The sequence below is a fragment of the Salvelinus fontinalis genome, chromosome 13 (assembly GCF_029448725.1).
Source record: "Salvelinus fontinalis isolate EN_2023a chromosome 13, ASM2944872v1, whole genome shotgun sequence".
Taxonomy (NCBI): Eukaryota; Metazoa; Chordata; class Actinopteri; order Salmoniformes; family Salmonidae; genus Salvelinus; species Salvelinus fontinalis.
Genome location: NC_074677.1, coordinates 25107939 through 25346425, shown reverse-complemented (window position 1 = coordinate 25346425; position 238487 = coordinate 25107939). Strand labels below are relative to the sequence as shown.

General features: G+C 43.4%; 4 protein-coding genes and 1 pseudogene across 10 annotated transcripts; 3 read left to right on the top strand and 2 right to left on the bottom strand.

The window, feature by feature from the left end:
• Positions 1 to 19193: 19193 nt before the first annotated feature.
• On the top strand, positions 19194 to 70322 carry LOC129868300 (clathrin heavy chain 1). 4 transcript variants are annotated; one of them, XM_055942151.1, is made up of 31 exons: positions 19194 to 19510; positions 36331 to 36538; positions 41290 to 41558; positions 42688 to 42849; positions 43104 to 43217; positions 46372 to 46545; positions 50080 to 50277; positions 50943 to 51143; positions 51717 to 51869; positions 52189 to 52311; positions 52895 to 53032; positions 53210 to 53374; positions 54191 to 54371; positions 54888 to 55051; positions 57011 to 57136; positions 57326 to 57468; positions 57688 to 57922; positions 58168 to 58290; positions 58519 to 58664; positions 58963 to 59146; positions 59341 to 59533; positions 59772 to 59929; positions 60113 to 60385; positions 60650 to 60967; positions 61318 to 61449; positions 61620 to 61730; positions 61948 to 62118; positions 62429 to 62650; positions 65985 to 66005; positions 68036 to 68111; positions 68434 to 68909. In XM_055942151.1, the coding sequence occupies exons 1-31, from the start codon at positions 19469 to 19471 to the stop codon at positions 68487 to 68489; spliced, it is 4980 nt and encodes a 1659-aa protein (XP_055798126.1). In that variant the 5' UTR covers positions 19194 to 19468; the 3' UTR covers positions 68490 to 68909. The 4 variants fall into 4 exon arrangements, with proteins under 4 accessions (XP_055798126.1, XP_055798128.1, XP_055798124.1 ...); XM_055942149.1 differs by lacking the exon at positions 68434 to 68909 and adding an exon at positions 68916 to 70322 and having other exon boundaries at positions 19195 to 19510; XM_055942153.1 differs by lacking the exon at positions 65985 to 66005.
• Positions 70323 to 70825: 503 nt separating this feature from the next.
• On the bottom strand, positions 70826 to 71314 carry LOC129868299 (peptidyl-tRNA hydrolase 2, mitochondrial-like; annotated as a pseudogene).
• Positions 71315 to 71916: 602 nt separating this feature from the next.
• LOC129868298 (vacuole membrane protein 1-like) lies at positions 71917 to 183877 on the top strand. Of its 2 annotated transcripts, none has more exons than XM_055942147.1 (12): positions 71917 to 72086; positions 78790 to 78899; positions 79132 to 79267; positions 93037 to 93127; positions 94466 to 94576; positions 136254 to 136487; positions 140165 to 140296; positions 148180 to 148260; positions 148720 to 148836; positions 151724 to 151785; positions 181382 to 181484; positions 182793 to 183877. In XM_055942147.1, the coding sequence occupies exons 2-12, from the start codon at positions 78821 to 78823 to the stop codon at positions 182934 to 182936; spliced, it is 1290 nt and encodes a 429-aa protein (XP_055798122.1). In that variant the 5' UTR covers positions 71917 to 72086; positions 78790 to 78820; the 3' UTR covers positions 182937 to 183877. The 2 variants fall into 2 exon arrangements, with proteins under 2 accessions (XP_055798122.1, XP_055798123.1); XM_055942148.1 differs by lacking the exon at positions 71917 to 72086 and adding an exon at positions 76654 to 76786.
• Positions 183878 to 194234: 10357 nt separating this feature from the next.
• Positions 194235 to 211204, top strand: LOC129868296 (ribosomal protein S6 kinase beta-1-like). 2 transcript variants are annotated; one of them, XM_055942142.1, is made up of 14 exons: positions 194235 to 194472; positions 197908 to 197951; positions 198330 to 198450; positions 198570 to 198638; positions 201103 to 201250; positions 201376 to 201433; positions 205070 to 205261; positions 205452 to 205542; positions 205705 to 205812; positions 206776 to 206838; positions 206966 to 207043; positions 207163 to 207270; positions 207565 to 207677; positions 207905 to 211204. In XM_055942142.1, the coding sequence occupies exons 1-14, from the start codon at positions 194401 to 194403 to the stop codon at positions 208161 to 208163; spliced, it is 1524 nt and encodes a 507-aa protein (XP_055798117.1). In that variant the 5' UTR covers positions 194235 to 194400; the 3' UTR covers positions 208164 to 211204. The 2 variants fall into 2 exon arrangements, with proteins under 2 accessions (XP_055798117.1, XP_055798118.1); XM_055942143.1 differs by lacking the exon at positions 197908 to 197951.
• A 1373-nt stretch (positions 211205 to 212577) lies between these two features.
• LOC129868297 (E3 ubiquitin-protein ligase RNFT1-like) lies at positions 212578 to 219478 on the bottom strand. Of its 2 annotated transcripts, XM_055942146.1 has the most exons (10): positions 219288 to 219478; positions 219048 to 219137; positions 218087 to 218550; positions 217910 to 217986; positions 217712 to 217812; positions 216557 to 216710; positions 214590 to 214748; positions 214376 to 214441; positions 214079 to 214180; positions 212578 to 213893 (listed from the first exon to the last, which is right to left on the bottom strand). In XM_055942146.1, the coding sequence occupies exons 3-10, from the start codon at positions 218502 to 218504 to the stop codon at positions 213759 to 213761; spliced, it is 1212 nt and encodes a 403-aa protein (XP_055798121.1). In that variant the 5' UTR covers positions 218505 to 218550; positions 219048 to 219137; positions 219288 to 219478; the 3' UTR covers positions 212578 to 213758. The 2 variants fall into 2 exon arrangements, with proteins under 2 accessions (XP_055798121.1, XP_055798119.1); XM_055942144.1 differs by lacking the exon at positions 219048 to 219137.
• Positions 219479 to 238487: the final 19009 nt, after the last annotated feature.

Sequence of the window (238487 nt, the reverse complement as noted above, 5' to 3'; positions counted from 1 at the left end):
TATCTCAGCTCACTGGTCGCCATAGTAACACCCACTCGTAGCACACGCTCCAGCATGTATATTTCACTGGTCATCCCCAAAGCCAACACCTCCTTTGGCCGCCTTTCCTTCCAGTTCTCTGCAGCCAATGACTGGAACGAATTGCAAAAATCACTGAAGTTGGAGACATATCTCCCTCACTAACTTTAAGTCAGCTGTCAGAGCAGCTTACCGATCGCTGCAGCTATACACAGCCCATCTGTAAATAGCCCATCCAACCAACTACCTACCTCATCCCCATATTTGTTTTTGTTTTTCTGCTCTTTTGCGCACCAGTATTTCTACTTGCACATCCTCATCTGCACATATATCACTCCAGTGTAAATTGATAAATTGTAATTACTTTGCCTCTATTGGCCTATTTATTGCCTTACCTCCTTACTTCATTTGCACAAACTGTATAGAGATGTTTTCTATTGTGTTATTGACTGTACGTTTGTTTATCCCCATGTGTAACTCTGTGTTGTTGTTTTTGCCGCACTGCTTTGCTTTATCTTGGCCAGGTTGCAGTTGTAAATGAGAACTTGTTCTCAACTGGCCTGCCTAGTTAAATAAAGGTGAAATAAAAAATAAAATAAATCATCAAAAATTGGTATTTCAGAGTATGAGCTATTGTGAACCTCACTTCCTAAATACACTGCTCAAAAAAATAAAGGGAACACTTAAACAACACAATGTAACTCCATGTCAATCACACTTCTGTGAAATCAAACTGTCCACTTAGGAAGCAACACTGATTGACAATACATTTCACATGCTGTTGTGCATATGGAATAGACAAAAGGTGGAAATTATAGGCAATTAGTAAGACACCCCCAAAAAAGGAATGGTTCTGCAGGTGGTGACCACACACCACTTCTCTGTTCTTATGCTTCCTGGCTGATGTTTTGGTCACTTTTGAATGCTGGCGGTGCTTTCACTCTAGTGGTAGCATGAGACGGAGTCTACAACCCACACAAGTGGCTCAGGTAGTGCAGTTCATCCAGGATGGCACATCAATGCGAGCTGTGGCAAAAAGGTTTGCTGTGTCTGTCAGCGTAGTGTCCAGAGCATGGAGGCGCTACCAGGAGACAGGCCAGTACATCAGGAGACGTGGAGGAGGCCGTAGGAGGGCAACAACCCAGCAGCAGGACCGCTACCTCCGCCTTTGTGCAAGGAGGTGCACTGCCAGAGCCCTGCAAAATTACCTCCAGCAGGCCACAAATGTGCATGTGTCAGCATATGGTCTCACAAGGGGTCTGAGGATCTCATCTCGGTACCTAATGGCAGTCAGGCTACCTCTGGCGAGCACATGGAGGGCTGTGCGGCCCCACAAAGAAATGCCACCCCACACCATGACTGACCCACCGCCAAACCGGTCATACTGGAGGATGTTGCAGGCAGCAGAACGTTCTCCACGGCGTCTCCAGACTCTGTCACGTCTGTCACATGTGCTCATGTGCTCAGTGTGAACCTGCTTTCATCTGTGAAGAGCACAGGGCGCCAGTGGCGAATTTGCCAATCTTGGTGTTCTCTGGCAAATGCCAAACGTCCTGCACGGTGTTGGGCTGTAAACACAACCCCCACCTGTGGACGTCGGGCCCTCATACCACCCTCATGGAGTCTGTTTCTGACCGTTTGAGCAGACACATGCACATTTGCACATTTATGCCAGGAAGCATAGGAACTGAGAAGTGGTGTGTGGTCACCACCTGCAGAACCACTCCTTTTTTGGGGTGTCTTACTAATTGCCTATAATTTCCACCTTTTGTCTATTCCATATGCACAACAGCATGTGAAATTTATTGTCAATCAGTGTTGCTTCCTAAGTGGACAGTTTGATTTCACAGAAGTGTGATTGACTTGGAGTTACATTGTGTTGTTTAAGTGTTCCCTTTATTTTTTTGAGCAGTGTATATATATTGTCTGGATTCACCAGTTAGAATTTAGAATTAGAATTAACAGTTAGAATTTGTACTTTAGAAGAGTTGTTTACAACTGGCTAGTTAACTGCAGATGTCTGGCAGGAAGTGCCTGGTGTCACCTGCTTTGACTCTAAAGAGCATGAGAGGTGTTGTGTTCCAGCAGCACTGAAAAGACTGATCTCATCTCAGCAAAGTGTTTGCAGCACAACTGGTCCAACACATCTGGAAAATCACTGCCTGACACAGGCCTCTTCCAGCCGTGTTCTCACAGAACAAGCCTTTATAATTTACAGTTCTTTCCCATAAGGCTCAAACCCAATGCAAACCCATGCATGGGCTATTTCCTGACTTAAGCTGCAAGCACATGTAACACAAAATAAACTTATTGCAAATCATGGAATTGAAAACCATGTAAAAGTTAAGTGAATGACTCATGCGATAATTTGCCCCCAATGCATAAGCCAGTGTCAGTACAGCAGAAAACTCTTTCTCCCTTCATGAGTTTTATTGACTCTTACGATAATGGGTGCCATGGAAATGCAAATGAAACTTCACTTTCAACTTTATTGGTATGAATACACAATGTGACACTCTTGCTCCGAGCCTGATGTGTTGTGATACAGAATTCATTGCACAATACATTCTGCTAAACTTTATGGAAGAAAATGATCAAAGTCAAGTTGAGGAAATGACAGGAAGTTCTGGGTAATAAATTGTACTCATGATTTGAATTGGACGAGAATTCAGTATGTTAATTACCTTACAATGGTCTTATCTCTAAAGCAGCTTACCATGCACATGGACATCCTCAATAATTGTTTTTTTTTTTAATCAAGTGACATGCAGAATAGCGTGATCAAAATCCTAAGGCTAATTGAAAAAGTGTATTTCAATAACTGTATTTACTTGAAGGTGTCTCATTGTAATTCATATTTACTGCATGTTAGGCAATATGGCCCTCATCATCTTCACATACACATTCACAAGACTTTTATAACTGCTCTCTAACTAGCATCGCTATAACAATGCAACTATTATGAGTGCAAACAACTAAATGTCCTTCATTCTATAGTGCCGCTGCAATGTTGTTATTATTTCATGAATGTCTTTCTGTATTTATAGTACCACAGAAAAATGGTATGATTCATTGGGTTGATGATATTTCTTGTCAGAGAAAACAATTTGGTTTTATGAGCGGAAGGACATTATCATAATGGTTAGGTTACCTTTCACATACTTCAGCTGTCTAAGGTACCTTAAGGTGTCTAAGGTGCCTTATCATAACATCAAATTGAAGTAAGTAAATGAGAACATATTTATTTTTATCAAATATGCAGAGCACAAACTTTGAAAGCAACAGTGCATATGGCAAAAAAAGCTTACATCGTTTTCACATTGAGCAGATACATGGAAACCAGTATGCTTTTCGTTTGGAGGATTATACAAGTTATAGGTGGTCATGTATTAGAGGTATCAACTTGTGCCTCTGGTAGAAGAGGAAAAGCTGATATTAACAATGTCTGCTGGTTTGCACTCTGTTTCACCTTTTTTCTTGTTTTCATGGTCTTTTAAGGCAGTAAGCGAGCACACTCGATCAGTTCGCCTAGCAGAGACGCCTGAAGGAATAACAGTTCTTAAAGAATCAATGTGCAACATTAATTCAAATGACACTTGAACAGGTAAAGAGGTATGCTTTGACAACCTTTGCAGAAAAATATACTTTTTAAAATTTTTTACATAAAATTAGGCATAATGATTATGGCTCTAGATTACAGGAAAAAGCTGTTTCAGGTGTGAGAAAAATTTGAAATTCTCAGACTTACAGAGGGGGGACTGCACCCTCACATACTTCATGACCCCTCTAAAATACTGGGTGCATGACTCCCCTGACACCCACAATTGATTATGACATGCTCTTCTGGAGAGCTGCCAGTGCCAGTGGTGAGTCATTGGTTTAGCACCAAGGAGTAGAAATTAAATTCAAATTAAATTATGTTTGTCACATGCACCAAATACAACGGGTGTAGACTTTACCATGAAATGTTTGCTTACGAGCCCTTCCCATTGCTGAAGTGTTAAACAATAATAATACAAAGAAAAATTGTAACACAAGGAATAAAATACACAAGAATGGAGCTATATACAGGGAGTATTTAAATTAGATATGTACATGAAGGCAGGGTAAAGTGACTAAGCATTAGGATAGATAATAATAAGAGTAAAATAAAGAACAGTAGCAGCAGCATATGATGAGTGTAAAAGTATGTGTATGTGTGTTTGTGTTGTGTCTGTATGCGTGTGTATGTGTGTTTGTGTTGTCGTATGCGTGTGTCAGTGGAGGCTCCTCAGTGAATTTCATAAAAATGTTAAATTTTAAACATTTAAAAAGTTATCCTTTTTAGATAAAACTATACTGAATATAATCATGTCACCAAATAACTGATTAAAACACACTATTTTGCAAAGAAGATCTACAGTAGCCGGAGGACAGCTAGCTTCTGTCCACCTCTGTGTACATTTACTTCAATACAAAACCTAGGAGGCTCATGGTTCTCACCCCCTTCCATAGACTTACACAGTAGTTATGACAACTTCCGGAGGATGTCCTCCAGCCTATCAGAGCTGTTGTCCACCCAATCAAAGGATCAGATAAATAATCTAGTACTGAAATCATAAGCTACAGCTAGCTAGCACTGCAAGGTATAAAATGTGGTTAGTAGTTGGCTCAAAGAGAGAGAAAGAAAATAGTTGAACAGTTTAAAACAAATGTATTTCTTCCAAAATGAAGGAGAAGCAAGAGAGAAATAGAGATATTTCATCATTTTTGTTCACTTTCAGTTTCACTTACTTTGTTAACAAATGCAGCCTACTGAAACACCCTGCTCAAACAGAGGGATACTATGTTAGCTAGCTGGCTATAACTTTCCATCACAACACAACATCACCCAAGTCAAAGTAAGGTTTTGGTATTACTAATTTATTGCCAATGGGTTCCACCGGTGAAACTGTTTACTGACTGTACCCTAACGTTACTGAATGATTGTAGCGGGTTTACTAACGTTAGTTCTATTAGCTATGCTGACTATGATGTTATTTTACCTAATATGGTGACAACGATGTAGGCTGTATGTAGAGGTTTGTCTTGGAAAGGTTTTTTCGCCTGGTCACATACAGCTGAGTTGTTGTGCATTAAAGTCGAAGGGAAGACACAGAATACAACGTGGCTGTTATGAGAGTGAACTCTGTTTACACTGATCAGGGGTGTATTCATTCCGCCGATTCTGTTGAAAAACGTTTCTTTAACAGAAGCAAACGGAACAAAACGGGGATAAACATACCTGCATTTTTCCATTAGAAACTCTTGTTTGCAACTGTTGGACTAATTATTACTCCCTATATCAACTAGATGCAGGCAAGAGTGTGCAAGGTGTTATTGAATGTCACTGTCTGTCACCTCAAATCTCTTGACCTGTGCGCACCGACGTTGTAAAATTTTATTCATAGGCTAGTTTGTAGCAACCTTATGATGGGTATAGGGAAAATTTGAGTATCATGTAGTAACCTAAACCTATCGCTGTTACATTGAACTGGGTGAATGGAATATGAATAGAGTCATCCAATATTCTGTAATAGAAATAAGGAAAAAACAAAAAATCGTCCTCCCTCATCTTAAACGGCACTGACCACCACTGACGTGTGTGCGTATGTAGTGTATGAGAATATGTGAGAGTGTCAGTAGTTAGTGTGTGTATATAGTGTGTATATTGTATATAGTCTTGTGAGTGTGTATAGAGTCAGTGCAAGATAGGATCAGTGCAAATAGTCCAGGTAACCGGTAACTATTTAGCAGTATTATGGCTTGGGGTTGGAAGCTGTCTCGGAGCCTGTGGGTTTGCCGGACGGTAGCAAAGCGAGCAGTCAATGGCTTGGGTAGCAACTCTTCAGGCCTTCCTCTGATACCACCTGGATGGTACGGAGCTCAACCCCAGTGATGTACTGAGCTGTCCACACCACTCTATGTAGAGCCTTGCAGTCAATGGTAGTGCATTTCTCATACCAAGTGGTGATGGAGCCAGTCAAGATGCTCTCGATGGTGCAGCTGTAGAACTTTTTGAGGATCCGAGGGCCCATGTCAAATCTTTTCAGCCTCCTGAGGGGGAAGAGGGGTCCTCTTCATGACTGTGCGGACCATTTTAAGTCCATAGGGATGTGAACGCTAAGATAGTAGAAGATCTCAACCTGCTCCACTACAGCGCTGTCGATGTGGTTGGGGGTGTGCTTTCCCCTCTTTCTCCTGTAGTACACAAGCAGCTCCTTGGTCTTATTGACATTGAGGCAGAGGTTGTTGTCATGGCACAACAGTGCCAAGTCTCTGACCTCATCCCTGTAGGCTGTCTCATCGCAGTCGGTGATCAGGCCTACCACTCTAGTGTCGTCAGCAAACTTGATGATGGTGTTGAAGTCGTGTGTGCTCATGCAGTCATGGGTGAACAGGGAGTACAGGATGGGACTAAAAACACACCCTTGAGGGGCCCCAGTGTTGAGGGTCGGCGTGGCGGAGATGATGTTGCCTACCCTCACCAGCTGGGGCTGTTGAGTCAAGAAGTCCAGGATCCAGCTACAGAGGGAGATGTTCAATCCCGGGGTCTCCAGCTTGGTGATGAGTTTGGAGAGGACTATGGTGTTGAGCTATAGTCTATGAAAAGCATTCTCACATAGTTATTTCCCCTCTTGTTCAGGTGGGAGAGGGCAGTGTGAAGTGCATTTGAGATTGCGCCATCTGTGGATCTGTTGGGGCGGTATGGAAATTGGAGTTGGTGCAGGGTGTCTGGGATGATGTTGATGTGTGTCAGGATGACCAGCCTTTCAAAGCACTTCATCATTACAGACAGTGGCGACCCGTCATTCAGGGTTTTGATTCCCACCTTTCTAGCTAAAAAAATAAACATATACATTTTTTTAAATTACTTTTTTGTTTATTGTTTTGGGATGCCTGTTTTGCATGTTATTTTGGCATTTATACGTGTCACATATCAATTTGCAAACAATGTCAAAAATAATAATAATCTATGAGTTAATAAAGCTGCATACAAACATGGTCTCTTTTTGCTTTCTTGAGGAAGGCAGCTTCAAAATGCAGGTGTTACAGCCTAGCTCAGTGCTTTATGTGGTGATGGGCAAGGAAGCAGAAAATACGGAGCGTAGGGGTTGGTAATGTTCTCTAGTTGCGCTGTGATTAGCTCAGTGTTCTGTCACTCATTGGGACACTACGTCACTGCCAAATCTACGTGGAGAGCTCGAAAATTCAAGCCTTTTGGGAGCTGCCATAGAGTTACATTAGAAGTGCCCATCCAAGAAGGTTCAAGGTCATTGGCCATAGATAAAATGACGTCAAATCACGTTATATCTACAGCAGCTTTGATTGGACTGATCACGTCAACATCATACATTCAAAATCTTAGTTAGCACGCTAGCAGTCATCATCATAATGAATCAAGTCGACAGTCTACTGGAAAATCCTTTTTATTCCTTGTCATATAAGGAGAAATAATGAAGAGAAATTATAGATATAATGTATAGGTGCTCATCGGCCATGGACATAATCATTACACAACAACTTGAAAATCGCAAATTCAACAATGAGTGGTTTGGAAGGAATCAGTGGCTAACTGCAAGCATCGCAAAGCAATCATTAGTCTGCTGTTCAGTGGAGTGGGTATCAAATCAAATCAAATTTTATTTTTCACATACACATGGTTAGCAGATGTTAATGCGAGTGTAGCGAAATGCTTGTGCTTCTAGTTCCGACAATGCAGTAATAACCAACGAGTAATGTAACCTAACAATTCCACAACTACTACCTTATACACACAAGTGTAAAGGGATAAAGAATATGTACATAAAGATATATGAATGAGTGATGGTACAGAACGGCATAAGCAAGATGCAGTAGATGGTATCGAGCACAGTATATACATATGAGATGAGTAATGTAGGCTGTGTAAACATAAAGTGCATAGTTTAAAGTGGCTAGTTATACATGTATTACATAAAGATGGCAAGATGCAGTAGATGATATAGAGTACAGTATATACATATACATTAAATTAAGTGGCATTCTTTAAAGTGGCTAGTGATACATTTTTTATCAATTTCCATCAATTTCCATTATTAAAGTGAGTATGTCAGTATGTTGGCAGCAGCCACTCGATGTTCGTGGTGGCTGTTTAACAGTCTGATGGCCTTGAGATAGAAGCTGTTTTTCAGTCTCTCGGTCCCTGCTTTGATGCACCTGCACTGACCTCGCCTTCTGGATGATAGCGGGGTGAACAGGCAGTGGCTCGGGTGGTTGTTGTCCTTGATGATCTTTATGGCCTTCCTGTGACATTGGGTGGTGTAGGTGTCCTGGAGGGCAGGTAGTTTGCCCCCAGTGATGCGTTGTGCAGACCTCACTACCCTCTGGAGAGGCTTACGGTTGTGGGCGGAGCAGTTGCCATACCAGGCGGTGATACAGCCCGACAGGATGCTTTCGATTGTGCATTTGTAGAAGTTTGTGAGTGCTTTTGGTGACAAGCCGAATTTCGTCAGCCTCCTGAGGTTGAAGAGGCGTTGCTGCGCCTTCTTCACAACGCTGTCTGTGTGGGTGGACCAATTCAGTTTGATGTGTACGCCGAGGAACTTAAAACTTACTACCCTCTCCACTACTGTCCCATCGATGTGGATAGGGGGGTGCTCCCTCTGCTGTTTCCTGAAGTCCACAATCATCTCCTTTGTTTTGTTGACGTTGAGTGTGAGGTTATTTTCCTGACACCACACTCCGAGGGCCCTCACCTCCTCCCTGTAGGCCGTATCGTCGTTGTTGGTAATCAAGCCTACCACTGAAGTGTCGTTCACAAACTTGATGATTGAGTTGGAGGCGTGCATGGCCACGCAGTCGTGGGTGAACAGGGAGTACAGGAGAGGGCTCAGAACGCACCCTTGTGGGGCCCCAGTGTTGAGGATCAGCGGGGTGGAGATGTTGTTACCTACCCTCACCACCTGGGGGCGGCCCGTCAGGATGCAGTGTGGTTGCGATTGCGTCGTCTGTGGACCTATTGGGGCGGTAAGCAAATTGGAGTGGGTCTAGGGTGTCAGGTAGGGTGGAGGTGATATGGTCCTTGACTAGTCTCTCAAAGCACTTCATGATGACGGAAGTGAGTGCTACGGGGCGGTAGTCGTTTAGCTCAGTTACCTTAGCTTTCTTGGGAACAGGAACAATGGTGGCCCTCTTGGAGCATGTGGGAACAGCAGACTGGGATAAGTATTGATTGAATATGTCCATAAACACACCGGCCAGCTGGTCTGCGCATGCTCTGAGGACGCGGCTGGGGATGCCATCTGGGCCTGCAGCCTTGCGAGGGTTAACACGTTTAAATGTTTTACTCACGTCGGCTGCAGTGAAGGAGAGTCCGCAGGTTTTGGTAGCGGGCCGTGTCAGTGGTACTGCATTGTCTTCAAAGCGAGCAAAGAAGTTATTTAGTCTGTCTGGGAGCAAGACATCCTGGTCCGCGACTGGGCTGGTTTTCTTTTTGTAATCCGTGATTGACTGTAGACCCTGCCACATACCTCTTGTGTCCGAGCCGTTGAATTGCAACTCTACTTTGTCTCTATACTGACGCTTAGCTTGTTTGATTGCCATGCGGAGGGAATAGCTACACTGTTTGTATTCGGTCATGTTTCCGGTCACCTTGCCCTGGTTAAAAGCAGTGGTTCGCGCTCTCAGTGTCGCGTGAATGCTGCCATCAATCCACGGTTTCTGGTTTGGGAATGTTTTAATAGTTGTTGTGGGTGCGACATCGCCGATGCGCTTTCTAATGAACTCGCTCACTGAATCAGCGTATTCGTCAATGTTGTTGCTGGACGCAATGCGGAACATATCCCAATCCGCGTGATCGAAGCAGTCTTGAAGCGTGGAATCAGATTGGTCGGACCAGCGTTGAACAGACCTGAGCGCGGGAGCTTCTTGTTTTAGTTTCTGTCTATAGGCTGGAAGCAACACCTTTTTGCCACAGCTCGCATTGATGTGCCATCCTGGATGAACTGCACTACCTGAGCCACTTGTGTGGGTTGTAGACTCCGTCTCATGCTACCACTAGAGTGAGAGCACCGCCAGAATTCAAAAGTGACCAAAACATCAGCCAGCCAGGAAGCATAGGAACTGAGAAGTGGTCTGTGGTCACCACCTGCAAAATCACTCCTTTTTTGGGGGTGTCTTGCTAATTGCCTTTAATTTCCATCTTTTGTCTATTCCATTTGCACAACAGCATGTGAAATTTATTGTCAATCAGCGTTGCTTCCTAAGTGGACAGTTTGATTTCACAGAAGTGTGATTGACTTGGAGTTACATTGTGTTGTTTAAGTGTTCCCTTTATTTTTTTGAGCAGTGTATATCGCTGTGATTATAATTGAAGAGAATTCCCTTGGTAGATAATGCGGTCGACATTTGATTGTGAGGAATTCTAAGTCAGGTGAGCAGAAGGACTTGAGTTCCTGTATGTTGTTATGATCACACCACGTCTCGTTAATCATAAGGCATACCCCCCGCCCCTCTTCTTACCAGAAAGATGCTTGTTTCTGTCGGCGCCATGCATGAAGAAACCAGCTGGCAGCACCGACTCCGATAGCGTCTCTCGAGTGAGCCATGTTTCCGTGAAGCAAAGAACGTTACAGTCTCTGATGTCTCTCTGGAAGGCAACCCTTGCTCGGATTTCATCAACCTTGTTGTCAAGAGACTGGTCATTGGCGAGTAGTATGCTAGGGAGTGGTGCGCGATGTGCCCGTCTCCGGAGCCTGACCAGAAGACCGCTTCGTTTGCCCCTTTTACGGCGACGTTGTTTAGGTTCGCCGGCTGGGATCAGATCCATTGTCCTGGGTGGAAGGCAAAACACTGGATCCGCTTCGGGAAAGTCATATTCCTGGTCGTAATGATGGTGAGTTGACGTTGCTCTTATATTCAATAGTTCCTCCCGACTGTATGAAATAAAACCTAAGATTACCTGGGGTACCAATGTAAGAAATAACACGTAAAAAAACAAAATACTGCATAGTTTCCTAGGAACGCAAGGCAGCCATCTCTGTCGGCGCCGGAAGTAAGATGTGGTCCCAAATCTGGGTTTAAGGGTATCTTTTCCAAGCTTAAAAGGATAAACATTCAACATTGGCCATGATGTTAATCCAGCATGACTTCTGCTGCGCTCAAAACAACTGGAAACTCAGAACTGGGAAATTTGATTTCAGTGAGTTCATGACAACTGGGAACTCGTAAAAAATGAGCTCCAACTGGGAAATACATTTTGAATGGTAATCCAACTCAGAGTTGCAAGTCTGGAACTCGGGCCTCTTTCTAGAGCTCCGACCTGAAGATCACTGACGTCATCATGATTCAACCTTGTTTTTTCCAGTTCCCAGTTGTCTTGAAAGCACCATACATCCAGAGAATACCAGACTTTGATGACAAAGTTTCATGTCAAAATTTGCCCAGCAAAGACCGCCGCGCCACCTTCCTGTTCAAGTGAGCACAGCACAGCAAGGTGAGTCCAAAGATGTCTTGTATGCTGCTGGATCAATGATGTGATATGCCAGGTATACTGTAGCTAAGAAAGTAATACTAAGTGTATGTTGTGTATTGTCACGTTCGTCGTATGAATCGGACCAAGGTGCAGCGTGGTATGCGTACATTCTAATTTATTAAAAGAATGAACACTGAACAAACTAACCAAAATAACAAAACGACACGTGAAGCTATACAAATGAGTGCTGACAGGCAACTGCACATAGACAAGAACCCACGAACACCAAAGGGAAAATGGCTACCTAAATATGATCCCCATTCAGAGACAACGATAAACAGCTGCCTCTGATTGGGAACCATATCAGGCCACCATAGACATACAAATCACCTATACCTACAAAAACCCTAAACATACAAAAAACCCTAGACAATACAAAAACTAAAGTACCCACCCTAGTCAGACCCTGACCTAACCAAAATAGAAAGAAAACAGAGATAGCTCAGGTCAGGGCGTGACAGTACCTCCCCCCAAAGGTGCAGACTCCCAGCCGCAAACCTGAACCTATAGGGGAGGGTCCGGGTGGGCAGCTACCCTCGGTGGCGGCTCCGGTTCTGGAAGCAGCCCCCCCTCTTTACGCTGACCCCTCCGCCTTTGTAGAACCGGACCGTGGATCATCGCCGGAGGCTCCGGACTGCGGATCATCGCCGGAGGCCCCCGGACTGGGAACCGTCGCTGGAGACTCCGGACTGGGGACCTTCGCTGGAGACCCCGGACTGGGGACCTTCGCTAGAGACCCCTAACTGGGGACCGTCGCTTGAGACCCCGGACTGGGGACCGTCGCTTGAGACGCCGGACTGGGGACCGTCGCTGGAGACCCCGGACTGGGGACTGTCGCTGGAGACCCCGGACTGGGGACCGTCGCTGGAGACCCCGGACTGGGGACCGTCGCTGGAGACCCCGGACTGGGGACCGTCGCTGGAGGCTCCGGACTGGGGACCGTCGCTGGAGGCTCCGGACCGGGGATCGTCGCTGGAGGTTCCGGACCGTGGACGTCTCAGGAGGCTCCGGACCGTGGACGTCTCAGGAGGCTCCGGACCGTGGACGTCTCAGGAGGCTCCGGACCGTGGACCGCCGCTGGAGGCGCCGGACTGGGGATCGCCGCTGGAGGCTCCAGACTGGGGATCGTCGCTGGAGGTTCCGCACTGTGGCCCGTCGTTGGAGGTTCCGGACTGTGGCCCGTCGTTGGAGGTTCCCGGACTGTGGACCGTTGTTGGAGGTTCAGGACTGTGGACCGTCGTTGGAGGTTCCGGACTGTGAAACGTCGCCGGAAGCTCTGGACTGGGAACTGTCGCTGGAAGCTCTGGACTGGGAACTGTCGCAGGAAGCTCTGGACTGGGGATCGTCGCAGGAAGCCTGGTGCGTGGGTCCGGTACTGGTGGTACCAGACTGGTGACACAGTCTGAACCTTGTCTGAACCTCCGCACCTGTCATCAGTTCCTCCAGAGTATCACGACCTAGCGCCTGTCTTCAGCAAGCACCTGCCGCCTCTCCCCCAGTACTCTCTACCCCTCCCTCTCTCTCTCTGTGTGATTGTGTGAGCGGAGACAGGTGTGCTGGAGTCAGAGCAGATCCCCACCAGCTGCAACGTGTTTCTTAATCAAGACCTCTACAAATACTCAGCCTGCCACTTCCACACTGCCAGATTGTAATCTCTGCTCAGACAGTATGGTTCTAGCTGTTTTTTACTATTCAGATCCTGTTGTGCCGGTTTTCCTTGCCTGACGCTGTTTTCCCCTCCGCTACAGTTCTGCCCGCTCTGACTCTGGTCCCTGTCTCCAGGAATCTTGTCATCCTGCTACTGTCCTGGATTCCACACTACTACTCCCTTGAATTACCCTCCAGACCTGCTTACCCTGTCCCAACCCCTCTCGCTCCAGCCTCAGCCTCCGCACCTGGTTTCCTGCAACCCACCAGTGTTTCCCCTGGCCTGCACTCCATCTTCCCCCTGTGTTTCAATAAATACCTTGGTTACTTCATCCCAGTCTCCTCGTCTGAGTCTGCTCTTGAGTTCCACTCCGCGTAACACACATACCACAATTGATGCTGTCTGAATCAGCTATATGAGTAGTAAGCTACACATAATGCATTTCCAATGCCATGACTAGAGCATCACTGATTTTCAAGGGTTTTTGTATGTTTTTGCCAGGCTGATGTTTGCAGGGGACGTTATAGACATCATACTGATATCCACCTACTGCAGCCTCCCTCGGAGTCAGGGTATTTCAACAACTGTGTCCACTGCCCTTTAATTCTTTAATGGGAGGGACAGGGAGCAAAGAGCATCTACATTGACATATCCCCACAGTCAATTAGTGACTTCCGCTCAGCTCCAGACCATAGGGTGCATGTTACTGCAGAGCAAACAATGGGACACTTAAAATTGGTATAACATTAAGAAACGGAGACTGTGTCGAAGTAGATTAGATTGGTGTGATCTGTAATGTCATTTAGAGGAGAGATTTTTTGGGGGACCTGTTTCCAATCACTTAGCTGCCAGTGAAGGGTGCTTGACATGCTGGTAATCAGACAAGGGGAAGGATTGTTTTGCCAAATACATTATTTTTGATGGGGCTGTCACTGCATTCTAATTTTATAAATAAAAAGGGATGATGCTTTTGGATCACAAATGGTCAAATTGATTAAGGTTAGGGTTAGAGACAGGTATATTATTGTCCCTTGTTTATCCGGGATAGAACAGCTGTAGTGAGTTCTGCACATAGTGGAGCACATGACTGAAGTGAAGTGACACTGACAGTCTCACATGATCACAATCAAGTGATCATGGGTGGAGCTCCAGGAACCTGAGCACAGAGTATGAGATGACTATATTATATTACAAGCTGGGCTATTATCTTAGGAGGGGGTTATTTATTCATGTACTATATCAAGGTGGGGCAAACAGTGTATGAAGGGTGTAGTGCCAGGTCATGACCAATAGTAGGCACACACATGAATTATTAACAGTGGATTAAATGCCAGAGTGAAGGAGAGAGAAAGAGAGAGAGTTAGGGAGAATGTCAGTGAATGTGTGTGTGTGCGTGTGTGTGAGCATGCGTGTTCATATTCCTGCATTAATTTGTGTGTGCTTGTGAGAGCATCTGTACGTACGTGCGTGTGTGTGTGCGTGCATGCGTGTGTGCGAGCGAGCGAGCGTGCGTGTGGGCAATAAGCCACAGACCCTCTGTAGGACTTACTGTGCGAGCTCCGGCTCCCTGCACCGGATCCTAGTGTCAGTCCAGTCCATTCTTTATAACTGGGGGAATCCTTCAGCCCATTAATCTAGCCACAGAAGGACACAGATCTCACATCTGCTGCTAGAGCCCTGCCAAAGAGCCAACGGTTACTCTTACATAATGTCTGTGTAAGACCAGAGAGACAGCTAGTTTTCTGTTTACATCTTTTCTTCAGCACATATTCCTTACAATCTTAGGAAGGCTTAGATGTTGAGAGAATCACTGGCTAAAATCAAAGCGGTGGATCTGAGTCTCTTTGGATTCCTTACTCTGCACTGGAATAGGAGGCATTGTCATGTGCATGGTAGTGGGGTAGTGGAAATAAGAAATGACCAGGGTCAGGGCTGAGTCACCAGTGTTTCTCTAGATTAGCTCTGGGCCAGAGGGTAATCGCTGACTCCTCAGTGTGCCTGTGACATACCCACAGTGAGTCCGAAGGCCATGCTTTTATGACACACATGGCTTCTCTATATGAGCGTCTGTGTCTCGTGTTTCCAGGGTCCCTTTCCTCTATGGCAACAGAGATTTGCATAGTCTGTTTCAGTGGCGACCCGTCATTCAGGACAGGTGGGGCAGAGCCCCAACTGTTTTGAGCCCCACCTGTTTAGCTAAAAAAATATAGAGACATTTTAATGTTTTTTTTCTTTTTTTTTATTCCCGGTTTTGCATGTTGTTTTGGATTAATACATGTCACATATCAGTTTGCAAACTGCATAAAGCTGCATACAAACATGGTCTCTTTTTGCTTTCTTGAGTAAGGCAGCTCCAAAATGCAGGTGTTTCAGCCTAGCTCAGTGCTTTCTGTGGTGGTGGTGGGACAGCCAGCGGAAAATACGGAGCGTAGGGGTTGGTAATGCTCTCTTGTTGCTCCGTGATTGGCTATGTGTTCTGTCACTCATGGGGACACAACGTCACTGCAAAATCTATGGGGAGAGCTCGAAAATTCAAGCCCCTTGGGTGCTGCCATAGAGTTACATTAGAAGTGCCCATCCAAGAAAGCTCAAGGTTATTGGCCACAGATAGAATTGTGTCAAATCACGTTATATCTACAGTATCTTTGATTGGACTGGTCATGTCAATATCATACTTTCAAAACCTTAGCTAGAAAGCTACATGTAGCAGTCATCATCATTAATCAAGTTGACAATCTACTGGCAAATCCTTTACAATCCTTGTCATATGAAGATAAATTATGAAGAGATATTATAGGTAAAACGTATCGGTGCTCATCAGCCATTGGACATAAACATTACACAACAGGTTGGAAATCGCAAATTCCACAATGAGTGGTTTGGAAGGAATCAGTGGCTAACTGCAAGCGTTGCAAAGCAATCACTAGCCTACTATTCAGTGGAGTGGATGTGTTGTCCAAGTCTGCTGTCAATCCAGCATGACTTCTGTCACTTTCAAAACAACTGGAAACTCGGAATTGGGAAATCTCAAACTTCAGTGAGTTCAAGACAACTGGGACCTCGGAAAAAAACGATTTTCCGACTTGGAAAATACGTTTTGAACGGTCATCCAACTCGGAATTCCAAGTCGGGAACCCAGGCCTCTTTCTAGAGCCCCAACCTGAAGATCACTAACGTCATGATTCAACCTTGTTTTTTCTGACTTCCCAGTTGTCTTGAAAGCACAATAAATCCAGAGAATGCCAGACTTTGATGATAAAGTTTGATGACAAAATTTGCCCACGAAGGATTGCCGCGCCACCTTCCTGTTCAAGTGAGCACAGCACAACAAGATGAGTCTAAAAATGTCTTGTATGCTGCTGCATCAATGATATAATATGCCAGGGAGATATTTATACTGTAGCTAAGAAAGTAATACTAATTGTATGTTGTGTAGTAAGCTGTTAGTAGCCCATGTGCCTCACCCTAATAATTTGGTCCATTTTCCCCTCATAATGTACAGGGAGAATATTGTAAGAATGGCCCATGTTCTGAATTCTGTCGCTGTACATTTCAAAAGTGCTGAAGAAATAGTTATATTGACTACATCATCCTAGCTCGCTCATTAATGTCTTAATCGAAATTACGGATTACCTCTTTTGCACTAGTTCTCCCCTTATGTCATAGTTTGTACATCTCAATTGTCAGTATAAACCACATTTGTTTAAGCAAGTCAGCCATATAAGCTATTTTTTTAAAGGCAGTAAATGCGGCTGAATTAACTGTTTTGCTGTCAAACAAGGCTCAGCTGATAGCCAGGTGTAACAGTGGTAAGGTGCTGGGACTTTTGGGACTCTGCTGTTGGGACAGCTTTATGTAGGCCCTAACAGTTTGTGGGCACCATTTGTCACCGTTATAGCCCGATTAATGTATTGTTTAGTGTTGTGTTGTGTAGTGTAGTGGCTTTGCTGTCATGCATCTAAAAAAATAGATTTACAATTTACACTGACCATATCCTATGCCTGCTACTGGTATATGTTAGATACTTTTTTTGATGGAACGTTGGTGGAGCTTTGCAGAGATGCGTCTCTACAACAGCACCATGGAAAGGTGAGCTGGGAATGGACAAGAAAAATATTTTGCTCCCCTGCCTTTGACAAAGTGTGCACTGCTTATCAAAGGGCGTCATTAGCACTCACCTAAAATGCCCATATGCCACTGGTTGGGAGAAATTGTCATTGTATTTGGGAAGAATTATGTAAGGTTTCATGTGTTGTTCTTGGAGGTGCATCTTGTTCAGTTTAGCTCAGAAAATACCGGCTTGTCAATCTGCCGCCATAGTCGGCCGCGGTATGTATGAACCTGTCCATGGGACTACAGCTGTTTATAAACTGGGTGGTTTGAGTACTGAATGCTGATTGGCTGACCATATACCACGGGTATGACAAAACATTTATTTTTACCTCTCTAATTACGTTGGTAACCAGTTTCTAATAGCAATAAGGCACCACAAGGTTTGTGGTAGATCAAATAGAATCATATAAAATTTGATTAGTCACATGCGCCGAATACAACAGACCTTACAGTGAAACGCTTACTTACGAGCCCCTAACCAACAATGCAGTTTAAAAAATATACGAGTAAGAATAAGAAATAAAAGTAACAAGTAATTAAAGAGCAGCAGTAAAATAACAATAGCGAGACTATACACAGGGGGGTACCGGTACGGAGTCAATGTGCGGGGGTGCCGTTTAATTGAGGTAATATGTGCATGTAGGCAGAGTTATTAAAGTGACTATGCATAGACAAGTGACTGCGTCGTGCCTAAGAACAGCCCTTAGCTGTGGTATATTGGCCATATACCACACCTCCTCGTGCCTTATTGCTTAAGTACAGCCAGCTGCATAGATTCCCTTTGGACTGTAAAATTAAATTACTCAATATCGCCATCTGCCATCTTTTGGGCTAGCATCAAGTCTAGTTGAGGAATAAAGTCAAGTTCTAAAAAGTGAGTGGTTTGAAGATAAAGCAAATACACACAATATCGACCAGATAAACAAGTGAATTCAAGAGGCGTACAAAATTCTAATATCATGCTTTTATTGTAAGGGCTGCAACCCTTTCAAAGCCTTCAACGGTGGGGAACCGGCAGTGGTGGGAAAAGTACCCAAATGTCATACTTGAGTAAAAGTAAAGGTACCTTAATAGAAAAGGACAAGTAAAAGTGAAAGTTACCCAGTAAAACACTACTTGTGTAAAAGTCTAAAAGGATTTGGTTTTAAATATACCTAAGTATCAGAAGTAAATGTAATTGCAAAAATATACTTAAGTATCAAAAGTATAAATCATTTAGAATTCCTAGTATTAAGCAAACCAGACCGCACAATGTTCTCGTTTTTTGCCCCTCCAATTTACGAATAGCCAGGGGCACTCTCAAACACTCAGACATAATTTACAAATGAAGCATTTGTGTTAAGTGAATCCTCCAGATCAGAGGCAGTAGGGATGACCAGGGATGTTCTCTTGATAAGTGCATGAATTGGACCATTTTCCTGTCCTGTTGAGCATTCAAAATGTTAAGTTATTTTGGGTGTCAGGGAAAATGTATTGAGTAAAAAGTGCATACTTTTTTTTAGGAATGTAGTGAAGTAAAAGTAGTCAATATGAATAGTAAAGTACAGATACCCCAAAAACCGATTTAAGTAGTACTTGAAAGTATTTTTACTTAAGTACTTTACGCCACTGGGAACCGTAGCACGCAAGTAGGAACTGACGTTCATTCACGAGGACGAATGATGTGGCAAAAATCAAAGGGCGAATCGCAAAGAAATAGTACCAATGCATCCTTATCGCCCAAATTGTATGCGCCCTTTGCACTACATTTTTGTAATTTTTCCTAGATTGTATAAAAATGAATAGGTTTCAATTGTGAATATTCTACATAAAATGCTAATCGTGATTGGAAATTACACTTTTTGAAACATAAATATGTGTATTCGTCCGCCCCACTGAAGTACACTGCCATTTCCGGATTGTTTCTCTCCCGAGCAGCCTCCACCACCGCCATTGAAAGTCAGTTCAGTGCAGCGGTAGCAGACCGTCATCACTGGGGAAGCAAGTAAACAGCAAAAGGACAATTACAATCACCAGTATATTGACAACACATTTTCATACAAGTCTAAGAGTCTACCCAATTGGACTTTAAACTAGCCTTTTCCTGGCTGTCCGGCTGAGAAGAAGCCGTAGTGTGTTAGCATTAAGAGAATCGGGAGGAGAGCAAAGGAACCGCCATGGCTCAGATCCTGCCTATTCGCTTTCAGGAGCACCTGCAGGTAACGTTATGTTGAATGAATGGTGATATTTCTGAAATTATAATGTATTTCTTCATTCATTGTTCATTAGGATAGTAACATAAGCGATGCTTGTTACTCGTCGGTTATCTCAGAATGAAAATGACCTCAACATAATGTTGGCTGAGTTAGCTAGTTAGCTAATCATGACATCGTCGCCCAGCTCGGTGGGACGCTGACGATGGATGACATTAGTTAACTAGATACAGTAACTATATAGATATCGTTTCTAACTAGTGAGCAAGTTGCCTTACCCATTGGTTTGGACGGCGAAGTCGTTAGTTGGCCAATAACTTATTGTTGTAGTTGGCTAACGTTAGCTACAATATAACGTTAGGTAGTTTGCCAACTAACCAGTATGAGACCAGCTAACGTTAGCTTAGCCTAAATCTACTAGCTAGCTACTCACGTAAGTGTTGTAGCTAGCTAGCTACATTAAGGAAATAAATTAATACCAATTCAGCAATAAGCAATCTGTCGTTAATTATGATTCCGGGTGTTTTGGTGCTTATCCGCACGTTATAGCTAGCTAAATGATGACCATTCAACCTGGATCAAATATTAGTAACGTTAAGCTAAAGTTAGTCAGCCACCTATGGTAGCTAGTTTAGCTAACAGTTCAGATCTGTGACATAAGAATATCAGGCGAGTTGAGTTTCATTTCCATTTACACCTGTACTTGTCTTAGTTTTGAATAAGCAGGTCTAGCTCAGACGGCAGAGTGAGGTCACTAGCTAACACCAAGCCTGATAGTCATTTCCCTCAATGTCAGTACTCAAGAATAGTTAACGTTTCATTCTTTCCTTCCCTAACAATATCATGAATATCCTTTCATTCATGCAGATTAGGTTAAGTGGGCTTCCTGCCTCATGATTCTAGTGCTTTCCTGGTAGTAGTGAATGGACATTACCTTCTGAGTATACACACCTTGATAGTATGAGAGCATGTCATCAGCAGGTGTATGACACACCTTCACACATAATTAGATAAGGCTTTTTCATGTCCTTTTGCATTGGCTTTGTCATGTACCTTTGTATGAATGCATACTGACTAATGATTTTCCATCACAGATCATTTTGATTACTGTTGTGTTAATGAAATAAGTTTAAACTCTTGGGCAGTTTGGCTGTAGTTTATTTTCAGTGGACAATTTATTTATTTTTAACCTTTATTTAACTAGGCAAGTCAATTAAGAACAAATTCTTATTTACAATGACGGCCTACACCGGCCAAACCCGGGCGACACTGGGCCAATTGTGTGCTGCTCTATGGGACTCAATCACGGCCGGTTGTGATACAGCCTGGATTTGAACCAAGGTTTCTGTAGTGACGCCTCAAGCACTGAGATGCAGTACCTTAGACCGCTACACCTCTCGAGAGCCCAAAACAATTACCTCAAGCACTAAAAAGCTACACAAATTACATCTGACAGAGAAGAAAATATAGTGTTAAAGAATCAAACCAATGAAAAAGCCTTCCTCTATTAGGCAATATATGTGACTGGGAGTGTTTGTGGTTTTGAATGACCACACCTTAGCCTGACATAGTCACCATGACATGATGTAGCCTATTAAACTCACAGTAGGTCAAGTTGAGGAAGTGGAAAACATTTATGCTCCTTGGAGTGCATGTATTGTGTCAAGACTGCTGGCTTGAAAGATCTCTAAGTTAGCTAGCTAATAAATAAATCAGTCTCTGGTCTTTTTGTGGAGCCTCAGATTCAGAACGAGACATGCGATCCGCCAACATCTTGGTTTCTGAAAAATCTTTTGTTTTACATTGTGTTTATTTGTTGCTACACACAATGCAAAGTTGGTTTGTTTTAAAGCATGTCTCGCACACAAAACCGTTAGGAGAGGTGGAAAAATGTAGTGTTTATTTTTCAGTCAGAATGATAGCTTTACTACAATACTTATAGACAAAGCGCTGCGTGTGCCAGACTACGTCACTTTTGCTGTTAAATTGTGCCGTTTTGCCTCGACATCTGGAGTAGTGCTGTTTTTGCTATTACATTGATTCTAGTTTCTCTTCTCTTTTCTCATGGATATTGTATAGTGTCTGAGGGGAATCTCAACTGTAATTTCTCAGTATTTCAATCTGTGGTGTAAAATGATAGGATATTCTCCAGAGGATTATGGCTAACCACAGATGTTAGAGAGGTGAAGGGATGAAACAAATATTTCACTCTTTCTGTCACTGTGAGCCAATGTTGTTGGAGGACTGTCTTCTGTTTTTTTTCTGCAGATGGGAATGGTGATAACACAAATGAACCCTGCAGGCGTAGTCCCAAACACTAGACCTAGTATCCACTCCAGCCGTTACTGCTGCGCAGTGCATTCACAGCAATAGCCCTTAGGGTCAGGATGATGCCAGTATCGCAATATTTTTTTCCATGGCTAAAATGAAAACATGAAGTAGGCCTAACTCTTTTGTCCTTTAAAAACCTGCTGTATGTAAAATATGTTGTTTCAGCTTGGAAAATCTATGAATGTGACTGGATGACAACATAATGATGTTTGTTTCCAACATTGGAATCCGTTTTGTTTTTCTTTGCCACGATACTAACAATTATCAAGATATTGGTATCGTCCCGGCCCTAATAGCACTCCATATCACTAATGTACCTGTACTGAAGATAAAGTTGATTAATCAAATTTATCTAAATATAGCTTTAGTTATTCATACATCACGTCTGAGGTTGACAAGCCCCTGTAATGGCTTTTAGTCTGTGGAATTATAATGTACTGTTTATGGTGAGTTTTATGCCCTTGAAGGGTCTCTAATTGCAGGAGTGTGTGTTCCAGAAGATAGAGGAAGGTGGGACTGTTTAGATAACGTACTGGCTATTCTGTGAATTGAGATTGAGCTAAGCTGGCACTGTAGTTTATAGCTGTAGGGTGTGTGAGGCAGGGGTGTTGTGCACTCCTGGTAGCGCCTCCATGCTCTGGACACAACGCTGACAGACACAGCAAACCTTCTTGCCACAGCTCGCATTGATGTGCCATCCTGGATGAGCTGCACTACCTGAGCCACTTGTGTGGGTTGTAGACTCCGTCTCATGCTACCACTAGAGTGAAAGCACCGCCAGCATTCAAAAGTGACAAAACATCAGCCAGGAAGCATAGGAACTGAGAAGTGGGCTGTGGTCACCACCTGCTGAACCACTCCTTTATTGGGGGTGTCTTGCTAATTGCCTATAATTTCCACCTTTTGTCTATTCCATTTGCACAACAGCATGTGAAATTTATTGTCAATCGGTGTTGCTTCCTAAGTGGACAGTTTGATTTCACAGAAGTGTGATTGACTTGGAGTTACATTGTGTTGTTTAAGTGTTCAATTTATTTTTTTGAGCAGTGTATATACCCTGGGGAGTCCAGCTGCCATCACTAATGCTTTACTTGCATATGCTGTTTCATGCGTGTTTCACGGATGGTATAGAGCGAGGTATGAGCAGTGGATCATGCGGAATATTTCCCACACATTGTCCTTCAACTGGGACGTTCATGGTGGGCTGTAATTAGCAATGAAGACCCAAAGGTTCCCTTCAGTGTAGGTCACCCATTTACATGATGAAATGCAAAGCAGAGGCCTATGGGGAGACAGGTAGGCTAGTGGTTAGAGTGTTGGGCCAGTAACCGAAAGGTTGCTGGATCGAATCCTCGAGCTGACAAGGTAAAAATCTGTTGTTATGCCCCTGAGCGAGGCAGTTAAAACCTCTAACGAGTCTCCCTCCCGGATCCGGGATCCTCATCATCAAAGAAGCTGACTAGCATAGCCTATTCTAACGTGACCGGGATATCATATAATATAATTTCATGAAATCACAAGTCCAGTACAGCAAATGAAAGAAAAACATCTTGTGAATCCAGCCATCATTTCCGATAAAAAAATAATAATAATGTTTTACAGCGAAAACACTATATATTTATATTAGCTCACCACAATAGCCAAACACACAACGCCATTTATTCACCGTCAAGATGGCTTTCACAAAACCCACAAATAGAGATAAAATTAATCACTAAACTTTGGACAACTTCATCGGATGACAGTCTTATAACATCATGTTATACAATACATTTGTTTTGTTTGAAAATGTGTATATTTAGAGCTACAAATCCTGTTTTTACATTGTGAATACATAGCCATAATGCACCAAATTGTCCGGAGATATTTTGGACAGTCACGTTATCTAACCAAAAAACTCATCATAAACTTTACTAAAAAATACATGTTGTGCAGCAAATGAAAGATACACTGGTTCTTAATGCAACCGCTGTGTTAGATTTAAAAAAATAACTTTAGCACAACATAGAGCATGCAATATTGTGAGACAGCGCTCACATATTCTCCGCCTTGTTGGAGCCAACATATAACACAAAAATACGAAATAACATCATAAATATTCTCTTACTTTTGATGATCTTCCATCAGAATGTTGTGGAAGGAGTCCTAGTTCCAGAATAAATCGTTGATTTTTTTTTTTCCAAAATTCCCAATAAACGTTGAATAAACTGGTCAAACTCGGTTGAAAATCCTACTTTATGATGTTTTTCTCATATGTATCCAATAAAATCAGAGCCGGAGCATTTCGTCGTGTATACGCAACGCACTTCAGAAGACAATGTTAGGTTCCCTTGTGCGCAGCTGAATACTGACAAAAGAGCGGACCTGTCACTCCAAAAGCTCTCATCCGGTCCCACAAGAAGCTATATGCTTCATTCCACGTTCTACTGCCTGTTGACATCTAGTGGAAGGCGTATGAAGTGCATACAGATCCATAAATATAAGCCAGTTGAATAGGCACAGAGCCCCATTTTCAGAATTTTCACTTCCTGTTTGGAAGTTTGCTGCCAAATGAGTTCTGTTTTACTCACAGATATAATTCAAACAGTTTTAGAAACTTCAGAGTGTTTTCTATCCAATAGTAATAATAATATACGTATTGTATGATCTAGAACAGTGTACGAGGCCGTTTAATTTCGGCACGATTTTTTTCCCAAAGTAAAAACGGCGCCCCCTATTAAGAAGTTTTAACCCACTGTTCTCCGGGCGCCGAAGACGTGGATGTCGATTTAAGGCAGCCACCAGCACCTCTCTGATTCAGAGGGGTTGGGTTAAATGCGGAAGACACATTTCAGTTGAAGGTATTCAGTTGTACAACTGACTAGGTATCCCCCTTTCCTTTCTATTGTGATCATTTGTCAGCCTCCCTTTCAGGTTTATGTCCACACTCCCTCTGGAGTGTCTTCATAAATCTCTGCTGTGCTGTCAGGTATCTGGGGCGGTAGGTATAAGGCTCCATACACACAGGAGAGCTAACTAGCTCCCAGGAAACTACCAGGGCCTCACTTTGAGCCAATTGGTGCAGTATGGTCACATGATCTGAGTCAGTCACTGACTCCTTTAAGGTCAGCCTCTCGTGCTCCAGTGGGCAGGCGATGGATGTTTTCTCACACACCTATCCAGCCTAGTACTGCTGTTCTAATACAATACAGCCACAGAGACCGAGCCAGCCAAACTCAGTCAGGTCCATTACTTTTTATTTTATTTTTTATTTAACTAGGCAAGTCAGTTAAGAACAAATGCTTATTTACAGTGACGGCCTACACCAGATAAACGCTATTTGTTCAGCAAGCAGCAGCAGTACGATCTGCTTTTAAAGCACACTTAAATTCACCCAGACTGACCCCAGAGGCTGAGGGAGCCTTGTGGTGAACTGCACCACTGGGCCTATATGTTGAAGCCTCCCATCCACTTTATTTGCTCTCCCTCTGACGGTGTCCTCTGTCCTCACTCATCCGGGGCCACTTGCATAGCTTGCATTTTTATAAATCAACCATTTATACAGCTGGCTGTATAGAACTGGACTTTTCCGCTCTCTGAGGTACAAGGGCTCTGACATTTTTTCCAGGCATTGTTTTTTTACACCACACACACACACTTGGTTTTCCTGAGAGTTGGAGCTTGTGTCTTGAACATAATGCATGTTGGACTCCTATTCACTGAGTGAAGACATTGTGCCTGGCCCTGTGTTGACAAAGGCTTCCCTTGCTAATAGTATTCTGTAACAGAGGGTGTGAGGAGTCAAGTTTCCTTACTTGTGCCAAGTGTTTGTTTATATTGAGAGGAAATCTGGATATGTCAATAAATATCTAAGTGCTTATCAAATATCTCGGCAATGTTTCACTTTAATAAGGCCACTATCTTTATAATCCTTACCACTTTATTCAAGAGATGGCTAGTTGTCTCTTGATAAAGTGTTTTTGATTACATGGCAGATGTTCTTACAGATGCTTCCAGGACCATCTATCTGCTTGATGTGACCCTACATGTAGTCGTCTAGTATTATCCTACTAGGGCTGCTAGCACAGAACAGAACATGCATCTCATTCTCTCTATTTATGCAGCTTGAACAAGTTATAACAATGTAACCAGTTCAGCTGAAAATGAGATGCCCTACTCAAGGTCACATACTGTACATTTCTCCTCCTACATGACTGCTCACTGCTTGAAAGTCTTTATGCATTTTACCACAGCAATAACTTGTCGAATGGCAATTAAATGGAAGACATTACATTTCACCCCACCACTAAACTTAGTTTAGTGCGTAATAGGTGTTAAGAAACTTTTTATTCCTGCGTTCTTTAAAACCTCACCTTAAAAGGTTTGTGTGGGGAACTTTGAACTCTCACCTGGTAAGCAGCTGATATCTCGTGACATGCTTGTGAGGATATGGATTTGCTGAACACTTGACATTCCTCAGTGTAGGACACCTGAACGTACAATAAAGCAGCAAAGCATTTCACAAAAAGGAAAAGCCACTAAACTATCTAGAAACCAACCCTCAGTCAGCAGAACTGGCTGGACTCCACTCTGAATTCCTCTTTATCTCTCTCCTTTCCCCCCCTCTTCCCTTATATCTGTCAGACCAGAGCACCCGTCTTCCTTACCTCTGGGTTGGTGCTGGTCACATGTCCCCCGGCCCGTGGTCAATCTGTGAGACAATGGGCTCCTGCTTCCTGTTGTGGAGTAATAGAGCAGTTTGGAGCTGGACCCCCTGCAAGCCTCAGCACATCCTGCCCTTCCTTGAATCCCTGCAGGACGCAGGGGCTTTTGTGCTGAGCAAGGTGCTCTTGTTCCCTTGAAGGAAGAGAGGAAAAGCAAACCTCTTGTTAAATCAGCAGATGGATGCATGGGTCTGCGGCTCGCTCAGGTTGAGAGCTTCACATGGGGTTCGGGGGAAGTGTCTGATTTGCATTTTAGCCTATTCAGCTTAACTTCTCTAGGGTAGGGGGCAGCATTCGGAATTTTGGATGAAATGCATGCCCAAATTAAACTGCCTGTTTCTCGGGCCCAGAAGATATGAAATGCATATAGATTTGGATATGCATGGTAGATTTGGATAGAAAACACACAAGTTTTCAAAACTGTTAAAATAGTGTCTGTGAGTATAACAGAACTGATTTGGCAGGCGAAAACCTGAGAAAAATCCATTCAGGAAGTCGTTTTTATTTTGGTTTTGTAGTTTTCTATTCAATGCCATTAGAGTATCCATTGACTTAGGACTCAAATTGCAGTTTCTATGCCTTCCACTAGATGTCAACAGTCTTTAGAAAGTGTTTCAGTCTTGTATTCTGAAAAATTAGGAAGTAAGAGCAGTCTGAATGACTGGACCCTAACGTTTCACGGTGCTTTTTCATGCGCACAACTGCTAGTGCGTTTCTTGTTTACATTTTATATTGACAACGTTATTGTCCGGTTGAAATATTATCGATTATTTAGGCTAAAAACAACCTGAGGTTTGAATATAAACATCGTTTGACATGTTTCTATGAACTTTACGGATACAATTTTGATTTTTTTTGTCTTCCTGTTTTGACTGCGTTTGAGCCTGTGGATTACTGAAGAAAATGCGCGAACAAAACTGAGGTTTTTGGGTATAAAGAGACTTTATCGAAAAAATTGAGTAAATGAATGTCTGCTGAGTGCAACCATATGAAGATCATCAAAGGTAAGGGATTAATTTTCTCTCTATTTCTAAATTGTGTAACTGTTCTATCTGGCTGGCTACTGTTTGTAATGATTTGTCTAGTGGGCTATGTTCTCATAATCGTAAGGTATGCTTTCGCCGTAAAGCATTTTAAAAATCTGACACCGTGGTTGGATTCACAAGAAGTTAATCTTTAAACCTATGTAAAATATGTTTTGTTTTCTGAATTTTTATAATGAGTATTTCTGTATTTGAATTTGGTGCCCAGCAGTTTCACTGGCTGTTGAAGAGGTGGGATGCTACCGTCTCACGTGCCCAAGAGAGGTTAACATAAGCTTTGATTATAGCCAGGGATAGAGAGTACAGTTGCATCTTTCCTTGGAATCTCATTCGTTCCACACAGTGCACCACTACTGAACCACTATCTGCCAGTGAGGCTGTAGTGTATTGGGTATCCATTTGATCCAGCCACTCCAGTGCGTCTGGGACCAGGAGCTGCTAATCTATTATAGAGCTGCATGTAAATGTCCTGTCTGCTTCCCAGTGTTACGTAACAGAAGTATGCAGAGCATGCTCCACTGTAGTGCCATTTTAAGATCTAGTTAGGGGTTTTCATGTGATTTGTGACAATGATAAGAGAGACATGGTTTGTAAAGCTAGTGGTGATGGTAATGGATGATGAGTGGTCTGACGGATGATGAGTGACTTGCTGCGGCCTTGTGGCAGTCTGTCTGTTTCTTCCCGCGGCACAGAGTCAATCGCCTGGCTGGTGTCATTACTCCTTTTAGGAGGCGAGACAATCATGCTCCCTCCATCCTTCACTCTGTAAACCTCTTTCATCCCTCTTTTTGTATCACCAATCTCTCACTCTTTCTCACTCTGTTCCCTCTCGCCTCTCTCTCTCATCGCGCTGCCGTGACAATGTGAACTCAAACGAGGACACCCGCCAGATAAATAAGCGCGACGCTTTGCGGCAGCCTTGGCGCTAACAATCTCTCCCTTTCTCACTCCTTTCTTACGTCTCTCTTCTGTCAATTCTTGCTCATGCTCCCCTGCTGTCGGCTTACATGTCATAGTTAATGCAGTGTTTCAATAGCATCTGGAATAAAAGGCCTTGAGCCGGCATGTGCGCAAACCCACCAGTCTAGCTATTGCCAAGGGGTAGTTAACCCAACACCAGGTCTGTGAGAGCACAGGACACAACCTCATGACTAAATTAGTGAGTTTCCAGCCTCCTCCAGGTTGGTGTGTATGGTGTTAATTTGACTTGGTTTCACACACATTCCTTCTCAGTGATGTCATGCATGCCTATGTGGGGCGGTTATGTTAGTGCCTGCTTAGCGTGTGCTCATAATCTTAGCCATGGAAATTTGGTGTGGACAGACAAAATCATTTTGCTCTAGTTCAACATCTGTCTGACTCTGAGCTGAATTATTTGGGTCCGGTCAGTGTAACACATTCATTGTGCAGAGGAGATGGAGAGCGCACTGGGGGCATGCCTGCTGGACTTCACGTTCCTGTTTTATGGCTGTTTTCATGTTGAATGAAAAGCTTTTTCTCCAGACGCCAGCATAGAGGAATGTCATGGAGGATGAAGAGCATGTAAATCTGTCTAGACCATTGTGGAATGACTGTTATAGGACGAGGGAGTTCTGTCCAGTGTCCACTCCGAGTAACATCGGTCAGATAAACGACTTCCTCAAATGCTTTGGCATAGGCATCATGTCTAGAGGTTCAAATGCATATCCAGTATACATACATTCCCTTTGATTTGTCAGCCATGAGTTTATTTATTGTGGAGTGATATGCACTGTTCATTTTGAAGAACATTGGTGAACTTCTCCAGGGCACGTCTGACAAGGCATCAGTGTGTCTTCATTTTTACAAATAGCACCACAAATGTCACCACAAATGTCACCATAAATGACCAAGCCTCCAACCAGGTTTGTTTCAAACACAAATCATCATAGTCCTGTCATCAGTCAGGTTTTATAACTGGAATCTCTTGAATAATGGCCTTGCATATCTTGAAAAGTAGTTGTCGTGTGTATTCTGTTCTGGGCTTGGATGAGGCCAAGCTTATCTTTAGGGAGATGGTTACCTTTGTGTGTTTCTGTGTGAATCACCCACAGTGGCCAGGCAGCTCTAAATGTAACGGAGTGTCTTTCCTGAGTGATGAATCGTGTTTGGCTGTAGGGCTGCTTCTGCAGCAGAGCTCCATTGTCTACTGTTCAATTCAGTTGGGGATCGTTACTTCTTACGCACTGCCTACAGAGTTCCCTTCCACCGACCAATAGCAGCAAGGTCAGGGCATCCCTCTAGCCAATGAGTGATGGTTACGCTGCGGTGACATCATCAGTGCTCTACTAAATGGCACCCAAAACTGGAGTGTACAGGAACTGATGTGCAACTATCTGTGTAATAGAATTGCAACCATACAATTAGATGGGTAGCTAGCTCTCTCTTTTTTTGTCTCTTCTGTAATAATGATACAGGAGAGTTCCTGCTTATTAACTCCAATAGCCCTTTTAATTGGCTCTTAAAATACTTTTACAGAACTTTCAACTTAGAACTGTCAGCTGTTTCCTTAATTTGATCAAGAGAATTTGTCCAAGAAGTGCAATGAATAATTTTGGTCAGAATGCATTGTCTGAGAGTAAGCCATCTGTCTGTAGGCTATTATATTTCTGTGTGTGCAGTGGTTCTTCCTTATAAAAATGTAGAGCTGGTTTGTGACAGATTGTGGTAAATTGCATCATTCTGTCATTGCTCCACACTATCACAAGCGGGAGTTAGAACGCTGATCTATTGCTAGTCTAAACGGTGCACAAATTGACTATCTTTTTTAAATTTTAATTATTTTAATTTTACCCCCTTTTCTCCCCAATTTCGTGGTATCCAATGGTTAGTAATTACTATCTTGTCTCATCGCTACAACTCCCGTACGGACTTGGGAGAGACGAAGGTCGAACGCCATGCGTCCTCCGAAACCCAACCAAGCCGCACTGCTTCTTAACACAGCGAGCCTCCAACCCGGAAGCCAGCCGCACTAATGTGTCGGAGGAAACACCGTGCACCTGGCTCCCTTGGTTAGCGCGCACTGCGCCTGGCCCGCCACAGGAGTCGCTGGTGCGCGATGAGACAAGGATATCCCTACCGGCCAAACGCTCCCTAACCCGGACGACGCTAGACCAATTGTGTGTCGCCCCACGGACCTCCCAGAGTCTCTGGTGGCGCAGCTAGCGCTGCGATGCAGTGCCCTAGACCACTGCGCCACCCGGGAGGCAAATAGACTATCTTTTCATAAATTTAATGGAGGTGTGAATGTTTTCAGTCCGAGAGGCTCTTCTCTGGCACTAGAGTCCTGCAACAACAACAACTTCTGGCGGTGTTCCTGGAATTGAGGGAGAACTTAGGTAAATGCAATGCCGATTTACACTTGACATATGGACTGACGATTTTGGAAAAATAGACACGGTGGGCTTTTGGTTTCTCTCCCTCTAAAAACAAAAATAAATAATTGTAAATAACAAACGGTCTTTGTTTACCACAGTGTGAAAGAGTGATAGCCCCTCTATAGAAAGTGAGTTTCTGAAACACCGAGCCCTTCTATGCTGATGTGAAGAACAAACTGAATGAAAGAGTCCAGCGAGGATTTGTCAGCATAAAGCTGAGTGACTCACTCATTTGTGGCTTTGGATGAAAATAAATAAGTACCAACATTCTTTGATAGTCTTTTATAAATGTTTTGACTAAGTTAATCTGCTTATGTTGTGTGTTCAATTATTTGTGACATTGGTTACAATGAAGAATGTAAATTAAATAAATCAAATAAATCCTGTTCATAATGAATAATCAGATGTGTTGCAAGCTTGTCATTTTTCCTTATGTGATATTTTTAGGCCATACAAAACATACCAACGACAACTACTTCACACCTGCCCAGACCCACCTGCTCACACCCCCATCTCTGACTCTCCGCTTCAAACGGCACCATTTTGTTTCTCTCCGTTGCCCACACGCACTTTCAACATTTGTATAAGAAAGCATTTAAAGGCTGACATTGGTTGATTTTTAATACTTCTGACAGCCAAATGTCTAACTCCTCCGGTAACTTTTGGACTTTTTAACATTCCCATAAGGCATTGATTATTATAACATAATGAAAATGTACCAGGTAATTTAAATTACTGCAGGCCTAAGACCTATGGATTTAACTTTCTGAATGAATGATTATATTGAAGATGGACTGAAACATTCACACCTCCATTCATTTACAAAAGGATAGTCTAATTGCTTGGCTAGGTTTGACAAATTCCCCAATTTGTGCCAGTTTAGACTACGGATAAATGCTGCGGTCAGTCAGAGTTGAGTCCTTTTGTAAAGTGTAGCCTAATGACCAAAAAAGGGCAAACTTACAATGTATTCGATGCTTAAATACTCTAAAGTTTTACATTTCCTCATTCAACTGCAAAATGGATAAAGCATATACTGTACAGTATTTGTTCATCAACATCTTTAATGCTTTTGTTAATAAAATCAGCTACTGTACAGCTCAGTTCAATTTTTGTTGCGCTTCCAGCTCCACGGCCACGGGTAAAACCTTGCTGAGATGGCCTCCCGAGTGGCGCAGCGGTCTAAGACGCTTGAGGCGTCATTACAGACCCGGGTTTGTCGTAGCCGGCTGTCGTAGCCGGCTGAGACCGGGAGAGGCGACACACAAATGGCCGCCCGGCGTCGTCCGGACCATGTGTCTTACCAGTGAACCTCTGAGTGTTCATCATTAATCCTGTTTCACAGCACTATCTGTCTGTGACTGATGCAACCTGAAAAGCGTTAAAGACCGAGTTAATGAGTACTTGAGGTCACAGAAAGTCTGGTCATGTCCTGCTCTCCCTTGTGTCAGAAATTAGGCACTACTATGTAGGCTACAGAAAACATTGTCCTGTTGGTTTTTGTCAGACTGCACAGTAGCATAATAAACATATACGTTTTACAAGTAAAAAAAATCTATATCAATAATATATTTGCACCCCTGCAGATACTGTGTATTTTTATAATACTGTTTTCGGTTTACAGTAGTGATGGACAGTTGGAGGCACTTTGAAAATAACATGTTTTCAAACACTTGTTTTTCACAAGTGTAGCAGGTTGTGAACTCTGCAAACAATGTTTCCACTTTGAGAATGGCAAATCACTGTAATGAATACATTCATTCAATACATTGGAATACAAAAGAATCCATCCACCCATGATGGACTAGCAGGACAATACTCTTGCCAAGAAGGACATCGGGTAGGAGGACCATTGTATTTAAAGACACTGCACAGTAGCCTAATAAACATGATTTAATTTTTTTTCTTCTCTTCGATCATTTCAAATCTGACTTTATTCGTCACATGCGCTAGATACAAGTGTAGATCTTACTGTGAAATGCTTACTTACAAGCCCTAAACCGACAGTGCAGTTCCAGAAGAGTTAAGAAAATATTTACCAAATAAACTAAATTAAAAAAAAATAATGAAAAGAAACACAATAAAATGACAATAACGAGGCTATATACAAGGGGGTACCAAGTCAATGAGTAAAATGCATAATTTTTTCTTGGAATAGAAACACCATAAATAAATCCCATAGTCTTTTAACAAAAAAAGGTTTCAAAGTCTCCTAGCCAATATTAATCTGTCAAATGCATTCCTGAATGAAATCGCTTTAGCCGACGTGTTGCAGTTTATTAATTGTTTAAGGCTCCCTTTTGCTATTTCATTTTATAACAAATGATTGATTGTATTTAAAGACATGGATGACTTGTATGCTTTGCCAATAGGAAAGTTAAACAGCTACAGAAGCAGGACTCTTAGGCCTACAGCCCCATGTCATTTCAATAACTTAGCTTCTCAAAGATGCCCCCAGGTGGTCAAACTAGCACTAACTAGCATTAATGGCAACAATGGCTGACCGTTAAATAACTTCAGAATTCTGCGGCACCCCGCAAGCTGTTCTGCAGTATGACACAACTTTTAAAGGAAGAACCACTCTGTCCTTGAAAGGCACCCAAACTGCTACACATGAGTGAAAGAATGCGGTGCCGGTTGGGGTTGTGGAGGGTGTGTCTCACCATTGATAAAGATGTAGGCCCTTCCTGGAAATGTGGTTTGTGTTAGCTGATTAGCAGTGGGCCAAGTCGTCTGTGGGGTATTAACAGAGGAGACACTGAAGTTGACCCGTATGCTTTCTATTCTCTACACTACACCCTCAGGCCTGATTCAGTTAAAACCGGTACCTGGGTTACCTGGATATGTCAACAACTAATTAGCATTTGACTTGTGTGCAGCAAGAGGGCACGTTTGAATTGTTTCAAATTGACTGGCCTAGGCTACATTGTTTGAGTAGGCTACATTAATTCAATCAACAAGTTTTATTTTATTTTTTGTTTTTTTTATCAAATCTTATGAATTTTGGCCAGTAACCTGTAAAGCAGCTACTGGTTTTGATTTGAATAGATTAGGTCTCTGTTTGTGCTTCTTCATGTGCACTTTTATAGAATCAAGGGCATTATCTAGGGGAATTCCAGTATTAAGAGCCTGGAATGACATGTCCTCCAAGATTTGCTTTGTGAGGAGGAATAAAATACTTGGCTTACATTCCCTAATTGTATGTTTTGCCTAATACAGATTTATTTAAAGAAACTAAGGAATATGCCACCTGATATTGGTTGAAATGTCTGAGTAGATGTGGTGAGGCATGAGGGGTTGTGCCAAACAGCTGCGTACAGAATAGTTCTGTAGTAGTGATGTGTTTAAGCTTGGGGCTGCAATTAAAACTCTTCACCCCCTACCCTGTCCCCTGCCCCTCTGTCAGACTCTATTCCTGTCACTTACCATACCAGCTGCAGGAGATGAGGTGGCATCTCAGCCCTGTGTGTCTGTCTTGAGGGCGGTCCCTGTTTTTTATCTTCAGTTTAAATTTAACTCCCCTCAGTGTCAGGTATGTGATCTGAAAGCAAACTCAGTTTTGGCTGCATTTCAAGTCTGAGCAGCTAGATGGAGGATTCTCCCTCAGCCCCTAGTAGCTGTGGAGGGAGAAGGAGCTCCCTGGCCCGCATCATTAATGAGCCTCAGCCTAAACGAATACCTGCAGGTTGTAGTCTAACTATTACTCTAATAATCAGACACGTTCAGCCTGGCAGCCCTAGTCCAGTAAACACATTCACAGCCTCACATTACACAACTCGAATATGGTGAGAAAGTAAAACGAGGTGAGGAAAAACCTGTCCGGCTTATCCTCAGAAACGCAGTGCCACCAAATGTTACCATGACCCTTCTCAGTGATAAATGGGTCCATGGGCACAGTATGCAGCACTTCCCTGCAGGCTGTTGCTGTGTCAGGGTGTGAGAGTCAGTATGAGTTTGAGGCTGGTCTATAGGTACTGTGCCAGCCAGGCCTGGCAGACAGACTGGGTGACAGTAGAGGGGTGCTGTTAATCTAGCGTCCCGCAGGTCTTTATTTGAACACCGGTTAACCCCTTGTGTTCCTCCTCCTCATGCAGTTTGACTATACAGTCTCTGTGTGTGTTGTCAATGTGAGTTCAACAACCGGTCAGAACAGGATAGGGCGACTACTGAATTCCGGTGCTCTTAGGGTGGTATAGTCTGTTCCCCTGCGGGAACTTTCTGGAACATATATTTAAAGAGTCTCAGAAATGAGGTGTGTTAGCATCACCACAATGCCTTGTCATTGTTAGTACATTTGAAAGGTCATGGTTAATTTGCTAAACTTAGTGGAATTAAATTGGCGCGTGTGTATTTTATTTGTTACACACGCACAGTGTGCAGAGCCTAGTTTGAGGAGCTGAATAGACTGCGAGAGCACCTCGAAGCTGGTACTGGAGTGAAACGAGACAATTCTAAATGCAATTGTGTGTTAAAATGTTTTGATGGCTACGATTCAAAAGAGCTACAACACTGAACAAAAATATAAACACAACCTGGTAAGTGTTGGTCCCATGTTTCATGAGCTAAAATAAAAGATCCCAGAAATGTTCCATACACTCAGAAAGCTTCTTTCTCTCAAGTGTACAAATTTGTTTACATCCCTGTTAGTGAGCATTTCTCCTTTACCAAGATAATCCAACCACTTGACAGGTGTGGCATATGAAGAAGTTGATTAAACAGCATGATCATTACACAGACTCTGCATTGTTTTACGTTGGCCAAAGATCACCTCCCAGCCCCCCTCCCTACTCCGGGTCCTGCCCCCCCAGTCCAAGAGACCATGCAGCTCTGCTCTGGTCCATCTCTCTGGAGTGCTGCTCAGTGTCAGGCTCAATGACATCACCAGTCAGTCAGTCACACAGCAGCACACTCCTGAGCTGATGTTAAACCCCTGACATAACACTAGTGTAGCCATGGCCTTTCATTCATCCCATCTAATGGTGCAGATAGGCCTGCTGTACAACCTGCAGTTTTGTCAACCTTATTACCTTCTTGGTTAACTAAGTTACAAAATGTAGAAGTTATGACCCATTGACAAATGTGTTGTATTTTTTAATTGAATTTGCCCTTTTCCCATGTTCTCTTCCCACCTGTCATTCTGTCTGGCACCAGTTGATGGTGAAGTCCAATAAAAATGTTGATCTTCCTATAATAGCAGTTTGAGAGAGAGGCCTACTAAGGGTTGACCTTATTGCTATTTATTGGCTTGTTTTAGAGCCCCTCAAAGTGTTTCTGTTTCAGCTGGTTACTTCCCAGGTTATTGAACGTTAAATAGCACCTAACTTTTCTCCTCTCTCCCACCCCCCTTTTCTCAGCTCCAGAACTTGGGCATTAACCCAGCCAACATTGGGTTCAGCACCCTGACGATGGAGTCTGATAAGTTCATCTGTATCCGGGAGAAGGTGGGCGAGCAGGCACAGGTGGTGATCATCGACATGGCCGACCCTAACACGCCTATCCGCAGACCAATCTCTGCAGACAGCGCCATCATGAACCCCGCCTCCAAAGTCATTGCACTTAAAGGTACGCCAATTGGAACTGACAGTCTGAATTTCGTTTAGCCTTTATTAAACCAGGATAAAATCCCTTTGAGGTTAACCTCTGCAGGGAGTTATTTGTACGTACAAGAGTTATCATACGTAGGCTTACATTCCATCCGCTTAAGATTGTGTTGATGTTTTTATGGATGTAGTACAGCAGCATTTAACCCTTAATGGGCCTGCCTATCTTCATGATTCAGTTTTTACACGTTTGTGTAATGTAGCCAGCCGATTTCTGTCAACATCCAACATCCATTCAGTGAAGTTAACATCTGTTTAAGTCCACATACAGCTATTTATATTTTGTTTTGTAAAGTCATTTTGATTGGCCTAGCCGGCCTCTTGCCAGACATTCGGTTTACTGACCTGTGAGCCAACAGAAGTGTTTTTTTTACAGTCTTGTTCAGCAGTCATAATTGCTTTGTCTGTTTTTGTTTTGTTTTTGTTTCTCTGTTTTGTTTGTTCTTTTTTTGTTTCTTTACTGCTTTCTTATGTGTATGCAGACGGTGAGTTAAAATTTCAGTACACCTGAGTTGTGGAAGTTTTAAATCCTGTTTTTAAATCAGTATATCAAGTCTACACTAGGGTCGATATAAAACACCCACACCAGTCTCTTCTTTCATATTAGACGCATGCAAACCAAGCTGTTAGCACCATGTTATCATCCAGCTTGAGACTGATTCCCATTGTGCCAGTCCCATTGTACTCTATTTTCCAAACCCTGTCTGCATATAGTTGAACATCAATTTGTCAAAATACCCTGATGTTACGTTTTAGTATGGAATCAGGACAAATCCATTTAAAAAAATATATATATGCTATATTTCGTACATGTATGTTTAAGCTATTGTCTAACTACTAGGCCATCTAAACAGGATTTAGCTTTCACAACCATCTAGCTTGAATGTTGGCATTTCATCAATATCTTTTCCTAGATGTACGTACCAGTGATTTAGTATTTGTTTTTGGGGGTGGAAATATTGTGGGTCAAATTATGATTTTAGCTACATTTCTATTTACACAAATTTATGCTGTGTGCCATTTGGATTCCATGCCCCAGTTCCTCTGTGTTCAAGAGTAATGTTGCCCAACCCCATGGGTGCCTACAGGTTTCACTATCGTTGTCATAAGAGCTGTGTAGTTTATCATTGCTCTAAGCTTAGGTTATTTAATCCTGAAACGAGACCACATAAGTTTGAGGTAAAGCAGTAAATAGACGTGAGCTAGGTTACTCGGGATGTTATGTTTCATCTTTTATTAAAACGTTTAGAATTCCTTCATAGCTAGCCAACTATCATGGTAGATCCAGAGTTGTAGGCAGTGAACGTGCCCTGGCTGATGTTGAATCAGTGTTCATACTCTGATGGTTGCTCTGCTCATATAGTATTGATCAGATGATACACAGTGCATTCTGAAAGTATTCAGACCCTTTGACTTATTCAACATTTTGTTACATTACTGCCTTATTCTAAAATTGACTCAATCGCCCCCCCCCTCATCTAAAAAATATCACATTTACAAAGTACTCAGTACTTTGTTGAAGGACCTTTGGCAGTGATTACAGCCTCCAGTCTTCTTGGGTATGGCGCTACAAGCTTGGCATGCATGTATTTGGGGAGTTTGTCCCATTCTTCTCTGCAGATCCTTTTAAGCTCTGTCAGGTTGGATGGGGAGTGTCGCTGCACAGCTATTTCCAGAAATGTTGGGTTCCAGTCCGGGCTCTGGCTGGGCCACTCAAGGACATTGAGACTTGTCCCGAAGCCAAGCGTTGTCTTGGCTGTGTGCTTAGGGTTGTTGTCCTGTTGGAAGGTGAACCGTCGCCCCAGTCTGAGAACCTGCTCCAGAGCGCTCAGGTCTTCATCAAGGATCTCTCTGTACTTTGCTCAGTTCATCTTTCCTCGATCCTGACTAGTCTCCCAGTACCTGCCGCTGAAAAACATCCCAACAGCATGATGCTGCCACCACCATGCTTCACCGTAGGGATGGTGCCAGGTTTCCTCCAGACATGACGCTTGACATTCAGGCAAAATAGTTAGAGAATCTAGAGTTAGACTAGAGTCTTGTTTTTCATGATCTGAGAGTCTTTAGGTGCCTTTTGGCAAACTCCAAGCGGGCTGTCATGCCTTTTACTGAGGAGTGGCTTTTGTCAGGCCACTCCTACAATAAAGGCCTGATTGGTGGATTGTTGCAGAGATGTTTGTCCTTCTGGAAGGTTCTCCCATCTCTAGAGGAACTCTGGAGCGCTTCCAGAGTGACCATCTGGTTATTGGTCACCTACTTGACCAAGGCCCTTCTCCCCCGATTGCTTAGTTTGGCCGGGCAGCCAGTTCTAGGAAGAGTCTTGGTGGTTCTAAACTTCTTCCATTTAAGATTGATGGAGGCCACTGTGTTCTTGGGGACCTTCAATGCTGCAGACATTTTTTTGGTGCCCTTCCCAGATCTGTGCCTTGACACAATCCTGTCTCTGAGCTTTACAGACAATTCCTTTGACCTCATGGCTTGATTTCTGCTCTGACATGCACTGTCACCTGTGGGACCTTATATAGACAGGTGTGTGCCTTTCCAAATCTTGTCCAATCTATTGAATTTACCACAGGTGGACTCCAAGTTGTAGGAACATCTCAAGAATGATCAATGGAAACCGGATGCACCTGAGCTCAATTTCGAGTCCCACAGCAAAGGGGTCTGAATAATTTTGTAAATAAGATGTTTTTTTATTTTTTATGCATTTGCAAACAATTCTTAACCTGTTTTCTCTTTGTCGTTATGGGGTATTGTGTGTGTAGATTGAGGAAAACATTTTAGAATAAGGCTATAACTTAAAAAAATGTGTAACAAGTCAAGGGTTCTGAATACTTTCCAAATGCACTGTATGTATCTAGCTTGACTGTACGTGTCCAGTAAGACTATCCTATCAGATGGTAGTGGCGGTAGTAAGTGTACATTTCAGGCCAGGAGTATAGAGATGTTGGAAAGAGCCGTTTGAAGAGTTAGCCACCAGTTCATTGGTTGTTCAAGTAAAAGACTGATGGTTTTTTAGACCTGTGGCTTCAATAAGGGCCGTCCTCCTCTCTGTAGGTCCAATATTGCCCCTCCCACTCCTAATGTAATTTACACAGGCCTAAAATGCTTGAACAAACATCTGGTTTGAAATGAAATTCCTGGGATTTCCATACTGACAGACAGACATCCCTGTGACAGTGGTGCTCTGTCCTCCTGTCCTAGGTTGCCTGTCTCTTTCTCTTTGTCACCCTGTGTTTTCCCTGACCGCTTTCAGCAGCCATTCATTTATGTGAATACTGAGTGGATAACAATTATTACTGAGAGAGACTGTACCTCATAACCATTCCATTTGTAGGATATCTATAGTTTATATCAGTGAGGGTGGGATGCTTGTCGGATCCTATATTGTTTGGAGGAGGACTCATTATTGGTCTATGTCGGCTACAATCCAATAAGCCTATGTACTAATTTCAGGAGTGGATTTAACCAAAAATATCCACATAGTATGACTATCACATGCAATTTTAGTTTTGGAGCTCAATGTTGAGAGGTGAGAAATGTGACTTGTAGCGCCTAAGATGTTAAAACACGCATAGGCTATAGACTGTGGCAATAAATAATACACTCATTTGAAGCGAAAAGCAGTCGTGAGATTATACTGGATTAGCAGTCATGACTTTTGTCATTCCCAATCATCTGTGTTGTAGCTACTGTTGGACAGAACTAGTGGGAAACGCAGGGCCGTGGTCACTAGCATAGTAGCATTACCTTCTCTTCTTCCTATTCCCTAATATGCATTCAGACAGGGCCTCCCCTCCCTCTCAACCACTTTGCTAAGTCTGTCATGTGATGGGTTAGTCACCCTGGGGGATGGGAACATAAGAATACACACGGTGTGCAGATTCTCACCATCCACACTAAATTGCTTAATCTGTTCCAATCAAAATTCACTTTGTTGAATTTAAAATGTGGCTGCTGACGCTATTATTGGTGCACTGCAAACTAGTCTGATGCTGTGATTATGAATCAGCGGCTGTCACTGATAACACAGCAAAAATAATTCTGCAGCTTTTGGAAGTGAATTGCTTTTTGTGATTTACAATTAGCTTTCGATCTGGTAAATGAACAGGAAATACATTAATGCTTCTTAAGGCTTTAGCTTACCTATTTAAGGTTTATTCATCCAAAACTAATCAAACAAAACACAGGTGAGTAACCTTTTCTAACCTATCATCATTGATATATTAACACTATTAAATAACATGTAACAACGCGCAGTCTTAATCACTATTGAGAACCCCTCCATTAGTTTAAGTGGTTTTATTTGCCAGTCCCCAAACACACTGCAACATACTGTATCTTTCCTCTCCCTTTAATACTCTCCGTAAGTATTAATTAGTCCTCTTATATTTGACCTTGATGCAGATATGTCAAATTTTAGTGGTTATCTGTAAAATTTTGCTTTTCTTTGCTTAATCTCTGACTGGTGTTTTAGTAAGTCATGGTGACCTCCTTGCCTGATGCTCTCTGAGCCATGACTACCAACATTTCCAGCTTGACTCTCGTTACTCAAGTGGAATTTGGTATTTACTTTACCTTTCCCTCAGTCCGGTGTGTGTGTGTGGCTCTCTAACTCTGACCTGTGTGTGTGTTGATTTAGCTCTCAGATTAGCCACAACGGGTTGTTCTCCCATGCGATGCCCCTCTCTCTCCTCCCTCTGCCCCTCTCAGCCGCCAAAACCCTTCAGATCTTTAACATTGAGATGAAGAGCAAGATGAAGGCCCACACCATGACTGATGACGTCACCTTCTGGAAGTGGATCTCCCTGAACACAGTGGCACTTGTGACTGACAATGCCGTCTACCATTGGAGCATGGAGGGGGACTCCCAGCCAATCAAAGTCTTTGACCGGCACTCCAGCCTGGCAGGCTGTCAAATCATCAACTACCGCACTGACGCCAAGCAGAAGTGGCTGCTGCTCATTGGCATCTCCGCACAGGTCACTGTCTTAAACACACACACACACACACACACACATATTCATGCAAGCGCACTCACACTATATTATGTTTGTAAATGTGGGGAAGAGGTCTGTCGGTGATAGAGATGCTCAGATTTTGACTCCACAAAGCAAGCTGGTTTGCAGGGATTTGTGATCTTGCATGATGTCTACTTTGATGCTAATTAGCATTTTTGGATCTGAGAATAAATAGAGCCAAATATAATGATAAGTCATCTTGCCTGCGAGATTTACATGGTTATCAAAACGTCACGCCAGGGTAAGCCTACACAAAACACAGCCCTAAAATCACCTATGGTGAAAAATGAATGGTGGAATAATGTTTGGAACCATTTCCCTATTTGACTGCTAGGTTTTATAGGTATTATGACACCTCCACTGTGGTCAGGTGCTGCTAAGAAGGACCTAGAAAAACTGCAGCAGGCCCAGAACACAACGACACATCTTGTTCTTCACTGTAATCAGAGGGCTAATATCAATACTATGCATGCTAGTCTCTCTTTGCTAAGAGTTGAGGAGAGACTGAATGCATCACTCCTTTTTTTTAATAAGAAACATTAATGTTGAAAATTCCAAATTGTTTGCATAGTCAACTTAGTCAGCTCTGACACACACACACCCACCAGACTTGCCACCAGGGATTTTTTTTTCACAGTCCCCAAATCCAGAACAAATTCAAGTTGACGTCCAGTATTATATAGAGCCATTATTGCATTGAACTCCCTTCATCTCATGTTTTTGAAATGAACAACAAACCTGGTTTAAAAAAACTGATAAAAGCAGCATCACTGCACAACGTCTGTCCCCTTTTTGACCTAGATATTGTGTATGCACTGATATGTAGGTCTGGCTTTGAGCTGTTGTCTATTAATGTCCTGTATTATGTCATGTTTTGTGTGGACCCCAGGAAGAGTAGCTGCTGCTTTCGTAACAGCTAATGGGGATCCAAATCAAATACAAAAAACACCAACTCCTCCATGACAGTGAATATCCCTGATCACACACGCGGCGTGGCCTTAGTATGCATCATCAAACTCAATCGACTGACTGCCTGCAGGACATTGCATACCCTGTTGCTCTGTAGTTTGATGTGTTTTCTCTGCTGCAGCAAAACCGTGTGGTGGGTGCCATGCAGCTGTACTCTGTGGACAGGAAGGTGTCACAGCCCATCGAGGGCCACGCCGCAGGCTTCGCCCAGTTCAAGATGGAGGGCAACACAGAGGAGTCCACACTGTTCTGCTTTGCTGTGAGAGGACAGGCCGGGGGAAAGGTAGGACAGGGGAGGAGAAGAGGGAGAAAGGACTGGCAGGTTAAAGTCTATTGTCGTTGGTAGATATTATATTTTTTTCACTTGACAATACTCAGTGGACAAATCTGGTTTAAATAACGTAATTATAACCAGATTACCACTAAGTGGTTGAAATCTGGTTGTATTGACGTCATTGCAACCAGTTTTGCCCGTTGGCTAAGCACTTTGTAGATGACCGTAAATGACATTGTTCTCAATGATCCTCTCTAATGTAGTTGCACATCATTGAGGTGGGCACCCCAGCCACAGGGAACCAGCCTTTTCCAAAGAAAGCAGTGGATGTGTTCTTCCCTCCAGAGGCTCAGAATGACTTCCCAGTGGCCATGCAGGTAGATAATAGCTATGTACTGTACATATCACTGTTATACCCATTTCACACTACTGAGCCATACCAAGCTGTGCTGCAGTATCCTGGTTACGGATTCACCATAAATGCATGCTGGAAAGGAGAATTTGAAAAAATATCAGATTCGCCACAATATTGTGGAAAGGGCATTAGTGTTAGCCAATGATGGCCTGTTAGGAACCTTGGACTGTAGTTTTCACTGTTCGCCTCTGTTAGACCAGGGCAGCCTGACATTGTGACTCTGACTGCACATAGTGAAGAGGCGCATGCACATCACTGATGGCCTGAAATGGTCCATTCACACACAGTGTGGTGAAGGTGCAACAAGTGCCACTTCAACCTAAGGAGGCTGAAGAAATTCGGCTTGTCCCCTAAGACCCTCTACAGATGCACTATTGAGAGTATCTTGTCTGGCTGTATCACTGCCCGGTACAGCAATTGCACCGTTTGCAACCGCAGGGCTCTCCAGAGGGTGGTGGGGTCAAGCCAGCGCATCATTGGGGGCACACTTCCTGCTCTCCAGGACATTTACAGCAACTGGTGTCACAGGAAGGCCAAGAAGATCATCATGGACCTCAGCCACTGCATGTTCACCCCACTACCATCTGGAAGGCGAAGACTGTACAAGTGCATCAAAGCTGGGACCTAGAGACTAAAAAACAGCTTCTATCTCCAGGCCATGAGACTGTTAGTCACCACTAGCTGGCCTCCGCTCAGTACCCTGCCCTGAACTTTAGTCACTGTTACTAGCCGGCTACCACCCGGTAATCTACCCTGTACCTTAGAGACTGCTGCCCCATGTACATAGTCATTGAACACTCGTCATTTTAAGAATGTCTACGTACTGTTTTAGCCACTTCATATGTACAGTGCCTTTGGGAAAGTTCAGACCCCTTGACTTTTTCTGCATTTTGTTACGTTACAGCCTTATTCTAATATTGATTAAATAAAAAAACAATTCCTCAGCAATCTACACACATTGCCCCATAATGACAAAGCAAAAACAACAGGTTTTTAGACATTTGAAAACAAAAAAAACTAGCGGATATCACATTTACATAAGTATTCAGACCCTTTACTCAGTACTTTTTTGAAGCACCTTTGGCAGCGATTACAGCCTTGAGTCTTCTTGGGTATGACGCAACAAGCTTGGCACACCTGTATTTGTGGAGTTTCTCCTATTCTTCTCTGCAAATCCTTTCAAGCTCAGGTTGGATGGGTAGCATCGCTGCACAGCTGTTTTCAGGTCTCTCCAGAGATGTTCAAGTCCGGGCTCTGCCTGGGCCACTCAAGGACATTCAGAGACTTGTCCCGAAGCCACTCCTGTGTTCTCTTGGCTGTGTGCTTAGGGTCGTTGTCCTGTTGGAAGGTGAACCTTCGCCCCAGTCTGAGGTCCTGAGCGCTCTGGAGCAGGTTTTCATCAAGGATCTCTCTGTACTTTGCTCTGTTTACCTCAAACCGTACTAGTCTCCTAGTCCCTGCCTCGGGAAAACATCCTGACAGCATGATGCTGCCACCACCATGCAGGGATGGTGCCTGGTTTCCTCCAGATGTGACGCTTGGCATTCAGGCCAAAGAGTTCAATCTTGGTTTCATCAGATAGAGAATCTTGTTTCTCATGGTCTGAGTCCTTTAGGTGCCTTTTGGCAAATTCCAAGCGGGCTGTCGTGCCTTACTGAGGGGTGGCTTCCGTCTGGCCACTCTACCATAAGAGCCCGATTGGTGGAGTGCTGCAGAGATGGTTGTCCTTCTGGAAGGTTCTTCCATCTCCACAGAGGAACTCTGGACCTCTGTCAGTGACCATCGGTTTCTTGGTCACCTCCCTGACCAAGGCTCTTCTCCCCTGATTGCTCAGTTTGGCCGGGTGACCAGATCTAGGAAGAGACTTGGTGGTTCCAAACTTCTTCCATTTAAGAATGATGGAGACCACTGTGTTCTTGGGGACCTTCAATGCTGCAGAAGTTTTTTGGTCCCCTCTACCAGATCTGCGCCTTGACACAATCCTGTCTCGGAGCGCTACGAACAATTCCTCCGACCTCATTGCTTGGTTTTTGCTCTGACATGCACTGTCAACTGTGGGACCTTGTTTTTTTAGACAGGTGTGTGCCTTTCCAAATCATGTCCAATCAATTTCATTTACCACAGGTGGACTCCAATCATGTTAGAGAAACATCTCAAAGATCAATGATAACAGGATGCACCTGAGCTCAATTTCGAGTCTCATAGCAAAGGGTCTGAATACTTATGTAAATAAGGTACTTATGGTTTTTGTTTAATACATTTGCAAAAATGTCTAAACCTGTTTTCACCTTGGTATTGTGTGTAGATTGAGGAGTTTATTTAATCCATTTTAGAATAAGGCTTTAACATAATAAAATGTGGAACAAGGAAACGGGTCTAAATACTTGTTGAATGCACTGATTATCCACTGAGTACAAAACATCTATCAATGACATACACTGACCAGGTGAATCCAGTTGAACGCTATGATGCCTTATTGGTAATCCACTTCAATCAGTGTAGATGAAGGGGAGGAGACCGGTTAGAGAATGATTTTTTAAGTCTTGCGACATGGAATGTGTATGTGTGCCATTCAGAGGGTGAATGGGCAATGTAAAGATGTAAGTGCCTTTGAACGGGGTATGGTAGTAGGTGCCAGGTGCACCAGTTTGTGTCAAGAACACTGCTGGGTTTTTCACGCTCAAGTTTCCTGTGTGTATCAAGAATGGTCCACCACCCAATGGACATCCAGCCAACTTGACACAACTGTGGGAAGCATTGGAGTCAACATGGGCTAGCATCCCTGTGGAACGCTTTCGACACCGTGTAGAGTCACCTTGTGTATTGTTTTGAATTACTTGACTGTTGAGGCTAGAAATACTATAATTTTGCTTCACCTGCGATAACGTCTAAAAATGTGTACGCAACTGATTTTGTTTTGAGGTGGCTGTAGATTAGGACAGGGATGTATTGGCACAGGAAGAGGGGAGCTTTATATATCGTTTCTTTCATTCATCAATGAATGATAGAAACCTGTACTGCCCTTGAAGGATTTTCTTTCAACCTCCAACATACTTGGCCTTTTCATTTTATACATTTGGTTTTTCTAAACAGATTTTTCCACCTTTTCCTCTCAGATAAGCTCCAAGCAGGATGTGGTGTTCCTCATCACCAAATATGGCTACATCCACCTGTATGACCTGGAGACTGGCACCTGCATCTACATGAACAGGATCAGCGGAGAGACCATCTTTGTCACGGCCCCTCACGAAGCCACCGCCGGCATCATTGGAGTCAACAGGAAAGGACAGGTACAGATACCACCTCTCCCACCCTCCTCTATTCCAAACCGACCTCCTTTATCCACACCTCCTCTACCCCGAGTGGTCTGAGGTAAAAATAAGTTGGAATAGAAATATGGCCTGATTGAACGATTGATTGACGTCAAGATGTTTAATGAGTTTCGAGTTGAACAATGTAAAGAGAACCTTCACCTCATCCTCCACTAATGATTAGATTATTTTCTACCACCTCTACTGTGTATCATGTAATATATAGCCTAATACATTGAAATCCATTCAGCTAGATGAGGCTAGTTGAAACCCTTGTGGGATTTCTATTGATGTGCTCCACTGTAACCCAGCCCAGTCTGTTTCGTCCTCATTACTGTACCACCGCTGGTCCAATACTGCTCTGCATTTCATACATTATACAGCCTATAATGTAGTCTCTCTGGGGATGCCAGAAACATCCACCACCGTGAGCTGATTACTCAAGCGGTACCATAGATAATACCACCCACCACCACCGCATCTAAGACCCAATAAGACAATCATCACCACATTCAACCCTCTTTCATATTTAATCATGTTTTCATGAGCAACACAGGGAAGTGGATAAATGCTAGGTGGACGAGTGGTGTTGAGCGAACAGGATAAATAAACAATTCCCCCGGCCTGCCGTTGTCAGAGGGCTCAATCTAAGCCAGGAGCTGTGCGTTCATTATAAATAATCCAAGGTGTCACTGGTGAACCAGCGAGAGAGCCCCCCTCCCCTCCAACACACACATCCTCCACTGTGAAGGCATTACAGCAGGATAATGGGATCCATCTAGCTGATGAATAATGTTCCAGCCAGGCCACAGACCCCATGCATTATTGAGTGGAGGAGGGAAAGTTGATTTGAGAGACACAAACTAGAGCACAGAGCACACAGCGCTAGACATTGGCTGGGGTTTTCCATAGAGCAGTGAGCACAGACTGGCTGTGGTTTGTATAGATAATGGCATAGAGACACTGGCAGGGTGTGGCTTCTAAACAGTAGAGTGGTTGGGTTGGGCTACAGCCTCCACTTGACTAGGGCTCAGGTGAATGAATGGCATTGGACATATTTAGGCCTAATCCTCTCTTGTCAGTGTAATGTTTGATAAGTGAATTCATTTGCTTCCCTTTGGCTGCTGAAGATGTAGCCAAGCTAACTGGAGTTGGAATGCAACAGCATAGTAGTCTTGTGTAGTTTGATTGCTCATTATAGTTGGAATGAATTGTAATATCTTAAGAGCATAATGGCTTTGGTAATAGGGATGCCTGCTGGCTAAGCAGGTCCCTACAGTGCTTTTTTTCTCCATCGAGTCCCACACAGGGAGCTGTGGGGCTCACATCTCCTCTTCTGTGTGTGTGTAGCGTGCACCGTCCGTCCGTGTCCAAGATGCTGCGTCTGCAGCCTGGCACTGGCTGACCTTGAGATGGAGGAATCTCTGCAAAAAGCTGCACAAAGCTGCCCTTCAGTAATTGGAGAGATAAAAGCGAGAGTGAAAGAGAGGGAGAAAAAAAGCCACTACCTTCTCAGCAGCACATGATGTTGAGTGTGAGGCACCAATGCTCTTACTGCTGACTGGCTGGGAGGAGAGGCTCTCTGTCAGCCAATCACAGCCCCTAGAGTCACCCCGCATCACAGGACTCTCTGACGTAAGCTTTGTCGTCAGTCACAACTGTGTGTGTTTGATTCAAGGCCACTGTAACACCGATACTACGGCTCGTCTCATTGGCAGCTCAGTGTCTGATTGGTCTATTTTTTTTTTTAGATGTGGTTGTCCTAATGATATTAAAAGGGTTTTCTTGGTTGAGGGCCAAGATGTGGTGACTTCCACTCTATCAGAACCAGTTGTGGATGATGTCAGAGCTCTCTGTAGTCTAAGGGTTTGACTCACAGCTCATCCCCCTCCTGCCCATCTCTCTGCCCCTAGGTCGCTCTCTCTGCCCCTAGGTCGCTCTCTCTGCAGCCTCTCCCTCCTGCCCCTAGGTCGCTCTCTCTGCAGCCTCTCCCTCCTGCCCCTAGGTCGCTCTCTCTGCAGCCTCTACCTCCTGCCCCTCTCTCTGCCCCTAGGTTGCTCTCTCTGCAGCCTCTCCCTCCTGCCCCTAGGTCGCTCTCTCTGCAGCCTCTACCTCCTGCCCCTCTCTCTGCCCCTAGGTCGCTCTCTCTGCAGCCTCTCCCTCCTCCCCTACACACACACACACACACACACACACACTCTCTCTCTCTCTGTGGTAGAGAGGGCATATCAACACTAAGAGCTCCATTGTATTTTTTTAACCTTTTCTTTCCCTCCATCCCACCCACCCTTTATTGGCCCATCCATATTATTTGGGGATGTGGTCTCTGACCCCTTCTCTCTGAGTGAAGGGGAGAATGAGGTGCACTCATGCCTCCTATAGAGCCTCACCTACCAGAGGCTCACCATACACTGACACACTAATGATGTATTTATTACCGTACCAGCCCCAACCCACAGCCTGGCTCAATGCCCCCACAACAAATTATAGCATTTAGCCTAATATGCCATGATTGCCCTCTACGTGTCTCTATTCTGTTTTATCTCCATGCTCATAGAAGTAAAACGGTGTGTGCTTCAATGTGCTTGCTGGAATATATATGCGACACAGCGGAGTCTATGGTGCACTATGCAGTGTCCGTCATCGATGGTTGTCACTGAGTGCACTCACGCTGTGACGCTGATGGCGTTTGACAGGCCCTGAATCGTCTGCCTGTTAGTGAGACTACTACAGACTGAGGCCATTTCAAAGTGGTCCATTCAAGGCTCTTGTTATACATTTGCCCCCGACCTCCCTCCCTCTGACCTCACTGTCTTTCTCCCCTCTGATTGGTTGCTTGTCATTTGGAGTATTCTTTGAACAATGTGGCCAGCTGGTGCCTAACTGGGTTGGTGCAGGAGAAGTACAAAAAGGGAATAAATGAACGGTTAGCTAGCTCCATCTCTCCAGCAGAGAGCAGACACACCTCTCTCTCCCTCCCTCGCTCCCCTCCACACATGTCTGTGTCCTTTGTTTACTTGTGACGTTGTAGCTCGGATTGCCTCTGGCCTGCCATTCACTGTCCTGTCTGTCAGTTACCTGATCTGGAGCATACGCTTTCATATCAACATGTCTGTCAATGGGAACAGTGTGTAAGAACAGAGGCCATTGTAGCTAGATAGTAGATACAGTCCCCTGTCAACAAGTTAGAGCAGTAAACACTAGTGAGATGGTAGAGCGCAATGTTGTTGATTTAATTTCTCCAGTTATGTGACAGTAGTTTTTAATTAAGCTTTTTTGTGACCCTGTAAATACTTCACATTTTTCCATAATTCAACAAAAGCCACAATCCACTCTTAATCTGCAACCCACAAGTAGAGACTTGTCATGACCCACAGATCCAACCCACCATCTGAAAAATGATACTAAGCAATACCTTTATGACATCTGTGAAATGTCCCCTCAGGTTCCCCCTGTGCTGTGTCTAGGATAATGTCCAGAGACTCTTCTTTCACTGTGTCTCTCTGTCTCCAGGTTCTGTCAGTGTGTGTTGAGGAGGAGAACATCATCCCTTACATCACCAATGTGCTGCAGAACCCAGACCTGGCCCTGCGCATGGCCGTCCGTAACAACCTGGCCGGGGCCGAGGAGCTGTTCGCGCGCAAGTTCAACAACCTGTTTGCTGGCGGAAACTACTCTGAAGCTGCCAAGGTGGCCGCCAACGCACCAAAGGTAACGAACACATCAACGGTACAAGGTCTCCCTCCAGGGGTGAGCTGATCACATCACTGTGATGTAATGGAAGTTAAAGTAACTGTCTAGTTTTTCCAGATTACTATGAATATGACCCTTAATTAATTACATTATGAGTGAAATAGTTTTCCTTCCAAGAAATATTAATGACAAGTAAACAGCTGCTCAGCCAATGAGCCAGCGTGATGTCACATATGAGGAAGTGGCAAGCATTTTTGAAACGGTCTATTTGAGATACAAGTTTGAGGTGGGTTTTTGAAGTGGTTTATAAAAAAATAAAAAATGCTTTGGCCACATGAGTATATTTTAAAAGTGAGATTTTCACTGGACAGTTTAAAGTGTGATATCTACCTCTTTACAACCAAAGTGCATTTCCTTCCATTTGTTCTTGTCTTGTTATGTCAATACACTAGAAAAGTGAATAATGGGTCATTTCATCACTGGAGTCTAGTGTAGATATGCAAATCAGACTCTTCTAATGTGTGTCCCCAGCATGTACAATATGTTGCTATGTGCAATATGTTTTTTTAGCAAAACCCTCTCCAAAACGTATATCAGCAGTATCTCTGTCTGTGTGTTTATATAAACTGCAGCTGACCCCTCCACCCATGTCTAAGTTGTTCCCTCTCTGCTCTCTCCTCCAGGGTATCCTGCGTACTCCAGACACCATCCGTAAGTTCCAGAGTGTGCCAGCCCAGCCGGGCCAGACCTCTCCCCTGCTGCAGTACTTTGGCATCCTGCTGGACCAGGGCCAGCTCAACAAGTTTGAGTCTCTGGAGCTGTGCAGGCCCGTCCTACAGCAGGGACGCAAGCAGCTGCTTGAGAAGTGGCTCAAAGAGGACAAGGTGTGTGTGTGACTGTGTGTGACTGTGTCAGATAAAGGGGGGAGAGATGGGTATCTGACCTTCCATAGGAAGAGGTTTTTCCTAAGCTGTGTGTCTGTCCATGTTGATATCTTCCCAGTCATCTGGGTTGTTAATCCTTTCTAAAATGAGCCAATCTGTTTGTTATGGTGAGCATTTAAATCCTTTTTTGCCCCTCCTTCAAAGCATGCTTGGCAAAATTAGCATCTCCTTTGTCAGTCTCAATGTTCCCCCCCCATAGCTTTCTGCTTCACACTAATCGTGAATATTAAAATGTGTTAACCCAACACCTGATGGTAATTCCGCACATTCCAAACATAACGTTCCAGCAGTGTTTTCCATTAGGGTCGTTTACCTGTAGGGCACAGGAGGTTGGTGGCACCTTAATTGGGGAGGACGGGCTTGTGGTAATGGCTGGAGGTGAATATGTGGAATGGTATTAAACATGGTTTGATGCCATTCCATTGACTCTGTTCCAGCCATTATGAGCCGTCCTCCCCTCAGGAGCCTCCACTGCTGTAGGGTAGTTGTGGTGAAACCTACTTTGTCTCTTAGCTGGAGTGTTCTGAGGAGCTGGGGGACCTGGTGAAGTCAGTGGACCCCACCCTGGCTCTCTCCGTCTACCTGAGGGCCAACGTACCCAACAAGGTCATCCAGTGCTTCGCTGAGACCGGACAATTCCCCAAGATAGTCCTGTACGCCAAGAAGGTACGTTGTCACTCTGAGACAGAGCTCCGTTGCTGTTCTTGTTTCCTTTCCTTGGTTTGGTTTCCTCATTACACAGTTGAGGAAGTGGATGAGCTGTATCTTAGTATCCAGAGGGGTGCTTTAGAAGGGGGCTGGGGCCAAATAGGGTTTGCAAGGAGGGTTTTTGCTTTTGTTAGCTAGATGCTTGATGTGTGAATGAAAAGTATGTCATACGACAATTACAGTTTTTTTGTGGGAGTATGTAATATTACAAATATGCACGTTGAGGAGCGGGATGGTGCATTGGTGGTTGTAACTGTTGCTCTTCCTGTGTCTGTAGGTGGGCTACACTCCAGACTGGATCTTCCTGCTGAGGAATGTGATGAGGATCAGTCCAGAACAGGGCCTGCAGTTCTCCCAGATGCTTGTCCAGGACGAGGAGCCTCTGGCTGACATTACACAGGTTGGTAGGAGGGAGTGGGAGGAGGAACAGGGGAGGGAGAGATGAGAGGTTGCGGAAGGCTTAGGATAGAGGGGATGAGGCATCAGACAAATGTTTTGCTTCAGTTGCACTTTTCCACTCACATGAGAATTGTCTATCGGCATACAGCGCTCTGACTCTAGCTTTTCTCCGGTACTTTTCCCAGTGTTTCTCCTGTAAAATGCAAGATTAACTTGAAGCAAAACATTAGGAATTGCAGCTGGCTACATTCTTCCTATGATAAACATTAGAAATGTGATGGCCATGCACCGTTTTTGCAAATAATGCATTGCTTTTTTCATTGTAAGCTCATTAACTTGTGTGGCTGCTAGCCAAATAGCGTTGCACTTCTGTCATCTTTAGTTGCATGTCCCTGATCACTCTATTGAAGCATAAAAACACTATTGACTTTTAATAGAACACGCAGGTGAAATGGTTTAAAACGCAGATATTTAACGTTTTGAAAAGGCAGATTTCTGAACTGTAATACGACCCCTGAACACTGTGTGTAGTGGCTGTCTTATGTTGACAGTTGTTCCTTTCTCTCTGGCCCCTGTCTGTTCAGATCGTGGATGTCTTTATGGAGTATAACCTGATCCAGCAGTGTACCTCCTTCCTATTGGACGCCCTGAAAAACAACAGGCCTTCTGAGGGACCGCTGCAGACACGCCTCCTGGAGATGAACCTCATGCACGCCCCACAGGTTCTCTCTCTCACACACACACACACACACACACACACACACACACACACACACACACACAGGGAGCGCTTACATTTTGAGAATATGCCAATTTAATATTTGTTTGCGATCAAAGCAAACGTGACTGTAAGTGACATTCACACGTTAACACTGTTCTATTCTTATTCTTCTCTGTAGGTTGCTGATGCCATCCTGGGCAACCAGATGTTCACCAACTACGACCGTGCCCACATAGCCCAGCTGTGTGAGAAGGCTGGTCTGCTGCAGAGAGCTTTAGAGCATTACACCGACCTGTACGACATCAAACGGGCCGTGGTGCACACACACCTGCTCAACCCAGAGGTAGTAACCCTACAAACTCTAGAGGACCCCCCCCCCCACCCTAACCCTCTATGATAGTAGTACTCAGGCCTCTCCCCTCTCATATGTGTCAGCTTGTGTGTGAAAAAACAACCAGAATACATTAGTTTCAATTAAATTCTAAATCATTAATTTGATTTAGACTTTTAGGACCCTGTATAAAAATAGATGTATTTGATGAAAGATTGAATTTGGCCTTACCTGATAAATGTTTTTATAAAAAGGAGGTGTGTTTAGAAGTGTCCTATATCTGAAGCTCTGGAAAATATTATTTTTGTTACCCATATTTAACCCCTTTTTTGGGCGGCACTTAAGTATTTCCATATACTGTACTTCCATAAAATTTTTAACTGGTACTGGCCTACCTTCAGATGAGTCCCGTGCTGCTTGTGTGGGTCGTAGAGCAGAACTGATTAAAAGTGGGGTCATGTTCATTTGTAGCCCAAACCGTTCTGAACCCTGGCTAGATGAACATGACTGTCATGTATTTCCACATGACATTATCTAGCTCTGCTGCTGTTTCTACCTCCTCTGTGCCTCCTCTCTCTCTCTGTCTTTTCTCTCCTCTCTTAATTCAAAAGAGCTTTGTTTTTGATTAGCCAGTAATCCGACATTACCAGTAAACATTAAATACACAAACGTTTTGAAAGAATAACATGTTATATTATAAGCTTTTAAAATGTTATGTAACGATTATAATGTTTTATAATTAGCTGTGTACAAGGTTGTGACAACGTGCAAATAGTAGAAGGTATGAATGGCAAAGGGAAAAGAAATGATCTTTCTCTCTCTCCTTAGTGGCTGGTGAACTTCTTTGGCTCCCTCTCAGTGGAGGACTCTCTGGAGTGCCTGAGGGCCATGTTGTCTGCCAACATCCGTCAGAACCTGCAGATCTGTGTCCAGGTGGCTTCTAAGTACCACGAGCAGCTCTCCACCAACTCCCTAACGGAGCTCTTCGAGTCCTTCAAGAGTTTCGAGGGTGAGACACACAGACACACTATTTCACACTTATGCTTCATAGATCACTCTCTCTTCCAGCAATCAGCTAAGTAGGCCTGAGGCAACAGGGTCTGTCCATAGGCTCTGTAGAATGTCCTAGAGTGGAGTGGTGCCCACTAGGACAGGCTGCTGGACCTCTATAAGCCCAGGGTAGACTAGATAGGAGGTAGTCAATCATAATGGAGGTACAGCTCAATAAACTAAATGAGAGAGACCCTGTTTTCAATTGTCCAAATAATTTTGCAAAAGAACATAGAGCCTGAAGTGTGATGTACATTTTAATTAAACCAGGGGTGATGAGATGGCAACAGTAGCCATCCGCTCCAGTCTCTTGGGGTACAGTTGCCAGCCACCTTATCGTAATCACTGTTCTATTTCCCAGCCAATGGCTCACAATTGAACTTGACTGGATGTCCTGACATGTCAGACTGGCATGGTGTCTGGTACTGTATTTCCTCTTGACTGACATTGTCTCCATGGTGATGCTTTGTCCCAGGTCTGTTCTACTTCCTGGGTTCCATTGTTAACTTCAGCCAGGACCCAGAGGTCCACTTCAAGTACATCCAGGCAGCCTGCAAGACGGGACAGATCAAAGAGGTGGAGAGGATCTGCCGAGAGAGCAACTGCTACGACCCCGAACGAGTCAAGAACTTCCTCAAGGTAAAAGATGGAGGGAGAAGGTATCTAGAGGGAGATGAAATGCAATGGACTAAACATACTCTTGTTTTTTCCCCCTCCTATCTTTCTTTAGTTTAACTTTATTCTATTCTCTTTCATTCTCACACTCGTCTTTCCTTATCATTATCATTTATTTTGAAATTGTATTGCATTTAAATGACAAAATCTGACCTTTTGAACTTCTGTCTATCCTATGAATACGTAGATGTGCCTGCTAACACTAGCATTCGTGAAAAGCTTTCATTTAGCCTTCATTGGTAAGAAGTTCCTGATGGCAGTTATCTCTTGTGCTTTTCCCTGTTGTCTGTGGAATTGCAGGACATGTACCAGGTAAATCTATCCCCGAGTACAGGACACCTTCCCTATTTTAGTTTCACCGCCGCCCCTGACTTACTTCTAGAGATACAGGATTAAACCTGGGATTTGTATGACGAGTACAATGACACAACCCGTTAATGTACCCAAAAACCATTCATCCATGATGGGGTGCACTAAACTCTAGTCTGTCTGTCCAAAACCTGTAGTTTTACAGTTAGCTGAGCTACTAGCAACAGGGTGTTGTGAGTGTACTTCTGTTTTGGATTCGTAACTGTGCATATACAGTGGGGCGGCAGGTAGCCTGGTGGTTAGAGCTTTGGACCTAAGATCGAATCCCCGAATCGTTCTGCCCCCGAACAAGGCAGTTCGGGGGCACTGTTCCTAGGCCGTCATTGAAAATAAGAATTTGTTCTTGACTGACTTGCCTAGTTAAATAAAGGTAAAATAAAAAATATATACCTAGCTGTTATCTGAGCTGTAGTCAAGTTAAGTTTTGGTATTGCAGTTCTGTTATCCGTATGTAAGGTCTATCTAGCACAAATGAACTCAAGTAAGCATGGCTATTGTGGTGCATTTAAATTTGTTTTCCTATGTGGATGGATTCAGGAACTAAATTTACGTCATCCAGATAACCTGGTATGCCCACATACTGTAACAGTCTTCCTGGCTGTGCAAGAGGAGTCAATGGGCCTCATCATACACTGAGTCCCAAATAGCACCTCATGCCCTACATAGTGCATGGGCCCTGGTCAACAGTAGTGCACTGTAGGGAATAGGGTGACATTTGGGATGGAACCATATAGTTTCAACAACATGCTAAAGCTAGATGTATTTTTGGTGGCAGATCCTTGGAGTGCTCTACAGGTCTGTGAGGTACTCAATCCCAGTGTATTAATCCTGTAGGAGTGTTGATGGCAGTCAGCCAGTGATCACACACACAACACGCACAGGAAACAACCGCAAAACACGCACTGTGTTGAGGGTCTACTGTTGCGGGCTCCAATAGTGGTGTGTATTGGGAGTGTGTGGCAGTACCTCAATAGTACCTGCAGAGGGAGACCTACGTCGGTGTACATGTGTGAGTGAGCTGTACTTGGCTTAGAACATTTTCTTGTTTCTTTCCTTTTTTGCCTCTTTCTCTGTCCATACTAGTAAACAATGTTTTCAATACCTAACCATCTTCTAATCTCTCAAAACGTGACTCCTTCCATTTGTCGTCGTAGTTGAAACATTTTTGTTTTTTGTTTTCCTCGATTGTGACATTTTTCAAATCACATGAGCAGGATCATTTTAAACTGGAAAATGAAATCCCAATTTCATATTCAGTGATTCTAATATTTATTTTGTCATTGTACATTAGTGGTTGTATGAGCCCAACGAGATTACAGTCAAACCTCTAGCTTTTTTTAACTACTTGAGCTACTTTCTTAAAAACGTCTATACATACAGGTAATAACAACAAAAACCCTCCAAACTTTAACACTTGCCATTACGATCAGTGGTTAAACCCAACCCTTACATGTCAGGTTTGGCTGTGATCATTGGTGGGCTCTGATCAGATGTTCAGTCTCATAACTATGTTGTGCTAACCTTGGCCCCTCCCCCTGCTCTGTGATTGGACAGGAGGCCAAGCTGACCGACCAGCTCCCACTCATCATTGTGTGTGACCGCTTCGACTTTGTCCATGACCTGGTCCTCTACCTGTACCGTAACAACCTGCAGAAATACATTGAGATCTATGTGCAGAAAGTAAGTGAATGTGGTCACACACTTTTGCTCAAACAAACACACTGTCAAGCATCCTAGTTGACATAATGTACAAACTTTTAAGCAAGATATTATCACTAAGTTTCATGTTCACTCAAACTAGTGCAGACTCAAGATAATGGCCCCACAGTGAAAATGCACAGTGTCCAAGAATATTGACGTGTGTGTTAGGTGAACCCCAGCCGTCTGCCAGTGGTGATAGGAGGGCTTCTGGATGTGGACTGTTCTGAGGACGTCATTAAGAGTCTGATCCTGGTGGTCAGAGGACAGTTCTCCACTGACGAACTAGTGGCTGAGGTGGAGAAGAGGAACCGGTACAACACAACCCTTTTTCATCAGATGGCAGAAAGAAACTACTAGTTAGAAGGGTTAATTTTAGTTGATAGTAGCTGTTATAGCACCTCAACCTATTTAAACACTGTGGTATCAAGAAATAAAGTACTCCTTACTTAGTCTTTTATACTAGCTGTGATATCAGCATCCGTAGTTGTCAGCAGGCTCATCTCCCTCTCTTTTTCTCTCCCTCTCCTCAGACTGAAGCTTCTCCTCCCCTGGCTGGAGGCCCGTATCCATGAGGGCTGTGAGGAGCCCGCTACTCACAATGCCCTGGCCAAGATCTACATCGACAGCAACAACAACCCCGAGCGCTTCCTGCGTGAGAACCCCTACTACGACAGCCGCGTGGTGGGCAAGTACTGCGAGAAGAGGGACCCTCACCTGGCCTGCGTTGCCTACGAGAGAGGACAGTGTGACCAGGAACTCATCAACGTCAGTAGCTTCTCCCTTCCTCTTCTTTTTCTTATAGGAAGTAGTTTCATATAGGTTAGAATGTAGGTCTAACTAAAACATATGAGTGTACATTTAAATTCTCTGCATTGCTATGCATTAATATGAACTGACATGCTTTGTTTACAACAGTAATACTGGGAATAGCCTACATATGAAAGTACTGTTTCAGAATGTGAGGTGAGAGCCTAGTGGACGAACAGTGTGCGCGCTCTGTTTCCTGTCAGGTGTGCAATGAGAACTCCCTGTTCAAGAGTCTGTCTCGCTACCTGGTCCGTCGCAGAGACCCGGACCTGTGGGCCAGCGTGCTGCTGGAGAGCAACCCCTTCAGAAGACCACTCATTGACCAGGTAGGTAGTCCCCATACACACCAGTCTGAACCAGTATTGGGATCAATTCCATTCTCAATTCAGTCAATCTTCAATAAAGGTTTTTCAATTTAAGAACAAACTGGTTCAGCTGCTGGAGAAGATCGTACTGTATAACTCAGCCTTTAGTGAACCTTCTGAATTGACCCAGACTCTGATCCATGCATCTACTCATGACCATATCGAAATCTATTTTCCCCTCCCTGTCAGGTGGTGCAGACAGCCCTGTCTGAGACCCAGGACCCAGAGGAGGTGTCAGTCACAGTAAAGGCCTTCATGACTGCAGACTTGCCCAACGAACTCATTGAGCTGTTGGAGAAGATCGTACTGGATAACTCTGTCTTCAGTGAACACAGGTAACAGAGCTACTAGAGCTCTGATACCTGTGCTCACTGTAGGCTGGGCTGTCCATTGTGTGTTTTCTCTCTAGTTCACTTCCACCATCTTTTTATACTCTTCCAATAAATCAAACTTTATTGAAAATACATTTCAAATCGCAACACACTCTACAGTAAATGTAAAGTGAACTTTACAAGATCGTAACTTTACACACAGAATTGTAAACTTAACAAAGCTTTACATATACAATTGCTGAACTTTACAACTTGATTTCTTGGATGATTTGTTGATTCTGAGGGTTGTTTATTTATTTAGAAACCTGCAGAACCTGCTGATCCTGACGGCCATCAAGGCAGACCGGACCCGTGTGATGGAGTACATCAACCGCCTGGACAACTATGACGCCCCAGATATCGCCAACATCGCCATCAGCAACGAGCTTTTCGAGGAGGCCTTTGCTATCTTCAGGAAGTTTGACGTTAACACCTCTGCCGTGCAGGTGAGATGAACCCTGACCCAACCCCCAACACCATGTGGTATTCATATCACCCTAACACCATTTCAATCTTTTGAATATGGAGGTCTCAATGTCAGTAGACTTGTATAGCTTCCATTCCCCTTCTCCTTACCTTCAACATGATTGATACAGTGTCTGACTTCCTGTCATGGTATAATGTTGTCTCTTCTCCCCAGGTTCTCATTGAGCACATTGGGAACCTGGACCGGGCCTATGAGTTTGCCGAGCGCTGCAACGAGCCAGCTGTGTGGAGCCAGCTGGCCAAGGCTCAGCTGCAGAAGGGCCTGGTCAAGGAGGCTATCGACTCCTACATCAAGGCTGACGACCCCTCTGCCTACATGGAGGTGGTACAGGCTGCCGACCAGAGTGGTAAAGATGGTGGGGCAGGCTTTAGCTGGGATAGGGGGTTACAGGATGGGCTGATGGGCATTAGAATGTGTAAAATCTCCCAATGTCAGTGAATACATTTCCTCAGTGCGGGATATGTCCAGCTGTTTTTGGTGACTTTCTGTAATCATCAGCGGCTCACTGAATGACCTCAGGATTTTAGGTACTGTAACCTCCCAGCTTCTCAGCTGACTGTAATGGCTGTTCTGGTGTATGTCAGGTAACTGGGAGGACCTGGTGAAGTTCCTTCAGATGGCTCGTAAGAAGGCCCGGGAGTCCTATGTGGAGACAGAGCTCATCTTTGCCCTGGCCAAGACCAACCGCCTGGCTGAGCTGGAGGAGTTCATCAACGGACCCAACAACGCCCACATCCAACAGGTACTGTTACTGTAGTCCAGACTGATGTATTAAACAGTACAGGTTATTTTATTCCAAGTCAATGAGACATAAACAGTGATGTTACCTCCAGTTCCTGGTGAACTAGATTTTCTATGTTGTCGCAAACAACTCCCTATGTAAGACATTGATTGACATTCATATTCTTTCCTGCTCACAACGAAGGTCGGCGACCGCTGTTACGACGAGAAAATGTATGACGCGGCCAAGTTACTGTACAACAACGTGTCCAACTTCGGCCGCCTGGCGTCCACCCTGGTGCACCTCGGGGAGTACCAGGCGGCAGTGGACGGGGCGCGCAAGGCCAACAGCACTAGGACCTGGAAGGAGGTGTGCTTTGCCTGCGTGGATGGAAAGGAGTTCCGGCTGGCCCAGATGTGTGGCCTCCACATCGTGGTGCATGCTGACGAACTGGAGGAGCTTATCAACTACTACCAGGTAAGACACACACACACAGCCCACTTTGTCTCGATGTACCTTATCCTTCTTGCTGCTAGATGCTGGCACAGTTTGTATGAAATTTGTATTTTCACTCTAGTCAACATGAAAAGTTCTTATTTAGTCCACCTCTCTCCACACTCTCTTGATTGACAATCACATTTGGTGCTTTCGAACCCCTCAATGCTTTACCACTACAAACTGATGCCTACATGACCACCTTTAACCACCCCCCCCCCCCCCCCCCTCTCTGTCTGTGTTCAGGACCGTGCTTACTTTGAGGAGCTGATCACCATGCTGGAGGCAGCCCTGGGGCTGGAACGGGCGCACATGGGCATGTTCACCGAGCTGGCCATCCTCTACTCCAAATTCAAACCCCAGAAGATGAGAGAGCACCTGGAGCTCTTCTGGTCCAGAGTCAACATTCCAAAGGTTCTGCGGGCGGCAGAGGAGGCTCACCTGTGGGCGGAGCTGGTGTTCCTGTACGATAAGTACGAGGAGTTTGACAATGCCATCATCACCATGATGAACCACCCCACCGATGCCTGGAAGGAGGGCCAGTTCAAAGACATCATCACCAAGGTAACCCAATCAGTAATGTTTATGTCTATAATGACATCATCAAGGTAGCAGTCATTGCTGTATATGATCTATTATGACAAAGCTCGATTTGATGTGATATTGTTAAGTGTATATTTAAAGTTTTATTTATTTATTTATTTTATTTTACCGTTATTTTACCAGGTAAGTTGACTGAGAACACATTCTCATTTGCAGCAACGACCTGGGGAATAGTTACAGGGGAGAGGAGGGGGATGAATGAGCCAATTGGAAGCTGGGGATTATTAGGTACATTGAAAAATCTCAATACACTTTACAATTGTAATACATGACAATATCTCTCCCTTTATCCCTTTCCTGTGACTGTGTAGGTGGCCAACGTGGAGCTGTATTACAAAGCAACTCAGTTCTATTTGGAGTTCAAGCCGTTGTTACTGAATGACCTGCTCATTGTGCTGTCCCCCAGACTGGACCACTCCCGTGCTGTCAACTTCTTCAGCAAGGTAAGACGTGCTCTGTCCCCTCCGATCTGCCAACACAGGAAACTGAAGCGGTGTGACACATGTTGTAGTTGTTAATCGAAGACTGTGACATGTGTATTTCTATGTACAGTGCACTCTGCTTATAGTGAATGCAGTTCTAGTAATCAACGGTGTGTGTCCGTGTGGTCCAGGTGAAACAGCTGCCCCTGGTCAAGCCCTACCTGCGCTCAGTACAGAACCACAACAACAAGTCTGTCAATGAAGCACTTACCAACCTCTTCATCACAGAGGAGGACTATCAGGTTTGTGGTCAATTTTGGTTGGTTGTTACATTGTCAAACAATTAAGATAGACACATTTGTTTTATCCTTGACTAGGTTTAATATGGGTTTGGGAAGCTGGCCCTATGACAGTTCTAGTACCTTGTTTACTTGAAAACAAAGTTTGTTTTTTTACCTCATTGAACAACAGTTACTCATCCATCCATCCTTTCTTCCTTCCCTCTCTCTGTGGACTCAGGCTCTGAGGACCTCTATAGATGCCTATGACAACTTTGACAACATCTCGCTTGCCCAGCGCTTGGAGAAACACGAGCTGATTGAGTTCAGGAGGATCGCTGCCTACCTCTTCAAGGGAAACAACCGCTGGAAACAGAGTGTGGAGCTCTGCAAGAAGGACAAACTCTACAAGGTACTCATTCATTCTCTTCTCCTTACCCAAGCCTGTTTCTCATTTGACTGCCGTTATATTGTCATTGAACCTAATTGGTTAGTAGAGAGAGGAGGATAATGGGAAATGTAGTAGATTGCTGTTTTGTCTGGTAAGATTAGTGTTTAAGGGTAGGGTTAATGGTCAAAATCCCATTGTGGAGTGAAGGTTTTCTAGCATGACCAGGATACATACCAGACAAAGTGGCTTGGTGCCAAGTTCCTCTCAAACACACAGCATCAAGTCACCGCTCCTTATCTTGAACCCCCATCTTGTTTCCATCTTCCTCCAGGATGCCATGCAGTACGCGTCAGAGTCCAAGGACACAGAGTTGGCTGAGGAGCTGCTGGGCTGGTTCCTGACGGAGGACAAAAAGGAGTGCTTTGCTGCCTGCCTCTTCACCTGTTACGACCTGCTGAGGCCAGACGTGGTGCTGGAGACGGCCTGGAAGCACAACATCATGGACTTCTCCATGCCCTACTTCATCCAGGTCATGAGAGAGTATCTCTTCAAGGTGGGTTGGCTGTCTGGACATGGCTGTCATGTTGAGTGGGCTAAACCAAACCAAGCATGGTGGTTCTATTCTACACGTCCAAGGATGTTGTTCATTAGGGCATCCAACAGAATTTCAGTTGTGGCTAATGAACACAACCCAGGTCTGCTTTCAGTGGGAGTAGGGTGAACTATCCCCTAGACATTGATCTAGGGTCAGTTTGACATTTCTACCCTCAAATGGTTAGGATTGGGTGAAAGTAAGCTGATCCTAAATGCCACTTTTACCCAAAGCCCTTTCTAAACACGTTGTGCAGTGATCTTCTGTTGCTCAGTCAAATGCTTTTAGCAGTTAGCCACTTTTGAAAAGGCATTTAACTATTCAGTAGCACAATGCCTTATTTTTATATGGCAAGTTGCTACCAGAGATTCCTCAATGATTATATTACAACTCAGTCCAGCAGTCTTGACTTTGCAGCAGAGTGTGTGGCATCATATAAATAGATTTACAAGAATCATTATAATAGAATATTCTATTTGGAATAGAATAATTGTATTTCTATGCGGTGTGCCAATAGTCCTCATACTCTATACAGAAAGACAGTTATTTCTTTTTTGTTTTTCTATCAACTTGCCTTTTCTTTTTAGTGCCTTGTTTCTTCTGTGTCTGATTTTGATAGAAGCTAAACAATCCTCTCAGCTGCTTTTCCTTATACTCATGTCATTCGTTTGTTTCCCCTCTTTTGTTTACAATTTTATAGCTTTTTGTTAAAATGTTTCCATATAAAAGACAGTAATTGCTCTTTTGTTTAATGCTCTGACTAAATGTTACTGTACTCAACAGATTACAGACAATAGGTACAGTACAAGTGTTAATGCATTGTTTCAAGGTGGTGGACCCTCTGAATATCAATGACAAGAAAACAAACTATTGGACTCCATAGAGAGGAACTCAAGATCTTTAGTTCCTCTCTCTAGTGTCCAATAGTTTGTTTTCTTGTCATTGATATTCAGTGCCAAGTAAGTGGAGCTCGTCATTGGATGCTGCGTGACTGCATGTGGGACTGCTGTGACTGAACAAGAGTCAGCATGTGCCTGTCTGCTCTGCACACCTCTACATACATACATACATACATACATACATACATACATACATACATACATACATACATACATACAGTTGAAGTCAGAAGTTTACATGCACCTTAGCCAAATACATTTAAACACAGTTTTTCACAATTCCTGACATTTAATCCTAGTAAAAATTCCCTGTCTTAGGTCAGTTAGGATCACCTTTATTTTAAGAATGTGAAATGTCAGAATAATAGTAGAGAATGATTTATTTCACCTTTTATTTCTTTCATCACATTCCCAGTGGGTCAGAAGTTTAAATACACTCACTTAGTATTTGGTAGCATTGCCTTTTAAATTGTTTAACTTGGGTCAAACGTTTCAGGTAGCCTTCCACAAGCTTCCCACAATAAGTTGGGTGAATTTTGGCCCATTCCTCCTGACAGAGCTGGTGTAACTGAGTCAGGTTTGTAGGCCTCCTTGCTCGCACACGCTTTTTCAGTTCTGCCCACAAATTTTATATGGGATTGAGGTCAGGGCTTTGTGATGGCCACTCCAATACCTTGACTTTGTTGTCCTTAAGCCATTTTGCCACAACTTTGGATGAATGCTTGGGGTCATTGTCCATTTGGAAGACCTATTTGCGACCAAGCGTTAACTTCCTGTGTGATGTCTTGAGATGTTGCTTCAATATATCCACATAATTATCCTCTTCGTGATGCCATCTATTTTGAAGTGCACCAGTTCCTCATGCAGCTAAGCACCCCCACAACATGATGCTTCCACCCCGTGCTTCACGGTTGGGATGGTGTTCTTCGGCTAGCAAGCCTCCCCCTTTTTCCTCCTTACATAACAATGGTCATTATGGCCAAACAGTTCTATTTTTATTTCATCAGACCAGAGGACATTTCTCCAAAAAGTACGATCTTTGTCCCCATGTGCAGTTGCAAACCATAGTCTGGCTTTTTTATGGCGGTTTTGGAGCAGTGGCTTCTTCCTTGCTGAGCGGCCTTTCAGGTTATGTCGATATTGGACTCGGTTTACAGTGCAAATAGATACTTTTGTACCTGTTTCCTCCAGCATCTTCACAAGGTCCTTTGCTGCTTTTCTGGGATTGATTTGCACTTTTTGCACCAAGGTACGCTCATCTCTAGGAGACAGAACGTGTCTCCTTCCTGAGTGGTATGATGGTTGCATGGTCCCATGGTGTTTATACCTGCGTACTGTTGTTTGTACAGATGAATGTGGTACCTTCAGGCGTTTGGTTCATCCTTGGAAGCAATTTCCAGACTTGTGGAGTTCTACAACTTTTCTTTTTCTGAGGTCTTGGCTGATTTCTTTTGATTTTTCCCATGATGTCAAGCAAAGAGGCACTGAGTTTGAAGGTAGGTCTTGAAATACATCCACAGGTACACCTCCAATTGACTCAAATGATGTCAATTAGTCTGTCAGAAGCTTCAAAAGCCATGGAATTTTCCAAGCTGTTTAAAGGCACAGTCAACTTAGTGTATGTAAACTTCTGACCCACTGGAATTGTGATACAGTGAAATAATCTGTCTGTACAATTACTTGTCATGCACAAAGTAGATCTCGTAACCGAATTGCCAAAACTATAGTTTGTTAACAAGAAATTTGTGGAGTGGTTGAAAAACGAGTTTTAATGACTCTAACCTAAGTGTATGTAAACTTCCGACTTCAACTATACATACATACACACACACACACACACACACACACACACACACACACACACATTATATGGCCTTGAACGGAATAGTAGTCCAGCAGCTCTCTAGTCTAGCCAATGACATAGAGAACACAAGTTCTACCATGTCTGTCTATCAATAGAACAGGGCTAATGCAGTCTATACTGCTCTGCTCTCAATAGTAGTTTAGTGACTGAGTTGACCGGAACCTATAGCCTACTAAGTGGAAAACAGTTAAATATTTTACTAGCAGCTGTATTTTTATGCATGCAAATGTGGTAGGTTAATCATTGTAACGAGATCTCGCTATCTTCCAAACAATAGTTCTTAGCATAGAAACGATAGTTGAACAATTAAACTAGAGAAATTCAAGGCATTTTAGAGGAAGACATTGTTCCAGACTACCTTTTAGACAGGAGTGTGTTAGTCTTTTCTTTTAGTTTGGATTCTTTTCTACTGTGTGGATATTTGGTTTCCCATCTTTGTATGCTGTCTCAGCCTGCTCTCTCTCGGTCTCTGCACTATGGTAAACTGAGTTATTTTTATTTTCTAAGCTGCGCTTCTTGAATTCCCTTCCAGGTTGATGCAATTAAGGAAAAGGTGAAAGTCTATTCCTATATTCCATCTCTCTCTTACTGTTTCGTTCTTTAATTTAGGTTAATTTAGCCTGGAGCACTGCTACCTCAGGAATCTGCATGCATTGTTTTATTTTAATTCTCCCATATGTTAGTTACACTGCTGCTTTTCCACAGACAGACACACAGTAGTGCCTTCTCAACTGGACTCTCTCTGACTGGGCAGCAGAGTGCTCTAGTAGATCTGTAGTTACTCACCAATGACAACCCTTAGTCTGAGGAAGTCTGTCAATGATGCCAGTCTGCCATTGGTTCCCAGTCCCTACCCTTGAACCCACAATGACCTTAAAGTGCTTTTGATGCCCCAAGAGTGTTAATTGTGTAGAATAAATAACACCCATTAATGAACTCAGTCTTGAAGCTTCTGATTTCTGGCACATAGCTAAGACCCCCTCTCAAAATAGACTGAAAACCAGTTGTAGACTGCATTTAACCATAGTACTAAAACTGTAAGCCAAGAAATGCATTGTATGATCAAAGTTTGTGAAGCGAATGCACTTTTTTAGGGCGGAAAGTAGCATAGTGGTTAGAGCATTTGGACAAGGTGAGAAATGAAATATGTCTGCCCCTGAACAAGGCACTTAACCAACATTTTTTTCAGGGGCACCGTACTACTATCGCTGCACCTATCTGGTGGGGGTTTTTCTTCTCCAGAAATGTTTCAGTAGTGATGCCATTTTGTAGTGATGAAATTATATATTTCTCATGACTGAGTTCATTCTCATATTGAAGTCTTGACAGTGAAATACAACTTGTGCTGCAGCACTAGAGGTGGAGAGAATAAAATCTGTCTGTTAATTAAGTTCATTTTGCATGGGCAGTAGCTGAAAAGTGCATTCCTTCACAGACCTTTACACTGTATCTGAGAGTATGTATGTTTGTATGAAAAACGGGTAATGGTACCTGCACTTTGGGAAATGTTCTCTGGTTTGAAAATATGCACGTGATTGAGCACCTGCCAATGAGAATCTAGCATCACTGAGAGCCTCTAGGAGACATTGATGTTGTCGGCTGTGCCTTGCTGTTGGTTGATGGGCCTTGAGTGGCTGGACTACGAATCATCCCGAGCTTTGACTCCCTCTGCGCTTCAGTACTTTTGCCTCTTTTTCATGCACACTATTTTAACCAATTGTAACACTACTACTGTAGCATGTTGTTCTCCTTTTAATGACACCTCTGTTTGTTGGGATTTTGTGGGAAGAGATTTACTCATTATTTTTAATGTTCTTTACAAGAGGTATGGAGGGAACTGAACCCACTTTCAGCACTGAGAAGCACAGAAAAATAGTGAGAACAAAATCGTGAAAAGTTTATCTTTTTTACTAGCGCAAAATGCATCTTGCCTCTTGCAACTTTTTCAAACGTAATTACGTTTTCTTCCTAACAACTTTTGGAAATCTGCTTCTGCTATGCGTAAGGTCACTCATTGGCGTTACAGTAGACTGATATTGATGAGCTAAAACTAAGCATGTTTGATTTAAGGGAAAGGGTGAATAGGTCCTAAATAAATCATAGAAAAAATACCGCCTGGCAGTTAACATCGCTACATTAAAATAGCTCAGAGATGACAAAGGTCAAATGTTGATCATGAGATTTTGTACTCCTGTTGCATACTTGATATGGGTTTGGTTCTCTGCATACATAGCAATGTTAATCTATCCCGAAAACATCACTTCAAGAGTGGCTGAATGGAGGGACCAAATTTCATTGAAAGTATTTTTCCTCTCACACAAATCTTAATGGTCATCTCTCATATTTCTTCATTAGTTTTAAATGTGTGACGAAGGGGCAGCTCACAGCAGCCTTGTATGTGTTGCAAAGAATAATCACCTAGAATGCACACACTTCACACACCTGGAGCAGTCCTATCCATCAATCACTTAACATATTAAACTACTAAATGAAAGAACAGTTAATGAAGGCTTTTCCAGCACGTATTCTCTGGCCTGCCTGCTTGTAGCTGTTTATCATTGTGTTCTTTCTGACCTCTTCCAGGTGGACAAGCTGGAGACCTCTGAGTCCCTAAGGAAAGAGGAGGAGCAGGCGACAGAGACACAACCCATTGTCTATGGTAAGTGCATCATTCACAGCCAAGAATCTGACACGGCCAATGAGAACAGCCATTCACACCAACTTACTTAAACAGTGAAGATGACTCTCGTAACCTAGCCTTTTGTGCTCTAAGTAGTAAAGATAGGAAATAAGATGTAGAGTAAAGAGATTGATAAGCCGTGTAAAGGTTTTTAATAGTGACAAGTTTGTTGATATTGGTGACATGCATGTGTATGTGGCTGTCCCTGTTTTGATATTCGTATCAGATTTGTCATTTCTAACGAATATTCGTATAGTCTGCTTTACCTGCGCCAAAACTCTGGTATTTCTCATCCTAATAGGTCCTGATAACTTAGTAAATGGTGAGCAAACATGTTTTCAGCACTTATGTCCATAACTGATCAACACTCGCTTTCTCGTGGCTCTCTTGTCCCTCTGCAGCAGACAGGCTGTAGTCTTGTGAACAATGAATCTAGGCTTCCGTGTGGGCCAGTGGCTACTGCCTCTGACCTCGGAACACTTATGGCAGAGTCGGCATGGGTTTGAATCCGGCCGGCTGCCCTTTGACTCAATCTCCTCAACCCGTCTTCTCTCTACAGTCTGCTGTTCAAAAGAAAAATCATTAAAATAAAAAATAAAAGTTGGGCTTCCTTGGCACTCTGGAATGTTAGAGTTGAGCTGTGGCTTGTGCTCCATGTTAAAAGATAAGTTTAAATATTCAAATCAATCGGCATCAAATTATTTTATTCAGTTAATCGAATCCGAATAGATTCTAATCTTTGGTGTCAGCCCAACATGTGTAATGCCTCTCTCTTTCCTCCAGGCACACCCCAGCTTATGCTGACTGCTGGCCCCAGCGTGCCCGTGCCCCCCCAGCAGGCCTACGGCTACGGTTACCAGGCTCCTGCAGGCTACCCCCAAGCACCTCAGGCCCAACCAGGCTTTGGCTACGGCATGTAAAGGTCTCCTGGCAAGCCCTGGAGCCCATCCATCCATCTCTCTCAGCTCAGTCCTTCACTAGGCTATTACCATCTTCTCACAGCATTTAGTGGATTGAAACAAGCAGTTTTTTAAAAATGTTTTTGTTTTCCTTAAAAAAAAAACTCATGAAGGACATTATTTCTGTTGAAAAAGATTGGATCACAATTATTATAAGTTTTCACATTCCATTATATTTACTAGATGCCATTTTTTTTATGGGGAATGGTTTATGTACAATGAGGGGGCTTGTGGGAAGAGCGAGTCCTCTTAATTAAAAAAAGGTATGTTGTGAAGCATCTGATTTGCACTCTGTAGTGAAGAAACTAATGTAGAATCTCTTCATTTTGATGTGTGTGAGCAGCTTGTTCTATCAGTCTGTAAAATGCATTTAATTATTGTATATTCAGAAAGGAAAAAAGCTACAATGTTCTTCTATATTTGAACATGACTGCCGCTTCCATGACCCACAAACTAGAAACACTATGTACAAATACCAGTAATGACCTACACAGGGTTAAAGGGTTGTGTATCTCTAGAGAAAGATTATTTGAAGATGCATACAGACATGATTTCCAAAAGTGAGTTTTATCCTTCCCAAGCCTATGCAGGCTCTCCAGTTAGTCATTTAGTCAGACCGTGCGTAGAGCGATGAAGTCGATGGTGTCTTTGCGTCTCACTCAGCTGGGTGTAAGACACTTTCCTTTCCTCATGCTGTTAAGTGCTCGTGTGGGAATATTCTATTTGGAGGGATTGATTACGAGAATTAAAGAAGCTCTGTTCTTCAGTTCAGTCAGACCTGTGCGTTAGTACCCCCCCTCTTTGTGCTGCGGTTGGTTGGTATATGCCGGATATCGTGGTGTTCTAGGTCACTGTTCTTGATTGTACAGAAGAAGATATAAAACCTAATAGCCTTGATGTCCTGCCAGGTTTGTGTGGCCAAAATGGTTCCCTATATAGTGCACTACTTTTGACCAGGGCCCATAAAGATTGTACTGCACTATGCAGGAAATAGGGTGCCATTTAGGAGTCGCACCTATTATATTTGTTTGATCTAATTGAAGAGACTGGTAATTTGGTGTTTTTATCAAAGGCTTGTGTGTGTATACAAAGAATCATTAACTCTCCCTCTACCCTATACTCTCAAAACAAATGAATAGTTGATTGTGCAGGATCTGGATCATGATGATGATGAATGAAATGGCAGTTTTCTTTTCCACATAAAATAAAGTCTTCTTGTTTGTCAAGAAAAGTCTGGTCTGGTCTCTTTTGTTCCCTTCTCAACCGTGTTTTGTCTGCCACGTCTGTAAGGACAGACTAACACGTCGGCCATGCACAGGTGTCAATGATTTGTGGCCATTCAACATTTAGAATTGCCAGGGAATTAATTGAAATGACGGCCGATGCAATAGGACTGCTGTGCACGGCCAACGTTTGTTGGTCTACCTTCACTCTTATGAGCCTTTTATCAAGGCATCCTTTAGGGAAAATCCGTATCACTATGGATTTATGCCTGCCAAATGAGTGATGTACAATAGTGTTTTAATTGCAAGCTCAGATGGGTTTGGGGTAGTTTAAGTAAAGTGCACATTCTAAGCACAGGAAAAGATGTAGGCCTATTGGGTCTGGGTATGAGTTCTGCTAGGATGACATGGTTGGACCTTTTAATGTATATACATAGTTTCCAGATGACCACTTCTCTGTGAACCAGGATTATCCAATTTCAATACAGAAATCTCAAGTCCTAATTTCTCTCTAATACAGTTTCAAGTGTCCAAGTGACTTTGTCCATGAGATCAGCTGGTTCAGGGCCTACTCCCAGCACAGTAAGGGACCCTGGTGCTATCTGGGTCCTCCCTGCATCTTGGAGCAGAAAGACAGGCAGCCCTACTTTGGCATGGGTTAGCAGTTCTATCAGACTGTCCTCATCCGGGGCTTTAACCACGATTTCGGGCTGGCCGCAGTATCCCCATTGCATCAGCAGCTCAGGGTTCCTGCGCTGGACCTGCTTGTAGGCTGACAGCGGCGTGTGAGCACTGGGCTGCCACTTTCCCCATACCCATCTTCAGCTCTGATCGGACCACCTAGATCATTTTGAACTCCTCTCCCACGAAGCTGGCGTATGCTTCGCCCCCACTGTCGTTCCCCATCGCCGCTCCGATCCCGTAAGTGCCTGCCTAGGCGAAGTCCACAGCCCACAACTTCCAATATTCAAATGACTACCTGGCCGTACGGGGAATACATTTTGATACTGGTCAAACCATTACTTAAAAAAACATTGTAGGGCTTCGATCATGCCCCTTTTCATGATATCAGCCACGTGAACCCTAGCTACCGACGACGGAACTATAAGATTGTCCGTTTGTTTGTGTTGGTCTGGCTATGCAGCTACACGTAGTGATTGGAGTTAAATGGACTATACTAAACAAGTCAAATGTCTTGTGATTACATGCTTTCCACACACATAGCTACGTGTAGCCTACTTGGAAACTAGGCCCCAACATTCCCCACGCTGAATAGCCTGAAGCTACAGGGGTCTTGTAGCCTATATTTCCCTATGTTGGAGCATTGCGAACCGTAGGTCAGGATGTTTGATCTGGTTACATGTAAATTGAACACAGCAGTTTTCCAGAATGTTTTGTTAATGTACAACAATATTTACGACAAAGTTGTCTCTTTTACAATTGGCGGTCAATTGGAAAGAACTGTTTTCCCCATTTTGTCGGCGTGGTCGATGGGAATTCCTTATTAATAGTGAATATCGACTAGGAGTATTTGAGTTGTGCCTGTTGTGCAGTCTCACGCGTATCTACCCTCTCATTGGCTAGAATGGTCCCACCTGATCTCGCCTCCTCTCGCCTGGCTTTCATCTTTAAGGACATGTCTTTCCCTTGTTAGAGAGGTCACTCGACCATCTTGTCAATATATTAAATAATCTTTGATCAAATAAAATACACGTCTGTTTCCTGTGAGGCAGGCTGCGGCTTTTGACAGTTCGAGAGTGAAAAAGGAGAAGGTAAGGGGACTATTTGTACGGTTGATGTCTGCTCATTGTCGTGTTGTGTTTATAACAGTAGTAGCATAACATTAGGCCAAATACAGTCTATACAGATTTGACATTAGGCTATCCTCTATCAGCATGTATTTGTAAAATGATAGTTTACTGTGGCGTGCCAGGTTTTGTCCAGCATATAACAAGGTTGATGATATTGCTATACCCTAATAATATTTTATTTTGAGCCGCTGTAATTTTGACCGAGTCCTTGATGAATGAAAATGGTCTAGTGTCTGGTGAAAAACATGCTTTCATAACAGTAGGATCTGATTAATTAATGCCATCGTGTATGAATGAAGCTAGGTTAGTGTGAATTAAAGGTGATGTGGATTTGATGGTTTGGGGGAAACAAAACAAACGAATCTATTCTATTGCATATTTGTTATGCTTTATAATCCACCTTGCATCTACTTACTGGTCTGTTTTGTTCAGGGTCAATTTGTTAATTTCTTGCTATTATTTTCCTTGAGGATCTTTGGCTGGATATCTGAATCATTTATTCTCTAGAGGTGCTAACTGCCAAATAAAAAGTGATCTATGGTGTGATTGAGGCTATAAAAATGTACTCTTTAAAAGGGGTAACAACTCCTGTCCTGACAGAATGTTGGGTTATAGCTCGAGAGCAAGGTCACATTCTTGGGGCTTTGAAAAAACGTCTATCAAGCTTCAGTCATACAACAGGTCATTGATATTGTCAGACATTAGTTTTATTTTTGTCCTTCTCTACAGAGCTGGTCTGACAGCTGCTCTCAATTCAGAGAGTTACATTCAATGGCTTTAGAGCTCAATGGGTGTCATGTTTTTACAAAGTTCACATTTGTCATTGATGATTTAGATTATGGATGTAGGCCTATTACAATAGCATGAAATGCGTAATGAATGGAATAGCATGAAATGCATTATAATGCATTATAATGCAATTGTAGAACCCCCCCCCCCCTGCCTTATATCACTTATTGAGTGCCTCATCACTCCTACAGGTCACCCCTTTAGTCATTATATGGTTAATTTGTATCTATATTAAACAAAAAGTTACACTAAGTGAGAAGTAAGCGTTGGTCTGAAGCTGAAAAATAAAATAAATCCACATGAGCATCAAAATGCCTACTTCACCCATGCTCTACCAAGGTTTTCCAGCACACAGCTTTTACATACTAGCTTTGTAGGAAGGTTGTTTAGGATTAAAACCTTCACAAACAGCCTAATTCATACTTAGAGGTGCTCCCACAATGTGATTTGTACTGCATACAAGGTCAAGTATTGGATTCTTTACAGAATACACTAAGACATTATCCCTTTCCATGCTCTCTTTTTAATTATATGAAAGCAAACTTCGCTTTTATACTTACAAGACCACCGGCTTGATAGAGTGAACTGGTTTGTCTTGTAGTAATGTGGTGCCTGCCTGCCTGTATTTCCTTAAATCTTTATTTTAGCTATACATGTCATTGTGAAAATTTATATATTTCATAATTCCATGTTGGTCAACATAACAGGTGTTGGACACAGTCACTCATATAGAGATCTATAGAGCTTGTCTGTGTTCCCGATTTCTGTGACCGTTAGCTTACCCGTGTAATATTGAAATAAGCTTAGAACCACTTGTTTTGCAAACATAGTCCTGATTTATCAATTGCTGTGCTGATCAATGGACAGTTCATTACATATTTATTTGACAGAGGTAGTCTAAAGTTGTTTTATATTTGTATTTATTTTTGCAATAAAGATGGTGACGCTACAATAATACACATGTACAATAGGCTAGGCATGGAAGCGAGCGCACCCATAACCACCAGGACCAACAGACACCCCGCTCACAGCCTGAAACTACCCATAACCACCAGGACCAACAGACACACCGCTCACAGCCTGAAACCAAAACACACAACATAAATAACTAAACACAAAACATACAACAATCACATTCCCAACCTCCCCCCTGATTGGATGACCTCAAACGTGTGTGTATATGTGTATGTATGTATGTATATATATATATATATATATATATATATATATATATATATATATATATATATATATATATATATATATATATATTCCAACCTTCAGACAGCCACAGATCAACCCATCTTTCCCAGTAAATCATCATTCTACCATTTTCTCTTGCAATACATTCCTCCATTCTACCATGGCGTCTTACTTGAACCTTCCCTTCTGCAACATTGCCCCTGGACCTTCAAATCCCCCAACAATACAGTTTGCAGAGCCAATATAATTTTTTATTTAGCTAGACAAGTCAGTTAAGAACAAATTCCTATTTACAATGACGGCCTAGGAACAGCAGGTTAACTGCCTTGTTCAGGGGCAGAACCACAGATTTTTACCTTGTCAGCTCGGGGATTCGATCTAGCAACCTTTCGGTTACTGGCCCAACACTCTAACCACTAGGCTACCTGCCGCCCCAGGGATAATAGAAGCTTTAATATAGGTTTAATGCCTTGATATGTAATAGTTTTAGCCCTCTACACTTATATTCATTATATAAATATACCCTTTTAACTATCTGTTTTTTTTATTACAAATAAAATGAAATATTGTTTGCTCACGTGACTTACAAAAATATTTTCCTGGAGTAGGTAGAGCCATGAATAGATATGTAAACTGCGATATCACTAGAGAATTAATCAGGGTAATTTACTCAGATGGACAGGTTTCCCTTTCCATGGTTTCAAGATCCTATCAAAGTGTATATTTGCAAGATCATTAAACTTATGGGGTTGGTCCCCCTTTGCTGCTATAACAGCCTCCACTCTTCTGGGAAGGCTTTTCACTAGATGTTGGAAAATTGCTGCGGGTACTTGCATCCATTCAGCCACAAGAGCATTAGTGAGGTCGGGCACTGATGTTGGGCGATTAGGTGTGGCTCGCAGTCGGCGTTCCAATTCATCCCAAAAGGTGCTCGATGGGGTTGAGGTCAGGGCTCTGTGCAGGCCAGTCAAGTTCTTCCACACAGATCTCAACAAAACATTTCTGTATGGCCTTCGCCTTGTGTACGGGGGCATTGTCATGCTGAAACAGGAAAGGGCCTTCCCTAATCTGTTGCCACAAAGTTGGAAGCACAGAATCATCTAGAATGTCATTAGATGCTGTAGCTTTAAGATTTCCCTTCACTGGAACTAAGGAGCCTAGCCAGAAGCATGGAAAACAGCCCCAGACCATTATTCCTCCTCCACCAAACTTTACAGTTGGTACTACACATTGGGGTAGGTAGTGTTCTCTTGGCATCCGCAAAACCCAGATTTGTCCATCGGACTGCCAGATGGTGAAGCGTGATTTATCACTCCAGAGAACGCGTTTCCAATGGCGGCACACTTTACACCACTCCAGCCAACGCTTGGCGGTGCACATGGTGATCTTAGGCTTGTGTGCGGCTGCTCGGCCATGGAAACCCATTTCATGATGCTCCCGATAAACAGTTATTGTGCTGACGTTGTCTTCAGAGGCAGTTTGGAACTTGGTAGTGAGTGTTTGTAACCTAGGACAGATGATTTTTACGCGCTTCAGCCCTCAGCGGTCCCGTTCTGTGAGCTTGTGTGGCCTACCACGTCGCAGCTGAGCTGTTGTTGCTCCTAGATGTTTCCACTTCACAATAACAGCACTTACAGTTGACCGGGGCAGCTCTAGCATGGCAGAAATTTGACTAACTGATATGTTGGAAAGGTGTCATCCTATGACGGTGCCACGTTTAAAATAACTAAGCGCTTCAGTAAGGCCATTCTACTGCCAATGTTTGTCAATGGAGATTGTATGGTTGTGTGCTCGATTTTATACACCTGTCAGCAACAGGTGTGGCTGAAATAGCCGAATCCACTAAGACCTCTCCGTCACGGTTGACACACTTGTCCTCTCCCGTCTGTATTACTGCAACTCGCTGTTGGTTGGGCTCCCCGCTTGTGCCATTAAACGCCTGCAACTTATCCAGAACGCAGTAGCCCATCTGGTTTTCAACCTTCCCAAGTTCTCTCATGTCACCCCAATCCTCCACACACTCCACTGGCTTCCAGTTGAAGCTCACATCCACTACAAGACCATGGTGCTTACCTACAGAACAGCTAGAGGAACTGCCCCTCCCTACCGTCAGGCTATGTTTAAACCCTACACCCCAACCCGAGCACTCTGTTCTGCCACCTCAGGTCTCTTGGTCCTCCCACACCCATGGGAGGGCAGCTCCCGCTCAGCTCAGTCCAAGCTCTTCTCTGCCCTGGCACCCCAACGGTGGAACCACCTTCCACCTGAAGCTAGGACAGGAGTCCCTGCCCATCTTCCCGAAAACCCTACCTCTTCAAACAGTATCTTACATAATCCTCCTCCCCGCCCTCCTCAAAAAAAAAATGTATATAAAAAAAACGAACAATTGTACTTGTGTGTTCCAGGAAAGGGATCTGAATATATTTTTGGAGCTTTAAATTAGTTTTTAACTCTTGGGGTAGTTACTGCAAACGGTGAAATGTCTCCTCATTTACTTGCCACCACCCCCTCCGTGGCCCCTGACTATCCTTCTAGTGCGTTATCCCTTTCTGTGCCTCCACCACACCCCGCACTAGACTATAGCCGTGTAGGTTATATAATTCTATTGCCACCGGAGCTTGAAACGGTGGTTTTTGGCATATTGCTAGCACTCAAGACATCTCAGTATGGTAAGTTGCTCTATCTGCCTCGAACATTGTGCATTACTTGTTGCGTACCAAGAGATGCATATGACTTTTGGGTACTGTTGATAGGCTACTTTAAAAACTAGTGCGCACTGCGTGGAGAGGGAGTGATGCTAGAACTGCTTGTCAAAAAGAAATCACATTTAATTCGACGCGATTGTTTACTTTAATTATTTATCCCCTGGTGAAGTTTCACAACCATAGTTTTGCTTTCGAAGCGTAACGGCACAAATGGGTTCACAACAGGTCTCAAACACGCAGTCTGTTTATTGAAGGAAGTTATTGCGCAATCGAGTCCTTGGCTCTGGCGGACTTTGTGCGCGCTGCTGGATCTAGGACACGCGCTGTTTTTGTTCTTTTCAGGCATCAGTCTTGAAATTGCAGATTGTGAAATCAACATGACAGGTAAATCAAAGATTGCGCTCTTTAAATGATGAAGCGTAGTGGGGGTTCCAACTCCCCTGTACTGACAAGCTGTGATGCAGCTTATTTGTCAACTTTTTGCACCAAGTTACGTCACACAGCCAAACAACAGTCTTGTTGACGCACAAGAGTAGACAATAGAGTATATTAAAGGGTCAATCCGGAGTTCAAACAATAACAAAAAGGTACACCCTGCCTCTTGTTTTGGTAAACAGCTGAGGGATGGGGCTTGAGAAATATAAACACTCAAATTCATAGAGCTGTGGCTGCAAGGACTGACCGTCCATGAGATTAAAATGGTAATGTTAACCATGTTTTGAAGCTATACAGTGTTTGTTTACATTGTTTACAAACATTGGAGTAAAACAAGCGTATTTTGTGAGATCTTATGGGGTATAACATTTTAACTCATGAAGCATTTATAAAAGTTAAATTCTTCAAGAATCAATGGCTATTAATTTAACTGGCCAAAAATATGTAGCAATTCCAGATTGTCCCTTTAAAGGTGCTTGACTAGCTCTGCAATGCAGCTGGCTTTGATGCATTATGCTTATTGCTCTCCTTTTTGGATAGCTGTCAATAGACCGTATATCCAAGCTGTTTTGTTCTCAGTCAAAGTTACTTCTCTCACAGAAAACATTCATGGTATGATTAGAGGCAGTAGTTGAAGTTGATATGGGGTATCCAATACCTTTACTCCCCCTAAAAGTTACATGACTGGCTTAACTGGTAGGTGTAGGAACCAGTCTATGTATTTTGTGCTTGTGTTGCACCAACTCTTATGTAAACAACCTCAGTGACCTCACTCTGCATTAGATATGTATTAGAAGGAACAGGTAACTTTTTGTAAAACATCTGTTTGGCTACTTTTTTGTAGTGTTGATTGTAAATAACTTGCTCATTCACTTACTAGGAGGTTTGAATGAGCAGTGATGAACTTCTGCATTTAGACCTATAAGCCACCCTATACCGTTCAGTAGTAGGTTGTCGCTGTCCATGTGTGTTCCAGAGGCTCGCAGCTATTATTTCTCACAACAAAAACAACCCTACTCGGGCCTCAGTCAGCATGTGTCCATAGAATTCCTATCTATAATAGAAGAGAGCCATCATGGGCCCCTGTAAAATCCAACTCTGTACTGTGTCTGTCAGCCCAGTTAATGTGTATGTTTGTAAACTGAATACAGGGGCCCTCCTGTAGCAGAGCCAAGGGTGCTGGATAGAGGGATTATCAGGCTGTGTGACACTGACACTTCCACCAGAGCTGAGCAGCCTGCGTGCCTGTATGTCAGAGTCCCAACTCTCAGCTCTAAGTTGTCTCTGTCACACACACACTGTTCTGTGTCCTGCAGATTAGTGGTAACCCGATAAAGCCCTATGCATGACCTAATGATACCATCACCTTTTGCACTCTGATCATCACTCCGCCATGACTAGACCTTCCAACACTACACAGTCTGTCCCATATCTTGCTGCACTTTGTTCACCACTCAGTCTGGACTAACAGTCCCCTAGGTCTGCTCTAACCACAGTCTGTCCTCTCTCTGTTTTTTGTCATTCCTCTTTAGGTGTCCCCCGGTCCAACCACTATTCAATGAGATGGCAAAACATGGGTCAGACTGCGAGCTACCTCAGAGGCGCCTATCAGCCAGAGAAAAGCACAAGGTGCAGTGTGCAGGTAGGGACCGCTGAATGACCATAACCAGTTCATGAAGTTAATGATTGCTATTGTTGACGTAACATACGGTGATGTAGGCCAAAGTATTTCTGTTCACCCTGACTGAAGAAAATAACAACCAGCACAGCATCATTTGAGTTGATTTAAGCTACAGCCTAGTAGTTCACATTGACTGACATGTCTTCAGAGGTGGTAAAGGTAAACCCCACTGTGTGTGTGTGTGTTTTTGAAGACTCCTTGTCGCTTTGTGAGAGGAAGCAGAGGGACCGCGAGGAGCGTGTGTCTCTGGTGTTATGGAAGAAACCGCTCGTCACGCTACACTACTTCCTGCGGGAGCTGCTCATAACCCTGAAGGACTGGATGTGGAGGTGAGACACACACACTTCCGTCCTCGTCTCCTCCATCTTGGAAGTGTTGAATATAAAAGGTGTTGACTACAAAGTGTTAAAATATAAAGTATTTCTGTTTCTCAGTGTGGAAACAGATGTTATGTATTCATGAATCTCCCCAACACATAGGGATCCATTGCACTATGACAGACTAAGCAAGTATACAGTCTAGCTGGTGGTGTGGAATAAGACACAGGTCTGAGCCCACACACACACTCCCTACTGCTGAGGTCATGTTATGGCAGCCCAGCCACAGACTGACGTGGAGGCAGCAGGGTCAGAGTCTACAGTAGAAGATATAGGCTCTTTCTCAATTAGTCTTTCCTTTATTCCTCGCTGCCCCTGTCCTCACCTCCTTCTCTAACTGCATTGGCGGAAAAGATCCAATGTCCCTCCCTTCGGACCTTCTCCTTCAAAGTGTAGACAGGAGACCTTGAGACTACCTGCTGCCCTCCTGGCTCGCTCCCCTGTAATTCATCCTGTGTGCCTGGCTCTCTCCCCTGTAATTCATCCTGTGTGCCTGGCTCGCTCCCCTGTAATTCATCCTGTGTGCCTGGCTCGCTCCCCTGTAATTCATCCTGTGTGCCTGGCTCGCTCCCCTGTAATTCATCCTGTGTGCCTGGCTCGCTCCCCTGTAATTCATCCTGTGTGCCTGGCTCGCTCCCCTGTAATTCATCCTGTGTGCCTGGCTCTCTCCCCTGTAATTCATCCTGTGTGCCTGGCTCGCTCCCCTGTAATTCATCCTGTGTGCCTGGCTCGCTCCCCTGTAATTCATCCTGTGTGCCTGGCTCGCTCCCCTGTAATTCATCCTGTGTGCCTGGCTCTACAGTCAGACCAAACAAACAAAGGACCATTTATTAAAACAACTACGTAAGCAGGGAGTAGTTTTTGCCATTAATCTTTATTGATGTTGCTATGAAGGATGCCAATTAGATGCACTGCCCAAATTATATTTTTACCGGCCCAGTTTAAAAAGTGTTTATAAAAATTGTATTATGAGTTCAGTTGAATAATACTCCCACGCACTCCGTATCATTGCAGGCTCAATGTTGATGGTAATATGGAACCCGTTCCTGATATGAATAACCTTGTCTCAAGGGTGATCCCCATGATGTTTTCCCTGTTTTTAGTCACCTAATTGTCTGTTGACATGTACACGATGACATGTACACTTGTGGTTGTGCATGAGGACATCATGTTTATTTTCTAAATGACAAGAGGATGTGGTAAACCACAAGACAAGTAGCGTGCTGCCAGAGTAAGAGGCTGCTTAGTTCAGGATAGCACAAGTTGTTGTCATAGCAAATGGATTGCATGGGCTCCTGAATGGCGCAGCGGTCTAAGGTACTGCCTCTCAGTGCTTGAGGCGTCACTATAGACACCCTGGTTCAATTCCAGGCTCTATCACACCCGGCCGGGATTGGGGAGTCCCATAGGGCGGCGCACAATTGGCCCAGTGTCGTCCGGGTTTGGCCGGTGTAGGCCGTCATTGTAAATAAGATTTTGTTCTTATTTGACTTGCCTAGTTAAATAAAATGTAAATGGTGAGAGAGAAGTGATATAAATAATATATATAAATAATATATATAAATAATATATATAAATAATATAAAACAGCTAGCGTGATAAGTTATAGTACAGATACTTATTTGTAGTATCTGAAAAGCTTTCTAAGCAGACATGTGGACATGAAGTTAGTGTTAGGGTAATGGCTAGGGTTAGGGTTGAGCTGACAGGAAGTTAGTGTTAGGGTAATGGCTAGGGTTAGGGTTGAGCTGACAGGAAGTTAGTGTTAGGGTAATGGCTAGGGTTAAGGTTGAGCTGACAGGAAGTTAGTGTTAGGGTAATGGCTAGGGTTAGGGTTGAGCTGACAGGAAGTTAGTGTTAGGGTAATGGCTAGGGTTAGGGTTGAGCTGACAGGAAGTTAGTGTTAGGGTAATGGCTAAGGTTAGGGTTGAGCTGACAGGAAGTTAGTGTTAGGGTAATGGCTAAGGTTAGGGTTGAGCTGACAGGAAGTTAGTGTTAGGGTAATGGTTAGGGTTGAGCTGACAGGAAGTTAGTGTTAGGGTAATGGCTAGGGTTAGGGTTGAGCTGAAATGAAGTTAGTGTTAGGGTAATGGCTAAGGTTAGGGTTGAGCTGAAATGAAGTTAGTGTTATGGTAATGGCTAGGGTTAGGGTTGAGCTGACAGGAAGTTAGTGTTATGGTAATGGCTAGGGTTAGGGTTGAGCTGACAGGAAGTTAGTGTTAGGGTAATGGCTAGGGTTAGGGTTGAGCTGACAGGAAGTTAGTGTTAGGGTAATGGTTAGGGTTGAGCTTGCAAGGAAATTAGTGTTAGGGTAATGGCTAGGGTTAGGGTTGAGCTGACAGGAAGTTAGTGTTAGGGTAATGGCTAGGGTTGAGCTGACAGGAAGTTAGTGTTCGGGTAATGGCTAGGGTTAGGGTTGAGCTGACAGGAAGTTAGTGTTAGGGTAATGGCTAGGGTTAGGGTTGAGCTGACAGGAAGTTAGTGTTAGGGTAATGGCTAGGGTTAGGGTTGAGCTGACAGGAAGTTAGTGTTAGGGTAATGGCTAGGGTTAGGGTTGAGCTGACAGGAAGTTAGTGTTAGGGTAATGGCTAGGGTTAGGGTTGAGCTGACAGGAAGTTAGTGTTAGGGTAATGGCTAGGGTTAGGGTTGAGCTGACATGAAGTTAGTGTTAGGGTAATGGCTAGGGTTGAGCTGACATGAAATTAGTGTTCGGGTAATGGCTAGGGTTAGGGTTGAGCTGACAGGAAGTTAGTGTTATGGTAATGGCTAGGGTTAGGGTTGAGCTGACAGGAAGTTAGTGTTCGGGTAATGGCTAGGGTTAGGGTTGAGCTGACAGGAAGTTAGTGTTAGGGTAATGGCTAGGGTTAGGGTTGAGCTGACAGGAAGTTAGTGTTAGGGTAATGGCTAAGGTTAGGGTTGAGCTGACAGGAAGTTAGTGTTAGGGTAATGGTTAGGGTTGAGCTAACATGTGGACATGAAGCAAGGTGTAGGAATATGGTTGTGGTTAGGGTTGAGTCCGCATGTTGACATGAACTCAGGGCTACTGTTAGGGTTTGCTTTATAATCTCATATCTGATTGAATTGACTTTCAAATTATTAACAGAAAACCTTCAATAGGGTCAAAGGTAGTGCACTATGTAGAGAATAAGGTGCTATTTGGAAAGCAAATGGCACCTTCCTGCAATGCAGGAAATTTAACTTGTGTGAATTTCCACTTTGAAATTTCAGACTTGATTCTTTTTATTAATCAACCCCTACAAAAAAGACATCATCCACATTTCCTGTTGCTGCAGGATTATTTTCCTGCTGTAGCAAACTGGCTCAAATTAAGATATCTGTAATATCCTGTGACACAGATTAATAAGTGGGTGAAGACAGGAGAGGAAGTGAGTGTAAGTCCTTTATATGGTTACCAAGGGATCAGGGCCTTTAGTCCTCCAACAGCCCTCAGCCTCAGATGCCCACTTAAACACATTGAGATGGGATCAGCCTGTGTGCCAGCGCTACACCAGCCACCACCTGATCTGAAATATCTTCCTCTCCTCCTCATCCTCTTTTCTCCCTCGTTATCCATCCCCTTCCACTTGTTACGAAACCAATTAGATAGCCATCTGATTTGGCTTCATTTGCTATGTCTAGGGTTCCCAGGTCTAGGTACATGGTCTGTAACCTGATTTAATGTGTGCATCTATATGAGAAATCAGTGTATGCGGACCTGTTGTATGCATGCACCGCCTCCAAATAAGAGACACGCTGGACAGCCCTTATTATCACCACCTCGGTCTCCTTCACCAAAACAGGGCAATCCGGGGACTGAGGCACATGTTTGCCACAACAGTTGCAACATATAACCTCTGCTGGCATATGATATTCTTCTTCAAATCAAATTGTATTAGTCACATGCGCCGAATACAACAGACCTTACAGTGAAATGCTTACTTACGAGCCCCTAACCAACAATGCAGTTTAAAAAAAAATACAGATAAGAAATTAAAGTAACAAGTAATTAAAGAGCAGCAGTAAAATAACAATAGCGAGACTATCTACAAGGGGGGTACCGGTACAGAGTCAATGTGTGGGGGCACCGGTTAGTTGAGGTAATATGTACATGTAGGTAGTTAAAGTGACTATGCATAGATGATAAGAGAGTAGCAGCAGTGTAAAAGAGGGGGGGGGGGGCAATGCAAATAGTCTGGGTAGCCATTTTATTAGGTGTTCAGGAGTCTTATGGCTTGGGGGATTAGAAGCTGTAGAAGCTGTTTAGAAGCCTCTTGGACCTAGACTTGGCTCTCCGGTACTGCTTGCTGTGTAGTAGCAGAGAGAACAGTCTATAACTTGGGTGGCTGGAGTCTTTGACAATTTTTAGTTATTTTCTCTGACTCCACCTAGTATATAGGTCCTGGATAGCAGGAAGCTTGGCCCCAGTGATGTACTGGGCCATTCACACTATCCTCTGTAGTGTCTTGCAGTCAGAGGCCGAGCAGTTGACATACCAGGCAGTGATGCAGCCCATCAGGATGCTCTCGATGGTGCAGCTGTAGAACTTTTTGAGGATCTGAGGACCCATACAAAATATTTTCAGTCTCCTGAGGGGGGAATAGGTTTTTTTGTGCACTCTTCCTGTCTTCATACACTTGATACAAGCCCAAATCTTTTGCATTTATAACACTGGAGGGGCTTGTGCAAAGGCTCTAACTGGGTATCTCATAAAACCTAGCTTTACATGAAAGGGAGAGACTTATGAAAAAAAAACTATTATACGAACGAAGTGGGTTTCCTTACTCCATCCAGGTCAGTCGATGTACACCAATCACTTCACCTACTTCCCCAGATATAAACTCAGCAAAAAAAAGAAAATGTCCTCTCACTGTCAACTGCGTTTATTTTCAGTAAACTTAACATGTGTAAATATTTGTATGAACATAACAAGATTCAACAACTGAGACATAAACTGAACAAGTTCCACAGATATGGGACTAACAGAAATTGAATAATGTGTCCCTGATCAAAGAGGGGGTCAAAATCAAAAGTAACAGTCAGTATCTGGTGTGGCCACCAGCTGCATTAAGTACTGTAGTGCATCTCCTCCTCATGGACTGCACCAGATTTGCCAGTTCTTGCTGTGAGATATTACCTCGCTCTTCCACCAAGGCACCTGCAAGTTCCCGGACCTTTCTGGGGGGAATGGCCCTAGCCCTCACCCTCCGATCCAACAGGTCCCAGACGTGCTCAATAGGATTGAGATCCGGGCTCTTTGCTGGCCATGGCAGAACACTGACATTCCTGTCTTGCAGGAAATAAGGCACAGAACGAGCAGTATGGTACCCTTCCTGCAGGCTCATCTGACATGACCCTCCAGCATGACAATGCCAACATTGTCATGCTGGAGGGTCATGTCAGGATGAGCCTGCAGGAAGGGTACGACAGGGGAGGATGATGTCTTCCCTGTAACGCACAGCGTTGAGATTGCCTGCAATGACAACAAGCTCAGTCCGATGATGCTGTGACACACCGCCCCAGACCATGACGGACCCTCCACCTCCAAATCGATCCCAAGTATAGGCCTCGGTGTAACGCTCATTCCTTCGACGATAACCGCGAATCCGACCATCACCCCTGGTGAGACAAAACCGCGACTCGTCAGTGAAGAGCACTTTTTGCCAGTCCTGTCTGGTCCAGCGACGGTGGGTTTGTGCCCATTGGCAACATTGTTGCCGGTGATGTCTGGTGAGGACCTGCATTACAACAGGCTTACAAGCCCTCAGTCCAGCCTCTCTCAGCCTATTGCGGACAATCTGAGCAGATGGAGGGATTGTGCATTCCTGATGTAACTCGGGCAGTTGTTGTTGCCATCCTGTCCCACAGGTGTGATGTTCGGATGTACCGATCCTGTACAGGTGTTGTTACATGTGGTCTGCCACTGCGAGGACGATCAGCTGTCCGCCCTATCTCTCTGTAGCACTGTCTTAGGCGTCTCACAGTACAGACAATGCAATTTATTGCCCTGGCCACATCTGCAGTCCTCATGCCTCCTTGCAGCATGCCTAAGGCACGTTCACACAGATGAGCAGGGACCTTAGGCATCTTTCTTTGTGTTTTTCAGAGTCAGTGGAAAGGCCTCTTTAGTTTCCTAAGTTTTCATAACTGTGACCTTAATTAATTGATGACCGTCTGTAAGCTGTTAGTGTCTTAATGACCGTTCCACAGGTGCATGTTCATTAATTGTTTATGGTTCATTGAACAAGCATGGGAAACAGTGTTTAAACCATTTACAATGAAGATCTGTGAAGTTATTTGGCTTTTTACTAAAGAGTTTATAATCTGCATCCACTTCATGCTCAACCCCAGAGAGAACTCCATTGACAGGCTCCCTGCTTCGGAAATCCATACACAAAACATTCCATTCAAAAATCTTTAAGGCACAAAGCACGCTTTTCTGCAGACACAATTTTTTTAACTAATAATTTGAATAAGACCAGCTCTTTTGACTCTTACCGACGTCACCTCACCCATGATATTCCCAGATCCCCCTGGTAACGTTGAGCCAACACCCTCACTCAGACTATAAAATAATCTAGGGATTTCTTAGCTTCCATCATAATTTTACTTCTTTTGTTTCATTTCTTTTACAGAACTGTAGCCCACTAACTCTCATCATCACCCAACATCAGCTTCAAATCTTTTCCACACCAACATCAGCTTCAAATCTTTTCCACACCAACATCAGCTTCAAATCTTTTCCACACCAACATCAGCTTCAAATCTTTTCCACACCAACATCAGCTTCAAATCTTTTCCACACCAACATCAGCTTCAAATCTTTTCCACACTTGCTTCAAGGAGCTGTCTTCCTTCCACTCCAAACATTCTGGCACACCCATTTTAAAATGCCAGGTGACCTAGTTACTGAGCTGAAACACCTGTGTCAATTAACCACTTAATTAGCTGGACCTATGGAATACAAGAAATACTTGACAATGAACACCAGCCTGCAATTGGTTGAAAATTAGGGGACAGGTCGAGAAACTGGAATGGTTGGTAAACCCACATACTATAGAATACTATAGTACGTACTAGTATCCCACCATCGTGTAGTGCTTACTATAGACTTTTGTAGTATACTGTATAACACTATACGACACACTGTACTATCCCTTGATCATGATTCATGTGTAGTGCTTACTTTATAATTTTGTAATATAATGGAAATACCATACTACACACTGTAATATCCCCCTTGATCACGTAGTGCTTACTTTAGAATGGTGTAGTATACTGTGTAGAATACTTCACTACATACACACTGTAGTATTCCTTGATCACGTAGTGGTTACTTTAGAATGTTGTAGTATACTGTGTAGAATACTTCACTACATACACACTGTAGCATTCCTTGATCACATAGTGCTTACTTTAGAATGTTGTAGTATACTGTGTAGAATACTTCACTACATACACACTGTAGCATTCCTTGATCACGTAGTGCTTACTTTAGAATTGTTCGATCGATTGGACTGCTAGCTAACTTTTCGCTAGCTTTGTCGATGCTGTTTTGATTTGAACATGCTGTCCTTGAGGAGCTCATGCAGGGGATCTCTGAGTTTCCTCCTCGATCGTGTAGTGCTTAGTATAGAACGTTGTGGTATACTGTAGAAAACTATACTCCATACTGTAGTATCCCTTGATTGATTTTATATGACTATATAAAATCAATTAAAACACAAATGTGGATACAATGCATTTAGAAATTTGTCGAGGATAACACGAAAAAAGTTACACATATTTCCTTTGTGGTCCAAGTTCAAACATGTTACATATTGAAAGCTAACCCACATGAAAATACTATAGCTTACTATGGTCTAAATACATGACTACACTACAGTATTCACTGTATTGTTTTTTCAGACTTTACTGTAGTATTATTGCAGACATGACTAGCATACTGCAGTATTCACTGTATTGTTTTTTCAGACTTTACTGTAGTATTATTGCAGACATGACTGTAGCATACTGCAGTATTTACTGTAGTGTTTTTGCAGTATACTGCACCTCTGATTCAGAGGGGTTGGATTAAATTCAGAAGATGCATTCCGTTGTACAACTACTTTTTAATGAGTGGAACACCTCAACCAGAACATAACACACACACACACACACACACACACACACACACACACACACACACACACACACACACACACACACACACACACACACACACACACACGTTCGTGACAGGCCACCTATTGAGTTGGGACAACAGTTCTGAGCAATGAGTGGACCAGACAGCAAAAATACAAATGTTTTATTACAATTTGTAACATCTAAACATTAGACAGGTTTTTGGCCCATTAAAGGGAAACAGTACAGAAGCAGATAAAGAGCAAGCAAAGCATTAAAGCTTAGAGGATTAGGTTTGACACAGATAACACATTAACAAGAGTACACCACTTACATCTCTTACCTCCACTAGATAGCTTTCTGAAATACGTCAGTGCTTTCAGAGATTCAGCTGACCAATTTCACAAGATGACAAACCATACTTCACTTCTGATGGTAGAAAACAAACAGTTAACCACTTAATTTACATAACAAGAGATATTTCTGAAATACTAATTACTTTACTTAAAAGACCTTATTGGAGGGCGCTGCCAATAAACTGCCACCTCCACTTTGGTCTTTAAAGTCCCAAAGGATGGGATATGTTGCTAATGTGTGCAAAGGAAAAATGAGATGTGCAAGGTGTGGTGGGCATCATGAGTAAGGAAAATGTGGACCTGATACTAAAGTTAAGTGTTGCAACTGTGATGGTGAGCATAGTGCAGCATATGGGGGATGTGAAGTACCAAAACAAGCCATGGAAACACAGAGGTACAAAGTAACGAATAATGCATCCAATGCAGAGGCTGTTTGTGAAATGAACAAGCCTTTTGATTGAAATGCTGGCTCCAATACATCAGTGGTGGCTGCTTCTAGGATGACTATAGCCCATGGCGCCTCAGCCTGGTGCAATGTGATATGAAAACAATAATGCATGGTTACAGAGAAATCGTACAGAGAAATTGTAAATCGTATAGACTTCATAGCGTTCTTGTGTAGAACAATCGATATGGGTCAGAAGAGGAGCAGGACTGCACGAATAATGGAAGTAGTGAAGGCAGCTCAAGAATTACTGAACATTACTGAAGTTTCAGTACCATTGATACATCGGATGTTGAATCATAATCCGGATAATGATCAGAATACGTTTGATGTATTATACTTTTTGTCATCCTTCAATGGAATACTAGAAGCCTTATTGCAAATGGTCAAGAGTTTAAGAAATATGTGATTGATTTAGAGATTAGAGAGATGTGGCTTAGACCACATCTTGATTTTCTTATTCCTGTTTATTGTTCAGTCAGATCTGACAGAACAACTGGTCAGGGTGGAGGATGCGCTACGTTCATAAAGGAAGGTCTTGCATATCGTAGTATTTCTGTTCAACCTGAATATAAATGTGATGTTTGAAATCTACAGTAGGGCTATTAATATTAAGCTGTTCAAGTTGTACAATTCTTGTCGTGAACTATCTGTAGTGACGTTTGATGAAATATCAGGAGAATTGGGCTCTACAGAGATATGGTGCAGCGACTTTAATACACATAATAGTTTATGGGGAAGCACACATACTGTTGCTAATGGTATGATTGTCCAAGAAATGATGGAAGCAAGAGCATTAGTATATCTTAATGATGGATGTGGTACCAGAGTTGATGATGTTAGAGGAGTTACATCCTGCCTGGACCTCACAATGGCTTCTAATGCTGTTGCAGCCATGTGTGAATGGAAGGTAATGGATGATTTTGCTATTTGGAGTGATCATTTCCCAATTTATTTTGTACCATGCCTGGTGATGTCAGTATTCCAGATAGGATACCATTCAGAAGATGGTGCTTTCCTAAAGCGGACTGGGAAAAGTTTGGAGAACTTTGTTAAAAGTCTGTTGGATAGTTGTGTTTAGAGGATCCCGTTGATGTTTGTGCTGCCTCTTGTCACTTCTCTAATTTTGAGTGCAGGGAACTTGTGTATATACCAGTGGGTGACAAAAGAAAGGTGGTTCCTTGGTGGACTGAAGATTGTACTTTGGCTATTCAAGAAATAAATAGGACCTACAGAGTATTACGTAGGACTTTGACTTCTGAGAATCTACTTGATTTCCAAAGGAAGAGAGCTTTAGTACGTAGGGTCATTAAGTCTGTCAAGAGAAATGCATGTACACAGTTCTGCTCCACAATAGGCAGGAGTACTGAGCTGGGAAAGTTGAAGATGACTGGAAGAAGCAAGAACACTCAAATTCCAGTTTTGGTTGATGGTGATAATCTGGCTGTATTAGATAAAGAAAAAGATGACATGTTGGGGAAGTCATTTGCTAATGAACATAGTGGGGTTACTTTGAACAAAGTGTACAAGCAGCGCAGGCATGCGATTTTAAATGCTCATACTAATGTGTATAAGAAGAGGGATATTGTTCACTTGTCATTGGATGCTGATGTTACATTGCATGAGGTGTGATTAGCCCTTTTTGGCTGTGGATGTGTACAGTGTATTTGTCACGATCGTCGTAAGCATACTCGGACCAACGTGCAGCGTGATCTGGGTTCCACATATTTATTGGAGTGAAACGCACAAAAAAAAAACAATAAAGAATAAACGATACGTGAAGCTCAAGCAGTGCTCACAGGCAACTACACAGAAACAAGATCCCACAAAACATAGTGGGGAAATGGCTACCTAAATATGATCCCCAATCAGAGACAACGATAAACAGCTGCCTCTGATTGGGAACCACACCAGGCCAACATAGAACTAAACAACCTAGATAGGAACACCCCCCCCTAGTCACACCCCGACCTAACCAAAATAGAGAAGAAAACAGGCTCTCTATGGTCAGGGCGTGACAGTTTTCGGAAAGTATTCAGGCCCCTTTACTCCACATTTTGTTATGTTACTGCCTTATTCTAAAATTGATTGAATAGTTTTTCCCCCCTCATCAATCTACACACAGTACCCCACATTTACATAAATATTCAGAGCCTTTATTCAGTACTTTGTTGAAGCACCTTTGGCAGCGATTACAGCCTCTAGTCTTCTTTGGTATGTCGCTACAAGCTTGTATTTGGGGAGTTTCTCCCATTCTTCTCTGGAGATCCACTTAAGTTCTGTCCGGTTGGATGGGGAGCGTTGCTGCACAGCTATTTTCAAGTCTCTCCAGAGATGTTCGATAGGGTTCAAGTCCGGGCTCTGACTGTGCCACTCAAGGACATTCAGAGACTTGTCCTGAAGCCACTCCTGCATTGTCTTGCTTAGGGTCGTTGTCCTGTTGGAAGGTGTACCTTCGCCCCAGTCTGAGCTCCTGAGCGCTCTGGAGCGGGTTTTCATCAAGGATCTCTCTGTACTTTGCTTCATTCATCTTTCCCTTGATCCTGACTAGTCTCCCAGTCCCTGCCGCTGAAAAACATCCCCACAGAATGATGCTGCCACCACCATGATTCACTGTAGGGATGGTGCCAGGTTTCCGCCAGACGTGGTGCTTGGCATTCAGGCGAAAGAGAATCTTGTTTCTCATGGTCTGAGTCCTTTAGGTGTCTTTTGACAAACTCAAAGCGGGATGTATTGTGCCTTTTACTGAGGAGTGGCTTCCGTCTGGCCACTCTACCATAAAGGCCTGTTTGGTGGAGTGCTGCAGAGATGGTTGTCCTTCTGGAAGGTTCTCCCATCTCCACAGAGGAACTCTGGAGCTCTTTCAGAGTGACCAGCAGGTCCTTGGTCACCTCCCTGACCAAGGCCCTTCTCCACCTGATTGCTCAGTTTGGCCGTTGGGCCAGCTCTAGGAAAAGTCTTGTTGGTTCCAAACTTCTTCCATTTAAGAATGATGGAGGCCACTGTGTTCTTGGGGAACTTCAATGCTGCAGGCAGGTTTTGGTAAAATCCTGTCTCGGAGCTCTACGGACAATTCCTTCGACCTCATGGCTTGGTTTTTGCTCTGACATTCACTGTCAACTGTGGGACCTTATATAAACAGGTGGGTGCCTTTCTAAATCATGTCCAATCAATTGAATTTACCACAGGTGGACTAATCAAGTTGTAGAAACATCTCAAGGAGTGGCGTAATGGTCTATGGCACTGATTCGCAGTGCTAGAGGTGTCACTACAGACCCTGCTTCTATCCCTGGCTGTATCACAACCGGCCGTGATTGGGAGTCCCATAGGGCGGCGCACAATTGGCCCAGCATCGCCCGAGTTAGGGGAGGGTTTGGTCGGGGTAGGCCGCCATTGTCAATAAGAATTTGTTCTTAACTGTCTTGCCTAGTTAAATAAAGGTTAAATAAAAAATTATAATGGAAACAGGATGCACCTTAGCTCAGTTTCAAGTCTCATAGCAAAGGGTCTGAATACTTAGGTAAATAAGTTATTTCTGTTTTTAATTTTTTAAATATTTGCAAACATTTCTAAAAACCTGTTTTCGCTTTGTCATTATGGGGTATTATTAGAATAAGGCTGTAACCTAACAAAATGTGGAAAAAGTCAAGGGGTCTGAATACTTTCTGAATGCACTGTACAGCCCCAAGTTATGATAAATTGTGTTATGCAATGTTTAAGCATCTCCCTGATGAGGTCATAAATATTATCCAGGGATTATTTACACTAAATAAAAATATAAATGCAACATGCAACAATTTCAACAATTTTACTAAGTTACAGTTCATAAAAGGAAATCAGTACATTTAAATAAATTCATTAGGCCCTAATCTATGAATGTCACATGACTAGGCAGGGGCGGAGCCATGGCCCACCCACTTTGGAGCCAGGTCCATCCGCTGGGAAGCCAGGCCCAGCCCATGAGAATTTGTTTTTCCCCCCAAAAGGGGCTTCATTACAGACAGAAATACTCCTCAGTTTCGTCAGTTGTCCGGGTGGTTGGTCTCACACGATCCCGCAGGTGAAGAAGCTGGATGGACGTACTGCCAAAATCTCCAGTACGTCCAAAACAACGTTGGAGGCAGGTTATGGTAGAGAAATTCACATTCAAATCTTTGGCAACAGCTCTGGTGGACATTTGTGCAGTCAGCATGCCAATTTCACGCTCCTTCAAAACTTGAGACATCTGTGGCATTGTGTTGTGACAAAACTGCACATTTTAGAGTGGCCTTTTATTGTCCCCAGCACAAGGTGCACCTTTGTAATGATCATGCTGTTTAATCAGCGTCTTGATATGCCACACCTTTCAGGTGGATGGATTATCTTGGCAAAGGAGAAATGCTCACTAACAGGGATGTAAACAAATTTGTGCACAAACTTTGAGAGAAATATGTTTTTTGTGCGTATAGACAGTTACTGGGATCTTTTATTTCAGCTCATAAAATATGGGATCAACACTTTACATGTTGTGTTTATATTGTTGTTTAGTATAGATAACACAAAACAAACAAAAGCAGGCGTAGAGGCTTTTGCCCACCTCTCTCTCACAGATTGACGATCATCATTTGGCCCCACCTGTGTGCTTATCAAGGCTTCACAAGGCTTCCTGGCAGAGAATTTGGCCCAGTTGCTGCTGCCCCCTGGTGATGGAGTGTAGAAGTGGTAGTGTAGTATCTACTAATGCTCCTAAGACCTAAACTACCTAATCTATTCCAAAACACTTCTTTCCTTCCTCCCTCACTCCTCTCTTCTTCCCTCAGGTTATGGCGGCAGAGACATTCAGTCTTGTCTCTGCTAGTGCTGGGCACCCTCTTCTCCATCGCCTACTCTGTTAAAGGAACACATCAGAAGGTGAAGTATGTGTGTGTGTGTGAGCAGCCCTGTCCACACATCATCAGGGGTTGCTAATTAACATCCCTAAGACTTTATAAAACTGTTGTCTCCCAAGACCACAAGCTGAAAAAGAGTATTAAACTTAACACGCATTTACCTTCACCTGACCTATTTACCACATGTCCACATGCCCTATTTAATCAGTACATTAGCTGTACCACATGAACAGCTAATATACTGAGTACACACACACACGTGCGCCCTGTACCAAATTAACAACTAATGTACCACAGCAAAAGTGGCTCGAGATCCAAATAGAATTGCTTTAAAGCTGCAGCAATAACCATATTATTTACCATATTAGACTCTTAAGCTCTAGTCCTAAGGTGTTACGTCATTAATTCCTGATAAGCCTAAAAACAATTGGACATGGCTGGCACTTCTCACCCAGGCTTTTTACTAGGTGATGAGAGACACTGCTGCTGCTACTGTTTTCCCGAGTTCACAGGGGTTTGCTGGGAAATAGAGTTCCGTGCCAAAAAACCTCCACAGTGTTCCCGTAATCTACACCATTACTGGCCCTTCCAGAAAACAACCTGTCTGCCCATGCTTGAGGAGGAGGTGTTGGTCCATATATGATGGAGGGAGAGATGGGTGGCAGAAGATGGAGGGAGGGAGAGAGGGAGAAAGGGGGAGAATAAGGGAGAGAGGGAGAAAGGGAAAGAGAAAGAGGGAGAGAGGGAGGAAGAAAGGGAGAGAGGGAGAAAGGAATAGAGCAAGAGAGAGAGCTGATGAAGAGTAGGGGAAATAAACTGGGTAGGAACTGGCTTCCTTGAAGAAGAAGAATGATTCTGTTCTTCTCTGTTTGTGTTGTTCTGAATCTGAACACTCCTACCCTACGGCCCTGTCCTCTAAACTCTCAACAACAGACACCAGCTTATATTCTCTATTTTATATTCTCACTCCCTCTCTCTCTATCACTTGCCCTCTCTCACCCCTGACACTCTCTGCTCCTTCTCTTTCTCTCTCTCTATAACTTGCCCTCTCTCGCTCCCTCTGCCCCCCCCCCCCCCCTCTCTCTCTCTCTCTCTCTCTCTCTCTCTCACTTGCTTTCTTTCCCCCTCTCCCCACTGCTCCCCCTCCCCTCTCTTACCGTGGTGCACTTTGACTTTCTGCCTCTCACGCTTTGCACTGCCTCCTATTTCTAGAGTAGGGTGCACACACCCACCCTCCCTCCCTCCTAGTGTCTCTCCTACTTACATTTTTTTCACTCTGCCTGAGTCTCTCATGGCTGACAGTCTCTCTGTCTCTCTTTGTCCTGATGTGAAGCTGACACTGTCTGTCCCCTGTGTACAGTATGTGCAACACATGGAGAAGAGGTTCCTGTGGTGTGCCTACTGGGTAGGCTTGGGTATCCTGTCCTCTGTGGGACTGGGGACTGGCCTGCACACCTTCCTCCTCTACCTGGTAAGAACTCTCTAATTTACCATGCAATACCATGTGTCCACTATGCTTAGCTTGAGCCCAAGAACGCTTTCATATTCTGTGCAATACATGTTAATGCATAATTTGAGACTTTAAGAACACGTGCATATATACCCTACAAATGCATGCTCATATTTAAATAGCATAAGAGCACCTAAGAATGTTTCATATACCATGCAAAATCTATTCATACTCAAGTTGAAATATCCCCAGTGTCTGTTGTAAGTCTACACCTGTTGTATTCGGTGCAAGTGACAAATAAAATGTGATTTGATTTGACGTTACTCAAGTCAGTCACACTGTGTATGATGCCCATCTCAAACTCAGTGTTGATGTTTTGTGAGTTGCTGCTAAGAGACGAGGGTCTGTAATAGGCTGTAATAGAAGGTTGGAACATGGCTAAAAGTTCAAGGAGATTCCCTGTGTCTCAGAAGAGTGTGTGTGTGTTTTTGTGTATGCATGCGTGTGTGAACGTTTGTGTGCGTGCATGCGTGATGTGTGTGTATGTACGCTAATGTGTGTGTGTAGAACATTGTGGTGTTAAAATCTCCTCAGTGAATAGGTACACACTGCGGCGGGGCGGACGGGCGGGTAGCAGTAGTGTTTTGACAGGCAGTCCAAAAAAAAACGAGCGCACTCAGTGACCCCACTGACTGAGTTCATGCAAGGCTAGCCAACCTTTTTCTCCTCCCTCCCTTTATTTCTTTTTCTTCTCTCTCCCTCTCCCTCTCCCCCTCCCTTTCCTCTCTCTCTCTGCTTCTCTGTCTCTCTCCACCCCTCCCTTTCCCTGTTTTGAGTGGCAGTGTGGAGCAGAGGAACAGGGGCTGGCTGGCTGGTAGTCTTTACCAAACATGTTACCAAACATCTGGTAGTCTTTACCACTCTGAGAACACTATTAACACTGAGCCACCCATCTGTCATTTGGGAGCAGCGTAGTCGCAGTCCCATTGCATAGCCAGTGGAGCTGAACTGGAAACTGTTAAGTGTGTCCTCCATTCTGTGTTTTTGAAAGCCAACTCTTTCTGTGCTCCCATATGTAATTTGAGAAGTTTTTATTTTGTTATTGTTTTGGGTGATCTGACTTACTTTCCAAAACGCCAGTCTGTTTTTAAAGGAGGATGTCGCCATCTAATGGTATTTTGTGGTAATGGATCAGCAGTTTTTCAGTGCTGTTTGAGGAATCCGTTAAAGTTGCCTGCTTTAGAATGTGAAGCTGATTCACGCTGCTGTATTTATGGTGGCTATAGACGGGTGGGTTGTTTAGCAACAAAACCGATCCGTGCGCAACTTTGGGGCAAAACAGAGGGGTTGGCTCAGGCTTACATTCAAAATTCATTATTTGACAACATGTAAACTATATTTCATTTCCAAATGTTTATTGACAACATAAAAACAAATGCATCATTACAGTTGTTGGTTAGCTAGCTAGGGAATTTTAGCCATATTAGCATAGACGTGACCTAAGTCAAAACACCTCAAAACAAGACATGGTATCAAGAACAAGATACAACTAGCTGAAACGAGCCACTAAATATTCCCCACGTGGCAGCTTATTGTCATTGTTGCTAGCTATCTGATGTTCAGAATCATAGCAACACACAGCAGTATTTCCCCCCTGTATTCATTTAACAGCGGCGCACCGTCAGAAATTCATTTTCGGGGTGGAAAACCGCTGTGTGTGTAAACTTAAGCAGACAGAAAGTTTGTAGAAAAGATCATTGTTACATATTTTTTCATAGTATAATCTTTTATAGTTTTTATTTTGGTGATTTCTAGTTAAGATTTAGGAGTACTTTTGGCATGGCTGGATAACCGATTGGGGTCCTCATAGATTTCTTTATAATGTTTAACCATAAGAACACAGAATTAGCCATGGCAAAATACGTAGAATTGCAGGAAATTTGCTTTTACACTTCAACATTTTCTGTCAGCTCCATGACAAAATGTGTACAGTCGTGGCCAAAAGTTTTGAGAATGACACAAATATTAATTTCCACAAAGTCTGCTGCCTCAGTTTGTATGATGGCAATTTGCATGTACTCCAGAATGTTATGAAGAGTGATCAGATGAATTGCAATTAATTGCAAAGTCCCTCTTTGCAAATGAACTGAATCCCCCAAAAACATTTCCACTGCATTTCATCCCTGCCACAAAAGGACCAGCTGACATCATGTCAGGGATTCTCTCATTAACACAGGTGTGAGTGTTGACGAGGACAAGGCTGGAGATCACTCTGTCATGTTTATTGTGTTTGAATAACAGACTGGAAGCTTCAAAAGGAGGGTGGTGCTTGGAATCATTGTTCTTGTTCTCTGTCAACCATGGTTACCTGCAAGGAAACATGTGCCGTCATCATTGCTTTGCACAAAAAGGGCTTCACAGGCGAGGATATTGCTGCCAGTAATATTGCACCTAAATCAACCATTTATCGGATCATCAAGAACTTCAAGGAGAGCGGTTCAATTGTTGTGAAGAAGGCTTCAGGGCGCCCAAGAAAGCCCAGCAAGTGCCAGGACCGTCTCCTAAAGTTGATTCAGCTGCGGGATCGGGGCACTACCAGAACAGAGCTTGCTCAGGAATGGCAGCAGGCAGGTGTGAGTGCATCTCCACGCACAGTGAGGCAAAGACTTTTGGAGGATGGCCTGGTGTCAAGAAGGGCAGCAAAGAAGCCACTTCTCTCCAGGAAAAACATCAGGGACAGACTGATATTATGAAAAAGGTACAGGGATTGGATTGCTGAGGACTGGGCTAAAGTCATTTTCTCGGATGAATCCCCTTTCCGATTGTTTGGGCCAACCGGAAAAAGCTTGTCCGGAGAAGACAAGGTGAGCGCTACCATCAGTCCTGTGTCATGCCAACAGTAAAGCATCCTGATACCATTCATGTGTGGGGTTGCTTCTCAGCCAAGGGAGTGGGCCCACTCAGAATATTGCCTCAGAACACAGCCATGAATAAAGAATGGTACCAACACATCCTCCGAGAGCAACTTCTCAATCAATCAATCAATTTTATTTTATATAGCCCTTCGTACATCAGATAATATCTCGAAGTGCTGTACAGAAACCCAGCCTAAAACCCCAAACAGCTAGAATGCAGGTTTAGAAGCACGGTGGCTAGGAAAAACTCCCTAGAAAGGCCAAAACCTAGGAAGAAACCTAGAGAGGAACCAGGCTATGAGGGGTGGCCAGTCCTCTTCTGGCTGTGCCGGGTGGAGATTATAACAGAACTATGCCAAGATGTTCAAAAATGTTCATAAGTGACAAGCATGGTCAAATAATAATCATGAATAATTTTCAGTTGGCTTTTCATAGCTGATCATTAAGAGTTGAAAAACAACAGGTCTGGGACAGGTGGCGGTTCCATAACCGCAGGCAGAACAGCTGAAACTGGAATAGCAGCAAGGCCAGGCGGACTGGGGACAGCAAGGAGTCACCACGGGCGGCAGTCCCGATGCATGGTCCTAGGGCCCAGGTCCTCCGAGAGAAAGAAAGAGAGAAGGAGAAAATTAGAGAGAGCCAAGATTTTCAAAATGTTCATAAATGACAAGCATGGTCAAATAATAATCAGGAATAAATCTCAGTTGGCTTTTCATAGCCGATCATTAAGAGTTGAAAACAGCAGGTCTGGGACAGGTAGGGGTTCCATAACCGCAGGCAGAAGAGTTGAAACTGGAATAGCAGCAAGGCCAGGCGGACTGGGGGCAGCAAGGAGTCACCACGGCCGGTAGTCCCGACGTATGGTCCTAGGGCTCAGGTCCTCCGAGAGAAAGAGAGGAGAAAATTAGAGAGAGCCAAGATTTTCAAAATGTTCATAAATGACAAGCATGGTCAAATAATAATCAGGAATAAATCTCAGTTGGCTTTTCATAGCCAATCATTAAGAGTTGAAAACAGCAGGTCTGGGACAGGTAGGGGTTTCGTAACCGCAGGCAGAAACAGTTGAAACTGGAATAACAGCAAGGCCGGGCGGACTGGGGACAGCAAGGTGTCAGCATGCCCGGTAGTCCTGACGTATGGTCCTAGGGCTCAGGTTCTCAGAGAGAAAGAGAGAACGAGAGAATTAGAGAGAGCATACTTAAATTCACACAGGACACTGGATAAGACAGGAGAAGTATTCCAGGTATAACCAACAGACCCTAGCCCCCCGACACATAAACTACTGCAGCATAAATACTGGAGGCTGAGACAGGAGCGGTCAGGAGACACTGTGGCCCCATCCGAAGAAACCCCCGGACAGGGCCAAACAGGAAGGATATAACCCCACCCACTCTGCCAAAGCACAGCCCCCACACCACTAGAGGGATATCCTCAACCACCAACTTACAATCCTGAGACAAGGCCGAGTATAGCCCACAAAGGTCTCCATCACAGCACAACCAAGGGGGGGCGCCAACCCAGACAGGAAGTTCACGTCAGTAACTCAACCCACTCAAGTGACGCACCCCTCCTAGGGACGGCATGAAAGAGCACCAGCAAGCCAGTGACTCAGCCCCAGTAACAGGGTTAGAGGCAGAGAATCCCAGTGGAGAGAGGGGAACCGGCCCTGGAGAGACAGCAAGGGCGGTTCGTTGCTCCAGAGCCTTTCCGTTCACCTTCACACTCCTGGGCCAGACTACACTCAATCATATGACCTACTGAAGAGATAAGTCTTCAGTAAAGACTTAAAGGTTGAGACTGAGTCTGCGTCTCTCACATGGGTAGGCAGACTGTTCCATAAAAATGGAGATCTATAGGAGAAAGCCCTGCCTCCAGCTGTTTGCTTAGAAATTTTAGGGACAATTAGGAGGCCTGCGTCTTGTGACCGTAGCGTACGTGTAGGTATGTACGGCAGGACCAACTCGGAAAGATAGGTAGGAGCAAGCCCATGTAATGCTTTAAAGGTTAACAGTAAAACCTTGAAATCAGCCCTTGCCTTAACGGGAAGCCAGTGTAGGGAAGCTAGCACTGGAGTAATATGATCAAATTTCTTGGTTCTAGTCAGGATTCTAGCAGCCGTATTTAGCACTAACTGAAGTTTATTTAGTGCTTTATCCGGGTAGCCGGAAAGTAGAGCATTGCAGTAGTCTAACCTAGAAGTAACAAATGCATGGATTAATTTTTCTGCATCATTTTTGGACAGAAAATTTCTGATTTTTGCAATGTTACGTAGATGGAAAAAAGCTGTCCTTGAAACAGTCTTGATATGTTCGTCAAAAGAGAGATCAGGGTCAAGAGTAACGCCGAGGTCCTTCACAGTTTTATTTGAGACGACTTTACAACCATCAAGATGAATTGTCAGATTTAACAGAAGATCTCTTTGTTTCTTGGGACCTAGAACAAGCATCTCTGTTTTGTCCGAGTTTAAAAGTAGAAAGTTTTCAGCCATCCACTTCCTTATGTCTGAAACACAGGCTTCTAGCGAGGGCAATTTTGGGGCTTCACCATGTTTCATTGAAATGTACAGCTGTGTGTCATCCGCATAGCAGTGAAAGTTAACATTATGTTTTCGAATAACATCCCCAAGAGGTAAAATATATAGTGAAAACAATAGTGGTCCTAAAACGGAACCTTGAGGAACACCGAAATGTACAGTTGATTTGTCAGAGGACAGACCATTCACAGAGACAAACTGATATCTTTCCGACAGGTAAGATCTAAACCAGGCCAGAACTTGTCCGTGTAGACCAATTTGGGTTTCCAGTCTCTCCAAAAGAATGTGGTGATCGATGGTGTCAAAGGCAGCACTAAGGTCTAGTAGCACGAGGACAGATGCAGAGCCTCGGTCTGACGCCATTAAAAGGTCATTTACCACCTTCACAAGTGCAGTCTCAGTGCTATGATGGGGTCTAAAACCAGACTGAAGCATTTCTCCCAACCATCCAGGAACAGAAGACGAACAATGCCTTTTCCAGCGTGATGGAGCACCTTGCCATAAGGCAAAAGTGATAACTAAGTGGCTCGGGGAACAAAACATAGATATTTCAGGTCCATGGCCAGGAAACTCCCCAGACCTTAATCCCATTGAGAACTTGTGGTCAATCCTCAAGAGGCGGGTGGACAAACAAAAACCCACAAATTCTGACAAGCTCCAAGCATTGATTATGCAAGAATGGGCTGCCATCAGTCAGGATGTGGCCCAGAAGTTAATTGACAGCATGCCAGGGCAGATTGCAGAGGTCTTGAAAAAGAAGGGTCAACACTGCAGATATTGACTCTTTGTATCAACTTCATGTAATTGTCAATTAAAACCTTAGACACTTATGTAATGCTTGTCATTATACTTCATTATTCCATAGTAACATCTGACAAAAATATCTAAAGACACTGAAACAGCAAACTTTGTGGAAATTAATATTTTTGTCCTTTTGTCCACGACTGTACAATTGCAAAAAACTGCTTTAGAATTGCAACATTTCCTCTCAGCTCCATGGAAAAATGTATAGAATTGCAGTTAAGTAGCCTCTTTTTGAGCCATAAAAAAGCTTGCTTATTGCTTAAAGCACACCTGCCTGATAATATGGTATGGTGCCACAGGCTATGGTAAAAAATTATTTTGGTGGTTTCTTGGGTGGTTTTATACATTGATGGCGTCGGCAACATTTGATTTTAACAAATGTTTTAGTTAACCCTTTATGCTTTGAATCAGCCTATATGGATAGGGATACATTTAAATGTTTCTTATAGAAGAAATATGAAATGCATAACCATGGTAGCAATTGGAAGGGAACAGTTTTGAGATTATGACTAAATTATTAGACCAAAGTTGAGGACACAACAGTTCACCAGACACAAGACTGAATCCAAACATAACACTGTTGATTTAATGTGCATTTTACATGTACTTTTCGCCTCATTTGTTTACAACGAAATCAGTAACATGATAAGAATATTCCTGTACAATGTGAGGTAGTTGGTGCAACATAAGACAATGACAAGGGTTTGAGTGAGAGGACTATCTGGTGTCTCCAAGTGACTACACACCTCTCTAAAGTGTGCACAGTTCCTAAGTAATTTCAATGCACTTTTATGACTCAAAGAAAGTCTTTAACTATAAGGTGTTTTGTTGAGCTCTCCTAGCTTTGCCATTGAGGAACTGAAGCAGGCACACTTATAGTTGTTTTATTTGGAAAACAACCCCACATCCCCTCCCCCACACAATTAATGTTGTTGTTTACGCAATCCAAAAACGGTCCATTATAAATCACAATCTGGGTCAGGTGGGCATCATTTGAAATTATGTTATATTGCCAACATGACTAGCTAATTATAAAATACAATATTACAGTGTTATGCTTTCACAATGCAATTCAGGGAAACAGATCATCATTTTGGTGCGCATAGAAAGGGGTCATGATTGCATTTAGGTGCTTGTGCCGTGGCTAATTTTCTTCACAGTGGACAAACAGGCTCATTCTGTTTCAGAACTACCAAGGGTATGACGACATGTCATCTCGAAATGTGATATGGAAGTGGGAAGTGCACATTTGGACTCATAGATGTTTTGTTTGCTTGTATGACATCAAAGGGGTATTTATTATAATCCTCAATGTCTTCTTTCAAAACACATAGACTCCTCTTAATTTACAGCGTTTCCCTCACTCAGACAACAAAGAAGTTGCCCAATTAGCGGGAGGAATGGTGCAACTGCTTGTCACGTAAGGTGCTCAAGTTCAGAACAGCTGTCATTTAAAACCCATACAGCAGTGTGAAGCACAGAGGCAGAGCTGTATAGCATGTTACTGTACAGACACTGCGTTTCAATGTAGGAATTATGACAGTCTTGTTTTGTTTTTAAATCCCCCGTGACACCCCCTTCCTTGACTTTTGCCACTGCTGCAACAACAAAACATCTATGAGAAACACTGCATAGCCTTTTACCTATTTGCGTGCATACTTTTTGTGATGTTGCGTCGGAAGATTTGGATCATTGTGGGTTTGTGCTCTCCTACTCACAGAGGCCTTGGTAGAACCATAGACTTATGGTTAGAACACTGCTCCTTATCTGATCAATCTTGTTCTGACGATTACAGAAAATGTTCACTACTACAGGAAATCCTATGTATGTCGGTTATGAGTTTTGCAATGTTCGCAATGTTTGATGGTTGCATTGACATATTTTCCCTTTCTAGATAGTGTCTTCTACTTCACAATGTTTGATGCATCTTTCCTGCTTGGGTTCACAGGGTTCACTGTAAACCCACTTTTGTGAGCAGTAGTTGGCACCATTTGTCTGTGAATGTGAATAAGATGCTGTATGCAGTGCATGTAGAGCAGGGATGGGCAACCCTTTCGTAGGCCTGCGGACCAACTAATTAAAGAAATCACATTTTATTTGTCACATGCACATGGTTAGCAGATGTTAATGCGAGTGTAGCGAAATGCTTGTGCTTCTAGTTCCGACAATGCAGTAATAACCAACGAGTAATCTAACCTAACAATTCCACAACTACTACCTTATAAACACAAGTGTAAAGGGATAAAGAATATGTACATAAAGATATATGAATGAGTGATGGTACAGAACGGCATAGGCAAGATGCAGTAGATGGTATCGAGTACAGTATATACATATGAGATGAGTAATGTAGGGTATATAAACATAAAGTGGCATGGTTTAAAGTGGCTAGTGATACATGTATTACATAAAGATGGCAAGATACAGTAGATGATATAGAGTACAGTATATACATATACATATGAGATGAGTAATGTAGGGTATGTAAACATTATATTAAGTGGCATTGTTTAAAGTGGCTAGTGATACATTTTTACAAAAATTTCCATCAATTCCCATTATTAAAGTGGCTGGAGTTGAGTCAGTATGTTGGCAGCGGCCACTAAATGTTAGTGGTGGCTGTTTAACAGTCTGATGGCCTTGAGATAGAAGCTGTTTTTCAGTCTCTTGGTCCCTGCTTTGATGCACCTGTACTGACCTCGCCTTCTGGATAATAGCGGGGTGAACAGGCAGTGGCTCGGGTGGTTGTTGTCCTTGATGATCTTTTTGGCCTTCCTGTGACATCGGGTGGTGTAGGTGTCCTGGAGGGCAGGTAGTTTGCCCCCGGTGATGCGTTGTGCAGACCTCACTACCCTCTGGAGAGCCTTGCGGTTGTGGGCGGAGCAGTTGCCGTACCAGGTGGTGATACAGCCCGACAGGATGCTCTCGATTGTGCATCTGTAGAAGTTTGTGAGTGCTTTTGGTGACAAACCAAATTTCTTCAGCCTCCTGAGGTTGAAGAGGCGCTGCTGCGCCTTCTTCACAACGCTGTCTGTGTGGGTGGACCAATTCAGTGTGTCCGTGATGTGTACACCGAGGAACTTAACTTACTACCCTCTCCACTACTGTCCCGTCAATGTGGATAGGGGGGTGCTCCCTCTGCTGTTTCCTGAGGTCCACAATCATCTCCTTTGTTTTGTTGACGTTGAGTGTGAGGTTATTTTCCTGACACCACACTCCGAGGGCCCTCACCTCCTCCCTGTAGACCGTCTCGTCGTTGTTGGTAATCAAGCCTACCACTGTAGTGTCGTCCGCAAACTTGATGATTGAGTTGGAGGCGTGCATGGCCACGCAGTCGTGGGTGAACAGGGAGTACTGGAGAGGGCTCAGAACGCACCCTTGTGGGGCCCCAGTGTTGAGGATCAGCGGGGTGGAGATGTTGTTACCTACCCTCACCACGTGGGGGCGGCCCGTCAGGAAGTCCAGTACCCAGTTGCACAGGGCGGGGTCGAGACCCAGGGTCTCGAGCTTGATGACGAGTTTGGAGGGTACTATGGTGTTAAATGTTGAGCTGTAGTCGATGAACAGCATTCTCACATAGGTATATATACACTACCGTTCAATATATATATATATATATACATATACCTTTTGAACGGTAGTGAATATATATATATATATATATATATATATATATACACTACCGTTCAAAAGTTTGGGGTCACTTAGAAATGTCCTTGTTTTTGAAAGAAAAGCACATTTTGTCCATTTAAAATAACATCAAATTGATCAGAAATACTGTGTAGACATTGTTAATGTTGTAAATAACTATTGTAGCTGGAAAAGGCAGATTATTTTATGGAATATCTACATAGGTGTACAGAGGCCCATTATCAGCAACCATCACTCCTGTGTTCCAATGGCACATTGTGTTAGCTAATCCAAGTTTATCATTTTAAAAGGCTAATTGATCATTAGAAATTATGCAATATTGTTAGCACAGCTGAAAACTGTTGTCCTGATTTAAAGAAGCAATAAAACTGTCCTTCTTTAGACTAGTTGTGTATCTGGAGCATCAGCATTTGTGGGTTTGATTACAAGTTCAAAATGGCCATAAATAAATAACTTTCTTCTGAAACTTGTCAGTCTATTCTTGTTCTGAGAAATGAAGGCTATTCCATGCAAGAAATTGCCAAGAAACTGAAGATCTTGTACAATGCTGTGTACTACTCCCGTCACAGAACAGCGCAAACTGGCTCTAACCAGAATAGAAAGAGGAGTGGGTGGCCCCGGTGCACAACTGAGTAAGAGGACAAGTACATTAGAGTATCTAGTTTGAGAAACAGACGCCTCACAAGTCCTCAACTGGCAGCTTCATTAAATAGTACCTGCAAAACACCAGTCTGAACATCAACAGTGAAGAGGTGACTCCGGGATGCTGGCCTTCTAGGCAGAGTTGCAAAGAAAAAGCCATATCTCAGACTGGCCAATAAAAATATAGGATTAAGATGGGAAAAAGAACACAAACCCTGGACAAAAGGCCAACATCCTGGAATCGCCTCTTCACTGTTGACGTTGAGACTGGTGTTTTGCAGGTACTATTTGATGAAGCTGCCAGTTGAGGACTTGTGAAACTTTTGAACGGTAGTGTATATAATATAAAATGTATCTATACATATATATATACATACATACATACATACATACATACATACATACATACAGTACCAGTCAAAGTTTGGACACACCTACTCATTCCATGGTTTTTCTTTATTTATACACATTTCTACATTGTAGAAAGTAGTGAAGACATCTAAACTATGAAATAATACATATGGAATCATGTAGTAACCAAAAAAGTGTTAAACAATTCAAAATATATTTTATTTTTGAGATTCTTCACATTTTTATTTTCTAAATGTTTTATTTAACTTTTATTTAACTAGGCAAGTCAGTTAAGAACCAAATTTGTATTTACAATGACAGACTACTGCAGGGACGGAAGCCTGGGATTAAAGAAGGTAGAGACAACAATACATCAGGCAAAGCAGCCACAACTGTCAGTATGAGTGTCCATGATTGAGTCTGAATGAAGAGATTGTACTAAAACTGTCCAGTTTGAGTGTTTGCTGCAGCTCGTTCCAGTCGCTAGCTGCAGCGAACTGAAAAGACGAGCGACCCAGGGATGTGTGTGCTTTGGGGACCTTTCACAGAATGTGACTATAGCCAACCTTTGCCTTGAAGACAGCTTTGCACACTCTTGGCATTCTCTTAACCAGCTTCATGAGGTCAGCTGGAATGCTTTTCAACTAACTAACAGGTGTGCCTTGTTAATTTGTGGAATGTCTTTCCTTCTTAATGCATTTGAGCCAATCAGTTGTGTTGTGACAAGGTATGTGTAGTATACAGAAGATAGCCCTATTTGGTAAAAGACCAAGTCCATATTATGGCAAGAACAGCTCAAATAAGCAAAGAGAAATGACAGTCCATCATTACTTTAAGGTAAGTCAATATGGAAAATTTCAAGAACTTTGAAAGTTTCAATTGCAGTCGCAAAAACCATCAAGCGCTATGATGAGGACCGCCACAGGAGAGGAAGTTCATTAGAGTTAACTGCACATCAGATTGCATCCCAAACAAATGCTTCACAGAGTTCAAGTAACAGACGCATCTCAACATCAACTGTTCAGAGGAGACTGTGTAAATCAGGCGTTCATGGTTGAATCCACTACTAAAGTACACCAATAAGAAGAAGAGTACTGCTTGGGCCAACACAAGAAATGGACATTAGACCGGTGGAAAACTGTCCTTTGGTCTGATGAGTCCAAATTTGAGATTTTTGGTTCCAACCGCCATGTCTTTGTGAGACGCAGAGTAGGTGAACGGATGATCCCCACAGTGAAGCATGGAGGAGGAGGTATGATGGTGTGAGGGTGCTTTGCTGGTGACACTGTCAGTGATTTATTTAGATTTCCAGGCACACTAAACCAGCATGGCTACCACAGCACAGCGATACACCTTCCCATTTGGTTTGCGCTCTGTGGGACTATCATTTGTTTTTCAACAGGACAATGACCCAGAACACACCTCCAGGCTGTGTAAGTGCTATTTGACCAAGAAGGAGAATGATGGAGTGCTGCATCAGATGACCTGGCCTCCGCAATCACCGACCTCAACCCAATTGAGATGGTTTGGGATGAGTTGGACCGCAGAGGGAAGTAAAAGCATCTAACAAGTGTTCAGCATATGTGGGAACTACATCAAGACTGTTGGAAAAGCATTCCTCGTGAAACTGGTTGAGAAAAGCTGTCATCAAGGCAAAGGGTGGCTGTTTTGAAGAATCGGAACACTTTTTATGCTTACTACATGATTCCATAGGTGTTGTTTCATAGTTTTGATGTCTTCACTATTATTCTACAATGTCAAAAATAGAAAAAATAAAGAAAAACCCTTGAAAGTAAGTGTGTCCAAACTTTTGACTGTTACTTTTTTGCCCCACTGTATATGACCGTATTTAGTCAGCCACCAATTGTGCAAGTTCTCCCACTTAAAAAGATGAGAGAGGCCTGTAATTTTCATCATAGGTAAACTTCAACTATGACAGACAAAATGAGAACAAAAAAAATCCAGAAAATCACATTGTAGGATTTTTTATGAATTTATTTGCAAATTATGGTGGAAAATAAGTATTTGGTCAATAACAAAATTTCATCTCAATACTTTGTTATATACCCTTTGTTGACAATGACAGAGGTCAAACGTTTTCTGTAAGTCTTCACAAGGTTTTCACACACTGTTGCTGGTATTTTGGCCCATTCCTCCATGCAGATCTCCTCTAGAGCAGTGATGTTTTGGGGCTGTTGCTGGGCAACACGGACTTTCAACTCCCTCCAAAGATTTTCTATGGGGTTGAGATCTGGTATACTTCTTCTCCCCACTGTATATATACTCAGCAAAAAAAGAAACGTCCCTTTTTCAGGACAATGTCTTTCAAAGATAATTCATAAAAATCCAAATAACTTCACAGATCTTCATTGTAAAGGTTTTAAACACTGTTTCCCATGCTTGTTCAATGAACCATAAACAATTAATGAACATGCACCTGTGGAACGGTCGTTAAGACACTAACAGCTTACAGACGGTCTGTAATTAAGGTCACAGTTATGAAAACTTAGGAAACTAAAGAGGCCTTTCCACTGACTCTGAAAAACACCAAAAGAAAGATGCCCAAGGTCCCTGCTCATCTGTGTGAACGTGCCTTAGGCATGCTGCAAGGAGGCATGAAGACTGCAGATGTGGCCAGGGCATAAATTGCAATGTCTGTACTGTGAGACGCCTAAGACAGTGCTACAGGGAGACAGGACGGACAGCTGATTGTCCTCCTGTAACAACACCTGGACAGGATCGGTACATCCGAACATCACACTTGCGGGACAGGTACAGGATGGCAACAACAACTGCCCAAGTTACACCAGGAACGCACAATCCCTCCATCTGCTCAGACTGTCCGCAATAGGCTGAGAGAGGCTGGACTGAGAGCTTGTAGGCCTGTTGTAAGGCAGGTCCTCACCAGACATCACCGGCAACAATGTCGCCTATGGGCACAAACCCACCTTCGCTGGACCAGACAGGACTGGCAAAAAGTGCTCTTCACTGACGAGTCACGGTTTTGTCTCACTAGGGGTGATGGTCGGATACGCGTTTATCATTGAAGGAATGAGCGTTACACCAAGGCCTGTACTCTGTAGCGGGATCGATTTGGAGGTGGAGGGTCCGTCATGGTCTGGGGTGGTGTGTCACAGCATCATCAGACTGAGCTTGTTGTCATTGCAGGCAATCTCAACACTGTGCGTTACAGGAAGACATCCTCCTCCATCATGTGGTACCCTTCCTGCAGGCTCATCCTGACATGACCCTCCAGTATGGCAATGCCACCAGCCATACTGCTCGTTCTGTGCGGGATTTCCTGCAAGACAGGAATGTCAGTGTTCTGCCATGGCCAGCAAAGATCCCGGATCTCAATCCCATTGAGCAAGTCTGGGACCTGTTGGATCGGAGGGTGAGGGCTAGGGCCATTCCCCCTAAAAATGTCCGGGAACTTGCAGGTGCCTTGGTGGAAGAGTGGGGTAACATCTCACAGCAAGAACTGGCAAATCTGGTGCAGGCCATGAGGAGGAGATGCACTGCAGTACTTAATGCAGCTGGTGGCCACACCAGATACTGACTGTTACTTTTGATTTTGACCCCCCCCCTTTGATCAGGGACACATTATTCCATTTCTGTTAGTCACATGTCTGTGGAACTTGTTCAGTTTGTCTCAGTTGTTGAATCTTGTTATGTTCTTACAAATATTTACACATGTTAAGTTTGCTGAAAATAAACGCAGTTGGCAGTGAGAGGACGTTTCTTTTTTTGCTGAGTTAAAAAAATAAAATATATATACTCAGTCGGGGTCTCAACTTACTGTTGACAGTTAGAGTAATAGAATACACAAGGTGAAATTTCTAAATTTGGTGGGCATCAGCCGTCACTAAATTAGCCCATGTCGGCCCATGATTGGTAAGTTAGTCTAGCGAGCCATTCATGATGAGTTCTGTTTTTTTGTGGGCCCCACCACCATCAAATTCGCCCATCTCTGATGTAGAGGTGCTCTCTCCTTTACGAGGTAGCACCATTAGACTCCGTTATAGCAGTCCTATAGAGTCACTGAGAGGTCATGATGTCACAGGGATTCCTATCTAAGCCAGAGCTTCCTGTGGACATTGTACAAAACAAGATGCTTCCTAAGGACATAAAGGGCTCTGCTTATGAGGCGTCTTGTGACTTGAGTGTCATCATGTGACTCACTTCCTGTGTCTGATATAGTGGCATGAGATGAGACAGAGGCCTCTGTTCTAAAAGGCAATGTCTTTTCTATTCATTTATGTCTAAAATGTACAGGATGTGGCACTCTCCTGATCACAGTGGTGATTCTGTATGATATCCCAATAGTGTGTTGTACCATCAGCACTCAGCAGAGGGAGATAGAGTCAGAGCTGAAGTTGTCCTGATACTGACTCACTCAGACAGTGAATAGGAGGATCTCCTGTTCACTGACATTGACATTTCTCCACTCGTCTCCTTTGTGTTTGTGTCCCAGTGAGACTGTGAGCTATTGAGTATATATGGACAAGAATGGCTATTGGATAAACACACACACATGCCTCCTGTCCTAGGTTGAAGAGTTTGGGGCGGCAGGTAGTGGTTAGAGCATTGGGCCGGTAACCGAAAGGTTGCTGGATCGAATCCCAGAGTTGACAAGGTAAAAATCTGTTGTTCTGCTCCTAAACAATGCAGTTAACCCACTGTTCTCCGGTAGACCATCATTGTAAATTGGAATTTGTTCTTAACTGACTTGCCTAGTTAAGTAAAGGTTAAATATAAAATATGATTCACCCAGCTGCTTAGAAAGTACTGCTCTTAAAAACAATAGAGTTGTGAATGCACCTCAAACCCAGAGGGTCGGCAGAGAGACCATGATGACCTTAGTTTTCCTGTTGTGTGTTCAGTCTCAGCTCAGACACATGACTCAGCGCTCCTGCTTCTGGACCATCTGCTCCAGCAACACAGCCTTTATTTACAGAGCCTATCCCCTCTTTACTTGACCCACCCTCTCAACCCATCCACCCACACAGCGGGCACAGCTCTCACAGCAGGGGCCTGGGGTGGAGGCATCCCTGTGCCATGGCACATGAGAGGGGGAGGAAGGAGGGGATGGAGGAAGGGGAGGCATGGTTCCCCACTAACTGGATCTCTGACACAACAGTCTCCACTCCCAGGGGGTTTAGGTCCCAGAATACAGACACATCCTACACACACTTCTACGTCTTTGTACTATACCTGAGCCTATCAGCAACTATGATGAAAGTGGTGATGATGATGAAGAATATGAGTGATTACCCTCTTGTCACAGCATCTAGAGGAGTTATTTTGTTTGTCTGTATCATGTGTTTTCTAATGTCAACCACGACTGATGTGTCAGTATACCATATGAATCCAGCTTTAATGGGCCTGGGTGATGGATGATTGGGACTTGGGGAAATCCAGGCAAATCTGTAAATAGTTTTGACGAGAGCTCATTTGAGTCATTCACCATTAAGTTGCATTCAATAATGGCTGTTGTCATTAAGTAATTATGGGAAGCTTAGAAAATTGCTGTGATTAAGAGTAAATCAACAGCAACAAAGCATTAAAAAAACATTATATTCGAAGTCGAACACATTTGTGTTTGGATAAAAGAAACCACGTGCCCCAGGGCTCCGCCCTCCAGCCCCCATCCCTTCAGATTGCTTATGACATGTTCATATGCTAAGGCAATGTGTAGAATAGCTGGAAATTAGCTTTAAAACTGCAACGGTTTCTCTTATGATATGTGAAGAATAGCATGAGATGAGCTATAAAATAGCAAATTTTTCTCTGCCCCAAAGGCAAAATGTGCAGAATTGCAGGAAATGTGCTTTAAAACAGCAAAATGTTCTCTAAGCCTCATTAAAAAAATGTGTAGAATAGAATGATAAAACTGCACATTTTTCTCTGCGAACAGAGGTACGGTAGGTGCCCCAGGGCGCCAAATGTGGTAGTTTGGCCGTGTGTGTGTGTGTGTGTGTGTGTGTGTGTGTGTGTGTGTTTTATGACAATCACTATAATGTCAGTTAAACCTCCAGAAAACGCTAGCTGTTCTTGGGATTATAAAAATACTATAGTGTTTGTCTAAGCAGTGTGATTTACCATGTCTTTCAGAAATATCCCAGACGATTAGGTGATCCAAGATGGCGTAGCAGTGAAGACGTGTTTTTGTTCGTCCTCTCGTGTACTTTTGTATTTCTCTTCTTTTTTGTATATATTTCAATTTTATTTTCATTCTTTTCCATTTTAATTCGATTATACCTTCCGGTAACCTGCCTCGCCCAATGTGATACGGAATCGCTATTATTTTTAATTTTAGAACACATTCAAGAACAACCAGAAGCTAACAAGCTAATTAGCTACAAGCTATTTAGTCATTGTTAGCCACTGCTAGCAGCTTTTACCTTCTGCACAGATACCAGCCCTGTTTTTAGCCTGGATAATACTCGCCAATCTACCAGTATTGGACTGTCTCTCCACTACAACAACGGATTCCTGCCGTAATCCCTGGACCACTACTTCTGATCTTCACAGCTAGCTAGTGGCTAACGCCCCTGCCACGAAGCTAGCACCAGTTAGCCGTGAGCCAGGCGCATCTCCCGGCTAGCTAAATTCTACAATACCTCTTTCGCCATCTGGCTTGGATCCTCTGTCGACACGGCGCCCCGCCGCACCACCACGACTGGTCTGCCGACGAATACTCCATCCACTGTGCCTTCAACCCGCCTCCGTCGGAGCAGACGCTCCTTCTAGCGCCGGGCTGCTAACTTTAAACGCTGTGTCGCCCACGTGCTAGCGTAGTAGCGACTACTCCGCGGCTTCCCTGTTCCATCTACTGCTGCCCCCTGGACACTATGATCACTTGGCTACATAGCTGATGCCTGCTGGACTGTCCATTCATCACGGTACTCCATTCTGTTTTCATTTTTTATTTGTCGGCCCCAGCCGCGAACTCAGGCTCTGGATGTAGTTAATCCGACCCTCTTTGCCTAGTCATCGCCATTTTACCTGATATTGTTGTGTTAGCTGATTAGCTGTTATTGTCTCACCTGTTGTCTTAGCTAGCTCTCCCAATCAATTCCTGCGATTACTTTATGCCTCACTGTATGTCTCTCTCAAATGTCAATATGCCTTGTATACTGTTGTTCAGGTTAGTTATCATTGTTTTAGTTTACAATGGAGCCCCTAGTTCCACTCTTCATACCTCTGACACCTCCTTTGTCCAACCTCCCACACATGCGGTGACCTCACCCATTATAACCAGCATGTCCAGAGATACAATCTCTCTTATCATCACCCGGTGCCTGGGCTTACCTCCGCTGTACCCGCACCCCACCACACCCCTGTCTGCACATTATGCCCTGAATCTATTCTACCCCAACGCTCTAGGCGACCAGTTTTGATAGCCTTTAGCCGCACCCTCATCCTACTCCTCCTCTGTTCCTCGGGTGATGTGGAGGTAAACCCAGGCCCTGCATGTCCCCAGGCACCCTCATTTGTTGACTTCTTTGATCGAAAAAGCCTTGGTTTCATGCATGTCAACATCAGAAGCCTCCTGCCTAAGTTTGTTTTACTCACTGCTTTAGCACACTCTGCCACCCCTGATGTCCTTGCCGTGTCTGAATCCTGGCTTAGGAAGGCCACCAAAAATTCGGAGATTTCCATACCCAACTATAACATTTTCCATCAAGATAGAACTGCCAAAGGGGGAGGAGTTGCAATCTACTGCAGAGATAGCCTGCAAAGTAATGTCATACTTTCCAGGTCCATACCCAAACAGTTCGAACTTCTAATTTAAAAAATGTATCTCTCCAGAAATAAGTCTCTCACTGTTGCCGCCTGCTACCGACCCCCCTCAGCTCTCAGCTGTGCCCTGGACACCATTTGTGAATTGATCGCCCCCCATCTCTAGCTTCAGAGTTTGTTCTGTTAGGTGACCTAAACTGGGATATGCTTAACACCCCGGCAGTCCTACAATCTAAGCTAGATGCCCTCAATCTCACACAAATCATCAAGGAACCCACCAGGTACAACCCTAAATCCATAAACATGGGCACCCTCATAGACATTATGCTGACCAACTTGCCCTCCAAATACACCTCTGCTGTCTTCAATCAGGATCTCAGCGATCACTGCCTCATATCCGCTACGGGTCCGCGGTCAAACGACCACCCCTCATCACTGTCAAACACTCCCTAAAACACTTCTGCGAGCAGGCCTTTCTAAATTGACCTGGCCCGGGTATCTTGGAAGGATATTGACCTCATCCCGTCAGTTGAGGATGCCTGGTCATTCTTTAAAAGTAACTTCCTCACCATCTTAGATAAGCATGCCCCGTTCAAAAAATGCAGAACTAAGAACAGATATAGCCCTTGGTTCACCCCAGACCTGACTGCCCTCGACCAGCACAAAAACATCCTGTGGCGGACTGCAATAGCATTGAATAGTCCCCGCGATATGCAACTGTTCAGGGAAGTCAGGAACCAATACATGCAGTCAGTCAAGAAAGCAAAGGCTAGCTTTTTCAAGCAGAAATTTGCATCCTGTAGCTCTAACTCCAAAACGTTCTGGGACACTGTAAAGTCCATGGAGAACAAGAGCACCTCCTCCCAGCTGCCCAATGCACTGAGGCTAGGTAACACAGTCACCACCGATAAATCCATGATAATCGCAGCTACTCGCCTAAGCGTACCCAGCTTCTCCTTTACCCAAATCCAGATAGCAGATGTTCTGAAAGAGCTGCAAAACCTGGACCCATACAAATCAGCTGGGCTTGACAATCTAGACCCTCTATTTCTGAAACTATCAGCCGCCATTGTCGCAACCCCTATTACCAGCCTGTTCAACCTCTCTTTCATATCGTCTGAGATCCCCAAGGATTGAAAAGCTGCCGCGGTCATCCCCCTCTTCAAAGGGGGCGACACCCTGGACCCAAACTGTTACAGACCTATATCCATCCTGCCCTGCCTATCTAAGGTCTTCGAAAGCCAAGTTAATAAACAGATCCCTGACCATCTCGAATCCCACCGTACCTTCTCCGCTGTGCAATCCGGTTTCCGAGCCGGTCACGGGTGCACCTCAGCCACGCTCAAGGTACTAAACCATATCATAACCGCCATCGATAAAAGACAGTACTGTGCAGCCGTCTTCATCGACCTGGCCAAGGCTTTCGACTCTGTCAATCACCGTATTCTTATCGGCAGACTCAGTAGCCTCGGTTTTTCTGATGACTGCCTTGCCTGGTTCACCAACTACTTTGCAGACAGAGTTCAGTGTGTCAAATCGGAGGGCATGTTGTCCGGTCCTCTGGCAGTCTCTATGGGGGTACCACAGGGTTCAAGTCTCGGGCCGACTCTTTTCTCTGTATATATCAATGATGTTGCTCTTGCTGCGGGCGATTCCCTGATCCACCTCTACGCAGATGACACCATTCTGTATACTTCTGGCCCTTTCTTGGACACTGTGCTATCTAACCTCCAAACGAGCTTCAATGCCATACAACCCTCCTTCCGTGGTCTCCAACTGCTCTTAAACGCTAGTAAAACCAAATGCATGCTTTTCAACCATTCGCTGCCTGCACCCGCCCGCCCGACTAGCATCACCACCCTGGACGGTTCCGACCTAGAATATGTGGACATCTATAAATACCTAGGTGTCTGGCTAGACTGTAAACTCTCCTTCCAGACTCATATTAAACATCTCCAAAATCAAATCAAGAATCGGCTTTCTATTTCGCAACAAAGCCTCCTTCACTCCCGCCGCCAAACTTACCCTAGTAAAACTGACTATCCTACCGATCCTCGACTTTGGCGATGTCATCTACAAAATAGCTTCCAATACTCTACTCAGCAAACTAGATGCAGTTTATCATAGTGCCATCCGTTTTGTTACTAAAACACCTTATACCACCCATCACTGCTACCTGTATGCTCTGGTCGGCTGGCCCTCGCTACATATTCGTCGCCAGACCCACTGGCTCCAGGTGTCACACCCTGGCCTTAGTATTCTTTGTTTTCAGTATTATTTTAGGTTGGTCAGGGTGTGACATGGGGAATGTTTGTGTTTTGTCGTTTTGGGTGGTTATATGGTAAAGGGGGTGTTGGGTGTAGTGTATGAGTTTGTGTTGAGTGAATGTTTCTAGGTATGTCTATGGTTGAGTGAATGTGTCTAGGTATGTCTATGGTTGCCTGAGTGGTTCTCAATCAGAGACAGATGTCTTTCATTTGTCTCTGATTGGGAGCCATATTTAAGGCAGCCATGGGCATCATGCATTTGTGGGTAATTGTCTATGTTGAACGTTTGTTGCTTGTCTGTGCACTAACGTTTGTAGCTTCACGGTCGTTTGTTGTTTTGTTTCTGTTTATGTATAGTGTTCGTTTTGTCTTCATCTCCAATAAAAGAAGATGTCTTAATTTCCCGCTGCGCCTTGGTCCTCTCTCTCACCCACTTATTATGACGATCATGACAGAATTACCCACCAACAAAGGATCAAGCAGCGGTGTAACGGGAGAAAACAACAGGACCCACCTACACAGGATTTCTGGACATGGGAGGAAATACGGGACGGTAAAGGGCCATGGGCTCAACATGGAGAATAGCGCCGCCCTCGTGAAGAGCTGGAGGCAGCTAAAGCAGAGAGGCGGCAGTATGAGGAGGCAGCACGGCGAAACGGTAGGAAGCCCTCGAGGAAATGCCAAAAATTTCTTGGGGAGGGGCTCATGGGGAGTGTGGCGAGTCCAGATAGGAGATCTGCGTCAACTTCCCGTGCTACCCGTGAGGACCCTAAGAAGGAACCTGAGCCAGTCGGGCTGATATTGGAGGTGAGCAATGGGAATGATACAGAGACTGTTAAGGATTTATTGGGGGGTTGGAGGAGAGTGCAATGAGGGAGCTGCTGTGTTGGTGCGTGAGGCACAAAATCCACCCGACAGAGCGTGTGCGGGAAGTGATGTTACCTGAGTCAGCTCTCCTTGCTCAACCTGAGGTGCGTGCTAACCGTCTGGGAATGACAGTCCCACGAACCAGGCCTCCTGTACGCCTCCCTAGTCCTGCACCTCCTGTAGCAGCCCCACGTACTAACTCTCCTGTGGCAGCCCCTCGTACCAGTCCTCCAGTTCCGGCACCAAGCCTTTTGTGCGTCTCCAGTGTCCAGTACGTCCTGTTTCTCCTCCCCGCACTAGCCCTGAGATGCGTGTCCCCAGCCCGGTACCACCAGTTCCGGCACCACGCACTAGGCCTAATGTGCGTCTCCAGGGTCCAGTATGCCCTGTTCCTCCTCCCCGCACTAGCCCTGAGATGCGTGTCCCCAGCCCGGTACCACCAGTTCCGGCACCACGCACTAGGCCTAATGTGCGTCTCCAGGGTCCAGTATGCCCTGTTCCTTCTCCCCGCACTAGCCTGAAGGTGCGTGTCTTTAGCCCGGTACCTCCAGTTCCGGTACCACGCACCAGGCCTACAGTGCGTCTCAGCCGGCCAGAGTCTGCCATCTGCACAGCGGTGCCTGAACTGCCCGTCTGCCAAGCGCCATCTGAGCCACCCGTCTGCCAAGCGCCATCTGAGCCATCAGTCTACCCAGCGCCATCTGAGCCATCCGTCTACCCAGCGCCATCTGTCTGCCCACGCCATCTGAGCCATCCGTCTACCCAGCGCCAGATGAGCCATCCGTCTGCCCTGAGCCATTAGAGCCGCCCGTCTGTCCCGAGCCGTCAGAGCCGTTCGTCAGTCAGGAGCCGCTAGAGCCGTTCGTCAGTCAGGATCTGCCAGAGCCGCCAACCAGACAGGATCAGCCAGAGCCGCCAACCAGACAGGATCAGCCAGAGCCGCCAACCAGACAGGATCAGCCAGAGCCGCCAACCAGACAGGATCAGCCAGAGCCGCCAACCAGACAGGATCAGCCAGAGCCGCCAACCAGACAGGATCAGCCAGAGCCGCCAACCAGACAGGATCAGCCAGAGCCGCCAACCAGACAGGATCAGCCAGAGCCGCCAACCAGACAGGATCAGCCAGAGCCGCCAACCAGACAGGATCAGCCAGAGCCGCCAACCAGACAGGATCAGCCAGAGCCGCCAACCAGACAGGATCAGCCAGAGCCGCCAACCAGACAGGATCAGCCAGAGCCGCCAACCAGACAGGATCAGCCAGAGCCGCCAACCAGACAGGATCAGCCAGAGCCGCCAACCAGACAGGATCTGCCAGAGCCGCCAACCAGACAGGATCTGCCAGATCCGTCAGCCAGACAGGATCTGCCAGATCCGTCAGCCAGCCACGAGCAGCCAGATCCGTCAGCCAGCCACGAGCAGCCAGATCCGTCAGCCAGCCACGAGCAGCCAGATCCGTCAGCCAGCCACGAGCAGCCAGATCCGTCACCCAGCCACGAGCAGCCAGATCCGTCAGCCAGCCACGAGCAGCCAGGTCCGTCAGCCAGCCACGAGCAGCCAGGTCCGTCAGCCAGCCAGCCATGAGCCGTCCAGCCAGGATCCGCCAGAGCAGTCATCCAGCCAGGATCCGCCAGAGCCGTCATCCAGCCAGGATCCGCCATAGCCGTCAGCCAGCCATGAGCAGCCAGGTCCGTCAGCCAGCCAGGATCCGCCAGAGCCAGCCAGCCAGGATCCGCCAGCCAGCCAGGATCCACCAAAGCCAGCCAGCCAGGATCCGCCATCCAGCCAGGATCCGTCCCTTAGTCCGGTACTGCCCCTTATCCTGGTGCTGCTCCTTATCCTGGTGCTGCCCCTTATCCTGGTGCTGCCCCTTATCCTGGTGCTGCCCCTTATCCTGGTGCTGCCCCTTATCCTGGTGCTGCCCCTTATCCTGGTGCTGCCCCTTATCCTGGTGCTGCCCCTTATCCTGATGCTGCCCCTTATCCTGATGCTGCCCCTTATCCTGATGCTGCCCCTTAGTCCGGTACTGCCCCTTAGTCCGGTGCTGCCCCTTAATCCAGTGGGGTTAAGTTGGAGGGTGGTCATTTGGAGGAGGCTACGAAAGCGGGTAGTGACTATGGTGGGGTGGGGACCACGACCAGTGCCAGAGCCGCCACCGTGGACAGACGCCCACCCAGACCCTCCCCTAGACTTTATGTTGGTGCGCCCGGATTTCGCACCTTAAGGGGGGGGGTTATGTCACACCCTGGCCTTAGTATTCTTTGTTTTCATTATTATTTTTAGGTAGGTCAGGGTGTGACATGGGGAATGTTTGTGTTTTGTCGTTTTGGGTGGTTATATGGTAAAGGGGGTGTTGGGTGTAGTGTATGAGTTTGTGTTGAGTGAATGTTTCTAGGTATGTCTATGGTTGAGTGAATGTGTCTAGGTATGTCTATGGTTGCCTGAGTGGTTCTCAATCAGAGACAGATGTCTTTCATTTGTCTCTGATTGGGAGCCATATTTAAGGCAGCCATGGGCATCATGCATTTGTGGGTAATTGTCTATGTTGAACGTTTGTTGCTTGTCTGTGCACTAACGTTTGTAGCTTCACGGTCGTTTGTTGTTTTGTTTCTGTTTATGTATAGTGTTCGTTTTGTCTTCATCTCCAATAAAAGAAGATGTCTTAATTTCCCGCTGCGCCTTGGTCCTCTCTCTCACCCACTTATTATGACGATCGTGACACCAGGTCATCTATAAGTCCATGCTAGGTAAAGCTCCGCCTTATCTCAGTTCACTGGTCACGATAACAACACCCACCCGTAGCACGCGCTCCAGCAGGTATATCTCACTGATCATCCCAAAAGCCAACACCTAATTTGGCCGCCTTTCCTTCCAGTTCTCTGCTGCCAAAGACTGGAACGAATTGCAAAAATCGCTGAAGTTGGAGACTTTTATTTCCCTCACCAACTTTAAACATCTGCTATCTGAGCAGCTAACCGATCGCTGCAACTGTACATTGTCCATCTGTAAACAGCCCACCCAATTTACCTACCTCATCCCCTTACTGTTTTTATTTATTTACTTTTCTGCTCTTTTGCACACCAGTATCTCTACTTGCACATGATCATCTGATGATTTATCACTCCAGTGTTAATCTGCTAAATTGTAATTATTCGATCCTATGGCCTATTTATTGCCTACCTCCTCATGCATTTTGCACACAATGTATATAGACTCATTTTTCTCCCTACTGTGTTATTGACTTGTTTATTGTTTACTCCATGTGTAACTCTGTGTTGTTGTCTGTTCACACTGCTATGCTTTATCTTGGCCAGGTCGCAGTTGTAAATGAGAACTTGTTCTCAACTAGCCTACCTGGTTAAATAAAGGTGAATGAAAAAAATAAAAATATATTTTTTTAGATAAATAAAGGAGATTCTGTAGTTTTCTATATCCAGACTTGTAGGATTTTCTAAATTACACGTTGTAGAATGGTTTGCATAGCTTAAACACATTTTCTCCAGAAAAGCCCCTGAAAAGAAGTTTTACTGTTGACCAACATAGCTCAAATGAACGACAACACTGTCTAAGAGCGTGCCAGCCAACATCTGTAGTATCGTTCCACTCAGTCATATCAGTGCTGCACTATTGTCTAGTTAGAAATCTATATGACTATCACATTCAGAGTGATGCAGACACTTACACAGTACAAAGCCATTTCAATTCATCAAGAGAAACAAATGAACAAACTCCATTACACCCACACTGACACTCACATTTCCTCTGAAACACACGCACATGCATGCACACACACACGCAAGCACATACGCATGCACACACACAGACACCTTTCACACTCAAACAAGCACCCTCACACGAGCACACACACACAGGTGAACACACACTAGAGGTTGACATGGGAACAGGACTCCCGTGGGTCTTACAGGATTCTGTCAGGAATGGTAGTCAATTTGTAGAGTCAAGTTCGGGACAGGATAGGACTGGATCAACAGTCTACAGGAATAGTTGGGCAGAACAGGAATAGTTATAAAGGAGTTTTTTGGGCGGAAATATGTCATGTGTGGAGCATTTCATGAAAACAACTGTGTAGGCTAGGCTAAATAATGTTTTACTTAAGAAATCAAATTGTATTGGTGACATAGACATATTTAGCTGATGTTATGTGGGTGTAGTGAAATGCTTGTGTTCCTAGCTCCAACAGTGCAGTAGTATCTAACAGTTCACAACAATACACACTAATCTAAACAAATGGAATAAAGAAATATAAAAATATTAGATCGAGCAATGTCAGTGGCATTGACTAAAATACAGTAGGATAGAATACAGTATAACGTATGAGATGAGTAGAGCAGTATGTAAACATTATTTAAACATTATTAAAGTGACTAGCATTCCATTATTAAAGTGGCCAGTGAATCAAAGTCTATGTATATAGGGCAGCAGCCTCTAAGGTGCAGGGTTGCGTAACCGGGTGGTAGCCGGATAGTGATGGCTATTTAACAGTCTGATGGCCTTGAGATAGAAGCTGTTTTTCAGTCTCTCGGTCCCAGCTTTGATGCACCTGTACTGACCTCGCCTTCTGGATGATAGCGGGGTGAACAGGCCGTGGCTCGAGTGGTTGATGTCCTTGATGATCTTTTTGGCCTTCCTGTGACATCGGGTGCTGTAGGTGTCCTGGAGGGCAAGCCGTTTGCCCCCGGTGATGTGTTGGGCAGACCGCACCACCCTCTGGAGAGCCCTGCGGTTGTGGGCGTTGCAGTTGTTGTACCAAGCGATGATACAACCCGACAGGATGATCTTACCTGTTTCAATCCGCAGAGGCAATATACCTGATCTTACCTGTTTAAATACACAGAGGCAATATCCCTGATCTCACCTGTGCACACAGCGATCTCTTGTTTTTAGATGGGTTATACATAATATATCTCTCACACACAAATTCATCCTTAATCAAACAAAATGTTCACAATTTGGGTTTATGATTAATCTCCTCCACCCATTTTTTTCCATATTGCATCAACAGTTTTTAAAAATCATATCTGTCTCCCTTATTTTTTTTTTCATACAAATGTTCACAGTCAGACTGTTGAAAAAGGTCAGACATTTCAGCTGTCCATGCTACCCCTAATGGATAGATCCCATTGAAAAACTTTACTAGCTATTCTGGCACTTGGCATATCCAACAACCTAGTCCAAAGCCTCACCATACACGCCTTCCATCTCACCTCACAGGGTTCCCAGCCCATGTCCCCAGTTATTGCAAGTATAGGTGCAAACTTGTGGACACCTAAAAAGTAACATACTGCTCTGTTATGGACATGTTAATTTTTTAGATTCTTTTTAGCACCACACACCTGCTGAATAGTCTAGAACAGGACACACGCATGTCTGATACAGTTGAATACGTAACATAACCAATGTCTTTCAGTGTTTTGTTTTTCCTAGAACTCCCCCAACAGTTCTACTTCCTGAGTCGCCAGGTCAGATGTTCCGTATAGAAAGGTCATATGTTCATCAACAAAAAGACCAAAATATTTATTTCTCACACTGGCTCTTTATCCAGTAGAGGAACACACTGGCTCTTTATCCAGTAGAGGAACACACTGGCTCTTTATCCAGTAGAGGAACACACTGGCTCTTTATCCAGTAGAGGACCAGCATTCATGGGGTTTCATTCATGGGGTTTCAGTAATGAAATGTTATCAACTTTTTACACTTGAGACAGTGGGGGGGAAGGGGATTCGCATCTGAATGTAACCACCGTATGCCACAATAACACTAAAGTTCTTCACAAAAATGATTTGAATGCATTTAAATGGTTTGAAAGTTGTCTGCCTGTTGAACACACATCCTCAGCCTTCTATAGGAATTTAACGACTGCATAGGACTATGTTTTGGATGACTGGCTGCGAATGCTTATTGAATTGTTTTATTTCTGCCTTTTCTATTCCAGACATTCTGAAATTCACTAAAGCATCCCATGTATGTAACTTTAGTCTTTCACAACCAACAAAATTGTAAATATAAAGCATATATCTTGTTCCTTCGACTGCCATTGTGGTCCGAGACCACTCCCGAGACCACTCCCGATAGAGCCTTTATCCAGTAGAGGAACACACTGGCTCTTTATCCAATGTCAGTCATTTACCACCAGACTTTCACATCCCCCTTCTGTGGGTTCTTCATGGTACTCTGTGTTTCACTAGAGCATTAACTGGAACTTAACTGTCTTACTGTCTGGACTGTTTCATTTAGCACACTGAATATGGCCTATACACATGTACCTTAATTCATCCTGCCTTGTGTCTATGTACTGTATGTCCTGATGCACCGCGGCAGGCAGCCCTCTTACTAATGGCCCCAAGGGGCAAATTAAGTTGTGGGTGGAAGTGAAACCTCTCTGTGCCCCATCTCAGATTTTCTCCCCATAATATAACAATGGCTCCCTGAAGTTGGCTGGTTTCCTGGTTTGCTGTCATAAAAGACGAATGAATGACACCTCATGGAGAGGCTGTGTGGGGCATGCCAGGCTTCCAATCCCTTCCCAAGTGTCTCACACACACACAGCTTTGAGGTACACACACGCTGAGGTACACACACGATCCTGCTCATCGCTCAGGCGATGGTTTCCGCAGGTCGCAACAGCCAGCTATGTTCCCTCCAAATTGGACTGACAGGAGGGTAACACAGCTATGTTCCCTCCAAATTGGACTGACAGGAGGGTAACACAGCTGTGTTTCTCTGTGGAAAAGCTGTTTTATTTGAACACAAACAATACTTTATGTACACACTCTCATCCAGTTGTCCCCTTATCTTTAAGGGTCAGGGTTAGTTTGTTTAGTTAGAGCCTATTGTATTAGTTGCCATTATTAGTCCAGCTCTCTGCGGATTTGGTCAAAAAATGCAAATTCCTGTGAGAAGGTAAGGCCTAGTAAAGCGCAACTTGCAATAATGGTAAAGGCTGGTGGGCCAAACCCTCTCCTGCAATGCCATGTCATTTGGCCAGATGGTGGCGCTATAACATGCAATTGAAAATGCTAACTTTAAAAGGTCACGCCTCTCACCCCGTTTGATCTAGAGTCATGAAATTTGGTACATGGATCCCTCTCCTCACAAGGAACAAATTTGCTTCAAGTACCCATAAGAGCCGCCATGATGGGTTGTACGCCATTTTGAATTTTGATTGACGATCTGCATGAAACTTGATATATAGCATCTATGGACCAAGGTCTCTCAAAGCAATATTTTTCAGGCTAGTATCTCAAACAACATGGTTGTTACTCACCAATAAACATTACTTTGGGTGTGGTCAGGAACATAAATACAAAGAAATCCAACATGGTTATTCGAATTGTAATAAAACTTGCTATACACTACCGGTCAAAAGTTTTAGAACACCTACTCATTCCAGAGATTTTATTTATTTACTCTTCAGTGTGCTTATTTACTATTTACTATTTACTAAATAGCCCTTACACACCCTGGAGGTGGGTTGGGTCATTGTCCTGTTGAAAAACAAATGATAGTCACACTAAGCACAAACCAGATGGGATGGCATTCGCTGCAGAATCCTGTGGTAGCCATGCTGGTCTAGTGTGCCTTGAATTCTAAATAAATCACACACCGTGTCACCAGCAAAGCACCCCCACACCATAACACCTCCTCCTCCATGCTTTACAGTGGAAAATACACATGCGGAGATCATCCGTTCACCCATACCGCGTCTCACAAAGACATGGCGGTTGGGACCAAAAATGTGGACTCATCAGACCAAATGACAGATTTCTACCAGTCTAATGTCCATTGCTCATGTCTCTTGGCCCAAGCAAGTCTCTTCTACTTATTGGTGTCCTTTAGTAGTAGTTTCTTTGCAGAAATTCGACCATGAAGGCCTGATTTACACAGTCTCCTCTGAACAGTTGATGTTGAGATGCGTCTGTTACTTGAACTCTGTGAAGCATTTATTTGGGCTGCAATTTCTGAGGCTGGTAACTCTAACGACCTTATCCTGCGCAGCAGAGGTAACTCTGGGTCTTCCATTTCTGTGGCGGTCCTCATGAGAGCCAGTTTCATCATAGCGTTTGGTGGTTTTTGCGACTTCACCTGAAGAAACTTTCAAAGTTCTTGAAATGTTCTGTATTGACTGACCATGTCTTAAAGTAATGATGGACTTTCGTTTCTCTTTGCTTATTTGAGCTGTTCTTGCTATAATATGGACTTGGTCTTTTAGCAAATAGGGATATCTTCTGTATGCCCCCCTACCTTGTCACAACACAGCTGATTGGCTCAAACACATTAAGGAAAGAAATTCCACAAATTAACTTTTAAGAAGGCAACCCTGTTAATTGAAATGCATTCCAAGTGACTACCTCATGAAGCTAAGCTGGTTGAGAGAATACCAAGAGTGCGCAAAGCTGTCATCAAGGCAAAGAGTGGCTATTTGAATCATCTCTAATATATTTTGATTTGTTTAACACTTTTTGGTTACTACATGGTTCCATATGTGTTATTTCATAGTTGTGATGTCTTCACTATTATTCTACAATGTAGGAAATAGTAAAAATAAAGAAAAACCCTTGAATGAGTAGGTGTGTCCAAACTTTTGACCGGCAGTGTACATGTTCAAGCACATTAAGATTGCCCACACGGTGGCCCTATAATGGGCACATGTTTATAAATCTTGTTCTGTTTGACTCAGAGTCATGGAATTTGGAACTCACAGGGAGGTGAGGCGAGCTAATCTGTAGAGTATGGTTATGTTTGGCCGCATGGGGGCGCTGTTAGACAAGAAAAACAATTAATGCAATCTCATTTGCTTATAGCAGCCATATTGTTTGAGCTAGTCCTAGGGCTATCTGTACAATTTGTCCTGATGTGTCACTGTGGGACCATAGATTGAACACCTCCATGGCTGCTTGTAGCTATATTTTCTGTTGGGTTTTATGTGTGTTTCCTCATGTAAATTCATTTCAGACTTCCCAAGCGTAGGCATTCATTCCATTGGAAGAATCATGAGTAGAGTGACAGATTTACCCCCTAGTCATGAAGTATTATGTCACTGCCAGCTCAAATCCTAACTGTAGATCTCCCTTTAGTCCTAAGCCTCTCTCTTTGTGTTTGTGTCCTGTTCACGTTTCCAGTATCCTCTCTTGCCTAACTGATGTGGAGAAGCTATAGAGGCTGCTAGCTGCCTGTTTAGGGTTGGGCTCCAGATTAGCCATGACTCAGCAGGACATGAGAAGACTTGGCGGTGTGTATTTGTTTGTGTGTGTGTGTAGGTGTGTGTGTGATATGAGAAGCAGTGACACAGCGCTCTGTGTGTGTGGGAGACGGGAACAGGCATGCATACAGTACATGCAAATCTCTCCTGCCACTCTCTGCCGGCCATGTGTGTCTGTGTGTGTGCGTGCGCGTGCGCGTGTGTGTGTGTGTGTGCGTGCATCCGTGTGTTTGTGTGTTTAGTAAACACACCTGAGAGCCAGAGAAATTAAGTGTTGGCCAGACACAGAGACAGGCAGTCCACTCTGTTGTAGTGGGAGTCTGTGTGTCTGTGTGTCAGGGCAGTGTGTTTTAACCAGCTCCTGCCAAGAGGCATGGAGTCTAACTAGAGGATGTGAGGAGTAGGCTAACCTTAGACTAGGTCAGGCTTGGGAGTTTCCTGTGTTATGTTTTGGGGTCAGGAAATGTGTTCTTTCCCCCTCTTTCAGGGAAATTGTGTTGATTTGTGATATCTTACAGCAGCCAGTGAGTCATATTTTTCAGGGATTATTGTGAATCCATGTTCTTGAGAAAAATGACAAAGCTACGTCAGACGTGTTCCTACTCAGTCAACATCTTAGATAAGTGTTCTAGTATTGAGTCTTGCAGGGGAGTGCACCTGCCCCAGAGAAGACCTTAGTGAGAACATTTCACACACACACTCTCTCCTTACAGGCTGTTGCTTTACTGCTCTATCCTGGCTGTCCTGGTTCCTGGCCCCACCCTAATGTACTCAGAGAGGGAGAGAGACCAAAACAAAGACAAAGTCTTCTCATGCTTTGTTTATTTCAAAAAAGCTTTCGACTCAATTTGGCATGAGGGTCTGCTATACAAATTGATGGAAAGTGGTGTTGGGGGAAAAACATATGACATTATAAAATCCATGTACACAAACAACAAGTGTGCGGTTAAAATTGGCAGAAAACAGACACATTTCTTTCTACAGGGCCGAGACAGGATGCAGCTTAAGCCTCACCCTCTTCATCATATATATATCAACGAATTCGAAAGGGCACTAGAACAGTCTGCAGCCCCCGGCCTCACCCTACTAGAATCTGAAGTCTACTGTTTGCTGATGATCTGGTGCTTCTGTCACCAACCAAGGAGTGCCTACAGCAGCACCTAGACCTTCTGCACAGATTCTGTCAAAAGAGCTGGGCCCTGACACTAAATCTTAGTAAGCCAAAATAATGGTGTTCCAAAAAAGGTCCAGTTGGGTCCGCTCACCAACCAGGAATTCACAAAATGGGACAAACACCAAATTGAGACTCTGCATACAGAATTCTGCAAAAATATCCTTATCAAAATCCAGAAAAGAGCCGTTAAATTCTACAACCACCTAAAAGTAAGAGATTCCCAAACCTTCCATAATAAAGCCATCACCTACAGAGAAATTAACTGGAGAAGAGTCCCCTAAGCAAGCTGGTCCTGGGGCTCTGTTCACAAACACAAACAGACCGCACAGAGCCCAATGACAGCAACACAATTAAACCCAACCAAATCATGAGAAAACAAAAAGATAATTACTTGACACATTGGAAAGAATTAACAAAAATACAGAGCAAACTAGAATGCTATTTGGCCCTAAACAGAGAGTACACAGACTACTGTGACTGACCCAAAATTAAGGAAATCTTTGGCTATGTACAGACTCAGTGAGCATAGCCTTGCTATTGAGAAAGGCCACCGAAGGCAGACCTGGCTCTCAAGAGAAGACTATGTGCACACTGCCCACAAAATTAGGTGGAAACTGAGCTGCACTTCCTAACCGCCTGCCAAATGTATGACCATATTAGATACACATATTTCCCTCAGAATACACAGACCCACAAAGAATTTGAAAACAAATCCATTTTTGATAAACTCCCATATCTATTGGGTGGAATACCACAATGTGCAACCACAGCTGCAAGATTTGTTACCTGTTGCCACAAGAAAAGCGCAACCAGTGAAGAACAAACACCATTGTAAATACAACGTATATTTATGTTTATTTATATTCCCTTTTGCACATCATTACAACACTGTATGTAGACATAATGACATTTGAAATGTCTTTATTGCTTTGGATTTTTGTGAGTAATGTTTACTGTAAATTTTTTGTTTATTTCACTTTAGTTTATTATCTATTTTACTTGCTTTGGCAATGTTAACATATGTTTCCCATGCCTATGAATCCCCTTCAATTGAAATAGATTCCTTTTTTAATTGAACCTTTATTTAACTAGGCAAGTCAGTTAAGAACAAATTCTTATTAACAATGATGGCCTACACTGGCCAAACCCGGAAGACGCTGGGCCAATTGTGCGCCGCCCTATGGGACTCCCAATCACGGCCGGTTGTGATACATCCTGGAATCAAACCAGGGTGTCTGTAGTGACGCCTCTAGCACTGAGATGCAGTGCCGTAGATCGATGCGCCACTCGGGAGAGAGAGAGAGACTGCTTTGGCGTAAAATTGCATAACAATCGACTGCCCTTTGACTGTGAGTAGAACATGCATCACAAACCGCACCACTCCTACAAACAGTGCCTTTGGAAAGTATTAAGACCCCTTGACTTTTTCTACATTTTGTTACGTTACAACCTTATTCTAAGATGGATTAAATAAATCAAAATATTCAGCAATCTACACACAACAGTCCATAATGAAAAAACGAAAACAGGTTTGTAGAATTTTTTGCAAATGTATTAAAGATAAAAAACAGAAACACCTTATTTACATACGTTTTCAGACCCTTTGCTATGAGACTTGAAATTGAGCTCAGGCGCATCCTGTTTCCATAGATCATCCTTGAGATGTTTCTACAACTTGATTGGAGTCCACCTTTGGTAAATTAAATTTATTGGACATGATTTGGAAAGGCACACACCTGTCTAAATGTATATAAGGTCCCACAGTTGACAGTGCATGATGTCGAAGGAATTGTTCGTAGAGCTCCGAGACAGGATTGTGTCGAGGCACAGATCTGGGAAAGGATACCCAAAAAATGTCTGCAGCATTGAAGGTCCCAAAGAACACAGTGGCATCCATCATTCTTAAATGGAAGAAGTTTGTAACCACCAGACTCTTCCTAGAGCTGGCCGCCCGGCCAAACTGAACAGTCGGGGGAGAAGGGCCTTGGTCAAGGAGGTGACCAAGAACCAGGTCACTCTGACAGAGCTCTAGAGTTCTTCTGTGGAGATGGGAGAACCTTCCAGAAGGACAACCATCTCTGCAGAACTCCACCAATCAGGCCTTTATGGTAGAGTGGCCAGGCTGAATCCACTCCTCAGTAAGATGCACATGACAGCCCACTTGGAGTTTGCCAAAAGGAACCTAAAGCAGTAGCAACCCGTCATTCAGGGCAGAGCTAAATTTTTAGCAAAAAAAACAGGCTTGCCTGTTTTGCATGTTATTTTGGCATTAATATGTGTCACATATCAGTTTGCAAACAATGTAAAAAATATATATTTATAATTGAGTTAATAAAGCTGCATACAAACATGGTCTCTTTTTGCTTTCTTGAGTAAGGCAGCTCCAAAATGCAGGTGTTTTAGCCTAGCTCAGTGCTTTTTGTGGTGGTGAGGCAAGCCAGCAGAAAATGTGGAGTGTTGCGCCGTGATTGGCTCATTGTTCTGTCATTCATGGGGACACTACTTCACCGCCAAGTCTAAGGGTAGACTATGAAAATTCTAGCCCCTTGGGTGCTGCCATAGAGTTACATTAGAAGTGCCTATCCAAGAAGGCTCAAGATCATTGGCCACAGATAATATGACGTCAAATCACGTTATATGTAGAGTAGCTTTGATTGGACTGATCATGTCAACATCATACATTCAAAATCTTAGCTAGCAGTCATCATCATGAATTAAGTCAACAATCTACTGGCAAATCCTTTTCAATCCTTTTCAATCCTTATCATATGAAGAGATATAATGAAGATGAATTATAGATCAAACATATCAGTGCTCATCGGCCATAGGACATAAACATGACACAAGTTGGAAATCGCAAATTCAACAATGAAGGGTTTGGAAGGAGTCAGCGATAGTGGCTGTGTGGTCACACATCTGGAATTAAGGGTCTCTTTTCCAACTTTAAAATGATAAACATTCAACATTGGCCATTCCGTCAATGAAGTATGATTTGTGTCGCGCTCAAAACAACTGTTAACTGGGAACTGCAAAGTCTTGAACTCACATGAGTCAAGTTAACTGGGAAGTCGGGAATAAACGAGCTCCGACTGGGAAAATATGTTTTGAATAGAGCTACGACCTGAAGATATAACGACACAAGGAGAGACCCAGATGCAGACACAGGAGGCAGATGGTTTGAGCTCTGGTATTTATCATAGTCCAAGGGATAGACAAAAGGCAGGTCAGAGACGGGCAAGAGTTCATAGCCAGGGTAGAGTCCAAAACGGTACAGGACAGCAGGCAGGCTCAAGGTCAGGGGCAGGCAGAGTGGTCAGGCAGGTGGGCTCAGAGTCAGGACAGGCAAGGGTCAAAACCAGGAGGGCAAGAAAAAGCGAGACTGGGAAAAAATAGGAGCTGAGAGAAAAACACTGGTTGACTTGGCAAACAAGACGAACTGGCACAGACAGACAGAAACACAGGTATAAATACCCAGGGGATAATGGGGAAGATGGGTGACACCTGGAGGGGGTGGAGACAAGCACAAGGACAGGTGAAAGAGATCAGGGTGTGACAGAAGATCAATGATGTCATCATGATTCGACCTTGTTTTTTTTCCGAGTTCACAGTTGTTTCGAAAGCAGCATAAATCCAGAGAATGACAAACTTTGATGACAAAATTTTGATGACAAAACATCCATGAAGGACCGCCGCGCCACCTTCGTGTTAAAAAATGTATTGTATGCTGCTGCATTTAGCCCACTGTTCAGACTTGGTGGTGCACATGTAGCCTATAACCTGTTTCAGAGAAATGTAATCATTGAATATTGTAAGAGCTTTCATTGTCTGCTTATATCCCCCTTTTATTTATCCTACGGTTCTGACTTACAGGGAGAACACTGTAAGAACGGCCCATGTTCTGAATTCTGTCGCTGTACATTTCAAAAGTGCTGAACAAATAGTTATATTGACTACGTCTGTCCTAGCTGGATCATTAATGTCTTATTCTAAATTACGGATTGCCTCTTATCCGCATGTCATCCCCTTATGACATAATTTGTACATCTCAATTTTCAGTATAAACCACATTTGTTTAAGCAAGTCAGCCATATCAGTTATGTTTTTTTTAAAGGCAGTGAATGAGGCTAAATGAACTGTTTCACTGCCAGACAAGGCTCTGCTGATAGCCAGGTGTAGCAGTGGTAAGATGTTGGGACTGCTGTTGGTACAGCTTAATGTAGGCCCTAACAGTTTGTGGGCACCGTTTGTCACCGTTATAGTTCAATCCATGTATTGTTTAGTGTTGTGTTGTGTAGTGGCTTTGCTGACATGCATCCCACTTTTTTTTTGGCCCACCGAGATTTACATGCTAAAATCTGACTTAAATACTCTCAGACCATGAGAAACAAGATTCTCTGGTTTGATGAAACCAAGATTGAACTCTTTGGCCTGATTTTTTTCCATTTTTTTTCACCTTTATTTAACCAGGTAGGCTAGGTTGAGATCACGTTCTCATTTACAACTGCAACCTGGCCAAGATAAAGCAAAGCAGTGCGACACAAAACAACAACACAGAGTTGCACATGGAATAAACAAACATACAGTCAATAATATGATAGGACAAGTTGATATACAGTGTGTGCAAATGAGGTAGGACAAGGGAGGTAAGGCAATAAATAGGCCATAGTGGCGAATTAATTACAATATAGCAATTAAACACTGGAGTGATAGATGTGCAGAAGATGAGTGTGCAAGTAGAGATACTGGGGTGCAAAGGAGCAAAATAAATAACAGTATGGGGATGAGGTAGTTGGATGGGCTATTTACAGATGGGCTATGTACAGGTGCAGTGATCTGTGAGCTGTTCTGACAGCTGGTGCTTAGTGAGGGAGATATGAGTCTCCAGCTTCAGTGAATTTGGCTTTGGGGGTGACCAGTAAAGTATACCTGCTGGAGTGCATGCTACGGGTGGGTGCTGCAATGGTGACCAGTGAGCTGAGATAAGGCGGGGCTTTACCTAGCAAAGACTTATAGATGACCTGGAGCCAGTGAGTTTGGCGACAAATATGAAGCGAGGGCCAGCCAACGAGAGCATACAGTCGCAGTGGCGGGTAGTATATGGGGCTTTGGCGACAAAACGGATGGCACTGTGATAGACTGCATCCAATTTGCTGAGTAGAGGGTGGAGGCTATTTTGTAAATGACATCGCCGAAGTCAAGGATCGGTAGAATAGTCAGTTTTACGAGGGTATGTTTGGCAGCATGAGTGAAGGATGCTTTGTTGCGAAATAGGAATCAGATTCTAGATTTAATTTTGGATTGGAGATTAATATGACTATGGAAGGAGAGTTTACAGTCTAACCAGACACCTAGGTATTTGTAGTTGTCCACATATTCTAAGTCAGAACCGTCCAGAGTAGTGATGCTGGACGGGCGGGCAGGTGTGGGCAGTTATCGGTTTAAGAGCATGCATTTAGTTTTACTTGCATTTAAGAGCAGTTGGAGGCCACGGAAGGAGAGTTGTATGGCATTGAAGCTCGTCTGGAGGTTAGTTAACACAGTGTCCAAAGAAGGGCCAGAAGTATACAGAATGGTGTCGTCTGCGTAGAGGTGGTTCAGAGAATCACCCACAGCAAGAGCGACATCATTGATGTATACAGAGAAAAGAGTGCCAAGCGTCACGTCTGGAGAAAACCTGGCACCATCCCTATGGTGAAGCATGGTGGTGGCAACATCATGCTGTGGTGATGTTTTTCAGCGGCAGGGACTGGGAGTCTCGTCAGGATTGAGGGAAAGATGAACGGAACAAAGTACAGAGAGATCAACTTCCAACAGGACAACGACCCTAAGCACACAGCCAAGATGACGGAGGAGTGGCTTCGGGCGAAGTCTCTGAATGTCCTTGAGTGGCCCGGACTTGAACCCGATCGAACATTCTGGAGAGACCTGGAAATAGCTGTGCAGCAACACTCCCCATCCAACCTGACAGAGCTTGACAGGATCTACGGAGATACCCAAGATACCTAATTTTTTGTAAATTAGCAACAAAAAAATGAAAACGTTTTTGCTTTGTCATTATGGGCTATTTATTGTGTGTAGATTGATGAGGAGGGGAAAAAACTATTTAATCAATTTTAGAAGAAGGCTGTAACGTATCAAAATGTGGAAAAAGTCAAGGGGTCTGAATACTTTCCGAAGGCGCTATATGTCCTCACAAACACAGATATGCACGCACACCGGCGCACTCTTCAGAACCACTCATGTTTATAAATGTCCCTTTTATTTATTTTTTGCCTGAAATGATATACTCAAATCTAACTGCCTGTAGCTCAGGGCCTGAAACAAGGATATTCATGTTCTTGGTACCATTTGAAAGGAAACACTTTAACGTTTGTGGAAATATGAAAGGAATGTAGGAGAATATAACACAATAGATCTGGTAAAAGATAATACAAAAGAACGGTTGTTTTTCTTTGTATATTTTTTTTGTACCATCATCTTTGAAATGCAAGAGAAAGGCCATAATGTATTATTCCAGCCCAGGTGCAATATACATTTTTGCCACTAGATGGGAGCAGTGTAGGTGCAACGTGTTATACTGATCCAATGAACCATTGCATTTCTGTAAAAATAAATCTAAAAATACTGCCCAAATATGCCTAAATTTCTTATTAATAACTTTTTATGTTCAACATTGTGCACTCTCCTCAAACAATAGCATGGTATTCTTTCCCTGTAATAACTACTGTAAATTGGACAGTGCAGTTAGATTAACAAGAATTTAAGCTTTCTGCCAATATCAGATATGTCTATGTCCTGGGAAATTTTCTTGTTACTTACAACCTCATGCTAATCGCATTAGCCTACGTTAGCTCAACCGTCCCATGGACACTGATCGCGAAGAAGGTCAGTTGTATGGGTACTTTATGAAACACCCTGTTTTCACGTTTGCTAGTTTCTCAGTATTCTTTTTGGACATGTCTGTTTCTTGTGTAAAAAGTGTGTGCTTTCGTTCATGGTACTCAAAGTGTGTGTGTGTGTGTGGGGGGGGGGGGGGGTGTAATTTTCTACGGTATGTGTTTGTGTGGTCTAGGAGTCTCCTTTTTTTTGGCAGTGGTGCTTTTGAGAGCCATCTTGTCTGATCTTGTCGAGGGAGCATTAGCTCTGTTAGTCTGTTCAACCAAACTTTCACCAGTGCCACCACACATCAAAGACATACACCACTCTCATCCACCCTCCTCTCCCCTCCTCTCCCTCCATTCTCTGACTGGAAGCATATTTAAAAGAGTAAATAAACAACAAGCAAGAATGTAAACAGGACGACACAATGTCAAAGACACTCCTCAGAGCAGAGGCACGCTGGGCTCATGCACCTGCCTATCAGTAACCAGTCAACTCTGTCTCACTGACGGACTGCTGCTTTCACAGATACACACTTCACAGATACACACTTCACAGATACATGTTTCACAGATACACACACTTCACAGATACACATTTCACAGATACACACATTTCACCGATACACACATTTCACTGATACATACAATTCACAGATACACACCCTTCACAGATACACACTCTTCACAGATACACACATTTCACTTACACGCTTCACAGATACACACTTCTCAGATTCACACACTTCTCAGATTCACACACTTCTCAGATTCACACATTTCACAGATTCACACACTTCACAGATTCACACACTTCACAGATACACACTTCACAGATACACACATTTCACTTACACACTTCTCAGATACACACACTTCACAGATACACACACTTCACAGATACACACGCTTCACAGATACACACGCTTCACAGATACACACGCTTCACAGATACACATGCTTCACAGATACACACACTTCACAGATACACACGCTTCACAGATACACACGCTTCACATATACACACACTTCTCAGATACACACACTTCATAGATACACACTTCTCAGATACACACGCTTCACAGATACACACTTCTCAGATACACACGCTTCATAGATACACACGCTTCACAGATAAGTATCTTCTCAGATACACACTTCTCAGATACACACGCTTCACAGATACACACTTCTCAGATACACACGCTTCACAGATACACACGCTTCTCAGATACACACTTTACAGATACACACGCTTCTCAGATACACACTTAACAGATTCACACACTTCACAGATACACACATTTCACAGTTACACACGCTAGACAGATGCACACTTTACAGATACACACGCTAGACAGATACACACTTCAGATATATGTTTTTTACAATAACACTTACTAGGTCTGTATATTCCGCCCCATATGGGTCAACCGACCGACGCTTCGTTGCTGCTGCCACGTCATTTCAGTATTCGTTCTATGAGTGTAGTGTCACCCAAGGGGCCATGGGGAGGAGATGTTTTCAGACTGCACTGTGAATGGAAAGCACTACCGATGTTTTCTGAAGTCTCCAAGTTCTTGGTCTTTGGCGCACTTTGTCACAGGTGCAGCTCTCAGTTTGTGTGTGTGTGTGTAACGGTTTCTTGTCCCCAGCTTTCGTTTCGGGTTCTTTGATGTTTCAGTAGGGGAGTTTTGACCCACCTTTTAGCTCTAGGCTTCAACCCCTTTGTCCCGCGCCTCCCCCTGTTTTACCACAACATGCAGGAGGTTTCTCTGTAGTCTCTCACCCCTTATCCCTTATAACTCACAACTCATTTGTAAATCCCCCTATCTGAATCATATTGAAGGAATGGCAGGAAGGTAAAGGAGACAGGCAGGCAATGCAAATTACGTTCCAATCTTACAGAGAAAGACAGAGGAGTTGCCATAACCATTCATATAAGTACTTTTAAGCAAAGGCTTATACCATAGTTTTATATATGATCTATTTCCATAAGAGTTCTTCCCTCTTTTAATGCAAATGTTGCCAGGGCTCTCCCTGAAAGCTTCCGTTGAGTCATAAATTCCAACAATGTTGTTGATGTACAACTGACCTCCCACTCGTCTCCCTCTCTCTCTCTCCCTCTCTCTCTCTCCCTCTCTCTCTCTCCGTCTCTCTCTCTCTCTCTCTCTCTCCCTCTCTCTCTCTCCCTCTCTCTCTCTCCGTCTCTCTCTCTCTCTCTCTCTCTCTCTCTCCCTCTCTCTCTCTCTCCCTCTCTCTCCCTCTCTCTCTGTCTCTCTCTCCGTCTCTCTCCCTCTCTCTCTCTGTCTCTCTCTCCCTCTCTCTCTCTCTCCCTCTCTCTCTCTCTCTCTCTCTCTCTCTCTCTCTCTCCCTCTCTCTCTCTCCGTCTCTCTCTCTCTCTCTCTCTCTCCCTCTCTCTCTCTCCCTCTCTCTCTCTCCGTCTCTCTCTCTCTCTCTCTCTCTCCCTCTCTCTCTCTCTCTCCCTCTCTCTCCCTCTCTCTCTGTCTCTCTCTCCGTCTCTCTCCCTCTCTCTCTCTGTCTCTCTCTCCCTCTCTCTCTCTCTCCCTCTCTCTCCCTCTCTCTCTCTCTCTCTCCCTCTCTCTCTCTCTCTCTCTCTCTCCCTATCTCTCTCTCTCCGTCTCTCTCTCAGGGTCCACACATAGCATCAGTGACCCTGGCAGCGTATGAATGTGGTTCAGTGGATTTCCCGGAACCCCCCTACCCCGAGCAGGTCATCTGCCCCCAGGAAGAGGTGCTGTTGGGGGGGACAGAGACCGTGGCCCAGGCGGGTGTGGAGGGCTTGGCGGGGGTGGCAGCAGCTGTACAGGGAAGCATCTCCCTCTGGACCATTGTCTCCAAGGTCCGCTTAGAGGCCTGCATGTGGGTGAGTCTATTCTACATACAGTCTCTACACAGTCAACACACAACTGCACAGCCCATGACACATAGTCGAGACATGGAGTCTACAAACAGTCAATGCACGCAGACGACATGCACAGTCTCCTACAAAGTAATTTACACAGTCTTTTACACACAGTGCATATGCCCCTCAACTGGGGTTTAACTATCCGTATTGGTACATGTCAGGTTCACTGGCACTAATGCTCTATGATCAGTAAGCCTCAAAGAGTTAGAAGTAAAATAACATTGACTGTATATCAAGATTATTTCTAAAACATGTGATTGCTAAGTGAAATATCATTGACAATTCAATACAACAATACCCACTGATGGTTTGGAAAACCCCAGCCTTTTACGGTGAATTTCCCCTTAACACTGCTGGTGGTTTCACACCTCTAACCAAACATAGCCATGTGGTTAGGTACTGGGGACATGAGACTGACAGTTTGTAATCCTTCACTGCTGTCACGCACACACACCACTGTCACACCACTATCACACATAGTTCTGTAGCTAGAGCCATCCCTGGCACAGGTAGACGTTAACCCTTCACCGGATACTCTGGTTGCATTCTGACTCTGGTGGCTATGGTAACCACTACAATGACTCAGCCATGACATAGAGTTGCCATGGTACTACCACCACCACGCTCTGCGTCAAAAGCCTATCAACCCTCACACTATTTATTTTTACCTTTATTTAGGCAAGTCAGTTAAGAACAAATTCTTACTTACAATGACGGCCTACCCCGGCCAAACCCTAACGACGCTGGGCCAATTGTGCGCCACCCTATGGGACTCCTAATCACGGCCGGTTGTGATACAGCCTGTAATCGAACCAGGGTCTGTAGTGACACCACTAGCATTGAGATGCAGTGCCTTAGACCGCTGCGTCACTCGGGAGCCCACCTCTAACTGGTAACTGCCTGTATCAGCTTCCCAATGACGACCAGCAGTTCTCTTCCTGGATTCTCAGCATTCACAGCTCTTTTACCGAGAGTCAGGCAGTCAGGCCCTTTTCTCAGAGCTTCCCTCTCAGTGTGAAACTGTCTCTACTGAAAAACACAGATGGTTAACAGACAGAGAAGTCTGAGAAGAGAGAACTCATCTCTATGACCTGTGGTGAACTGGGGATTTTTATGTTCCTCTAAACTGACCGAAAATGAGAAGTGGAGGATGTTATCTCACTCTTGTTTATTCACATTTCACATGTTACTGGCTGTGGGGAACAGAGTACCTCTACTTCTACTACTTTACTACTGCTGCTGCTGGGGGCCTTTCCCTGGAACAGAGTGAGTGAGTGAGTGAGTGAGTGAATGAGTGAGTGAGTGAGTGAGTGAGTGAGTGAGTGAGTGAGTGAGTGAGTGAATGAGTAGTTTTCTACCACCATAGTTTTAGTTACGCCAGGATAAGTGTGATTCCTTTTCTATTTCACCAGGGACTCTGATTTCAGTGGAGCAGATTCAAGGTTTGTTTAGCTGGCACGTCGTGCCCATACCAAAGAGTAATTATGTGGTAAGGGCAGAGCTGTGTGTGCCAGCTAGGGGTATGCCATACGATCCCCTGGCCTCGCCCCCAGATGCTGGCACAGCCCAAAATGCTGCAACACCTGCTGTGCCCACTTGATGCTCACGGCATTAAAGCCCCAAAAAGCTACGCCATTCACCCCACCCTTCTCTGGCACCAGTAGCCCTTCTTATGACATTACCCCCTCGCTCTCCCCTCTGGCCCCCCCCTCTCCCTCTCCCTCTCTCCTCTGGCCCTCCCCTCTCCCTCTCCCCTCTGGCCCTCCCCTCTCCCTCTCCCTCTCTCCTCTGGCCCTCCCCTCTCCCTCTCCCCTCTGGCCCTCCCCTCTCCCTCTCCCCTCTGGCCCTCCCCTCTCCCTCTCCCTCTCTCCTCTGGCCCTCCCCTCTCCCTCTCCCTCTCTCCTCTGGCCCTCCCCTCTCCCTCTCCCCTCTGGCCCTCCCCTCTCCCTCTCTCCTCTGGCCCTCCCCTCTCCCTCTCTCCTCTGGCCCTCCCCTCTCCCTCTCTCCTCTGGCCCTCCCCTCTCCCTCTCTCCTCTGGCCCTCCCCTCTCCCTCTCCCCTCTGGCCCTCCCCTCTCCCTTTCTCCTCTGGCCCTCCCCTCTCCCTCTCTCCTCTGGCAGTCCCCTCTCCCTCTCCCCTCTGGCCCTCCCCTCTCCCTCTCTCCTCTGGCCCTCCCCTCTCCCTCTCTCCTCTGGCAGTCCCCTCTCCCTCTCTCCTCTGGCCCTCCCCTCTCCCTCTCCCCTCTGGCCCTCCCCTCTCCCTCTCTCCTCTGGCCCTCCCCTCTCCCTCTCCCCTCTGGCCCTCCCCTCTCCCTCTCTCCTCTGGCCCTCCCCTCTCCCTCTCTCCTCTGGCCCTCCCCTCTCCCCTCTGGCCCTCCCCTCTCCCTCTCTCCTCTGGCCCTCCCCTCTCCCTCTCCCCTCTGGCCCTCCCCTCTCCCTCTCTCCTCTGGCCCTCCCCCTCTCCCTCTCTCCTCTGGCCCTCCCCTCTCCCCTCTGGCCCTCCCCTCTCCCTCTCCCCTCTGGCCCTCCCCTCTCCCTCTCTCCTCTGGCCCTCCCCTCTCCCTCTCTCCTCTGGCCCTCCCCTCTCCCTCTCCCCTCTGGCCCTCCCCTCTCTGTGTCAACCCGTCCACCGCTGCAGGGTCTAAGTGGTCCACTTCAAAAAACACGGCGCAGGTGGCTGCAGTCTGGCACACACGCAAACACACACATGCAAACACACACATGCAAACACACACACACACACAAACACACAAACACACACACACAGTAGTGTAGTGCAGTGAATAGAACAGCTGCCCTGGAGATTAGGGCACGTCTGCATTATGAGCAAACTGGCAGGTTTCATCAAAGACTGCTGTGTTGACATGGAACAGGATGTCCAGCTTAAGTATCCCATCACCCCTCCCTCACCCACCCCACCCAACCCACCCCCCCTCCCTCCCTACCCCTCCCTTCTCCCACATCCCTCACCCACCCCACCCCACCCCTCCCCTCCCTCCCACACCCTACCCCTCCCTTCTCCCACCTCCCTCACCCACCTCACTGCATAACCTCTCTCCTTTCCTCACCCCCCTCACCCCACCCCTTCTTACAAGTTTCTCTGTGCCTGAAAACATTACCATAATGAGCTATGAGCAATTCCAAAGCACTCGTTTTCTCTGAAGGTTTTTCATTGTGTTAATTAAGTCTGTTGCTCCGCGCTCCCTCCTCATCCTCGTGTTCCTGGAGGAATGAACCCACTGAACCTGCCTGGGATGAGGATTTGTTTCACTCAAATCTCTTCCGTCTTTCTTCACAATTCGGCGAGTGATACCGTCTTATAATTGAAAGCTATTTAGGATGTTGGATATTGATATAGTTTGATCCAAAAAGCTCTTTGAGGCCTTGTAATAACACCTTAATTGAGCCGACAAATTTAAAACATATTTTTTAAATCATGTGAGCCAGTGTCGTAGGTGTATTGTATTATACTTGTATTATTGTGTGTGTGTGTGTGTGTGTGTGTGTGTGTGTGTGTGTGTGTGTGTGTGTGTGTGTGTGTGTGTGTGTGTGTGTGTGTGTGTGTGTGTGTGTGTGTGTGTGTGCGTGCGTGCGTGCGTGCGTGCGTGCGTGCGTGCGTGCGTGCGTGTGTGTATAGGGAGCAGGCACAGCCATCGGGGAGCTGCCTCCCTACTTCATGGCGCGGGCAGCGAGGCTGTCTGGAGAAGAGCCTGATGATGAAGACTATGAAGAGTTTGGAGAGTTGTTGGAGCAGGCAGAGACTTCACAGGTAAGCCCTCATCCCTATCCAGCCTCTATCTGTACTTTTCTCTCTCCTTTTTCTCTATCACTCCTCTCTCTCTCTATCTCATCCTTCCCCCTCTCTCTCTTCTCTGACAGAGACAGGTGGCACACAGCCTTTCCATCTCTCCTCTTGACTTCCCTATCCAACTCTGCTTTCTCTCCTCCTTCTTCTTCTCCTCTCTCTTCTCACCGCTCATGCTCTACCTGTTTTGTCACTACTGTCCTCCAGGTCTCACTCTATTTTCTTCTGCCTTCTCTCTCTCTCTCCTCATCTAGCAACCTTTTGTGCAACTTTGTTGAAACAAAGCAGTCACATTGTAACATTGTATACATGTGTCATACCAGCGGAAACCTCTTGGATGTGTATGTGCACGCACAAACACACACACAGAGCGGAGCGGCGCGAGTTGAGCCCTGACGGAGAGGTGGCTAAAGTTCATCTCATTAACTCCCCACAAGCCCGTTCCCTTATCTCTCTCTCTCGCTCAACATGCACACACACGCATTAGCTAACCCATTCCCAGTTCCCTACCTCAGGCCTGAAGCAGTCATGTGTTGCTGCCTTTTACAATGCTCTGCTCGGTCTAAGTGTGTAGCAATGCCATCAAGGGCAAAGCCATTGTTTTCAAGGTGCCTGCATTGGCTTTTGTAATACCATGACAAACAGCATTTTCATTTCTAAATACGCTCGACAAGTACTTTGACCATGACAACTCATAGTAAATATTATTTTCCTCCGTGAATGTAAGAATAGACAAGATGTCAGTTGCTTTGTCCCTCCATAATCTTAGCCGGTCTTCTCTGAGTGCACTTTAATCCTAAGGATTGTATTTCACAATGTCATTCAATGTCATGAGCATTCCAACACAATACAGGTCAAACAATGGGGGCAGGCAGGAAAACGGTTTGGAGAAGCCAGTGCCAAAAGATGACCCTATTCTCCTTCATGTTTGAAAATAGACTAGTCAAAGGTTTGTTCTATTCAAATTTAAATCAGACATTTGGGTCAACTAGTGGTTGACATGAGTTGACGGGCTTTAAGGGTTCATTAAGTAGTGAATTATTGAGTCGTTATACTGCAAGCTATTGATAGTACTCTGAGCACTGTCTGCTCTTAATAGATAGACTCACACTATAAGCTCACACTCTGTACAAAACTGTACATGAATTACTTTCTGCCGATATAACCAGAAACGACATTGGCGTTCAACATCAGGCACATTGACATATGTGTTTTCATCCGGTGGGTCAGCAGGGTGTGACAGGCACTGGTGGTTTGATAGTGGGTGAGTGCTCCCTGGCACCGTACTGATGAGGGTACCTACTGTCATGTTTAGTTTATCACTCATACCATGGGCATCTGCAAATGGCACAGTCTCCAGCCTCCTTTGGCCCTCAGACCACATGTGTGAGTCTGGAGCTCCGACATCATTCGACACACTGATAAAGTCCCGCTCAGCTCTCCACCAAAACGAACGAACGAAGAGGAAGAGAGAGGGAGCGGGAGAGAGCAGAGGAAAAGAGAGGGGACGTGTGAGAGAAAGACAGATGCCCCGTTGTGGAGAGTCATGTTTTGTCCGTCGACACATTAATCTTGTCCGCTCTTTGTTATTGTTGTTTCTTCTTCTTTTTCTCCGCTGTAACTTTGACGTGTCCGAGGCATCAGGGAAGGCTTGTTGGTTGTTTGTTTCGCATCCTCAGAGAGAAAGGTTGAACAAGTGTCACCGACCACAGAGCTGCTGCCTCAGGACTGCTGGGTCTGAATTAGTGCTCTGAGGCTCTTTCACTCTCCCTCTGCTGCTCTCTCTCTTTATCTCTGTCACACACTCTCTATTTCTGTTGATATCCCTCCCTCCCTCCCTTTCTCTCTCTCTCTTTCTCTTTCTCTACCTCTCTCTTTCTCTACCTCTCTCTTTCTCTACCTCTCTCTCTCTATTTCTCTACCTCTCTCTTTCTCTACCTCTCTCTCTCTCTTGTTCACTCTCTCTCTCTCTCTCTCTCTCTCTCTCTCTCTCTCTCTCTCTCTCTCTCTCTCTCTCTCTCTCTCTCTCTCTACTTGTTCTGTCTCTTTCTGCTGACATCTTTACAGTGTGGTCTGGTCACCGGGTGTGTGTGTGGACAGCATCTGGCAGTAGGTTGCTCACACCAGGATAGTTTGCTGAGCTGCAGGAGTCGGAAGCCTTATTTTCCTTTCTTCTCTCTCCTTCTGTCACCTACAACGAGGGTGGATTGTTTCACTGGCCGAGAGAGAGAGAGAGAGAGAGAGAGAGACCGCTTATTGCTTTGCGTGCTTGTTATACTGTACATTCTTAAAGGAAGACATCACAGCAATTATGGACATCTCGTTACGGTGGATATATATTGCATCGTTATTCTCTGTTATTTTAACCAAGATTGTAATAGTGATTATAGAAAATAGAGATGTGATTGAATGGTAACATGGGAGAGTTTGTGATCGGATGTGTCTTTGGGCTCCACAGCAGGTTGGAGATGCTGACTCTCTTCTCTCTTACTCTGAGATCATAGGGGTGTCAATGTGCCAGGAGCTTGACTTAAACCCAGTGGCATTTCTCAGAATGCGCACGTGCCAACTTCCTACCGCAAGCAGGCGCACATGAGTGACGGCAGAAGAACACAGCCCCCCCCCCCCCCCTTCAAGACTCTATTCAAGAATGATAAAGTCATGACTTTACAAAGCAGCTCCAGACGCTGATGTCATGAAAATCTGCGTTTTTAAAACATTTGTTTGAATATTTGGATGATACTTATGATCTGAAAAGGAATCCTGGAATCCTCTTTAGATGAACAACGTCCAAAAAGTGGCGTGGTGATTCAGTGGTTTCCCTCAAGTGCTTTATGTTTTTGGCCGGCATGGAAGTAGTTAACCAGCACTGTGAATTCTTGATTGCCAACTCCCAGGATTGTATCTCCTGTATCCTGAATAAGAGCCGTCTGCGCTGGGCTGGGCTGGGCGTGTGCCCTCCCCCTGCTTCCCCCTGGCCTACTACACTCCACTCAAAGGCTTTCTGTGCTGTGGTTTGCCCAGCCCCATCACATGACTTCTCTGAAAGTGCCCTCTCCCTCCTCCTCCCCCTTTATTTCCAGTAAACTGTTTGAAAGGAGGGGGTGAGTCAGAGTAAAACCAGCTTCCCTTCAACCACAGCTTGTTAAAGAATTTGTCAACGTGGACTCGGGGGCACTTTTTTTTGTCTCGATAGATTTGAATTTTGTAGAAGGGACTATGGAGCTGGGGTTGGGTTGCGTCAGGAGCCTTAACCACTCTGCTTCCTGTGTGTGTGTGTGTGTGTGTTTTTGTGTGTGTGAGAGAAGGGAACGGGCTTGTGAGGAGTTAATGAGATTAACTTTAGCCATCTCTCCGTCAGGGCTCAACTCGCGCCGCTCCGCTCTGGAGATGTGTCCTCCTTTCTGTGAACGAGTTTCATTCAGGAAAAAGAGAGAGAAAAAAACAGTGCATGGGTGTTGATTCTTCCCTAACTGACACTTGACTTTTCCAGATGCACATTGCTTTGTCGTCTGCCTATTTTGGATGGTTTTCAACTCCTTACTCCCACCATGTCTATTAAAGTCTGTAGAATAGCACAATTATTAATTATCCAACCACCCACATGTTTAAACCTTTCAGTTCATCATAAAGCATACATTTATGTTCTAGAGTACATATTTGCATCAGTACAGTGAGTCATGCATATATTGCATAAATTGTATAAATTGATATCTGGGCAAGTTGTTATCATAAACATGGAGGGGCCTGGTTTGTTTATATAAACTGTTTTTCAGAGTCCCGCAATTTAGAATAGGGTTGCTATATCATTACATGTGAGGAGGGAAACGGTGAACTCTTTTACTTTTTTCCCACTGCCTATTTGTGTCAACCTTCGTCATCTCTCTGGCAACAGTAACCATTGGTATTCAAACTATTATGCTAAACATGGTGCTCATTGGTGCTGTTGTGGAACAGTGAATATAGAATGTGTTCAGATAGGCTCTGATAATGTAATATCCTTGTAAAAATCTTAGAACCTGGATTCCATGTAATCACCATGGTGAATCCCATTGTTTCATTACTAAGAAGTCCCCGACAGTCCCTCAACCTTGGGAGACCTACTGTACCTTCAGGCATTACTCTAACGAGGTCTATCCATGTTAATTTGCATAACTTTAGTTAGCAAAATAAGAAGCAAACTCCATAGCAGGTGATGGGGCCACTAACTGTAATAGCCTTAACATATAAATGATAGATCAGACGTGTGATTTTTACTTCACGCTGTAGGCATCATCTTGATGTGGGGGAATATTGGGTACAGAGTACTGAGTAAAGAGATGGAGAGCCAAAAGCTGGAGCCATGCCCCCATGGTTTTAATGACACTGCACCCTTGACAAGATCTCCAAAATGTAATTGCTGGTAAGCCCTGCCCTGGGGGATAGCGCGCTGCGCGGGGGATGGGGATGGGAGGGAGGCGGCCGTGGGTGGAAGCCTGGCCAAGATGGTGATTTTCCATGAACTGCGTACAACACACATTGTGTGGTGTCTGGATTTCTGAACACTGGTCATGTAAGATGGACAATTTTGTGGTCCAGAAGGTACATACAGGAGGAGAAAAGGGGAGAGTCCCGCTAATAAATCACAATGTCACGTGTAAACACACAATATCCCCCCCCACTGGGACCTTCATTTAAGGTGAGGTAGCTATTTTCCTTTCACTCATCCATACCAGTCAAGTGAGTGGAAATCCAGAACTCCACTAACTTGGTAAACTATACCAATGCAAATATCATATTTCATCTAATAAATGTGATTCATTGACTAAACTATGCTGATTTCCCTAACAGTTATTAGTTATTGAAGCATAAATCCCCTACTCTAGTCCTGTGGTTGTTAGGTGTTTGTGGTCAACAGACGGTCCAGAGACGTTCAGCTGTAAACCATACACATTCCTTCCCCCAGACAACCAGCTCCGTCTCCAAGATTTAGAAAGGGGGGAAAAACGGTGAAAAAAAGAACAAAAAAACTGAATAAAGAATTTGGAACAGAAGGCTAGAATTAGAGAAGCAGGATTATCCTTGTGGAAAGCTCCTGTGATTGGATAGAATCTGAGGGAGAAATTCAAAATGTGAGCCAATCAGAGTGGATGTCAGTTGGGCCCCCCCTCTTTTAGTCTACTCCCTATGTCTCCAAAATTTCCTGTGGGCCGGCTCCTGCTTTTGAAGCAATGCCACCATTACTCTACTGCTTTGTTGACCATATTAGGCATGATCTTGTCTTAATACCCTAACCTCAGTCTCCCAGTCAAGTTAAACCTCTCAAGTTTCAATTTACCGGTATGTGTGTGAAACAAAGGTGAAAGTCCTATAAATAAAATGTTCACCCATAAAAGTAGATGTCTTATTGTTTGGTCATTATAAATAAGCAATTTTCATCATGCATTGATGTTTAATCAATTTCTTGTAGAACATAATGATTTGGATGAGTATATTACTAATTCTGGGGGGCACGTCCTATCTGATTTGAAATTGCAGTTCAATTTTGCAAATAATTATAGCAATTGAACATATTAAATGTGAACTACCATTAACTAGTAATACTATGGTATAGTCATTTGAAAGCCTGCAGTTTGAGGTCTGGCCAGTTAAGAGTTGTTTATGCATCATATCAGATCTAGCCTGAGAGATGACCTAAAGGTTAGTCTAAAAGTTAGTGGATGATTCCAGTCACTTCTCTAAAACATGTATATCTTTACATGCATACAGTACCATCTCATGTACAGATAATAACAGTCAATTAGGAAATACCATTCTAATTCATGAAGTTCTTTGGTTGGAGCTATACTATATCAACACTTTAGTCAAATGTATTTGTGCTATGCAACACATTGTTTAGAGAAGTAAAACATGTTCCTACAGCTCACAAGTCAAATGTATTTTACATTTTATATCAAAGGAAGGATGTGTTGATGTCATCTAATGTCATTACCATTGATTGAACATAAAAGGGATAATGTGTTAGATATGCACTTAAACACACACATATTTAAACACATCAAGACTTCATATCAAAGTTTCAGTCAGGGAGCAATCAATATCTACAGAATAGATTTTTGGAGTCCAGTCAATAAAAGTCTGGATATACATTTTGCAATATTAAATACAAATCTATACATATAAATAGACAATACCCTCAACATGATTTCACAAATTAGCCCCAGTGTGTTTTTAGATTTAACTGACATTACATTTTTTATTCCGCTTAAATGTATATACCAACCTTACAGCATTGGCATAGTTAAATATCTGTAAAACAACAATAATTTTCCTAAAATCAAGATAAAATAAACACATCGGCACATGCATACAATTTGTACTGTTATCTCTAGTGGCATTCTAATACAATCACCAGAAGTGGGACCAATTTACCATAATCATTCCAGGATAATTCCACCATCCTTCCGTCACAGTTCCCAGAAATATTTTGAACTACATCAACTAGAGTTTAACCCTCATCTTCCCAGCATAGGTATATTGAGGAAAAATCCATTTCATTGCTTTGAAAAGAGCCTTTTGTTGAGTTGTCAGGAGAGATGGCGGGAAAAGCTGCAGAATTAGTCAGAATCTGTGAGTCATTGGAATGACCATGAAGTCTAGTCTTGCACTCACATTCCCAATGATATTGGATTAAAAACTGCCAGTTAGAGGATGTGAATATGATAATATCCCAGTATAAAAGGTGTTTGGATGAGTTTGCAGAGGGTGATTGTTCCAATTAGACAACTGACAGGACAATTGACTGTGTGCAGCATTTTTGCAGGGCTTAGAACACTTTTTTGGTTAACAGAAATATTGATATTTGAAGGGAAATAAATATTTAGATAATAGTGACTTGGAAAAATCTGTAAAGCATGTCACAATATTCTTTTAAATAAATAGAAAGATGTCATGTTGCCACAATTCAATATGTTAATTGTACATTTACTTCTAAGAGAAATAGGTTTACTTGATATAAACCATATTATTCGTTAATCAATAATCTGCTCTCTGATATATTTGTACATATAAAATGGGAGCATCCTTGTTTTCTTTATATTCATGGTCAGCGTGTTAAAAATACAAAATATAAATGAGAAGAGATGCTAAAAAAGACACCTGTTTGTCCTAAACCTACAGTAAGTATATTTTCTATAGTCTAAAAATCTTGCTCCATAATCTCACATTTTACTATACTAATAGTAATGTTAAGTCTCAAATCTCCACGAGCCTGTTTTAGTCTAATTTATTTATAATTTCAAATACAGAAATGCATTACAACTCATAAATGACTTTCAGCACACACCACAATGATATTTCCTCAGAGAGGATCAATTATAAATAATGCCATTTTTAACTAATGGAATTCCTTAGACTGTAACTCAATTGTTTTTATTGGATCAATTTGATTTGTGTTGATTTTGCAAGGATCATCTCCGATTTAATTTTAAGATTCGCTCCTTGTCGACAAGCCTCAAACAATTTTGAAACCTTTTTCCTAATGATACAAGTTCCGAGATAAATTACAGAATGAACAATGTTTTGTAATGTTACTACCATGTGTTAATCTGTGAGATATTTAAAATGGGTCGGAGATCATCCTTCTACCTTTAATCACCATAGATTAGTGAAAAGGTTATTGATTGCATAAATAGCTTTTGGTCTTCCCTGCTGAGAAAAAATTGAGTCTGCTCAAATGAACATGATATGTTACTGATTAAAGATTCATACATTACATTGCTATGATGAAATGTGAATAAGAATTACATGGTCTTATATTTAAATGAATGATAAGTTAAATATTTGCCATTATTTTTGCTCCTTTTCAGGACTTTGCCACCAGAGCAAAACTAGCAGTGCAGAAAATGGTTCAGAGAGTTGGATTCTTTGGAATTCTCGCCTGTGCCTCTGTAAGTGAAATCATATCAACTGTATTCTGTTGAAACGTTTTAATCACCCCCATTAATGTCTGAAAATACTAGAAAGTGACTAGAAGTTAAATTCAAGCCTTAAAAGAGCATTTCTATGCATCATAAAACTGTCTGTCTATTTAAAGTGAACTGCTGATTCTCAAACCAGAAGACAGAACATATTATTAATAAAGATACATATAAATGTAAATATAAAGCTACCTATATTCTGTAGATTTCAGTCATTGTATTACTAATCTGTAAGATCCCTCCAGTAAGTGGTAAATACCTCAAACATAGGAACGTTGAACAAAACTGTTTGTACTGAAGTATATTGAAGTATATTGAAGTATATTGGGTCCCTGCACTTTTCTATAGAATAAAGTTGTTTTCTCTATAATTGTTGTCAGTTGTTCATGTTCATTTCTTATATTTAATACATATTCTCTGTTTTTCCAGATTCCAAATCCTTTGTTTGACTTGGCAGGTATAACATGTGGCCATTTCCTTGTTCCCTTTTGGACCTTTTTTGGAGCAACACTAATTGGGAAAGCCATAATCAAAATGCACATTCAGGTGAGTTTACCGTATACAAGCACACATTTTTACATAGATGTCTTGCACACTCACTCTCTTGGATAAGAACGTTTTTACATAGATGTCTTGCACACAGAGCTCACTTTTCTTATTTTTTTTTTTGTTCTGTCAAAGTGGCTACTTAAGGTCTGTAGTTTGATATAACATTTTGACAAAGCAACCTTTTTTCTTATAGAATTGATAGATCAAGGCTTCCGTTTATTTTGAATATGAATTTGTCAGACATGATAGTAAAACCATGAAGAGGATGAGAAGGGATCCTCCTGTACTGTACTTAACTGAGAGTGTAAGGAGGCCATTTTGGCCAGTGAAAGCAAGGGTCGGTCATCCATTTTGTGAAAGAAGATGCTGCGCTCAGAGATAGGTACTTTAGTAGGGAGAAGATATTTGAATCACTTGAGTATTTTCTGTACTGAAAGGTGAATCTGTACTGTAAAGAAGTATACAGTGATGGTTATTGTGTCAAAGTTCAATCAGTTTTCCCATGCATGCAAGGATTAAGGACTTAATCCACTTTGTGCCATGGTAGTGTCTGTATGCTTAATGGATAAGACTTTCTAACTCTTCTATAAAGTATTTTATAAAAATAAAATTAAACACCAATGGAGTAAACTGATTTATTAGGATTTATTATCTTACTAGTAATGTTAAGTTCACTTTCTGTTGATGCACAAGCAGTGAGGGGTGGGTGTGGGGTGGTGTCCATAGATCAAACCCTATTGTAGATAAACACTGTCTGTGATGATACAGAGAGTGGCGTGGGCAGCAGCATCTTAGAGTCAATTAGTCCTAGTGTCCCTTGGGCCGATGACTGTGACTCCACAGCCAGGCAGAATCAGAGGTGTGTCACTGTCCCCTACCTGCCTGACACGGCCAGGACCAGCTTTACAATGATACACCACACTGACTGGAAACGGAACCATCATAACTGGCTGGGGTCAGCCTGGGATGTATGCAGTGAGATGAAACGTCCTGTGTTGCAGATAGAAATTGAATAAATATAGCTGATACAATGCTCTATACCTGACAGATCATGTCCTCTGTAAACAATACAGTTATATCTGAACATTCTGAACAAACCCCCTGTTCTCTCAGCTTCTCTTGTTCTTTCCCCCCATTGTGTTAAGTCTGGAAAGAATGTAGAAAAGTATATTCTATTAGACGGCACTTCTTTGTAGTTTTATGTTGACAGTATACTGTACTGTACTGTGAGTCACAGAGATGTATAGTTGCTGAACTTGTCATGAAAGAGAGGGAATGAAGGGGCAATATGATAGACTGTAATGGGGAACAGGTGAACATTCTCCCTTGTGTGCCAAAGCAGGGGAACAATGCACTAGGGGGATTTGAGAGCTGGATAACGGTAATGTACTGTACCTGCAGGTCAGGTGGTAAATTCAGGTTCACAATAACAATCTGTTCCTGTTAACAATGGCACATGAGTCCCCGAGGATCCAAACCTTTTCACAACGCTTGACCCTGTCATACTCTAAACTGGATCTGGTTTTCTGACGGTACTTTGTGGTGATGTTTACTAGCTAGGTTTTGAAATATTGATAGGAACTATTAAAAATTATATCATAAAATCTAGGGAATTTAGGTTTTATAAGTCCTAAATGTACAGATTTGGGATCTTAATTTGATTATTGTTTTTATGCAAATTTGTAATGTATTCAAGGTTTAAAAAGGATTCTCAAGTTTGTAATTTCCACTTTAAAAAGTAAGACTTGATTTGCCCTAACTAAAATGTAACAGCCCCTACAAAAATGTCCATTAATTATAATCTATCTGTAAAATGTTGAAATGGCTCCGTTAGGTTTAGCTGAGCGGAGACATGAGTAAATGTCCTTCCATTTAAGAAGTGGACAGTAAAAGCTCAGTTTCTGGTGTTCTCGTTTACCTTTAGTACTTGTGACACACAGTCTGGCCTAAACAATAGGAGAGAAGTCATCTCTGTTATGATAGCCTCCCTGACTTCCACATTCCTACTAGTTTAGTTATGGGCTCTGTGTTTCAAGGGGTTTCAACAGACATGCACATTGCTATTATGAGAACCCATTCCAGTCTTGATTCCCTATATGAGTGGCACAATGGGGTAGTATCATCTTGTTAAACCTGTGCACATCCCTACCAGGTTTTCATGAGTCCAGAACGACAAAAACATATTTGTTAGACTTGGTCTTTGTTATGACCAGTGGCATCCATTTTGGCCTCTCCCAGACCCAGTACTTCCTGGTTTCCTGCTCAGTGGGTGGCTGAACAGTAACTGAACGGTAAACAGAGACGTAATGAGCCCCCTAATAGGGTCTGATTGAGCCGTAATGGCCAACCCCCCACCCCCCTGTCTCCTGTGTCCAGTCTGGGGCAATGAGTAAGCAGGAATGAGACTGGACAGGAACAAAACAAATCCCCCTTTACTGTTATAAACGTCTGTCTGAGAGGAGTGACACATCTCCTCCTGATCCCCTCAATACTCCTCTCCACCTCCTACTCCTCCTCCCATCCCCCTCTTCAACTGTTATCTGTATCAGCTGTAACCCCACACCCTCCCTCATCCTCACCCCCTGAAGAAAGCCTGCCTGTGTAGACTCATTTCTTGACCTGAGTGTCTGTGCGTTGGTTAAAATGTGTCATAGGGCCTCTGACTTTTGTTCCTGGCCTTGATGACAAAGGGCCACTTCATGGCTGGTTTTGGGCTGACTGCCTGTCAGGCACCAAATGTGGTGTTGGTTGACTACAGGGGGTCCAACAGAGGGGGTATTAATGATCAAACCATGAGTGTACTGCCGTGGCTGGGCCTGTCTGTACCCCCCTTAACCTCAAGGTCCACTGACTGACTGATTGTCTCTCTCTTTCTTCCTCACAGAAACTGTTTGTGATCATAACCTTCAGCAGCCACATAGTGGAGCAGATGGTGTCTCTGATCGGGTGAGTAACCTAGCCACTAAGTAACATTGGACATCCTGAAGAAATGGAAATGTGTGTGTGCTTGCTTGCATTGGTGTTTGTGTCACAGGATGGAGGAGGACAATGACAGGGGTAGTATCCCACATTAAAGGCTTCATTTGGAACATGACGGTTGAGAGCGCTTCAAGTGTGACATTTTGAGGTCGTTTGTGCCCTTTTTTGGAAAAACCCAATCTAATTTTGTTCTGACTGTAACTCAGGTCTCTTACCAAAATGTTAGCATTAATTAATCATGGGGAACTGGAACATGCTGTGTTGCATGGAATACATTTTCTTTATTTGACAGACCCCGGAAGGGTGGTGATTATACAGTAGAATATGTACGGTATTGACGCTGCTCTTGTAAGAGGTATCTTTTGGCCCCTCAGTCTGTTACCTAGTCTGGATGCTGATGATGGCCATGCCCTGCCACTTGGTGTGGATGGCTATGAATATGGACATTGTATGTAAGACTGTTTCTCAGGTTAGGATGAACTGTCTCTGGCATGCGGTCTGATTGAAATCTACGTTCAAATCTTGGTCCTGTTATGATGTGGCACTGCTTTGCCATGGTGACCTAAACAGACTGATTGTGTGCTATTCATTTGGTGTCATATGACACTCAAGCAGAACGGGGTTTGTTGATATCTACGTATAAAGACATTTCACACGTGCCTTAAAGAATGGAGCGACAACTGCCGTGTCCTTTTTCCGTCCTTCACCCACCACTGATGGCTTGGTGTCACCCTCCCAGACTGATCTGATGTCCAGTCAGACGTCACTGTCACCAGCCCTGTGACCCTGTGGTCTGGCCTCCCAACTAAGCCTGCTGCTAATAGAGCCTTCACACCCGCCCCCCCCTCCCCTGCCTCACACTACTGATCCACGCTGCACTGGCATGGTTATGTATCCACCAGAATTGTTGGAACAGTGCTGAAAAAAACAACATAGGATCTTTCTTTTGGCCAGTATAGTAATATCTGAGCCAGCTCATTACGGGTTAAGTCGACACAATAGTGTGAAAAATGTATTACCCTGGCCTGTATATGGGGCTGCCTGCTGAGCAGATATAGGGGGAATCAACCTGTTGCCTTTGTAGAGTTGTCAGGGCCAGGACCAGTGTGTGTGTGTGTGTGTGTGTGTGTAGCAGGTAACTACCCTCTGCCAGTTGGGATGGTGTTAAATTGGCACCTGACACACACGCACGCACACACCCCCACACACACACACACACTTGGCTGTGCTGAAGTCAGACTGCGAGATTGCATCAGCTCTCATCCTTGCCAGCAGTTTCTTTCACCGCTCTTTTCTTTGTTTCAAGAATGAATACTTTGGTGGCTTTATTTAGAGCTGGTTTTAATAAAAAGCTTTATTTTTTCTCTAATTTGTTGAAAGATTATTCCCAAATCGAGTTAACAGACAACCAGGCAATTTTAGTTAAAGCTTTTTGGTCATTCACAAGGGTTCAGAGAGTTTTATCATTCATGAGGGGTTTTCAGCATTGTTGCTCACATGCTTTTCAAATTAATGTATTTCAATATAGGCTATTCATTTCATTATCATATGAATCATATGAACATTTTATAGCTGTGTGTGTGTGTGTGTGTGTGTGTGTGTGTGTGTGTGTGTGTGTGTGTGTGTGTGTGTGTGTGTGTGTGTGTGTGTGTGTTTATAATGATGGATAGATAGTGTTGTGAGGGGTTTTGAGGGTTTGAGGAGTTTTCAGCATAACTGTTCATATCCTTTTCAAATTAATTTATTTCAATATAGGCTATTCATTTAATTACTGTATGAATCATATAAACATTTTATAGTTGTTGTGTGTTTGTGTGTAATGATGGATAGGTAGCGTTATGATAGTTTCAGTCCCCAGGGGGCTGATAGTCATTGAGCCACAGAAATACAGAGTGACACATCAGAGGTGAATGGAAAGTTTCACTGCAAGTCACAAACTCACTGTTTCCCCCTTTTTACAACCTGTTAACCGTCAACTTCCTTCCTGACTGAGGCCCATCCACCTTGAGAGTTGCCTGATAGTGAGGCTTTCACACAGAAACTGCCATCCAGCAATGGCTCTGTCACATTTCCACCTCACACACCTTCACTATTATTAACCCTTTACCGGACTAACCACACCTTTACTTTTAACCCTTTAATATTAACTCTTTAACTACCTACCCATGCCCATTGCCACTTTTATTTAACCCCTTTGCTGCCTGTCCGCATTTCCATTCATGAACCTTTTCATTGCCTATTTTGGCTTATTTATTGTCCTATCCACCAGAGTTCCTTTTCTCTTTCCATTTATTTGTATTTTTTTACACTTGCAAACAATGCTAAATCATCTTCTTTTTGAAGGGGATTTTTTCAGTTTTATATGTATTGAATAACATTCTTTCAGTGAAAATGCTCAGATTTTTTTATGTTGGTTGGTCGCAGTAAGCAGTGGTACAGTTAAGGACTGTAGAATTATGGTAGTTATAATCTCCTGTAAAAGTGCTGTTTGTGTTGTCGGTAATCATTTTTTAAACATATAAGACCGTTATGGTTTTAATGATGTTTAAACACAGGAATGGAAGATGATATCTGGTGATATCGCTGTTCTCCCTATGGGTTTATCACAACCACCGTTTCTCACATATTTATCTATTCACAGCTCATAAAACGAGACCCCCTGTATCTCTTAGTAAATTATGTTTTAATATTTACTCTAGTTGCTGTTGAAATTATTGAGAAAACTGCTCTTACAGGCCCCAACTGTTTTCCTGTACAGCCAGTTTATAGTACAAGGGTCATAACTTGACTGTTAACGTTGTTGTGACGTGGTTTTTAACCTTTACTATTCATATTGTATAGTCTTCAGACAGACATGGTTTTTTAACCTTTACTATTCATATTGTATAGTCTTCAGGCAGATATTCTCTGTGCAGCTGTGTTGATAGCTGTCAATATTTAACTAATTGTTTTTAATTTACTCAAACAAACAAATATTGACTGTATTGCGTCATTGCAAATCATTGCTGTGCTTACAAATCTTATTCTAAATTCTTTAAAAACACTTTTCAAAATGTACAGTATATGTTGGAGGGAGGGGAAATAACAGACGACTTCTCAAGTTTTATTAGATCAAATTTGTTCTAGTTTATTCTCCTATCTTCTTATTGAAAGTTCTGAAATTAATCAAAGCCATATTTGTTTATTGAAATTGTTTCATTTAACAATCCCGCCATATTTACACCATCTTTTACTCTCTTTTCCTCAGTTTCTTCATTGTTGTTATATTGTTTTGTTTCATCTGCATTTTTTACAATTTAATTGCAAAAAGATGACTATACCACGTCTGTCTCAAATGGAAAGAGGAGTGAAAGCGTTAAGTCATGGCATTCCTTGAATTAATTGACCGTTGGACTTGCGATGATTTCACTCTCACATGATATGAGAGAGTAGATTCCTTTCCCTCTTCTTGCTAGTCAGTCAGGTTAGCCATTTATGATAACTGCACAGATACATATAAGTCAATGCCCTTTTAACCTCACAGAGAGAAACATGGCGAACAATTACAGCACTGGGAAAGAGGCATTAAAAGCAAATGTTTAAGCACGTGTTGTTGGACTGTTCTCAACTTGTAAAGATCCATTTCTCTATTGTTCGGCTCGTTCAGCCCGTTCACATGTCAATGTATCAGAAAGATTTTCTATAAATCTTCTTGACACTAGAATAGCCTAAACTGTGTGGCTCAGAGTCAGACAGACAGTTTTGCCCAGTAGATTTGAGGATGTGCCCTTTTCATTTGAGTCCATCTGAACATCTGCTTAACAATAGGCAGCTATTGAGCACAGAGGAGGAACCTCTGGCACACAACTTTAAAATAGCCATAATATGCTGTAAATTCCCCTATCGCAAGTCATAGCTTGACCTTTTATGAGACACAGTATCATTTCTCGCCAACACAATTATAGGTCATTTTGAAAACATATACTTAACCAATATTCAAAATGATAAGAAAATACAAGTTTACTGTATATGTAGGTATATTTGGTCAAGATGTCAGATTTGAAACCCAGTTGAAAGGAGATGTAAATCAAGTAAAACTTTATTTGTCACATGCGCCAAATACAACAGGACCGTGAAATGCTTACTTACAAGCCCTTAACCAACAATGCATTTCAAGAAAGAGTTAAGAAAATATTTACCAAATAAACTAAAGTGGAAAATAATAAAAAGAAACACAAAATAATAATAACGAGGCTATATACCAGGGTTACCGGTACCGAGTCAATGTGTGGGGGTACAAGTTAGTCAAGGAAATGTGTACATGTAGGTAGGGGTGAAGTGACTATGCATAGATAATAAACAGCGAGTAGCAGCAGTGTAAAATCTGATGGGGAGGTGTCAATGTAAATAGTCCGGGTGGCCATTTGATTAGTTGTTCAGCAGTCTTATGGCTTGGGGGTAGAAGCTGTTAAGGAGCCTTTTGGTTCTCCGGTACCGCTTGCCATGCGGTAGCAGAGAGAAGAGTTTGACTTGGGTGACTGGAGTCTTTGACAATATTTTGGGCCTTCCTCTGACACCGCCTAGTATATAGGTCCTGGAGGGCAGGAAGCTTGGCCGCAGTGATGTACTGGGCCGTATGCACTACCCTCTGTAGTACCTTACGGTCAGATGCTGAGCAGTTACCATACCAGGCGGTGATGCAACCGGTCAGGATGCTCTCAATGGTGCAGCTGTAGAAATTTTTGAGGATCTGCCCATGCCAAATCTTTTCAGTCTCCTGAGGGGGAAAAGGTGTTGTCGTGCCTTCTTCACGACTGTCTTGGTGTGTTTGGACCATGATAGTTAGTTGGTGCTGTGAACACTAAGGAACTTGAAACTCTCGACCCGCTCCACTATAGCCACGACGATGTTAATGGGGGCCTGTTCGGCCCGCCTTTTCCTGTAGTCCACGATCAGCTCCTTTGTCTTGCTCACATTGAGGAAGAGGTCGTTGTCCTGGCACCACACTGCCATGTCTTTGACCTCTTCCCAATAGCCTGTCTCATCGTTGTCGGTAATCAGGCCTTCCACTGTTGTGTCGTCAGCAAACTTAATGATGGTGTTGGAGTCGTGTTTGGCCACGCAGTCGTGGGTGAACAGGGAGTACAGGAGGGGACTAAGCACACACCCCTGAGGGGCCCAAGTGTTGAGGATCAACGTGGCAGATGTGTTGTTGCCTACACTTACCACCTGGGGGAGGCCTGTCAGGAAGTCCAGGATCCAGTTGCAGAGGGAGGTGTTTAGTCCCAGGGTCCTTAGCTTAGTGATGAGCTTTGTGGGCACTATGGTGTTGAACTCTGAGCCGTAGTCAATGAACAGCATTCTCACATAAGTGTTCCTTTTGTCCAGGTGGGAAATGGCTGTGTGGAGTGCGATTGAGTCATCTGTGGCTGTGTTGGGGCAATATCCGAATTGGAATGGGTCTAGGGTATCCGGGATGATGCTGGTGAAGTGAGACATGACCAGCCTTTCAAAGGATTTCATAGCTACCGACGTGAATGCTACGGGGCGGTAATCATTTAGGCAGGTTACCTTCACTTCCTTGGGCACAGGGACTATGATGGTCTGCTTGAAACACGTAGGTAATACAGACTCGGTCAGGGAGAGGTTGAAAATTTCAGTGAAGTCACTTGCCAGTTGGTCCGCGCATACTTAGAGTACACGTCCTGGTAATCCGTCTGGGCCCGCGGCTTTGTGAATGTTGGCCATTATCACACAGTCGTCCGGAACAGCTGGTGAACTGATGCATGCTTCAGTGCTGCTTGCCTCGATGCGAGCATAAAAGGCATTTAGCTCGTCTGGTAGGCTCGCGTCACTGGGTAGCTCACGGCTGGGTTTCCCTTTGTAGTCCGTAATAGTTTTCAAGCCTTGCCACATCCGTCGAGCGTGTAGTAGGATTCAATCTTAATCCTATATTGACGCTTCGCCTGTTTGATGGTTCGTCTGAGGGCGTAGCGGGATTTCTTATAAGCGTCCGGATTAGTGTCCCGCTCCTTGAAAGCAGCAGCTCTAGACTTTAGCTCGATGCAGATGTTGCCTGTAATCCCTGGCTTCTGGTTGGGATATGTACGTACGGTCACTGTGGAGACGACGTCGTCGATGCACTTATTGATGAAGCCAGTGACTGAGGTGGTATACTCCTCAATGCCATTGGATGAATCCTGGGAACATATTCAAATCAAATTACATTTTAATGGTCACATACACGTGATTAGCAGATGTTATTGCGGGTGTAGAGAAATACTTGTGCTTCCAACTCCGACAGTGCAGTAATATCTAACAAGTAATATCTAACAAATTACACAATATATACCCAATACACACAAATCTAAGTAGGAATGAATTAAGACTATATACATATGGACGAGCTATGTCAGAGTGGAATGGATTAAAATACAGTAGATGTAACGGCTTTCTTCTTCCTCCTCTGATGAGGAGTAGTAGGAAGGATCGGAAGACCAATGCGCAGCGTGGTACGTATCTATAATGACTTTTAATGAGAATGAATACGACAAAACACAAACAAACAAAGTGAAACAAAATGAAAACCGAAACAGTCCCGTAACGTGAAACACACAAACACTAAACAGGAAATAACCACCCACAAAACCCAGGTGGAAAAAGGCTACCTAAGTATGATTCTCAATCAGAGACAACTAACGACACCTGCCTCTGATTGAGAATCATACCAGGCCAAACGAAAAACCCAACACAGACAAACAAACATAGATTACCCACGCAACTCACGCCCTGACCACACCAAAACAAAGAATTAACAAAAGAACTTGGGTCAGAACGTGACAGTACCCCCCCCCCCCCCCCCCCCAAGGTGCAGGCTCCGGCCGCAAAACCTGAACTTATAGGGGAGGGTCTGGGTGGGCATCTGTCCGCGTTGGCGGGTCTCCACCATTGTCTTAGTCCACTTCAGTGGCGTCCTTTGAGCGGCGACCCTCGCCGCCGACCTTGGCCTGGGAACCCTAATAAATGACCCCACGGGACTGAGGGACGCCTCTGGACTGAGGGGCAGCTCCGGACTGAGGGGCAGCTCCGGACTGAGGGGCAGCTCAGGACTGAGGGGAAGCTCAGGACTGAGGGGCAGCTCAGGACTGAGGGGTAGCTCAGGACAAAGGCAGCTCAGGACTGAAAGGCAGCTCAGGACTGAGGGGTAGCTCAGGACTGAGGGGTAGCTCAGGACTGAGGGGTAGCTCAGGACTGAGGGGCAGCTCAGGACTGAGGGGTAGCTCAGGACTGAAAGGCAGCTCAGGACTGAGGGTAGCTCAGGACTGAGGGGTAGCTCCGGACTGAAAGGCAGCTCCGGACTGAAAGGCAGCTCCGGACTGAGGGGCAGCTCCGGACTGAGGGGCAGCTCCGGACTGAGGGGCAGCTCCGGACTGAGGAGCAGCTCAGGACTGAGGAGTAGCTCAGGACTGAGGGGTAGCTCAGGACTGAGGGGTAGCTCAGGACTAAAGGGCAGCTCCGGACTGAAGGGCGGCTCTGGCAGCTCCTGACTGGCGTCCGGCTCTGGCAGCTCCTGACTGGCGTCCGGCTCTGGCAGCTCCTGACTGGCGGCTCAGACGGCTCTGGCAGCTCCTGACTGGCGGCTCAGACGGCGCTGGACAGACGGGCGGCTCAGACGGCGCTGGACAGAAGGGCGGCTCAGGCGGCGCTGGACAGACGGGCGGCTCAGGCGGCGCTGGACAGATGGACGGCTCAGGCGGCGCTGGACAAACGGGCGGCTCAGGCGGCGTTGGACAGACGGACGGCTCAGGCGGCGCTGGACAGACAGACGGCTCAGGCGGTGCTGGTCAGACAGACGGCTCAGGCGGCGCTGGACAGGAGGGAGACTCAGGCCTGCCGAGGCGCACAGTAGGCCTGGTGCGTGGTGCCGGAACTGGTGGTACCGAGCTGGGAACACGCACCTCAGGGCGAGTGCGGGGAGCAGGAACAGGGCATACTGGACCCTGGAGGCGCACAGTAGGCCTGGTGCGTGGTGCCGGAACTGGTGGTACCGGGCTGGGAACACGCACTTCAGGGCGAGTGCGGGGAGCAGGAACAGGGCATACTGGACCCTGGAGGCGCACAGTAGGCCTGGTGCGTGGTGCCGGAACTGGTGGTACCGGGCTGGGAACACGCACCTCAGGGCGAGTGCGGGGTGTTGGAACTGGAGGCCTGGTACGTGGTGCCGGCACCGGAGGGCTGGTGCGAGGGGCTGCCACAGGAGAGCTGGTACGTGGGGCTACCAAAGGAGGACTGGTGCGTGGAGAAGGCACCGGATAGACCGGACCGTGGAGGCGCACTACAGGTCTCGAGCACCGAGCCTGCCCAACCCTACCTGGCTGAATGCTCCCCGTAGCCAGGCCAGTGCGGCGAGGTGGAATAGCCCGCACTGGGCTGTGCTGGTGAACCGGGGACACCATGCGTAGGGCTGGTGCCATGTACACCGGCCCGAGGAGACGCACTGGAGACCAGATGTGTAGAGCCGGCTTCATGGCACCTGGCTCGATGCCCACTCTAGCCCGGCCGATACGAGGCGCTGCTATGTACCGGGGACACCGTGCGCATCTCTGCATAACACGGTGCCTGCCCGGTCGCTCTCTCTCCACGGTAAGCACGGGGAGTTGGCTCAGGTTTTCTACCTGGCTTAACACCACTCCCAGTTTGCTCCCCCCAAAGACATTTTTGGGGCTGCCTCTCTGGCTTCCAGCCGCGCTTATGTGCAGCCTCCTCATACCGCCGCCTCTCAGCTTTCGCTGCCTCCAGCTCAGCTTTTGGGCGGCGATATTCACCAGCCTGTGCCCAGGGTCCCTTACCGTCTAGAATTTCCTGCCAAGTCCATTTCTCCAGATATCGCTGCCGAGTGCTGCTGCTGCCCATTACCACGCTGCTTGGTCTTAGTTTGGTGGGTGGTTCTGTAACGGCTTTCTTCTTCTTCCTCCTCTTATGAGGAGGAGTAGGAAGGATCGGAAGACCAATGCGCAGCGTGGTACGTATCCATAATGACTTTTAATGAGAATAAATACGACAAAATACAAACTAACAAAGTGAAACAAAATGAAAACCGAAACAGTCCCGTAACGTGAAACACACAAACACTAAACAGGAAATAACCACCCACGAAACCCAGGTGGAAAAAGGCTACCTAAGTATGATTCTCAATCAGAGACAACTAACGACACCTGCCTCTGATTGAGAATCATACCAGGCCAAACGAAAAACCCAACACAGACAAACGAACATAGGTTACCCACCCAACTCACGCCCTGACCACACCAAAACAAAGAAATAACAGAAGAACTAGGGTCAGAACGTGACAGTAGAATAGTATGGAATACAATATATACAGTTGAAGTCGGAAGTTTACATACACCTTAGCCAAATACAGTGGGGCAAAAAAGTATTTAGTCAGCCACCAATTGTGCAAGTTCTCCCACTTAAAAAGATGAGAGAGGCCTATAATTTTCATCATAGGTACACTTCAACTATGACAGACAAAATGAGAAACAAAATCCAGAAAATCACATTGTAGGATTTTTAATGAATTTATTTGCAAATTATGGTGGAAAATAAGTATTTGGTCAATAACAAAAGTTTATCTCAATACTTTGTTATATACCCTTTGTTGGCAATGACAGAGGTCAAACGTTTTCTGTAAGTCTTCACAAGGTTTTCACACACTGTTGCTGGTATTTTGGCCCATTCCTCCATGCAGATCTCCTCTAGAGCAGTGATGTTTTGGGGCTGTTGCTGGGCAACACAGACTTTCAACTCCCTCCAAAGATTTTCTATGGGGTTGAGATCTGGAGACTAGCTAGGCCACTCCAGGACCTTGAAATGCTTCTTACGAAGCCACTCCTTCGTTGCCCGGGCGGTGTGTTTGGGATCATTGTCATGCTGAAAGACCCAGCCACGTTTCATCTTCAATGCCCTTGCTGATGGAAGGAGGTTTTCACTCAAAATCTCACGATACATTGCCCCATTCATTCTTTCCTTTACACTGATCAGTCGTCCTGGTCCCTTTGCAGAAAAACAGCCCCAAAGCATGATGTTTCCACCCCCATGCTTCACAGTAGGTATGGTGTTCTTTGGATGCAACTCAGCATTCTTTGTCCTCCAAACACGACGAGTTGAGTTTTTACCAAAATGTTCTATTTTGGTTTCATCTGACCATATGACATTCTCCCAATCTTCTTCTGGATCATCCAAATGCTCTCTAGCAAACTTCAGACGGGCCTGGACATGTACTGGCTTAAGCAGGGGGACACGTCTGGCACTGCAGGATTTGAGTCCCTGGCGGCGTAGTGTGTTACTGATGGTAGGCTTTGTTACTTTGGTCCCAGCTCTCTGCAGGTCATTCACTAGGTCCCCCCGTGTGGTTCTGGGATTTTTGCTCACCGTTCTTGTGATCATTTTGACCCCACGGGGTGAGATCTTGCGTGGAGCCCCAGTTTGAGGGAGATTATCAGTGGTCTTGTATGTCTTCCATTTCCTAATAATTGCTCCCACAGTTGATTTCTTCAAACCAAGCTGCTTACCTATTGCAGATTCAGTCTTCCCAGCCTGGTGCAGGTCTACAATTTTGTTTCTGGTGTCCTTTGACAGCTCTTTGGTCTTGGCCATAGTGGAGTTTGGAGTGTGACTGTTTGAGGTTGTGGACAGGTGTCTTTTATACTGATAACAAGTTCAAACAGGTGCCATTAATACAGGTAACGAGTGGAGTACAGAGGAGCCTCTTAAAGAAGAAGTTACAGGTCTGTGAGAGCCAGAAATCTTGCTTGTTTGTAGGTGACCAAATACTTATTTTCCACCATAATTTGCAAATAAATTCATAAAAAATCCTACAATGTGATTTTCTGGATTTTTTTCTGATTTTGTCTGTCGTAGTTGAAGTGTACCTATGATGAAAACTACAGGCCTCTCTCATCTTTTTAAGTGGGAGAACTTGCACAATTGGTGGCTGACTAAATACTTTTTTGCCCCACTGTACATTTAAACTCAGTTTTTCACAATTCCTGACGTTTATTCCTTGTAAAAAATCCCTGTCTTAGGTCAGTTAGGACCACCACTTTATTTTAAGAATGTGAAATGTCAGAATAATAGTAGAGAGAATTATTTATTTCAGCTTTTATTTCTTTCATCACATTCCCAGTGGGTCACATTCCCAGTGGGTCAGAAGTTTACATACACTCAATTAGTATTTGGTAGTATTGCCTTTAAATTGTTTAACTTGGGTCAAACGTTTCGGGTAGCCTTCCACAAGCTTCCCACGATGAGTTGGTTGAATTTTGGCCCATTCCTCCTGACAGAGCTGGTGTAACTGAGTCAGGTTTGTAGGCCTCCTTGCTCACACACACTTTTTCAGTTCCGCCCACAAATTTTCTATAGGATTGAGGTCAGGGCTTTATGATGGCCACTCCAATACCTTGACTTTGTTGTCCTTAAGCCATTTTGCCACAACTTTGGAAATATGCTTGGGGTCATTGTCCATTTGGAAGACCCATTTGCGACCAAGCTTTAACTTCCTGACTGGTGTCTTGAGATGTTGCTTCAATATATCCACCTAATTTTCGTGCCTCGTGATGCCATCTATTTTGTGAAGTGCACCAGTCCCTCCTGCAGCAAAGCACCCTCACAACATGACGCTGCCACCCCTGTGCTTCACGGTTGGGATGGTGCTCTACGGCTTGCAAGCCGCCCCCTTTTTCCTCCAAACATAACAATGGTCATTATGGCCAAACAGTTCTATTTTTGTTTCATCAGACCAGAGGACATTTCTCCAAAAAGTACAATCTTTGACTCCATGTGCAGTTGCAAACCGTAGTCTGGGTTTTTTATGGCGGATTTGGAGCAGTGGCTTCTTCCTTGCTGAGCGGCCTTTCAGGTTATGTCGATATAGGACTTGTTTTACTGTGGAAATAGATACTTTTGTACCTGTCTCTTCCAGCATCTTCACAAGGTCCTTTGCTGTTGTTCTGGGATTGATTTGCACTTTTCGCACCAAAGTACGTTCATCTCTAGGAGACAGAATCTGTCTCCTTCCTGAGCGGTATGATGGCTGCGTGGTCCCATGGTGTTTATACTTGCATACTATTGTTTGTACAGATGAACGTGGTACCTTCAGGCATTTGGAAATTGCTCCCAAGGATGAACCAGACTTGTGGAGGTCTACAATTCTTTTTCTGAGGTCTTTTTAAAAATGTTCCCATGATGTCATGCAAAGAGGCACTGAGTTTGAAGGTAGGCCTTGAAATACATACACAGGTACACCTCCGATTGACTCAAATTATGTCAATTAGCCTATGAGAAGCTTCTAAAGCCATGACATCATTTTCGGGAATTTTCCAAGCTGTTTAAATGCACAGTCAACTTAGTGTTTGTAAACTTCTGGCCCACTGGAATTGTGATACAGTGAATTCTAAGTGAAATAAAATGTCTTTAATCAATTGTTGGAAAAATTACTTGTGTCATGCACAAAGTAGATGTCCTAACCGACTTGCCAAAACTATAGTTTGTTAACAAGAAATTTGTGGAGTGGTTGAAAAACAAGTTTTAATGACTCCAACCTAGTGTATGTAAACTTCCGACTTCAACTGTACATATGAGATGAGTATTGCAAGATATGTAAATATTATTAAGTGAATGCCATTGAACATTACAAGCCAAACAAGTTCAAGAGAGATGGGACTATTCCTTTTAAAGGATAAATTATTGGATTCTGTATTATCAACTTCAACTACAATTTAGAACCTTTACAGGGTGTTCAAAAATGATTATTTAATTTAATGTTTATGAAAATATTCAGTAAATAGATAATTGCGTCAGAAGAACAATAGCCAGTACCAGTCAAAAGTTTGCACACACCTAGAAAACAGTATATACACTGCTCAAAAAATAAAGGGAACACTTAAACAACACAATGTAACTCCAAGTCAATCACACTTCTGTGAAATCAAACTGTCCACTTAGGAAGCAACACTGATTGACAATAAATTTCACATGCTGTTGTGCAAATGGAATAGACAAAAGGTGGAAATTATAGGCAATTAGCAAGACACCCCCAATAAAGGAGTGGTTCTGCAGGTGGTGACCACAGACCACTTCTCAGTTCCTATGCTTCCTGGCTGATGTTTTGGTCACTTTTGAGTGCTGGTGGTGCTTTCACTCTAGTGGTAGCATGAGACGGAGTCTACAACCCACACAAGTGGCTCAGGTAGTGCAGCTCATCCAGGATGGCACATCAATGCGAGCTGTGGCAAGAAGGTTTGCTGTGTCTGTCAGCGTAGTGTCCAGAGCATGGAGGCGCTACCAGGAGACAGGCCAGTACATCAGGAGACGTGGAGGAGGCCGTAGGAGGGCAACAACCCAGCAGCAGGACCGCTACCTCCGCCTTTGTGCAAGGAGGAGCACTGCCAGAGCCCTGCAAAATGACCTCCAGCAGGCCACAAATGTGCATGTGTCTGCTCAAACGGTCAGAAACAGACTCCATGAGGGTGGTATGAGGGCCCGACGTCTTACAGCCCAACACCGTGCAGGACGTTTGGCATTTGCCAGAGAACACCAAGATTGGCAAATTCGCCACTGGCGCCCTGTGCTCTTCACAGATGAAAGCAGGTTCACACTGAGCACATGAGCACATGTGACAGACGTGACAGAGTCTGGAGACGCCGTGGAGAACGTTCTGCTGCCTGCAACATCCTCCAGCATGACCGGTTTGGCGGTGGGTCAGTCATGGTGTGGGGTGGCATTTCTTTGTGGGGCCGCACAGCCCTCCATGTGCTCGCCAGAGGTAGCCTGACTGCCATTAGGTACTGAGATGAGATCCTCAGACCCCTTTTGAGACCATATGCTGACACATGCACATTTGTGGCCTGATGGAGGTCATTTTGCAGGTGGTGACCTGCAGAACCACTCCTTTATTGGGGGTGTCTTGCTAATTGCCTATAATTTCCACCTGTTGTCTATTCCATTTGCACAACAGCATGTGAAATTTATTGTCAATCAGTGTTGCTTCCTAAGTGGACAGTTTGATTTCACAGAAGTGTGATTGACTTGGAGTTACAATGTGTTGTTTAAGTGTTCCCTTTATTTTTTTGAGCAGTGTACATATGAGATGAGTAATTCCAGATATGTAAACATTAAGTGACTAAGATACCGTAGAATAGTATAGAATACAGTATATACATATGAGATGAGTAATGAGTAATGCAAGATATGTATTCCAGTCTGTGCTAGCAAAACAGTCCTGTAGCGTAGCATCCGTGTCATCTGACTACTTCTCTATTGAGCAAGTCACTGGTACTTCCTGCCAGTGGTGGAAAAAGTACTAATTTGTCATACTTGAGTAAAAGTAAAGATACCTTAATAGAAAATGACTCAAGTAAAAGTGAAAATCACCCAGTAAAATACTACTTGAGTAAAAAAAAAGTTTACGTTTTTGGTTTTAAATGTACTTAAGTATCAAAAGTAAATGGAACTGCTAAAATGTACTTACGTATGAAAAGTTCAAGTATAAACCATTTCAAATTCCGTATATAAAGCGACTATATATTTTTTTAATCGACGGATAGCCAGGGGCACATTCCAAAACTCAGACATAATTTACAAACAAATAATTTGTGTTTAGTGAGTCTGCCAGATCAGAGGCAGTAGGGATGACCAGGGATGTTCTCTTGATAAGTGAATTGGACCATTTTCCTATCAAAATGTAATGAGTACTTTTGGGTGTCAGAGAAAATGTATGGAGTAAAAAGTACATTATTTTCTTTAGGAATGTAGTGAAGTAAAAGTAAAAGTTGGCAAAAATATAAATAGTAAAGTACAGATGCCCCAAAAACTACTTAAGTAGTACTTAAAAGTATTTTTACTTAAGTACTTTACACCATTGCTTCCTGTTTTAGTTTTTGCTTGTAAGCAGGATTTCGGAGGATAGAATTATGGTCAGATTTGCCAAATGGTGGGAGAGCTTTGTACGCGTCTCTGTGTGTGGAGAAAAGGTGGTCTAGATTTTCTCCCCTCTGGTTGCACATGACATGCTGGTAGAAATGTGGTAAAACTGATTTAAATTTGCCTGCATTAAAGTCCCCGGCCACTAGGAGCGCCACTTCTGGATGAGCATTTTCTTGTTTGCTTATGGCATAATACAGCTGGTTGAGTGCGGTCTTAGTGCCAGCGATGGTTTGTGATGGTAAATAGGCCGGTACGAATAATATAGATGAGAACTCTCTTGGTAGATAGTGTGGTCTACAGCTTATCATAAGGTACTCTACCTCAGGCAAGCAATACCTTGAGACTTCTTTAATATTAGACATCGCGCACCCGCTGTTATTGACCAATAGACACACACCCTCGCCTTACCAGACGTAGCTTCTCTGTCCTGACGATGCATGGAAAATCCCACCAGCTCTATATTATCCGTGTCGTCGTTCAGCCAAAATTTGGTGAAACATAAGATATTGCAGTTTTTAATGCTCTGTTGGTAGGATAGTCTTGATCGTATATCATCCATTTTGTTTTCAGAACTTGCTCTTGGCATACAACACATCTCAATATTTTTGTAATTTATTGTTAAATCATAATAGAAAGCTTTTATATGATGTGGTGGTCGTGATAAGACTGAAGCCACCGGTATATTATATTTGATGACTTATGATCATGTCTCCTCATCAAAAGAGAATGCTTTTCCTGTCATGGTTGTCATGGTGGATCAGAATGTGCCCCTCTCTCATCTCATTTAGCTTCTGATTGAAGTCTAGAGCAATCATAAATAAAGACAAACATTTTTGATATCTTGGTAAGAGTGCCAGCACACCACAACCATAAATAATCTTTCATCACATTCTATCCCTGTTTAGTGTTGCCAAACCATTCATATAAGAATCACAGTGGATAGAGCTTATCATGCTACTTCCTGTATGATATGATGTTGCACAGCTGCATGGCACACCAGACTCATCATGACACCCCCCAAGTCACAATGACTCTGCTGGTGTAATCAGATAATCAGCATGTTTCTTTGTTACCATCCCCCTTTACTTCCCTCTCTTGTTATCTCTGATAAAAGACTAGTCAGTGTGGTTGGGATTCCAGAGGAAAACACACATCATTGTAAGTTCTTTTCTGGAACTGGAGAGGTTGGTTGGTTTCCTGTGTTAATCATGCTTGATGAGCGATTCATAAAATGTATTCTAAAAGTGACTTGTAGCCAGTGTGGAGAAGCTGAAATAGGTGTCATGGTTACATTTTCGGGTGCCTGTTAAAAGCTGAGCTGCAGCATTTTGAACTAACTGTAGATATAGTGATTTCTGACTGAGGCATGTATACAAAGAGTTACAGTAATATAGGCGTGAGGAAATAAAGCATGTATAACTTTCTCCAGATCAGTGACTGAAGTAAAATACTTTACTTTTGCTATATTTCTTAGATGATAAAAGCAGGACTGGACAACCTTTTTTACATGCAGCTCGAGGTTTCGGTCAGGGTCAAAGAAAACGCCAAGGCTTATGGACGTAAGCTTTACATTGGTGGACAAATTACCAAGGTTATCTACAATCTGGGTTCAAGCAAGGTAGGGGCCAAATAAAACATCCTCTGATTTCCAGAAATTTGTCAGACATCCAACATTTGATCTCAGCAAGACACTTGTGAAGGGTAGCTACCTTAGCTTGGTCCCTGGATCTGATTGGTAAATAGAGCTGTGTGTCATCTGCCTAGCAGTACGGCTGTGCATTTAAGCTGGAGTAGTGGTGAGACTGGCTATGCCAGCTATTCAACACAACAGCCAGATCACATGAGATGACATGTGGGAATGAAGGGTTCTTGATGATGATGATTATATTGTATAGTTTCAGACACTGATTCAGTGTGTGTGTGTGTGGGGGGGGGGGGGGGTTATTTTGTAGCATTTTTACCACTTACTGTAACTATACTGTACTTAGTGTTTTTAGATCTTGAAAGCAGCATGTGAATTCCCTGGATGATATTCAATCACTTTGATTGAAGCCCATCTACTGCGGTCAATCAGCCACTGTAACATGTATTGTAATTCAGTAATCCCTCAGATCCTGTGTCAATGGAGGGGATTATTGGTGAGGGGTCCATTGAGATGCTGGTGTGGTGAAAACCAGGCTGACTGGGGTCTCCCTATGAATGGCAGGGATAGAGAATGGGGAAAAAGGGATCCTCTCCATGAGAAGGTATCAATTTCCATGTGAGTCCATCTCTTAGTGTGGAGCACATTATCAGCACAATGTCCATGCAGATGGCCTGTCCTGCTCCTTGACTCCCTGCCTCCCTGCCTCCCAGACCAACTAACACTAAACTACAGTAAGCTTAATCCTGTGAGCCTTTTTTAAATTTAACTTTTATTTAATCAGGGGAACCCATTGAGACCAGGGTGCACTGAGCCCTGCTCATAGGGAGGGCTTGGAGGATGCAGAGGGAGAGCGAGAGAGAGAGAGAGAGAGAGAGAGAGAGATGTGTGCCTGGGCTAATTGTGTTTGTATCAGTAACTGACCAGTTATAAAGATCTGACAGAGAATTATCCAAATTTCCTCAGATATTCTATCAGGAATTGACCAGATGCTAAGTAATTGTTCTAAATGAAGGTGAACTTTAGGCCTAGGAGATGAATTAAATGTAGGTTAAGTTTGGATGATTATGGTGACTCCTCACCTCTCACAAGATTCTATTAGCAATTCCAAAATCAAATCAAAGTTAAATTAATGGCTTTGAGTGGAACCCTTTCATGTTTATTCCAGGGTTATGGAATGCACCTCACTGGTCCTTATAAATAGCCAGACCCTCATTGAGAAATATGAGCAAATTCTTCCTATTAATGCAATTGGCAGGAAGGGTGGGGGTTGTTTGAGGGTTTTGGGTAGGGCTGGGTGGTGGGGGTGTTTTTTTGCAGGGAGGGCCGACAGGGCAGACCACATGATTTCCCCCCTTATGTTGTTAGTCACTGGCTGCTGAGAACGAAGGCTGGGAGGGACGGATCACCTGAAAAGCCCTCATAAAGATGGCATTTATCAAGCCTATAGTGGCAGGCCGGGCCAGGCCTCTCTAGGGGGAAACACAGTCGGATCTCTCATTTAGGAGGACAGGAGAGAGGGGTCAGAGCGGAGGAGAGAGTGATGGAGGGCCAGATTGGGGTTGACGGTTTTTATAACAGAGTCGTTAAGTTTAATGCAAGTCACAACGGGGAGCCCCTTTACTCATCTCCTCTTCTTATGATTACAGCGCTTGGCTCCCTCAAAAAACTGATTTCTCTCAATCGGAGAGAGTTTGAGAAATACATAAGAACTTGGAGAGCTTGCTCGGTCTGTCCAGAATCCAGGTGGTCTTCAATAGTAAATGAGAGTTATAAGTGATATTTGTATTTATTTATTTAACTTTTATTTAACAGTAAAGATACTTGAGGTTAGACAACCACTTTTGCAAGGGCGACTTGGCAAGAGGTCAGTAGGAAAGTATGATATAGGTGATATGCATACAGTACCAGTCAAAAGTTTGGACACACCTACTCATTCCAGGGTTTTTCTTTATTTTTTACTATTTTTTACATTGTAGAATAATAGTGAAGACATCAAAACTATCAAATAACACATGGAATCATGTAGTGACCAAAAAAGTGTTAAACAAATCAATATATATTTTATATTTGAGATTCTTCAAAGTTGCCACCCTTTGCCTTGATGAAAGCTTTGCACACTCTTGGCATTCTCTCAACCAACTTCATGAGGTAGTCACCTGGAATGCATTTCAATCAACAGGTGTGCCTTGTTAAAAGTTCATTTGTGCAATTTCTTTCCTTCTTAATGTGTTTGAGACAATCAGTTGTGTTGTGACAAGGTAGGGTGGTTTACAGAAGATAACCCTATTTGGTGAAAGACCAAGTCCATATTCTTGCAAGAGTGTGTTAAAAAAATCAAAATGTATTTTATATTTTTGATTCTTCAAAGTAGCCATCCTTTGCCTTGTAGAAAATAGTAAAAATAAAGAATAACCCTTGAATTAGTAGGTGTGCCCAAACTTTTGGCTGGTACTGTATGTGGTCATTATCACATTGAAGGCCTGTGAAGGGGTTGGTACTCTGTGTTCTGTTCTCTGTGTGTGTTTATGGTACAGATGAGTAAGAGCAGGGGAGATGGGGGTGAAGTAGGGGGTCAGATCAATGCACTGGGTCCGGTGTCAAGTGTCTTTGCCCTTAAGTTTGGCGTGATCATCATTGCACGGCACGCTACTTCCTGCTTTATTCATCCCTGATTCATTTGTTTTTGTCTCCTGTTCCCCCAAGTATTTTTCATTTGTACAGCATCATTGATTAAATTAGCAACAAACAACAAATCTATTATGTCTTGATATAACGACACAATTCCTGTTTGATTTTAGTCAACATGATGTGAGTGTTTTGGATAGGTTAGTATCAGCCTGTGGTTTGTTGTTGTGTATAGTGATGCTCTGTCTGTATGAAGCTGATGATGCTATATGAAGTGCTGTATGAGCACCTCTCCCCAGAGATGGAGGACAAGTCATCAAAGAGCCGTCCAGTCCACCTCTGTTCACCCTGCGTCCTGAGTCACAGGCCTGCTTTACAGCGCTGTCTGTCTGTTACCAAAACACATGGCAGGGCAGGATGTTGCTCCAAGGCAAGTCATTCAACATGAACACAAACAGAGCAGTTATATCAGAACAATGACAGCCAAGCTAATGAGTCAAAGGGTGTGTTTTAGTAGGGGTTTGTATCTAAATAGGGATTATTTACAGCTAATTTCTCCATACAAAAAGACTGAATAACAACTGTTTACTCTTGTACCTTTAACACCCTTTTATCAATTTGTGTTTGAAGAGAGAGGTGATATACTTGATTTGACTTGTTATAAATGATTGGAAGAATGTTTAACTTGATAGTACTAATAGGTGATTTTGCAATTATCAGAGCTTCACATACATTTTTATCCATGGTTTCATCTAATGGTTTTAAATGTTTTTTTTTAAAGGAACATGTGAGGTTATTTATATTGAGAATCAAAATGTAGTTACTCTTATTTCATGTTTTGATTGACCACACAGTGCCTTCAGAAAGTATTCATACACCTTGACTTACATGTTTTCTCCCCCATCTACACACAATACCTCATAATGGCAAAGTGAAAACATGTTTCTAGAAATGTTAGCAAATTGATTGAAAATTAAATACAGAAGTATTCACACCCCTGAGTCATTCATGTTAGAATCACCTTTGGCAGCAATTGCAGCTGTGAGTGTTTCTGGGTAAGTCTCTAAGAGCTTTGCACACCTGGATGGTACAGTATTTGCACATAATTCTTCAAGCTCTGTCAAGTTGGTTGTTGATCATTGCTAGACAGCCATTTTCATGTCTTGCCATAGATTTACAAGCCGATTTAAGTCAAAACTGTAACTAGGCCACTCAGGAACATTCAATGTCATCTTTGTAAGCAACTCTAGTGTATATTTGGCCTTGTGCTTTAGGTAATTGTCCTTATAAAAGGTGCATTTGTCTCCCAGTGTTTGTTGGATAGCAGACTGAACCAGGTTTTCCTCCAGGATTTTGCCTGTACTTAGGTTTATTACGTTTCTTTTTATCCTAAAAAACTCCCTAGTCCTTGCCGATGACAAGTATTCATGCAGCCACCACCATGCTTGAAAATATATAGAGAGTGGTACTCAGTGATGTGTTGTGTTGGATTTGCCCCAAACATATCTGTATTCAGGACAAAAATTACAATTCATTTCTGTGCCACATTTTTTGCAGTTGCCTTATTGCAAACAGGATGCATTTTATTCTTTACAGGCTTCCTTCTTTTCACTCTGTTATTTAGGTTGGTATTGTGGAGTAACTACAATGTTGTTGATCCATCCTCAGTTTTCTCCTATCACAGTCATTAAACTCTCTAACTGTTTTAAAGTCACCATTTGCCTCATGGTGAAATCCTTAAACTGTTTCCTTCCTCTCCGACAACTGATTTAGGAAGGACGCCTGTATCTTTGTAGTGACTGAGTGTATTGATACACCCTCCAAAGTGTAATTAAGAACTGCACCATGCTCAAAGGGATATTCAATGTCTGCTTTTATTTTTATTTTTGCCCATCTACCAATAGGTGCGCTTCTTTGTGAGGCATTGGAAAACCTCCCTGGTCTTTGTGGTAGAATCTGTGTTTAAAATTCACTGCTCGAATGAGGGACCTTACAATTATCTGTATGTGTGGGGCACAGAGCGGAGGTACTCATTCAAAAATCATGTTAAACACTATTATTAGTATGACTTGTTAAGCATATTTTTACTCCTGAATGTATTTAGGCTTGCCATAACAAAGGGGTTGAATACTTATTGACTCAAAACATTCCAGCTTTTCATTTTTAATTTGTAAAAATATATATTTTTAACATAATTCCACTTTGACATTATAGGGTATTGTGTGTAGGCCAGTGACACACACTCTCAATGTAATCCATTTTAAATTCAGGCTGTAACACAACAAAATGTGGAACAAGTCAAGGGTTCTGAATACTTTCTGGAGAATACTTTCTGGAGAATACTTTCTGAAGAATACTTTCTGAAGAATACTCTCTGAAGAATACTCTCTGAAGAATACTTTCTGAATACTTTTTCACCTCAGGCAGTAACAGTGGTTGTAAAGCACTGGAACTAGCAATAGACAATTGCTATTTTGTATCGTTGTAGTGTTAGAAAGGGGCAAGGTCAACAAAGTAGGTCTTGAACAGTACTTTCACTGGCTGTCTGTACATTAGACAGACAGACAGACACATCCTGCCCAAAGCGTATGCACAACCTAGCCACAAACCTGAGACTATTACTGTGCTCAAAGGGGAGACTGAAAAACTCCTCATGATTCACCGCTGAAGCACTTTCTCTCCCTTGTTCTGAGGTCTGACAATAAAAATATTAGAATTGAGTAAGAATAATATATTTATCTTAAATGGTTGCTTTTTGTTAATGTGTTGTTATTTTTTATGCATGTAATGAAAGTAGAACATATTGTACACAATTTTAGAGCGAAAGACTGTCTTGCAGCCTGTGGGTTTCTCCAGCTCCTATGTGGTGATCTGTGGAATGTCAAAGTAGATGATCAACAAGGTTAATGTATTATATGAGCCGCACGTACACAGCCACCCATTATTCACTGCATACTCTATAAGCCACACATTCTGCATTGGTCAGTCATAGATTTGTTACTTACATAATTAGTTTGTTGACAATGGTCCAGAAATGGCGTGACAATTTTGCAACAATAAATATAGCATGGGAGATATTCAACCTATCTGGAGTGTCTCTGACTCAGTAGTGTGGCCATCGATACCTGGTTAAATAAAGGTGAAATAAAACATTTTTAAAAAATGGATCAATGGGATCAGATCTGCCCAGGCAGACTCTGGTTCTAGCTTTCTCCCATACCCCCTGCTCCCCTCCTCTTGGCCTCTCCTGCGTTCCAACTGGGAATCCTGGCCAGGCTAGTCATGGCTGTCTCTATCCCTCTGTGAGTCAGTCAACCATCCCATTCCCCACACCCTACCTCTGGAAAGGCCAGCAGCACAGTCACTGAGTGACACAGACCTCTCACCTCATCACACCTCCTCAGCCACTCATAGGCCCAGACCCGGGTGGTTGTTGGTGGGTTGTTGGGGGCTGTTTTATAGGACTACGTGCATGTGAGGTGACAGGAATAACAGAGTGCTATATATAATTGGTGCTCCTTGTTTCCTGGCAGTGGGCACCCCTGGGGGCAGACAGTGTGTTTAGCTGGCAGTCCCTCCCTGCAGACCCGTGCTGATAAGTCATTTCCAAAAAAGAAATGATCTCATCCCTTCTTCCCTCCCTCCCTTCATTGTTTAGTGCTCCCTCCTTTCTGTGAATTTGTCTGAGAGTATGTATGTGAAAGAGATTGTGTGTGTGTGTGTGTGTGTGTGTGTGTGTGTGTGTGTGTGGTGTTGTGTGTGTGTGTGTGTGTGTCTGCCACAGATAGTTGAGAGGGAAGCAGGCAGAGTTGTGATTAACACACTGGCTGGGTAGTACTAGGGGGATCTCCATCCAGGAGCGGGCTCCATGCCTTAGTGATGAAGTCATTGGGAAAGAGCCTGATTCAACGGGACCAGATCAGACTGACACACTGAGACATGGAGTCACACATACATTTTTTTTCACCGTATTTTTTCACCGTAACTCAACTAACTTTTTTTACACTCTTCACAAATCATTATCAGGGATTATTGCTTGCCTACATGAGCCATTATTACATGCAGGCATGTGCACATATAGAGTCCTAGGTGTGCTGGAGCACCTGCCCTTTTGATTGGTGTTGTTTTTCAAAGCACATTACAAATGTTTTCTTTCTTTTTTCTCTTGTAACTGTAAATGCAATGAATTGTCTATCAAAGGAGATAATCTTGAAAAAAAGTCCCCCGCGAGCACGGTGGTGCGTTGCTGCATGAAGTACCCACCGGCGCCGAGCGGAGAAATGAATATTGCCAGTAGAAGGTTACTTTGGAGTTGTTAGCGTTTGTTGTCTCATGGTCAGGCACAGGGGTGAAGGGGCCAACTGCAGTAAAGACTAGCTTGTTTTGACAGCATAGCCTAGCCAACTAGCTGATTCATCTAGTCTAGTAGTGGTTGTAGCAGAGATACTTAACCAACTCCCTTTCATCTCTGGTTCTCCCTGGCTTAGCCTACAATGTGTGATGAGTCAGTGTGTTTTTGTAGAAAATGAAGGCCTATGTAAAACACATCGTGGACAATTTGGCTATAAGAGCAGTAGAAAAGTAGGAGCACCTGCCCCGATGCCATTATTATTACCAGATAACAACAATTCTACAGTTTGTGTTACATCTTGAACAAAATGTACATTGAAATATTATAATTGTAAAATTAGATGGAAACCTTTTAGATGAGTGGTTTATTCATAGTTGTGACAAAGACTTTCAGGTTTCATTGTCTCAGGTCAGACAGACACAATGCCATTAACACCAAGACTGAGTTTCTGGCTGTATCTGGTTGTACTGGCAGAAGTGTTATGTTTGATGTGAACTTGGGCCCTGACGGTGTTGTGTTGAGTAACACTAACGGTTGCCTAAGCTCTTTGTTGTGATGTTGTAACCAGTTGGACCTGGCCAGGGGTTAGCTAGCTGTGCTCGCTGTCATGTGAGAATTGTTCTCTATCGCTGTCATGTCCTGCCCCTGGGTTGGGTGTGTGTGTGGGGGTATTTATGATTGTGCCACTAGTTTTCATGTGTGTATTGTGGCTGCTTGTGGTCATGTGTGTGTGAGAGAGAGAGAGAGAAAGTTGTGTGTGTGTGTGTGTGTGTGTGCGTGTGTGTGTGTGTGTGTGTGTGTGTGTGTGTGTGTGTGTGTGTGTGTGTGTGTGTGTGTGTGTGTGTGTGTGTGTGTGTGTGTGTGTGTGTGTGTGTGTGTGTGTGTGTGTGTGTGTGTGTGTGTGTGTGTGTGTGTGTGTGTGTGTGTCAGGCAGCTTCACCAGGGGCCAGGGGTCATAGGTTACCTCTGAATCATGTTCTGTAGAATTTGGTCTCAAGGAAATGAACGCACCAAAAAAAATGGGAATATAATATACGTGACAGAAGGAAATGATAGCTCATAAAAAAATGGCCCGTTGTTGACGGTCACAAATGAACTCTTTAATGTTTTGTCCACTATGTAGGAGGAGGATGTATTGGTGGTGGTTTTGTTAAGGAAGCAAATCTCCTTGTGAGATGTTAAGAACATGGCTCAGCACCTGAACATTCTACTCCTCCCTGGTTATTTATCAATAAGTAGATTTTTCCTCCTTGATGTGACTTGGCTGTGAGTGGGTAGGCAAATAGACCTTCACAGCCAGACAGGGAGCTCAAATCGCTGACGGGCTGAATGAAACCATGGTTAACTGATTTGGCCCTGCTCGTTTCTTACATATAAAAATGCATTAGGTACTAGTAATTTCTATTCTTCTAAGTATGGCCTAGGCCCTATCTCTTACCTGTCAGCATGTGGATGTCCACAGGTCTCCCCACTCAATCATGCTGGCAGGGCTTCAGTCACAGCCTCTCGTCTCCCCCATCTTTAGACAGAACACTGTCGATTTGACCGTTTGACCGTCAGCGTATGGAGTGTGTGTGTGTATGTCTGTCACTGTGTGTGCATGCATGTTTGCTTCAGTTGTTGTATGTTTCAGTGTGTGTGTCAGTGTGTGTGATGATACCTATACCTCCCATAGATCTGTCCGTTCTCAGTTCCCAACCCCTGACCTGAGATGTGAGCTCACAGGGTGAGGAGAAATGAGACTCATCATCTGCTTGATAAGGTCCTCCCTGCATGAATCTATATATCACTTCATTTAAATGTATCAATACAGGCTTCATAGAGTTAACAAGAGAGTTAGTACACCCAAATGTGGCACAGCAGCTGATCTAGTATATCAATGTAAAAAGTAAGTGTCCACTGATAGTTTGCTGCAAAAGTTATCTGTTAGGTCAGTGATGCATTACAAGTCTTAAAGTCCCCCTCTGTGCCCTACCTGGCATCATCAAATAGCTGCTGCTCCCATGTTATGTCCAGATAGTGTTTTTAGCGTGGGCTCTGTAGTCCAAACATACCACCTCTTCTGGTCAATGACGCCATATATTTGCCCTCAATGTTGCATATTGATTAAATCTAACCTTAAATCTAACAGAAACAACATTGATTTATTTATCTTAGCTCTCTATCTTAGCTTTTGATCGCATATAATTGGGCTTTATTATGCAGTTGTAGATTATTGTAGGACTTTATATGTAGCTTCAGTTTGAATCTTTTTGTCAGATGTAGTTATGTAGGCTCTGGTATATTGTGAGTCACTGAATGAAGACCTGTCTGATCTAGTACATGTTTGAGTTTTCTTAATTCAGTAATAGTTCAAATTATCTGAATAAATGTGGAGACAAAATGTATGCTATGTTTTGTGTTTGATGTTGATATATTTTTTTAACGGCACATTTGAATCGTTTTGTCTCCAGTCGGAAACATTGCAATGTTTTCTCTCCCGTTGGATTACATAATATTACTGCAATTTGGACTCCCTTGTTATGGTTTATTGAAAATTGAATTATCTCATTCAATGTGAAAAGAATTAGAATTTAGAATTTAGAATTAAATGTAGCATTTGTTCAACAATAGTTAAATCAATAGCATCTTTTCACCAACATGCAAAAACAAACTGATTTTAGAAATTGGTGAATATTTCATACACTGATGTGTAAAAATATATTTTATAGGGATTTTATAGAAAAAAACATTTTCAGAAAAGTATTATTTTGCAAAAGTTCCAGATACTGTATCACAAAATCATAAAGATAGAGTCCTGAAGTACTAAAATCATGTTTTTGACCATTGGTTTTAGAGTTTTCTAAAGTTAGAAGGCAGTCAAGAAATAGACTACTATTGATTGTAGAATTTGTGGTTGATTTTATATTTTGCTTATGTTAATTTCCTTAGTTATTTGTATTAGATTCATGCTTTTAATAGATTTAGGATTATAGAGTAAATGCATGACGTGATTCAAATCTATCATTTAAATGTGTGATATGTTTTTGTTCTGTTGCTGATACTTATGTCTGCTTATTGTTCATTACGAGAGACATTTTATTTTGAAATCAAGTGGCGTTATTTTAGCTAGAATCTATATGGATCAATTGTAACTGATTACGGGAACTAGATAAGCCATATTCCTCTTTAATAGAGAAATCCTCTTTTTATATTTGATTGTTAGGCTAATTCTAAAAGTGTCAATTTGGTTTTCTAGGTTTTTCTTGTTTGCATTGAATTATAATTATTCTCCACCCACCCACCCTATAACACCCACACTGTTGCTCTATAGTATATATCTTTATGTTCTAGTATTGTAAACCACATGATTTCAACAAACATGGTGGTTACAAGGTTTGTTCATTAGCTGTTAAGCAAATAGCAGGAATGTATTGTTTACTGAATAGCACTATTTTATTAGACTTTTACTGAAATACGGCTACTACCACGTTCTCCCTCTTATGATTAAAGAGCCAGCAAACTCAGGGTGTGGTTACAAAAATAATTTAAGAGAAAACATTTCATTTAAAAACCCACAGAGAGTAAATGTACTACAATAATGACCACAATTTTTCATTTTTTTAATCACAGATATTTGAATGCATACCTTCATAAATTCTATATTTTCCAGATTCCACATACTCACATTGTCTGAATGTAACATTTACAATTCCCCTTGAACAAAAATACATTACAATCACTGTCTGGGCCTCTTACAAAAATACAGCACAATATATGGTTTTAAAGATACTTACAGGTATATAGTACAACACAAGTCCAGAAGGTTCGGTCTGTAGAATGTTCTAGAAAGTTTGTGATAGTTCCAAAAGCTCAAAACAAGCAGTTTTATGTACATAAAGACACACAGATACAGCCCTGAGGTATTAAAACATATTTGTGACTGTTAGTTTTGAGTTTGTGTCAACTTGTTAAGTTTTGGTGTCAGGCTCATGACTCAGTGTTGCTCATCGTACAGGACATGAATTGAGCCCGCCATTTCTCAAACCCTGACTTGCTCTCTTTGTTCTTGTCAGTTTGTGTTTCAGTCAGTCGGAAATTGAATATCTGATCTGATTTTGAATTAATTTATTTGTCTTAGAGTTAAGTTATTACCAGAATTGTTGTACTATTTAGCATTTAGGAAGCGGTTTGGTTTATATGTGTGTAAAAAGTGCTGTAGAATGTGTTGGATGAAGGGTGGAGGGGATGAATCTTTAATCCACTCATCTTCCTCTGGATCTTCTTTTGTGCATTCTCTATTGGGTCAGATGAGCATGATCCATCTCTAGGATTTTCTTTGTCACTTAGTCTTTTTGTTCTGTCCATTCATGACAAGGATATCTGTAACTCTGTGTTTGGTTAATGATTAAAATAAACTTAACTGTTGTAAACTCATGCAAATGAAAATGCTTGCTGTGACAACAGGCTGAGATAACTCTTGTTTTCTCACACAATGAGAGGGAAGATTGTGTGTGTGTGTGTGTGTGTGTGTGTGTGTGTGTGTGTGTGTGTGTGTGTGTGTGTGTGTGTGTGTGTGTGTGTGTGTGTGTGTGTGTGTGTGTGTGTGTGTGTGTGTGTGTGTGTGTGTGTGTGTGTGTGTGTGTGTGTGTGTGTGTGTGTGTGTGTGTGAGAGAGAGAGAGAGAACACGCACACGTGTGTGTTCAGTGTGTGGGAAGTAAGTAAATGAAAGAGTTTGAAAGAGAAACGTATCGGTCCTATGATGTCAACAGCCTTTGTGAACATATGGTTTGCACTTTGAGTTGTGTCTTGGAACATGCCATCCCCACACCACCGTTACAGATGTATCATTTTCACCTTTAGAATCAGGAGTTGGAATGCTTTTAACAATGTTGGTAATGGGTTATAATTGACAAAGTTGTGCCACTAAAGAGTGTTAGGTCTTTAGTATGTATTTGTTTAGTGATTAATCACTAACTCCTGACTAGGGATGGGCCATTCTCTGTTCCAGAGCATTCTCTCTCTCTCTCTCTCTCTCTCTCTCTCTCTCTGCCGCTCTCTCTCTCTCTCTCTCTCTCTCTCTCTCTCTCTCTCTGCCGCTCTCTCTCTCTGCCGCTCTCTCTCTCTGCCACTCTCTGTCTGTTCCTCTTCCTTTCTTCTGTGTGTGTGTGCGTGAGTGTGCGCGTGCGTGTGTGTATGTGTGAGAGAGAGAGAGAGGTGGGGGGTGGTAGTGTGCTTGTAGTTGGTGGCTGAATCTTGTAAAGGGTTTTCCTAATATGGGCTGTCTTACAGCAGCCTCCTCATCCTATGGTTGGTAGAGGGCAGGGCCTTCCCCCTCTCTCAGCCAGTGATGACACAGGCACGACTCACTTCCTCATTAATTGGCTGAAACCAGTTCTTACAGGAACCGCTGGTGATAAATGTGAGAGTTCTGAGAAGTCATTCATTTCTCCTCGCTCGCTGCAGCAGAGAGGAGAGGAGCACTGCAGGGGAGTTGAACGGGTTTGCGGATGTGTGCGTGTATGTGTGCCAGAGTGTGTGTGTGGTTGCCAGAGCCGGAGTATGTGTGTGTGTGTGTATGTGTCTGTGGACTTAGAGGACAAGCCAACTTTTTCCCCTTTTCTTTTTATTCTCTCTCTTTTTGTTCTAAAACAAGCTGAAGTGTTAGAATATGTAGCTCTCAGTACATCCTGTACTTTTTCACTGTTTCTTTTTTTTTGGTCTGTTCTGAATTCCTGTCTGTGGGGATGAGCTGTTTGAATGCACAGTCTCTCTCGCTCTCTGTGTGGAAGAGGGAAGCAGGGAGAGAGGAAGGGAGCAGGAAGGCAGGACAGCATGTCTCCCTTTGTTGCTGCCCTTGGCTTGGTGGTGAGTAACAATGATGTGACGTGTTCTGTGTTCCCCTCCTCCCTCCCCTCTGTCTCTCTCCTTGCCTCCATCCCACCCACCCTCCCTCCTTCCCTCCCCTTCTTTTTCCCTCTATCTGTTGGCTGTGTGGCAGTGCTGTCCCAGTGCTGGGCTCCTCTCTACAGAAGCCCTTTAGGGAGTACTTGCAGGCCCAGAGAGCCAAGATGCACCACCACGCGGGAGAGGGGACCTCAGCCGTAAGTACCTCATCCAGGGGCCCATCCTCTACTATACTCTACTGCCGTCCTCTATTCACTACCTCCCTCATGGAGAGGCCCTCTCTCTAAAGAATGTTTCCCTCACTTTCTTTCTATCATTCTCTTAGGCTCCCTCCACTTTTCTTTCTTTATCTTCTCTCTATCTCGCTCTCTCTTTTTTGTCTCCCTCTTTCAGTAATTTACTTTTTTTATTATTCACTTTCCTTTCAATCTCATTTTCTTCTCACTTTTTCACTTTTATTTTATATTTTCTTTTCTCAGATTTGTAATCCTCCCATCTCTCCCTGAGTCTTTCTATTACAGTAGTGGGATGAATATATATAGTGGAGATGATACTGTAGTCCAGCAGTAGCAATGTAATAGTACTGTACCTCTCAGGGCCTCTGGGCAGCGTTTAGAGTGACAGGGAGAGGGTTCATTGGGTGCATGGTGGGCTGGGCAGGCTGAGGGGAGAGTAGGAGGGGGCTGGGGCTAAGGGAGAGGGGGCCAGTGTAGGGTCTGGCTATAGCACTATTAGCAGTGTAGCACGATTAGCACTTAACAGTGTTAGCAGTAGGTGTGCTGAGTCATGCTTAGTCTGAGTTGATGTGAGTGTTCAGTCACTCCACCTTGTCACAGAGTGCCCCGCCTGAACCCACTGCTAGTGATGACTGGAGGGCGGGCGGGGCCCCCCTGCCTTGCCATTGACAATCCAATAAAAAAAAGCTGTCTGGAACAAAAAGAGCCAGTTGTAGCTCGAGCCGTATCTCTTTGAAAGCTTTTTAAAAATGTCTCTCCCTCTCTTTTTCTATTTCTTTCTCTCTCTGTATCCCTCTCCCACTCCTTCTCTCTCTCTTTCTCTCTCCCACTCCCTCTCTCTCAAAATTATTCATTGCAAACCTTTTTCTTTTTTCCCCCCTCATCCGATGTGCGAGCTAGTAAGAAAGAGAGAGAAAAGGACTTTGAGTTGCACAACGAGAGATTAAGGCTGTTTCTAGAACAATGTTCCTTTTTTCTTGTAACTTGAACCTCCTGCAGTTACAGGAGAAAAGCGAGGCAATTTAACTTTGGGGAAACGGAGGCTGCCAGTTGGGGTCACCGGGGGCAAGGGAGGAGGTTTGACGGGTTTGCTTTTTACTACTACTGATCTCTCTCTGTCCTGCACATGGATGTGGGAGCAGATCTCATCCCACTCAGATAGAACATAGGTTGTAGTTTAGCATCAGAGACTGTAGATGCTAGGGACTACGTGGGGAAGGCTGACTCCAGAGTGACCAGGGTCTCGCCCTTCTGTTCCGTTTCTTGCAGGATGAAAACTGGCTGTCGTGGGGCTTTGAGAAGGTGATCGTGGTCATGGTTTGTTTCTTTGTCTGCTCCATCGTCAACTCCATGGCCCAGAGCTATGCCAAGCGCCAGCATCAGCAGAAGTACTCTGAGGGGAAAACCAAGTGAAGGCAACACTGAGAAGCGAGAAGAGCAGCTAGCCTAGCACACATTCTGGGCTCTCGGTCAAAAAACCCTCAGCACAAACTTGCTGTATCCTCCTCTTTTTTCTCTGTCTCCAATAATCTCCAATGAGACACAAACCGCCATAATCCGAAGTATGGGCGTCCATGTTATCGATCGATGGATATCCATCCGTATGAAGTAATCGTTTTCTTTGTTTCTGTAGTGATACTGAAGGTTATCCGTTTACATGGAACTTGGACTTAATTTATTTGCTTTCCAGGATTTTTTGATAGAGATGATGGCCCATAGTTTTTTGCTTACTCAGTGGTTGTTCACTATAAGGTAGGTGCTTGGCCATGTGGTGTGGTGTTGTATGGATAGGACATCCATTTCATTGAGCAGCTCTACAGTGACTGTGTGTGGGTGGGTCAGCAGCTACTGGCACTGATTCTCCTCTGCGAGGCCTTAAGTACTCTTTGGTCCAGCTTCCACGACTAGAACTGATAGTCTTATCATAGAGCCTGTTTATTTAAATTATTATGTTTGGCTTGGATCGGTTTTATTTTACTTAAATGATTTGGTGAGTGCACTGTAATGCAGGGACTGATGTTATATATTATTTAAGTTGTGTAAGGCCTAATCTGTTTTTTCCCAGTTCATTTTTTAGGATTTGTGTTTTTTTTGTGGGGTTTTTTCAACTGAAATGGGATAGACAAGGAATGTACATGGACTGCACATCTTGTAAATATAGCTATGATAATATATGATTTTCATAACTTCACTTCTACAAGTCTGATGTAGATAGATCTGAATCAATCAAAACAGGGAGTTAAATCACTTGATTTTTATCTGTACCTATACTAGTATTGATGTCATTTCTATGCTGTAAAATTCCACAGAGTGAGCACCTTTGGATCAGACTTCATAAATCGTCCATGAATCATTCTGCTGGTCCCTTTGTCTAGAGTTATTTTCTACTTCCAATAAGAGAGCACATGAGTCAGACCTGGGGCTGCTCAACCAACCAGACACACTGATGGATTGAATCAGATCTGTGTTTGTGCCACTTCTGTAACTCTCTTCCTTATAGAGCCTTTCATTCGGATCACAAGTCGTGTTTGGTGGTATCTGTTTACTTTATATGATCTTTTAGGGGTTGTGCCTGGTTTGAAGCTTGTGGTAAGTGATTCCTTTGTCTTCAGTGCCTGGCTGTGGAGGGAGTTTCAGACAGTGTGTGTGTTAATGCAGCAGACTCCTCTGCACTCTTTCAACTCCCATGTAAAGCTTGAACGCTCCGCAAGCTCATGTTCACAATTCCTCTGGGAGGAAGGGCATCACTTAAAATGATGTTATGTCATCAATATGTTACTTTTTTCTGTCTTATGCTTGTTGGATAACGTCAGCTGACTTGTGATCCAAGATTCCTATTTTTCGTAATTGCTTGTGAATTATTTGTGTATTTTTTTTGAACTGTTGCCCTGGTATGTTGGTTTGGGAGCTCCGGGCAGACAGGCAGGAAAGGGGGGGGAGCGAGCGGAGAGAAAAAGAGAGCGAGTGCAGTGAAAAGGGTCTGTGGCGTTACCTCCAGTGAACCCTCCTATGAACTCGCTGCACTGCCCCAGTGACGGAGCCAGGAGACGAATCAGTCGAGTAGATTCAAAACAGAGAGGCACTGTTGAACGCACAGAGCCTCAGCCTCCCTCCAGTCTGCTGCAGCTCTGATAATCACCCCATTCAAATACAGCCTCTCTCTCTCAGGGTAAGTAATGGAAGGAATTCTTTCCTCCTCTTTCCTCATATTACGTGTGTGTTTGTGTCTCAGGCATGTCCGTCACTCTCTCGGCCTGTCAGATAGCTTATCAGACTGGTGTTGGCTGTTACATTGCAAGGCGACAACAGTCTGTAGGCTGTCTGACATTTCGGGCTCTTTCATCTGACCAGCATCCTGTTTTCTCTTTGTCCGTCTGTGGTTGTTGTCATTGTTGAAGCATCGGTTCCCATTTTGAGCTGTGTGGTCTGATGTTATTGTTCCTTTGTTGCAAAATATTTTAGACATAAGTTGTATTCTTAAGAAGTATTCTTTGTTGACTTCTTTTAAAGTGGTTATATATGTATATCTGTTTGTAAATTAAAATGTATTGCCGTTAATTTGTCCGATCGGTGTGTGTGTGTGTATGTGTGCATGTATCATTGCCTATCTGTTAAAAGGGCTTGTGTGTGTTTCTGGAGTTTGTCTTAATCCCCTTGAATTTCCAGAGAATCAGGAAAGCACACACCTTATTGCAACACTCCATTGTGACAGCCAGCCAGTATTTGCTATGGTACACACAGTCCTCACCTCAGATAGTTCCTCCTTCCACTTTACACTTCTCTCTTTTCTCTCACACACTTCTTTCCATTTTCCACTATTGCTCAATAGCTGATTTTTTTTGTCTAACGTTGCATTTTATTAGTACAGCTGTTTCTTGTTTTTGCTTCAGGGTTTGTATTTAGAAAGAGTTGAAATCATAGCTTGACCAGTACATGTTCTTTTTGTGGTCATAAATTTGCTGAACCAAGATGACTTACCTTTTGAGAAATTACTTGTTTTCCTTGGCAGTTTTAGAACATCTTGTTCCATAAGGGAGCCCCATTTTTGCGTGTGTGTGTCTTTCTCTGTGTGTTTACGTTTCTATGTGTAAATGTCTGTGTAATGGTGGGTGTCTGTACTTCGGAATTCTTTTCGATGTATGTATGCATGTCCTGTTTTATCTGTTTTCTCTTTAAATAAAGGACTGAAATAAAGTCACTGGGTTTTGTTCATTATTTTTTAATCATGTGATATGCCGTGACTGTGGCCACACAACCCATTAGTACTGGCCCGAGAGTTCCTCAGAGACACTCACATATCAGCCTTGGGGAGGGACAGGGAGTATATTGACTTCTCTCACATTTCATCTACTTATGTTTCACATTCAATCACGTTACAGACCGGCTCTTTTCCTTAAACATTTACATCATATCACTTTCAGATTGCAAATCATGTCAGCGCTGTGAGGTTACAGTAACAAATGTGATTGATTATAGTTAATGGAAAACGACTATTCCAAATCAAATCCATTTTTATTTGTTACATGCGCCGAATAAAACAGGTGTAGAATTTACCGTGAAATGCTTACTTACAAGCCCTTATAAAACAATGTAGTTTTAAGAAAATGGAGTTAAGAAAAGATTTACTAAATAAACTAAAGTAAAAAATGTAAGAAAAAGTAACACAATAAAATAACAATAATGAGGCTATATTCCGGGGGTACCGGTACCGAGTCAGGGGTACAGGTTAGTCGAGGTCATTTGTAGATGTAGGTAGGGGTAAAGTGACTATGCATAGATAATAAACAGTGAGTAGTAGCAGTGTAAAAACAAAGTGGGGGTTCAATATAAATAGTCCGGGTGGCCATTTTATTAATTATTCAGCAGTCTTATGGCTTGGAGGTAGAAGCTGTTAACCTCTTAGCGCACGGATCCCGCTAGCGAGAGCCTTTTGGACCTAGACTTGGTGCTCCGGTACCGCTTGCCGTGTGGTAGCAGAGAGAACAGTCTATGACTTGGGTAACTGGAGTCTTTGACAATGTTTTGGGACTTCCTCTGACACCGCCTAGTATATAGGTCCTGGATGGCAGGAAGCTTGGCCCCAGTGATGTACTGGGCCGTACGCACTACCCTCTGTAGCGCCTAATGGTTGGATGCCAAGCAGTTGCCATACCATGCGGTGATGCAACCTGTCAGGATGCTCTCGATGGTGCAGCTGTAGAACTTTCTGAGGAACTGGGGACCCATGCCAAATCTTTTCAGTCTCCTGAGGGGGAAAGGTGTTGTCGTGCCTTCTTCACGACTGTGTTGGTGTGTTTGGACCATGATAGTTTGTTGGTGATGTGAATGGGGGCATGTTCGGCCCTCCATTTCCTGTAGTCCACGATCAGCTCCTTTGTCTTGCTCACTTTGAGGGAGAGGTTGTTGGCATGGCACCACACTGCCAGGTCTCTGACCTCCTCCCAATAGGCTATCTCATCGTTGTTGGTGATCAGGTCTACCACTGTTGTGTCGTCAGCAAACTTAATGATGGTGTTGGAGTCGTGCTTGGCCACGCAGTTGTGGGTGAACAGAGATTACAGGAGGGGACTAAGCACGCACCCCTGAGGGGCCCCCGTGTTGAGGATCAGCGTGGCAGATGTGTTCTGCCTACCCTTAACACCTGGGGGCAGCCCGTCAGGAAGTCCAGGATCCAGTTGCAGAGGGAGGTGTTCAGTCGCCGCGTCCTTATCTTAGTGATGAGCTTTGTGGGCACTATGGTGTTGAACGCTGAGCTGTAGTCAATGAACAGCATTCTCACATAAGTGTTCCTTTTGTCCAGGTGGGAAATGGCTGTGTGGAGTGCGATTGAGATTGAGTCATCTGTGGATGTGTTGGGGCAATATTCGAATTGGAGTGGGTTTTGGGTTTCCAGGATGATGCTGGTGAAGTGAGACATGACCAGCCTTTCAAAGCACTTCATGGCTACCGACGTGAATGCTACGGGGCGGTAATCATTTAGGCAGGTTACCTTTGCTTCCTTGGGCACAGGGACTATGATGGTCTGCTTGAAACACGTAGTTAATACAGATTCGGTCAGGGAGAGGTTGAAAATGTCACTGAAGACACTTGCCAGTTGGTCCGCGCATGCTCTGAGTACGCGTCCTGGTAATCCGTCTGGCCCCGCGGCCTTGTGAATGTTGACCTGTTTAAAGGTCTTGCTCACATCGGCTACCGAGAGCATGATCACACAGTTGTCCTGAACAGCTGGTGCTCTCATGCATGCTTCAATGTTGCTTGCCTCGAAGCGAGCATAAAAGGCATTTAGCTCATCTGGTAGGCGTCACTGGGCAGCTCGCGGCTGGGTTTCCCTTTGTTGTCCGTAATGGTTTGCAAGCCCTGCCACATCCGACGAGCACCAGAGCCAGTCTAGTAGGATTCAACCTTAGTCCTGTATTGACGCTTTGCCTGTTTGATGGTTCGTCTGAGGGCCACATGAGGTGGAAGCATGAGGACAAAAGAGGACCACATGACAAAGTTAGACCATGATGCACAGTGATGAATGTCTACTAGGGGAAGAGGCAGATTGGTCCTGAGTCTGAGGGTGCTTCTCTTACATCTTGGTTGCCCTGTAGTCTACCCATATGCTCAGTACCCACTTCCCGTGTTAGTTAATCAGACGTCGTATGGGTTTTGGAAGCTGAGAACACAGGTTGGGGAAATGAGTTGGAGTTGGCAGGGTTGACCATCTAAATGTTAGTTTGCAACCACTTGCATGATGAGGCAGTAATATTAACAAGTGTTGCTTATTTGCTAAGTCATTATCAGTGATTTGTATGTAATTGTGGGAAAAAGTGAGAGAGGAAAATCTCCACCTGCTCCATTCTGCACAAACCACATGCAAGTCACCAGTCTCTGTTTGTCTTCTGAATATGCATATGGTTTCATTTCTGAGTAAGAAACCCCTCAACCCCTCACCTGTTCCAAACGAGCCATAGTAAAGTTATTGGGTTCCTCTGAAAACACACGCGCCACCCACTGGGCATAAACATCAGTTCAACATCTAGTTTTGGGAATTCACCTCAAAATCAACCAAACATTTCACCCTGTCATTCGATTTAGGTCAAAAGTTAGGTGAAAAAAATACAAGTGTTTGGCTTTTTGCAAATCCAATCAGTTTTCCACATTTATTTAACGTCCTCACTCTTCACATTACATTTTCTGGTTTAAATGAGTTTGAAACAATGTTGGTATAACCAGTTTTCACCCAGTGGGCACTTCCAAATGGTCTATTGTGCCGTTACAGTGTCTTTCCACTAAAATCACACATGCACACAGGCTCACACAATAACCACTTCTGAACAAATTAAACTAAAAATGAATTTCACAGCTATGGCATAAATCATTTCCTTTGTTGTGATGTTATAGCCTACAGCAATCTAATTAATCAACTGCTTCAAACGGCATGTTCTCATGTTGTTATAACTCAGTAAATCTGAGTGTGTAGTCATAGTGACATTCATGTTAATCGATATGCTGTTTCGGAATGACTGTAGCTGCGTGACTGAAACAGCTTATTGAGAGGTTTTAAAACCGGTAAACTTGGTGTTACTGATGGTAATTGTAGACCAAAAGTGGTAGATTCCGGCTCCTCTGCACCACACCATTGCCAATATGGCAGAGTGCTTCACCCTTAACCTAACTGGCAATGCCAGCCAGGTGGCAATGCTAGCAGGATACAGAGTGTGTGTGTGTTGTGCGTGCGTGTGCGAACTGTGAGAATACAGAGGAGAACAGACACACCCTGGTAATCACCAGGCTGGCACAACCTGTTCTGTTCTGTCCCGCTGTACAAATCTCACCAGATTCCATTCACTCCAATTCACAATTTGCATAACTGTAATCATTACATTTTTGGTGGTTGTTGTGTCACTGACTAATACATAACAAAAGAGCACCCTTGAATCCTTGTGGTGCATATCCTTTAGAAAGAGCACCATCATGATTTTGTGATGATTCTTTTAGGGAAGAACCCGACAACATAACCATGTAAGTTAATGTCCAACTTTCCCCCCCTCCATCTTCTTTGAAGCCATTCGTTACTGACAGACAAAGCTTGTTTCTATCTGCCATGGTCATCTACAGCAGTGGAAGCTGCTGAGGGGAGGACAACTCTTAATAATGGCTGGAAAGGAGCGAATGGCATCAAACACATGGGTTGATACCATTTATTTTGCTCCAGCCATTGCCACGAGCCTGCCCTCTACAATTAAGGTGCCACCAACCTCCTGTGATCTACAGTAATCTCTACAGCATATACACCCACAGTCTCTCTATGGCCGTGAAATACAACCAATATTGTCTATTGATTTGAACACATTTGTCTGCCTCTTTCGCTCTCATTTCCTCTCTTCCACTAACCCGTTTTAATATTTTCATTCTCACTTCCTCTCACCAACAACCTGGCCAAAGGATGCACATCACTCAGTCGTGTCTCAGACAGTTACTCACTGGAACAGACCACTAATGAATCAAACATCCTAACATCCTAATGTGCATGCCAAGGCAGAGAATGTTGTAACTGCAGGGTGTACCCACTATACATGCATGCACACACTCAGGCACACAGACACACACACACACACATAGCCCCTTAATCTGGGAGCACTGAGTCCCATAGACAGTCAACCATCTGAAGAACGCATGCAAGTCCTCTTCCCCTCTGGCTGAATAAGCCTGTGTGTGTGTGTGTGTGTGTGTGTGTGTGTGTGTGTGTGTGTGTGTGTGTGTGTGTGTGTGTGTGTGTGTGTGTGTGTGTGTGTGTGTGTGTGTGTGTGTGTGTGTGTGTGTGTGTGTGTGTGTGTGTGTGTGTGTGTGTGTGTGTGTGTGTGTGTGTGTTGAACAAATACTCCCAGGTATGTCGGTCATCATCACAGGCATGAAGGTGATGCTATATGTGCAACATCAAATCATAATATATTTCACACCTCCTCAACCCAAGGTGACTGTGTACATTTATGTGGGTTATTCTACAACAGGAAGACAAGTTGCACCTGAATCAGGCTAAGAGGCAAACTGTAACACTACCGAATACGGTTTAGCTATACAAATCTTTGGTAACACCATATGGGCGCCCCCTGTTGACACTTTAAGATCACTGCAATACTCAATACTCGAGGTTCAAAGAAGGATTCCTTTGTTCTCACTGCCATCTTTTGCTGATAAAGGGTAACCGCACACAAACAGTTATTCTGGTTACAGTTTAGTGTGATTACAAAACACAAAATGATCAAAATCAACCATGTGATAATACAGAAAAAGGCTGTGAACATTTTGCCACAGTGCAATCACACTTGTTGTTGGAAGGAAGATGCCAGTCCATTCGTGCCTATGACTGACTGACTACAGTATCACAATCATGGCTAACTCCTGAGCCATACCACACACATCCCTTTGTGCCTGATGAAGGATAAGATAACTAAGAAAAGGTAAAATATAAGATGTTCAAAATGGCAAAATCTCCTTAAAAAGAAAATACACAAATATGGGGCATCATGGACATTAAGCTACTATAATAATACCAAAGATTGTATAGTAGGTTTACAAACTCTGTGATAATACCAAAGATTTGTATCATTGTTCTATTGTTCTACCAAAGATATTTATAACTAACCCAAGTTAGTTCATCTGTGTTGTTTTCAATGGGAGAAAATTAAGCATAGTGGGCAGAACAAGCAAGGTGGGCAGAGCCAAGCAACAGTTAGAGAGATCCTATTGGAGCGTTCTAGCATGTATTTGCATATTATAAAACGATGGGGTCTAATCTTGAATGCTGATTGGTTAAAACCGCATTCCAGCCTGTGTCTATTCCACAAGTTACCACCTGCTAAATCTATGACATTAAAATGCCTACTTTGTTCCATCTGACTGCACAATCCACTGTCTCATCAGCCCAGCCAGGCAATTTATAAACTCGATCTCCACTATAAAAAGCATCCTGACATTATCTCACATTTCTTTTAGACTTACATTTAGTTTTCAACAGCAGATATTTGTATAGACCTTGCTATCTGTCTTGCCGACATTTGCAACATTGTTTAAATGTTCAAATTTCGATCTCCAGCTGTCCAATAGTAATGAATGTGTCGTGAGTAAAAAGGTAAAACGAAACGAAGTGCAGCTAGTTTGCAGTCTTTCCAGCTTCAGTTTAAAATGATTGTGTTAGCTGTGTTGTTTACTAGCTCCTCTGAACAAAAGTGTCATGATGAGTGAGCACATGTTCTATGCCAGCCGAAATCGGGCCTCATTAGCTCATTGTTATGGATGTATCCAAATAAATGTCACTAGATAACAGCTTAAACAAATGCAGATACTTTGCTGTTATTCTGGAGGGGGGGGGGGGCAGGCAGAGCCAGCACGAGCTAGCGAGATCCTATTGGCAGAGAACTGTATTCAGATCAAATGTTTAATCGAATATCGGCCAAAATCCATCTAGTTCCATCTTCTCCCACTATTCGCCAGTGGGCTTTCAATTAAATTCAAGGGGCTTTATTGGCATGGGAAACATGTGTTAACATTGCCGAAGCAAGTGAGTAATATACAAAATACTCACTACCATATTTGGTAGTGAGTGGAAACGCCAAACGGATGCTTCACATTTAAACATCCAGTGAAATATCTGTCTCAACGTTCTATCTGTGATAATACTGTGTCATATCAGCATGCTCGCCCACCATAGTAGGGCACATTACTGCGCAAGTGTATTATGGCACCAGTAGGGAGGGAAAAGTTCCCGACCAGACGAATGAAAGATGCGGAAGCAGATGAAGAAGTGGAATCTGAAAACAATGGTGGTAGAATCAAGGAGAATTTGAGAATTATCCAAAAGAATGGAAAACAGAGTAAAGTAGTGTACAGTGATGAGAATGACCATTCGTATCTAGTAGGAGTACTGTTAAACAGCCACCACTAACATCGAGTGGCTGCTGCCAACATACTGACTCAACTCCAGCTCACTTTAATAATGGAAATTGATGGAAATTGATAAAAAATGTATCACTAGCCACTTTAAACAATGCCACTTAATGTAATGTATATGTATATACTGTACTCTATATCATCTACTGCATCTTGCCATCTTTATGTAATACATGTATCACTAGCCACTTTAAACTATGCCACTTTGTTTAGATACCCTACATTACTCATCTCATATGTATAGACTGTACACTATACCATCTACTGCATCTTGCCTATGCCGTTCTGTTCCATCACTCATTCATATATCTTAATGTACATATTCTTTATCCCTTTACACTTGTGTGTATAAGGTAGTAGTTGTGGAATTGTTACGTTAGATTACTCGTTGGTTATTACTGCATTGTCGCAACTAGAAGCACAAGCATTTCGCTACACACGCATTAACATCTGCTAACCATGTGTATGTGACAAATAAAATTTGATTTGATTTGTTAAATGAGGAGCAGTTGAGCATAGTACCAATCTTGAAGAAACCATTTGAGTTATCCAAACTGTTGGAGAGAGTGCTGGGTAAAGTGAGGAGGCAGTCTTGTTTTGATTTTTTTTGTGATTCTTTGGATCAGAAGGGATGTGCGTTGTGGCTTAACCGATTTGATAAGTTTGAAGTCTCTTGTGTGTGTCTTCGGAACAGGGCATCCCTCAAGGGGGTTATATCGGCGTCTCGTGGGAAGGCGATTTTGAGGAGATATTTCTGGCTTGATAGAAGCACGTCAGATGAATCGTGTGGTGAAAAAGTGAAGAGTCTAACGTTATCTGTTCTTATATTATTTGATATGGCGTCTCTCCCTACTCAAGTACAGTTAGGGTATATCAACTACAGAGTCAGAGCATTTATCCCAAAACCAATGCAGTGTGATCATTGTAAAGCTTTTGGTCATGTAGCAAGTGTTTGCAGAAGGGAGAAGCCGAGATGTCCAAGTTGTGGAAAGAATCATATTATGTGTTATAAAAGTGATGAATGTTGCAATTGCGGAGGGAACCATGAAGCCACATCTTCCAAATGCCCCACGAGGGTGAAAGAGAATGAGGTGGCCAAAGTCAGGGTTGTACAGAGCATTTCATATGCAGCAGCTGTGAAAAGGTTTTGCATGGTAGTGGATAGGCCTACACTGCAGGCTGCAGGGGTTGCCTTTCATCAGCAGGATCCTGATGTAACAGTATTCTTTAGAGGCAAGTGGAAACATAACCAACCCTGTTACACTGACATGTTAAGAAGGTGGACTTTGTGGCATTTATAGCTATGGTAATTAATGGCACTGTCAAGGTGGAGAGAAGGTCCAGGAAGATATAAATAATAGTGATTGCTGCAGAGCGGTTCCTGGGGCTGAAAGATTTATCAGCGAAGGAGTTATATGGAATATTGGCACAAGCCCTCTCATGGAGATAAGGATAACTGAAAAAATGTAACATTTACATTTAAGTCATTTAGCAGACGCTCTTATCCAGAGCGACTTACAAGTACATACATTCATACTTATTTGTACTGGCCCCCCGTGGGAATCGAACCCACAACCCTGGCCTTGCAAGCGCCATGCTCTACCAACTGAGCCACACGGGACTAAGTTTGCAAGTTTTGTTTGTTTTGGCAATGTAGAATTGTTTTAGGGTGGACTAAGTTAGTTTCACTGTTACGTATGGATTCATTTATTTTATTTTATTTGGTTTCAAACCGTCCAGTTGGTGGCAGCAATACACCTTTTGCGGTGTAGTCCGCCATAAAACCCAAAGAAGAAGTGCGCGTGCTCAACACTTGGCTCGGTTTTGTTTTTGTTCGGCAGCATGGTTTCTACTGTAGCCGGTATCGCAGCGATGTATATTCCATGAGGCAGTGAAGAAGAGCCCTTCATTCGCACTGAGTGAGAGGGAACAAGCAAAGGCCATGGCGGGGGTATTCGACATTGATTTGGATCAGCAGGACGAAAATGTGTCTGAGGACGAACTCGAGGATGGAGTGAGTTACCAAGCAAAACATAAGCTAGCTAGGTTCTATCGTTATGGTAGTTAGAGCTAGCTGCTAGTGATATAGTGAGGTGCAAACTAACTCGCGCTAGCTAGCTATTAGCTAGCGGAACCCAAGGCGGTCTTGACGTTGGTGGCTAGATGGTTAGCTAACCAACTAAAACAGACCTGTCTTCCCAAGAAACTATCCATGTTTCGCCTGATGTATTGTCTCTACCTTCTTGCCCTTTGTGTATTTGCCCAATGTTTGTACCATGTTGTGTTGCTAATATGCTGTGTTGTCATGTTGCTGCTATGTTATTGTCTCAGGTCTCTCTTAATGTAGTGTTATGGGTTTTGTCCTATATTTTAATTTTTAATTCCAGCCCCCGTCCCCGCAGAAGACCTTTTGGTAGGCCGTCATTGTAAATAAGAATGTTCTTATTAACTGACTTGCCAAGTTAAATAAAAATAAAGGAGGCACGCATTGATGGATTCGTTTAACAACCAGAATATTTTTGAAGTGCATCAGCTAATAATTGTCTAGATAAAAAAAAAACACATGAAACCACCTGACCTCTGTCATGCGTATAATCAGATTTCTGCATCAAGTGAAACAAGTGGTTGTACTCTTTCAAACATAATTTATTTTAGCGTCATTAGCTTGTTTTTCTTCAGCAGTCTGCCACTAGATTGAGATGCAGTCAGTCCCTTATGAATACACAGTAGCAAATAGTATTTTTATTGCTGAGATACAAAAAAAGTATTTTATTTGTCTACATTAACCTGGTAATTGTTTGTGATATGATTACGAGAAAAAAATCTGTGTTAGGGTGTGGTGCCTGGCCTTAGCAGGACTGATCCTTCTCCATTGCTAAGCAACTTCAATAATACACCTGTTCCAGTTGCTGTAAAATGTATTTGCTTTATCATATCACTATCAACTGAATACCAGTTGAATGTAGACGCAAATTAAAAAAATCTGGACACTGGATGATGTCAGCCTAAATCTTTTGGTTTAATTTTAAGATACTCCAGGCCTGAACTTGTCCAGAGCAGTGTGTATAAATACTATTTTCACCTTTCTATCTACAAAATACTAAAGGTGTATGTAAAATGCATTTATGGAGAATATAATAATTTTTTAAATACAATGTTATCTAGAATAAAAAGCATTGTCAACAATTCCCTCTGCAAGTTGGGAGAATATATCTAAGGATAACCACACAACATTTGGTGAATGCAGATGCTTCTGAAGCTGATATTTTTGGGGGGCATGTGAGAAGTCTGACTTTCGGGAAGTTACAGTTAAAGACAAGTACACCGAGTTAAAACTACCAAAAGTCTATTTAGACCCAATCACCATCTCTTCAAAGTAAGTTACGTAGGGTGCGTTTGTAAATTTAGTCGGGCTATCTACTCTCGTGTGAGTGTGCCAGAGCGCAGACTAACTAGGAATTTATGAACGCTCAACACCTGTTGAATATGGCTGGTGTAGTAAATGTCGGCAAAAAAGCTTAATTAAATTGATGCCAGCAGTGGAGTTGAAAACAGCCTAACCAGCTGTGCTCAGGTGAGTAAAATGGTCAATGAGGTGTTCTCTCATTTGTGTCTGGAAGTAGCTAGTTAGCCAGTTAACTTGGGTGCTTGACTGCTGTTGTGTGGTCAGAATGTTCAGAACTACCCTACTTCTCAGCCAGAGAGTCCAGTGTGCGCTCTGAAAGCTCCGAGAGCGAAACGATCTGAATTTACTAACGGACAATCTGACAACGCTCTGAATTTACAAACCGCGCACTCAGCCACTCCAGACTGAATTTACGAACACACCCTAAATGTCATCCAGTTTGTAACATTCTCTATGAAATGGGCTTGGAAATTGTGTAATTCAATGAAGTGAGCTTTACAATTATTGACGTATGTTCATTTTTAAAGTGGCAAAAAGTCATACAAATGTTGACAATAGTATGATAAACTAAATAAAATATACATTAAATTGTAAAACAAATATATATATATATCTTCCTCAATCTACACACAATAGCCCATAATGACAAAGTAAAACAGGTTTCTAAAATGTTCAGAGACTTGTCCCATATCCACCCCTGCATTGTCTTGTTGGAAAGTGAACCTTTTCCCCAGTCTGAGAACCTGCTCCAGAGCGCTCAGGAATTCATCAAGGATCTCTCTGTACTTTGCTCCGTTCATCTTTCCCTCGATCCTGACTAGTCTCCCAGTCCCTGCCGCTGAAAAACATCCCCACAGCATGATGAAGTCACCACCATGCTTCACCATAGGGATGGTGCCAGGTTTCCTCCAGACATGACGCTTGACATTCAGGCCAGAGTGTTCAATCGTGGTTTCATCAGACCAGAGAATCTTGTTCTCGTGGTCAGAGATCTTTAGGTGCCTTTTGGCAAACTCCAAGCGGATTCTCATGTGCCTTTTACTATGGAGTGGCTTCCGTCTGGCCACTCTACCATAAAGGCCTGTTTGGTGGAGTGCTGCAGAGATGGTTGTCCTTCTGGAAGGTTCTCCCATCTCCACAGAGGAACTCTGGACCTCTGTCAGAGTGGCCATCGGTTTCTTGGTCACCTCCCTGACCAAGGCCCTTCTCCATTGATTGCTCAGTTTGGCTGGGCGGCCAGCTCTAATCAAAATAAAAATGTATTTGTCACATGCGCCAAATACAGTGGGTGTAGACCTTACAGTGAAATGCTTACTTACAAGCCCCTAACCAACAACGCAGTTAAGAAAATAAAAAAAAAAAGGAGATAAGAATCACATAATTAAAGAGCAGCAGTAAATAACAATAGCTATATATACTACAGGAAGAGTCTTGATGATTCCAAACTTCTTCCATGTAAGAATGATGGAGACCACTGGGTTCTTGGGGACCTTCAATTATGCAGAAACGTTCTATCATTCCCCAGATCTGTGCCTTGACACAATCCTGTCTCTGAGCTCTACGGACAATTCCTTTGACCTCCTGGCCTGGTTTTTGCTCTGAAATGCACTGTCAGCTGTGGACCTTTTTATATAGACAGGTGTATTCCTTTCCTAATCATGTCAAATCAATTAAATTAACCACAGGTGGACTCCAAGTTGTAGAAACATCTCAAGGATGATCAATGGAAACCGGATGCACCTGAGTTCAACTTTGAGTCTCGTAGCAAAGGGTCTGAATAGTTATGTAAATAATACATTTGTACTTTTTTTATACGTTTCTAAAAACCTGTTTTTGCTTTATCGTAACGGGGTATTGTGTGTAGATTGAGGACATTTTAAAATAAAAAATATGTGTGTGTATGTATTTGAATGAGTAAGGCTGTAACGTAACAAATTGTGGAAAAAGGGAAGGGGGTCTGAATACTTTCCGAATGCACTGTAGATGCAAAAAAAATCAATTCAGCCTTTGGGGCCTGGCCTTCTCCTTTTTTGTTGTTGCTAGATCCAAATGAGCGAATATGGGCGGCAATGCAGCGGGTTTGAATTGTGAGTATTTACAACAGGTTCAGCCTGTATTTTGGCACTCAAGCTTATGTGGCACACTTACCACAACATGTTTGACAACACAATTCTTCTTTGTCATGTTATCCTGTGTTTGTTTTGTCTTAGGTGTCAATATATTTGCACTACAGGGATCTGTGTAATCTGATCTTTGTCAATTACAGGAACACCTTTGATCACTGTTATGATGTATGCTTTGATGAACAGATACAGGACAATTGAGATGATAGAACTCCTCAGATAAAGTTGGTTGTGCAGGACTTGTCATTCAGGTCCATTCAACATTGACTCAATGCAATGATGATGTGTATTTGACATGTATGAGTTATGTTTTAACGGTTGTCTTTTTTATTATTTTTCAAGTAACATGGATGACTGTGAAAAGTTTGAAATCTCTGAAGACAGCGTCAACAAAGGAACGGAGCAGATTCGTCCAGAATGCTTTGAGTTGCTCCGAGTTTTAGGAAAAGGAGGCTATGGAAAGGTGAGCTATCCCTAATCGCCCTATGCCTTGATCAAGTATTCTCATGTCTTCCCCTTCGATTAGATGGCATCAATTCAGTGAAATTCATGTTTTCTTTCTTTTCCTCTTATCACATTCAGGTTTTTCAAGTTCGTAAGATGTCGGGTGCTACTTCGGGAAAGATCTTCGCTATGAAGGTCTTGAAGAAGGTGGGCTGTTTGGGTTATCAGGCTGAGATACTTATCTCTTGTCTCGTCTGCCCCAAAGGAACTGCACACTTAACTTCTGTGATATTATTCTCTAAGTATCATTGATATGACAATGAGCACAGATTGAACACTGACCCTCTTGTTACAGTAGTATACAGAACGCACCGGTGCAGTCATTCAGGCACGCAGTCAGAAGTGAAGCTGCCGAACACATAACCTAAACAAATTGACTGAACGACTTACCATGAAACCTCGGGGCTGTTCGTTCTCCCCATTTTCTTTCCATCGGCTCCTTTCTGTAATTGACGACCGCCTATCTGGTTTGCATCTTGGCCCCAGAACCAACCTCTGTTTCCCAGAAGCCTTACAGGTTTTGGTAATAGGGGTTCTGTTTATAGTTTGTATGTGTCTGTATTTACTGTTGCTACCATGCAGGAGCTAAGAGCTCAGATTCCTATTCTACCTCTGTTACTGAGGATGAAGGTGTTTAATCAGGCAACCAGCAGCCATCATCACTGCCAAATGAAACCCAAGAGTCCCATCTCTTTCCCTCACTTCTTGGAAACCCTTTCTAATTGGCTGATCTTTGTCCATCACCATCTAGCATAACCTTCAGAACCACCCCTTTGGATTTCATAGTGCAAGCAGCACAAGTGATTTTGGCTAAACAAGGAAGTGCGTTCGAGAAATTGTAAAGTATGCGTCTTAGAAATACTTTTCACTAACTTTATATGCGCTAACTCCGAATCAATTGGGTCTTCCAAAAATGATATGGTCGCTGTGAATGGGACATTTATTTTGATTGCCGATTTTTATTTTATATATATATATATATATATATATATATATATATATATATATATATATATATATATATATATATATATATATTTATTTATGAAAGAATCAGAATTTTTCAAAGTCCCATCTAATAGGCCTACAGCTGTAGCAGGCTCTCTCTCTCCTGCCTTGATTTCAAACAACGCCCCCTTCAAGTCCCACTTTGTTGCAGTGTTTCCAGGTTCTATACACGGTAGCAATTGAGCCTGGGATGAGGTTATGGAAACTCCTATGTGTGCAGCAGACATTTCACAGCATTGGTGTTTAGCATGGTTGACTTAATCTGCCGTGTCAGAACCCATCGCTGTGCATGTAAGTGGCTATGTAGCACGGTAGGCACAGAGCCTCACGCAAATGACTGACCATGCTCTGCTCTCGTGCTCTGGCTTCTAGTTCTGCCACAGGGCTCCGGCTTAATCCAACAAACAGATCTACTATTGGACCCGACGGCTGAAATACAGTATACTGATATAAATGCAACATGCAGCAATTTCAAAGATTTTACTGAGTTACAGTTCATATAAGGAAATCAGTCAATTGAAATAAATTCATTAGGCCCTTATCTATGGGTTTAATAGGACTGGGCAGGGGGGCAGCCATGGGTGGGCCTGGGAGGGCGTAGGCCCACCCACTTGGGAGGCAGGCCCAGCCAATCAGAAAGGGCTTTATTACAGACAAATACTCCTCAGCACCCCTCCACACCTCCTCAGACTATCCTGCCAGATGTGGAGGTCCAGGGATGGCGTGGTTACATGTGGTCTGCGGTTGTGAAGCCGGGTGGATGCACTGCCAAATTCTCTAAAACGACATTGGAGGCAGCTTATGGTAGAGAAATTAACATTCAATTCTCTGGCAACCACTTTGGTGGACATGCCTGCAGTCATCATGCCAATTGCACGCTGCATCAACTTGAGACATCTGTGGCGTTGTGTGACAAAACTGCACGTTTTAGTGGCCTTTTATTGTCCCCAGTACAAGGTGCACCTGTGTAATGATCCTGCTGTTTAGGCAGCTTCTTGATATGCCACACCTGTCAGGTGGATGGATTATCTTGGTAAAGTAGAAATGCTCACAAACAGGGATGTAAAAAATGTGCACAAAATTTGAGCCAAAGGTTTGTGTGATTATGGAACATTTCTGGGATTTTTTATTTCAGCTCATGAAAGATGGGACCAACACTTCATATGTTGTGTATATATTTTTGTCCAGTGGTTTGAATGTTTTGGATTCCTTTGAGCCAACAAGATTTGCACGTGATCTGGACCTGAGGGCGAAGATAACTGCATTAATGACATGGCTCAGAGCAGAGAGGTTCTCTCCCTTTACTAATGCTGGGGAAAAAGGGAGAGGAGAAAAATAATAATCTAAACCAGAAACCAAATGAGAATTTCCTTCACGCTGTTATGTCTTCAGAGCATCTGGATCCGGTAGTCAGTGTCCTTCTTTTCAAATGCATATCATACCTCAGTTTCTATCTGTAAGAAATGTTTTTCATTTGGGCTGACTAACTTACCATACTATTACCAGGTTATTACCATTATGTTCTCTGCTGTGAATGTAAAGTGCTACCATTGTTATAATACTGACAGTGCTTGACATTTCTAGCCTTGTTTGATCCCTCCAGGCCATGATAGTGCGTAACGCTAAGGACACTGCTCACACCAAGGCAGAGAGGAATATCCTGGAGGAGGTGAAGCACCCATTCATAGTGGACCTCATCTATGCCTTCCAGACAGGGGGCAAGCTGTACCTCATCCTGGAGTACCTTTCTGGTGAGTGGCTGAGGCATGGTGTGTGCGCATACACACAAACCACACAACACAGCGTAGCGTACATCTACACGCATCATTCGCACACACAATGGCAAATAATTGAATGCTGTATTTGTTATTTGTAGGTGGGGAGCTGTTTATGCAATTGGAAAGGGAGGGGATCTTTATGGAGGATACAGCGTGGTAAGTGATCAGTCATGCTGGAGATGTGTATCTAGTGTGTAGAATAGATATGAGTTTCTGGACCCTGCAGTCCTCACTCCCATGTGTCAACAGACGGCAGATGAAGGTAGTGATTACATAGCATAAGGTTGAACCATTTCTAGAAGCAGACAAATGTAATGATGTTGAAACCACAACACCTCATGTTTAGAATGTAGCGAGGGCAGCTAAAGGCAAATCTGAAAGGATGCATTAAAAAAGGGCTGTGACAATATCTGCTATTCCTGCTTGACGGAAAGGTTTTTCGTCATAGTCCTTTTGTAACTATATACAGTGCCTTCAGAAAGTATTCATACCCTTGACTTATTTAGCCAGTTCGCCCGCGATACATGTCAGTATTCGACGTCCATCCATGTCTGAGGATGCCTGGAGATGACGTGGAAAACTACCTCTAGGGGCAACAGTGGGCGCTTTTACCTTCAAGTAGGTTTCGGTTTTACTAGGGCGTTGTGGATGGGCGTAAGCATCTGCCTCTGGTGCCAAAGGTTGCATGTTCGAATCCAGCGATAGGTTTAAGACAAAAACAACTTTCTATCCCAATCCTTAACTCTTACTTTAAAAAATTTGGAGTTAATGCCTGAACTTAACCTTAAACACTTTGAAATTTGACGTTTGGAACAACGTTGAAATTTTATGTTTGAGAAACATGGATGAATGTCTAATCCTGACTTGAGACAGAGCTTGTTGGACTTATTCCACGTTTTGTTGTTTCAGCCTGAATTCAAAATTGATTAAATGTATATTTTCTTACTCATCTACACGCAATACCCCATAATGACAAAGTGAAAACATGTTTTTAGAAATTAACACATTTATTGAAAATTAAATGCATAAATATCTAATTTCTGTAGTATTCACACCCCTGGGTCAATACTTTGTAGAAGCACCTTTGGCAGCGATTACAGATCTGAATTTTTCTGGGAAGGTCTTTAAGAGCTTACCACACCTGTGATGTCCAACATTTGCCTATTATTTATTTTTTCCAAGTAGATTTAGTCAACTGTAACTTGGCCACTCAAGAACATTCACTGTCTTCTTGGTATGCAGCTCCAGTGTAGATTTGGCCTTGTGTTTTAGGTTATTGTCCTGCTGAAAGGTGAATTAATCTCCCAGTGTCTGGTGGAAAACAGACTGAACCGAGTTTTCCTCTAGGATTTTTGCCTGTGCTTAGCTCCATTCCGTTTATATTTTATCTTTAAACTCCCCAGTCCTTAATGATACTCATAATATGATGCAACCACCACTCTGCTTGAAAATATGGAGAGTGTTATTCAGTAATGTGTTATATTGGATTTTCCCCAAACATAATACTTTGTATTCAGGACAAAAAGTGAATTGCTTTGCTACATTTTTTGCAGTATTCAGTGCCTTATTACAAACAGGATGCATGTTTTGGAATAGTTTTATTCTGTGCAGGCTTCCTTCTTTTCACTCTGTCAATTAGGTTAGTATTGTGGAGTAACTCCAATTTTGTTGATCCATCCTCAGTTTTCTCCTATCACAGCCATTACTACTCTGTAACTGTTTTAAATTCACCATTGGCCTCATTGTGAAATCCCTGCTGGGTTCCTCTCTCTCCAGCAACTGAGTTAGGAAGGACACCTGTATTTTTGGAGTGACTGGGATATTGATGCACCATCCAAAGTGTAATTAAGAACTTCACCAAGCTCAAAGGGATATTCAATGTCTTTTTTTTTTTTTTGGCTAGCCATAACAATGGTTGAATACTTATTGACTCAAGACATTTCAGCTTTTACATTTGTATTTCATTTGTCAAACACAATTCCACTTTGACATTATGGGGTATTGTGTGTAGGCCAGTGACAAAACAATCTAAATGCAATCCATGTTAAAATCAGGCTGTAACACAACACAATGTGGAAAAAGTCAAGTGGTGTGAATACTTTCTGAAGGCACTGCAGATGCCATATTTGCTGAGGCACACTGTGAATGTACAGTTGAAGTCGGAAGTTTACATACACTTAGGTTGGAGTCATTAACTCGTTTTTCAACCACTCCACAAATTTATTGTTAACAAACTATAGTTTTGGCAGGCCGGTTAGGACATCTACTTTGTGTATGACACAAGTCATTTTTCCAACAATTGTTTACAGACAGATTATTTCACTTATTAACTCACTGTATCACAATTCCAGTGGGTCAGAAGTTTACATACACTAAGTTGACTGTGCCTTTAAACAGCTTGGAACATTTCCGAAAATTATGTCATGGCTTTAGAAGCTTCTTCTCTGTGTCTAATTGACATAATTTGAGTCAATTGGAGGTGTACCTGTGGATGTATTTCAAGGCCTACCTTCGAACTCAGTGTCTCTTTGCTTGACATCATAGGAAAATCAAAAGAAATCCGCCAAGACTTCCGAACATTTTTTGTAGACCTCCACAAGTCTGGTTCATCCTTGGGAGCAATTTCCAAATGCCCGAAGGTACCACATTCATCTGTACAAACAATAGTACGCAGGTATAAACACCATGGGACCACGCAGCTGTCATACCGCTCAGGAAGGAGACGCGTTCTGTCTCCTAGAGATGAACGTACTTTGATGAGAAGTGCAAATCAATCACAGAACAACAGCAAAGGACCATGTGAAGATGCTGGAGGAAACAGGTACAAAAGTATCTACATCCACGGTAAAACGAGTCCTATACCGACATAACCTGACAGGCCGCTCAGCAAGGAAGAAGCCACTGCTCCAAAACTGCCATAAAAAAAGCCTGACTATGATTTGCAACTGCACATGGGGACAAAGATTGTACTTTTTGGAGAAATGTCTTCTGGTCTGATGAAACAAAAATAGAACTGTTTGGCCATAATGACCATCGTTATGTTTGGAGGAAAAAACATCCCAACTGTGAAGCACGGGGGTGGCAACATCATGTTGTGGGGGTGCTTTGCTGCAGGAGGGACTGGTGCACTTCACAAAATAGATGGCATCATGAGGAGGACAATTATGTGGATATATTGAAGCAATATCTCAAGACATCAGTCAGGAAGTTCAAGCTTGGTCACAAATGGGTCTTTCAAATGGACAATGACCCCAAGCATACTTCCAAAGTTGTGGCAAAATGGCTTAAGGACAACAAAGTCAAGGTATTGGAGTGGCCATCACAAAGCCCTGACCTCAATCCCATAGAAAATCTGTGGGCAGAACTGAAAAAGCGTGTGCGAGCAAGGAGGCTTACAAACCTGACTCAGAGCTGGTGTAACTGTCAGGAGGAATGGGCCAAAATTCCCCCAACTTATTGTGGGACGCTTGTGGAAGGCTACCCAAAACGTTTGACCCAAGTTAAACAATTTAAAGGCTATGTTACCAAATACTAATTGAGTGTATGTAAACTTCTGACCCACTTGGAATGTGAAATGAATAAAAGCTGAAATAAATCATTCTCTACTATTATTCTGACATTTCACATTCTTAAAATAAAGTGGTGATCCTAACTGACCTAAGACAGGGAATTTTTACTAGGATTAAATGTCAGGAATTGGAAAAACTGAGTTTAAATGTATTTGGCCATGGTGTATGTAAACTTCCGACTTTAACTGTACTTGATGTAAAAGTTCTGTTTTCTGTTCTGCAGCTTCTATCTGGCAGAGATTTCCATGGCTTTGGGACACCTGCATCTGAAAGGCATCATCTACAGAGACCTGAAGCCAGAGAACATCATGCTCAGCAACAACGGTCACGTCAAGCTCACAGACTTTGGCCTGTGTAAAGAATCAATCCATGACGGCACTGTTACTCACACCTTCTGTGGCACCATAGAATACATGCAAGTTATGGTCCTAATCATTAATCAATTAAAAGTTAATGCCAGCCTCCGAGTCTGTTGTAAACGTCCCATCTCCTCAGAGCAATACTTTACGTACTCTTTTGTTTGAGGAAATTTGTGTTTGGTTGCACATTGTGTAGGCTTACCTGACTGTCCTCCTCACCCACTCCCCTCCTATCTGTCACTTCAGGGCCCCAGAGATCCTGATGAGGAGTGGACACAACCGGGCTGTAGACTGGTGGAGCCTGGGAGCTCTCATGTACGACATGCTGACAGGAGCTGTGAGTACAACTCTTCTTTCAAGAGAAACATTGATTTTCTTTAAAACGTATGTACTCTGTACAAGACAACATCAACATTTGATTGATCAATATTTATGTTTAACCTCAGCGGGACACAATGTCAGTATTGTAGTTGGATATAGCTTTTATGTTACTCCACAGCCACCATTCACTGGGGAAAACAGGAAGAAGACCATTGACAAAATCTTAAAGTGCAAACTGAACCTGCCACCTTACCTCACACAAGAAGCTAGGGACCTTCTGAAAAAGGTAAGGGTGTTAGATGTTCAACTGCCCCAGTTCTAATAGTGTTTTGATGGCATTTCAGGTAGGCTCTGCCTTCTGATTGTCTAATGCTGGGCTCTTCAACCCTGTTCCTGAAGAGCTACCGTCCTGTAGTGCTGAGCGATTTGTTTGAGGTCGGTTATATTATAAAAAAATAATCACGTATTTTTATTTCTGTTTCGTTCATTTTAAAACATTAAATGTATTATAATTTTAAAACATTAAATGTATTATGTGGGTTGAATGCTGTAACACAGAATAAAACAACTAAAGTCCTATGATGGTAGTGACTGTCCATTACTGCTCATCACTTATTAACCATAATTTATTGACATTAACTTACTTTAATAAAATATTTCAGTTTTATTTGATAGCTTTATTATTTCATTCCAAGTCATCTCATCTCTATAGATATGCTGTCTGACAAAATCACTATTTTGTAGTTCTTCAAAGTAAATAAGGCAAACCTTTTTATGAAAGTCTCTTTCGTAGCAGGCATTAAAGAAACACAGACCGGACAAATGGAATATGGTCATTGTAGTTAATTACCACATTTCTATGCACTAAACTATGTAGAATATTGGCCTGTTGGAAACTAACTCCCTACTACATAAAGCACAGTTCAGGCTGGATCTGATATCTCAAAATAAACTGTTTAATGTGTGCATTGAGCTCACAGAAGGGGAGTGGATACTGAAATGGAATTCAAGTCATTGAACCTACTATAATTTATAGTTTTTGCTCCAACCCTAATCTAGCACACCTGATTATAGTAATTAGCTGGTTGATACGCTAAATCAGGTTAGTTACAACTGGGTTTGGAGTGCACCTACAGGAGGGTAGCTTTCCAGGAACAGTGTTGGAGGACCCTGGTCTAATGTAACACAAGTCAGATCAAATGAAGACTGAGGAGCAGACTTGCATTACCTGTCACTCCCTTTGTTCCAGCTGCTGAAACGCAATGCCTCGTTACGGCTGGGGGCAGGCCCAGGAGACTCCTCAGAAATTCAGGTAATACAGTTTAAACAGACCTGTTGTAGGATTATTAGAACATTGTTGAAGGTGGTAAAAAGAGCAACCTTCATGTGTTGTGGCTTTCTCTCTGGGAAAAGTAAAGTTATTCTGTCCACTTCTCCAGAGCCACCCGTTCTTCAGGCATATTAATTGGGATGATCTTCTCGCTCGCAAAGTGGAGCCTCCATTCAAGCCTTTTCTGGTGAGCCGTCATTCCTTATTCATAGCATTTCCATTGTGAACAGCACCTGTGCCTACCAAGTCCTCCTTGACCCACAGAGACTAGAGGTTAACCGGTTTCCTTCTTTCCGTCCGTTGCAGCAATCAGCTGATGACGTGAGCCAGTTTGACTCCAAGTTCACTAGCCAGACTCCCGTGGACAGCCCTGATGACTCCACGCTCAGCGAAAGTGCCAATCAAGTCTTCCTGGTAGGCTGCCTACTGCTTACTCTGCACATTCCATTTGGCCTTGTGTTTGTGCGCGTGTGTTTTACTGTGTGCACGGCTGCACGTAAACGGGTAGGCAGAAGTTACACTGTTTGTTTTTTCTCTTTTTGAGACCAACAAAATAGTTGGTTATTGCATTGCATCTTATTTTTTTAATGGAAACCGATATAGTTTAATGAGTGTTTCATTGCACATCTCCTCTGGCCTATGTTGTTTTGGTTGTGATTGACCATGAGGAGAATGGCTGTAATCTTCCCTGTGACAACCTCCCCACAGGGTTTTACGTATGTAGCTCCCTCCGTCCTCGAAAACATCAAGGAGAAATTCCCCTTTGAGGCAAAAGTCAGCTCGCCAAGAAGGTTTCTGGGAAGCCCAAGAACACCAGTGAGGTAAGTGTTTTTTTTTTCCCCACCAGTCTAATTTTCCTCTAGATTTGTGTAGAAATTGAATTTTCCCATGAAGTTGTCCTGCCAACCAGTGGTTGAATCCAGTGTCATTCTGGTACTCGGTTCTACTGGGATTTATCCTCACTGTTAAAATGTCACCATTCTGTCTGCCCTCCCCCAGTCAGTACTATTCTAAACTTGCCCTGTATCCTCTTCTCTTGGCCCCCCAGCCCAGTGAGGTTTGCTGTGGGGGACTGCTGGCCCCGGGCCCCCACTCAGCCTGGAACCTCGTCCCTTTGGGGTTTTGGGTCTGGAGACCAGCCCATGGAGGTTGGTGTGGAGCAGATGGCCATTTCCTCCAACGAGGTGTCTGCCCCCCTGCCTATCAGAAAGCCCTCTGGCAACACCACCACAGGCGGCCCCTTCAAGAAGCAGGCCTACCCCTACCCCATCTCCAAACGGCCCAAGCACCTCCAGATGAATCTATGACACTGTTCCATCTAGAACTTCTCTTTCCTAAATCCTCCATTCACTTATTTTTTTCTTTTAATAGACTTATAGAAATTAAATGACTGACGGACCGTCGGCACCATTCACCAGCTCCTTCAGACGCACCTTCCATCCCTGCCTCCCTCCTTTCCTTCTATCCCTGCCTCCCTCCTTTCCTTCCATCCCTGCCTGCCCCTCTCTCCCTGGTTGGGCAGCTTGGCAGCCACACAGGGCTGTCTACCCTAGCAGATATGACAAACTATAGGAGCCTCATTTTAGGGAGAGGAGGAACTAGGGAGAGAACTCCCTTCCACCAATTAGAGCTTTAGTCAAACAGCAAGAGGTCTTGACTACTTCCTTCAGCCCTGTAGAGTATATTTGGAGGAAGAGATGAGAGCAGTGCTGCTGGATGCTGCTGTCAGATTGCGGTGTGCTTCACTGGGCTGGCTTCTCATGACACGCTGGTGCTTTGTACTTTAGGTGAGTGGGGACAGAGTGTTACTCCTGATGCAGCAGTGCTTTCCCTCACCAGGAGTGAGGTGTTATTGATCAATGAAACTGGGTAATAGACTTTTAAATCCTGAGGGTGGAGATGATTCCCCCTTAAATGCCTCTACTTCATTTTTAGAATTTGCTGACGAGGGGTTACAGTATCCATTGTAGCTGAATACAGTAGATGGAGTCAATCACAGTGACACAATGTACACAGAACACATTCACTGTAGACTAAATTATCCTGCTATAGTGTATTACATTGTTCAATTTATAAAAAATATGGAATCAACAATGCCTTTTTTCTGCTTTGTCACTTGAACATCCCATCAGGATAAATCTTGTAGAACATGTCTGGGCCGTGTTCTGTATGTAGAAAACGTATTGACACTTGAGTGAAACAGGAAGGTACAACCTAAACTCGTCCAATGAGAACATCGATGTCCCTGATCCCTACTTAACATGACCCTGAGCCACGTTCAGTTGCCAAGCGTTGTTGTACGTTGCCGATAGAAATGTAATGAATAAAGCTGACATGAGTCCTTGTTCTACCTGAACGTTGTGTCCTGCTGATCACGCCCCACGTGTGGTGTCATTGATGGAGGGACAGCTAAAAACACAATGTGTACTATTTCAGCTGAATGCATCGCCTCCTGCCCCACTTATCCTTCAATGCTGACACTGCTTTACCAGTCTGACTGGATCTCTAGGTAGATGGAAAACCTTTATGTATGTTTTTGTGTTGAATGTAAACTGACTCGATGCCTTTTCGAGTGTCACTTACTCAGAAGACCCACATAAGTTCTCCACGATTATGATGCATGCAGGTTTATTATAATATTATGGACCTATTCTTTTTGGGCGTCTGACAATTTGTGATTGTCAGAGACCAACCGAGAGCTTGTCTTTTTTAATTGAAAGAAGCAAAGCATTGAGGCCAAATTCTCATCACCACTGCCTTTTAGTGTTTAGCTAATTGCCAGGTTGCATTTTTCTAATAATGTACCTGGCTAGGTGCTTCATGGATGCTTCCCTCAGTCTTTATGCAGCCTTGGTGATATCAGTAGGGCTAGTACCTCTGATTCCATTTTAGCTATTGATTGTTTGAAATATGGTGTGACTTGAAGCTTATGTATGTGGTCTTTAACTGTCTTAGCCTCTGGAGAAAAGCCATTTGATTCTCCTCTTCCCCAAACAGGAACATTTGTCACATTAATAATAATCCAATTGTAAGGTTCTGTCTAGATGAAGGCAGCATGCTTCCTGAGACCTAAACTTGAAATTATTCCTTTTGTCTGGAGATGTAACTATTTGCTCCAGTGAGTTTAGATACTGTAGTTTCCCCCCACCATGGAGCTATCAGATTCACATGACCAAGATGACTATCATGTTTAAGTGTGATTTTGATAAACTTGAAAATATGCCTCATTCAATAAGCAAACAATTGTACTATTCTGTATATTTTTGAACCAGGCAGTTTTATTTGGGTCGTTCTCTGGAATCTGTTAGGCCTACGTCATGACTGATAGGTTTGTAGAGGGATACACACACACACACACATACAAGTCCTGTTCAATACGATTGAATGTGTATCCTGACAAAGGATTTCTTATTCCAAGACTGAATTTATATTTTAATAAACCTTTCACCCCCCTGTCTGCTTGTCAGTGAAGGAATGGACAAATTGCTTTGGCTTCAGGTTCCATTGGAGAGGATGTTTGGTGTGCTTCAGAGCAACTTTCACCCCCACAGTGACCATGGCTTACCTTTTTGAATATATTTATAATCCAAGTTCTGTTTTATTTTTTATAAGTGCCATTATATATTTTTTCCACTGCATCAGTCACACTATGCAAACAATGTATTTATGTATTTTACATTATGTTTAAAAATGTCTAAGTATATGATTTTTCCAATGAATCTCTTGAGAAACCTCAAAATGCAGCAGTTTGTTCTTTAGTTTGGAATAAAGAATGATGTAATGGGCAAAATAGAATCCTATTGTACGAGGGACAAGTTCAGAAAGTAACTTTTTGATCATCTTGTACAGGCTTCTTTAATTCTGAAAACTTAATACGATGCCTGCAGAGTGTTGAAACATGGGCAGTTTAGGTGTGTGATAAAATAGTCACTGATGCAAAAACTAATGGGGGGTTTGGGATGTGACTTTCTTGAAGAAATTGCATGTATTTTCAGAGGAAGATGATTGGACCATGTGTTTCTATCTCTAGTGGTATAGGGTCTTTGAAGTGGTTTTCTGTGCTGCTCTAACCTGTTGATACTGAAATTATCTGAATGATACTCATCTGAGTGATTTCTCTCGTGGTTTCAGAGCTTGAGGACCTTTTTATAGTTCAGTGTTCAACTGAAACCAAATGAGTGAGCTTTTGGGAACATGAATATGATTGATCTTCTCATTAGAAGACTGCTGCAAACAGTTAATCAGAGTCAATATTTCACCCTTATATTTATTCCTAGACATTTCAGGGGGTTTGGATGTTGATGTGTAATATGGATGTGAACAAAATAAAAAGCATTACTGAGTTGAAGACTGTGAAAGTGATTATAGTGCAACCTGGATGGATTATGCAACCCCAAAGTTACTGCTCAACTCATAACAGCAGTTGCACAGGAATGGCCAAAAGGAACACTGACTTGAGCACAATCACACTTACCTTATCTAGTTGTGCTAAATATCAAGCTGTGTCTTCTGACATTTTTCTTCAGTGAAAGTTGTAATTGTCATGGGAAATCCTGAATAAATAGCCTGAAATTCTTCATTTACATTGCACTGCAGATGTCAGCTGAATTGGAAATTACCTTTAGATGTCAACCATGCTACAACCTGGATCTTCTGCGGTACAGATTGAATCCTGTCCCTAGGTTGCCTTGACCCAAGCCTAGTTATTGCCTGCAGTTCCTCAAAGAGCTAAGCACAGGAAACATGGTTAAGAACATCCAAACTAAAATGACTGTCACTACCTGAATAGATGTGAACTCACCCAACTGTTGAATAAATGCAGAATGCAACAATTTTACTGAGTTACTGTTCATAAAAGGAAATCAATCAATTAGGCCCTAATCTATGGGTTTATGATTGGGCAGTGGCACAGCAATGTGTGAGCCTGGGAGGGCATAGATCCAGCCAATCAGAAAGTGCTTTATTACAGACAGAAATACTCATCAGTTTCATCACCTGTCTGGGTGGCTGGTCTCAGATGATCCCACATGTGAAGAAACTGGATGTGGAGGTCCTGGGCTGGCGTGGTTACACATGGTCTGTGGTTGTGAGGCCGGTTGGAGGTACTGCCAAATTCTCTAAAACGACGTTGGAGGCCGCTTATGGTAGAGAAATTAACACTAAATTCTCTGGCAACAGCTTTGGTGGATATTCCTGCAGTCAGCATGCCCTCAACTTGAGACATCTGTGGCAATATGTTGTGTGACAAATCAGCACATTTTAGAGTGGTCTTTTATTGTCCCCAGCACAGGGTGCATCTGTGTAATGAACATTCTGATTGATCTGCATGTTGATATGCCACACCTGTCAGGTGGATGGATTATCTTGGTAAAGGAGAAATGCTCACTAACAGGGATGTAAACAAATTTGTGCCAAATAAGCTTTCTGAGTGTATGGAAAATTTCTGGGATCTTTTATTTTAGCTCATGAAACATGGGACCAACACTTATCAGGTTGTGTTTATATTTTGTTCAGTATATATGCCTTCAGTTCACTTCTATGGCAGTCCTAATGGAACATTAGATAATATGGTACATATGTTTCATGTTACTGTGAATTCCTCCTGAGAACAGTATGTGAACAGGGACAGGCTAGATTGATGCCTATCTGTGTGTCCCTCAGACCTCTGCACACTTCATTTTAATGATGAATGGGTTGTAAATAACTGAAAGACAAAGTTGGTTCATAACAAGCTTAAACATTGTGTGTATTATATCGTGAGTAAATGTAAACACCCAGAGCCAATTTGAATTTTAGGCTATAATTGAAAAGAAAAGGAATTTTATATATTTAATTTCATTTGTTGATTGAACAACTTTATGCAAGACAAAAATGAAATTTCACTACATAGTTAAATATGATAATAAAATAAATGGATTCTCCCACTCTTTGGTTTTCAAAAAGGATGTAACCGTCATCGCTTTAGAAAAATTATTTTTGGATCAAACCAAATCTCAATCTCCTATTTGTCATCTGGAAAACAAATGTAAAAAATCGGACTTCATTTGAAAAGAATAAATCTCCAAAATGAAGAACTTCTTAAATAGCAACCTTGGTGTTTGTTATTGTTTCTCAATGTGTTGAATACATTTTGTTCTTTAACCACTACTAGCCTGAGTGCCTGTATCAGACACAGAATGGCATCCCCTTTGCAACACGCTGGATTCTTTGCCACTCAAAGAGAAAAGTGTTTGAAAGACCAGGTATCTACCAAACAAAGATCAAAGCGTGTTTTAATTTCGTATGATTTAGGAGGGAGTGATATAATACATCTGATTAAAATACTCTAACATATTCCTCTCATGAAGCCAAGTAGAAGAAACCCCCAGGTATTCCCAGACTAGCCTGGTGCAAGATCAGTTTGTGCTGTCTTGCCAACTCCTATGGTCAATGGCAAACACAGATGTGGTAACAGGCTATTCCCTGACAGCTCTGCATAATAAAGAAAGAGGCTGTCTGGTCTTTTTTTTAGGCTGGCTGTGAAAACAAAAAACATGAATATTTCCACATCATGATAAAAAAATATAAACGTTTGAAAAGGAACTAAAAACAGCACTAGAGGGCATGCAGAGAGAGAACTACCGTCAGTCAGTCGTGTAGAAAAGTGACAGTCGGAGAGGGAGTTACAGTTGCAACAGTAACATGCCAAGGTGCTGAATGCATCCCAATCCTATTGAAAATATTATGCGCTCTTACTGACGTTGGCCAGTAGTAGGCACAGCCCTTAATGAATGGAAGAACAGTGTGGTCATCAGCTTCACAAGCCAATGATGAGTGGAGTATTGCTGTCAATACAACTGTCATTCACACATCGCAAACAGTGTCCAAGAGTCTCCACTTCTTTCCTCCATTGTCTCCTTCTCTCAGTAGATTTGGAGGTAAGGTGACGTGGCCCCGTCCCTCCACTTGTGGACCTTGTCTGTGATGGCCGTGCGGCAGAGTGGACACATCTTCTCCCGGTTGAACCAGAGAGCAATGCACTCGTCACAAAAAATGTGCTGTTGTTGAGAGAATAAACAGGCATTCTTTATCCAACCATGTGCAGAATCAAAAGGAACACAATGAGTATACCCTTGTGTGGCTGGAATATTGAAATCAAACTAGTATGTGTAACTACATAGTAGGAGTAAAGAAAAGTCAGTAATATTAGTGTTTGCCGTCTCATGGATGAGTGGTGTCTCACCTGACACAGGAGGGCCCTTGGGTCTCTGTACTCTGCCTGACAGATAGGACAGATGTCCCCAGCCTCACTGCACTGGCTCCTGGTGGCTGCTGCCCCCGTGTGCTGAGGAGGAGGAACAACGCATATTTACAACCCACAAAGTCATCCAAACTCCTTACAAGTGTCGCCATTATACTCACATGATACACATGATCTACACATGAGCAAGACTGTTCAAGACAGTAGTCACTTGTCAGTCAACCCACATACCACCACTAAGGAAACAGTTAACATGTTGATGTATTTAAAGTACTGTACCTCACCACAGAGAAATATCCTCACAGTTTTCTGGAAAGACCCCCACTGTCCATACAATCCTAAAAGCTACATTTCAAAAGTAAGAGTTTAGTACATTTAAACAAAGGTGAAAAAAATACAATGTAGCCGTTTTCAGAATTTCCACTACTAAGGAGCCACTTCAAAGCATACATCTTTGATAAATGCAGTGTGATGCAGTCATAAGGTCAGTCACCTTGAGTATGAAGTAGACCAAAGCCAGTAGAACTCCCAGGGTGAGGCCAGTATTTCCATCCACTTTCTGGTAGGTGACCAGGTAGCGGAACCATAGGGGGGTGGGAGCCACAGCCTGGTACACCTGGCCCACCTCTTCAGCCAGCATGTACCACCGTCCCTGGGGACAGACAGAAAGGCATAGATGAATGCTTTCTCTCCATACCTTTTGGGCCCCCAAAAATGCTGGTAGAACCTACAGTTAATTCGGAAAGTATTTCAGACCCCTTGACTTTTTCCGCATTTTGCTATGTTACAGCCTTATTCTAAAAATGTATGAACCCCCCCCCCCCCCCCTTATCAATCTACACACAATACCCCATAATGACAAAGCAAAAACAGTTATTTTTTTTAAATCTAGCAAAAAAATGAAATATCACATTTACATAATATTCAGACTCTACTCAGTACATCGTTGAAGCACCTTTGGCAGCGATTACAGCCTCAAGTCTTCTTGGGTATGATGATACAAGCTTAGCACACCTGTATTTGGGGAGTTCCTCCCATTCTTCTCTGCAGATCCTCTCAAGCTCTGTCAGGTTGAATGGGTGTGTCGCTGCACAGTTATTTTCAGGTCTCTCCAGAGATGTTCAATCGGGTTCAAGTCCAGGCTATGGCTGGGCCACTCAAGGACATTCAGAGACTTGTCACGAAGCCACTCCTGTGTTGTCTTGGATGTGTGCTTAGGGTTGTTGTCCTGTTGGAAGGTGAACCGTCACTCCAGTCTGAGGTCCTGAGTGCTCTGGAGCAGGTTTTCAAGAATCTCTCTAGCTCTCTGTACTTTGCTCCAGTCATCGTCTCCCAGTCTCTGCCGCTGAAAAACATCCCTACAGCATGATGCTGCCACCACCATGCTTCACCGTAGGGATGGTGCCAGGTTTCTTCCAGACGTGACACTTGGCATTCAGGCCAAAGAGTTCAATCTTGGTTTCATCAGACCAGAGAATCTTGTTTCTCATGGACAGAGTCCTTTAGGTGCCTTTTGGCAAAATCCAAGTGGGCTGTCATGCCTTTTACTGAGAAGTGGCTTCAGTCTGGCCACTCTACCATAAAGGCCTGATTGGTGGAGTACTACAAAGATGGTTGTTCTTCCAGAAGGTTCCCCCATCTCCACAGAGGAACTCTGGTCACTCTGACAGAGCTCCATCGGGTTCTTGATCACCTCCCTGACCAAGGCCCTTCTCCCCTGATTGCTCAGTTTGGCCGGACGTCCAGCTCTAGGAAGAGTCTTGGTGGTTCCAAACTTCTTCTATTTAAGAATGATGGAGGCCACTGTGTTCTTGGGGACCTTCAATGCTGCAGAATTGTTTTGGTACCCTTCCCCAGATCTGTACCTTGACACAAACCTGTCTCGGAGCTCTACGGATAATTCCTTCGACCTCATGGCTTGGTTTTTGCGCTGACATGCACCGTCAACTGTGGGACCTTACATAAACAGGTGTGTGCCTTTCCAAATCATGTCCAATCAATTGAATTTACCACAGGTGGACAACAATCAAGTTGTAGAAACATCTCAAGGGTGATCAATGGAACAGGATGCACCTGAGTTCAATTTCGAGCCTCATATTAAAGGGTCTGAATATTTACGTAAATAAGGTATTCCAAAAAAACTGTTTTTGCTTTGTCATTATGGGGTATTGCGTGTAGATTGATGAGGAAAATGTTTCATTTAATCCATTTTACAATTAGGCTGTAACGTATCAAAATCTGGAAAACGGGAAGGGGTCTGAATACTTTCCGAAGTGCTGCAATTTCTATTTCAGTTCTTCACAGTGGAGACTAGAGCCATCTGTCACCTGTGTCTGACAAGAGCGAATGAGCATAGTCTACTTGTAGTCACACAACTGGAGAGAGCATCCTTCCATCTGTGACAGAAAAATTAACAATTGTATAGTATATCAATAAAGCTGTATTGTATTTCTTCGTTACCTGGGCTCTGTAGGTCACCAGGTTAGAGGGCAGCAGTAGGATAAGGCACTTAAACCACATGATGAGGAACTTGAGTGTGAAGTTGGTGAGGCCCACCACCCATAGGACCTCCCAGAAACCTAGGGGCTCAACAGCTGGGTTTAGGAAGATGAGGCTGAGAACGAGGAAAAGATGTGGATTACATATTATGCTCCTGATGATTTTAATGTTGGTTTCTTTTGTGTATTATGTCACTATGTCAACCGCAAATGTCCACAATGTGTATCCAATAAGGTTTTCCTATTCTATTCGGTTTTCTGCTCTGGGCCCGGTTTCCCAAAAGCATCTTAAGGCTAAGTTCATCGTTAGAACTTCAGTAGCAGCATTGTTAAATTTCTGAGCTGTTTCCCAAAAGAATTGTTACTAAAGTTGCACTTGAAAAATCTTGTTATAGAACAACTGTGCTTCGTTAGATTCGTTTTTTCCTTACCACGTCACTTTATACACAGAAGACCTCCACTAAACATAGAATCAATATGTTCATCTGTCTCTCTGTGACCACCGGTAACTTCACAACAAAGTTGACTACAAATACAAAGTTGACAATGTCGAAGGATAAAAAGATGATTCAAATGAAAACAGATGACTGAATTAAAATATGAATAGCTTACAGTATATGCTACAGGCCTATATAATTTAAAATTTAAAATGTCATTCAACTGAGTTCTATTTAGCTAATTGGAGGCTAATGTTACATTTTTGACTCATTTCATGATGTGTAACAACATGTGCGCATTGTGGCGGCAATTCTTGATTTAGTGCATTATTGTAGGGTAAGCATTAGAATAAGCCGCCTCAATATCGGCAGTCAAAGGTGATATCTTTCTAAGAGCTGCTCCGTCGTCAGTATTGTGGAAAAATTTGAATGTTAAGGTAAGATTTGAATGGAGAAAGCTGATCCAAGAGCAGCGCTGCCTTTCCTTCGGTCCTATCAGTATCGACACAGGCCTCAACGACGCATTTAGCGAACGTTCTCGGGAATCACGTTACATCTTCGGCCTTTGTAGGAAAGATGCATCACTTAAAAACACTTGTAAAAAATATTCCATTGCTATCGGGAAGTTGGGCCCAGGTCTGCTCTGGTAAGTGAAGTAAGGTGAAATGGAAGTGTCTTACCAATAGTAAAGTGTCTCAGTGAGAAAAGTGTAGTAAAGCAGGAGTGTGGAGGACGCCAGGAAGACGAGCAGCCATATGCACTCTATCTTTGACCGACGATCCTGAGGAGATACATGAAGGATCATATTCAGAGGTTTGAATAGTGTTTAAACACTGATGTAGAAATGAATGAAGAAATAGTGTTACTGTTTGACTTACCTGAAGAAAGACTTGGGTTTGAATGTTCTTATTCACATAAAGAAAAGTTGTAAATAAGCCAACTCCAACAGCTAGACCTGCAACAATGTCATGAGTTATATTTATTTCAAACTAACTTGAGATAAATAAAAAGTTGTTCCTGACTGTATAGCTATGTTATTGTTGCCCGACACTTACCTAGGGCATGTTGGATGACCAGTTTAGCACAAAGGATGATTATGAAAGGAAGACTCTTCTGAACCCAGCGGAAGAGGTAGCGCAGCTCCAAGAATGAGGTGCTGGGCTCCCCTGACTCCAGATCAGCATCAGCCGGGTCCGCCTCACTGGGCTCACTGTGGGAGTGCTGGTGTCCCCCACAATGTGAATGAGAGTGGCTGTGGGAACTGGTTCTGGAACTGGCTCTGGACCTACGGGATGACGCCCCTCCTCTACATGACTCCCAGGGCCCGCTGGAGAGGATAGGTACCCGGACCTCTCCACTAGTCTCCGGGACAGCAGAGCCCCCTGTAGCCCCTGCTGGTGTCCTGGTCAGTAGCGTCAGAGACAAACCATGTCCTGCCTGATGGGCACCCAGCTCACTGGAGTTAGGCTGCATCACAGTTGGGGATTCCCTCGATTTTAACGTTCTTTTGGAATCACTCCTTCAACAAATAAATCGTTAGAGGTTAAGGAGGAAAGATAAGATGCCGTGTGGTTATAAATGTGCAGATGCTAGCTAACAATCTAGCTAACTTTTTCACGCTATGTTCGCTAGCTAGGCCTAGCTACAGTAACTTACAGGTTGTTGACAGCATAAACAAATATTGTGATGCAGCCTAGTAATGTTACTTTGGCTGGCTAAATGACAATCAGATTCAGGACGGTGTTTTCATCAATATATATATACCAATACACACTTTTGTATTTGGTCTATCTAGCAACGGTTTTCTCTTTTGTTTACATTTAGGGAGTGACAGTCAGCTAGCTAACGTACATTAGTAGCTAGCGAAACAGCTAGCTAACATTAACTGTGTCGTTAACTGTGGCAAGCTGTCAGATCAACATTACAATTGACAGCTTTTTGACAAATATAAATATCATTAAGAGGTTGTTGACCGTGTTGGCACTGATTACAGGATTTCTTTTAAAGTACCCTTACTTCACCAGGTAAGTAGACTGAAAACATATTTACAACAACGACCTGGGGAATAGGTTCTGCATGGGAGAGGAGGGGGGGTGAAAGAGCCACCTGGAACATGATAGAGATGGCAGTTAGCTAACTACTGTACTGTTAGATTTCGGATGACAGATCTTTGCCAAACGGCTAACGTTAGCAGCTAGCTAGGCTAACGTTGTTATAACGTTTCTTTAGCAATGCAAGCAGAAAGGTTTAAAATACCTGTCATACTGAGTCTGGAGTTTCATGACAAGCCACCGTTCTCCATCTAATAATCTGTCCAAAACCCAAAATTGAACGAAAATAAAAGAAACAACCTAAAAGAAAACTAATTCGCAAGTTAAACCATAATCCTATCGTTTGGGAGCATAGAGCTAGATAGAGGACTCATCTTTATATCTGTGCCATTATTCGCTTTATGTAGCCCCGCCCACTTGACACAGTTCCATTCTGACTCGATTGTGTTTGTGTTTCCGTTTCACAACTTCCTTCAACGCTAGCGAATTACCTCAGAGCGGTGGCTAGCTAATAATATAAAACCGCACGTCATTAACACGTCTTGATTAATTGATCAAATTGCCTGAAATTACGTATGGGGACATTTTTAATTAGGTCGTGCTCTCCTTGGGAGTGGATGGTTCCACTATGAAAAATTACAAGAATACAGACGCCTATCAGTACCTCCACAGTGGTAAGGTGAGCCGAGTTCTTCACCAGGAGGGGAAAAGGATTTTTAAGGCAGATGTTCAGGCCAGCCAATCAAGCAGCTCTTACCACACTACTTGGGTACCTTTCCAACAACGGATCAGTAGAGACGGCTGGATGCGCGTGCATCGCTGACATTGGAAAGTCATGCAGCCTACATTTTGTGGAAGGTAGGAAAATAAGCAGTCACTTGCATTTCTATGTCTAACATTACTTAACATAAGCGATTATAGCAGCCTGCATGTGTTGTGGTGACAGTTACTATAACCAACAAAGTTGTCAGATGATATCTGTGATCAATATTCACATTTCTTGGTCTTGTAATTTATGTTTATAGTTTATTTTGTTCGTTCCTTTTATAGATGAAAGTGCGCAATACTGCCTTATCTAGACACAGAATGATAAAATAGTCAGGCTTAACATAGCAGTTAGACCAAACGTTTTGTTGGATGAAAGCTGGATTGAGAATGTCATGATTTATTGGTCATGTTACATTTATTTGTGTGATCAACAGAACTTCCTTATTCATGTGGGGAATCTGTAAGTATGGTGAAGCAATGTAAGTTTATGGACTACAGGTGAGTAGGGTATAACATTTATTTAAAAATGTTAGCATCACATGTATTTCTTTAGTGTTATTGTTTTTCTGTGTGAATAAGGTTTGTAAAATATCCTTGTGGTTGGGGGTAATGCCTAAAGTATGGTAAGTAACAGTGGTCTCATCTCATTGGGAACAGTAGCAAGATAAGTTTAGGATGAAACTTGCATGTGTTTGAATTAAGTTGATCACATAGTCCTCAGTCACACAAATTTTAATAATAGGATTTTTTTCTGAATGTCTTTTTTTGTAACAAACGTTATATCACAGGTGCAGAATGCAGTGGCTAACTGGCATAGCCTGCACAGATGAGCAGCGACAATGGAATGTTGGGACTCTGAGGAACCTTGAGCCAATGCGGTTAAACAGCATTGACTTCACACACCATAAGGCCAGTGACCAATATGCAGAAAAGGATCCCGAATGTCCACCCCTGCCTCCCACTACTGCATTCCACGGTGGAATTGAATAGGAGCCTGAGACACCTGTATCTGCCTATGGGGAGTCTGCTCTGTGTGTTAATGCTGAACCGACAAATAATATCATCAGCCAGTAGCACCCCATGTAAAATTGGACTGAAAGGAAAATGTATTTGTGGCTGTACCATTTTAATCTATTTAAACTGATGTGTGTCTCTTCTGTTCAATGTTTTCTAACTTCATATAATAACTTAATATAGATTCTCTACTCTTTCCCAGCCACATGGAGAGCATGTCAATTACAACTGCCTGTCCTTCTACAATGAAATTTTGAAACTTGACCCAACTCAGTCGACTGCTTTGGAACACATCACAAAGGAGCAGAGTGGCTCACACTTGTGGCAGGACTTAAGGAAGCTTTGAGTTACTGCAAGCTCAGCCACGAAGGACCCTGTCAGGGAATCCACCAACCCTGGTAAGTTTCTCCAGGAGCATCTGTATCCCAGGTTCCGAGGGAATGTAGCCACACGGTACGGGAAAGATAATGAGCTGATGGCCTCCCAGTGGCTGGAATACTGTGAATACTCTGTGGACCACAGAGCCACTGTTGTCAATGTTGAAGAGCCATGGCTATCCGAGTGCTGAAATCCAAGGAGCTGTTGGAGACCTAGTGTCCTGTCATGGGGAAGGGCTGTGATTCTTTGGATGATGTCTTCAATGGGAAAGCCAGTTTAAAGATGGCGCCGGAGGGGATGGCTGCCATCTTATCGGCTCTTAACAAATCATGCTATTTTTTGTTTGTTTTTTCACGTTGTTCGTAACTTGTTTTGTACATAATGTTGCTGCTACCGGCTCTTATGACTGAAAAGAGCTTCTGGACATCAGAACTGCGATTACTCACCTCAGATCAGATAAAGAGTTTTTCTTCAATGAGTCGGACGGGAGGGAGATCCTACAGACACCCGACCAGAGTCAGATACCCGAAACTGAGATTGTGCGGAAAAAGATCAGGGTGCCTTGTTGAGGATCAGGCGACGAGTGGCTAATCTGCCTTTGCCTTCCGCTCTGCTAGCTAACGTTCAGTCGCTGGAAAATAAATGGGACGAACTGAAAACACGTATATCCTACCAACGGGACATTAAAAACTGTAATATCTTATGTTTCACCGAGTCGTACCTGCACGACGACATTAAGAACATACAGCTGGTGAGTTATACACTCTATTGGCAGGATAGAACAGCAGCCTCTGGTAAGACATGGCCTATGCATGTACAGTTGAAGTCGGAAGTTTACATACACTTAGGTTGGAGTCATTAAAACTCGATTTTCAACCACTCCACACATTTCTTGTTAACAAACTATAGTTTTGGCAAGTCGGTTAGGACATCTACTTTGTGCATGACAAAAGTAATTTTTACAACAATTGTTTACAGACAGATTATTTCACTTATAACTCACTGTATTGCAATTCCAGTGGGTCAGAAGTTTACATACACTAAGTTTTTTTATTTATTTTTTATTTTATTTATTTTTTACATACACTAAGTTGACTGTGCCTTTAAACATCTTGGAAAATTCCAGAAAGAAATGTCATGGCTTTAGAAGCTTCTGATAGGCTAATGGACATAATTTGAGTCAATTGGAGGTGTATCTGTGGATATATTTCAAGGCCTACCTTCAAACTCAGTGCCTCTTTGCTTGACATCATGGGAAAATCAAAAGAAATCAGCCAAGACTTAAAAAAATTTTTTGTAGACCTCCACAAGTCTGGTTCATCCTTGGGAGCAATTTCCAAACGCCTGAAGGTACCACGTTCATCTGTACAAACAATAGTACGCAAGTATAAACACCATGGGACCACGCAGCTGTCATATCCCGCTCAGGAAGGAGACGCGTTCTGTCTCCTAGAGATGAACGTACTTTGGTGCGAAAAGTGCAACTCAATCCCAGAACAACAGCAAAGGACCTTGTGAAGATGCTGGAGGAAACAGGTACAAAAGTATCTATATCCACAGTAAACCGAGTCCAATATCGACATAACCTGAAAGGTCGCTCAGCAAGGAAGAAGCCACTGCTCCAAAACCGCCATAAAAAACCCAGACTACGGTTTGCAACTGCACATGGAGACAAAGATTGTACTTTTTGGAGAAATGTCCTCCGGTCTGATGAAACAAAAATAGAACTGTTTGGCCATAATGACCATCGTTATGTTTGGAGGAAAAAGGGGGAGGCTTGCTAGCCGAAGAACACCATCCCAACCGTGAAGCACGGGGGTGGCAGCATCATGTTGTGGGTGTACTTTGCTGCAGGAGAGACTGGTGCACTTCACAAAATAGATGGCATGAGGAGGACTGGTGCACTTCACAAAATAGATCGCATGAGGAGGAAAAGTATGTGGATATATTTAAGAAACCTCTCAAGACATCAGTCAGGAAGTTCAAGCTTGGTCGCAAATGGGTCTTCCAAATGGACAATGACCCCAAGCATACTTCCAAAGTTGTGCCAAAATGGCTTAAGGACAACAAAGTCAAGGTATTGGAGTGGCCATCACAAAGCTCTGACCTCAATCCTATAGAAAATTTGTGGGCAGAACTGAAAAAGCGTGTGCGAGCAAGGAGGCCTACAAACCTGATTCAGTTACACCAGCTCTGTCAGGAGGAATGGGACAAAATTCACCCAAGTTATTGTGGGAAGCTTGTGGAAGGCTACCTGAAAAGTTTGACCTAAGTTAAACAATTTAAAGGCAATTCTACCAAATACTAATTGCGTGTATTTAAACTTCTGACCCACTGGGAATGTGATGAAATAAATAAAAGCTGAAATAAATAATTCTCTCTACTATTATTCTCACATTTCACATTCTTAAATTAAAGTGGTGATCCTAACTGATCTAAGACAGGGAATTTTTACAAGGATTAATGTCAGGAATTGTGAAAAACTGAGTTTAAATGTATTTCGCAAAGGTGTATGTAAACTTCCGACTTCAACTGTAAGTAAACAACAGCTGGTGCACAATATCTAAGGAAGTCTCGGTTTTGCTCCCCTGAGGTAGAGTATCTCATGATAAGCTGTAGACCACACTATTTACCCAGAGAGTTTTCATCTGTATTTTTCGTAGCTGTCTACATACCACCAGAGACCGATGCTGGCACTAAAACCGCACTCAATGAGCTATATACCGCAATAAGCAAACAGGAAAACGCTCATCCAGAGGATGAGTCCCCTAGTGGCCGGGGACTTTAACTTAGGGAAACATGTTAAATGTGCAACCAGAGGGGGAAAAAAAATTCTAGACCACCTTTTCTCCACACACGGAGGTCTCCCTCGCCCTCCATTTGGCAAATCTGGCCATAATTCTATCTTTCTGATTCCTGATTACAAGCAAAAACTAAAGCAGGACGCACCAGTGACTCGGGTCTATAAAAAAAGTGGTCAGATGAAGCAGATGCTAAACTACAGGACTGTTTTGCTAGCACAGACTGGAATATGTTCCGGGATTCTTCCGATGGCATTGAGGAGTACACCACATCAGTCACTGGCTTTATCAATAAGTGCATCGAGGACTTCATCCCCTCAGTGACTGTACGTACATGCCCCAACCAGAAGCCATGGATTACAGGCAATAATCGCACTGAGCTAAATGCTAGAGCTGCTACTTTCAAGGAGCGGGACTCTAACCCGGAAGCTTATAAGACATCCCGCTTTGCCCTCCGACAAACCATCAAACAGGCAAAGCGTCAATACAGGACTACAATCGAATCGTACTACACCGGCTCCAACGCTCATCGTATGTGGCAGGGCTTACAAACTATTACAGACTACAAAGGGAAGCACAACCGAGAGCTGCCCAGTGACACGAGCCTACCAAACGAGCTAAATAACTTCTATGCTCGCTTCGAGGCAAGTAACACTGAAACATGCATGAGAGCATCAGCTGTTCCAGACGACTGTGTCATCACGCTCTCCGCAGCAGATGTGAGTACGACCTTTAAACAGGTCAACATTCACAAGGCCGCAGGGTCAGACGGATTATCAGGACGTGTACTCCGAGCATGTGCTGACCAACTGGCAAGTGTCTTCACTGACATTTTCAACCTCTCCCTGATTGAGTCTGTAATATCAACATGTTTCAAGCAGACCACCATAGTCCCTCTGCCCAAGAATACTAAGGTAACCTGCCTAAATTACTACCGACCCGTAGCACTCACGTCTGTAGCTGTATTTTTGAAACGCTGGTCATGGCTCACATCAACACCATTATCACAGAAACCCTTGACCCATTCCAATTTGCATACCGCCCCAACAGATCCACAGATGATGCAATCTATATTGCACCCCACAATGCCCTTTCATACCTGGACAAAAGGAACACCTATGTGAGAATGCTATTCATTGACTACAGCTCAGCGTTCAACACCATAGTGCCCACAAAGCTCATCACTAAGTTAAAGACCCTGGGACTAAACACCTCCCTCTGCAACTGGATCCTGGACTTCTTGACAGGCTGCCCCCAGGTGGTAAGGGTAGGTAACAATACATCTGCCACGCTGATCCTCAACACGGGGGCCCCTCAGGGGTGCGTGCTCAATCCCCTCCTGCACTCCATGTTCACACATGACTGCGTGGCCATGCACGACTCCAACACCATCATTAAGTTTGCCGATGACACAACAGTGGTAGGCCTGATCACCGACAACGATGAGACAGCCTATGGGGAGGAGGACAGAGACCTGGCTGTGTGGTGCCAGGATAACAACCTCTCCCTCCACGTGATCAAGACAAAGGAGATGATTGTGGACTACAGGAAAAGGAGGACCGAGCACGTCCCCATTCGCATCGACGGGGCTGTAGTGGAGCAGGTTGAGAGCTTCAAGTTCCTTGGTGTCCACATCATCAACAAACTATCATGGTCCAAACACACCAAGACAGTCGGGAAGAGGACACGACAAAGCCTATTCCCCCTCAGGAGACTGGAAAGATTTGGCATGGGTCCTCAGATCCTCAAAAAGTTCTACAGCTGCACCATCGAGAGCATCCTAACTGGTTGCATCACTGCCTGTTATGGCAACTGCTCGGCCTCCGACCGCAAGGCACTACAGAGGGTAGTGCGTACAGCCCAGTACATCACTGGGACCAAGATCCATGCCATCCAGGACCTCTATACCAGGCGGTGTCAGAGAAAGTTCCTAAAAATAATAAACTCTAGCCACCCTAATCATAGACTGTTCTCTCTACTACTGCAGGGCAAGTGGTACCGGAGCGCTAAGTCTAGGCCCAAAAGGCTTCTTAACAGCTTCTACCCCCAAGACTCCTGAACAACTAATCAAATGGCTACCCAGACAATTTGCATTGTCGTCGTCATCCTTTTTACGCTGCTGCTACTCTTTGTTTTATTATCTATGCATAGTCACTTTAACTCTACCTACCTGTACATATTACCTCAATTTCCTCGACTAACCTGTGCTCCCCCGCACATTCACTTTGTACCGGTACCCCCTGTATATAGCCTCGCTACAGTTATTTTACTGATGCTCTTTAATTACTTGTTATTTTAATTGTACATTTTTTGTTACGGGCTTGTTAGTACGCATTTCACTGTAAGGTCTACACCTGTTGTATTCAGCGCATGTGACAAATACAATTTGATTTGGTAATACCTGGAGTGGAATGAGTGGAAAGGTATCAGCCATGTGTTTGATACTATTCGCTCCATTCCAGCAATTATTATGAGGCGTCCTCCCCTTAGCAGCCTCCACTGGTTGAAATCAGTTTGTCTATGAGGGTATATGATGGTCGTATGGTTGATTTCTCCATAACCATTCAAATTCAGCCTTGAATCTCATAGGGATCTCACCATCTGTCACCACTGGTCATCTAACTAGCCATGTTAGCCAGCAGGGTTGCATCAGTTTCCATTGGACTAGACTAGAGCTTGCTAGTTGGCTAGCTAGGTAGCTAACACTGCCTAGCTAGCTAACGCTAGTGTCACTAGCTAATGACGATACGCCATAGTCGTGTGTCTGCAAAATCATGCAAAGTGTCTTGCTGTTTTGGTTGTTTTTTTTTCTTAGTGACATTGCGAATATCATCTTTTGCCATTTTGTATCTAATCCGGTTTCGGCATTCGAATAGACTTAAATCCCAAATTCCCTCAAGATATTTTAGGAATTTGTACACTCACAGATGATGAGCCTCAATTAAAGAACCGGTCACCGATTAGGAGACACTCCCTATTTATTATCGCTCCAATCTGGCACTTATGTTACCTTTCTCAAAAGCTTTAAAATTGGCAGCAATAATGTTTTTAAAGTAGTCCAACCTACAGAATAAACCATCAGACCACTTCAACTACAGTAGCATTCTCAGTAACATATTTTTTTCCTTCTTGCTATGACTGATATGTTGTTGTTTATCTAGCTTAGTTGAATACACTGTCAGAGCGTCTGCTGAATGACAAAAATGTTAATGTAAAAACAAACACTTGCAACGCATGCTGGGTATTATTTGAATGAGCTCCGTCCCCCAAACAAGTACAAATTTGGTCAGTGCAGACCAGATCCAAATCTGAACGAATCATAGATGGCTTGGTTTCAAAGTTTGAACATCACATTACAGTACGGCAGTTTAGTGCAGTACGGTACATGACAGTAGAGTACAGTAGGGCAGCAGGAAGCCTAGCGGTTAGAGCATTGGGCCAGTAACCAAAAAGGTTGCTGGTTCGAATAGCTGAGCCGACAAGGTGTAAAATCTGTCAATGTGCCCTTGAGCAAGACACTTAACCCTCATTTGATCCAGGGGCACCTTAACTACTATGGCTGAACTTTTTTTTTTTTTTTTTGTAAAGTTTAATTCATTAGAGTGCAGTTTAGTTCAGTAGAATAGAGTACATTAGAGTAAAATATGGTACACTATACCTTACTGTGCTCTACTGTATTGTACTATACTCTACTTATCTTTACTGTACTCAAGTAAAATTTTGTGGGCCTTTCCCAACCATGCAGAGAGAAGAAAAAAAATATTTGAAAAATAATAAGGAATACATATACAGTGAGTAACTTGGCTATATACACAGGGTACCAGTATCGAGTCTGTAGGGGTACGAAGTAATTGAGGTAGATACATGTACAGTGTATTCGGAATCTATTCAGACCTGTTTTTCCAAATTTTGTTACTTTACAGTCTTATTCTAAAATGTATTAAATAAAAACATTTCCTCACCAATCTACACACAATACCCCATAATGACAAAGTGAAAACAGGTTTTCAGAAATGTTTGCTAATTTATTAAAAATAAAAACAGAAATACCTTATTTACATAGGTTTTCAGACCCTTTTGCTATGAGACTCGAAATTGAGCTCTGGTGCACCCTGTTTCCATTGATCATCTTTGAGATGTTTCTTCAACTTGATTGGAGTCCACCTGTGGTAAATTTAAATTTATTGGACATGATTTGGAAAGGCACACACCTGTCTATATAAGGTTCCACAGTTGACCGTGCATGTCAGAGCAAAAACCAAGCCATGAGGTCGAAGGAATTGTCCATAGAGATCCGAAACAGGAAGCCACTCCTCAGTAAAAGGCACATGACAGCAAAAGACACCTAAAGGAGTCTCAGACCATGAGAAACAAGATTCTCTGGTCTGATAAACCAAGATTGACTTCTTTGGTCTGAATGCCAAGCTTAACGTCTGGAGGAAGCCTGGCACCATCCCTATGAGGAAGCATAGTGGTGGCAGCATCATGCTGGTTGGATGTTTTTCAGCAGCAGTGATTGGGAGACTAGTCAGGATTTAGGCAAAGATGAACGGAGCAAAGTACAGAGAGTTCCTTGATGAAAACCTGCTCCAGAGCGCTCAGGACCTCAGACTGGGGTGAAGGTTCACCTTTCAATAGGACAACGACCCTAAGCACACCGCCAAGACAACGCAGGAATGGCTTCGGGACAAGTCTCTGAATGTCCTTGAGTGGCCCAGCCATAGCCCGGACATGAACCCGATCGAACATCTCGAAACCTGAAAATAGCTGTGCAGCGACGTTCCCCATCCAACCTGACAGAGCTTGAGAGGATCTGCAGAGAAGAATGGGAGAAAAGCCCAAATACAGGTGTGCCAAGCTTGTAGCGTCATACCCAAGAAGACTCAAGGCTGTAATCGCTGCCAAAGGGGCTTCAACAATGTACTGAGTAAAGAGGCTGAATACTTACAGTACCAGTCAAAAGTGTGGACACAGCTACTCGTTCCAGGGTTTTTCTTTTATTTTTACTATTTTCTACAGTGTAGAATAATAGTGAAGACATCAAAACTATGAATTAACACACATGAAATAATTTAGTAACCAAAAAAGTGTTAAATCATTGTATATTCTTTAAAGTAGCCATCCTTTACCTTGATGACAGCTTTGCACACTCTTGGCATTCCAATTCCATATGTGTTATTTCATATTATTATTCTACAATGTAAAAATAAAGAAAAACCCTGGAATGAGTAGGTGTGTCCAAACTTTTGACTGGTACTGTATGTAAATATATTTATTTATTTATTTTTAACCCCTTTTTCTCCCCAATTTCATGGTATCCAATTGTTAGTAGTTACTGTCTTGTCTCATCACTACAACTCCCGCACGGACTCGTTAGAGGCGACGGTCGAGAGCCATGCGTCCTCCGAAACACAACCCAACCAAGCCGCACTGCTTCTTAACACAGCGCGCATCCAACCCGGAAGCCAGCCGCACCTGGTCAGTGTGCACTGCACCCGGCACGCCACAGGAGTCGCTAGTGCGCGATGAGACAAGGATATCTCTGCCGGCCAAACCCTCCCTAACCCGGACGACGCTAGGCCAATTGTGCGCCGCCCCATGGGCTACCCAGTTGTGGCCGGCAGCGACAGAGCCTGGACTCGAACCCAGAGTCTCTGGTGGCACAGCTAACACTGCGATGCAGTGCCTTAGACCACTGCGCCACCCTGGAGGAAAACATACAGTGGGAAGAACAAGTATTTGGCTGTATGCCAATTGGAGTGGGTTCACGGTGTCTGGGATAATGGTGTTGGTGTGAGCCATGATCAGCCTTTTAAAGAATTTCATGGCTACAGAGGTGAGTGCTACGGGGCGATAGACATTTAGACAGGCTACTTTGGCGTTCTTGGGCACAAGAACTACGGTGGTCTGCTTGAAATTTGTAGTTACTACTGACTGGGTCAGGGAGAGGTTGAAAATATCAGTGAAGACAATTGCCAGCTGGTCAGCGCATGCTCTGAGTACTCGTCCTGGTCATCCGTCACATCAGAGCCGGTGTAGTAGGATTCGATCTTAGTCCTGTATTGACGTATTGATCGTTTGATGGCTCGTCGGAAGTCGTAGCGAAATTTCTTATAAGCGTCCGGATTAGTGTCCCGCTCCTTGAATGCGGCAGCTCTAGCCTTTATCTTAGTGCGGATGTTGTCTGTAATCCATGGCTTCTGGTTGTGATATGTACATACGGTCAATGTTGGGATGACGTTGTCGATGCACTTATTTATGAAGCCGGTGACTGATGTGCTAAACTCTTCAATGTTATCGGATGAATCCCGGAACATATTTTGGTCTGTGCTAGCGAAACAGTCCTGTAACTTACCATCCGTTTAATCAGACAACTTACATATTGAGCGCGTCCTTGGTACTTCCTGTTTGAGATTTTGCTTGTCAGCAGGAATCCAGAGGATAGAGTTATGGTCAGAGAGGGAGAGCTTTGTATGTGTTTCTGTGTGTGGAGTAAAGGAGATCTAGAGTTTTTTTGCCTCTAGTTGCTGGTAAAAATGAGGTAAAACAGATTTCAGTTTCCCTGCTTTAAAATCACTGCCACTAGGAGCCTTTTCTTGTTTGCTTATGCCCCTATACAGCTCGTTGAGTGTGGTCTTAGTGCCAGCATTGTAAATAGACAGCTATGAGAAACATAGATGAAAACTCTCTTGGTAAATAGTATGGTCTGCTTTTTATCATGTGATAGTCTATCTCAGGGGAGCAAAACTTTAAGACTCCCTTAAATTAGAGACACCAGCTGTTGGCAGAATGTCCTTTGGGTGGTGGACTATTCTTGATACAAACGTGAAAATGTTGAAAAACCCAGCAGCGTTGCTGTTCTTGACACAAACCGGTGTGCCTGGCACCTGCTACCACACCCAGTTCAAAGGCACTTAATTATTTTGTCTTGCCCATTCACCCTTTGAATGGCACACATACACCATTTTTTAATTTAACCTTTTTTAACTAGGCAAGTCAGTTAAGAACAAATTCTTATTTACAATGATGGCCTACCCCGGCCAAACCCGGATGATGCTGGGCCAATTGTGTGCCGCCCTATGAAACTCCCAATCACGGCCGGATGTGATTTAGCCTGGATTCGAACCAGGGACTGTGGTGACGCCTCTTGCACTGAGATGCAGTGCCTTAGACCACTTGGGAGCCCAAAATCCATGTCTCAATTGTCTCAAAGGTTAAAAAAAATATTTTTAAGCCGTCTCCTCCCCTTCATCTACACTGATTGAATTGGATTTAACAAGTGACATCAATAAGGGATTCATCTGGTCAGTCTATATCAAGGAAAGAGCAGCTATTCTTAATGATTTGTATATTCAGTGTACAGTCATGGCCAAAAGTTTTGAGAATGACACAAATATAAATTTTTACAAAGTCTGCTGCCTCAGTTTGTATGATGGCAATTTGCATATACTCCAGAATGTTATGAAGAGTGATCAGATGAATGAGATGAGTCCCTCTTTGCCATGCAAATGAACTGAATCCCCCAAAAACATTTCCACTGCATTTCAGCCCTGCCACAAAAGGACCAGCTGACATCATGTCAGGGATTCTCTCATTAACACAGGTGTGAGTATTGACGAGGACAAGGCTGGAGATCACTCTGTCATGCTGATTGAGTTCGAATAACAGACTGGAAGCTTCAAAAGGAGGGTGGTGCTTGGAATCATTGTTCTTCCTCTGTCAACCATGGTTACCTGCAAGGAAACACGTGCCGTCATCATTGCTTTGCACAAAAAGGGCTTCACAGGCAAGGATATTGCGGGCAGTAATATTGCACCTAAATCAACCATTTTATCGGATCATCAAGAACTTCAAGGAGAGCGGTTCAATTCTTGTGAAGAAGGCTTCAGGGTGCCCAAGAAAGTCCAGCAAGCGCCAAGACCGTCTCCTAAAGTTGATTCAGCTGCGGGATCGGGGCACCACCAGTACAGAGCTTGCTCAGGAATGGCAGCAGGCAGGTGTGAGTGCATCTGCATGCACAGTGAGGCGAAGACTTTTGGGGGATGGCCTGGTGTCAAGAAGGGCAGCAAAGAAGCCACTTATCTCCAGGAAAAACATCAGGGACAGACTGATATTCTGAAAAAGGTACAGTGATTGGATTGCTGAGGACTGGGGTAAAGTCATTTTCTCTGATGAATACCCTTTCCGATTGTTTGGGGCATCTGGAAAAAAGCTTGTCCGGAGAAGACAAGGTGAGCGCTACCATCAGTCCTGTGCCATGCCAACAGTAAAGCATCCTGAGACCATTCATGTTTGGGGTTGCTTCTCAGCCAAGGGAGTGGGCTCACTCCCTTGGCTGAGACTCTTACCTCCCTCACTAGCTTTAAGCACCAGCTGTCAGAGCAGCTCACAGATCACTGCACCTGTACATAGCTCATCTGTAAATAGCCCATCCAATCTACCTCATCCCCATACTGTATTTATTTATTTATCTTGCTCCTTTGCACCCCAATATCTCTACTTGCACATTCATCTTCTGCACCTCCTACCATTCCAGTGTTTAATTGCTATATTGTAATTACTTTGCCACCATGGCCTATTTATTGCCTTACCTCTTATCCTACCTCATTTGCACATGCTGTATATAGCTTTTTCTACTGTATTATTGATTGTATGTTTGTTTATTCCATGTGTAACTCTGTGTTGTTGTATGTGTCGAACAGCTTTGCTTTATCTTGACCAGGTCGCAGTTGCAAATGAGAACTAGCCTACCTGGTTAAATAAAGGTGAAATCAATCAAATGTAAAAAACTCACAATTTTGCCTAAGAACACAGCCATGAATAAAGAATGGTACCAACACATCCTCCGAGAACAACTTCTCCCAACCATCCAGGAACAGAAGACGAACAATGCCTTTTCCAGCGTGATGGAGCACCTTGCCATAAGGCAAAAGTGATAACTAAGTGGCTCGGGGAACAAAACATAGATATTTCAGGTCCATGGCCAGGAAACTCCCCAGACCTTAATCCCATTGAGAACTTGTGGTCAATCCTCAAGAGGCGGGTGGACAAACAAAAACCCACAAATTCTGACAAACTCCAAGCATTGATTATGCAAGAATGGGCTGCCATCAGTCAGGATGTGGCCCAGAAGTTAATTGATAGCATGCCAGGGCGGATTGCAGAGGTCTTGAAAAAGAAGGGTCAACCCTGCAAATATTGCATCAACTTCATGTAATTGTCAATAAAAGTCTTAGACACTTATGAAATGCTTGTAATTATACTTTGGTATTCCGTAGTAACATCTGACAAAAATATCTAAAGACACTGAAGCAGCAAACTTTGTAGAAATTAAAATTAGTGTCTTTCTCAAAACTTTTGGCCACGACTGTATATTATCCATGTTCTTGTTCAGCCACAACTACGAGAACTATAGGATATTCCAGTTGTTCAGGTCACGTTGATAGGATAGTCTCAAACAGAGCTCGTCCAGGTTGTTCTCCAGTGATTGTAAATTTGCCTATAGAATGGAGGGGAGAGGCAGTTTATTTACTTTTCCACCTAGTCTCATCATGGAGCCCGCTCCTTTACCTCTATTGTGCTGTCTCTTCCTCTTTTGAGTCCCGGGGATTAGGGCCTGGTCCGGGATGAGCAGCACATCCACAGCTGCTGACTCGTTGAAGTAGATGTCTTCATCCAAATTGAGGTTTCTGATCACTTTTCTGATGGCCAGAAGCTGTTTTCAGTCATAGTAAATGGTGGAAATATTATGCGCACAAAATGCTGTGAAAAAACACAAAATATCTGAATTGGTCAGGAGCCTGTAAGATGGCAGCTGTCTATCTCTGCAGTGCCATTTCTTTAATGTACTCTACTCTGCTGTCCTGTCCTGTACTGTGGTGTCAAACTTGTGAAAAATAGATGTCTATGATTGGTTCAGATTTGGTCTGGTCTGGACTGAACCAAATCAGAACCAATTATAGATGCCTATGTTTGGGCCAAATCAAGGTTGGCCAGGACTGGACTAAATCTGAACCAATTATAGATGTCTATGTTTGGGCCAAATATAGGCCGGTCCGGACCAGACAAAATCTGAACCAAACATAGATGTCTAAAAATCAAGGCCGGTCCGGACTACACCAAAAAAGACGTCCAAAAAGATGTCGCCGTCGGTAAATACTTAGTGGGGAGTGTAGGCCTGTACTCATTCACTATACTATTTTCCACAAATCTAAAAGTAGGATGGAATTCTGGACTAGTAGGAGATTCCACTATATTCCTTACACGGAACCCAAACCGGCTGCGTGCGTGCGCCATCGTGCATAAATGTATTGTAATGACCTGACTAGATCATAAATGAACAATTGTCCAGACAGAGGATTGAGTTTGCCAATTGACGGTTTATTAAATCAACTTTACACAGGCTACTGTTTGGCCGTAACCCACGCCAAATAAAAAGAAGATAACCCACAAGCCAATCGTGACCTCTTGTGAAGCCCAGACGTAAGAGAGAGAACAAAGGCTAAACCTGGTCTTAACTTCCAATGCTCCCTCCCCATGCCCATTCCCCCTCCACGCCACTCCGCCAACAGCCAGGATGCCCGGCATCAGAACATTCCAGGCATTCCCGTGATTGGCAGATAGCAGGTTGATTGGCATGTCGGACCCCGCGAACACTGGGTACTGGTCAGTACAACACAACCACCTACTAGCCTAACACATAACACACAGCTCTCTGTGCGGGTCGCTACAGTATTTTTCCCCCCCACACCAAACGCGATCACAGCACGCAGGTTAAAATATCAAAACAAACTCTGAACCAATTACATTAATTTGGGGACAGGTCGAAAAGCATTAAACATGTATGGCAATTTAGCTAGTTAGCTTGCACTTGCTAGCTAACGTTAATTTGTCCTATTTAGCTAGCTTGCTGTTGCTAGCTAATTTGTCCTGGGATATAAACATTGAGTTGTTATTTTACCTGAAATGCACAAGGATTTCTACTCCGACAATTAATCCACACATAAAACGGCCAACCGAATCGTTTCTAGTCATCTCTCCTCCTTCCAGGCCTTTTCATCGTTTAAATTATATGGTGATCACATCTAAACTTTCATTGTATTACCACGACTACTGTAATAAATACCATTTTAAATAACACAAGCATATTGCTATTACATTGTTATAACTAACTTCTTTCTAAAACAAGGTTTTCTCACATACTCATAAGCAGAAACTGAGACCCACACACACCCAGAGACAGATGGCTGACACAGAACATTCATAAACACTGATAAGGCAGGAAAGGCCTTGAGCAAGAGTGCTTGGGTCTGCATTTCACGAAATAATGAGACACATACATAACCAAGGACAGAGGGCTGACATAAACCTTTCATAAACACCGATTAAATAGGAACATCTGCGCACACACCTAATCTCCTGTTTTAGCTGAACATTTGGTAACAAAGAACTTTTGATGCAAGACTCAGAAGGATGACGCACAGCTCATCCGGACCAATCTGAGAAGACAACAACCTGATCAGGACCAACCAGAAAACCAGATCTACCAGACTCTACCTACTTTCTGTGCTGTATAAAATGACTATGTATTTCTGTTATCTGGGCTCTGTCTGCAGGTTCCTTACGAGCCGAATGAACGAGTCCAAGCATGCTTGTATCAGATATCTTTACCTCTGAATAAAACTGCTTTTTATTATACGAATATCCACCCTGTCCAGAGTCTCTACTTCGTCTCAGTTCTCCAGTAAACTTGTGTCATCAACACTACCGGCAAAACAGTTCGTCTTTCAATCACCCACGTGGGTATAACCAATGAGGAGATGGCACGTGGGTACCTGTTTCTATAAACCAATGAGGAGATGGGAGAGGCAGGACTTGCACCGCGATCTGCGTCAGAAATAGGAATGAGTTCTATTTTAACCCTTGGCGTCGCAGCGCGCGAGCAATAATTGAATAACATGGATTTCTAAATTTATTTTGCGACGCTCGCGTACGCGACGTGTCCGGTCTGGTCAGCATGTTAGGCTACCAGTCACTAGCTTAGACTATCAGATGTTTCACGGTCATGGCTACCATTACATTTCTGACACCAATGTAGCGAACAACAAACCTGGGTCGTGGCATGTAAGGCAAACACCCTACAGGACCAATAGACTATATTTGGGCCAAATCAAGGCTAGTCAGACCAAATCTGTACCATTCATTTATTGCAGGCATTTAGCTGATATCGTTCATTACAATAACTAGCTTATGCTAGAGAAATGTAAAGTTTGAAATTAAATGTTTTAATGGGACAATTGATGGCTAGAACCATGACACTAGTAGTAGTTTAAAGAATCATGAATAAAAAATGTATGTCATAAACGTATCGTTCTAGTTATCATTATCGCATCAATTCGGGCAATTTATTGTGATATGGATTTTTGTCCATATCGCCCAGCTCTTCCAGTCTGGACGACACCAAAAAAAGACCTAAAAGATGTCGCCTGACAGTAAATTCTTACTGGGATCATGTGGTAATTGTTCTCTGTAGGTGCTTGTTTAATTAGTTGGTGGTTGGCTTATCTATGGGTTTTTGTTTACTCTGTCATAAAATATTACAGTATTATTTTCTGTTCTATGATCTTGACTGAAGCTGAATTGCTCTCAAATCAAATGTATTTATAAAGCACATCAGCAGATACTTTACAGAAACCCAGCCTAAAACCCCAATCAGCAAGCAATGCAGATGTAGAAGCACGGTGGCTAGAAAAAACTCCCTAGAAAGACAGGAACATAGGATGAAAATAAGAGAGGAACCAGGCTCTGAGGGGTGGCCAGTCTTCTGCTGGCTGTTCCAGGTGGAGATTATAAGAGTACATGGCCATTAAGGGCAGATCGTTCTTCAAGATGTCCAAACGTTCGTAGATGACCAGCAGGGTATTTTTCTTTATTCCTTTATTTTCGAATGAGGCTGAATATTGTGCTGCTAATGTCACGTTCCTGACCTGTTTTCCATTGTTTATGTATGTGTTTAGTTGGTCAGGGCGTGAGTTGGGGTGGGCATTCTATGTTATGTGTTTCTATGTTGGGTTAAATGTGTTGCCTGATATGGTTCTCAATTAGAGGCAGGTGTTTGACGTTTCCTCTGATTGAGAACCATATTAAGGTAGGCTGTTCTCACTGTTTGTTTTGTGGGTGATTGTTCCTGTGTCTGTTTGCACCACATGGGACTGTTTCGTTTGTTCGTTCGTTTAGGTAGTCTGTTCCTGTTTCATGCGTTCTTCGTGTTTATGTAAGTTCTTGTTCAGGTCAGTCTACGTCGTTTGTTATTTTGTAATCAATTCAAGTGTTCTTCGTGTTTCGTCTTTCATTTATTAAATTCATTATGTCTACATACAACGCTGCATTTTGGTCCGACCCTTACTCCTTCTCCTCATCCGAGGAGGAGGCATTAGACGATCGTTACAGCTAATTAGTAGGTTATCATATCTTCCTGCATTATGAAGGACAACTTCATTTTGTGTGATCTTTTCAAATGTACAGGTAGGTACGAATAGAAATAAAAGACATCAATGTCCTGTGAGACTTTAATGAAGTGTATTTAGGGAAATATGTGTTGCTTTGAACTGGTATGAAAGTCATTTAGGATTTGTAATATCTGTGCAAGGTTCAACATTTCACCCGCATAGCTGGGTTGCTATGAATATACTTAATTGGTGATTCAATTAACATGCAAGGAACAGAAAGCATTGGGAAATGTCTCTGTATGAACAGTGGATTGTCTTTTCTTGATTATGCAGTACTGTATGTTTGCTCTATGCTTCTACAGTGGATAAAACCCCTTCAGTGTTTTTTTTATTTACCAGAGGAAACAAGCCCATCCCATCTGAACATGAACAGGCTGTTAGTTTTCCTCTATGGCCAGGGTCCCCAGGTGCTGCTCGGCCTCATGCCAGCCATCTGTTCCAGCAGGCCTTGGGCCCTGGCAGAGCTACAGACTGGGCTGCGCTGGGCTCACCTGCAGCTAAGGCCTGTGGCAGGTGATCTCCCATTGTGTATTGGATCACCTACTGGAAGAGAGGACAGCAGCCATATAGTGATACTCAGATTTATTTAGAGACATTCATATCCACACAGGCTCTTCTAAATATTTAATCCATACCGAACAATGTGAGCTCAGGTATAAAACTAAAATATTTTATAGTTATTATCATATCAATGTTGCATGGTCATACATATGATCTACACATTCTGGTCGTAGTCATACATATTCTGGTCGTAGCTATACACATTCTGGCCGTAGTCGTACACATTCTGGCCGTAGTCGTACACATTCTGGCCGTAGTCATACACATTCTGGTCATCGTCGTACACATTCTGGTCATCGTCATACACATTCTGGCCGTAGTCATACACATTCTGGTCGTAGTCATACACATTCTGGTCATCGTCATACACATTCT

Excerpts from the sequence above, each read along its gene's own strand:
- LOC129868298 (XM_055942147.1), top strand. The coding sequence starts at position 78,821 with ATGGCAAAACATGGGTCAGACTGCGAGCTACCTCAGAGGCGCCTATCA. Across the intron at positions 94,577-136,253 it reads ACACCTTCCTCCTCTACCTG|GGTCCACACATAGCATCAGT; the intron begins GTAAGAACTCTC and ends TCTCTCTCTCAG. Across the intron at positions 181,485-182,792 it reads CGGGAGAGGGGACCTCAGCC|GATGAAAACTGGCTGTCGTG; the intron begins GTAAGTACCTCA and ends CGTTTCTTGCAG.
- LOC129868300 (XM_055942149.1), top strand. The coding sequence starts at position 19,469 with ATGGCTCAGATCCTGCCTATTCGCTTTCAGGAGCACCTGCAG. Across the intron at positions 50,278-50,942 it reads TGGCCGCCAACGCACCAAAG|GGTATCCTGCGTACTCCAGA; the intron begins GTAACGAACACA and ends TCTCTCCTCCAG. Across the intron at positions 59,147-59,340 it reads TTAACACCTCTGCCGTGCAG|GTTCTCATTGAGCACATTGG; the intron begins GTGAGATGAACC and ends TCTTCTCCCCAG.
- LOC129868297 (XM_055942144.1), bottom strand. The coding sequence starts at position 219,313 with ATGAAACTCCAGACTCAGTATGACAG. Across the intron at positions 217,987-218,086 it reads GGTCATCCAACATGCCCTAG|GTCTAGCTGTTGGAGTTGGC; the intron begins GTAAGTGTCGGG and ends ACATTGTTGCAG. Across the intron at positions 217,813-217,909 it reads AAACCCAAGTCTTTCTTCAG|GATCGTCGGTCAAAGATAGA; the intron begins GTAAGTCAAACA and ends GTATCTCCTCAG.
- LOC129868296 (XM_055942142.1), top strand. The coding sequence starts at position 194,401 with ATGGCGGGGGTATTCGACATTGATTTGGATCAGCAGGACGAAAATGTG. Across the intron at positions 201,434-205,069 it reads TTTATGGAGGATACAGCGTG|CTTCTATCTGGCAGAGATTT; the intron begins GTAAGTGATCAG and ends TCTGTTCTGCAG. Across the intron at positions 205,543-205,704 it reads ACGACATGCTGACAGGAGCT|CCACCATTCACTGGGGAAAA; the intron begins GTGAGTACAACT and ends GTTACTCCACAG.